General features: G+C 45.9%; 1 protein-coding gene across 1 annotated transcript; it reads right to left on the reverse strand.

Annotated features, from left to right (window-relative positions):
- Window positions 1–58,902: 58,902 nt before the first annotated feature.
- On the reverse strand, window positions 58,903–185,843 carry LOC138520295 (olfactory receptor 6C74-like). The gene is made up of 7 exons (XM_069632737.1): window positions 185,825–185,843; window positions 179,787–179,877; window positions 97,567–97,643; window positions 97,430–97,496; window positions 97,259–97,352; window positions 68,441–68,449; window positions 58,903–59,862 (listed from the first exon to the last, which is right to left on the reverse strand). Exons 1-7 carry the CDS (start codon window positions 185,841–185,843, stop codon window positions 58,903–58,905), a joined length of 1,317 nt encoding a protein of 438 aa, XP_069488838.1.
- Between the last annotated feature and the right edge of the window lie 102,515 nt (window positions 185,844–288,358).

The raw sequence follows: 288,358 nt of genomic DNA on the forward strand, positions 1-288,358 counted from the left end.
TTGGGGTCGCGATGCGCACGGCTGTGATTCGTGATGCCGTGCGTGCTTCCCGGGAGGAGCACGCACGTCATCACGAAGTGCACCGTGCCGACGTGGCCCAATTGGGATCGGCCATGTTCGGGGGGTTCCTGCATGTGTTGGCCAATCTGACGGCCCTCTCCTCCTCTGTGCAGGCTATCCACCAGTCGTTCTCCTTGCCGTCTTCCGGCCCAGATGCCACCATGGCCCCCTGTGGACCTGCCCCGACCAATGCAGCCAGCTCGGTGGGGATCCCATCCCTGCCACAGTTGGGAGTCGGAGGTCCAGCAGGGGTGGACGACACAGCAAGTGGACCCCAGCAGATGGAAGATGTGCCGGCATCATCGGGCAGGGCACGTGCACAACGGCGTCGGTGGTTACCATCAGCCTGGATGCCGTCGTGCTGGCAGAGGCAGTGGCGTCGCAGGCAGCAGCGGGCTCGACGTGGGAGGCATCATGGCTCAGGGCCATCAAGATCGGAGGGGCAGGCATCGGCCGGAGGGCAGGGCAACCCTGGCATGGCGGTGTGTTCCGTGTGGGAGGAGTTTGGCCAGCGGATAGGTGCGGAGCGGCAGCGGGCGGAAGAGGAGCGGCTCGCCATGGCCAGGGCGGAGATCTCCATGCATCAGGCATTGAGGCGGGCTGAGTGCCTCGAGGAGGCTCGCAGGGAATTTGGAGAGCACATGGGGTTGTCCCTGCGAGACCTCGGGGCCAGGACTGAGTCCCGCCTCCAGGACATTGACATGGAGTTCGAGGATGCCCTGGCCAGCATCACCAAGTGAGCCGCAGGACTAGCCCGCTGCCTTTGTATATAGTTTTTTAGTTAGTTAGTGCTAGGTTTCCTTTATTTAATTTTTTTTTTTTGGACCGCGTGGACAATGGCCACTTCTTTGTACATATTTTTTTTAAATAGTTAGTATTAGGTTTAATTTGTGGTGTTGGGCTCATGGACCCTTGAACAATCCTGTAAATATAGTTATTTTTTGTGAGATAAATTTTTTAACTTTCATATTGGTCACACCATGTCGTAATGGTTTATCTTTCATTTCATTCTACATGTGTTTACTTTGGACAAAATCTATTCATTTTTCTATCCTTTGTTTTTTGGTTTCTCATTTTTGTTCCCGGACATGGACCTTTTATTTGCTTTACCAGATAGTTGTCAGAGTTTACTTTATTTTTATTTTTTAATACATTTTAATATTATCTTACACTTGTGTCATTTTTTCTTTGGTTTCTTACATGCCATGATATGGGTTTTGACATTGACTTGCACCCATTGTGTATGTGTGTGTGGCGGACATGTGTTCTTTTGCTTACTTGCCTTTGGGGTTGTGTCATGTGATTGCATTCACTATGTGGGTGCATGCAATCCTTGCCTGGGTGTTTGTGCTGGGTATGCTGGTCATTACTGCCATTATTGTGTATCGTCAGGACCAGGGGCCAGGGGGACATGGGTGGGGGCCTGGTGGAGGGTGCCCCAGGTGGATGGGGGGTTGGGGGTGGTGGGAGACATGGGTTGGCCATGGGTGGGGGCCTGCTGGCAGGTTCCCCACAGTGCTGGGGGTGGGGGTGGTGGGAGACATGGGTTGGCCATGGGTGGGGGCCTGCTGGCAGGTTGCCCACAGTGCTGGGGGTGGGGGTGGTGGGAGACATGGGTTGGCCATGGGTGGGGGCCTGCTGGCAGGTTGCCCACAGTGCTGGGGGTGGGGGTGGTGGGAGACATGGGTTGGCCATGGGTGGGGGCCTGCTGGCAGGTTGCCCACAGTGCTGGGGGTGGGGGTGGTGGGAGACATGGGTTGGCCATGGGTGGGGGCCTGCTGGCTGGTTGCCCACAGTGCTGGGGGTGGGGGTGGTGGGAGACATGGGTTGGCCATGGGTGGGGGCCTGCTGGCAGGTTCCCCACAGTGCTGGGGGTGGGGGTGGTGGGAGACATGGGTTGGCCATGGGTGGGGGCCTGCTGGCAGGTTGCCCACAGTGCTGGGGGTGGGGGTGGTGGGAGACATGGGTTGGCCATGGGTGGGGGCCTGCTGGCAGGTTGCCCACAGTGCTGGGGGTGGGGGTGGTGGGAGACATGGGTTGGCCATGGGTGGGGGCCTGCTGGCAGGTTCCCCACAGTGCTGGGGGTGGGGGTGGTGGGAGACATGGGTTGGCCATGGGTGGGGGCCTGCTGGCTGGTTGCCCACAGTGCTGGGGGTGGGGGTGGTGGGAGACATGGGTTGGCCATGGGTGGGGGCCTGCTGGCAGGTTCCCCACAGTGCTGGGGGTGGGGGTGGTGGGAGACATGGGTTGGCCATGGGTGGGGGCCTGCTGGCAGGTTGCCCACAGTGCTGGGGGTGGGGGTGGTGGGAGACATGGGTTGGCCATGGGTGGGGGCCTGCTGGCAGGTTGCCCACAGTGCTGGGGGTGGGGGTGGTGGGAGACATGGGTTGGCCATGGGTGGGGGCCTGCTGGCAGGTTGCCCACAGTGCTGGGGGTGGGGGTGGTGGGAGACATGGGTTGGCCATGGGTGGGGGCCTGCTGGCTGGTTGCCCACAGTGCTGGGGGTGGGGGTGGTGGGAGACATGGGTTGGCCATGGGTGGGGGCCTGCTGGCAGGTTCCCCACAGTGCTGGGGGTGGGGGTGGTGGGAGACATGGGTTGGCCATGGGTGGGGGCCTGCTGGCAGGTTGCCCACAGTGCTGGGGGTGGGGGTGGTGGGAGACATGAGCAGGTGTGCAGGGTAGTTCCCTGTGGTGTGTGCTGCCTGCAGGGGCCGTGGAGGGTGTACAGGTAATGCCTGGGAGCTCACAGCCAAATCGCGTGTGCAACTTCCCGCTCACCCCTCAAATCCACGTTCCCTGCCATATCGCGTGTGGAACTTCCCGCGCGCCCCAGAAATCCACGTACCCGGCCATTTCGCGTGTGCAACTTCCAGCGCACTCCTGCAATCCACGTACCCGGCCAAATCGCGTGTGGAACTTCCCGCGCGCCCCTGAAAACCACGTACCCGGCCATTTCGCGTGTGCAACTTCCCGCGCACCCCTCGAATCCACGTTCCCTGCCATATCGCGTGTGGAACTTCCCGCGCGCCCCAGAAATCCACGTACCCGGCCATATCGCGTGTGGAACTTCCCGCGCGCCCCTGAAAACCACGTACCCGGCCATTTCGCGTGTGGAACTTCCCGCGCACTCCTGCAATCCACGTACCCGGCCATTTCGCGTGTGCAACTTCCCGCGCACTCCTGCAATCCACGTACCCGGCCATTTCGCGTGTGCAACTTCCCGCGCACTCCTGCAATCCACGTACCCGGCCATTTCGCGTGTGCAACTTCCCGCGCACTCCTGCAATCCACGTACCCGGCCATTTCGCGTGTGCAACTTCCCGCGCACCCCTCGAATCCACGTTCCCTGCCATATCGCGTGTGGGACTTCCCGCGCGCCCCTGCAATCCACGTACCCGGCCATTTCGCGTGTGCAACTTCCCGCGCACCCCTCGAATCCACGTTCCCTGCCATATCGCGTGTGGGACTTCCCGCGCGCCCCAGAAATCCACGTACCCGGCCATATCGCGTGTGGAACTTCCCGCGCGCCCCTGAAAACCACGTACCCGGACATTTCGCGTGTGCAACTTCCCGCGCACCCCTCGAATCCACGTTCCCTGCCATATCGCGTGTGGAACTTCCCGCGCGCCCCAGAAATCCACGTACCCGGCCATATCGCGTGTGGAACTTCCCGCGCGCCCCTGAAATCCACGTACCCGGCCATTTCGCGTGTGCAACTTCCCGCGCACTCCTGCAATCCACGTACCCGGCCATTTCGCGTGTGCAACTTCCCGCGCACTCCTGCAATCCACGTACCCGGCCATTTCGCGTGTGCAACTTCCCGCGCACTCCTGCAATCCACGTACCCGGCCATTTCGCGTGTGGAACTTCCCGCGCACTCCTGCAATCCACGTACCCGGCCATTTCGCGTGTGCAACTTCCCGCGCACTCCTGCAATCCACGTACCCGGCCATTTCGCGTGTGCAACTTCCCGCGCACTCCTGCAATCCACGTACCCGGCCATTTCGCGTGTGCAACTTCCCGCGCACCCCTCGAATCCACGTTCCCTGCCATATCGCGTGTGGGACTTCCCGCGCGCCCCTGAAATCCACGTACCCGGCCATTTCGCGTGTGCAACTTCCCGCGCACCCCTCGAATCCACGTTCCCTGCCATATCGCGTGTGGGACTTCCCGCGCGCCCCTGAAATCCACGTACCCGGCCATTTCGCGTGTGCAACTTCCCGCGCACCCCTCGAATCCACGTTCCCTGCCATATCGCGTGTGGAACTTCCCGCGCACCCCTGCAATCCACGTACCCGCCCATATCGCGTGTGGAACTTACCGCGCACCCCGGTATGCACGCACACGTTTATTTTTTCTCTCTGCGCGTGTCTGTGTTTGTGGGTACCCCTTTGTACGTCATTTGTCCAGGAGGGCAACAGTATTGTACATTGGTCATGTCTGTATATAGGTGCTATTTGTTGGCGCGCCTTTTAGCGCACATTTCTTGCAGGCGCAGACACGCTACCGCCTGCTTTCTTGTGGCGGTCGTGTTTGTGCCTGTTTGTGCCTGTGCGCTGCTTTGAGCGTGCGCTTTTTTGCCCTATTCTATTCCATGAATACGTGTTGTATGCGAGCGTGTGGGCGTTCCGCGCACTTGCCTCCTGAACTTTCCCCGTGCCGCCCACATTCTTCCCCATTCCGAGTGTTGTGCCCCATTTTATTCCCCATTCCGAGTGTCCCGCCCTGTGTTCCGCCTACTTTAGAGCTGTGCGCTGCGCTCGGAGTGATGGCGCAGTGGCCGTGGCGCACGACGTTGGTTGACCTGTGCGCCGGCCTGCGCCGCGCGTTTTTTCCGCGCACGTCCTCTGCTTTTCTTGCGCAGGGACTTCCATGAATCGACGTGCGCTGGTTTCCCTGCGCTTTGCGCTGATTTTCGGCGCAGCGCACGCATTGGCCCCTCTGCGCCGGGATTTTCGGCGCACATTTATTCCATGAATCGGCTTGTTAATCTTAATAAATGTGTCCTCTTGCCAAAATCCCACGTTGTGTACCCACTTCGTTTCATAAATATGTTCAGGAGCTACATATGGGATGCATAGCAAAAATCCGATCTCTAGTCTTTCCAAGTCCACGTATAATGGCATTGCATTACCCATTTCAAATGCAATTTTTACCTGTATTACATCAATTTCCCTCCTGGTCAATCTTTCTATCATTTGACGAATAATATCCTGCGAAACAAAATACAAGGGGATATGTCCTTGAATAAATTGTGAAACTGCAGTTTGAACTTCTCTCATATAATTCGTTAATAGTCTATCAACAGAACTCATTATGTTCAATATTTCATTTAAAGTTCTGTCATGCTTAAGTATTATTTTAGTCGCCCGTTGCATCACATCCGCTTGTTCATTTAGAATGATTGCAGTTTCATTTATGAATCTTACTTGTTCATCCAGTCCCCCTCTAATCCCATCAAATGTTTTTTGTATTATTTCTAGGTCAATACTCAGTTGTTGCGCTTTAGTACTCAGTGTTCCTACCAAAATAGAATTGGCTGTTGATATTGTGGTACCTATTATGGCTCCAACTATAGACATTACCAATGATATCGCGAGCATCACCGCACCTCTCTTTCCTCTCCTCTTCTTAATGTCTGCTGAATTCACAAATGTTTTCTCCAACTGCATTAATATATCTCTTATTGACTGCTTAGTGTCCTCTTTTCTTATTTCCAGCCACTCTTTAGTCTGTTCAATCTTAATTCCGGTATTGTTCTAATGTTTTTCAATCAAAATCTCAGGATTCAATGGTATGTAGATATTTTGGAAAATCATCCTTCTATCACTCATGATGAATCCTGGTGCCTCTTCCACCGCGATACCAGATGCTGGTCCAGGTTCAATGACAACCTGTGCTTCTGAATTCTTGAAGATCCCTCCAAATATCATCATCATTAACCATATCATCGGTATCATCTTCAATGCTGATCGCTTTGCAGCCTTGGTCTTCACCCCTCTTTGGGGCTTTCCCGGAATCCGTCCACGTGGGCTCCAGGACTCCATCGTCTCCCGTGGCCTCTGATCCCGGAACCTCCGACCAAATAATGTTAATTTTCTAAATCAAACAGAAAAGAAACAAATTAAGTACATAGCACAATACTAACTTCACCCTTTTTCCAAAAATAAAACATGCTTGGTAAAAACATTTCGTTTTTTTTTCTTCTGAAATTAAACACAAGTTAAAAAGAAAATAAGCATATATAAAACCGCATTCAATATTTAATACATTTTCTCTCTGCACACCAACCATGAGCTTCCATTATATATATTTTTATTTATTTATTTATTTACTTATTTTATATTATATATATTTACATATATTACAGTGTTAATGTGCCATTATAACAATCAACTTTTTAACTTCTCTGTCACTGCCTCCTGATTGTACCCATTTATTTTCTCTTTTTGTGTTCAAGGGACTTTATCTGTTTCTACATGCTCAAGCTGCCTGATCTCGTGTCTGGGATGGCATGGCTTGATCTGATTTACATGGACAAACTGCTCTATCGCCGTTTCACCTTCATTTTTCAAAATTTTATAAACCACAGGAGAGACCTTATCTATACTTCAAAATGGCCCCTGCCATGCTGCTAAAAATTTAGAATTTTTCTGTTTACTTTTTCCAAAATGAAATTTATACACCTGATCCCCTACACTGTATTCCTTTACTGATGTCTTTTTATCATAGTAAGACTTTGCACTGTCAGCAGCTCTTTCCAGATTTCTCTGCACAAAAGCAAATGCATGTTGCAAATGCCTCCTCAGTTCATCAATATATTCATGAACTGTGGATGCACTCACAAGTGTTTGCTCATGTGTTCTGTATAGTAGGTGTTGTGGTAACACCATTTTCCTACCCGTCAAGACCTCATGGGGGCTAACACCTGTTGCTTTGGCAGGAGTTGATCTGATTGCCATCAAAACCAACGGTAAACGTAAATCCCAGCTGGAACCTGCTTCTGCCACGAATTTCTTTAAAATATCACAACAGACCTATTGCTCCGTTCAACTCCACCTGAAGAGGCCGCCCGATATGCAATATGTAGTTTTCTTTTCACACCCAGTATTTTCCATACCTTACTCATTAGAGTACTTGTGAAATGACTTCCTCTGTCTGACTCAATTCTTTGTGGCAACCCAAACCTTGAGAACACATGGTTCACCAGCAATGTGGCTGCTGTTTGCGCACTACAATCTGGTGCAGGAATGCATTCAATCCACTTTGACATCAAACATACCACACATAAAATATAACGGTTTCCTCTGCTCGACCTTTTTAAAGGCCCTACATAGTCTATTTGCAAATCTGACCATGGAAGAGTTAGGCCTCTTTTCATTAATGGGGCTCTATGCATTGGTGAAGCAGGTTTAAATTGGGCGCATACTAGACATCCTCTAGTATATAATTCCACATCTTGGGACATATGTGGCCAGTAAGCATAATCTTTTAGTATTTCTAATGTTTTTTGTGAACCTCTATGGCCTGCAGTTATGGCATCATGTGCATGGTGTAGCATAAGCCCTCTGAATGAAAGGGGTACCACCCACTGTATTTGTCCTGTTATGGACTCTCTAATCATGAGTCCATCCTGTAATCTAATTCGTGTTTTGTTCTTTAATAGCACCCTCAACTCTTCTTTTCCCTTACAATCATTTTCTGTTAAAGGATTTTGTTCAGGATCTATCAAATGATTATAAAATGATTATAATAGATTCCCAAAATTCGATCATTCTTTTGTGCCTCAATCAAATCTTGGTCTGGCGTGTCATGACTCCACTGTACCACTGGTTGATCTACCTCCTTTGGTGCTTTAGAACGTGTTACTGCATCAATTTGTATTTCACCCATTAAATAATCAATAGGTAGCAATTCTCCCATCACAGCCCCAATCTTAGCCAGGTGGTCTGCCTTATCATTTCCCTCCTTATCCTCTCCTGGTGTTTTTAAATGCCCACGAATTTTTCTCCAGTATATTGTTAAATTATTCTCTGACACCAATTTGTCTATGGCTTGTATCATTTTTCCATGTTTAAGTGGCTTTTGGTTGTATGTAACCATGCCTCTTGCTTTCCAACCAGGCAAATACTCCACAAAGCTATTCCGTGCATAGACAGAATCAGTCACCAGGACAATTTCACTGAACTTTTTATCAACTGCAGTAGCAATTGCTTTATAAATGGCTGCCAATTCCGCCACCTGACTGCTCCAAGCTCCAATCCTCATCCCTATACTGGGGGCGCCTTCACATTTCAATCAGACATTTCCTATTCCTGCCACTAATTGTTTATTACTGTCATTTTCAATGTGAAAAGCACAACCATCCACATATACAGTTGGCAAATCCTTGCATGTTTTTTCATGAAAAGCTTTGTGTGGTGATTGTTTAAATTCCTGCAAACTAGTTTCCACTTCCATTTCATTTGGTATTTGTTCAGCTGCGCAGTCATGTAAGTCAGCTAACCCTTGAGCAATTGGGTTCTTTTTATTTTGTCCATATCTCACTTCTACAGGAAAACTTTGTAATGCCAGCGTCCATGAAGTGATTCTGGACTGCGCTAGATTACCTGATATAATTCTTTTACTCTCTAAAAATTGCAAAGGTTGATGATTTGTTTCAATAATCACCTTTTCTCCCTGAACAATGGGGCGGAAATGTTGTAGCGCCCACACAGTGGTTAATAGGGCCTTTTCACATTCATTAAATTTCATTTCAACTTGGGAAAATGCCTTATTTGCATAGGCAATGGTTTTGTGATTCAAATCGTGTTTTTGTGATAACACTGCTGACATACAATGTTCAGAAAAACCTATTTCTATAAAGAAATCCCTGTCCTTTATGGGATATGGTAAACATGGTACCTTTACAAGACATTCCTTTAATTTAGCCACTGCATCAGACTGCTCTTTTTCCCATTTCCAGGGAGTGTTCAGTTTAAGCAGTTTAGTCAATGGTTGAGTGATTTCTGCATAATTTTCAATTAACTTCCTGTTATAGCCTGTCATCCCTAATAAACTTTTTACTCCTTTCACATTTTTAAGATCTTTTAATCTTTGTATGGCCTCTATTTTCTTCTTTTGTGGATTTAGCCCATGTTCAGTCACTTCATGCCCTAGAAAGTTAACTTTTTTCTTGCACCATTGTGCTTTTTGCAAAGATACTTTGGCGCCTGCTTTCTGCAATTGGCCAAGCACATGTCTTATTTCATCAAAATGGATTTTCAGGCTTTCATTTTTTATCAGGACATCGTCCACGTAAACTATTGTTCCTCTTTCCGCTGCATCCGGCATGGCCTTTCTCAAAAATATGCCAAATTCACTCCCACTATTGATGTACCCGAACGGAGCTCTAAGCCAGGCATATTGAGTCCTGTCAAATGTAAAGGAAAATAAATTCTGTATCTCCTCTGCCAATGGCACGCACCAATATCCAGAGGTGAGATCTAATGTGGTAAATACTTTTGAACCATGTACCTGAGCTAGGCCCTGATCAATGAATGGCAGTGGCCATCTAGATACTGGTACTCTTTTATTTAACTCTCTGAAGTCTGCACATAGCCGCCATTGACCATTTGGCTTTAACACACCTAAAATAGGTGTATTGGATGTGCTATGAATGAATGGGCCTGATGATTCCCTGCGATTCCAAATTTTTAATAATCTCTGTCAATGATTCTAAACATGCCAGCGGTAGTCTATACTGGCGTACAAACACTGGACTTCTGCTACACCCTTCTGGTAGTGTGGCCACATGTAAATCAGTTAAACCACAATCATAAGCATCTTTTGCAAATACATCCTTAAACTCCATAAATATCTCCCTCAGATTGTTCCTATCTTCATTGCTGTCACACGCATCTGCTAAGGAGATCTGCTCTTCTACCATTTTGGAAAATTCTGGAAAATCTTCTGGTAAGGGAATCTCGGCGCTTTCCTCTAACTGTGTGGCTGTGTCTTTTTGTAAAGCTGCCACTTTTAAATATTTTGGCATATCAGCTTCCACTTCAATGGGCTGATTTTCTGTTTCATTTTCATTTAAATTAAAAATTATGCAATCCTCTTGATGGCAGCACACTGTCTCATTTGAATCATAAGGATACACAGAATGAATTTTAAATATTCCTTTGGGCAGAGAGTCCAGGTGTTCTGGCAACTCACCTTTGGCATCTACATGCTTTTCAGGGATATTTCCAATCACCATGTTATTTAAATCTGCCGTATAATGTGATTTTTGTATGGCCATTCCTAATGGGGAGTTTTCCTCTAAATGAATATCCTGACAACCTTTATTATTTACCATATTTTTTACAGATCCTTCACCAATATCTACCAATGGAATGTATTCATAATCCAGGCCTTGCTGTTTTATGGATTCATTCAGGCATACAAATGCATCAGAGTCTTTCATCTGCTGTCCATTTTTGCATTTCAGTGTTATTGCAAACTGTTTTGTAAATGCAGGAATAATAGTATCATTCCTCATTTGTAATTCGATTGCATAAGGAACCAGTTGTGCACAATGATAAGCCCTTCTTTTGTCTTCAAATTCAGGTGCCGGACCACCTAGGCGTGACCATATTTTTTGATTAAGGAAATCTAACACCATACACATTCTGTGCATGATGTCATTACCCATGTAAAATTCATTTTGTGCTCCACTCACTATCCATACATTATGGTAAATTGTTTTCTGCCCAATAATAATTTTAAGCATGCATCTGCCTGCAATTCGGTTTTCAAAGTCTGGACTGTCCAACCCAGAAACATATTGGTTTTTAATCCTAAATTTCGGGATTTCTTCCCTCTCCATTATTTTTTGCAATAATTTCTCATTAATGAAACTCCTTTCATGTCCAAGAGCTAAAGTGGCTTTTATTGTTTTAAAATAGTCATTTATACCAACATGAACCCATGGTTGCTCATCTTCCATGTGTATTTCTGCCAGAGTGGTAATGTGTTTTTCTGAATCTGTTTTAGGAGCAATATTCTGTTTGCATGTTTTCTCTTTTAAATAAAAACGTAATGTGTGCTCATCTATGGCAGTCTGCCAATTTTTCCTTGGGTCCAAGTATATTTGTACAGGTAGTTTTTCATTGTCGCTCTGCATTTACTAACAATGCTAACAAACCTTGAATCAGTACAGCTTCGAGAAGCAATGTGTGCTGGGGGCGGGAGCGGGCAGCAACTCTGGATGATGCGACCATGAGAGCTGCAGCCAGGAGCCCCTGAAGATCTATGTCTACATTCACACCGTTAGAGTCCAAGTGAACATTGTTTAGCACTGTGCCAAAACAAGGGCTGCCGGGAAATGTTGTAAACCTTTACAAAACCGAAGAACTTTTAGAAGCACCCCAATACATGCTCTCCGGGTAAATGTTGTGAACTTTTATAAGAAAGAAGCATAACTGCTCCATTGTGGGTCGTGGAGTAAAAGAACCCGCTGTGGTACTTTAAAAGACTACTGCAGTATTTACTACAGCATTTGCAAATTATGAAAACGAGAGGATGTGAAATGAGTACACTGAACTGCAGTAGGCGGAAGCAACAGTTGATAGAAGTTGCTTATTCCCCTAAACTAGAGGTGGGCTATGGCCCTTCGTACCCGAAACTGCAGAAAAAAGTCCAATGTTATTGTAAAGTTATGTAAAGTTATGACAACCGCATTCGTCATTATTGTAATGAGAGTGGCGATCCAACAAATGCAGCTGATCAAGCTTAGGGAAAAGAAAAGAAAAGAAAAGAAAAAAGAAAACAAACCAACCCCAAGAAAATGTGAGGAAAATGCATGAGGAAAGAAAGCAGGAGGAGGCAATGTTAGTGCAGAAGAAACTGATAAAATATGCCATGGAAGGGGCACTGTTAAAAAGTACGGGAGGACAAAGCACACCACGTACACAGTACGCACAGCTGCCTGCCCAAGGAGGGTTCTTAGGGCAGTGTGATGAACAGCATGGGTTCTGAGGAAGAGGGGTGCCACCTAGGATACGCAGGTATGGGCATCAAATGCAACAAAGCCAAGAGTGGTTTTCTGGAAGGTATCGCGGATACGGGCAACCACTGCAACAAGGCCCAGAAGGTTTCTCTTGAGGCAAATGAGAGAACCACTCCAGTGTTAGGTGTGCAGAGAGATAGGACACATCTCCAGAGTGTGCAAGAGCAGAGGGGGGATGCAGCAGAATGGGGGTATGCAATATCAACCAACATATCAGGGGGAACAGGCTGAGCACTATGCTCAGGACCAGATGCAACAACCAGGACAGACACCAAACGCATATTCGCAGGCATACCAGCCCATGCCACAGACACCTCAAATGTAGGCATCAGCGCAACTGTATTCGCAGACACCTCAAGTACCACAAATGCAGAACAACATGCAGCCGCCATACACGGCACCACAAAATGAAGGGACATTGGCAGGCACAGATTCCCATTGACTCCCATTCGGAATCTAGGGGAGACTACTGTGGTGGGGGGCAACCCATTTGCAGAGAACAAAATGTCCTAATACCTTCAATAGGACAGCCCACAGACAGATCTGATGTGTTCCATCCTATCAGTTAGACACAACCCAGCAGAAGAACCACGTATAGGGGTGACGATAGGCGACAAGACCCTCTCCTTTCTTGTAGACACATGGGCAACTAGATCCTGCATACGGGAGGGGAGGTACAGAATGTAAGGCAATGCCATGAATGCACAGGGACTTCTTGGGAAAATGAAATTGGTTCCTTTTGCAGATGATATTATACTTTCTATAGGGGAGCATGGCATAGCTCTACGCTTACAGTATTCCCGACATACACCTGTGAACATAATGGAAAGGGACATCATGAGCAAACTTAACATGATCATCTCCTTCACTGACAAAGGGATAGTGTGATCCACACCTGGAATACACCTCAAAACGTGAGGGAAATCATTCAAGCTTATTGTGGATGCATGGTACAGAGCGGGGTACCCACAGATGAAGAGCTGTTTTGGTATGGAGCTGAAGTAGTAATAGCATGGCTTCCAGGAATACAGGGAAAACTGTGGACACTTCCAAATGAGTACATGTTAAGACCAGAGTTACCACTAGGCGGAAAAGAGGGGATGGTACTACCCCAAGAATTAGAGGCGGTAATAGTGGAAGATGACAGAATAACTACATGGGACAGATGACACTGGACGAGCATGGAGGGCCGGGATTGCGGTAGCAGAAGGGTACAGGTTAACTACTGTAACAGACAAAGAACTGTTCAAAGACAACCACTCTGATCACAAAGTAGTGTTCAACATTAGCATTACATACTGGGTGAAAATAAACTACAGGGAGGTAGGACAGAGGATGGCAATGATGCTACAACCACCAATGACATTTCTCAAGGAAGACTTGGCAAAAGTCCCCAGTGTCTTATGGACCACAAGTCCCTATAATGTGGGGCTTCTGAAAGGGATAGGAACAGCAAATATAAAACTGAAGCCTGGAGAAATCTTACCAAGTGCGAGGCAATACTCTCTGTTGAGGGAGGCAGACTAGGGTATTTATGAGACAATTGCAGCACTAGTGAAGCAAGGAATCTTAATACCATCAGAATCACTGTGCAACACGGCAGTGTACCCTGTGAAAAAGGCAATAGGGGATAATGGCATTTTATACAGGACTTGCACCTTCTGGACCATATTGTTGAGGCAGAATTTCCTTTAGTACTGAACCCAGCGACAATTTTGTGTAGCAATCCTATGGAAGCTACCCACTTCACAGCACAGTTATAGATTTGAACAATGCCTTCTTCTCTATACCTCTACACCCTGACCCACAAGACTTTATTCATTACTCTATAGAAATAAGAAGTGGAAACACACTAGACTTCCTCAAGGGATAAAAGGTAGACAAGACCAAATTATATTATTGCCAGAAAGAGGTGTTGTACATCGGGCATTTGATATCACAAGACAGGCGAAAGATGACACCAGAAAGAGCAAAGCAATATGCAAGACTCCAAAACCCGCAACCATAAGACAAATGCAGCAGCTTCTAGTACTATGTAATTACTGCAGAGCTGGGTGTTTGACCACAGGACATATACTAGGAACTTGTTAAGTGCACTGAAGGAAGCACAGAAAGGGGAGGGCACCATACAGTGGACAGAAGAGATGACCGTGGCATTTGTAGAGCTGAAGAAAGCAATATGCACAGCTCCAGTGTTAGGGATCCCAGACTATCAAGATGAATTCTTAATATTCTCGCACTCCAATGGAGTGGTAATAACTGCAGTGCTGACACAGAACACGAGCATGAGGCACAAACCATTAGCTCACTACAGTGGGAAATTCGATCCACTAATGAGAGGACACTACGCGTACAAACAGGTACTGGCTGCAGCCATATCTGCAGTGGACACGTCAGTGAATATTACCATGGGATGCAGCACCACTCTTCTTGTGAAGCATGCTGTCTTGGCAATACTGGAAAAGCCTCAAAATATATTGACAACACAGAGAGCTTTGTGGTATGAGGTGTTACTGTCATATTCAGCCCTGAAGGTAGTAAGATGCCGACTTGTCAACCCGGCGACTTTTGTCGCCGAACCCATAGAGGATGACGACTATGTGCAAAACTGCACCACCAACATAGAAAACCAGGACAACATCCCAAAGGTACAGAAGAACGCACTTGAGTGGGGAGACATGCTGAATATTGACAATTCATTAACAATTGACCAGACGACAGGGTAAAGACATACTGGGACGGCAGTTGTGAGGTTAGAAGAAGACAGGACGACCGAAGTATTAATGAGCGCACGTTTACCGTCTCATTTTTCCACACAGGCTACAGAGCTAGTAGTTCTAATATTGGCACTAGGAAATAGCAAAAACAAAGAAGTAACAGTGTATTCAGACTCAGCCTACGTCACATCCACAGTGCATTATGGGCTGCATGTTGGCTGAGGAGGGGCTTCAGACATGCTGATTGGTCACTGGTGCAGCACGCATCCCTATTGGACAGACTCATAGAGAGACTGATAGAGGCACTTCAACTCCTACTGTGCATGGCAGTGGTGAACTGCCAGGCCCACACAAGTGAGGAGGATCCTGTTTCTAGGGGAAATGAGGCAGCGGATGCAGAAGAAAAATGTGCCACTTATTTTGGGGACATTTTGGAAATGGACGCTTCATCCCTGGTACACAACCATGTACAAACTATAGTATTGAAAGAAGGGTATACGACATTACCAGTGATGCAGATTATGGAGTTGCAAGGGGCTGAACCCAGGGAAGAAAAGGAACTGTGGCAAAAGAGGGGATTTACAGTATCTCTGACAGACGCCTTATGGCAGAAAAAACAAAACAGGGAAGGTGGTAATGCCATTCTTGTTATTACACACTGGACTGACACAGTTACACCATCCAAGGTTGTACTTGCTGCTCATATTGGTAAAGATTGATTCTGTACTACTTTGGCCGAACATGTGGCAGAATTCATGATCAATTGCCTTTTTTGTAAAATCTTGGGAGCCCCAGGCCCCGCTCACGGCCCTCTCCCTCCCTGACCCTTCCAGCTTCCTCATCCCGCCTCTCTTCCCACCCCTGGCCCTGATTGATTGGAGTTCCCTGTTGTGTGTGGCCTAGTGGCCCACTTTGCACCACGTACTCCCAGTGCAGCTGGAGAGGCAGGTGAGTGCCCCCCCACCCCCAGGACCCTCGTGGGCCCTGGTCCGGAGCCTTTTGTAAAATCTTTGAAGCCCCAGGCACTGCTCGCAGCCCTCTCCCTCCATGACCCTTCCAGCTTCCCCATCCCGCCTCCCTTCCCGCCCCCCAGCCCTGATTGGTTGGAGTTCCCTGTTGTGTGTGGCCTACTGGCCCACTTCGTGCCGTGTGCTCCCAGGGCAGCTGGAGAGGCAGGTGAGTGCGCCCCCAACCCCAGGACTCTGATGGGCCCTGGTCCGGAGCCTTTTTGTAAAATCTTTGGAGCCCCTGGCCCCGCTCGCAGCCTTCTCTCTCCCCGACCCTTCCAGCTTCCTCATCCCGCCTCCCTTCCTGATCCCCTGGCCCCGCTCGCAGCCCTCTCCCTCCCTGACCCTTCCAGCTTCCTCATCCCGCCTCCCTTCCCACCCCCAGGCCCTGATTAGTCCCTCATCGACTCTTAATTCGCCCTCCCAGGGCAGCCCTCTGCCTGGCAGCCACGTCGGCTAAGGGCCGAGGCAAAGGGCGGCTCCTACATTGGCGGCTCCAGAAAGTGTCTGCAGGTGTCCGCAGGGGAAGCCAATGAAGCCAGCAGCTAACAGACACCAACAAAAACTGTAAGTGTGGCATGGGTGGGGTGTAGAGCAATTACTCTACACCAGAAAGCCCCTGCCACTCTACCTTACCGTCCCATAACATAGATTGCCATAGACTTAGCCCATGCATACTTAGAAAGTTGTGTGACCACCAGCCGGATATCAACCATGACAGTATTTGAAATGTTGCCTTGCACTGCATTCTAACATACTAGTCAATGTTAACAAGTGTCACTCTGGAGGGAATTGTGGACGCTAGCCTGCATCGCATCTATATCGGTTTGTGAATGTCGGCATCTGCCTACTTGGATGGAATTAGGAAGGCTTAGCATACACCACACTTGATAGAACTCCAATTGAAATGTTAGAAATGTGAATGTTGGCATGCGCCGCACTTAGTTAGAATTTCTAGCTCTGCCTCACATCTAGATGAGATTATGAGTATTAGCAAGCAGCATACTTAAATGAAACTGTAAATGTGAGCATATGCCACACCTAGATGGAACTTGAATGTTAGCATGTGCCACACTTAGAATTGAGAACATTAGCCTGCGCCGTATCCAGACAGAATTGTGAATGTTAGCATGTGCCACACCTGGATGGAGCTTGAATGTTAGCATGTGCCACACGTAGAATTGAGAAACATCAGCCTGCGCCGTATCTAGACAGGCTTGTGAATGTTAGCATGTGCGACACTTAGACGTAATTCCTAAATTTGGCCTAGGTCGCATCTAGACAGAATTGTGAATGTTAGCATATGCCACACCTGGATGGAACTTGAATGTTAGCATATGTCACACCTAGATGGAACTTGAATGTTAGCATGTGCCACTATTAGATGGATTTCCTTCCTAACTTCGCCCTGCATCGCATCTAGATAATACTGTGAAGGTTAGCGAGTGCCACACCTAGACAGAATTATGAAGGTTACCAAGCACAACACTTAAAAGGAATTGAGTGTTAGCTTGTCCCAGACTTAGATAGAATTGTGAGCATTAGCCTGTGCGGTATCTAGATAATATTGTGAAGATTAGTGAGTGCCACACTCAGACTGACTTATGTAGGTCAGCAAGTGCTACACTTAGACAGAACTGTGAATGCTTGCATGTTAAATGTCACATAACTCACTAACCAATATAAACTCAAAGTCTCTGCATACTTAAAAAACACACACAACAAGCTGCACGCACTTCACCACTGCAACAGCACATAAGCCGCACAAACAGCACACGCGGACTGACACCGATCCAATACTCGCACCAAAGCTGAGCACCCGGTGTCTACCGAGTTGAAGCTGCCAACTGTACACCACTCCTCTCACTATCCTACGCCCTCTTCTCCTTACTAACCAATCCCACCTTTTCATTTACAGATCCTCCAGAGTGCCTGGGGACCAATTCCATTGGTGACGGTGCGCTATATAAGTACCGTTAACATAACATAACATAACATAACATAACATCACATCACATCACATAACATAACATAACATTTGTAAGCAATTTACAGCAGGGTAAATACTCCGGGTAGTGAGAGGAGCCATACCTCACCCAATGGATCCTATGCAACACCTTCATGTCAACTACGTGGACATGCTCCAAGTATGCCTGGGTCGTGACATTTTCCCACAATGGGGCGTGTGTGAGGTACTATGGTCTGACAATGGTCCTCACTTCATCAATGAGATGTTCCACCACATAACAACCTTGAATAGGGATACAACACAAATTCTCTTGTACCTATCACACGCAAGAAAACGTGGTGTGTGAGCACCTCAATGGGCTTCTCAATGTAGGTATTGCCAAAATAAAAAAAGACACTAAACAAGAGCTGGTTGCACTGTCCAAGGTCTGACCACCATATAACTCTACATCAGGGGGTAACAGGACGGCACATGAGACTTCCCCAGGCTCCTCCCACTAGGGCATTGTTAAATGCAGAACACATTTCTGATGTATTGGGACAGGCAATGTATGAATACACCGCTTCCTTGATGGCTACAGCCTATTTTATTTCTCACCAACTGTGGGGACAACGGGAGAGGCCTGAAGCAAACAAAAAAAACAACAACTCAGACGCAAACAAAGAACGGTTGAAAGCTGCACAACTATATCCAGGAGGCCAAGTGCTTTTCAGGGACTTTACACGCCGGTGGTACAAGCCCCGTTTAGCAGATCACAGATTGGGCAGTGAAATTGCAAGATAAGAAAGCCTGGAACTACCTTGGAGACGTTAAACCCTGTCAAGTGGCAGCCTCTCCAGCGATCCACAAGCAGAAGAACAAAAGGATCACCTCCGAACATCTCAGCCCAGCAGATGCCAACCTATCATTACTTGCTCCAGAGCAAGAGAGATAGGGAAAGGACTTCCTACACCTTCAGAGTGAGGAGACACAGAGTCTGTTTATTATTTTTCTTTCCGCACACTGACAGCATTCATCGTGAAAGTTGTGACAGCTTTTACTGTATTGTCCGATTCTTCCCCATGATCCACATCCTGCGACCTTCCAAGGCCAATTTGTCCCGTTTGTTAGGCGATCCAACCGCACTAGAAGATGCCATTCTAGAGTATTTTTCTATGTTTTCCTGACCTATTTGTGCCAAATATAACCACAAATGAATAGAGGAAACCATTCTGCGCTTGCAGAACTTCGTGATCCTAGAATACGCACAGTTTGTGAACATTTGTTTTTTATTGCAATGACCTGACATCACGTTCGTAGGGCTTGAATGAATAAAATACTAACCAATTAATGCATTTCAGGTGCATTGCAGGCCGGCAACAAACACCCTTGAATGGCCTGTGTGACCCCTATATACATGACAGCCCAAAGACTGAGAAACGAGAGATACAAGTCACTGTTTGCCCAGTCCCCAGGAGGGCCATAACATCCTGCATATGTGAGCAGATATTCTCAAACCCTATCCAGCTGACGTCTTTGTGGACACAGGTGTCTCATCACTGGACCAGGTTGTCTAACGATAAATAGCCAGCTATGCTGATGTCATTAGAGACACCACGACATAGCAACGTTAGCCACGAAGCAAACTAACATCCCTGCACAAAATTACACGGACACACACATGCACACAGACAGAACATGCATATACAGTTCTATAGATAGAGGACAGATACATGTACATACTATCAGAGAGCAAGAGTTACACAAAACAAGCTTGGAGTCGCTTATTTCAACTAACCATATGTAACTTCAGAGACACACAAGAAGCCTGGAAGGGCCGAATACTACGAACCACTAGAGAAAGCAATACAATATACATATATAGACAAGAGGAACCATAGAATGACTGTAGTGAAATTGCATGAAGCCACAGGCCTCAGAACAAGGAAAGAAGACATGGAGACTCTGCAGCATGAAGCGAAGGGCCAGTGCTTGCATTGAAGAACAAAGGCTGATGGAACATTCCTGACTCCAGGGGCAAGGAGCCACCTGTAAAATAGAAGAATAAATCCTCACTTGTTGCTGATCAAAAGCTCAGTTTTGCGGTTCTCACCCACCTGATGCAGCCAAGCAAACAATAGCAAGTTACATGTGGTGGGAAGAGGAGCTGTTCCCAGCGAAGCAGACAAGAACTGATACATGTGTTGCCCAACAAACATTGCAAGTCGCAGTCGCTCTCTCAGGATAGGTGGATATACCAGTGGTAACAATTGGGACACACGATCTTTCTCATCACCTTGAGAAGGTACACAGAGCAGTGAGAACAGAGCAGGGTCCGAGGCATGAGGAGACCCACCCAAGCAAATCAGGGAGCACACATCCTAGGGTGGAGGGTAATGGGCAAGGACCAATGGTAGTCCTGCAACTTTGCAACAATGTAATAGAACATTTTTGGGGAAGTGTCAGGTGAGACCCAATAGAGTGGGCGCTTAGGTTTTTGGGGACAGGTCAAACGTTATGACGCAATGTGGTAACAAAAGCCTGTGACATGGGCCCAGGAGCTGTGATTGCTGGAGTTTTTGTTTTCCTCTATGATCTCTGTCTGTTATATAAAATAAAAGACAGTTCTAACTCACCCTTAGCTGAGTCCTGCATCATTTCCGGGGAGGGTTCTTTGGGCCTGGGCACTCTGCTGGACGGTGACCTTGTAGTCCTCTAGTATACCTTTTACATTGTGTATCCCTACTTTAACCCTGCCTTTTTCCCCATGTACGTGCATCATGAGCTGAGACCAAACCCTAAGGAAAGTCCTTTAAGAACATATGACAAGGTTAATGTCTAGATACAGAGCGCCTTTTGAATTTTAATATTCTGACTGTCAGTGAACAAAACCACCTGGCCTAGATATGTCAGTGAACAAAAACAATTTTACTTGTAACCATAACGTCCCTTTAACAAAGTTTTTTCATTGAATTTCATAGGTTTTTATTAGTGCAACTTAACCATAAAGTCCCTTTAAAAAAGTTATTTCATTGAATTTCATAGGTTTTTATTAGTGCAACCAAACCATAACGTCCCTTTAACAAAGTTTTTTTCAGAGAATTTCATGGGTTTTTAACAGTGCATGCTTTTTTCCTACAACTTACTAATATCATACTTACCCCAATATAGCAACATTTTTGGCCAATTTACAAAGTTTCACCTTAGAACACTGCCATGTCCCACCTTCTAGCATCATTTTTAACACTTCTATACTTTTTCCACTGTTTTTGCTTCCGTCAACGTCCACAAAAGTCTGCCGTCATTGCGGACCTTTCCGGACTGTGCCATGTGACCATGCACTTGCACGCGGCATGTTGACATGTCCATACACGCGTTTGCACTTCGCGTTCGGGTCCTTGCTACGAAACTGCATTTTCTACTGATCTAGGAACTTTAAAGATCAACATGTACCCTTGCACAGCTCCTAGACCTATTCTTACTCATTATCCATTAACAATCTAGTGAAAAGCACATACTTGGAAGAATAGTAGTAAAACTACTATTTATATTAAAAATGGCATCAGCTATTGCCATCCCTCCTCTGTAAAAGCCACCACCACTGGAGGACCCACACAACAAAAAAAGCGCAGTATTTCCCAAGACAATGAAGAGGACCAAGAAGATGAGGTAGAGCAAGTGCCTACCTATAGCACCCAGAGAGAATCATCGGTGTGGCAGTTCTTTACAAGTGTTGGGAATGTACCAAAGGCAAAAGCTAGAAAAGTGAAATGCACTGAGTGCAACTTTGTACTCAGTCGCGGACCACCTGGACATTACTCCTAGGGGAACACCTCCATGCGCCGCCACACGAAATCCAACTACCGTAATGGTCTCAGAAAGATTGTTCCTTTCTTAGCAAGCAGCAGGCTGTCTTCCTCCACATCATCTTCCTCAACCAATACTGTAACTACATAGCCTACTCTGCAGGGGGAAGCAATTGCAAAAGTGCTTTTGAAGCTGTAATTAAGGAGCATGAGAAACACTCGGCACTAACTTAGAAATAACACTTGCGCAACATCTTCCCCTGTCCACCTGTTCCTCTATATTAGTGCTTGGTGTCTCTTTCCTCATTTCCCTCCTCACCTTACGTTCTACCCTCTCCTGCAAACATTAACAAAAAAAAGAAAGAAAGGTTCCTTTAGGAACCACCTTTCACAGTTGAAAAATAGAAAAAAAACCTTCTTATGGACGCCATCTACTTTTCATTTCTCAGTAAAGTACATAGACTCAATACGTTTTTCCAACATTCTCATTAGCATTTTGTGTTATGCTAATGGGAATAATGTGGCGTTGATCCCCCATTCCAGGGACTGGAGCTATCGGCCCAAGCAAAGTGTGTCTGTGTGTGCCCTGATGGCCTTGGTGCATTATAAATGAATAAATAACGAGGGGTCCGGACCATTATCGTCCATTGCAGCCCCTGCAATGGGGGGATAAAGGCCATTAGCACCCCTGTTCCTAAAGTGGGAACCCGTAATGCTAAAACATAGATTTGTCTTCCTTCAGCGGGGTGTCTATTACTTCCCGCTGCAGGAAGGAAAATCATTTTCCAAGATTGCCACCATAGAAAGGGAAGGCAGGGCTCTGTACAGAGCCCCTCTTCCCTTTCCATGGCAGCCTGCAGAAGGCAAAGCCAGACCCCTAGGACCATATTACCACAAGCACATTTGTTTTCCCTTTCTATCCAACTTTCAAATAATTTTACCCATGGCCACTTTAATCCCAGTAGCCAGATTGTCCGGGGCATGACTGTTAGGGAGAATTCACATAAATGGTTGATTTCCCTTACCTACTGAGTCCCTCAGCAGTGTTGCTGGATTTCTAGGATTTTTTTTTTCACCTGGTAAGAGTGTGAGCCTTTTTTCCCACTCTTACATGTGTTTTGCTATGTGTGTTTCTACTTTTTGTGTGATCTTGGGCACTGGAGCCTCACCTACTCCTGGACACCATATTGTTCTTGTGTGTTACACAGCACCTTCAGTGACACAGGGTTGCCTTTTAGACTTCCCACCGACTCCATTTTCTGTGGCTGACTACAGTCCCTGAGAAAAGGGTAAAGTTGCTGTTAACTTTACGTTAGTCACTTTAAACCAGAGACCCAGCACAACCCATCTTCCATGGAGTATTGGAAAGGGTTAATTCTTATCCCTTTTTGTCTGTGCCTCTTAGGGCAGTGTTGTGCTCCCTTTACATTAAGACTTGGCTGGTGGCAGTGGTATCTACCCTAACATTTCTACCGTGATTATCTTATATAAACGTGGTCATGTTTTAGGCTATTATATTAGCCTCAAACATAAACCCGCTTGACCAAATACATTTTATTTTGGCTCTGGCCGGGTTTATTCGCCATTTCTTTTTGTTAAAGTCCTTCTCGTGTTTTACTCTGCACGCCAAACCAGGTTTGGTCCCTTTGTTCATCACCTTTTCGCAGGCTTCTGCGCAGAAGCCCTCCTTTAGGCGCCTGAGAGTCTGGGTAGGCAGGATGTGAGGGAGGGGTTTTAGGAACCCTGCCATAGGTTCCCTTGGTAACCCAAGTCGCACTCGTATCTGATTGGCTAAGGGGACTGGCCTTGCCAGGCCAGCCACCCTGCTCTTTGATTGAAAGCCAGGCTGTATGAATGGGGGAAAACTGCATAAAAAGCAGGTCTATGGGACTGGAAGAGCAGAGTCGCCACAGGAACTAAAGAACCAATCAGGAACTGGAAGAAGAGGACCCCTACAACGACTGAACCGCCCGGTGAAGCCCTGCTGCAGGTTCGAATCTCCAGAATCCGACGACAGAGAAGATCCTCCAGGAAACATCTTCCCTTGAGCTGGTGGGACCAACCAGTTTACCGAAACTGCAAGCCAGGACCCCTCCTCTGGTCGAATTCGCTGTACAGAGCTACAGTGAGCCGGATAGCCAGGAAGGTCGGACCCTGCTTGGGTTTTAAGGAGTCTGACAGTCACTTCAGGAACCGTGAGCCTGAAGGAACTACCAGGAAGGTCCCTCTCAGCTACAGCCCCTCTCCGTTTTAAGGTACTGTGCAAATCCGGTTGTGCGTTTCGTTCAGCCGCGGTGAAAGTGTTTGAATTCTTTCTCCAATCCGAGGGCTTGTATTTCTCTTCTCTTTTAAACTAACTTTTCTACCAACCAACCTCGTCCGGAAACCGTGTGCAGCCGAATTCACACATGGAAAAGTTGGATTTTTTCTGCTTTGCAGTTTTAAATGCAAAAATATATATATTTTTTTCTAAACGGGTGAAAAACACTGAATCGGAATGCGGTTTTTGGCAGGAGGATAGATGCACAGCACAGGGAAAATATAGAAGTGAAAGGAGGGCTATAGCTGAGAGAGATTTGGAAGGTAGAATGAGATTTGTTTTTAGGAAAATAGGGCAGTTCAAAAGAGAAAATCGGTTTTAAAAATGAAAGGCAAAGTTTACTTGAACTAAATTATTTAGACTATATTGTTAAAGAAAGCCATGGTACGTTCAAAGATTGATTTGCAACGTCATCATTTTCCCGCCGTGTCCTAATCTATGTGGGAATTAATTTAAATTACTCCAAATATTACTAATGAGTTATAACATGAGATAAAGGAAAGAATTGCGCTAAGACTAGGAAACAAGAACAGGGTGCACAGAAACTTAAAACAGTCTAGACAAGTTATCAGGGTATGGATAGGGTTGCTTAGAGAGTGGCACAATGGCAAAAAGTCAATATGGGGTATACTATGTGTTATGAGATGGGGGATACTCACAGTCCGCTCTTAAATTTGGGATTAGGAACAGTCAACCGGGTTCTGGACTCCAGGGCTCGGGTCACCAGGTAACGGCAGACTCTACTAGCAGAACAACAGCTGGGCCTGTCTGGTCACTGGATAATCAGGACAGCTGGATAGCAGGGTTGCAGCGGACATGCAGTTAATGGGCAAAAAGCCAGTCTGGTTTCAGGATGCTTCCCAAAAGAACACCACGGCTTTTCCCTTTGGTCATTGTTTTTTTTTCGTGGGATCTCTTGATTGAGGTGTGGATGGGATGGTCGGCAATGCTTTGGCCTTGCAGTGGAGGCTGGAATCAGCTATGCTTTGGCTTTTCAGTGGGATCTGGAATCTGTCAAGATGAATGTAGAAGATCAGGAACGCCGGCGCAGGAAATTCATTCGTAGATATCTTGTAGAGAGTCTGTCTGGAGTTTTGTCAGCCACCCCTTTTATAGAGCATGGTGACATCATAGAATTATACGGCAGGGTAGGCTTAGCTAAGCACGCATTTAAACAACTGGATTGGTCAGGGGAGATAGTTACCGCCTTCCTCCAGCTGGTTGGGTTTCAAGGGCATGATGTCATATTTATGATGCAAGTTTTACAATGTCCAGAACCTCCCACAGTTACTTTAGCTATAATTCAGTTTTGCCCTAAATGGCACATTTGTACAGTTGGGGCCTTCTAAAAAATTAAATAAGCAGGTTACATATTTTATGCAGAACATGCCAGGCCAACTCCACAATTTGTAAGACGTTTCGCCCTTCTTCCAATTTTCTGTCAGTTTTAGTGTGAAATATTCGGCCTAAAATTCGATAACTTTACATGTGTGTATGGATTATCATCAGGCATATCAGTATTGATTTTTACATTGGCATCATGTAAACTTTCCTTGGAATGCCCCATTCTCTGCCATTTCTGTTCCCTATATGGCAGTGAAGGTTACAACGTCTTAAATTAAAACCCACAAAATTACATTTAAACAGTGAACTTTTTACATTACTGTGAATTTCAGCTGCAAAAATAACTGTCATCAAGGTTTCTTAATAAAATAATCTTTTGAAACAAATGGGCATCCTTTATCCTTCACTGCGGCCATTTTATTCTCTTCAGCTACTGTTAGGGAGAATTCTCTGTTTAGGCTGAATTTCCTAACCTAGTGAGTCCCCCAGCAGCTTTGCTGGATTTCTGGAGTTTGTTTTTTCCATCCTGCCAAGAGTGAGACGCTTTTTCTCCCACTCTTGGACATGAATGTGTGTAATTCCTTTGAATGTCAATGTGTTCTATGGGCTATGGGGTCTTTTACTCCATAGGGTCTCATATGTTTTTCTATGTGTGTTACACCGCACCCTACGTGCCGTAACACTGGGGCGTCCTAGCGGACCTCCATCATAGACTCCATACCCGGGGACTGACTACTGTCTCCCCGGGCATGTAAAGTCACCATTGGCTTTACTAGACCTAAATTTACTAACAGAACTAGCACAAACCATCCTATAGTGGACGTACTAGTAGGGGTAATTCGATTACTCCTGGGTCTGTTATTCGAGGGGGCACTGTCCCGCCCCCCTCGTAGAGTTTTGGCTGGTGGCAGTGGAAACTACTTGTTATATTCGACCCCGAATATAACCCTATGGGATTCTTCCCATTGTTAGAGATTGATACTGTTTCTCGTTAATCTCTAACATACCATCGGTCTACTTATCTTAAATAAGACGGGTGGTATTTTCTGCCAGAACTCGGTTTTTAAAACGGCGTCTGTGTTCGTCTCTGTGACTCCTAAACCAAAGGTCGAGCCCTTTGTTCCACTTTTGGCGGGCTCTGTACAGAGACCCTCCAAAGTGGTGCCATTCTGTCTGGGTTACCACAGGGGTGTGGGAGGGGGTTTAGGCACCCTGGACCGAGTTGCCTTGCCAACTCCGGTCGCACTCTGGTGTGATTGGCCCAAGTGGTGAGCCTCCCCGCTCACCACTTAGCATGTGTTGATTGACAGCTAGGCTGAATGAATGGGAGTTTTCTGCATAAAAGCAGGGCTTTTGGGACTGGATCTTGAGAAGTCGCCACAGGACCTAAGAATCCGACGAGGGTAAAGCTGAGCCGACCTGCAACGACGACACCTCCGGTGGAGCCCTGCTGAACCGACTCACCACTTCCCGACGACAGAGGAGATCTCCCTGCCGGAGAGTCTCTTCCCCTGACTGGTGGGAACAACCAGTCCCTTTTGCTTTTTCTTCACCTCAGGACGCAGTGGTCGAATTGCCCGTGCAGAGCACCTCGGCAACCGGATAGCCACTACCCCTGTACTGTGACCAAAAAGTGGTGCCTTGTGACGGAGCACTCTGAGGCTGGTCTCTTCCCTGGTGGTGCAACGACCTTCAACTTTCCTTCGACGACGAGATCCTCTCTTCTCTTGGCAAAGACCGGACGTGCATCCACCACCAGGAACAACTGCCCCCGCCGGAGCTGTCTCGCCACAATCAAGGTACTGTGTCCGCCTGGCTTCCCTTGTTGCCGGATAGAGTGAGGTGTCTTAATCCTCGCCTCTCCATAGGGTCGCCTCCAAGCTTTCTCTAGCGTGTTGTTCTGAACTGGTCCAATCTGCCGATAACAATTTGCTTCAAAGACTCGAACGCATTTCCACTAAGATACTTTTGGAACATATCGCCTAGCCTCTCTCCGAGTGGGCCTGGCCTCTGAACTTTATAATCTATTGTGGTTCTTCTTGCCTTGCATTTGTCCGTTCAGTATTGGGACCGTGTTGATTTTGTAACCTGCTTATTTTCTCTCCCGTCCTAACAAATACTAGTGTGCCATCTAGGTTGAGGCATACACCTCTGTCTGCAAATAAGGGATGCTGGTAGAACCTAGACTTCTCGAACTATTGTTAGGGGGATTGATCTGTTTTCTTTGTAGAGTAATTGTAATGGAAGTATTTGCTGTGATAGTGCCAAAGTGTTTTCTATAGATGTACCGTTATAAATAAATACCTTTATATCTTTAGACTGAAGCCTTGTTCCGTGTTTGCTTGTCTTACTGTGAAGAATTGCCCTATTTTGTATACTCCACATACTGCTTAACTCTTCTTGAGGGAAGTCTGACTGCTCAGCCACAGCTACCAAGTGAATCTGTGTGGTACAGACTGCTACCAAGTGGGTTTACTGCCAAACACCTGTAGTCCTAAATCTTTTGCAGTGGTCCCGGAGGGAACTGCACAGGTTTCCGCCTAACAGCTACCTCCAACTGTCACTTCAGCCCAGTGTGCGGAGGGGTTTTCCCAGTTTGATTGAAGGTTTATGGCCGCTTCCACATCATAGGTTGTTGTCCTGGAACTTCCATTGTAATAGGCCTCAGCCCAGACGAAAGTCTGCCAATGTAGCAATTATCACTTGTGTGTTCTAGCGTCTACTGTGAGGGGCCTTCTGTTGCTGGCAACCCCCAAGCAGAAACCTGTTTGGGCTGATTTCCCCCACTGCAACCTATGCAATTTAATTCCTTCTTTCATTTATTTTTGTTATAAATCAGAATAAAGCCTGTTGAATAAGATCTCCCATGTATGTTTCACAGCAAAAAAGAACCTTCACATTGAGAGATAAGGGCAGGGCCTTATCCAACATACACCTTTAAACAAGTATTTTTCTTAGTTTGAAAAAGTACATTTTAAACATGTGGTGACTACATTTCCTTGCAAATTCAATTTTTCTCTTCCATCTGAATTCCTACTTTGTTTTATAGCCATAGTTAGCTTCTGGTATGCAGCAAGTGGTTAAAACACAGATGCCCTGAAATTGACATAGGCCCAGAAAGCCAGGGCCTTTTTGACGCATTGATCCTTGACAGTTTGTAGCCAAAAAGTAAACCATTTCCCGTGTAGCTGAAGTAAAGCTTCTTTTGATTTCTTCCTATCTGAACAACAGCCTGTCATTCAGGAATACTTCTCTTGTCTGCTTAGAGCACAATGTGAATGTGGAGGGGCATGGCAAGACCATCAAAGCGGCATCATTTTTAAATGTAAATATTTCCCTTTTTGAGTGGAAACTTTGGGCTTGCAGCAAAGCAGCTCTGCTTTTTCACTCCCCTCACTTTGTACATGTAAGAACACACAGGCAGTCTTTCTAAGTGTGCCCCCTTGTTCCATCCTGCCCAATATGTGACTGACAAGATGGTGCAGCCATCTTTTTGTAACTGAAAATGCAGTTTTGGTGTGAGGCAGTGGTGCTCACAGGAGCCAGTGCAGCCATTTTGCTGCTTCTGCTGGAGTGCAGCTTGGTTATGGAAGAGAGTACAGCTGAGTGGGTAAATATATCCCACATTAGGTTGCAAAGGGCCTGCCTACCCTTGCCTCCCCCAGCCCTCGGTGCACGGTACCACCCCCCAAGGAAGGCACTTTAGCGCCTCCAGGGGTGCCAGTTAATTGTGTAGTACTCCACCCTCTGCAGCTATGGCATGTACCTCGGGTGATGTATAGAGTGGGGTTATTGTTTAGGGGTGGGCCTTTTTTAGTGTCCCTCCCTGGCTTTTTTCTTCCATGTTTGCATGCTGCGGTGTGTTCTATTTCCAGTGGTGTCCTTGTCATTCCTAGTCATTCTCGTCAAATTCTGAAAGCCAGGTTTTAAGTAGTTTGTGGAATTTTTGGTGGTCCTTCATATTGCATATTTTTTTACGGGACGGTGTTCCAAGTTTTTGCTGTCAGGTGGCAGAAAGAATGTTGTTGCTTGATCTGAGTGGTCTTGTCGGTCGATAGATTGCTATTTTCCTTTGTAGGAATTCTACTTGTTGGCCATGGATTACTCTGTGCGTTATGTACATTGTTTTAAACGTGATTCGTTGTTTGATCGGCAGCCAATGTAGCATGTTTAGTGCTGGGGTGGTGTGTTGCCTTTGCGGTAGTCTGAGGAGAAGTCTGTCTGCTGCATTTTGGACATGTTTCAGTTTCTTTAGTAGGCGTTTAGGCATTCCGAGGTATAGGCTAATGTCATAGTCTATTCTGGACATGATGAGGGAGATGATGGTGGGTATTTTATGGGTGGAGGAGAGGAATGGTAGAATTTCACGGTGCAGGAAGAAGAAGCATTTCTAGATTATTGCATTTACTTGTGGTTCTAGTGTTAGTTCATTGTCAATTAGGACTCCACATTTTTGACTGTTTTCAATGGCATCAGTGCTATTCCTAGTTCTACGGGCCATGGGATGTAGTGGTTGTTTTCCTGGTTTTTGGGTATAACCATTATTTCTATTTTGCCAAGCTTGAGTTTGAGGCTGTTTGTATTAATCCATTCATAGATATCTTGTAGACAGTCTTCCAGCATTGAGTTTTCTTCTTGTGAGCCTTCAATATTGTAGATGATTTGAGTTTCATATACGTAGTTGTAGCACATAATGCTGTGTCTTTTTATGAGCTTGATTAATGGGGTCAGGTACATATTGAAGAGCACTGGGGATAGGGATGATCCCTGTGGTGCTCCACAGTTGGTTTTCCTTGGAGTGGATTTAAAAGGTGTAATGCAAATGGTTTCCGTTCTATCAGTTAGGAAGAATTTAATCCACGGTAGGGGTAAATTGCAGATTCCTATTTCTTCTAGTCTTTTGATGAGGATGTCGTGGCTGACTGTGCTGAATGCTGTGGAGATATCCTGCAGTATCAGAGCCAAGTTTGTGTCAGAGACTGCGTTTGTCTTTAGATTGTCCCAGATTGAGAGGAGTGCCATCTCTTTCCCTCTCTTAGGCTTAAAGCTGACTTGTGCCTGGTCTAGCAGCTGGTGTTTTTCTATCTGTTCCTGTGTTAGTCCGTAGATGTAGGTTTCAAGTAGTTCTGCTGGGTAGCGAATGTTTGAAATAGGTCTGTAGCTAGAGAGATCTTCCATGTTGCCTGCTGTGTCCTTGCGGAGTGGTTTGATGTAGGCCGATTTGAAGGATCACACTACTTTCCCTGTTGCAACTGATAGGCTAAGGAGGTTCCTGTAGCATTCCACAGGTGTGCCCTGTGCAGGGATTGTCTTGTAGATATCTGGAGGGCAGGGGAACATGAGGGAGCCTGCTTTGTTGCTATTTCTTATCAGCTTGAGGAATGTCTCCACTGGTATTTGGGGGAAGATTTCTAGTTTGTAATGAAATGCCACGGTTGGGGGTGTGGGTTGAGTGTTTTGGTGGACTGGTCTGCTTTGTTTGGTTCGGTGGATGCCACTGATTTTATTTTGGAAGTGGTCTGCAAGGTTGTTGCATAGTTTGAGTGAGGGTATCACAGTGTTGTTGCAACCAAGTGGGTTCTTCATTTCGTTTATGATACTGAATAGTTCCTTTTGGGTGTTGCTGGCTTTTGCGATTCAGTTGTCGTAGTATTTCTTTTGGTCTTTTAAATTTCCTTTTTGTATGCTCAGATTTGTCATGGATATTGTGATCATTTTGCCTGGTCGTATTTTTTTCTCCATTCTATTTCCAGCTTCTTGTTGTTTCTTTTAATGGCGCTGAGGAGGGGTGTGAACCATTCTGCCATTGCTCTCTTTCGTGAGATGTTGTTGATTGTTTCAGTGATCCATTTATAAAGTTGGTCTGCAGGAAATATTTAAATTACTGATGAGAATGAAGAAAAAGCAAAAACAGTTCTCCAATGTCAGACACGGAATAAGGAATAGCAAGAGATAATCAATAAAGTGAGTGATGAGAATTCTAATTTGTGCCATGAAGCACAACAGTTTCATGTGCAGAGAATTGAAACAGAAATTGAAACAAATGTTCTTAATGCAAATATGCATCACCTTGTTTGAACAACTAAGGAGTCGAGCCAGTTCTACAAGGAATTGTTGCAAGTCAAGCATAGATCCTTTGCAACGGCTACTCAATCTAATGACCTGCCTTTCATGATTTGTACCTATGTCTCATTTACCCTATTTTCCATGCACACCACCCAATGGTGTTCTTACATTGCACCACATCCTTGATGCTCCTTCATCCTCCGCTTACTTACAATTAAGTTTCATACCTTTATTACCCTTTTTGCGCCATTCCTTTACTGTTTACTCAATTCCCTTCACTTACCTTGCAATCAACCCCATTCGTTTGCCCACATTGTCCATTGACTAACTGCTTGTAAATCACCCCCTTTCATTGCCCTGGTTCACATGTACATGGTAGATCACATTTATTTGCCATTCATCTTCAGCAAGATACGACAAGAAGTTGTGTTCGGGTACTTGATTGTAATTGTAGCACTGAGGTTTGCTCATGGACAACACAGCGAAAGACGCTGAGTGGATTTGACATGTATTGTGCTGACATGTTGTATTTTCTTGTAAAGTTTCCTGCATTTTTCAATTAATTGATGCAGAGGTCACTCAGAGGCGTGTCATCCTGGGATATGGTGATGGAGAGGGAGTAAAAGGGACCTATAACATGTATTTGTGTTTTCAAGGAAGAGGAGGCACTTTCCTTCAAAACACTTAAAGTTTTTAGAAAGGGACATGGAAAGTGGTGAAAAGGATGCCATCTCAGATGCCCACATGCTTAAAGGGACAATATTGATTATTATGTGAATATAATATGACCAGGAATTATATTATTCTACTATTATGTAATACCATACCGTTACATTCTTCTGTGCATATTATTCAACTGTGCCCAGAAGCAAGTACCACAAGCTGCCACACTTGTAATATTCATGATTATTATTCAGGGTGCTATTAAACTCTTTTTTGTATTGAACTCAACTCACTAGTGCTCAAGAATATCATCATAACAGAGGAGAAGCAGTCATACAGAATCAAAGCAAGGGAAAACTCTTATAAGATAGGGAGTCTAACTTCCTTGGCAAGTAGGATTCGTGGTAAGTGGCTGTGGATTGCAGTAGACCAAAGATTTATGGGCTACAGTGTTTGGCAACATTGACAGCCCGGGTGAGAGAATTTGTCATTTAAATGCATTGTTTGCTGATGAGCAGTATGAATATGTGCCTGTGGCCTATGCTCATTTTCATCTCACTGTGGAGGCCCACATGTGGAGGCCATGCAGGCATGCCTGCAGCATTGCTGAAAAAAGATGATGGCTTGAATAGATCTACAGAGAAGCCAGCAAGCCTTTCATAGCTCTGCACACTCTAGGCAGCCTGGAATTTTAAGGATGTTCTCTTTTTGTTTATTTTCTTGCACTTTGCACCTGTGGCCCTGGGAGCAATAGTCCAGCCAGCCTGGTGGGCAATGGCCCATTTGCCCCCCTTCCCGGTCTGCCCATGCTGTTTCTACATATTAACCCACAGATTTTCATCCATCAAAATCCAGGCATCTGTATTTCGACTGTGTAACCATCTCTCTATGTCCCAATGATTTGTGAAATGAGTTTGTGCATTTTTGATCTGGACTGAAGCTGAGTAGCGAATAGCCTGTTAGCTAACAGCAGTACATACTTATCAGGTGTTGGGAAGTAGGTGCATGGAGTAATGTTGAAATAAGTGGCAGATTTCCAAGGTGAAATGATTTAACCGATGGACGGAATTTCTGAAGCTGTATTGGGCTCGAGGTGAAAAAGTCTGTTTTCATGGTGTGTATTCAAATTCTATTTTTTGAGAAATGAGGAGATGGCTTGGATTTGTACAGGTGTGATAATATTAGGCTTCGTTGTGATGGGGTTGCTTGACTTTACATTGAAGAAATACTGGCATATGTTTGTAAAAAGTCTTTTGATAGTAATGCAATCATCACCTAGCACGATCTGAACCATATGGGTAGACAGATCTGCCCGGCACCCACAATGCTGCAAGATGGCCTCCCTTCTGGGCATCTATAACAAACAATACATGCATGCCCAGGGCACATGACTTGCGTGGCCCTTAGCAAACAGAAATTTGTGGTGTCTGTGTCCCTCACCTCTCCTGGCTGCATGTATTGAAGTAGGAGAAAGCAGGATATGACAGGGGGCCTTGAGACTGTTAAAATGGAAGTAAATATTTTGTTATGTGAAATAGTTGAAATATTGCATTAATTTCACTGCACAGCTTGCAATTGAAAATAGAAAATAGTATTGTTAATTTTTGTGGTATTTATTACTGAAAATGAAACCTTCCTTTGGCAGGCCGAGAACACACCATAAAGGGTCTCTTTGATATCTGTCCTTGAATCACCCGTACTAACAATTTGAAGGATACAATGGGCCTCATTACGAGTCAGGCGGAATGGGTCAACGGGGTCCGCTAATGGGTGCGGACCCGTTATTCCCATTCCGTCTGATTACGAGGTCCCCTCGCGAGACCCGGTAAGGACTCTTGGTAAAACCAGGCATCGTTACCGGGTCCCGCGAGGGGACCAGGGAGCTAACAACGGGCCGGTCGTAATTGGCCCGTTGTCAGCTCCCTCTCCCATTCCCATTGAGCCCTATGGGGGCTCGAATGGAAATGGGGAAGGTCCGGGTTCCCTGAGGGAGGAATTACCAGTCCCTCCAAACTCGGAATGGCCCGGTGATTCCCCGTTCAGGGAACCCGGACCCGGTTTTGGAGGCAGCCATGCCGCCAATAGCAGCATGGCTACCGCCAAACCCGTGATAAGGCCCAATGTGTCGAATATCCACAAAGAATTGATAACATTCACTCTAATGAAACTGAACATAAGAATGTTACATTTTTATTACTGAGATCTGTCGTTCTAGATGGTTGCTCATCTTTACAAGGAGACAACGGAAAATCAGCAAATTTATGCAACTAAAATGATGATTAACGGTGTGCCCCCATTAATGTTCAATTTGACCCAAAGACTAGACATAGTACATGTAAATGTCACCATAAAATGTTAATTAAAATATATATGTACTGTGTATATTTACTTTTTAATGGGTCCTGAAATATATTTTTGCATTCTCAGATGTACAAAGCTACGTTCTGGGGATGTGTGTTAGCATGTATACAATCTTCCAGTGGATGGGTTTTTCAAACAGAATTGGAGAATAACCATTGACAACACATCTGTAATATCAATATTTTGGGACGATCGTTAGGCACCAGTTTGTCCATATTTGGCTGCAGTAAGAAGGAGCAACATGCCTGCGTTTATGGTCTGAATACGTGTGGTTGGAAAAGTGTTGCATTTCAAACACAGTGAAGGACTCCTTTCTTCTCAATAACGGAACACCATGTGTGACAAGGCAACATCGTTGATGGAACATAAGCGCATTAGATTTAACCACACAGAACTTTGACTAAAGAATGCAAATACAGGGATTAATTGATCAATCAACGCAATCAGCAATATATGTTGGAAGTTGACAATTATAGAACAAATGCAAAGCATGCAATGTTTTCTAGCTATCACTTCTATTGGCAAATGTTATCAATGTTTTCATGGAGGTGATCTATTTCGAACGTCATGTTAAAAATATAACTACTTGTTACATTCCCGACTTTTGCTACTTCTTTCAAAATATACACTATTTTGTCCTTTTTGTGAAAAGAAACATAACTTTCTCGCTGTGTGTGGATTTGTATGTTGATCGTCCTGGTTTTGTGTTAGGAAAAGTTATGACGTGGGTGATGACTGGGTATGTTTGGCTATGCTGTCCACAAAAGTCATGAGTATAAGTGGAGCCTATCGTTATGACTAGTGATGTCAGCTTGAGGGGCGGGCGATCTGAATTACTGCCGCCAGGGCACTTAAATTTAGGGCGATGGAACAACGGCTAAGTTTAGCACAAGATGGCAGGACCTGACCCGTCAGTTTCTCATGTGAAAATGTGAAAAAAACTAAGGTAAGATGCATTGGATTTTTATTTTTACGATCGATCGATGTATGCTCAAAAATACATGTCCAATCGATTGGGCCAATAACATCTCTGAGCGAACTTCCCCATTAAGCCCCTTTCGCTTTCTAGTGTATTTCAACATCTTACTGCTTTATTCTGGTCCCTTCAGCCACCCCACCGTATTGAAAATCTTTCCAATTGATAAAAAATAGCATATGCTGTCTGCCCTGGTGTCTTAGTCATTTGAGATAGTGCTTGACATAAGGGAATACATTAAGTTTGACATAGACCTGTTCTTCCTCTGATATATGTAATTTATTGAATTCCTTTGTTCCATTGTCTGTTCTTTATGTTGTTTGAAATCTCAAATAAAGCTCAAATAAAAACGTTCACTTCAGTGTAAAAAATGAAAAGGCAGTTTACAGTAGAAAAGGAGCTAATACATGTCTATGTTTTAGGGTTGAGGAAAATAGGTATTAATACAATGTAATGAGACTTTTTGCTTTCTAACTTCTATATCTCTCACTTTGCGTATGCACTTTCATTATCTACCCACTTCTGTGGGGTCACCCCATTGTATTTTTTTCTATTACTCATTTGCAATTAGATATGTGTGCTTCCTATGAAGTACGCATTCCTGAATTTTCCACCCGTTGGATCCTGCCCACCAAATCCCATTAAACAAATCCCTCTCCCTTGTTCCCGCCAGCCAAATCTGTTTTTGTTGACACCCCCGGCCTCCACTCTCTTTGCTATTGGGGGATTCACCCACATAGCCCCATCTACTAATCATGTCTCCTTGTCTGTGCACTCAATGTGGAGCTCTGCTCCTCACGCACTGCCCAAAGACCCATCCCGACCTTTGTCCCTTAACCACACTCCTCCATCCTCCCATGATCTCCTTACCTGTTTGTCCTTGCCACAGCATGCTCCAAAACCTGTCTCTGCGCAGCGAACACTGGATGTATCTATCCTCTTCTATCAACCCCTAAAATCGCTCTTTCAGCCTTCACTCTGCCTCCTCCACCACCCTTGTGGTACCTTACCAACACTGTGCTTACTCTTTCACACTTCATGCTCCGCTTACTTGGATGCTCCCCACATCTGCAATTCAAAACACGGTCAACATTGAAGAATTCAGTGGCAAATAGAAAGCCCAAATCCTTGCGTCTGATCTATCCTCTTGACTCACCTCTCCAGCCTTACTATTTACACCTTCCCTTACCACTAACCTAATGTGGTAATGGAGTTGGGGGAGGAGGAGAAGACGGATTACGAAAGTGTGAAACTAGCTTTGATAGCTAGATTTGGGAAGACCCCTTGCCAATATCTTAAGAGGTTTAGAACCCTCAAAAAGCATGATGGTACCCCTTGGGCTACCTGGGTGAGTGAAGGGTTGAAAAACTTAGAGGGATGGATTAAGGGTTACAAAGTGAACACTTATGAGGGTATGAAGAATCTTTTTATGTTGGAGTCGATTTATGATGCCTGTTCCCCACAGCTCAGACAGCACTTGGCTGATTCGAAGGAATTGGATTCCCGGACGCTAGATAAGGCTGCTGATTTATGGGTCGCCAACAGGGCTACTCATAAGGATTCTGGGGCAACTCAGAAAAAGGATGAGGGAAAACAGCCTAAAAAAGACTCAAAAGAGAATTCTAATAACTCAAATTCCAAAGAGGGCCCCAAAGAAAACAAACCAGAAGGGTAAGCCACAAGGAAAACCACAGCCGAATAGTGTGTCTTCTGGTGCCAAACCGGAAGGAGGTCAGAACAAGCCACCATTCCAGAAAGCATTCGGTAAATGCTTTGTTTGTGGCTCGACTGACCATGTGAAAGGAGATACCAGATGTAAGGGTAAACCTTCAGGGGTCCAGCTTGTCTCCTTAGCCTTCGCTCCAGAGGAGGAAGTCCAAATGGCAAGTGGAAACTTTCTACTGCTAGCTGACGAACCCATTGGAGTCTCAGCCAGCGTTTCTTTAGTATCTCTGGGGTTGTGGGAACAACAGAATTTAGATGTCTATAATTCTATCCCCGATAATACTAAAGAGTATTATAAGGACAGTGTCCAGGTGAATGGTCAGGAGACTCCTGCCATTAGGGACACTGGGGCCAGCATAACTGTGGTGGATAAATCGTTTTTTCAGGCTGAGGATGTTGCTAAGGCACCCAAACACCTCACCAAGTTAGCTGGAGGGCCTGTGCAGATGCTTCCCCAATTACCAGTTCTCATCCAGTGTAACGACATGACTGTGAAGATACCTGTCAGCATACAGAGTGAGGTACCAGGACGCGTACTGTTGGGTAACGATTTGAAAACTCTCGGAGTTGTATCGCATACTCCCAGACCTCCTGGTAAACGGTTACAGGAGTTACCCAGACCCGCAAGAGAGAGGACCATGCGCGGTACTCTCCAGGAGATGATGAAGAAAGAAATCACTCCTGCTCCACTGGAATTGTCGGCCGCTGTCTCCAAGAAATCAGAAGCGAAAGGGAAACCTAAGACTTCTATCCCGAAACCAGCAGCCGGCATTACAGTGCAGCCAACACAGACTTCCCCGCGGTTGTCCAAAGTTACACCCGTAACTCCACCTCCAGCCGAGGCTGAGAGGGAGGTACAACCCTGTGTGGTAGAATTAGACTCTGAGGAAGAGCTAATGGAAGGCCAGGAACTCATTGGAGATCTGTATCCTGTTGACCATCCTGAGCTGCAGTCTTTACTGGCAGAAGGTGGACCCAGCAGGGCAGACTTCAGTAAGGGACAGAGAGAATGTCCAACTTTGGAAGGTCTTCGCCACCAGACAGAAGCTCAGGCTGAAGGGCAAGAGTCTGGGAAATACAGGTTGCACTGGGAAGATGGCCTCTTCTACAGTGAACCGACCGAGTCTGCACCTGGAGACTACAAACGACTTGTAGTACCCCAAGAGAACAGACCACAGTTCTTGCAGTTAGCCCACGAGATTCCTTTGGCTGGTCACTTGAGTTTCAAGAAGACTAAGGAAAGGCTCTCTCTCTACTTCTATTGGCCAAAGATGGGGGCCGAAGTGGAAAAACACTGCAGGAGCTGCCACACCTGCCAGACCTCTGGTAAGGTTGGCTCCAAGAATGTGGCACCTTTAGTGCCTCTCCCAGTTGTGGGAGTCCCATTTGAGAGAGTAGGGATTGACATTGTTGGTCCCCTTGATCCTCCAACCTCCTCAGGCAACAGGTTTATACTTGTTGTAGTAGACCATGCTACTAGGTATCCTGAGGCAATTCCTATGAGGACTGTTACAGCTCTGGCTGTGGCTAATGCCCTCCTTGGTATTTTTACTAGGGTCGGGTTTCCTAAGGAAGTAATCTCTGACAGGGGGTCAAACTGTATGTCCCACTACATGAAAGCCATGTGGAAAACCTGTGGAGTTACTTACAAGTTCTCAACAGCTTACCACCCACAAACCAATGGGTTGGTAGAACGGTTCAACCGAACCATGAAGAGCATGATAGGTGCTTTAGAAGAACCCCTTAAGCGTAAGTGGGACCTTCTACTGCCATGCCTTCTCTTTGCTTATAGAGGAGTCCCTCAGGAGGGAGTAGGTTACTCTCCCTTCGAGCTTCTCTATGGTCATCCCGTCAGAGGTCCATTGGCCCTGATTAAGGAGGGGTTGGAGAGTGCTCCTTCCCCCAAGCCAGTCAGAGTGACGGACTACGTGATAGGTCTCCGGAGGAGAATGTCGCACATGATGACGGAAGCAAGCGATAACTTGAAAGCTGGACAAGCATTGGTCAAGCACTGGCACGATCAAAAGGCTAACATGGTTGAGTTCGCTCAAAACCAGCTCGTTCTCGTTATGATCCCAACAAGGCAGAGGGCCTTGCAAGACAAGTGGATGGGACCCTTCAGAGTTGTGGGTAAACTCGGAGAGGTCAACTATCTGGTGGACTTGGGCAATCCCAAGGAGTCTCCGACAGTCTTTCACACCAACCGACTCAAAGCGTATGTCTCAAGACCCGATGTAGGAGCGTTGCTTCTAGCATCATCCGAGGAAGAAGAAGAGAGTGAAGCTCTTCCGGATCTCCTCAGAGGCTTACCTTTAGACGAAAAAATTGAAGGAGTAAATCTCTCCTCCAATCTGACACCCGAGCAACAAGAAGAGTGCAAATCTATGTTGAATCAGTTTGCCTCTCTGTTCTCGCTTTCACCAGGCTTGACCCCTTGGGGCCAGCACAACATACTCACTGGTGACTGTCTGCCGGTCAAAAGCAGAGGTTACAGAATGTCAGAAAACGTACGAACCCACATCAAAGGTGAGGTCAGCAAGATGCTCGATCTCGGGGTAATAGAGCCCTCTACTAGTCCATGGTCTAGTCCAGTTGTGTTAGTACCAAAGGCCAGATCTAAAGAGCTTAGATTCTGCGTGGATTATAGAGCTCTTAATGCAGTCACCAAGACTGATGCCCACCCTTTGCCAAGAGCAGATGAGTTGGTGGATAAACTTGGCGCCGCCAAGTTCCTCAGCACATTTGACTTGACGTCAGGTTATTGGCAAATAGCCCTGACAGACCATGCCAAGGAGAAAACTGCATTTTCTACCCCCGTTGGCTTATACCAGTTTAAGGTAATGCCTTTGGGATTGAAGAATGCACCTGCTACGTTTCAACGGATGGTAAACCAGGTTCTGAATGGGATGGAGGACCTCTGCATGGCATACTTGGATGACATTGCAGTGTTCAGCAATTCCTGGGAAGAACATGTAACCCACCTGAGAGATGTTTTGCAGGCTCTTGGACGAGCCAATCTGACCATAAAGGCGAGTAAATGCCAAATTGGACAGAGTAAGGTAGTCTATCTTGGACATGAGGTAGGAGGTGGAGAAATAAGGCCTTTGCTCAGTAAGATTGAAGCTGTGCAAAATTGGACAACACCTACTACTCAAACCCAAGTGAGAGCCTTCCTAGGCCTCACTGGGTACTACAGGAATTTCATAGAGAACTATGGGACCATAGCTTCTCCACTGAATGTCATCTCCTCGCCCAAATTCCCTAAAAAGGTTAAATGGAACGAGGAGTGCAATCAGGCTTTTGAAAACCTGAAAAAGGCTCTTTGCCAAGCCCCAGTACTCAGAGCTCCTGATTACCGCCAACACTTCATTGTGCAGACAGATGCTTCAAATGTAGGAATAGGTGCCGTACTCAATCAACTGGATGGGAAAGGTAGGGAGCACCCCGTTTGCTTCATCAGCCGCAAGCTGAAGGATCCTGAAACAAGGTGGGCAACAATCGAAAGAGAGTGCTTTGCTATCGTGTCGTGTGGGCTCTGAAGAAGTTTAGGCCATACTTGTATGGTTCTACTTTTGTCATTCAGACTGACCACCAACCCTTGAGATGGCTAATGCAAATGAAAGGGGAAAACCCACAACTATTGAGATGGTCGATCTGCCTGCAAGGGTTTGATTTTAACATTGAGCACAGGTCAGGGTGTCACCACCAAAATGCTGATGGTCTCTCTAGGATGTATGTCATCGACTAGAGGTATGAGATTCATCCAGGAGTGGATTAAATCCTCCTGTCCCTTAGTCTGGGGTGGGGGCGAGTGTTAGGGAGAATTCTCTGTTTAGGCTGAATTTCCTAACCTAGTGAGTCCCCCAGCAGCTTTGCTGGATTTCTGGAGTTTGTTTTTTCCATCCTGCCAAGAGTGAGACTCTTTTTCTCCCACTCTTGGACATGAATGTGTGTAATTCCTTTGAATGTCAATGTGTTCTATGGGCTATGGGGTCTTTTACTCCATAGGGTCTCATATGTTTTTCTATGTGTGCTACACCGCACCCTACGTGCCGTAACACTGGGGCGTCCTAGCGGACCTCCATCATAGACTCCATACCCGGGGACTGACTACTGTCTCCCCGGGCATGTAAAGTCACCATTGGCTTTACTAGACCTAAATTTACTAACAGAACTAGTACAAACCATCCTATTGTGGACGTTCTAGTAGGGGTAATTCGATTACTCCTGGGTCTGTTATTCGAGGGGGCACTGTCCCGTCCCCCCTCGTCGAGTTTTGGCTGGTGGCAGTGGAAACTAATTGTTATATTCGACCCCAAATATAACCCTATGGGATTCTTCCCATTGTTAGAGATTGATACTGTTTCTCGTTAATCTATAACATACCACCGGTCTACTTATCTTAAATAAGTCTATCGGGTGGTATTTTCTGCCAGAACTCAGTTTTTAAAACGGCGTCTGTGTTCGTCTCTGTGACTCCTAAACCAAAGGTCGAGCCCTTTGTTCCACTTTTGGCGGGCTCTGTACAGAGACCCTCCAAAGTGGTGCCATTCTGTCTGGGTTACCACAGGGGTGTGGGAGGGGGTTTAGGCACCCTGGACCGAGTTGCCTTGCCAACTCCGGTCGCACTCTGGTGTGATTGGCCCAATCGGTGAGCCTCCCCGCTCACCACTTAGCATGTGTTGATTGACAGCTAGGCTGAATGAATGGGGGTTTTCGGCATAAAAGCAAGGCTTTTGAGACTGGATCTTGAGAAGTCGCCACAGGACCTAAGAATCAGATGAGGGTAAAGCTGAGCCGACCTGCAACGACGACACCTCCGGTGGAGCCCTGCTGAACCGACTCACCACTTCCCGACGACAGAGGAGATCTCCCTGCCGGAGAGTCTCTTCCCCTGACTGGTGGGAACAACCAGTCCCTTTTGCTTTTTCTTCGCCTCAGGACGCAGTGGTCGAATTGCCTGTGCAGAGCACCTCGGCAACCGGATAGCCACTACCCCTGTACCGTGACCAAAAGGTGGTGTCTTGTGACGGAGCACTCCGCGGCTGTTCTCTTCCCTGGTGGTGCAACGACCTTCAACTTTCCTTCGACGACGAGATCCTCTCTTCTCTTTGCAAAGACCGGACGTGCATCCACCACCAGGAACAACTGCCCCCGCCGGAGCTGTGTCTCCACAATCAAGGTACTGTGTCCGCCTGGCTTCCCTTGTTGCCGGATAGAGTGAGGTGTCTTAATCCTCGCCTCTCCATAGGGTCGCCTCCAGGCTTTCTCTAGCGTGTTGTTCTGAACTGGTCCAATCTGCCGATAACAATTTGCTTCAAAGACTCGAACGCATTTCCACTAAGATACTTTTGGGATATATCGCCTCGCCTCTCTCCGAGTGGGCCTGGCCTCTGAACTTTATAATCTATCGTGGTTCTTGTCTTCTTGCCTTGCATTTGTCCATTCAGTATTGGGACCGTGTTGATTTCGTAACCTGCTTATTTTCTCTCCCGTCCTAACAAATACTAGTGTGCCATCTAGGTTGAGGCATACACCTCTGTCTGCAAATAAGTGATGCTGGTAGAACCTAGACTTGTCGAACTATTGTTAGGGGGATTGATCTGTTTTCTTCGTAGAGTAATTGTAATGGAAGTATTTGCTGTGATAGTGCCAAAGTGTTTTCTATAGATGTACCGTTATAAATAAATACCTTTATATCTTTACGCTGAAGCCTTGTTCCGTGTTTGCTTGTCTTACTGTGAAGAATTGCCCTATTTGGTATACTCCACATACTGCTTAACTCTTCTTGAGGGAAGTCTGACTGCTCAGCCACAGCTACCAAGTGAATCTGTGTGGTACAGACTGCTACCAAGTGGGTTTACTGCCAAACACCTGTAGTCCTAAATCTTTTGCAGTGGTCCCAGAGGGAACTGCACAGGTTTCTGCCTAACAGCTACCTCCAACTGTCACTTCAGCCCAGTGTGCGGAGGGGTTTTCCCAGTTTGATTGAAGGTTTATGGCCGCTTCCACATCATAGGTTGTTGTCCTGGAACTTCCATTGTAATAGGCCTCAGCCCAGACGAAAGTCTGCCAACGTAGCAATTATCACTTGTGTGTTCTAGAGTCTACTGTGAGGGGCCTTCTGTTGCTGGCAACCCCCAAGCAGAAACCTGTTTGAGCTGATTTCCCCCACTGCAACCTATGCAATTTAATTCCTTCTTTCATTTATTTTTGTTATAAATCAGACTAAAGCCTGTTGAATAAGATCTCCCATGCATGTTTCACAGCAAAAAAAACCTTCACATTGAGAGATAAGGGTAGGGCCTTATCCAACATACACCTTTAAACAAGTATTTTTCTTAGTTTGAAAAAGTACATTTTAAACATGTGGTGACTACATTTCCTTGCAAATTCAATTTTTCTCTTCCATCTGAATTCCTACTTTGTTTTATAGCCATAGTTAGCTTCTGGTATGCAGCAAGTGGTTAAAACACAGATGCCCTGAAATTGACATAGGCCCAGAAAGCCAGGGCCTTTTTGACACATTGATCCTTGACAGTTTGTAGCCAAAAAGTAAACCATTTCCCGTGTAGCTGAAGTAAAGCTTCTTTTGATTTCTTCCTATCTGAACAACAGCCTGTCATTCAGGAATACTTCTCTTGTCTGCTTAGAGCACAATGTGAATGTGGAGGGGCATGGCAAGGGCTCATTAATAAAAGTATTGTGATGAGGAACAGAGGAAAAAGACCATCAAAGCGGCATCATTTTTAAATGTAAATATTTCCCTTTTTGAGTGGAAACTTTGGGCTTGCAGCAAAGCAGCTCTGCTTTTTCACTCCCCTCACTTTGTACATGTAAGAACACACAGGCGGGCTTTCTCAGTGTGCCCCCTTGTTCCATCCTGCCCAATATGTGACTGGCAAGATGGTGCAGCCATCTTTTTGTAACTGAAAACGCAGTTTTGGTGTGAGGCAGTGGTGCTCACAGGAGCCAGTGCAGCCATTTTGCTGCTTCTGAAGGAGTGCAGCTTGGTTATGGAAGAGAGTACAGCTGAGTGGGTAAATATATCCCACATTAGGTTGCAAAGGGCCTGCCTACCCTTGCCTCCCCCAGCCCTCGGTGCACGGTACCACCCCCCAAGGAAGGCACTTTAGCGCCTCCAGGGGTGCCAGTTAATTGGGTAGTGCTCCACCCTCTGCAGCTATGGCATGTACCTCGGGTGATGCATAAAGTTAGGTTATTGTTTAGGGGTGGGCCTTTTTTAGTGTCCCTCCCTGGCTTTTTTCTTCCATGTTTGCATGCTGCGGTGTGTTCTATTTCCAGTGGTGTCCTTGTCATTACTAGTCATTCTCGTCAAATTCTGAAAGCCAGGTTTTAAGTAGTTTTCGGAATTTTTGGTGGTCCTTCATATTGCATATTTTTTTACGGGACGGTGTTCCAAGTTTTTGCAGTCAGGTGGCAGAAAGAATGTTGTTGCTTGATCTGAGTGGTCTTGTCGGTCGATAGATTGCTATTTTCCTTTGTAGGAATTCTACTTGTTAGCCATGGATTACTCTGTGCGTTATGCACATTGTTTTAAACGTGATTCGTTGTTTGATTGGCAGCCAATGTAGCATGTTTAGTGCTGGGGTGGTGTGTTGCCTTTGCGGTAGTCTGAGGAGAAGTCTGTCTGCTGCATTTTGGACATGTTTCAGTTTCTTTAGTAGGCGTTCAGACATTCCGAGGTATAGGCTAATGTCATAGTCTATTCTGGACATGATGAGGGAGATGATGGTGGGTATTTTATGGGTGGAGGAGAGGAATGGTAGGATTTCACGGTGCAGGAAGAAGAAGCATTTCTAGATTATTGCATTTACTTGTGGTTCTAGTGTTAGTTCATTGTCAATTAGTCCTCCAAATTTTTGACTGTTTTCAATGGCATCAGTGCTATTCCTAGTTCTACGGGCCATGGGATTTAGTGGTTGTTTTCCTGGTTTTTTGGTATAACCATTATTTCTATTTTGCCAAGCTTGAGTTTGAGGCTGTTTGTATTAATCCATTCATAGATATCTTGTAGACAGTCTTCCAGCATTGAGTTTTCTTCTTGTGAGTCTTCAATTTTGTAGATGATTTGAGTTTCATATACGTAGTTGTAGCACATAATGCTGTGTCTTTTTATGAGCTTGATTAATGGGGTCAGGTACATATTGAAGAGCACTGGGGATAGGGATGATCCCTGTGGTGCTCCACAGTTGGTTTTCCTTGGAGTGGATTTAAAAGGTGTAATCCAAATGGTTTCCGTTCTATCAGTTAGGAAGAATTTAATCCACGGTAGGGGTAAATTGCAGATTCCTATTTCTTCTAGTCTTTTGATGAGGATGTCGTGGCTGACTGTGCTGAATGCTGTGGAGATATCCTGCAGTATCAGAGCCAAGTTTGTGTCAGAGACTGCGTTTGTCTTTAGATTGTCCCAGATTGAGAGGAGTGCCATCTCTTTCCCTCTCTTAGGCTTAAAGCTGACTTGTGCCTGGTCTAGCAGCTGGTGTTTTTCTATCTGTTCCTGTGTTAGTCCGTAGATGTAGGTTTCAAGTAGTTCTGCTGGGTAGCGAATGTTTGAAATAGGTCTGTAGCTAGAGAGATCTTCCATGTTGCCTGCTGTGTCCTTGCGGAGTGGTTTGATGTAGACCGATTTGAAGGATCACACTACTTTCCCTGTTGCGACTGATAGGCTAAGGAGGTTCCTGTAGCATTCCACAGGTGTGCCCTGTGCAGGGATTGTCTTGTAGATATCTGGAGGGCAGGGGAACATGAGGGAGCCTGCTTTGTTGCTATTTCTTATCAGCTTGAGTAATGTCTCCACTGGTATTTGGGGGAAGATTTCTAGTTTGCAATGAAATGCCACGGTTGGGGGTGTGGGTTGAGTGTTTTGGTGGACTGGTCTGCTTTGTATGGTTCGGTGGATGCCACTGATTTTATTTTGGAAGTGGTCTGCAAGGTTGTTGCATAGTCTGAGTGAGGGTATCACAGTGTTGTTGCAACCAAGTGGGTTCTTCATTTCGTTTATGATACTGAATAGTTCCTTTTGGGTGTTGCTGGCTTTTGCGATTCAGTTGTCGTAGTATTTCTTTTGGTCTTTTAAATTTCCTTTTTGTATGCTCGGATTTGTCATGGATATTGTGATCATTTTGCCTGGTCGTATTTTTTTCTCCATTCTATTTCCAGCTTCTTGTTGTTTCTTTTAATGGCGCTGAGGAGGGGTGTGAACCATTCTGCCATTGCTCTCTTTCGTGAGATGTTGTTGATTGTTTCAGTGATCCATTTATAAAGTTGGTCTGCAGGAAATATTTAAATTACTGATGAGAATGAAGAAAAAGCAAAAACAGTTCTCCAATGTCAGACACGGAATAAGGAATAGCAAGAGATAATCAATAAAGTGAGTGATGAGAATTCTAATTTGTGCCATGAAGCACAACAGTTTCATGTGCAGAGAATTGAAACAGAAATTGAAACAAATGTTCTTAATGCAAATATGCATCACCTTGTTTGAACAACTAAGGAGTCGAGCCAGTTCTACAAGGAATTGCATTGGCTTGCAAGTCAAGCATAGATCTTTTGCAACGGCTACTCAATCTAATGACCTGCCTTTCATGATTTGTACCTATGTCTCATTTACCCTATTTTCCATGCACACCACCCAATGGTGTTCTTACATTGCACCACATCCTTGATGCTCCTTCATCCTCCGCTTACTTACAATTAAGTTTCATACCTTTATTACCCTTTTTGCGCCATTCCTTTACTGTTTACTCAATTCCCTTCACTTACCTTGCAATCAACCCCATTCATTTGCCCACATTGTCCATTGACTAACTGCTTGTAAATCACCCCCTTTCATTGCCCTGGTTCACATGTACATGGTAGATCACATTTATTTGCCATTCATCTTCAGCAAGATACGACAAGAAGTTGTGTTCGGGTACTTGATTGTAATTGTAGCACTGAGGTTTGCTCATGGACAACACAGCGAAAGACGCTGAGTGGATTTGACATGTATTGTGCTGACATGTTGTATTTTCTTGTAAAGTTTCCTGCATTTTTCAATTAATTGATGCAGAGGTCACTCAGAGGCGTGTCATCCTGGGATATGGTGATGGAGAGGGAGTAAAAGGGACCTATAACATGTATTTGTGTTTTCAAGGAAGAGGAGGCACTTTCCTTCAAAACACTTAAAGTTTTTAGAAAGGGACATGGAAAGTGGTGAAAAGGATGCCATCTCAGATGCCCACATTCTCACTGCCTTCCACAGGAAGTGCTTAAAGGGACAATATTGATTATTATGTGAATATAATATGACCAGGAATTATATTATTCTACTATTATGTAATACCATACCGTTACATTCTTCTGTGCATATTATTCAACTGTGCCCAGAAGCAAGTACCACAAGCTACCACACTTGTAATATTCATGATTATTATTCAGGGTGCTATTAAACTCTTTTTTGTATTGAACTCACTAGTGCTCAAGAATATCATCATAACAGAGGAGAAGCAGTCATACAGAATCAAAGCAAGGGAAAACTCTTATAAGATAGGGAGTCTAACTTCCTTGGCAAGTAGGATTCGTGGTAAGTGGCTGTGGATTGCAGTAGACCAAAGATTTATGGGCTACAGTGTTTGGCAACATTGACAGCCCGGGTGAGAGAATTTGTCCTTTAAATGCATTGTTTGCTGATGAGCAGTATGAATATGTGCCTGTGGCCTATGCTCATTTTCATCTCACTGTGGAGGCCCACATGTGGAGGCCATGCAGGCATGCCTGCAGCATTGCTGAAATCAAGATGATGGCTTGAATAGATCTACAGAGAAGCCAGCAAGCCTTTCAAAGCTCTGCACACTCTAGGCAGCCTGGAATTTTAAGGATGTTCTCTTTTTGTTTATTTTCTTGCACTTTGCACCTGTGGCCCTGGGAGCAATAGTCCAGCCAGCCTGGTGGGCAATGGCCCATTTGCCCCCCTTCCCGGTCTGCCCATGCTGTTTCTACATATTAACCCACAGATTTTCATCCATCAAAATCCAGGCATCTGTATTTCGACTGTGTAACCATCTCTCTATGTCCCAATGATTTGTGAAATGAGTTTGTGCATTTTTGATCTGGACTGAAGCTGAGTAGCGAATAGCCTGTTAGCTAACAGCAGTACATACTTATCAGGTGTTGGGAAGTAGGTGCATGGAGTAATGTTGAAATAAGTGGCAGATTTCCAAGGTGAAATGATTTAACCGATGGACGGAATTTCTGAAGTTGTATTGGGCTCGAGGTGAAAAAGTCTGTTTTCATGGTGTGTATTCAAATTCTATTTTTTGAGAAATGAGGAGATGGCTTGGATTTGTACAGGTGTGATAATATTAGGCTTCGTTGTGATGGGGTTGCTTGACTTTACATTGAAGAAATACTGGCATATGTTTGTAAAAAGTCTTTTGATAGTAATGCAATCATCACCTAGCACGATCTGAACCATATGGGTAGACAGATCTGCCCGGCACCCACAATGCTGCAAGATGGCCTCCATTCTGGGCATCTATAACAAACAATACATGCATGCCCAGGGCACATGACTGGTGTGGCCCTTAGCAAACAGAAATGTGTGGTGTCTGTGTCCCTCACCTCTCCTAGCTGCATGTATTGAAGTAGGAGAAAGCAGGATTTGACAGGGGGCCTTGAGACTGTTAAAATGGAAGTAAATATTTTGTTATGTGAAATAGTTGAAATATTGCATTAATTTCACTGCACAGCTTGCAATTGAAAATAGAAAATAGTATTGTTATTTTTTGTGGTATTTATTACTGAAAATGAAACCTTCCTTTGGCAGGCCGAGAACACACCATAAAGGGTCTCTTTGATATCTCTCCTTGAACCACCCGTACTAACAATTTGAAGGATACAATGGGCCTCATTACGAGTCAGGCGGAATGGGTCAACGGGGTCCGCTAATGGGTGCGGACCCGTTATTCCCATTCCGTCTGATTAGGAGGTCCCCTCGCGAGACCCGGTAAGGACTCTTGGTAAAACCATGCATCGTTACCGGGTCCCACGAGGGGACCAGGGAGCTAACAACGGGCCGGTCGTAATTGGCCCGTTGTCAGCTCCCTCTCCCATTCCCATTGAGCCCTATGGGGGCTCGAATGGGAATGGGGAAGGTCCGGGTTCCCTGAGGGAGGAATTACCAGGCCCTCCAAACTCGGAATGGCCCGGTGATTCCCCGTTCAGGGAACCCAGACCCAGTTTTGGAGGCAGCCATGCCGTCAATAGCAGCATGGCTACCCCCATACCCGTGATAAGGCCCAATGTGTCGAATATCCACAAAGAATTGATAAAATTCAATCTAATGAAACTGAACATAAGAATGTTACATTTTTATTACTGAGATCTGTCGTTCTAGATGGTTGCTCATCTTTACAAGGAGACAACGGAAAATCAGCAAATTTATGCAACTAAAATGATGATTAACGGTGTGCCCGATTAATGTTCAATTTGACCCAAAGACTAGACATAGTACATGTAAATGTCACCATAAAATGTTAATTAAATTATATATGCACTGTGTATATTTACTTTTTAATGGGTCCTGAAATATATTTTTGCATTCTCAGATGTACAAAGCTACGTTCTGGGGATGTGTGTTAGCCATGTATACAATCTTCCAGTGGATGGGTTTTTCAAACAGAATTGGAGAATAACCATTGACAACACATCTGTAATATCAATATTTTGGGACGATCGTTAGGCACCAGTTTGTCCATATTTGGCTGCAGTAAGAAGGAGCAACTTGCCTGCGTTTATGGTCTGAATACGTGTGGTTGGAAAAGTGTTGCATTTCAAACACAGTGAAGGACTCCTTTCTTCTCAATAACGGAACACCATGTGTGACAAGGCAACATCGTTGATGGAACATAAGCGCATTAGATTTAACCACACAGAACTTTGACTAAAGAATGCAAATACAGGGATTAATTGATCAATCAACGCAATCAGCAATATATGTTGGAAGTTGACAATTATAGAACAAATGCAAAGCATGCAATGTTTTCTAGCTATCACTTCTATTGGCAAATGTTATCAATGTTTTCATGGAGGTAATCTATTTCGAACGTCATGCTAAAAATGTAACTACTTGTTACTTTCCCGACTTTTGCTATTTCTTTCAAAATATACACTATTTTGTCCTTTTTGTGAAAAGAAACATAACTTTCTCGCTGTGTGTGGATGTGTATGTTGATCGTCCTGGTTTTGTGTTAGGAAACGTTATGACATGGGTGATGACTGGGTATGTTTGGCTATGCTGTCCACAAAAGTCATGAGTATAAGTGGAGCCTATCGTTATGACTAGTGATGTCAGCTTGAGGGGCGGGCGATCTGAATTACTGCCACCAGGGCACTTAAATTTAGGGCGATGGAACAACGGCTAAGTTTAGCACAAGATGGCAGGACCTGACCCGTCAGTTTCTCATGTGAAAATGTGAGAAAAACTAAGGTAAGATGCATTGGATTTTTATTTTTACGATCAATCGATGTATGCTCAAAAATACATGCCCAATCGATTGGGCCAATAACATCTCTGAGCGAACTTCCCCATTAAGCCCCTTTCGCTTTCTAGTGTATTTCAACATCTTACTGCTTTATTCTGGTCCCTTCTGCCACCCCACCGTATTGCAAATCTTTCCAATTGATAAAAAATAGCATATGCTGTCTGCCCTGGTGTCTTAGTCATTTGAGATAGTGCTTGACATAAGGGAATACATTAAGTTTGACATAGACCTGTTCTTCCTCTGATATATGTAATTTATTGAATTCCTTTGTTCCATTGTCTGTTCTTTATGTTGTTTGAAATCTCAAATAAAAACTTCACTGTAAAAAATGAAAAGGCAGTTTACAGTAGAAAAGGAGCTAATGCATGTCTATGTTTTAGGGTTGAGGAAAATAGGTATTAATACAATGTAATGAGACGTTTTGCTTTCTAACTTCTATATCTCTCACTTTGCGTATGCACTTTCATTATCTATCCACTTCTGTGGGGTCACCCAATTGTATTTTTTTCTATTACTCATTTGCAATTAGATATGTGTGCTTCCTATGAAGCACGCATTCCTGAATTTTCCACCCGTTGGATCCTGCCCACCAAATCCCATTAAACAAATCCCTCTCCCTTGTTCCCGCCAGCCAAATCTGTTTTTGTTGACACCCCCGGCCTCCACTCTCTTTGCTATTGGGGGATTCTCCCACATAGCCCCATCTACTAATCATGTCTCCTTGTCTGTGCACTCAATGTGGAGCTCTGCTCCGCACGCACTGCCCAAAGACCCATCCCGACCTTTGCCCCTTAACCACACTCCTCCATCCTCCCATGATCTCCTTACCTGTTTGTCCTTGCCACAGCATGCTCCAAAACCTGTCTCTGCGCAGCGAACACTGGATGTATCTATCCTCTTCTATCAACCCCTAAAATCGCTCTTTCAGCCTTCACTCTGCCTCCTCCACCACCCTTGTGGTACCTTACCAACACTGTGCTTACTCTTTCTTCCACTCTTTCACACTTCTTGCTCCGCTTACTTGGATGCTCCCCACATCTGCAATTCAAAACACGGTCAACATTGAAGTATTCAGTGGCAAATAGAAAGCCCAAATCCTTGCGTCTGATCTATCCTCTTGACTCACCTCTCCAGCCTTACTATTTACACCTTCCCTTACCACTAACCGGACTCTTCCCTTTCTTTTCCCCATCACACTAGCACTTAATAGTTTGAGGTCATGGTTCACGCTTAGATGTTATGTTAATGTTAATGTTAAAGATTATTTATACAGCACACTGTCATCACTGGAGTTGTCCCCTGGCGCTCTGGTGGATCTGAAAAGGATGTAGTGTGGGGTGGGTTAGTAGCGCAAAGCCGGAAGCGGTACAGAGCGAGTAGTGATGTCCTCTTGACATCTTCAGTTTAGTTTTCCCCCGTTCGCTGAGCTTGGGTCGCGATTTACGTCTCAGTAGACTCCCATGTGCTGTTGTGTGGGACTATGTGTGGTTTGTTTTGTTGTTGCATTGAAGTGAAGCGCATGCAGATTGCTGTGCAGAGAGAAGGGGTTGTGTTTGTTTAGTTTTTAAGAGGTGTATGAGGAATTTGGGATTTTAGGGTTCGGTTAGTGGGGCTTTTCTTACCGTGTTGGTTCAGAATTCTGTGCTCAGAATCTCTACCTGTGCATTTGTAGTGCTTCATTAGCCGGGTTCTGCGCATGGTGGTGACTTTCCTCTCTAACTGTATAGCGGTCTATGGTCATGAGGTGGTGAAAGCCTCCCCTCATCCCTGGGTGGTGATGGGTATGGTTGAAGGGTTGCTCTTAGGTTGCCAAGGAGTGCCTACCATTGCCTCCCCCTAGCCCTTGGTGTGGGGTCCCCAACCCCCAAGGAAGGTGTTTTAGGACCTCCATGGGTGCCAGTTAATTGGGTAATGCTCCTTTCTCTGCAGCGATGGTGCGCATCCATGGGGTGATGTCTAGAGTGGGGTTATTATTTGAGGGTGGGTCTTTTTTAGTGTCCCTCCCTGTGTTCTGTTTCTAGTGGTGTCTTTGTCATTCCTGGTCGTTCCCCTGTCTGATTCTGAGATGAAACGCCAGGTTTTAAGTAATTTTCTGAATTTTTGGTGATTCTTCGTATTGAGTATTTCTTTCAGGAGGATGTTCCACGTTTTTGCTGCCAGGTGGGAGAAAGATGACTCCCAAGTTTTTTTCTTGTGTAAGGTTTTGGTTCCAGGTGAATGTTGTTGCTTGACCTGAGTGGTCTTGTCGGTCAGTAGATTGATATTTTCTTTTGTAGGAATTCTGCTTGTTGGCAATCGATTGCTCGTTGCGTTATGCACATTGTTTTGAACGTGATTTGCTTTTCGATCGGCAGCCAATGTAGCATTTTTAGCATTGGGGTGGTGTGTTCCCTTCACGGTAGTCTGAGGAGAAGGCTGGCTGCTGCATTTTGGATACGTTGGAGTTTCTTTAGCAGACGTTCAGGCATTCCGAGGTATAGGCTATTGGCATAGGGCCTCATTACAACCCAGGCGTTAAGGGTTTAACGACGCTGTCGGCGCCGTTAACCCTTAACGCCTGATTATCATTTTAACGCCTGCTTTTAGCAGGCGTTAAAATGCAAGGCGCTAACACGCCTTGGTGCTAATTACGGCACCGTAATTTACGGTGCCGTAATGAGCGCTTTCCCCACTCCCATTATGCCCTATGGGGCAAAAATGGGAATGGGGAAGGGTAAATGGGGAATGGGGATTTACCGCCCCACTCACCTTGGAATGGGGCGGTAAATCCGCCATCCACCATGGTGTAAACAGAGTTTACACGATGGTGGTAAAGTAGGGAACTTACCGCCTGGGTTGTAATGAGGCCCAATGTCTATTCTGGACATGATGAGGGAGAAGATGGTGAGTGTTTTATGAGTAAAGGAGAAGAATAGTAGAATCCTTTTTACTGTGTGCAGGAAGAAGAAGCGTTTCTTGATTATTGCATGTTCTTGTGGTTCTAGTGTTAGTTCGTTGTCCATTAGGACTCCAAGGTTTTTGACTGTTTTCAATGGTGTCAGTGCTTTTCTAGTGCTATGGGCCATGGGATGTAGTGCTTGTTTTCCTGGTTTTTGGGTATAACCATTAGTTTTCTTCTTGTGAGTCTTCGGTTTTGTAGATGATTTGCATGTCATCTGTGTAGTTGTAGCACGTAACGCTGTGTCTTTTTATGAGCTTGTTTAATGGGTTCAGGTAGATATTGAAGAGCAGTGCGGATAGGGACGATCCCTGTGGTACTCCACATAGAGTGGATTTAAAAGGTTTAATCCAGACAGTTTCTGTTCTATCGGTTAGGAATGATTTATTCAAGAGTTAGGGTAAATCAGTGATTCCTATTTCTTCTAGTCTTTTGATGAAGATGTTGTGGCTAACTGTGTTGAACACTGTGGAGAGGTCCAGCAGTATCAGAGTCAAGTTTGTGTCAGAGTCTGCGTTTGTGTTTAGATTGTCCCAGATTGAGAGGAGTGCCATATCTGTCCCTCTCTTAGGCCTAACGGCAACTTGTGTCGGTCTAGTAGCTTGTGTTTTTCTATCTGTTCCTGTGTTAGTCGGTAGAGATAGGTTTTGAGTAGTTCTGCTGAGTAGGGAATGTTTGAGATAGGTCTGTAGTTAGAGAGATCTTCCATGTTGCCTGCCGTGTCCTTGAGTTGTGGTTTTAAGTACTCCATTTTGAACGATCGTGGTACTTTCCCTGTTGTGAGTGATAAGTTTAAGAGGTTTCTGTAGCATTCCAGAGGTGTGCCCTGTGCAGGGATTGTCTTGCAGATATCTGGAGTGCAGAGGTCCATGGAGAGCCTGCTTTGTTGCTATTTATTACCAGCTTGTCAAAGGTCTCTTCTGGTATTTGGGGGAAGTTTTGGAGTTTGCATTGACATTCCACAGTTGGGGGTGTGAGTTGAGTGTTCTGCTGGACTGCTATGCTTTGTATGATTCAGTGGATGGCACTGATTTTTGAAGTGGTATGTAAGGTTGTTGCATAGTGTGAGTGAGGGTACCAGAGTGTTATTGCAACCAAGTGGGTTCTTCATTTCGTATACGATGCTGAATAGTTATTTTTGGGTGTTGCTGGCTTTTGTGATTCAGTTGTCATAGTATTTCTTTTTGGCAGTTTGAATTTCATTTTTTTATGCTCGGATTTGTCATTGATATTGTGATCTTTTTCCTGGTTGTATTTTGTCATCCGCTCTAGTTCCAGCTTATTGTTTCTTTTCATGTCACCAGGGAGGTGAGTGAACCATTTTACCATTCCTCTCTTTCGTGATGGGGTGAAAGGTTTTCCTGGGAGATGTCGTTGATTCTTTCAGTCATCCACTTATGAATTAGGCCTGTTTTTCCATCGAGGTTAGCTTCAACAAGGTTAGTGGTTGATGGTTTTGTGGGTTCAAGTTGTTCTATCAGGTTGCTACCTTTGATGGTCTTCCAGTTTCTTTTATGATGGTTGGAACTTTTTTTAGTTGTTGGATGCTTTAGTAGGTAGCATGATCACAAATGGGATAATGAGGTGGTCGCTCTTTAGTAGCTGTATTGGTGGTGCAGTAGTGATAAGGTTTTTGTTGAAGATTGCATTGAGCGTGTGTCCCGCAGTATGTGTTGCTCCATTAACTAATTGGTGTAGTTTCATTGTCTTGAGTTGCTCGACTAATGATTTTTGCCAGTCTGTGTTTTCTTCTTCAAATCAGATTTTGAAGTCACTTAGGATTATCAAGTGTTCATGTTCGATGGCTAGATTGGTGATGGCTTCTGTGAAGGTGTCGACGATTGTTGCATCGTATGTCAGCAGATGTAAACCAGAACTAATTTGAGGTTTGTTTTGGGGTTTACTATCAGGTTGAGGATTAGGGTTTCACATTTTTTGATGTATAATGGTTCCTCTGCTTTTATATTCTGATGTTCCTTGTATGGTATTACAAGTCCTCATCCTGTTTTTCCTTTCCTGTTTACCTATAAGCACTTGAAGTTGTCTGGAAGGCAGCTGTGTAGTGTGATTTTGTAGTTGTCTTCTAGTCATGTTTCTGGATTAAGAGGATGTCGATCCCGTCATTGCACAGAAGGTTGTAGATCTCTGTGGCATGTTTTGACATTGATCTTGCTTTGATTGGGTTGCAGTGGATCCTTTCAGCACAGTTCAGTTTCGTTTTTAATATTAGCTTTGTCCCTCCGTTGTCAGGTTGGTCTGCTTCCATGTTGCTCTCAGGATGTGATGGTTGTTCAGTGCACTTTGATTCATCGTTGAGTAGGTCTGCTAGATTAATTATTGGGTTGCTCATATCTTCAGGATCCTCTTCTAAATGTTTTTGTATTCGATGATGCAGGTGTCCTCATATTTTAGTGATATATGGACTAAGGGCATCAATTTCGTTCTTCCTTCTCGCTGTTTGTGTTCTTTTTCTGCTTGGTTCCAGTACTTTGTTGGTTTGTCTAGCGACGTTGGTGGTGTTGATTTCTTCTGGTGAGTTGTCAGTTGCAAGGTACGGTGTAAGGCAGAGATATTTTTCCCATTCTCATGACATTTGTTCTGTTGCCCATCATGATGGTGGGGGTGCATTCTGCATTCAGGGTTATGTCCAATGGATGAGAGACGTGGTGTAGATCTATTTGGTTTATTCCTTGTCTTGTTTTTCTTTGGCGTTGTCCTGTTCTGTGTCATGGCATGTTGAGGTCCTTAGTGGTGAGTTGATTTAGAAGTTTTGAGTTTAGGTCACATGGGCAAACCCATGTACAGCTCCTGGGAGGGTTGGGATTGTGGCAGTTCTTGGCTCCTTTGCAATGTGATTATATGTGTAACAGTGTAGTCTGAGTGGTCTTGTTGCTTGGTAAGTAGGGTGGTAATCAGTTAGGGGTGAGGGCTGTCGGCAGAGGCATTGCCTGGGGCATCCTTACCCTACAGATTAGTTTGTCTTGGGGTGGGGTAAAGAGAGTCCCAGGGTTAAATACGATTCTAGGGTTGTTGTTGGGGCATCTGGCTATCTTGCTGGGGGGTTGTCAGAGGAGTTACCCACGTTCTAGTGTACCACATTCCTGTGTAAGGTGGACCCAGAGTTGACAGGGGTTCAGGTTTCTAGGGGTGGCAGTAAGAGCAACTCACTTGATGGTTGTTTGGTTTGGTGTGGATAGGGGAAGATGGCTTGACCTGAACTTCAAATTAGTTTGAGATTGAGATCTAACTACCATCAATTAGCTTCTGTGGTTAGTTGCTAGTGGGTCTGAAGTCAGGGTATAGCAGTTGTGGAGACAAACATAACTATGATTTTCCAAGTATAGGCGTCAATGAGAACACACTTCGATTTGAATATCCAGGATAGTGGGAAGAACACTTAGGTTTGAAAGTATAGCACTCAATGAACAACACCTAGATTTGAATATCCTGGCGAGTGGGGAAAATACCTAGGTTTCAAAATATAACAGTCAAAAACAGAACACACACCAGGATTTGCTTTTCTGATTGATATCTAGCTTGCAACTATGGGTGGACTGGAGTGGTGTGCTATGTTTAGTGGAAAAGTTGTGTTCATATTGAGAAATAATTAAAGGTTGTAGACAGGTGTGAGTGATGAACAGGGATGGCTATCCCCTCTGTTTGTACCTTGCCTACCTTGTCAGTTGCTGCTGGTTGACGGCTGCCTGCTTCCCCTGCTGACACCTGCAGGCACCATCTGGAACTACTTCTGCAGAAGCTGTCCTTTGCCTCAGGGGCCTTCGCTGAGGGGCCTGCAAAGGGCAGGGGGCTGCCCTAGGGCAATGGGTGTCATAACGGCTCTGGGCCAATCGGGGCCCGGGGTGGGATTATGCCTTGGCAACCACAGTAACAGGTCAGGAGGGAAGGCAAATGGGAATGGCTTCCAGGAACAGAGACGGAGAGACACCTGACTGTTCCAGACAATTGGAAGGGGGAGTTTGGGGACAAGAAGAAAGTCAGAAACAAAGGACTACACCTCAGGGACTGCCCCCTCTAGATGCAGACCAGCTTAGAAAATGGGATGGGAGTCCACAAAATACACAAGATAAACCCCACAGAATACCACAAACTAGTCAAAAAACCATTGCACAAAACACACAAACCCCTCCACAAGAGCACATGAAACAGGCCAAATAGGGATTCAAATCAATGCACAACTACTCACTGAGCATCAACCAGCTCCAAAGACTGCTCTTCAAGTGGTTTCCCTAAAAGATGCTTCTAGATTACAGTCAGGAGGTCAAGTGGAAATGGCTGCCGGGAACAGAGGCAGAGAGACACCTGACTGTTCCAGCCAATTTCAAGGGGGACGGTGGGGACAGGAAGAAAGACAGAAACAAACAAAGGACTACACCCCAGGGACTTCACCCTCTAGATGCATGCTAGTGCCAAAAACAGGGTGGGAGTCAACAAAATACACAAGATAAACCAACAGAATACCACAAACTAGTCAAAAAACGATTGCAAAAAACACACAAACCCCTCCACAAGAGCACATGAAACAGGCCAAAAACAGATTAACATCAATGTACAACTACTCATTTAGAATCAACAAACACCTAAGACTGCTCTTCAAGTGGTTTCCTTAAAGGATGGTTATAGAATACAGTCAGGAAGGCAAGTGGAAATGGCTTCTAGGAAGAGCAAGAGGAAGCGAGACACCTGACTGCCTACCTGCTGACAATTTACGTATCCTAAATTTGTCCACCGTATTGTTCCATGTATCTGCCAAATATACCCCTTCTCAGACCAGGTCATCATGCCACTCAAAGTCTCCCCATTATAAAAGGCTCACTGCCTCCCATTTATCTGCTATATTACCTTTTGAACCCTCCTTTGTGACCAAAAGAGAGTGTTTCCCTGTATGTATACAAATAAAATAAGATTCATAATTTAAAACAATATAAAGTGGCCAATGCTTTCACTGTCACTGTGTACACTATACAGGCCATTCAGTGGTCCAGGGGCTTATTTACATGTGTTCGGGGGAAGATGGACTTGATTAATCCATCTTCGCTGATTATGCACAAAACCCAATAAGAAAAATGATGACACCAGGGGTAATGTGTGCTTGTAGTTATGCCAGTTCCCCAAATGTAATTTCAAGTTGGTATTGTCCTTGGCTGTGCCCCTCCCATAACACAATATTTCATCTGTCTCACTAAGAAGTCTTTGGAGTCACTTTTCACGTATGATGTACAGCTGATGCTCTGTGCCTCCATTGTTTTCTTACAAAATCAAAAACTCTATTCCTTAGAAGAAATTAAACAATTGACAGCAAATGGATTGCTACTCTGCAGGTTAGTTAATAGTTTGTTATTGTTTCCAACCATTACATATACATTGAAATTCATGGATCAATCAGTTTCTTTTTGGCTAGTGACTTGAGGCCAGTCTTCACCTCTTTGTTCCGTAGACTGAAGATGAGGGGGTTGAGTAGTGGGGTCCCCACAGAGTACAGAAGGGAGAGCACCTTCCCACTGGTCTCTGAGTCACCTGCTGTGGTCCTAGCATAGACCACCATGGCGGAACCATAGAACATGGCAACTGAGGTCATATGGGAACCGCAGGTGGAGAACGCCTTGCGCCGACTGACTGATGATTTCATCCGCAGGATGGTGGTTAGTATGTTGACATAAGAGAACACAATCATTAGGAATGGAAGCAGGACTACAAACAAACTAAGAATGAAAAGTGAGAGCACATTAACTCGTGTGTCACCACAGGCCAACTTAAGTACGGGTGAAAAGTCACAGAAGAAATGGTTAATTGTGCCAGTGGCACAATAGGTCACACGAAACGTGAGGACAACTTGTTCAAGGGCCACCACAATACCACCTGACCAAGTGCTCGTCACCAGCACCATGCAGGTTCGCTGGGTCATGAGAGATCCATAACGCAGTGGGTTGCAGATAGCAATGTACCGGTCACAGGCCATGACACCTAGAAGGAAGCACTCTGTTACTCCCAACAAAGAGATAAAGAACATCTGTGCTGCACAAGCAGTGAGAGAGATTCTTCGGCCATGTGGGTGGAAAGTGGCCAGCAGTTTTGGGACAGTTACAGTGATTAATATGCATTCAAGGAAGGACAGATTCCTGAGGAGAAAGTACATAGGTGTCTTCAGGCGGCGGTCAACCATTGTGACAGTGATGATGAGGGCATTACCTACAACAGTGAAAAGATAGGCCAGTGCAAAGAACAAGATGAGGAACAGCTGCATCTGTGGTACAACGTCAGAGAATCCCACCAAGGTGAACTCCATCACAGAGGTCTGATTACTGCTGTTTGTAATGTTGGTGAATCTCATCTGAAAATAGAGGAGAACAGACATGTGAGAGACATCACAACCAAGCAGGATCAAGGAGAAATTGGGATCTCAAGCAGAGCCTCTGAACATCTAACCTGATGTACAGATGATGATTGGACCTCAGGATAAATATCATTCAAGGACCCTAATGGATGGACAGGCAGGAGAGGGATATGGGTAGATTAATTCATAGAAGCATCATAGTAAACCCACTTTGTAGTAGTCAAGAAGCTGCAGCACCAGATGAAATGGCTAAAATAGCATTGCAGTGTGTTCATTTTTCCTTTGCACATATCATGTCATGATATGATATGATATTTTATAGCGCGCCTATACACAAGTGTTTCAAGGTGTCACAAGGCAAGGAAAGGAGAACAGAGGGAAGACAGAGACAACGATCTTATGGGCCCAGTGACATTGAGATGGTGCAAGTGCAGGTGAATGGAAGGGGAAAACTTCAAGGGGAAGAGGGCAAGTGCAGGAAATAATAATAATAATAATAATAATAATAATAATAATAATAATAATAATAATAATAATAATGATAATAATAATAATAATAATAATAATAGGATCTAAACATCAAAACATGAAGTGCGGCCAGCAGGTGGCAATGCAGGGTTAAGTGCAAACAGCAAGTGTTAGATCGTGCAGGTAGGTAGGGGGACTGTAGGGTTGCAGATACAGTCCCAGGTGCAGGGATGTCAGGAGGCAGCGCAGGAGTGCAACTTGGTGCAGGGACCTGGATCGGTGGTTCAGAGGGTATCCATGTAACCAGTGCGTTATCAGATGGAGATCAGCTGGGAAGAGGAAGAGAGAAGGCAGAAGCAAAGAGGAAAGACTTAATCTGCTTCCGGAACCTGAGATGGTTCTGCTGAAGTTTCAGAGAGGCAGGGGGGCTGTTCCAGAGGAAGGCGTCATTTTGGATGGCTTTAGATTAGCGAGGGCTGATAATGAATATGTATTTTAATTATTTATTGAAGAATAGCATATTGTTTCTACAAAAAGAACTATGGAAGAGGTCATATCCGAGGTCAGAGCATTCCAATTGCTAGGTACATTAAGATTGACATATTTTGTTTTGGTTTATACATATGAAGGATGTTGAAGGGGAAGGAGGGGGGCAAGCACAGATAAGCTTACATAGATCTATGGAAAATACAGAACTTTACAAGTCCCACAGATCATTACTAGGTCACCTTCCAGAAAGACAAATTGTCTCATTAGTTCAATCTTGAAACCTATCAGTGCAGAGGAATGATTGATTCATTTCAGTAGGAAGTAAAAGTAATGGGGAGCCACGATGAAGGAGCATCAGAACAGGGTGGACAAGGGACCGTTAGGATGAGGAAGTCATAGTAGCATAGAGTGTAAGGGGGTGGAGTAGCCAGATTCAGATAAAGCAATGTGGGGGAGCGAACCAGTGTCCAGATAACTATTTGAAGACCAGGAGAAGGAATATGCATTGGTAGTGATTATGAATAGCTAGCCTACCTGCTTTAAGGTAGTGCAATAGGTGCATCAGAGGTAGTCCATGGGGACAATAGCAATGTTTAGTCCTTTGTGGAGGGGGAGAAAACAATAGACTTGAACTTGTACTAGAATGCTGAAAGCGCTATTCAGAGTGCTGAGGACTCAAATATAGATAATTCATTTTGTAAAGTGTAAGATGAGATAAGGACAGAATTTTAAGAAGTTCGGGGGATTAATCATGGCAGCTTTGGGGGGTCATGAATTGATGAAGTTTAAGATTGCTGTCAAAGAGAACTTCCGCCACCCCCCAGCTGAAAGCTACGGGTAAGGGGGAAGATGGTTGGGGGCATGTAGGAAAGGGAGAATGTATATGGTGTAAGAGGGTCTGAGAAAGATCACATAGCTTTAGGTTTTGAAACAGTTTAACATCCAGTTTGAAACAGTTTAGCATCCAGCATAGCAGCAGCACCCAGAGTTATGGATAGTAGAAAGGCTATTGGAGATGCAAGAAATATCTCAGAGATGAAGGGAAGGAGAAGATGCTGGTATCATCTGGAAAGAAATGATATGAGAAGCTGAAGGTGGTGAAAAATGTATAAAGAGGGCAGGGTCATGGACAGACTATTGGGGACCACTACTAAGACATGGATTGTGGTGGAGTTGGGAGCAGAAGAAGGAGCTATGTGCCAGTTCCTATTTGATCATACAAGTACATTGCCCTGGAAGACAAAGTGTAACAACATTTTTCAGGGGTGGGTGTGTGATTAAAAGTGTCAAAGTCACAGGAAAGATGAAGGAGGATGAGGACATATAAGATGTGGACGTGGCTATAAGTAGTAAGGAAGATGGGAGCATTGCGTGCCCTATTTCCATAGAGTGTTGGCTGTGGGACCCATAATGTGTAGCGTAACAGAGTCTGTTAGTATTCAGGTAGAACCTTGGAGTAGTTTGAAAGAAGGGAGTCATCTCCACAGCTTGCTGGATTCTTGAGGCCGACAGTGGGTTCCTTCAAGATAGATAAGACAGAAGCCATATTGTAGAAGACTGGGAAAATCTTAGAGGACAGTAACAAACTGAAGACTGCAGATAGGCAGGAACAGGTTGAAGGTGTCAGTTCCCTAACTATCTGTGGTATGATGGGGTCAGCCATGAGAATGGGTACCTGTTCAGCCGAAGGAATGGGGGTAAGTCTGATATTGAAAAGGAGGGCATAGTGGAGAGTAGTGGAGATGAGGCAGGAATGGGAGGTGAGACAGAGAGAGAGAGCAAGAAATAGAAACATTTGGGGCCTCTTATATCTTTGAGATTTTGGAGGGATAGCTGGTGAGGTCATCTGCTGAGGGCAAGGAGGAGAACAAGGAGAGACAACAGGGAAAAGCAAAGTCAGCAGTGTCATGGGGAGTTTGCGAGGATATGAGCGGACAGAAGAACAACGGAGGTTTGAGTTGCAAGAGGATTTGCTAGAGTCCAGAACTGTAAAGAAACTACAGAGTGATACGTTGAAGAAGGCAAGTGGAGCTGGTTCTGTAAATTAAGATCCTTGGATGCTCTTTGCATCTGGATGCTTCGAGAGATCCATGGTTCACGGAATGAAGGAGTGATTCAGTGAGCCGGGTTATGGCGCTCAAGGGGAAGTTGTAGCAAAAAATGGAGGTGGCAAAAGGTTGAGAATTTATTTAAATGGAGGGCCAGGCATTGATACGGTAATTGGCCAGATGCCAATTTTCGTTCAATAAAAGTGGAAAGGGGAGGTTGATTGGAGGAGAAAAGAGTTTGTGAAGTGAAGGAAAGAGTGGTAGTATGGAGAGTATTCAATGAAGGGGTAGAAGTTGGGAGTGGATGAATATGAGCCCCATAGAGTTTCTACAATTGTGAATCTACTGGCAGTGATCAGAAAGAGGTGATCCCAGACACAGTTTGTGGGCCTTACTCAAGTTTGCCATGCTGACTTCTCCCATGAGTATGCTTAGGACTACAGCGAGGAGAGATTTAAGCAGGATTCCACACATGTGGAAGAAGAGGTTGAGGGTGCCTGGAGGCCAGCAATTGAGGGTGGAGACAAATGGGGGTTAATGCTAGGAGTTGAGGAGACATGTGTTCAAATAAAGAGGGCATAAAGTCAAATAACTACAACTCTGCAGGAGTACAGTGATGAGCAGTGGTTAAATCACCTAATCAGCACCATTTTACTAATAAACCTGTAATGATCCCAGTAATGAAGGTAAAACAGAAAGAGCCCAACAGGTCTATCTCTTTTGCCTTGTGAGGTAACGTAGGCAGAGAGCAGGATATATTTTCAGAAGGGGTGTAAGGTGATAACTGTAAGAACTGTAAGAATCGAAAATGCTGCACCACAAATACACCAAAACAAAGAATGCCCAATCAAGGTTCTAAAAATGTATCCTTTAATTAAAAAAGAAGCAATAAAAAGACTATCAACTAACTTGAAACACTAGCAAAAACCACACCTACAAACAGAACAAAGGAAATTCAGACTGATATAGTATGTCCCTCTGAGTAAATGAGCAGGTGTGTTCATTGGTGAAATTGCACCAATGTTACTGTTCATAAAGGCTATGTCTTTGAAGTATAAGATGGACAAGGAGGCCTATGGTCCCAGAGAGTGTTCCTGGTAAACAGTGCCTCTTAATAGTACCTCATTCTTGTTTTAGGAGACTTCTTGGCACTAATCTGCGGTCGATCCAATGTCAAGACGGTATGAGTTGATGCGATCACACTGGCATTGGGCGTTGTGTTGGTTTACAGTGCATGCTCCAGAAGGGTCGAGTTGATGTTTAAGGCAGCGAAACAATGTCTTCCATTGACTCGTGTAGAGTCAAATCGGCATTGAGATAATGGCTTGTGCTGGGTCAAGTCGGTATCTGCATATCAAGTTCAATGACTTTTAGAAGGTCAGTTGCTACCTCAAAGGTCGAGTCTATGGTCAGGTTATTATAGACAGTGCACAGCAGTTTGTTGAGCCAATGCCTGGATGGCTCAAAGTACAGGAAGTGGTTTGAGGTTTCCATGAGGTGCCAAAACCAGCACTGAAGGTCCTTTGTCACCTCGAAGGGCGTTGAACATGGTGGACGAGCACAACGATGTTTCAAAGCAGTGAAACAGGATTCCAGCTGCTCTTGGACTTCCAGGTTGCTGGGAGACCCAATCAAGGGGCTTCAGGACAAGGTGACAACTCTAGAATGGATTGCATCCCAACAGAGGTGCAAAGTATATTCTTCTTCTTCCTGGTGCCCAACGATCAATCAAAGAAGGAGACCCCTTCTTCATAAAGGCAAAATGTCACAGTTGATTGGCCCAAAGCAAGCCTGCTCTAAGGAGGTCAATCCATCATAATGCACCAAGTGAACCTTGTCCTTTAACATCATACCGAGAGTGCCTTGTCCTGTAGGGAATGGAGTTGACAGGGGGGAAACCCTGACAGAAAACCAAGATGGTGGGACACCTTCTTAAGCCTACCTTCCCTCACTAGCCACTTTAACTCCGTCCCTTTCCCATGGCTGCGACTTCAAAGGTCCCCTGATATGCAGCACCCTGGGGTGAGGAGGCTGGCTTTATGTCAGTGGTGCTTTTGAAGCACTGACTTCCAAGAGGTCTCCTATTACGAGGTGCTGGGCTTTGAGGGTAATTGTTACTCTTCTGGCAATGGATTAAATAGAGAGAGCATCCTGACTATTTTCTCACCTGACAGTTGTGGGGACAATCAGTTTAGTGGTGAATATGCTATGACTTGACTTGTTTGACTTGAATATACATTGCCCTGAAATAGCTGTCCCAGGGCTCAAAGGGTTGAATTGCTGTAGCGTTCATAATTGCCTCACAAGGGCTGCATTCGCTCCCACCACACATGCCATCAGGGCTGACTATCCCTAGAGGCCTAAATTGTGTTCCAAACCCAATAATATTTTAAAGGCCAGTGGGAAGAGACCCCCTTCCATTTTGGAGATACCCTAAAACTCTCTTTAGCTAGACCCTAATCTCTCATACTGAAAAGCAAGGCATCCCTTTTAAAGGAAGGCCTTTTTGTGTAAAAGGTCAAGGAAGCACATACAATGCCACTGTTATCAGTTCACCAGCCACTTCAAATAAATGATGCATGGAGATACGAGGATCCCATGATGAAAACGCAGTCCAATTGATACGTTTCAAGGTTGCTATAGTGTTCCAATAGTCCCAGATCTCTCATGTTTACCGTTTAATGCCTATCAAACTCATCCAATCCTTTTTTTCTTGGAAATCATCGATTTCTTGTCCTATGCATAACATGGAAAAGACAAATCTATAAGTCCCAGAGTTCCAAGACAAAAAATGGACTGGATGGCTTCTCACACATGGAATTTGGAAACTTTAGATCACTGTACTCCATTCCAGCGGAACCGTATACTTAGGAAACAAAGTATCACACCCCCTACTTGTACACTATTAACATTGAAGTATAAAAAGTTTACTCAGCATTCCTCTAGCCCATAATTTACATACTGGAAATACGACAGCCCTCAGATCAGTGCAGGCAACTTCAGAGAGGGCCACAGGGACAAAGCTGGAATCCAAGATGGCGGACAGGCCAGATGTCGTTCATTTATATAGGCTGTATAGGGGCTGCTGGGGCTGCTAGTTTTAATTCTAAGCGGCCTTCTGATAGTTTATTGCTTAATTGCAGATGTAAATGAACTTAAGGTCCAAATAAAGGGTCTCAACCGAAGGTGTTCCTTCAGCTACTTGATTTTTAAGCAATACTGATGCCCAGTTAAAAACAAGTATTGGCAAAGTTAATATGTTGTATTTTGTATAGGTATTAAATACAGATTTGCCTGGCACTAGCATCATATGCTCGCGTACTTATGACATTTACCAGCTGTTGCCACCTTATAGCCAGAAAATATCATTATGGCAGTGTCTGCCAAATGCCTATTCCTTGCCTACACAAAAGCCCAAACTGTTGACCTAAACAATGCTAGTTTAGGTAGTGGATTCGAGTGAGAGGAGGGTACAGATCGACGTGTAAAGTTGTAAGAGCAGCAGTGTCATGCAAAGGGTAACCATGTTTCCATGAACCAAATCACAGAATGATTGAGGTGGTGGTAGACAAAGCGGCCAGTAAGAAAGGAAGAGATTGGCCACTCCTGAGAACGACAGTAAGGCTAGCATGTGGCTAAGAAGTGGCGAAGGAAGATAAGTTTGTTTTCATACAGGGATCAGAGGGGTATGCAGGTTTGGAGTGGTTAAGGTTTGAGCAGATATGGTGCTGCCTAGTAAAACTGAGAAGTCTATTCATGAAGTAGAAGAGTGAAGGCGAAGAATTGGGGGGAAGGGCATGCTGCAGATTGCAGAGAGTCTCCCGTAAAGGAGAGGCAAAGGCATAGACAGGTTGTGTGTGGCCTGTGGGGGTATTCCCCATGGACCACACCCTGACATTACCCTCAGGAGAGGAGAATCTGCCCGCTGCACGAGTTAACTGGACTACTGCTTGTGGTGTGCTGTCCAGTGAGCACACTTACAACCCTGGCAGAGCCCACCTCTTTTATTTACCTATTCAAAAGAGTCACTTCACATTTTTATAAAAATGATTAACTCATTATGACATTGTATGCTGAGGTCCGGAGCGTGAGGTCTGGCTGCAGTGGATAACTAGGCCTGGATTGATCAAGTAATCCTGTAATACATATAGTTTCTGCATTCATCATAGCAACTCTTATGTTGCATTGTGTCACATTGTCTCCTCTCTGTCGGGAATATATTTATTATGTGCACACCTCCATTTAAAATAGCTGTTGAAGAACTGAGTGCCAAGATGGTTCAGAAGGTAGCTCAGTGTGTCAAACACTTCTTAGAGACATCTGTGTTCAGATGTAGATCATAATTTCAAATCCAGGCAAAGCAGAGTCATCCTTTCCTATCGCCGAGGTTGATAAACCTGCTGTTCGGGAGAATTCACAAGAATGTGCTAATTTCCCTTAACTTTTGAGACCCCCAACAACTTTTGAGACCCCCAGCAGAATTTGAATGTTTTACCTGGAAAGAGTGTTAGCCTTTTTTCTGCACTCTTTAATGTATTTTGATGTGTGTTTTACTTTTGTGTTCTTTGGATATGGGGTTTTAAATAACTCAATAGGCATAATCGTTTTCTTGTGTGTCACGCAGCACCTTCAGTGCAGTGGACTCCCTAAGGTTTAAATACCTTCTCTGGGACTGACTCCCAGAGCATGTAAAGTTAAATTGACTTTGCTAGTCTTTTTGAATTCGTAGACCCAGCACACACTATCTTCCTAAAGAGTTACCCTTTCCTATTGAAATGGCTGGTGGCAGAGGTTTAAGTACGAAGTACCATAATTTTTCCCGCGATGACCGCGAACACCGGTAGCTAAAAATCGGGTCAGCCATTTTTTTCAATATGGTGCCCATGACCCCTCTGTAAAAACAGACTTCGGTCATCTTTTTTCGCCGTTTCTTTTAGGAAAGGTCCTTCCTGTGTTTAACCAGGTTTGGTCTCTTTGTTTGATGCCCTTTGGCGGGCTTCAGTGCTGAAGCCCTCCTCTAGCGCCTGAGTATCTTGGGTGAACAGGATGTGTGGGAGGTGTCCGAAACTCCCTGTGCTTAGTCTCCTAGGAGACCTGAATGCACTCTGGCGTGAATCGTTGGCTGACTGTCCGGCAAGGACAGCCACCCTGTGGGTGAGTGGCAGCTAGGCTGGGATGAATGGGAGATAACTGTTTAAAAGGCGATTCTCCAGGGCTGGAAGGCAGAGTCGACCACTGGAACAAATGAACCGAAGACGAGCTGAAGGAAGAAGACTGCTGCAACTCCTGGACCGTTGGTTTGCCCGGTGAAGCCGTGCTGCAGGTCCGAATTGCTGAAACTCCATTAACAGAGAAGCTCCTTCAAGGACAGCTTCTTCCCTCAAGCTGGTGGGAACAACCAACTCGTAAGGACCTGGACACCATCTCCATGCTGGTCGAATTTTCATCAGAGTGCTGTTGAAAACCGGATAGCCAGTGAGAAGGATACCAGTTTGTGGACTTTAAGGCACTCACACCTTAAACCGACTCTTAGCCAAGCTTGTGGCGTCTTCCCTGGGCAGTGCAGGAACCTCCCGACGTCCTCCTTCTTGTCCCCACGACTGAAGCTCAGGAACAGCGAGATCTGCAGGAACTGCCAGGAACAACTGCCTCAGCTACAGCTTTCTTCATACCTAAGGTACTGTGCAAACGCAGTGTGGAAATCTTTTCTGCCACCGTGGAGGTTTATGAAACTTTCCCCACATTGGAGTCTTGTTTGCTCCTAATCCGCCATATAACTCTTTTTCTGGCAATCTACTTCCTCGAACATTGGCAAAGACTTAACCGTTTACTACCAGAACTGTGCTATCCTATCCAAGACTCTTAACCATTGACTTTGGCCCAGGCCTATTGAATTGCCCACTTCATGGGAGCCTAACTTGTTCAGAAACGTATTGGTTGTGTACTCTAGTGTATTAGGATTGTGATACTACGCTGCTTCTTGCTAGTGGAATGTTTTCCATCTGACTGTGTACATAAATGTATATCTTTTACCAAGAAAACTTGAATAGTGTTTGTTTGAACTACTGTGATTGCAAGTCTTTTGTTTAACATCTGGTACTGCTCACATCCCACTTGAGATAAGTCTGGCTGCTCCGCCACTGCTACCACATAACTGTGTAGTACAGGCTTGTTCCAAAGGTGAGAGTGTGCTTACACCTATAGTCTTAATTGTGTGTAGTGTTCCCAAATGATACTGCATGTAATTCTGCCTAACACCTGCGTATATAAAATCTGGTGACAGAAACATCTACAATGCTATAGGGAATGTTAGCATCAGTATGTGTGGTTTTCCAAACGAGATTTGTAATAAGTGGGGAACCAATGAAGAGCCTATTGGATTAGTCTTTTTTTCTGCAAGTTTTCATCATGAATAACAGTATGTCAACCAATAACTAAATGCAGGCCAATTTATGACATTTCTTTCGCTGGATGAATAGATATATTTTAAAATACAGAAGACAACCCAGAATACATATTGTAGGTTTCCATCACTTATAATTCTGATACTAATTGACAGTATTTTGTCGACGATTTGGGCTTGAAATCCTTATTGTCTATTCTTTGCTTCAAAAGGATTCTGTTCTTTGGAACGATTTAAAACCCCCATAATAACACATTATATGAAGATGTACTTAGATAAATCTTCCACTAATTTAGGACACTTTAGATCGCAATGTTTACATTATCTGAATGAAAATAGTACTGTTTGTGAAGATCTAGTGAGTAACCACAACTTGGCAAAGCTGAAAATGATCTCCATGACTGGATTTTGCAACATGAAGCACTTAAGAAATATAGGTTGAATAAACAGCATATTCTCACAAATGGAATCAAAATACTACACCTTATTGTACTTAATTTCCAGGTCCAGAAAGTTAAAACCATGTTTATGCACTTCTGGTCCAACATATTATGCACCCTAGATGGGTACATGTTAGAGGCATCCCTCCAGTAAATAGGGGTTGCCAACTCTGCAAGCTCTAATGCCCTTGAACCTTGGAAACATTTACTCCTTCACTACTTATTTGCTTAGACGCAGGCTGCTCAAGGCATTTGTATATGATTTTGATGGTATTACCCAAATTGACCTTTTACAATTGACCTTTTGTCCTAATTGACCTAATAATAGTGGTCCTAATTGACCTTCTGCACAATTGATTTTTACCTTTATTTTACTTTTATATATATGGGTGGGGTGGGTTTTGGGTAATAAATAATATAATGGGATTGGGTGGGAGCTGCAGGGGGTGTTGGATTGAGTGGGGGATTGTGCGGGGTTTGCCCCCGCATATATGTCCTAATTGACCTTCATTTCACCTTCAATTGTGAAAAGGTCAATTCTCCCGTGATCAATTGTGAAAAGGTCAATTAGTATACATCCTATTTTGACTTCTTCAATGCTGACCATGTATACATGTCTGTCTACACTTCACCCACGAAGCAGGGAGCCAACACAGTCACGACCTGAAAATCGATCTTCAGACAGTAAGACTCCCTGCCGCTAATGTCTTTTCCAAGTGCAAACCTGTTACTTTAGCATTATAATCATTTGCGCGACGTGAGTACATATTCAATTATGATGCCACGCTCTCCTATCAGGCTACAAGGCACACATCTCTGTCCATTAGCAACACGTCGATTGATGTACTAGCGTGTATATTTTCTCCTGCATGTTAGCCTTGCCCTCTTCCTCACAGTATCGGATACGTCGTCTCCACTACTTTGGCGCGTGTACTCAGCCTTTAAGTCATCATTTCAAGCCTGGTACTTGGTCTGTCATTGTTAGCACTCCTGTTCTAATTGGCCTGTTACCGCTCTGCACGGCTGCCGACTTTGGTACGTATTTGTTCTTTGATCTGCCTGCGGAACGCCAATTGAGTGTATGCCCCATCGCACAGAACTTTACGTGACCCCTCGCACTGCCATTTACTGTTGATTTTGGTCCACTGCGCTACTCTCCGGCGGATTGCACACTGGGTGATCGTCCCGCCCACTACAACGTTGGCCACCAGCCTGGATTTTACCTGTGATCACCTTGACTGTAGCGTATGCCCATGTGCTTGCAATTCGTACATAGCATGATTAGCCTGTCGCCTAGACCTGCTTTGATGCCCACTGCACTGCCTTGTTGAATTCTTATCTGCCTCCTGAACATATTCCCACTGTCCTGAACTGCTATGTGCCCATTACGTTGCCTTTTTGAAACTGACACAGCACTGCACGCTTTATTTTCCGGGTGCACGTTCACTGAGTAACTGATAACCCTCTTGCCCTCTCCGCTGCTATTATGCATCCCCAGAGTGCAGCATGTATTCTCTGTCAATTTGCCTTTTGCCTCTTTTTCACTATTATTGAACATACAGACTCTGCATTACCCAGCCGCAACACCCCCATAGCACCACCACCACAGAACTACACACACATCCTTTTGTCACCCTTCTGTGCCTCCCAACACATATTGTACACGTACCCTACTATGCACATACAACACCCTACGGGTACCATTGTCAACTTACACCAACAACTCCCTTTTCACTCAACCATGGATGGCCCTCTGACCAACCCTTACCTCAACGACCCAGCTCTTTGGCTACATGACTTCGCCAGGAAACCCTCACCCAACCAACCTTGTTCTGTCTCATTGAGAAATTCTAGACTAGGGTCCAGACTTCCCCACACCTTTTACCACCGCTCTAGCAGGGCCCAACCTGCCAAACTATCTGACATCAAGCATACAGCAGTTACCTATCGCCATACGTCTATCCCCTCCATGGACACCCCTTCCTCGAACACACCTTCGCTAGTACCCACCCCTGATACATGCACCTCACTGGTTAATACACAACCGCCAACATGCAATAAGGCAGCATTGATAAATTCCAGGTCTCTCACGGCCCATGCCCTTGACATGGCGGATCTTATCACTACTCATGACCTCGACCTCATAGCTGTTACTGAAACTTGGCTCCATGTGGCCTCAGGACCCCTTCTATCCCTTGCACTCCCTGAAGGATAAACAATCATCAGAAATGACCGTAATACTGCTCAAACTAAAGGCGGAGGTATAGCTATTATCCACAAAACCGCGCTAAATCTCCGGCTTTCTACTCCTTGCCAATTCAAATCAGCAGAATCCCTCACAGCGGAGCTTGCCATCTCTCCTAACCAGACCATCACCATCCACATCATTACAGGCCCCCTGGCCCCATATCTACCTTTACTGAGGATCTCGCCCACAACCTGTTTGAAAACACCAAGAGTACCTCGCAAATCATCGTACTAGGTGATTTCAATTTAGGCCTCTCTGACCCTAACGATGCATCGGCCCATGATGTCAACAGTTTACTACTCAATCTAGGCTTCACACAACGTGTCACCGCACCTACTGAGTCTAAGGGCAGAATCCTAGATTGGATAGCTGACCTTAACTGTGATTCTAAGGTCAACTCCAACTTGCCATGTGCCTGGACGGACCCTCACCTTATCACATTTAGCATCCCCACTAAAATCATTCACCCCATCCCTAAAATAGCACCTGCCACGTCCACTAGGGACAAGCGCAACATAACGTGTGCTAAACCTATCCTACTCATCCTCCCTGCCCTCAATGATCTTGCTCTGCATGTTCGGACCCTACTGTGCTGGTCGACACTTACAACCAGACTATGCTAAAGGCACTTGATCTTATCGCTCCCTCGAAACTACGGAAACCTAAACCCCGGGCTCACCTTAAGACCTGGTTCACGCCTCAGCTGAGAACACTACGTAAGGAAAAAAGGACCCTTGAAACTCGTTGGAGAAGCCACCCCACGGAATCCAATAAAGCAAGCATGGCTCTAGCCACTTTAAATTACAAAGAAGCCATACTGGCTGCTAAAAAAGAAACATACAATAAACGTATTGAACAGGCCCAATCCAACACCAAGGAGCTATTCAAAATTTAAAAGGAACTGAAATCCTCTGCTACTCCTCCAGACACCTGCTCCAAAGACAGCGCTTGGTGCACAAACACCCAAGAGGCTCTCCTGGGAAAAATTACTATGTTCCAAACCAAAATCAATGAGAAAAAAAAACAGTCCACACTCCTTTATAGCACAGCTTGCTCTTCAGGCTAACTACAAACCGAATACTGCACCTCAGAAACCTTTCTGCTTCTCACCCCTCTCTATTTCTGAAGTTGAACACATCATTAACAGTCTTAAGCCCTCTAACTGTCAGGGTGACTCCTGCCCTGCCACTATTATCAAGGAGGCCTCACAGCACCTGGCGCCTTTCATCACTACACTCATAAACTCCTCCTTCAAGTCGGGCATTGTCCCTGACAACCTAAAGGACGCCTGGGTTATTCCCTTACTGAAAAAACCTACCTTGTACGCTAACACTCCTACCAACTACAGACCTATCACCACGGTGCCATTTCTTTTAAAAATTCTCGATCGAGTGGCATACCTGCAGATCCAAGATTATCTTGAATCCAACAACCTTCTGGGTCTTAGGCAATCGGGCTTCCGCCCTCGCCATGGCACAGAAACTGTGTTACTAGATTTCAAAACACAAATAGAAGACTTAAAAGATAAGGGAAAACTGGCTCTTTTACTCCTTCTAGACCTCTCCACAGCATTCGATTTAGTCAATCATCAAATCCTCTGCCACCACCTTAAATCAGCGGCTAACTTCTCGGAGAAAGCCACAGCTTGGATTACATCATTCCTTGACAATAGATCTATGAGGGTCTTCTCCCCCTCTGCTGAACCTTCCCCTGTCACATGTGGTGTCCCCCAAGGGTCATGTGTGTCCCCGACAATCTACAACATTTTCACAAAACCTCTATTTGACATACTGGACCGTATGGGCGTCACATACACCAACTACGCTGACGATACCCAAATACCTATTCCCATCACGGGTGACCACAAAATTGACTCCCTAGCTATCAACGCCATTTATCAAGTCATCCAGGCCTGGATGGCACAGCATGAACTGTGTTTAAATGACTAGAAGACTGAGCTCCTCATCTTAGGTTCACCCCAAAAACTCAGTAAACTTGACTCCTCATTCAAGTCCTTCAGCATCGATGGTACTCCATCAAAGTGGCCAAGGACACCAAGACATTAGGTATTTATCTTGATTCCACCCACTCCCTATCCAGATAAACTAATGCAGTCTCTTCAGCCGCATTTTACAGATGCAAGCTTAACACAGCTTGCCGCCCTTTCCTGTCTCCTGCCAATTGCAAAACTCTAGCCAGGACTCTTGTCCTCTCCAAAATCGATTACTGCAATGCCCTCTATCTGGGCACTAACCAATGCAATATCCGAAAACTTCAAATCATCCAAAACAACGCTATTAGAGCGGCCCTGAACATTCCTAGAACTGCACATATCTCTGAATACAGATGGAGCCTTTGCTGGCTCTCAGTTACCCAAAGAGTCTCTCTTAAAGCCTTGGCACTCACACATAAAAGTATCGCTAACCTAGCCCCCAGCTACCTTTCCAACAGGTTCACCTCACACTCAGCTGCGAGACCTCTCAGAAGCGCACACACTAATTTCCTTGTCATCCCACGGTTCAACCTCCAAAAATCTGGAGGTCGCAGTTTCCCTGTCCTAGCAGCCAAGCTGTGGAACACACTACCCAACCCACTCAGAGCTGATCCTTCCTTCACTGCCTTCAAGCGTAATGCCAAATCTTGGCTATCCACCCTCGACCAAGGATGACTATTGAATGTAAAAATATTCTATGACACCACAGGCTATTTTTATGTCTCTGCCATTGCATTCTGCCCTATCCTGTAAATTGTATACCTTCGATTATGTCACTTGTATATTGTAAATTGTATACCTTTGATTATGTCACATGTATATTTTGTATATTCTAAATGTAAATACTTCTATGTAAGCTAGCTGTAACTAAATAATGCGCCCGGTTGCCCTCGGGCCTTGTGCGCTCTACAAATAAACAATAATACAAAAAAACAAAATACTGATATTTTCTGGTAATATCTCCTTACAGGAAATTAAAAATCACAAATTTTAGCTTTGATCAGACTACTACAAAATATTTAGGTTATGCTGGGCAATCATTTTTTTTACTGTGTACTGAGGTTGGACTCAGACCCCTCTGACCTAGTAGGTGAACTCTAATCATCTGCATCCAATGATATGTTGTACTTATACACATAGTTGTATATTTTTTTAATGTGTATTATTATTGTTGATGTTCTCTTTTTTACTGTCATACTGTACTTATTTTGATTGTGTGTAATGATGTTTGTCAACATCTCTCATCCTCTGCCTCCTTCTCTCCGAACACAATCACCTGGATTGCCTCCTTCTTTGAAGGAAGAATCATGCATGTCTTCTCAGACCTAGCAGCTGCAAACCCAGGCACCATCCTCTTCCAAGTACCGCAAGGCTCCTGCCTGTCACTCACATTGTACAACATTTTTACTATCTCCATGTTCAACCTACTTGACTCGCTCGGCATCATGTATACTAATTATGCCGACGATACTCAAGTCCTCATTCCTCTCTCCAGCAACTAGGAGAATGATTCCAACACCCTTCACTCCATCTACGCCACCATCCACACATGGATGGCTGAAAATGGGCTATGCCTGAACGGGGACAAGACAGAACTACTACTGCTAACCCCCACATACTCAAGCACCATCCTTGATGATAAATAAAAGCCTTCACCATTGACAACATCACCATCCCAGTCTCCCAGACAGTCAAAACTCTCGGAGTCTACTTAGACACTAACCTAATCATGTCTAGAAAAGTAAGCGCAAAAGCCACATCTGTAGCCTACTATTCCAAACTCCTCAATGCCACCAGACCATTCTTATCCACCACCAACTATCTATTGCGCGAGCAATCATTGGCTCAAGGCTAGACTACTGTAATGTACTCTTTTACAGGAACCTCAGCAAAAAACGTGGACAAATTACAAACCATTCAGAATAACGCCCTCCGCGCAGCACTGGGCATCTCCAAAAGGGATCATATCTGCAGCCAGATAACAAGCACACTGGCTGCCTGTACGCCAGCGCATTCTGTTCAAGATACTTGCCATCACGCACAGATGCATCCACCACACCTCACCTCCAAACCTGTCCCACAGAGTCCTCCTGCCTCCGTCTGCAAGACCAATTAGAACCCCATATGCCAACCTACCGCTGGTCGCAAGAATGAAACGTGCAAGAGGCGGTGGCGCTAGCTTCCCATTCATTGCCTCTAGACACTGGAATTCACTGCCTCATTCCCTCAGAAGTGAACCTTCTCATCTTGCCTTCCGCAAGGCCATCAAAACCAGACTGTCTAAAAGTGGACTCTGCATGACCTCAGCTCTAATGTAACCCTGCTGCCCCCTATTCGGGTATGAACTATGTAACCTAGTCCACACACTGTAATGAGAGAACGACTGAAGGCTATCCCCGTCTAACCAATGAAGGGCTATGGTATCCAAGCCACTTACCTACAATCTGTGAACATAACTTGTATGCGGGCTAATGTAACCAAGTGCCCACCTTTGTACTGCAACTAAGACATATTCCTGTAACAGCCCCTCAATGCCCCTGGGCTTTGTGAGTGCTTTATAAATGCAAATAAATAAATAAATAAAATAAATTGATGACTTATTTTGTGTAAGGGTTAATAAACCAAATCACAATAAATATAAAATTATTCTGATATATGTAGCATTCCATTGATGGTGGGTTATTAAAGCTTTAATCATTCTCCTTTTCCACAATATTTTTCTACACAATTTTTTATATATTGTCATTTTGGCTTATCATGTGATTTGTGTACTTTCCAAGGCAAGTCTACAAAACAGTATTATATTTAGTTCATGAAAGTTAAACATTTGCAAGTATTTGCACCATGCTGTGTGACAGGAATTTGGAAACAATGTGGTCAAGTACCAAAATCGCAGACTGGGTCAAAAGAGTGTGATCCTGGGCATTTAATTTAATCTCACACTGGCTACCTGTTGAGGTTCCAATTGTTGAGTCTCCACTCCAGAGAAGTTGAGATCCCCTGCTTTTTCAGTATAAAATTACCAGTCAAAATTGCCAGTTCCAATTTTTTTCAAAACTGTCAGCCCCTAAAACAATGTAGTTCTCATGGTGTGCTCTTCAAAAAAATGCACACACATGGTTTTGTTAGCTGTAGATTCTTATACATGTAGTAGTGATCACTGGTATATTGCACACTGTAATTTGTATCTTGGCTACTCATAACCTCTTCTTATCTCAGCCTATATTTGGGTCATGCACCTTCCTGCTAACTTCTGATCTATAACCCCTATGATGTGGAATGTGCACATTACTCATTAATTCTAAACCGTCTCATTTGTCCATGATTTGGCAGTTATACCATTCTGTAGGGCTATTAATCTGAGTTCTGTACACATGCTGGTATATGTGTAATATCTCCGTATTATCTGTGATCTTCATACGTCCCTCCAAAATAGGAGGCTTTGACTGGCCACCTGTTGCAAGGTGTTTGTAGACTTACAAATGTTATGTATATTATGCATAGTCCCTCAATACGTGCATGTGTCAAACAAGAACTACAAGCCTGTGACTATCCAAAAGACTCTTCTGAGTTGTACATAGGTCTGAAAGAATTGCAGCCATGCGTAGAATATCTTGCAAAGATCTCAAGTTGTTCTATGTCAAGTATGAAATAATAAACCAGTTTTTACCTTCAGATTCACTTTGTATTGCATGTATTGTACATGTAGTCATGCATTTATAACATACACAGCTACACAAAATGGCATGCACTGCAAATTTTAAGGCACTTTAAATATGATCTGAAAGTGCTGTTTTGGGATATTTTTGGTTTTGAGTATTTGGTGGCGCAAAGCCACCATAATGCCAAAACCAATGGTACAGGTAAGAGAGAAAGAAATGGGAGATAGCTTGAAGAATGTGTGGTTGGCATGGCAACTGGTAACACTTGGTGTACAAAATGGCCAAATTACAATGTGTTATATAATGGAAAAATGTGCCCTAATCACCAATGGGGACTTATATTAAAAGTTTTGCTCCAAACAGGAGTACCGACATATTAGGCCCCTTGCTTTAGTCTGGGCCAGCTCAGTGATTTGACTTGATTTCACTAGTACCAGCACTGTAGCTGCCTCACCTCTCAGACATATCCTCACAAACCATACTGATGCTGAGCCTTCCCACACCCCTCAAGGGGCGCTGTCTCCATTACCCCTGCCTTTCCACCACAGGACTGGAGTGTGATTCTGCCCGATCCCCAGGTCGTGAGTATAACCTGACAGTGATGGGCACATTTTCTAACCAACTTATGATGTATTCTCACTCTGATTGCTTCCCAGTATTTCCGGGGTGGGGGGCTGCTTCCATTTCTCCTGGATATTGGGCTGTCTGATTTTGCGGTTGGTGGGCAGCTGCTTAAAGTTGATGGTTGTGCAACTGATTTATTGTGTTTTGATATGTGTTTTGTTGGCCATTGTGGGGAGCACATACTCCTTATGCTGGAGTGGGTCTGTGCCAGCTTGATATGCATGCGACTGTCTTCGGGGCATTGGTTCTCATGCCTTATTCGTCAAGACAAGGGAAGGCTCAGAGTGGGACATTTAGGCGCAAGCCATTTGGTGCCAGCCGTTTTGGCGTGGCTGCTTTGCCACAAGTCCTTTATCAGCACGACCTGCTGGGCACGGCACTCACAGTTTGGAATTTTGTGTAGGAGCAGGAAAGAAACTTCGTTTATAAAAGTTTGATGTTACATGTTGATAAAGCAAGCTCAAATTGATAGTTATTTTTTGTCTGTATTCAAATGCATACAGGTTTAATAATTCATCTATTTATACACGCCAATGATGGTCTTATTCAATTTATATAACATTAAAATATATATTGATATACAATTGTTGGGGTTTCATTAAATGTATAGGATTTCAATATATCATCTATGTATAGCATATATCAGGGTTCTTATTAGTTTTATATCAAATTTGTATCAAACATTAAAGGGGGCAATAAAATATAGATACAATATATTGGGGTTCAATCAAATGTATTCAGGAGGCATGGAAAGGTCGGGCCACCAGTCAACTGAAACTCTTGATGAAATCTCTCGTACCCCACTACTTAGGTGCTTCATATGGAGACATTTAATTTCGCCAAGACCATCTGCTAAAAGATGACTTTTATTTCTAGTTGAATGCCGAGTTGAGAAACCGTCCTCTGCTAACCATGCAGGTGGCCAGAGTCTGGGTATCGTCAACGTGACATTTCCTTTAATCTCATTAAATATTAAATATAAACTGGATGTGACATCTGTTTGGGATTTATACAGTCCATCAGCCGACTTTGAAATGACATCTAAATGAAATGTGCAGGCCGGTCGAGTCATTTGTTTGGGTTCTGTTGGAGGCCTATTAATGCATAACAGAGGTAACGTTCTTAATCTGTAAGAACAGTGATGTCCCACGCCTGTTAACTGAAATGTTAATGCCCCTGACTGTGACAGTCCTCTTTCTTCACTGAAGGCAGCAGGGGATGTTTAGAACATGGAGCAATGAGAAAACATGCACTAAACAATTGTACTGTTATTCAGAGACCACCAGGCTGCCAGAGCAGTATTAATACAAATTGGAAACAGAATTGGTGTCCTATGGCCGAAGCTACAGATTCTTGCCAATGGCGTCTGATGCTTTGGAACTCCAATAAGAGCAGATGCCACAGGTGCAGCACGTTTATGGCACGCATTTGGCTTTTAATACTTTCAAGCAAGTTTATCATGCTCATTTGGGGCAAGGGCCGTTTACACATAGGCTGCAATGTCAGCGGCGTCTAAATGATCTGTGTGCCAAATGACCAGCGCCGAGTTAGCTCCCTCGTCACTGTGGCGGCACCGAAGGTGGCTCTGCAGCCACAGCTGTGAGGCAAAATGGCTACTTCCCTTTCCTGATCGGGGTTTATGCTGCTCGATGTTAGGTCTGGAGCAGAGGGGCATTTGGAGGGGGCACTATGAGGTTAGGTGTTGGTTGCAGTTCTGGTTGCAGTTCATCCACCCGAAAAAACAAGTGTTTCAACGTCACTGACCGCTGGGCATTTAGAGGCTGTCAAGGGCGGGCGTGGGGATGGGGAGCCTTTTCGACCCCTCAGGGGAGGCACAATTCGTAAAGGCTAATAAATGAAATTACTCGCAAAGGAAGTTTTCCGATGCACCAGTGCGGTCCGTATGTTGTAAATAAGTGCTGATATATACGATTAAACAAAGAAATATTCTCACAGTGCTCTAGGCATTTCTTGATTTTTTTTTCATTTTATAGGTGTTCATGTTAATTATTTGTAGTTCGGTCACACGCTTGATAGATAACCTATGGATGCAATTAAGAGAAATTGTTCTGTTTCTGAAACAATAGCTCAAAGCAGCAGTGCAAGGGGAAAAAAGGAACTAGTGGTACTCTGGATACATCCAAAAAGGAGGGAGCGGGATGGTCGGACAGATGTTGGGGTGATGGGGCATATGGGTGTCCAGTGGGAGGGTAACCAGTGATGTGGCAGGATTGTTATGCAATGCTATGTTATGCTAGGATTATTATGCTATTTTATGAAGGATTGTATCATATACTGTGCTATGTTATGGTATACTATATTAGGCTCTCTGTCATATGTTTAGGCCTCAGATCTCCCCTCTGCCTTCCTCTGCACACAGCACCCTGGACATGCCCAAACCCCTCCTGCCTTCCTCTGCACACAGCACCCCGGACATGCCCAAACCCCTCCTGGGGCAGATGACACGTCAGACCTTCGCTTCCACTTATTCTCTAAAAATATAGCCTTCACACCATGCAGGGGAGTTGCTAGGACTGGAAAAGACCCGGGGCTAAGCTGATGTCAGAACTGTTGGGACTGGGGGCTAGATAGTCTTTTGGCTGTAGCTCCTGAGATTCTATCCGGGGCTACAACCAAAAGATGAGGGGCTATAGCCCCCTTAGCCCCCCCCTAGCAACGCCCCTGACACCATGTATGGGAGATAACAGTAGGGTTTCTGCGAATATCGCTTATCCATAATACAACATGATGTCCCCGCAAGGCTGAGGCACAAGGTCACAATTGAGATGTCAACAGTTCTTGACAAATGTCCGCACTATCATGCAAAGTAACACCCCTATTGTGAAAGTGCTATAATATATCAGTGATTGCTTATGATATGCTATATAACCTGCGCTCTAGGGCAAGTCCCAAGATACCTTTGTGTGCCGACTGCCTGGACACCTGTCCTGCTGTGTGTCCTGCTAATCTGCTGATCACTCTGTATGGTCTCGGGAGGATAGCTCAGGGGCAACGTGCTCACCTTGGAAGCAAGACGACATGGAGCACACAGATTCGATCCCCGGGTCCGCGCTTAGAAACCTCTGGGTATTAAGTGCTTTATAAATAACCTATCATGTCATATCATATCATATGCTGTGTATTTGCTATATAATACAAAAAACTTGGTTTACCAACAGTCTGTGTCTGATCACCTTATTTGCTGCAAACTGAGGCTTATGCCGAGGGGGCCCATGGGAAGGGGCCTGATCTTGGTCACCATAGAATGGTACCGCTGTCTCTGGCCTTACTGCGTGGGAGTTTTGCTGTGGGCTGCACTCGACCACAATCATATGGCCAAATAACACAGGGTTCTCATCATCAGAGGTCGCTTTTATAGGCGTGGCACACCTGTTAACAATGAAGTTGCCAAATCTGCAATGTGGTTCCAGAGGTCAGCAGAGAATCTCCAGCACAGCGCACAGCTGTGAACCTGTTCCCCTCTGACTGATTGGTAAATACAACCTTAGGTTTATGTTATGTCATTTTGTTTTTCTCGGCACAGCACTTTATTTTGACTCAAAGTTGATTTCCCATGTCGTGTGTGAGTAGATAGCTGAGCTGCAGATATTTTCAGCTCTGCTGGTAGCATTCATCGTGTCTGTCTGTTTTGTTTCTATGCTCTGTTTGCTGGCTTCATTGTAGGGCTCAAAGTGAATCCCCACAAATCAGTGCCGCAGGCTATCCTCTGTGTATTGTTTTTGGTTTTTTGCCATTTTCTGATATTTAGAATTACGAGTCAGTGCACAGTTATTTTGGCAGTCAAGTAAACAAACAGATAGGTGTCCCATATTGTAGCAGAGCAGGCCCCTACAGTCAGAGGCACTGACATCCCACAACCCTACTCTTCCCTCTATCTGAGCAGCTCACTGCAGATACAGAAAAGTGCTGGCAGACTACAACAGCTCACATCGAAGCCAATGGCTTCACAAAATGTTCTCACCAATCATAAAACAATTATCAAGACAAGCTCTGAACTGCAGAATGCAGTTGTGTTTAGTTTGATTTTAAAGGGCCTTTCTTGCAAACAACTTGCCTGTCATGTACATTTTATTGCTGTCTGTTTGTCATGTTCTGATTAAAACTGCTTCTTTTAGGTTTTGTATCGCGTGTTGCATTGGATCCCTTGATTCTCATTTTGTTAGGTTAGGTTTAACAGGTTGTGTTACTGTTTGTTTTTCTTCTCACACTGGTTGAAGAGGAGGTTTACTGCTTATTGCGTTTTCTTGTGATTAAGGCATCCATGTGATGTCACAGTTTATTTCTGGTTTTCAAACTATTGAAACATGCTGCTGTCTCCAGGTTGAGTGAGTTTCAGAGTCACTGCGCCTGTGGTTAATGTATGCCACCACTTAGACACAGTTTGTGACTAGGGGGACCAGGTGTCTTTTGTTGCATTGCCTCCAGGATCAGATGCACGCTCCGATGCATTTGCTCCTGGTAGTCTATTTAGAGTGCTTTCTCAGTGGGACGTCGCTGGAAGATTGTTGTGCATTCCTGTGAGCTGCCGTTTCTATGATCGCAGCTGTCAAATTTGTCTTATGTTTTTTTCTCTGCCGCTGTTATTTTTAAATTTCTCCACGCCATGGCTTGCCTTTGCTACTCAATAATAGGGTTGCATGGTATGCCATTACCACACATATACTTCGCCTACTTGAGACATCTTTAATTTGCTGCCTGCATGCCTGCCATGTTTTGGGGATTTCCATATTCTCTTGGGGTTACATGTAAATGTGATTTTTTGATGAATTTACTTTTTTGTTTTATTTTTTTATTTATTGTGGGCTTGGTCAATATTTTGGCTAATAGACAATGTCCATGCTACAGTCAACTTAGAGCTTCAGAAATGCCTACATGCTTTACTTCCATGCAGAGCGGGGCCTTGAATGGCAAGATAAAAGATCCTGCATAGCTACATTTTTGTGATTTTCCCCTTCATTGCTTTGCCTACCACAACACTCAGAGCCTTGCGGTCTATATCTGTGTTGTAGTTTTTGCTAAAGAGGCAGGCGATGTGGATGCCAAATACTATTGCTGAGGCAACCCTGAAGCTGTTCCTCTTGTCCATCTTGTGTCTTACTTATCTTTATTTTTAGAAAACTATCAAACCTTGCTTGCGCCTGTCTACCCTTGTGTACAACCTTTCTGGTTTGTCTTTACGCTATCACCACCGGTAAATAACAATTGACGGGAGGTTGTTTGCACTACCCCTCTTGATTTGAGTATCTGCTGGCCTGCCTCCCTTTGTGTCTCCTTGCTCTTTTGATTTCTAGACTTACAAATGAGATCTGGCCTATCCACAACAACACTTACACATGCAGTAGGGACCAATGCCTTCTTCATGTTTTCAGCGTCTGGGGCATTCACCTGTAAATATTTGAAAGAATGGAATTTTTGAGCTTGGGGTCATAAGGAGTTTCAGTTTTAACTTGAGGGCTCATTTCATCTGGATCACCTTGTAGTCTTGCACGAGGCTTTGGAACATAGAAAGTGTAAGATGTCTGTGTCACGACCCATGACCCAGAACCCCCCTGGCATGGTCACATGCCAGGTAGGGTTAGGACTCGGGGTTCATTTGGGGCCCCAAGGGCCTTACATTGTCACCAGGGACTCTCCTGGAGTCAGTCCTGGTGCCTTTGGCGCCAGGCTCATATTTGGAATGGGACTTCAGGGGACTACTTTTTGTGTGTAAGTCTGCAGCCAACATGGAGGCACCCACACAGTCTAGTCCCTAAGAACCAGACTGTGCGGTGCAGTGTTTTAGGGTGTGGTAGCCAAGACTACTTTACCTGGACTACTTTACAGGGGAAGGCTATATAAACCACACCCAAGCTACAGAACGTGCTTTGCGTTATTCTGCAGCCAGCAGCGTGACGCTCATCGTGTTCATTGACCAGCACCCGGCATTCCTGGAATAGCGGACCTGAAGAGGAGACAAAAGAACATCATTAACAGTCCCTGCTTACCTGCAGTTTACCATCCTTCGATCCCAGCTGCTCGCGGTCTTCCATCCCGTTGGCAGTATCTTCAGGACATCACGCACGCACGCACCGGAACGAAGCACCTGGAGGGAGAGAGAAAAAAGGACAATGTTAAACAGGTTACTCACGGCAATCACAGCAGTAACCATAACCTCCTCACCTGGCTGGGATTATCTTGGCCGGTTCCGCTCCGGAAATCTCCACACGCCCAGAAAGACCACCGCGACCTGAAAAGGAATAAAGAATACATGTTAGCCCAAAAAGACATTAGCGCGCCGCACTACGTGCTGAACCTACCATTCTTCATACGCTCCGCATCCATAATCCCGACAGGAGCCCGATCCAAGCAGCGCACCCAGAGAACCTCCGAACACCTAAGGGGGAAACAATCAGGGAAAGACATTAATAGCACGAAAGAAAAGCAAAGGCCTTCAGAGACTGCCATAACCGGACTTACCTCCTTAAAGACACTTGAATGGGTTGGCACCAGTGAAGTTAACTCGGTCGCTTCAACCTGCAGAAAACTATGCGCCCCTGCGCAGAAAGTAGGACGGATAGCACGCCAAACATCATAACAAGGTGAGGAGGGGGCCATCAGGTCGAGTTCAAGGGGCTGGTGGGAGGAAACGAAATCTGTGCCTAAGTCCAGTTCTCCTGTGTTTTCAGGCCCACCTGCCATAGAAGACATCATCCCGAATTGAGCACATCCCGGGGGAATCCGGCAACCAGGGCATACAGGCGTCCCCTTGGATACCAGGTGAGCGTAACAGAATGCGAAGCCTCATAACAAAATCCACCTGGGCACCATGGAGACTTCAGAAATGGACCAACTGGCCCAGTTATTAGGACAATTACGCGCCGAAGTGCATTCGCCTAGTTAAGAGACTAATACCCTGTGAAGGGATCTTGTCGTCACCAAGGATCACACTGAAGAAATCAGCAGGCAACTACTGCAATCACAGGCCAGGCAAGCTCCATTACCCGGAACAACTTCGCCAGCACAGGCAACCATGTCGTCTACCACTCCAGTGCAAATCAATTTACCCGGAACAATACCGTTAGCACTGTCAGAAAGGTTTTCACGAGATCCAAGAAAGTATGCAGCATTCATGAATCAATGTCGCCTTCATTTCCTCTGCAGACCGGGTGCATTCCCTAACGATCAGGCACGAGTAGCATTTATTTTGTCATATCTAAGCGGTAGTGCAGCAGATTGGTCAGTGCCGCTTGTGAGCTATGATGATCCGTTACTACGTGACTTTGGGGGCTTCCAAAGGGAAATGGAAAAGCTCTTTGACCGACACTCCCATGAACAAGCTGTAGACAATGAACTCTTATCACTCCGGCAGGGGAATCAGGACTTACTAACATACATAGCAACCTTCAATAGGTTAGTGGCCGAAACCAGGTGGCCTGAAGATAAGAGAACCACATTGTTTCACCGAGGCCTTCGGAGGGAATTAATTGACGTCTTGGCCCAGGTAGTTGATCCACATAGAGACTGTAGTGAATTTATCAATCTGGTGGTGCAATTAGATCATCGACTACAAGATCGGAAAGCGGATCGGTACAAATCCAGCCGTGTATCTACGAACCAAGGATGCTACTCCGCGAACGTCAGAGAATACCACAGAGCCAATGCAAATTGGAGGCATACGACCACCGTTAGCAAAAGCCGGAAGAGACAAGAGAAGGCAACAGCAATTATGTTTGTACTGCGGACAATCGGGGCACTTCTTAAAAGACTGTCCAATAAAACCCCCCAAGTGAATTGTGGGAGATACAGAAAAGGATGAGAGTAAGGAGTGGGAAAACTGCCTAGCTCGACAAAAGTAGAGGTCACTTTGTCAAGTGAGAAGAATGAGCCACCAACCTCACATTTTGCAATACCAGTGATCCTAATCAATCACCAACAACCTTCAAGGATGCATTCCGTTGAAGTTTACATAGACAGCGGAGCAGTTGGGAATTATATTGATCAAGATCTGGCCGCACGGATGGGGCTTCCCTTAAGTTTTAAGCCGAACACAGAAAAGGTGACCACAGTAGATAGGACTGAAATTGCTTCCAGACCAGTAACCCAATGTACAGCAGGAATAACCCTGCTGTGCCAGGATGGACACCGGGAGTCGATTTCCTTCGATCTCATCAAGGCGCCTCAGTTTCAGCTAACATTAGGGATGCCATGGTTAGTTGCTCATAACCCTCGGATAGATTGGCGTGCAAGAAAACTGACTTTTCGTCATGATTGCACCTCCACCTGTTATCGCCAAGAAAACAAGTGCAGTTTCAAGGTTTCTATGAGTCCTAGAATCGGCATTTCTACACTTGGCGCAACCAGTACTCTCCCTGAAGAATATCAAGATTTCCAGGATGTGTTCCAGAAGGAACAAGCTAATACACTACCACCACACAGGTCCTATGACTGTCAGATTGACCTCATACCTGGTGCACAGATCCCTTGCGGCAGAATCTATGTGCTCACCGAATCAGAAAACCAGCATCTAAAGTCCTATCTGGACCAGTACTTGGCAAATGGGTTCATTCACCCATCCAAATCACCTGCAGCCAGTCGCCTATTCTTCGTACCAAAAAAGGAAGGGGACTTGAGAACCTGTATTGACTATCGCGCCCTGAGCCAGATCACCGTGAAAAACTGTTACCCACTGCCCCTTATTCCCGAGATGCTAGTTCAAGTCAAAGATGCCCAGATTTATACTAAGTTAGACCTCAGAGGAGCGTACCACCTGGTCGGAGTTAAAAAGGGAGATGAATGGAAAACGGCCTTTCATACTAAGTATGGGTTGTTTGAGTACCAGGTAATGCCTTCCGGGCTTTGCAATGCCCCGGCGGTGTTCCAATATTTTATGAACAACGTCCTAAGGGAGCTGATCGATGTTTGCACCTGTAACGCTCACCTGATTCCCACGGAGGCGCTGGTCTGGCTTCGAGTGCTGGTGCTTCTTCAATGGTGAAGCGCAGGACTCTGAAGATGGACAGGAAGGGCCCCTCTACTCTGGATTCTCTGGCTCGCAGGAATATACCCCTGTGCGTGAAAAGGGAGTATTACCTACTGACTGAGTTATGCTCAAGCCTCCCACTCTCTTCCAACCCTTCACGATACCCTTCCACAATTCCCCGTGAAGTCTCACCTGAGGGTCAGGAAGGATGAGCTCTCCATCCTGCTTCTGATGCAGGGGCGCGTTGCAACCCAGTTACTTCACTGGATTGAGGATTGATGGGAGTTCAGGTAAGCTTGACTATTCAGGTAAGGCGCTGTAAAAGTTCTGCTGCAAGTTCAAAAGTCCAAGCTTTATACTATTGTTCATTGTCTTGTTGCAGCAAGCGCTAATGCTTATGTCTTTTTCGCTTTAGGGGCCGGGGTTCGGAATGCGCCGACCCGAAGTGAAACGTGCAGTTCCAGTAAATGACAGGTAAGTTCTGGATGAGCGCTCGGGTAATGTCTTTGCATTCGCTCATTCAATGTCTTTGTCTTTTTTTCCGATAGGGCCCGGGGTCCGGAAAATGCCTGGAAGCGGCAAGACCCGAAATGAAATGGGAATGATCCAACAGGTAAGTCTTAGAAGGAAACTGAGCTTTTCCTATTCCTTTCCTTCCGTCACCTTGTTCTTGTCTTTTTCTCTTTAGGCTCTGGGAAGTGGCTGTGGACCCGGATGATCGCTGCTGAAGATGGAGGCATCCAGGATAGGTGAGTGAAATGCAGCGCTGCAGCGATCGTAGCGAAATGCTTTTAAAAATGATGTCTTCCTTTTCAGGATCGTCGGTGTGATGTCTCCGTGGTGCTGATTTAGCAGGTAAGGTCTTTTGTCTCTCTTTGCAGGTGACCCAGGATACTGACAGGCGTGGCTGAGGTCCAGATGCAGGAGCTGACACGGTGAGCGTCCAGCTGCGAGGAGCAGAACAACGCGAAGCGTGAGTTGCTGATCAGGTGTGGTTTAAATAGCTTTGGAAGAAGTTCCAAGTGTGTATCCTTCCACCGATCAGGTATGTATCCTTCCCCAACCACACCCGGGTGGAAAGTAGTCCCACAGGTAAAGTAGTTCCATTCAGGCCTCAAGAGGGCCTGGATGTAGCAGCATGGTCTGCATCAGGTAAGTGCACATTAAAACACTTGAACACATGTCTAGCTTTATGAGCCTGGCGCCTAGGGCGCCAGGACAGGGGTCCAACATGAGCCTGGCGCCTAAGGTGCCAGGACTGCGTCCAAAGGGCCCCAGCTTGGGCCCGCTGGCACTTCCCTGGGGGAAATGATGCCTGCCTCTGGGGTTGCTGGGTCGGACCTGGCTCCTTGGAGGTAGGCATCATGACAGTACCCCCCCTCAAGGCCCCTCCCAAGGTTCTTTCCTCCGGGGGTTTTGGCTTGCTTGGAAATCTCCGGTGAAACCTTTGTACTAATCGAGGTGCGTGGACATGGTTACTAGGCTCCCACGATCTCTCCTGAGGTCCATATCCCTTCCAGTCAACAAGATAGAAGAGTTTTGACTTTACCACCTTGGAGTCTAAAATGTCTTTAACTTCGAATTTTAATTCCCCTTCAATTTGAACTGGATCTGGAGGCTTGGACAATCGGGTTCCTGGTTGTACTGGCTTCAAAAGTGATGCATGAAAAACTGGATGAATACGCATGTTGGACGGTAGATCCAGTTTAAAGGCCACTGGGTTGATTATAGCCTTGATGGGTTAAGGTCCTATGAATCTGGGATTGAAGGTTCGCGGGCCCTTGAGGGGTAAATGTTTAGTTGCAAGCCATACCTGGTCTCCTACTTGGTAAGGAGGAGTTTTACTTCGGTGCAAATCAGCGTTTTCTTTATACTTTTTCTTGGCTTGCTGTAAATGACTTGCAGCTTCTTTGAAGGTTCGGGTTATTGTGGAATGCAGATGATTTACTCCGGGCATTTCCAGGGTCAGAGGTGGATCTAGGTCAGAGGTCTGAGGATGGTGACCATACAAAGTATAAAAAGGGGTTTGTCTGGGTCCAGAATGCACTGAGTTGTTGTATGCATATTCTGCGATCCAAGGAATGTCTTTCCAATTCAACTCAGATTGGTGTAACATGCACCAAAGATATTGCTCGAGAGTCTGATTGGTTCTCTCGGTTTGTCCGTCGGTCTGGGGGTGGTGGCTGGTGGATAACCGCACATCTATTTGTGCTAATCGGCAACACTTCTTCCAAAAATGGGAGATAAATTGACTTCTACGATCCGAGACTAATACGGAAGGGAAACCATGTATGCGAACTATATTCTCCAGGAATTCCTTGGCCAAGGTGGAAGCTGAAGGCAAACATTTTAAAGGGAATAAGTGGGCCATTTTGGAGAATAGGTCCACAATTACAAGGATTGTGTTGTAACCAGCACAAGGAGGCAGGTCGGTTATAAAGTCCATTGACAGGGTGTGTAAAGGTGCCGGTGGAATATCCAAGGGTTGAAGTAGGACGGCTGGCCTTTTCTTTTGAGCTTTGTTTTGGGCGCAAATTCCGCAAGACAGAACAAAAGACTTTATGTCTTTTCTCCAAGAAGGCCACCAGAAGTGGCGTTTGATTTTTTCCTCCGTTTTAGCGATACCAGGGTGTCCTTCCATTAAAGATTCATGATGATGGGCAATAACAAGTTCCTGCAATTCTTTACTTGGCAGAAACAACCGCTCCTGGAAGTAGGGTAAGTCATTCTTAACGGTGTAATGAGGACCCTTTTGACTCCATTCCAGTAAGGTTGAAGAGTCTAGAAGTTGTTTTACTTGCGTTTGGATGTCCTCAATAGTTTGCAATGAAGTTAAGCCTAAGATTCTTTGCTCAGGTATGATTGGCACAGGTTCTAAGCTCAAATTAGGTTCTTGCATGCCAATCCGGGATAAGGCGTCCGCTTTTCCATTCTTGCAGCCAGGGCGATAGGTAATTACAAAATCAAATTCCGCAAAGAATAGAGCCCATCGGAGTTGTCGTGAAGATGGAGCTTTGGCCGTCTTTAAATACTGTAAGTTTCTGTGGTGGTAATTACGGTGATGGTGTGTCTTGCCCCGAGAAGGTAGTGATGCCAAGCCTTGAAAGCAGATTTGATGGCCAGTAACTCTTTATCGGTAATTGCGTAGTTGATTTCAGGAGGAGAAAATTTTCTGGACCAAAAGGCCACTGGGTGTAGTTGGTTAGTTTTTGGGTCTCTTTGCGACAGGACAGCTCCCATGGCCGAACTGGATGCGTCGGTTTCCACAATGTACGGGAGATCTGGGTGCGGGTGCTTCAATACAGGTGCAGAGGTGAATTTGGTTTTCAGGTCCTGAAAGGCTTGTTCGGCCTCAAGAGTCCATTCGAAACGTTTGTTTTTCTTTAGGAGAGCTGAGACTGTTCGGGAAAATTCCGGGATGAATCTACGATAGAAATTGGCAAAGCCGAGCATGCTCTGAACTCCCTTCACCGAGCTAGGAGATGGCCATTTGAGGATGGCGTCCACCTTTCGCGAGTCCATTCGGACTCCTTGAGGTGTCAGGATGAATCCGAGAAACTCAACTTCTGTGGTATGAAAAACGCATTTTTCGAGTTTTGCAAATAGTCTGTGCTGGCGCAATTTCTCAAGAACTGCCCTAACATGTTTTCTGTGATCAGATTCTGAAGAAGAGTACACCAAGATGTCGTCAATGTAAACAATGACACAGACATCGATAAGTTCCCGAAGAACATCATTCATAAAGTACTGAAAGGCGGCAGGTGCATTGCACAAACCAAAGGGCATCACCTGATATTCGAAGAGCCCAAACTTGGTGCGGAATGCAGTCTTCCATTCGTCGCCTTCTTTTATACGCACCAGGTGATAAGCTCCTCGGAGATCTAACTTGGTGTACACACAAGCGTCTTTCACCTGGTCGATAAGCTCAGGGATCAAGGGCAGAGGATAACGATTCTTAATCGTTATTTGATTTAGGGCGCGATAGTCTATACACGTTCTAAGGTCGCCCTCTTTTTTCGGCACGAAGAACAGAGCTGAAGAGACAGGAGACTTGGATGGGCGAATAAAACCATTGGCTAGGTACTGATCTAAATACTGACGCAAATGCAGGTTCTCAGGTTCCGTAAGAGCATAAATCCTACTACAAGGTAGTTGAGCATTGGGTACCAGATCGATTTGGCAATCATAAGACCGATGGGGAGGTAACGTGTTAGCCTGTTCTTTCTGAAAAACGTCTTGGAATTCTTGATATTCTGACGGTAACTGTACAGGGGTGGAAGTTGCTGAGGCTAGACCCATAGCTGGATTTCTTGGATAACAAGTTGGTTCACAATCAGGAAAACTTATCTTTTTTGCTCGCCAGTCAATTCTGGGATTATGTGTTTCTAACCAAGGAATTCCAAGAATTACTTGAAATTGTGGGGCCTTGATCACATCAAACACGATTGCTTCCCGATGTCCGTCCTGACCCACCAGTGTCACTTGAACAGTGGAATGCGTTACGGGCCCTGATGCTATTTCGGTTCCATCTACTGTAGTAATGACATCTTGGGTTACTTTCGGGCGGAGAGGAAGCTTAATCCTGGAAGCCAATTCATGGTCTATGTAATTTCCAATAGCACCACTGTCGATGTATGCTTTTATAGCATGCAACTGCTGAGGCTGTTTTGGGTCCACGAGCACCATTGGCATGACAAAATGCGAGGTCAAAGAGTTAGTTTTCAAGCTCGGCAAGCGGACCCCTACGCTTGTCGGGCTAGGTCGTTTCCCGAATCAGGTGTCAATAATTCGTTATCAGTAGCTCCAACCACCTTCTTAGGTGGTTTAACTGGACAATTCCGAAGAAAGTGACCGGAAGTCCCGCAATACAGACAAAGTTGCATTTGCCGCCTTCTCTCTCGTTCTTTCTGCGTTAATGGTCCTTTAACACCACCGATTTGCATAGGTTCGGATACGTCGGTACTCTTGGAGTTAGCGTGGGTTTTGATCGGTATTCGGGTTTCGTACTTGAATCGATCTGCTTTTCTGTTTTGAAGTCTGTGATCAAGTTGAACCACCAAGTCTATATAGTCTGCGCAGACCTGGGGTGGGTTTACTATCTGAGCTAGAACATCCTTAAGCTCTCCGCGCAGGCCTCGATGAAACAATGTGATCCTTTTGTTTTCTGGCCATCCAGTTTCCACAACCAGTCTGTTGAAGGTGGCAATGTAGGGCAGAAGATCCTGATTACCTTGTCGTAAGGATAGCAGTTCGTTATCAAGGGCCTGTCCTTGAGAGTGTCGAGCGAACAATCTTTCCATGCTGGCCTGGAAGCCCTGAAAATCCTGGAGAATGGGATCATCCTGTTTTACCAATGGAATAGACCAATCGGCAGCACTGCCACTGAGGTAAGATAGTATAAAGGCTACCATGGTCTGGTCGTTAGGGAAGGCTCCGGGTCTGCATAGAAAGTGTAAACGACATTGGTTCATAAAGACGGCATATTTCTTGGGATCCCCCGCAAAACGTTCAGGCGGGGCCAAAGGCATGTGTCCAGGTAGATTGATTTGTAGCGGGTTATTCAAACCCATTGATGTGGAAATGTCTCCGGAATTAGGCAAAGGAGTGTGCCCAGCCTGGGCCTGTAATAACCTTTTGGCTAGGTCATCTGTTCTTTCCTTGGATAGGATCAGTTCTCTTTTGAGAGCGTTAGTCTCCTGGCGGGCTGAGTGCACCTCTGCCCGTAATTCCCCCAAAAGCTGGGCCAGCTGGTCAGTCTCGGAAGTCTCCATAGCGCCCGGGTGGGAAATTGTGGGTAGGCTTCGCGTTCTGTAACGCTCACCTGATTCCCACGGAGGCGCTGGTCTGGCTTCGAGTGCTGGTGCTTCTTCAATGGTGAAGCGCAGGACTCTGAAGATGGACAGGAAGGGCCCCTCTACTCTGGCTTCTCTTGTCTGGCAGGAATATACCCCTGTGCGTGAAAATGGAGTATTACCTACTGACTGAGTTATGCTCAAGCCTCCCACTCTCTTCCAACCCTTCACGATACCCTTCCACGATTCCCCGTGAAGTCTCACCTTAGGGTCAGGAAGGATGAGCTCTCCATCCTGCTTCTGATGCAGGGGCGCGTTGAAACCCAGTTACTTCACTGGATTGAGGATTGATGGGAGTTCAGGTAAGCTTGACTATTCAGGTAAGGCGCTGTAAAAGTTCTGCTGCAAGTTCAAAAGTCCAAGCTTTATACTATTGTTCATTGTCTTGTTGCAGCAAGCGCTAATGCTTATGTCTTTTTCCCCTTAGGGGCCGGGGTTCGGAATGCGCCGACCCGAAGTGCAACGTGCAGTTCCAGTAAATGACAGGTAAGTTCTGGATGAGCGCTCGGGTAATGTCTTTGCATTCGCTCATTCAATGTCTTTGTCTTTTTTCCCCATAGGGGCCGGGGTCCGGAAAATGCCTGGAAGCGGCAAGACCCGAAATGAAATGGGAATGACCCAACAGGTAAGTCTTAGAAGGAAACTGAGCTTTTCCTATTCCTTTCCTTCTCTCACCTTGTTCTTGTCTTTTTCTCTCTAGGCTCTGGGAAGTGGCTGTGGACCCGGATGATCGCTGCTGAAGATGGAGGCGTCCAGGATAGGTGAGTGAAATGCAGCGCTGCAGCGATCGTAGCGAAATGCTTTTAAAAATGATGTCTTCCTTTTCAGGATCGTCGGTGTGATGTCTCCGTGGTGCTGATTTAGCAGGTAAGGTCTTTTGTCTCCCTTTGCAGGTGACCCAGGATACTGACAGGTGTGGCTGAGGTCCAGATGCAGGAGCTAATGGGTGAGCGTCCAGCTGCGAGGAGCAGAACAACACGAAGCGTGAGTTGCTGATCGGGTGTGGTTTAAATAGCTTTGGAAGAAGTTCCAAGTGTGTATCCTTCCACCGATCAGGTATGTATCCTTCCCCGACCACACCCGGTGGAAAGTAGTGACACAGGTAAAGTAGTTCCATTCAGGCCTCAAGAGGGCCTGGATGTAGCAGCATGGTCTGCATCAGGTAAGTGCACATTAAAACACTTGAACACATGTCTAGCTTTATGAGCCTGGCGCCTAAGGCGCCAGGACAGGGGTCCAACATGAGCCTGGCGCCTAAGGCGCCAGGACTGCGTCCAAAGGGCCCCAGCTTGGGCCCGCTGGCACTCCCCTGGGGGAAATGATGCCTGCCTCTGGGGTTGCTGGGTCGGACCTGGCTCCTTGGAGGTAGGCATCATGACAGCACCCTAGTCTACATAGATGACATCCTAGTGCATTCTACCTCAGAACATACCATGTCAAGCATGTCCGCGCTGTCCTTGCCAAACTGCGCCAACATCGACTATACGCAAAACTTGAAAAATGTTTTTCCATGTAACCGAAGTTGAATTTCTTGGTTTTGTTCTTACTGCGAAAGGCATTCGAATGGATGCACACAAGGTGGATGCCATTCTTAAATGACCCTCCCCGACCTCAGTAAAAGGGGTCCAGAGCATGCTGGTTTTGCAAATTTCTACCGTCGATTCATCCCAGACTTTTCTCAGATTGTGCATCCGATCACGTTACTTCTACGAAAAAACAATAAAAAATGTATGTGGTCAGAAGATGCCGAAAACGCCTTCCAAGAACTAAAGGAAAGGTTCACCTCAGCCCTGATTTTACGACACCCTCGTCCAGATCTTCCTCACATTGGGGAAACAGATGCTTCCAGTATGGCTATGGGGGTGGTTATTTCTCAAAAAGACCCTGAAACTGCACCCCGTGGCCTTCTAGTCGCGAAAATTCACATCTCCTTAACTCAATTATGCCATCACCGATAAGGAACTGCTTGCTATAAAATTCGCCTTCAAGGCATGGCAACATTATCTCTTAGGAGCCAGGCATACAGTCACTGTGATTACAGACCATCGGAACTTACAATATTTAAAAACAGCAAAGGTGCAATCCTCGCGCCAATTCCGATGGGCCCTTTTCTTCGCTGAGTATGACTACGTAAACACTTATCGACCAGGCATAAGAAATGGGAAAGCTGACGCACTATCTCGCATGGGCATCAATGAAAGAGAATATGCAACTCCACATCCAGTGGCCTTTATACCTGAGGACAAGCTTTTAGGTCTCACCACAGCTTTAACACAAACTGAACTTAGAAATGTGATCCAACGGGAAATGACCCCAAGCGAGTTATTGGAATGACATACCAAAGGAAAACAATACACTGTCAAAAATCAACTGCCGTATTTTGACAAACGCCTGTACGTGCCTAAAACCGAGCTACAACAACAAATCATTTCAGACTATCGCGACTGTTTGATGGAGGGTCATCCCGGAATTGCCAAAACTCTAGCCAAAGTAAAATGCAATTATTGGTGGCCCACTTGGCGTCGAGACATTATCCAATATGTTCAGTCATGTGGAGTGTGTGCACAAAACAAGTAATTGAAGCAAAGACCAGCTGGCCTCCTGCAACCATTAGAAATACCTCCGGCACCATGACACACACACTCTCTCTCGACTTCATTACTGATTTACCTCCCAGCAAAGGGTTCAATACCATTTTAGTTGTAGTGGACCTATTTTCTAAAATGGCATACTTTATCCCTTTCAAAGGCCTTCCAGATGCATCCCAGCTATCAAAGGTGTTTTTGGAAAACATTATCAAGCTGCATGGATTCCCTTCAGTCCTGGTCTCTGATCGAGGGAGCTAATTTGTATCGAACTTCTGGAAAAAGTGCTGCGCTATGGCTCACATTGACATATGGCTATCCACCAGCCATCACCCCCAAACGGATGGTCAAACAGAGAGGACCAACCAGACTCTCGAACAATACCTACGATGCATGCTGCACCAAGTCGAAGGAACCTGGAGAGATCTATTATGGATAGCCGAATATGCTTACAACAATTCAGTACATTCTAGTACTGGGCAAACACCTTTTTACACCCTCTATGGCAGACATCCACATACTTCCGAACTAGACAGCCCTCCCAGCCTTGAAATGCCTGCTGTAAAGACTCTTCATGCAAACATCACTCAAGCCTTTAAAAAGGCAACAGAGCAGTTAATCCAAGCCAAAAGTAAGCAAAAAAGGTTTGCAGACCAACATCGGAAAAAGGCTCCTGACTATCAGATAGGAGACAGAGTTTGGCGAGCAACAAAATACATACCACTAAAGGGAACCCAGACTTTTCGCCCTCGCTATTTGGGACCTTATCCTGTTCAAGCCATCATCAACCCGGCAGCAGTTAAACAAACATTGCCAGCTAACATGCAAATTCATCCAGTGTTCCACGTCTCACTGCGAAAACCAGTACAACCCGGTACACAAGTTAAACCACCACCTGAACCCATCATGATCGATGGAGAACCCGAATACGAAGTGAAAGAAATCCTGGATTCCAAATATACCAGATCCAAACTATACTATCTAGTCGATTGAAAGGGTTATGGCCCTCAAGACAGATCTTGGGAACCTAGTGAGAACATTCATGCACCGCGTTTAATTAGAACGTTTCATCGAAACTTTCCAGACAAGCCTGGACTAGGCAGAAGAATCACCTTAGGAGGGGCCTTGGGGGGGAGTTCTGTCACGACCTGTGACCCAGAACCCACCTGGCATGGTCACATGCCAGGTAGGGTTAGGACTCAGGGTTCATTTGGGGCCCCAAGTGCCTTACATTACCACCAGGTACTCTCCTGGAGTCAGACCTGGCGCTTTTGGCGCCAGGCTCATATTTGAAATGGGACTTGAGGAGACTACTTTTTGTGTATAAGCCTGCAGCCAACATGGAGGCACCCACACAGTCTAGTTCCTAAGAACCAGACTGTGCGGTGCAGTGTTTTAGGGTGTGGTAGCCCGGAATACTTTACCTGGACTACTTTACAGGGGAAGGCTATATAAACCACACCCAAGTTACAGAACGTGCTTTGCGTTATACTGCAGCCAGCAGCGTGACGCTCATCGTGTTCAGAGACCAGCACCCGGCGTTCCTGGAATAGCGGTCCTGCAGAGGAGACAAAAGAACTTCATTAGCAGTCCCTGGTTACCTGCAGCTTATCATCCTTCGATCCTGGCTGCTTGCGGTCTTCCATCCCGTTGGCAGCATCTTCAGGACATAAAACACGCACCGGAACGAAGCACCTGGAGGGAGAGAGAAAAAAGGACAACGTTAAACAGGTTACTCATATCAATCACAGCAGTAACCATAACCTCCTCACCTGGCTGGGCATATCTTGGCCAGTTCTGCTCCGGAAATCTCTGCACGCCCAGAAAGACCATCGCGACCTGAAAAGGAATAAATAATACAGGTTAGCCCAAAAAGACATTAGCGCGCTGCACTCCGCGCTGAACCTACCATTCTTCATACACTCCGCGTCCATAATCCCGGCAGGAGCCTGATCCAAGCAGCGCACCCAGAGAACCTCCGAACACCTAAGGGGAAACAATCAGGGAAAGACATTAATAGCATGAAAGAAAAGCAAAGGCCTTCAGAGACTGCTATAACCAGACTTACTTCCTTAAAGACACTTGAATGGGTTGACACCAGTGAAGTTAACTCGGTCGCTTCAACTTGCAGAAAACGACGTGCCCCTGCGCAGAAAGCAGGATGGAGAGCACGCCAGACATCATAACAAGGTGAGGAGGGGGCCATCAGGTCGAGTTCAAGGGGATGGTGGGAGGAAACGAAATCTGTGCCTAAGTCCAGTCCTCCTGTGTTTTCAGACCCACCTGCATTAGAAGAAATCATCCCGAATTGGGCACATCCGGGGGGGAATCCGGCAACCAGGGCATACAGGCATCCACGTGGATACCAGGTGAGCGTAACAGTCTGATGGTCATTGGTCGGCTTATTTTGCCTAATACAAAGTGTCTACAGAAAGATTGCATGACAGTCAGACTAAATCGCTGAAGAACTCTCATACTAAGCTACAGAAAGAATTAGAGCAGTACAAGCATCCAACCGAGGCCAGCCAAACAGTAAACACACTTGCAAAACAGGCCTCTACCCAAGTGTTTCTGCAGCAACCATTAAAGATAACTCCAGTTGTCACATGCCTCCATGTCTACACCCCCAGCACAGCACACTATTGATGACACATCATCCACCACTGCTGCCACCACCTTTATGCCTATGCGCACCTATCCTCGGGCCAATACTGAGGCTGAACCTATGTGAATGCACACTCCCTGGAGCTCCCCATGCTGCCTGACAGCCCTACTTCTTTCATGGAACATTTTAACACAATGATGGCCTGTTATGATCACATGGTTGGGGACCTTAAACAACTCCTACCGGCTGTGCTCAAAGACACTTTGTACAAACAAATTATGGACAAACTGCAATGGCCTGACACACTGGAGGAAGGTGAGGCTAATACTGCTTATATTACTGCACTTACCACCCGTATCAAAGAGAAATACCCTGTCAAATCTGACTGAAAGATCACTGCTTGCAAACAAAACCGGTCTGGATCTCCCTCTGACTACCTATCCAAATTGACTGACTGTTTCACTAAATACTGCAGTATTGCAAAAGCTGTGGAACAAGCTAAACTTGAATTAGTTTCTTATTTTGGGAATGGTCTCCTTCCTGAAATTCCAAACTATATTCAGAATATTCAGATTGGGTAGCAAGCTGAATTTATTGAAAAAGCATTGCAAGCAGCTCAACATTTCTATGACAAACTCAAATGCCAGGATCAAGATTGGGCTACGCGCCTCATGGCTTTACAGATCCAGCATGCTCAACAAAAGACTTCCTTTGGGGGCCTGGGACACCCGGGTACCTCACCAGCCCTATGCCCAACAGAATCCTCCGCCACCTTTTCACCAGGGCCATCTGCCACAACAGACTTTAGCACACCCATTTTTTTCCTGCCCAGCAACCCCTGCAGGGCAACCTTTCTGCAGATATTGTAAGCAGACAGGCCATCTTATCCAGCAATGTCCTACCAAACCTGTCAGACCACAGCAATATTGTCCCACTAATCCATGCAATGATTTCATTCATCCTAACATTTCTAATTGCCACCCTACAGCCCCACCACCACCCCTACGCCTCTTTCTTCTCCTAAAGGAGGCTACCAGGACATGTATATTTCCTATGGTCCACAATGACATTGCCAGAGGGACCCTGCCATGCTGTCTGCTGCTTTGCTCCCACTAGACCGGTCTGGTCCCTATCTCATTGTGACATCCAAGGGAGAACGGTGAATTGTTTGATTGACACTGGTGCCAAACTCTGCACGCTGCGAGCGGCTGCATTTCCAAATGTGGATGTCTCAAAGGAAATTGTCAATGCTGTTGGGATATCTGGCACTACTATTCCACACCCAGTGCCAAATGAATTGTCTGTTTCTATTGGTCCTATCACTGAACATCATCCCTTTATGTTGAGCCCTTGCTCAGCTGCAAATCTGTTGGGTATTGATCTGCTATGTAAGATGCATTGCACCATTTACTGCTCTGATGGTACTTATCTAGAGGTTCCACAATCTAGGCAAGCTGAATGTTTGTTTCTCTTCCAACAGCCCTCTCAACCGGAGCCTCCTCGGCGTTACTGAGTCTCGCGAGTAATCCTACATACCTGCCTTTGATAACACAGACACAAGTTTTATTCCATAATATAGTCAATGTACTTCACCGGTCTTCTGCACTCTCCCCTTGGCCGATCCTCCTTCTCACACTCACCAACCGGCATGTGTATTGCTTCATATGTCCCCTTCGGCAGCTCGTTCTTGGTCTCACTTTCTCTGTGGGGTGTCCTCTGTGCCTCCCACTCTGGTTTCCCTACTGCCACCTAGTCTTGCTGTTCTCGAATGCTTGACTCCTCTTGCGTTCTCGCAGTTGGCTGATGCCGCTCAAACATTGCCAACCGTTCCATATTTCACATGTAGCCATCTTGGGTGCGGACATGGTTTGTCCCTGTGTGTACTACTTTGAATGACCGACTGAACATGGATCCCATCACTTGATGTTTGAGCGGGAGGCGAGTTTTGATCCAGCCTCCCTCCACGACTCCTCGGCCATGCGTTGCTCTCCGCTGATTGCTCCATTTCTTCATTTGGGCCTTGCTGTTCTTTATTCTCCATACCACATCTTCCATATTATCCTCCTCGTCTTCCCTTACGCTAGCCAAACATGGAGTTACCAGTGTGGACGCCACTCTCCTCCCCCACAGCATGCAGGAGGGTGACACTTGGGTGACACCATTGGGGGCCAAGCGGTGAGCTGCTACGGCTTCTTTGACCGTTTTCAGCAGATCCATTCCAGATGCCGTGGCTAACTGTATTGCTCCCTCGATTAACCGGTTCGCCCTTTCCACCAGCCTATTGGCCTGCGAGTGGTACAGTACTGTTTTTATTTGTCTTAAGGTGTGCTTTTTCATGAAAGTCTCCATTTCTCTTGAGACTAATTGGAGTGTCCTTGGGTAGCCCTTCCCTCTGGAATACAGATGTCAGTACTTCTAAGACGGTTGACATGGTGATATTTGCTTCAATTTCAGCTTCTACCCACTTTGATAAATGGTCGACCATGACCACTCCATAGCAATGTTCTGGTGACATCGCTTCCAGGGGGCCGATAAAGTCTAGTCCAACCTTGTGCCACACTACATCAGGAACTTCAGTGGGTATGAGTGGCGCCTGTCTTGTCTTTAACCTCTTATCGCTGTTCAAGCTCTCGTGACATCTGTTGATCATTGTGCAGATGTCCTGTTCCATGGCTGGCCACCAGTATGCCTCCCTCACTCAACACCGCATCATGGTGTTCCCTAAATGCCGTGAGTGGGCCCTACATAGGATGACTTTCCTCATGCCCACAGATGGAATCAGCTGATCGCCCTTGATGATCAGTCCGTTCACCTCAAATATTTCTTCTGCTACTTTCCAAAAAGGCCTCATGCCTTCTGGGATGGTTCTTTCCTCCGGCCACACTCTCCTGACACATTCCCTGAGCCTCACCACCGTGGGGTCTTTACAGGCTTCCTTGTTCCAATGGCCCTGGCTCATTTCCAGAAATTCAGCACTCTTCAGTTCCTGAATGGACGCTACTACGCATTCGTCCTCTAAGAACGTGGTTGCACTCTCTCGATTTCCTAGTAGCCTGGTCAGGCAGTCAGCTTGGGTGTTCTTCCACCCTGCTATGTGTGCTATATTAAAAGTATACTCCTGGAGCTTTGCAGCATCGCGTGCTAGTTGAGGCTTGGAAGTTTTCGTCCCTCTGGGCGCTTAGCATGTGGGTCAAGGGTTTTTGATCCGTGACTAACTTGAATTTGGTGCCCTAGATGTATGTTCTGAAGTATTGTACTGCCCACACGAAGGCTAACATCTCCTTCTCCCCTGTTGAGTAGTTTCTTTCAGCTTTGGATAATGCCTTGAATGCAAATGCCACTACTTTTTCTGTATTTCCCCTCTTCTCCGTCAGCGCGGTTCCCAACCCGTACGCATTGGCGTCGGTTGTGATTATTGTGTCCCACTTGGGATTAAATGGTTGTATGCACAGAGCTTTCGCAATCCTTTCCTTTATGGCCTCGATTCCTTCCTTCGGCGCCTGCAGCCAGGTAAACTCAGCTCCTTTCTTGAGCAGATCTTAATGTTGCGGTGACCTCAGAGAAGTTGGGAATAAACTTTGCGTAATATTCCACAAGCCCCAAAAAGGATCTTAAATCATTCTTGCTGGCAAGTTCTGGGGCTTTTACGATGGCCCGCACAAGGTTTTGCTTGGGACTGATCCCCCAACAGGATATCTTGCATCCTAGGTATTTGACTTCCTTGGCCCTCAGCATGCACTTATTATACCTCAGCTTCACACCTGCATCTTGTAGCTTGTAGAGGACTTTCTTAGTATAATGTCATGAGTATACTCAGCGTAATTACTATATCGTCTAAATTACTATGAGAATTTTCCCACGTCCCTCGGCAATGAATACATCATCTGCTGGAATGCGTAGGCCACTGATGATAGGCCAGACAGCATCCTGGTGAACTGATAGGTGCCGAACAGGGTAATGAACGCAGTTAGGGGCCTAGATTCCTTATGCAAATGTATCTGGTGATAGGCATTCCTCATGTCGAGCTTGGAAAATACTTTGGCCTCCTCATCCCCAATTATGTTGTATAATGATCAGGCCTTCTGTAGAGTTCTAACGTTGGCTTTAATTGTAACAACCGGTGGCAACACCAGTACATTGATTTACAACACATTTATCTTAACTACCTTATAATTTCCAAGTCTCTGGGGCTTTTTTGTACTTCCTGTGTGCTTGTGTACGTGTCTGGCTCTGGAGCCCTCTCTAATGCAGCTACCATTTTCTGCGGCTTCTGCACTTCTCGCATCAAGTCTCGGGAGAACTCGGCGTTGCAGAGTCTCGCAAGAAATCCTATAGATCATATGTTTATTTTGTATTTATTTTTATTGTACATTTATAACGCGCTTAATACCAGCAAGTGGATTCTAAGCGCGGAATCGTGTTTCGAACCTTTACAGCGTTGCGTTGTCTTGCTTCCAAGACAAGCTATCCTCCCTCCTTCCTATGTTTACCCCTGTGAGTTACCAACGGGCGAGCACTTGGCGCGCCGTGGGTTGCAATTGTATTAAGATTTAAACATCAAGCACGATGCCAGGGATACAAGGGTACATTTGCATACGGTATATTATCGGTGTTTCACCTTTTGCCCAATTAAACAATATTGTTGCAGAGAAATTAAGTGTACTAGTGTCATTCTTGTTAGGAGAGGTTATACTGACTCAAGGTTTATCATGTGCCGATTTATTTAGAGCTCAATTTGCACAGTAAGGACTAACAGTTGCTACTCAGCAAGCGTTTGCCGCCAGTTATGTTCAATGTAGTTTCCATTTTAACAGCATGACAATGAATACACCCAGTATCAAGGCCACTAAAGGGCCTGGCGGCAAAGGGTCAGTGATAGGAAACTATTCCAATTATGGACGTCACACTATGGGGAACACACTAATGTGGCGCCAGAGAAGGGCGTTAATTGACAGTTTAGCGAATGCTGGCAGAAGGACAGAAAGGGGAACATCAAGTGCATTTAATGATTGGCTCTACAATTACTGGTGGGAAAATGGGGGCGAAAAAATATTTAATAACATAAATGAAAGCTATTATGCACAGGCTGTTGAGCCCAGGTATGAAGTACTGGGGGCTATTAGTGTCTTGAAATAACACAGATGTGTTCTATGTGCTGTCACAGGGGTAAAAGCTCTGGGGCACAGACGGAGAGGATCGTTGCAGGTTGGTCTCAGTGGTACAAGCCAGAGGATTACATCAATACTGCCTCGAAAAGGAGGTTGTGCCATCACTTGAAGGGCTGTGAGAATGCGGTTGACAGGACGTATGTAGAGTATGAAGACCTAACTTGCATTTTTGAATGGTATAAAAATGAGTGTGGTTTAACAGCTTGATGATACTGGGGAGCTGTGTGTAGAAGCCTGATACGGGCGGCCTTGAATTACAATTGCGCCATATCATTTTGACTCCTGTCATGCTAGGTCTGTTTCGAGATGTTGGGACAAGGTTCACTGGACATGTTCACCAGCGGTGAGGACAGTGCGGGCCAGGGGAGTTGCTAGGTCTGGAAAAGACCCGGGGCTACGCTGATGTCGGAACTGTTGGGACTGGGGGCTAGCTAGTCTTTTGGCTGTAGCTCCTGAGATTCTATCCGGGGCTACAACCAAAAGATCAGGGGCTATAGCCCCCTTAGCCCCCCCCTAGCAACGCCGCTGGTGCGGGCGTCGGGGGTGGGCATGATTTCGATGAGGAGACTGAGCTGTGGGCCCTATTTCAAGAGAGAATACACAGCAGGGGAAAGTTGGAGCAAAAAAAGGTGCTGGAGGAGGGGCACGAGGTGCCCACACACGAGCAAGTAGTGCAAGTCAGATTTGCCCACCCTTAATGATAGAAGCCCCTCCGCCCACTGAGATGTCTGTGGAAGAATGACCTAAGATAAAGAGGGCCATGCGTCAACCTAGGGGTAAAGCAATAGCAGCAAAGGTACAGGAATAGTTTGAAACTCAGGTTGTGGCGGATCTCGCCCAAACCAGCAGTACGGGTCAGCTGGCGGAGCTGTCAACAGGTAACGAGTTGGGAAATAGTTCAATAAGTAGGGTATTGGAGGAAATGCTGAAGATGTTACGAGAGGCTGGGCATACACCATGTGAGGGGGCAACATTGAGACCACAAGGAGAGAATGGGAGAGCCCCCCAGGGCCTGCAGCGATCGTGGATGACACAGGGGCACCAACCACCCTTGCTGCAGTGGGACTCTCTTGCTCCACGGAGGGCACAGCTGCATCATTGCAGCAACAGAACACAGGATTGTGTGAGCTGGGGAAAAGGAGGATTAGACCCAACATTGGTCCCGTTGGTTACCCCCACAGCAGTCAAATGCGATGGCAGGGGTGAACAGACCCACAGTAATTGTGGAGAGTGGGACAGATGTGGGGGGTCAGCAGGGAGCATGGGGGATAGCGTCCTCCTATTGACTATTGCCCCCTGCTGTCAGGCAAGTCCAGCCTAGCGTGGCACATTCCCAAGCAGGTTAAGGGGCGAAAATGGGCAAGGGAGTACTTTGACATATTTTCTTTGCTGTCAGCAGAGACAGCGGGCCAGATATCATGGATAGCAAGGAGGAGGTTAGAAAAAGACAGCGGAGAACTATGCCAGAAGAGACAATAGCTAATTGGAACAAGGCATTCTCTTTACTGGCAGCAGTAATGATGGAAAGGTTTCCTGAGCAGGGAGCTGCACTGTGGAAATACAGGGACATAATTGTCAATGAGCAAAGGAGGTATGTTTCCACAGGTTGGGTAGATTAGGACCAGGATTTTAGATCCAAGATGGCACTGGTTCCCGATGGTTTAGGACGATTTTCCCGAATCAAAAGGTTCAAATGAACCTTTTGTTCTAAAAATGCTACCACCAAAGGTTCGAACACAAAAAGTTCGAACCTTTGGTGGTAGCATTATAAAAGAAAACAGGGGCTGCAGGGGTGTCCCCCGTGAAGTGGGAGAATGGAACAAAAGGCTCCCACCAATCCCCTCACACCCTGGCCTAGAGGATCGCGGCCCAGACACCCGCCACGAGAGGAGTTTGCCTATCTACCAGACGACCAAATACCCTGGTACAGGAACATACGGATGTGCCCACCAGCCTGCCCACCAGCCTGCCCTGCCCATGCCGACACCTGCGGCATGGATGAACTCGACTGAACCATTCAACAGTAAATGAACACATCGTTAGAGATGCCATGACGACCTAGCCAACGGTCAGCACACCCGTGCAAACATGCACACTGGAAACCCCCACACCAATCCACACGAAGAACATATTCAGTGCTATGAAGTAGGTGACAGACATACCCACTGACGCGCATCTTTATTATTTTTCACATAGGTTTTTCAAAATGCAGAAATGCAAGACGCACAACGAACTCATCTAAAATGCTTGCTGACGCTTCTCCTACCCCATGCATTGCAATGAGAAATATAACGAAGACATGATACCGGGGATAAAGCAATATGATACCATAACCTAAAGCGCCGTGCATCAAACGTCCCCAACTATGCACCAGGCCCAAATAGGCCATAAGCAAGAGCCTCCATGAACATTGAATGAGCAAGAGTACAATTGCTGACCCTGCAGAATGAGCCCAGCGAGAACAGACAGTCAAGGGCACAATGTTGCAAACTCGCATGCCACAAGCCGAAGCCAAGGTCACACCTGCAAACTAAGCCAGGCACACAGTGGAAAATGCAATATTAAATGTGCAGAATTCTGCCTCAACCACGGTCTCTCCTCACGTGACCAAGCCGAACCTGACAGGGTGCCAGGCCCAGGAGGAAGGAGGCGCCTGGATCCCACGTTTTGAGACACAGGCAGCAACAATTAAGCGACTCAATGGACATCTGCGGCGGTGGGAGTAGTCTGCCCTCCAGCATATGAACAAATCCTCGCATTGTCTGCACATACCCATAGTTATACATTGTTGCAAATGACAGGTGCACCGCGAGCTGGGAACAGCGATGGTCCCAGACTGGGGGGCTCGCGAGTGGACCAATCAGAACATGGGGCTCTTATCACTGACGCCATTAACATTAGCCAATCCTCAGGGGTCTTCATGTAACAATTTTCATGTATCTAATTGAAGGGACAACCCAAGTATACACCTGACTGACCCTCAACCACTAACAGCGCTCTCTATACGTATGCTATACTAACCCTACCACTCGAGGAACCAATCCAGAGTGGCGATAGGTTTTTTGCTAACTTTCCCAGGTGACGCAAGTAAGGTAAAAAGGGCCTGCGAGCCCCACGAATGGAGAGAGAGTGTCAGGACGGACGCGTACGATCCTTGACCCATCCCTGCCATTTTGTTTAATAAACAGCAGAATCACCTTGCTTCTTGCGTGTGCCTCATACTCATTTTTGGGATACACGGGAGGAGTTGGGGCCTCCCTGCCCGGGGGTCCGCGGACGGCCCAGCCGACCCCGGGAGAATTTCCCCCCGACAAGTTGGAGGCACTGCTGAGATCTGTTTAAGATCTGCTTTTATTTTATTTTTCCGAGTGCTCCCGTTCCGAGGAGGCCCGGTGGCGCGGCCCCCTCTGCCGCTGCCCCCTTTTGAGGACTACAGGACCATCGCGGAACTGCGAGAAGACCGGACAGCGCAATCCGGATATTGGCCTTCGGGAGCCGGTTGAGAAGTATCCCGCCCGCGGTTGGCGAGTGTCCAGACGTGGTCCAGACGAGGGGAGGTGGCGAGCCGCTTGGAGGGGTGCACGCAGTCGAGCGGCCCTGCATCAAGAGAACTTGGTGAGTATGCCACGCCCAACAAGCAATGTGAAATTGTGAGGGAGGGGGGAGGAATAGAATACGGGAGGCGGGAGGTGTTACACAGGTGTGCGGTGAAGGTTTGATAAATTAGTGTTGACGGTGAAGTGAATGGTAGCTGGACAAGTGCGAGAGCAGTCCGCTACGTTACGGAAGAGGAGAGGGCGGAGCACGAAAACACGTGCGGCCGCTCACAGACACTGATTGGCATAGGTCGCGACCACGTGTAAGGGTGTGTGTGTGCGCGGTTTCCTACGACTTGGTGATTATTGATCAATGAGTAGATGAGGATCCCTATTGATCGAGCAGGAAACTCGATATATAGATGACGTTTCCCTGTAGGCGGTAGCTAGCTGGTTGCCTAATACGGAAGATAATTGGCTGGTTAAGCCCTCCTGTCGAGGGGCGTATCACACGCGAGGCGACGCAGTGTGCGCAGTCCGATTATATTGTTGATTACCCTGTTCCAGGCATGACAGGAAGACAGCTGTGGGGTTAACGGGGGTAGATTGCAAGCGTATTTTGAACTTTTAAAAAAAAACATGTAAAGAACTTACCAGAAGTTTTGGAGGAGATCGGTGACGTCACCAGTAGGGCTTTCATAGGATATCTCGAACACAAGGCATTTTTTCGGAGAGTGGTGGGGAAGAGAATAATGGTAAGGGAGTGGAGACGGAGATAAACGGTAACGAGTAGATAGGGGCAAGGTGAAAAGGGGGACGTGGCTGCGCACGGAGAACGCCGGCCACGACAAGTGAAGAAAGAGGAGGAGGGGTAAAAGAAAGTGGGACGGCTGTATAAGAACGCAGGGGGCTACGTGCGCCTCGGCCGCAGGGGGCCGTAAAGGTGTTCCGTAAAGGAAGAAAAGAAAGAAAAGAATATACAAATGCAAATGCCATATTTTACTATTTTTCCTTAGCGGACAATCGCAAGTCCCCAAAATTACGGGCCCAGGTAAAGATCTAAGATTGTATAGCATACACTGTTAGCAAGATAACCGCTACCATATAGGGGTAGGATAACGAGTGAAGTGCTACTATGTCATACGGGACAGGATCGGGCTGGTGGGGGAACACCCTCACTACCCCGCTACAGCATATATGTAAAACACTGTCACCCCATAGGGAGAAACTGATCAAATATAGCATAGAATAGACACGGGACGGACAACAAAATGACGACATCATGGCCGCCTAATGGCAGTTTCGATCCATATACCCAACGTTCACTGTTAAACCATCTGCATAACACATACAAGGGGAAGAAGTTGACACACCACGTGGAGGTGTTTAACTTATGGAGGATGTTCCAAGGGTCCCGACCAGGACCAAACGGAATGTTCATTATGGGGGAAAAAACGGAAGAGAAGAAGATTAAGGAGGAAGGAGAGAATGGGGAAAAAGAGAGTGAAGGCAAAGAGAACACGGGGAACGGACAAGAGGGAGGAGAAAAGAGTAACAACCTAACGAAAAGGAAATAAAAAAGGAACAGAGCGACGATATGCCCCTAGCGAAGGTAGTGAAAAAGGAGGAAGGGGGGTTATATCCTTTAACAGAACTACGAGAAATAGTACAATTAAGGGCGGCTGAGGGGTACTCGAACCCGGCATACAGCCCGCCACCATATACAGCTACAGGTGGCCACACGGGAGGGGAGCAGAGTAGTACGACGGGATCAGCTCGTACGAAGATGCCCGCAGGGGAGGGGAGGACTGGCGAAGAGCAGGTCGCGGAAATAGGACATGATGAGTGGGTAGCTGCGCAGGTACTATTAAAATTACGAGGTTCATTAACAGGAGAAGAGAAGGAGGCAGTAATGAAAATGGACGAGGATAATACCAGGAAGAGTGAAATGAAAGGGGAAGAGGGGAAAAGAAAGAGGGAAGAGCTGTTACGACAAAAGGAAGAGATTTTGCAGAAACGATTAGCAGAATTAAGGGATGAGCAGAATGCACTGATCAAGCAGCTCGAGAGAGAGGAAAGAGAGAGAGCACGGGAAAGGAAAGAGAGAAAGAATGAGTTGGAAAAAATGAGGGAACGAACTGAGGAGCAAAAGAAAGAAGCAGAAAGGGTAAAGGCAGTAGCAGAAAGGGTATCCAGAGCAGCACTGCGTGACAAGAAAAGGGAGGAAGAAGAGAAAGAAAAAGAAATGGAAATATGGAAGAGGAGATTACTATCAGAAATGACAAAGAAATACGAAGAAGGGAGGATGATAGAGAGTATATTAGAGCGGGAAAGAGCAAGATGGGAAAGGAAGAGAGAAGAAGAAAGGATATTGGAAAAGATGAGTAGTGAAGTAATGGAGGAATTGAGAAAGAAAAGAGAGGACATTGGTAGAGAAATAGGTGAGAAAAATGAAGGGGAAAGAGAAGATAGGAGAGGGGAGAGTGAAGTAAGGAGTTATGTACACAGAGACACAGAAGTAGCAACAACATCAGCACAAAGGGGAGCAATTGGTAAAGAAGAAGCGGGAGGAACAGATCTAATAGACTTAAAAACAGTTACGATTAGGGGGAAAAAGACAGATTGGGGGTTGCCATTCCTGGATGACTTTTGTAGTGACGAAGAAGAAGGAATGGAGAAGGAAGGAAGAAATAGTGAAAGGGAAAGCCTAGATAAATTATACATCACCCGGACAAATAGAGAATCGCCATGGGACTGCAGGAGAAAGGAAGAACTGGAGGGAAGTGAGGGGGAAGAGCAAGGAATGGCGGGAAGGCAGACACGTGCAGCTACACCCTCATCATCCCGTCCAACATGCTCCACCACCCCACACTCATTACGTGCAACATGCCCACCTAAACTGGCGCCCTTCCCCCACGAATTGACACCCTATGCAGGCAGGCTTAGAGACCTCCCTGGACGCAGGCAGGGAGAACGAATACACACGCCCACATTAAATAAAGGAAATGATAAAAGAAGGGGAAGAGATGGAGGAGAAACAGTTACGAGCAGGGGAAATATGGACCCAATTGAAGATGTAGAAGACACGGAAGAAGAGGAGGGGTGCACGGACTCGATTTTGTGGAACCCAGGGGGTCAAACAGGACACAACTTAATGCCACTTCTGGAGAGGGGAGGGGTTAGACCACAATACGTCCCTTGGAAGCATGCAGACAAGGAAAATATAAAGTGCAGGCTCCCATCATTAAGTGGAGGTGCGGGAAAATGGATATATGAAATGGAAAAACACACCGCAGGACAGAAACTGGCAGTGGGGGATGTAAAGGGCCTTCTAATATCAATATTGGGGGATGCAGCAGATGACATCTGGAAGAGAGCAGGCTTCCCCGGGGTAACAATAACAAACACATCACACGATGGGGCACCATTCGCAAACTGCAGACATGCATTATGGCAAGCGCTGAGGGTACAGTACCCAGACACATCAGACATAGGAGCAATTACCTCACGCAAGATGCGTGAGAACGAAGATCCTGTTGATTATATCCAGGAAATTCAAGAGAAGTGGCATATGGAAACTAGAGAACAATGGGACAAAACACCAGCAATATTCTATCATATACTAATACAAGGGCTCCCAGAAGCAGTTCAGAAACAACTGAAGAAGGTAGTGGGGATGGAAGCAAAAGCATGGCCAGAAATACAACTGACGATAGTACATCATTGTAGGACATGGCAAGAGAAGATGAAACAAAAGGAAGAGGATAGAAAAGCGGAAGAGGCTAAATTGGTACAGAAAAAACTTACTAAATACACGATGGAAGGTGCACTAATATCTACACCTGCAACAATGACTCAAAACCCCACACAAGTAGTGGCTGCACAAGATCCCTCCCAAAAACAATTATCACAGATTGTAGCACAACAGCTGCCACCACCCCAACCATACACAACGAACATGGGAGGAGTATACTCAACGCCAGGAGCTGGATATTACAATTACAACAGGGGAAGGGGAGGAATGATGAGGGGGAGGGGATACGGCTATAACACACAACAGCAAGGGAGAGGATTCAGAAATTTCTACCACACCGGGCAACCAATATGCCAGGACAATTCAGGGAGCTTTCCATGGCAGAACAGAGAACCACCGGTATGTTGGATTTGTGGATTACTAGGGCACATGTCAAGCACATGTAGAATGAGACCAGGCAAACCATCATGGGGAGAACAGGGACAACAAGGACCTACAAGGGAACAGCAGGACACCCAACAAAAGCAGGCACTGCAACAGGGAAATGTGCAGCAACAACTAGTAACACAACAACAGCCACAGACATATTCACTACCACAACAACAGGTAGAGATAACACAACAACGTCAAGTGCAGCAAGTACAGCAACCTGCCCAAATTCAAGACCATAACATAACCTCTACCAATACACAACTACAGCAAACACAACTGGGAAGGGTAACGGTCCTGGGACACAACCCTTACACAGGAAGTGGTCAATCATTATACCCACAATAGGACAGCCCACAGACGGCCTTGGTGTGTCCCATCCTGTCGGTAACACCTAATAGTGCGGAGGAACCACGCATAGAGGTAACGATAGGTGACAAAAAATTATCATTCCTTGTTGACACCGGGGCGACCCGGTCTTGCATAAGGGAAGGTACATTTAAGATGTCAGGTGAAGCCATGAACACCCAAGGATTCTCTGGGGCTAGGGGTTGGTTCCCTTTACTGATAACATTCCCTTATCAATAGGGGATTATGACATGTCCGTCCCGCTTTTATATTCTAAGGCATCACCAGTAAACATGGTGCAATACTCGCTAGAGTGAAGCAATACCCACTATCAAAAGAGGCAGATGAGGGCATATATGAAACAATAACGGCCCTTATAAATAATGGCATATTGGTACCATCAAAATCACCATGTAACACAGCTGTATACCCAATGCGCAAAGCTAAAGGAGGGTCTTGGCGTTTCAACCAGGAGCTCAGGCCCTTGAACAACATAGTGGAAGCAGAATACCCCATAGCAGCAAACCCGGCCACAATATTGTGTGGCATTCCAGCAGAGGCATCACGATTTACAGTGATTGACCTCAAAAATGCCTTTTTCTCAATACCACTGCATCCAGACTCACAAGATCTAACAAGCTTCACGTACAGAAACACAAAATGGAAACACACCAGATTGCCACAAGGGTACTGCGAGTCACCCTCAATTTTCAACAGAGTAATACAGATGGACTTGGGAAACATTTAATTGGAAAGCACAGTGTTGCAGTATGTTGACGATATAATAGTTTGCAGCACAAGCGAAAAACAATGCAGAGAGGACTCATTGAAGATGCTGACAATATTGGCTGAAAAGGGTTACAAGGTAGACAAAGAAAAGTTACAGTACTGTCAGGAACAGGTACTATACATTGGTCCGCTCATATCCCAATACGGAAGAAAGATTGCACCACAAAGAGCACAGGCCATATCAAAAACGCTGTTGCCCCAAACAGTGAGGGAACTGCAGCAGTGGGACTGTGCAACTACTGTAGAGCATGGGTATTTGATTATAGCTCATACATAGGACCCCTACTTGAGGCATTAAAAGAAGCTAACAAAGGGGAGAAAAAATTGGGGTGGACAATGGAAATGAAAGAGGCCTTTGAGGAACTGAAAGATGCAATATCAACCGCTCCGGTACTGGCCACCCCAGATTATGAACGACAATTCTTTATATTTTCACATTGCGACTCAGCAGTAATGAAAGCAGTGTTGGCTCAAAAAACAAGCATGGGTTACAAACCAGTAGCATTTTACAGTGGTCACTTGGATCCTGTGATGTTAGGACATTTCCCTTGCGAACAAGGTCTCGCCGCAGCTGCCTTTGCGGTAGAGAAAGCATCATCAATCACAATGGGGTGCCCAACCACACTATTTGTGGAACATGCACTATTTGCAATATTGAACAAGCCTAAGTCCACACTAACCACGCAGAGGGCGTCAGGTTATGAGATCATCTTATCTAGACCAGAATTATCAATTGTTAGATGCAGCACAGTTAATCCTGCAAGGTTTATAGCGGAAGTAATTGAGGAAGGAGACTATGCACATGATTGTAAACAGACTACCGAAATGTACTCATGTACTAGAAAAGTTGAAGAGGACGCACTAGATGGAGGAGAGCTCTTGTTCATTGATGGGTCATCAACAATAGACCAAAGTGATGGGATAAGGAGAACTGGGGCAGCAGTGGTAAAAATGACAGAGGAATCGGTGTGTGTGGCGGTGAAATGCGTACAATTACCACAACATTACTCTGCTCAAGCAGCAGAATTGGTTGCACTGATCTTGGCGTTGAAGGAAAGCTTTGACGAAAGAGTGACTATATATTCTGACAGCGCATATGTCACGTCTACTGTCCACTCAGGATTGTCCAAATGGAGGAGAAGAGGGTTTAGGAGAGCTGACGGCACCCCAGTGCAACATGCTCTCTTATTAGCTGAATTAATTGAAGTAATAAATGACCCCCAAGAATTAGCATTGGTCAAATGTACCGCACACTAATGGAGAAGATCATATCTCAAAAGGAAATGCAGCAGCAGACGCACATGCGAAGTATGCTGCATATTTTGGTGAGATATGGAACCCCCCCAGAGTAAGAGAGAGGGAGGGGGAGGGGGATAGCTAAAGAGATGTTGATAAGAGAAGGGTACACCCATCTCCCAGCCACACAGATAATGGAGTTACAAGCGGCTACACCAATGGCAGAAAAACAAATATGGGTAAAAAGAGGATGTACAATGTCACCAACTGATGCACTATGGCGCAAGGGTAACACTGGAAAGATGGTAATGCCATTGGCACTATTGAACACCGCCCTGAGCCAACTCCACCACCCAGCACACACAGGCAAGGAAGTTATTGCAGCACGAATTAGGGAAGATTGGTTCTGTCCCGAGTTAAATTCCCATGTGACAAATTTTATCAGCAATTGTCTCACATGTCAACAGTTTACGGCCGGTCACACGCTGAAAGTGATAAAAGGTACTATACCCCGGCCAGAGGGACCGTTCCTGCACATCCATATTGACTATGTTGATATGATCAACGTATGTCAAGGAAATAGGTATATGATTGTAGTGGTATGCCCATTCTCCAGGTGGATTGAGGCAGGACCCTGCTCACATCCAGATGCATTTAGAGCAGCTAAATTTCTAGTGAGGGTGGTTTTCCCCAGGTGGGGAGTGTGCGAGGTACTGCGGTCGGATAATGGCCCGCATTTCGCTAATGAAATGTTCCAGCACATCACATCCTTACTGAACATCAAGCATAAATTTGCATGTGCATATCACCCACAGGCCAACGGTATATGCGAATGCCTGAATGGCCTACTGAAGGAGGCCATTGCAAAGATACAGCAAACAACAAAGAAGAGTTGGTTGTATTGCCTTCCGTTAGCTCTATTTGAGCTGAGGAATAGACCAGGCTCAGACCACCACCTCACTCCTCATGAGGTGGTGACCGGACGACAAATGTGCCTTCCTCTAACGCCAACATCAAGGGCATTCACAGACTATGAAAACACTGCAACTGTTCTTGGTGATGAAATGTACCAATATGTGTCTTCTTTGGTTACTAGTGTAGTGTTTGTGTCTCAACAGCTCGAGCGCACACGGGGCAGGTCTAAGAGTTACCAACAAGAAGATGAGGACCAAGGACCGGAAAAGGAAAAACTGCAAAATTGCTAAAGGTGACTACGTGCTACTCCGCAATTTCAATAGAAAGTGGAACAGCCCACGCTTCACTGGTCCCCACCTTGTAGAGGAGATATCTACAAGAGCAGTAAAGTTGCAGGATAAGCGTGCTTGGAATCACCTACACGACGTAAAGATTTGCAAACTCCAGACCCGCCCTAGCATCAACGACAGGGCCATTGGAAGAACAGCAACAGCGTCACCCACGGAGGAAGAGACTTATACCACAGCTGACGGCCTAAGTGTCTCCAAACCCTGCCACCCCCCAGATTCCCCAGAGACAACTACTGAAATAGAAACTGGTAATTCCCATACCGCCCACCCCATGGTCACACGATCAAAGAGTAAAGAGACTTCTGCCAGTTGAGCCCCAAACCCTCTGCCCATTGACCCCCTACCCACCACAGTAACCACCCAATTGAAGGACATTGTCTTGCACATATACACATGTAAACACTTGAATGTTCTCTTTTTTCTTTCTCGCACATGCAGGTACCGCGTATTATTGTATTGCTAAGAAAACAGATAACTAACAAAGTTCATTGCCCAGGAGTAGATGCTACCCTCAGACGATAACTACCCTGAAGCTCTATCACACCAATGTGTCTATCACATAAAAAGGCCAAAGTACGTGCAAAGAAGGAGGGTACGTGTCTACTACACAGCATTTATCTTGGCCATAGAACAATCAATGCCCCATCTTCACCAACACTTGCCTGCCCTAAGAGACAGATCGCTTAGATTGGCGTGGGAACAGCTCTTCGCCTGGGCACTGAACGACTACTTGATAGGGAGAGCTTGAAAACAACAACTAACACTAATAACAAGCCTATTGAGAATTTTCAGGCGGGCAACTTTAACGTCGCAAGAATAAGCTGCCGGACTGCAGCAAGGTAAGAGCAAAATGCCGGTGAGACTAACCTCTGTAATAAAGATGATAGGGATTTTGATGATCACCGGGTTTTTGGCTGCCTCTGTATGGCAGAAAAGTTATGCTATCAATATTTTGGCTGTACCCAAACCTAATATACCCCCACCCACGGCTGCAACAGGTGTTACGTCAGGTGGTCCTAGCAAGATTCCACATAAGGGAAATAGAGTTAAACGCAGCACATACTCAGATAATAAAGGTATTGATAACTACATAACAGATTCAGCACACGTCTCGAACAACATGTGGTACCAACACATAACCCAAATAGGTAAGCAGACAACAGAAGACAGCTACTACGTCTGCTCATTGATCCCATATGCCATGAGCACTTCTCGAACATTCGTTGCCACGGAAATAGATGAAAAGACAGCACGGTGTATAGTATACTTGGCCCTGTTCCAAACGAAAGGGAGATTTCAAGGGATGGTGGTGAACCTGGTGTGGAAAACACGAGACACATATCCATACGAAAACAACTTCCTCAAGACTTATTTGAGTTACCACAAGAGCAGTTTGCATGCTGAAGCATTCAGATACGTGACAAGTGGCCCTGAAAAGGGAGAAACAAAGAAAGTAACACTACAATACCTACCATGTGACTGGTACGCCACTGAAGTTCCTGGTAAACAAGGATGTTGGGAAAGACCACTGGTAACGATAACAGGGAAGGTGTACATGGACAACAAATGGGACATAGGAGTGATTGGCAGCAACATGGTAACAAGAGAAAATATTACAACTATTGAGGAACACAATAACAGATGTTGGACGATTTGGGTCAAGTACGTACCCATGCTAACGTGGATAGAGAAGGATGAAGACCCAATAACCATACTGCCGCTGTCTGCACCTAAGGTATGCTACCAACATAGAGGAGAAGTGGACGTGGGATACAACACCAACTGTGCAAGCGTGATGGAGTTACCTGAGTGGGGAGCAGGAACAGCAGTATTAATGGACCATTACTGGGCCTGCGGAGACAAGGCATACCACACACTGCCCCCTCTGTGGAATGGTATATGCACAATGGTACACGTCAATGTACCATCACTACGAAATGATCGAAATGGTTGGTATGCACCCCTTGATGCCGGCAGATGATGGCCAGCACACAGGCACAATAATAAAAGAGAGAGAAAAACTGCGCAAACAGATCATCACCAACCACCTGGACCCACCATCTGTGAAGCTCGAAAACCCAAGAAACCCAAGGAGCTACATAGGGAAATGGGTAAACTGCACCCCTGGAGGAACCTGTGTATATATGTATTGGTCGTTTGAAGACCATGTCAACCACTATGGACATTTGGGAGGAGTAACTAAAATATGGAGAGTAAGAGGAGATAAGGAAAAGGATATGTTTGTGGTCGACAAGTCGACCAGAGGGGGGACTGAAGTGGGAGAATGGAACAAAAGGCTCCCACCAATCCCCTCACACCCCTGGCCTAGAGGATCGCGGCCCAGACACCCGCCACGAGAGGAGTTTGCCTATATACCAGACGACCAAATACCCTGGTACAGGAACATACGGATGTGCCCACCAGCCTGTCCACCAGCCTGCCCTGCCCATGCCGACACCTGCGGCATGGATGAACTCGACTGAACCATTCAACAGTAAATGAACACATCGTTAGAGATGCCATGACGACCTAGCCAACGGTCAGCACACCCGTGCAAACATGCACACTGGACACCCCGACACCAATCCACACGAAGAACATATTCAGTGCTATGACGTAGGTGACGGACACACCCACTGACGCGCATCTTTATTATTTTTCACATAGGTTTTTCAAAATGCAGAAACGCAAGACGCACAACAAACTCATCTAAAATGCTTGCTGACGCTTTTCCTACCCCATGCATTGCAATGAGAAATATAACGAAGACATGATACCGGGGATAAAGCAATATGATACCATAACCTAAAGCGCCGTGCATCAAACGTCCCCACCTATGCACCAGGCCCAAATAGGCCGCAAGCAAGAGCCTCCATGAACATTGAATGAGCAAGAGTACAATTGCTGACCCTGCAGAATGAGCCCAGCGAGAACAGACAGTCAAGGGCACAATGTTGCAAACTCGCATGCCACAAGCTGAAGCCAAGGGCACACCTGCAAACTAAGCCAGGCGCACAGTGGAAAATGCAATATTAAATGTGCAGAATTCTGCCTCAACCACAGTCTCTCCTCACGTGACCAAGCCGAACCTGACAGGGTGCCAGGCCCAGGAGGAAGGAGGCGCCTGGATCCCACGTTTTGAGACACAGGCAGCAACAATTAAACGACTCAATGGACATCTGCAGCGGTGGGAGTAGTCTTCCCTCCAGCATATGAACAAATCCTCGCATTGTCTGCACATACCCATAGTTATACATTGTTGCAAATGACAGGTGCACCGCGAGCTGGGAACAGCGATGGTCCCAGACTGGGGGGCTCGCGAGTGGACCAACCAATCAGAACATGGGGCTCTTATCACTGACGCCATTAACATTAGCCAATCCTCAGGGGTCTTCATGTAACAATTTTCATGTATCTAATTGAAGGGACAACCCAAGTATACCACCTGACTGACCCTCAACCACTAACAGCGCTCTCTATACGTATGCTATACTAACCCTACCACTCGAGGAACCAATCCAGAGTGGCGATAGGTTTTTTGCTAACTTTCCCAGGTGACGCAAGTAGCGCGTCATACTAAGGTAAAAAGGGCCTGCGAGCCCCACGAATGGAGAGAGAGTGTCAGGACGGACGCGTACGATCCTTGACCCATCCCTGCCGTTTTGTTTAATAAACAGCAGAATCACCTTGCTTCTTGCGTGTGCCTCATACTCATTTTTGGGATACACGGGAGGAGTTGGGGCCTCCCTGCCCGGAGGTCCGCGGACGGCCCAGCCGACCCTGGGAGAATTTCCCCCCGACACCCGTATCACCCCGCTCATTATACTTCATGGTATAGTGAGCGGGGGCTGCGGGGGACACCCCCGCAGCCTTCCGTTTAAAAAATAAAAAGAGAAGAAAAGGACCCTGCAGCGCCGGTTCCCGATCACGGAAGTGAAAGGGAACTGGCGCTGCAGGGAACCCAGCGTGAAGATGAAGGTAAGTGGGGTTTGTTTATGTTGGGGGGGTTGGTGGGGGTGTGCTGAGGGTGTGTGTGGGGGTGTGTTATGGGTGTGTTGTGTGTGTGGGTGTGAGTTTGTATGTGTTTTCGCATGAGAAAGGTGCAAACATTTGGTAGTTCGCACCTTTCTTATGTGAACGATTTGCCCGCAGTAATATCAGCCGTGGGCAAATCACTCGGATACGTTCCTGATATGACATAGGACCAGAAGGACATGGAAGGCTGGGTGTTCTACACGGGGGGGGGCAGGGCCAGCCAACCGAGTGGTGAAGTGGGGAAGGTCTCACCTAAAGCATGGTTTGGTACGTATGAGCACAACCAAAGAGGTAGCTGCCAGCACTTTTCACCAAGGGCCCTTGCGCCAAGGGGAAGGGAACGGGCACACAAGAGTGATGGGCAATGGCCTGAGTCAAGAGCGATAGAAGGTCCAAGAACAGGGGACAGCTCTTGCAGGTTGTTTAATGGGGGGTCTTGTAGCTGGAGCACAAAGTGCAGATTTAACCACAAATGTTCAAAGTGGGGGGGCGCACACACAGCAGCAAAATGCTACAGGTCTGAAGGGGGGCACGGGTAGACGGAAACAAAGGCATGCATGATAGGCCCAAATGGGCCCTCCCCGATTGAAAGACAGTGCTCCATGAATTTTCAAACAAATTTCGCAAAGACAAAGAGATTGATTTACTATGCAGTGGTTTTAGGGATGGATTCAGGATACCTTAGGAGGGACTGGTAAGGATTGCGAAATACTTTCCGTAAGCAGTAATGCAGTCAGCAGTGGTTAAGCAAAAGATCAGGAATGAGTTGAAACTGGGCAGAGTGGCGGGCCCGTTCCTGCCCCCCCTGTCCAATTTCAGTGTGTCTCCAATGGGCATTGTGCCCAAGAAGGAGCCAAGGAAGTTCATGATGATACACCAACTATCTTATCCAAAGGATGAGTCGGTCAACGACTGGCTTGACCCTGGGCACTGATCAGTGAACTATGCTCCCTTTGACCAGGCAATGAACCTAGTGAATAAGACAGGCAGGGGGCCCATGCTGGCCAAGGTTGACATTAAATAAGCGTTCCGGCTCCTACTGATGCACCCTGACAGTTTTCACCCATTGGGCTATCAGTGGGAGGGGATGTTCTACATTGACAAGTGCATGTACATGGGCTGTTCAGCATCCTGCGCATTCTTTGAGGCATTTAGAACTTTTTTGGAGTGGGCTGCGCTCATGGAGGAGCAGAAAGGGTGCATCATCTACTACCTTGATGATTTCCTTTTCATCGGGAAGAAGGGCTCCAGTGACTGCACTCGTGCAATGGCCTCCTTCAAGAGCCTGATGGTTTGGATGGGGATCCCTTTGGCACCTGACAAAACCCAGGGCCCCACAGAGGTAATAACATTTCTGGGCAGCAAAATAGACATGGCAAAGGGCACTTGCAGGTTGTCCACTGACAAGGTGCAGGGACTGATTACTGAGATTGAGAACAACTGGTCCAAAGACAGTACCACCTTGGAGAAGGTTCGGTGGTTTCTTGGTAAATTACATTTTGCCTTCAGGGTTATCCCAGCTGTGAGAGTGTTTGCATGAAGAGTGGCAAGGGCAACAACAGGGGTCACAGAGAAATACCACCACATCCAGCTCAGTGGATCCTTGAAGGATGACCTGTGCATGTGGCGGTCACTCCTGCTAGGATTCAACGGGGTGCGGTTGTGGAGCACCCCGTGGTAAACAAGTATGGAGCTCCAAATGTTCTCCTATGTATCACCTAATGAAGGTTTGTTGTGTTATCCTTGGGCAAGAATGGTGTGCACAGAAGTGGTTGACACAAAGGCGCAAGACCGCGACAACTAAGAATATTATGACATTAGAATTGTTTCTGATTATTGTGGCCCTCATGTTATCGCCAAGTGAGTTGTGCAACAGGAGGGTGTGGTTCTGGTTCGACAATAAGGCAGTTGTGCAAGCCATCAACTTACACTCAGCATCTTGTCCAGCTGTACTTAGCCCCTTGAGGCAGTTAGTAGAAGTTTGCTTAAACGTGAATATCGAGTTCAGGGTGCACCATTTACAGGGTGTTAACATCATAGCTGACGCTCTTTCTTGTTTTCAGTGGGACAAGTTCCGAAAGCCCATCCTGTGTCCCGGGATTAGGGGGCGCAGTTCAGGAACAAATGGTGGCAGCTGGTGTCATGGATGGGACATTTTGGGACCTCAGGGAGCAATCGCTCACACCAGGAGTTAGGCCCAAAGTACCAGCAAGGCTGCAGCAAGTTTCTGAGTGTGTCACACACGCTGGGTTGCTCAGAGGGGCTGGTGGAACAGGTGCATGCGTTTTTAGCATGTGCACACAGCGAGGAGAAGACTAGGAGTTGGGCAGCAGGAATAACGTTTTACAGCAGACTGTTGTATAAAGGGGATCCTACAAAAGGCTTTGAGGTGTGAGCTGCACTGAAAGGATGCAGACGGATGGAAGGGCCCAGGAAAGACGCACGCAGGCCTATTTATTTTGAGATATTGGAGAAACCGCTCAAGGCTTTGTCTGCCATCTTTTTTAATGTTTATGATGTTTTGTATTACTTTTTGCCTGACATTCCTTGGTGCTTTCTGGGTCAGCGAACTGGTTGCTGCCAGCAAAGATGACCAGTCAGGGAGGGCATTGCTGGCGAAGGATGTGCTCTTTACTGGTGCCGGAGAAGGGCCACATATCAAGTTGTGAAGGTCAGAGACAGATCAAGAGGGCAAAGTAAAGTGAGTGTCCTTGTTCTGTTCCCCCAGCTGGGGCGGCCGTCCTGTCTGGTAGCTGAAGCTTTACCTGGCAAGCAGACCGCCGGGGAACACATATCTATTCACGCATGACAATGGATCCCGCCTGACTATTTTCCAATTTAGGAGGGTTTTATCAGCCACCTTGGGTGAGGTCGGGCTCTGTGATGTTGGGGGGTTAGGAAAGGTCCCCATGATTACGCTGGTGTAAAGACTGGAGGGGGTTATCTGTACTCCTACCCTCTATATGGCAGAGTAGAAGCACAGAGCACCCCACCCAAGATGCTCTATTCGGTAGCTATGGGCGAGCAATCAAGGCGTAAGCTCTCAGGAGGTGATACAGGCTGGTTCTTAAGTGCAGTGTAGTCCCCAAGCCCCCACAACGGAAAGTCTACACACTATGTTAGTGATAACACAGTTCTTTATATAAATAAGTGTCAAGCTATATAAACAAGCAATAACACACTTTGTGCTCAGGCAATACTTTAATGAAGCTCAACTAAGGAATAAGGGGAAAAAGTGTGTTTTTTGGGTTCCCATTTTTTGTGCCATGGGTTTGGCTTGGTATCAGGTTTTTGTTAGACTATTTTTTGTTTGTGATAAATGTGGGATGGATTATAGAAACTCCATTGAATCATTTGTGCCAGGTGTTGCCCGGCTATAAGGTGAACATTCTTAAATATCACAGGGAGTGGTCGTGGGAAACTAAGGGGAAAATGCTCAATTCTTGGCTTGTCGAGGGAACCTATGATGCAGGAATATGGGAGAAGTGGCATACTTTTTTTAACTACAAAGTACAAGGGCTCGAATTTAGAGAAGTGATTAAACATCTTGTAATTATGGGTTTATAAAAAAAGGCATTGAGGGGCCTTAATGTTGAAATTTTGGGGGGAGGGCTGAAAAAGCAAGGTGCCGGAATTCCTTCTACACCTCCACCATATGGGTGCTATCCTTTATTGCCCACAGAGGGGTACACAGATGCTGAGTTCGTGCCACCATTTTCCACAGCGGCTACCCCAGTGATTGCGAGATGGACACAAGCAACGCCTCCATCAGTTACGATTTCTATAAACTGGGATTTTGAGGAAAGTGGAAGGATAACTCATTCAATGGTTAGGGCTACAGACAGGTTGAAAACAGAGAGCTGGAAGGGGATAACTCCCACAACTGCTAGGTCAGTAGATATATTAAGGGTGGAGTAGCGACAAAAGTAAGACCATTAGTCAGAAGAGCAGACACATGATTGAAAATGAGAGCAAATGAAGAGGTTAGGCCTTTTCCTGCTAGGATAGAGGATTGGCGGCGAAGAGTGGTAGATGCGCAAGAACAGGACAAAAGGAAGGAAGCGCTAAGGCTAGTGGAGGAAGAGGCATTGGTGCTACGGCAGCAAAGAGATGAAGAGCAGGGAGAAGTGAGAAGACAGGAAGGGATGTAGAAGAAGGAAGGTGGAGACATGGGCAGGTTCTGGTTAGATTGGACAACTCAGTTATCAGAATGATCAGAACATTTGAGGTGGATATGGAGAACATGGATGCTGCCACAGATACAGGGGCTGAGCTGGGAGGGCAGGAGACAGCGCTCTATGGTAGTGTTGATTATGCTTCTGTGCCTGTAGATGGGTCAGTGGATGTAGTAGCCGGAGTGGACGATGGAGGAGAGGAATGGGATGACAAGCAGGGAGAGCAGGGTGTAGTCACAATACCTCCCGCTCCAGTAGCAGCGATAGAAAGCACACCATGGAGCCCTAGGAAGCAACACGATACGCGCATGGCTGTAGTAGGGGAGAAATAGGGGAAGCACCAGAAAAACGGGGTTAACTCAGTTGCTGTTGCTCCAGAAGGGTCTGGAGAAGGCATTTTATGTCCTGTGGTCACACATGAACTGGAGATACTTGATTTAGACACTCCCTTTACTCACTGCAGGGCCAGGGAAGTGGATTTCTGAATTAGAGAAACAGACTGCCTATGTCATGTTGGCCATAGGGGACATGAAGAGCTTATTCATGGCCCTAATGAGGGAGCAGTCAGACGAGCTTTGTAAAATATCGAGGTATCTGTGAGTTCAGTTAGATACAAATATCCATGATGGGGCAGCTTTTGATAATCTTAGGGCACAGGTATGGCGAGGCCTTGAAAATTATGTATCCCGATACACCTGATATCAATTCAATTTTAGTAAGGCGATGAAATTGGATGATGATCCTGCCAAACACATCCAGTTAATTCAGGAGATGTAGAGGGCAGAAACGGGAGACACATCGGACAAGAATGTGGTGATTTATTACCACATGCTGAAGAAGGGACTTCCCAAAGAAGTCCAGCATGATTTAGATAAAGTGGTAGGGATGGAGGTCAATAGTTGACCAGAGATTCAAGCACATATTATGCATTTTTGCAAAAGAAGACAATAAATAGAGAGGGAGAGTGTAGAGCAGGCACAAAAAGCAGAGGCTAAGTCTGTTGAAAAATAATTGGTGAAGATTTGTCTAGAAGGGGCTGTAATAACAAATTCTATGGAGGGACAGCAGGGGCAAGTGGGACAACAGGAACACAGTGAACCGGGTATGATACAGGGGTGGATGGAAGGGTATATCCCTGGTCCAAGGCCAATGGGAGGGTTTCAAGGGGGTAGGGGAGGATTTCCACGGGCAAGTGAGTCATTTGGCAGGTTTGGGGGGATGGGTCTTCGGTTTAATGGGCTTATTGGAAAAAGTTATGGAGAGTTCTAAGGGATTCATTGTTGGTCGTATGGAAGGTTGGGACACCTGTCATGGGATTGTTGTAAATGGCCAAAGTACTTTAACATGGGAGCACAACAGATGCAGGCCCAACCCTGCTTTATGCTTTGGGCTCTGTACAATCGCAGCAGGCATAGGTTGAACAAAACCCAGCGACTGGGGCTGCACATACCTTTGGGATCCCACCGACCATGCCAGCACGAGCATCGGTGCAGACCTGGGACAAGAATACTTTACCCTAATGAACAGTCTCGGGAGGATAGCTCAGCTGAACTGTTCTCGGCTTGGAAGCAAGATGTGTCATGACCCACAGGACGCGCCCCTTTTGGTCTTCCTGGTCCTTATCGCAATGGGCCTTGCATTCCTTGACACTCCCAACATGGCCGTCCAGCGTGACACGCCTTCCGCGGTCTATACTTTGGACGTAACATATTCTATTAATAGACCGCAACCCCGCGGCTCCGCGCGTCTCAATGCTATTGCCAAGTAGCGATCAGACATGTGCTCCGTAGTTCGCTGTATTGCTTTCCTGGTTCCTAGCTTTTCTACTGCCATTCTTTGCCCATTTCCCTGTTCCTCTTGCTTCCTGGACTCGTGCGCCATCAGCACGCCTTCTTCATTTCCCGGATCCCCGGATTGCTGAATCCCGGAATCTTAAACGCATGCTGGAGTCGGAAGAGACTCGCTCAGCCTTATTCAAGTCCAGGTCTGTCCGCAAGAAGACACCGCCCACGGAGTCCAGAAAGGATCGGTCTCAGGTGAGAAGGGGGAAACTCTGTGAGAGTTTGAGACGCCTACCGACCGCACTCGAAGTCGACATAGAAGCGGCCGTCCAGGACCTGATGCGAGGTATGCAAGAATTAACCACGAGGTTCAGAATTTAAAGGCGGAAAAACGCAGCTCTCAAGTAATTAGTTCTATCCCGTGATTCAGCCGCAAAAGAAAGTGTGTTACTGGGCGGCTTTGTTGACAAATATGATGGGTCAGCAAAAACCCTTTGTGGATTCCTGGACTCATGTTTGGTTCACTTTACATTTAAGCCCTATTACTTTTCCACTCCCAGGGCTAAGGTGGGTTTCATAATCTCTCACCTTTCCGGAAATGCTTTAACCTGGGCTACACCCCTAGTTAACTCCGGCGACGCTCTCCTAGATGACTATTACGGTTTCATACGGGCCCTAAAGACCATGTTTGATCACCCAGAGAAGGTCTTTAGTGCCCAGGAACGCCTCTTAGACTTTCAGCAGGGATCCCAGGATGTACTCACGTATGTAACCCGATTCAAGCAATTGGTCAAGGAAGCTGATTGGTCTCCGGAGGCAAGTTTTACCCTTTTCAGGAGAGGACTAAATGAGGAGATTAAAGAGGAGTTAGCCAGAGTGGCCCGACCGAACTCATTCCAGGCTCTTATGGACCTTGCGATGCAAATAGACTTTCGCATCCAGGAAAGGTAGGCAGAGAAGAAAAAATCTAGAGGAAACCCTCCGAAGGTGTCCTGTGAGAGTACCCCCAAATCAGACACAAACCCAGGATCAGTCACCGAACCAGAACCCATGCAGATAGGAGCCTTCCGTGGACCCATATCCCCGCAAGAAAGGATGAGAAGGATTAATACGGGGTTGTGCATGGATTGTGCCTCAGACAATCACTTGGTTAGAGAATGTCCTCCGGCCCCTCCTCGGCGTCGGGAAACGCCAACTCCCGATCCTAGATGGAGCAGGGCTTCGGGAGAGAGATGTTTGCTCCACATTAATTCCATCCTTGAACTCTCCTGGACAAAACAATCTAGTGATACTACAGGCCTTCCTATCAACCTCCGGGAATAAGACCTATCCTGTTTTGGCCTTGGTAGACTGCGGGGCTATGGGAATATTCATTGATCAAGATTGGGTTTTTAGTCACCACATCCCATACGAAACACGAAGCATCATGCAGCCGGTGGAAGCGATCGATGGAAGACCCCTCACTTTGGGGCCCATAAGCCTGCAGACCAAAGAGATCCAGCTTTCAATTAACCACCACCATGAGCAGATTCGATTCGACATTATCAAGTCAGCTCATTACCCCATGGTACTGGGAATGCCCTTGTTACAGAAACACAATCCGTATATCAATTGGACAGCAGGATCACTATTCCTCAGCTCAGAGTTTTGTATGTCTGACTGTCTAATCCTGGATCCCTCCTTGACCCCTTCCAAAGAACCACCAATAGACCACCAAGCACCTCTCATGGTTTCCAATATCATGCAGGTTCCTAAGGCCTATCAGGGATTTGTTGATGTGTTCTCAACTGCCATAGTCCAGGCCTTACCCCCTCACAGGCCTGAAGACTGCGCCATAGACACGGATCCCTCAGCAGTGATTTCTTTTGGCAGGATGTTCATCCTTTCCGGACCTGAGAAAAAGGCCCTCCGAGAATACTTGGATACTAACCTTGAGAAAGGCACTATAAAACCTTCAAACTCTCCAGCCGGAGCTTCATTTTTCTTTGTTCTGTAATGCTCACCTGATTCCCGCAGAGGCGCCGGTCTTGACTGGGTGAATGCCGTATCTTCAAAGGTGATGTGTAACACACGGTTGGCTCTTTGGGCTGGACCTCTGTGCACTGTATGTCTGACTCGAAGAGTAAGATGTCTGCAGATAGAAAATATGGGATTAATGAACTGGGGTTATTGGGTGCCTCTCTCCTCTTCCCTTTCTCTTCTCCTGTAGAACCCCAAAGGTTAACGCCCTCACCTTAGGTAAGTGAACGCCAAGCTCTCCATCTGCCTCGGGGCAGGGTGCCGTAACCAGTTTCTTCACTGGATAAGGGTGCAGGACTCTTGACCTCAGGGGACTGCTGTCCGTCGTTAACTGCACGAACGGTAAGTTCTGGGCACTTCAAATGTCTTAAAAGTCTTTTGTAATGATATCCCTTGTTTTGCAGGGTTCCGGCGATGGCGGATGGCGGGCTGATGAGAGTTGAGGATCGAACCCGCGTGAGGAATAGAAGCGCCTGGAAGCACGTAAGTAAGCGCTTGTAGCCTGCTTCACGATGCGCACTAACTGTCCCTTTTATCTTGCAGGTGCAAGTTCGGAGCTTTAGAGAAGCTGAAGGGTGCTGGAATACCCACTGGATTTGGCGTGGGAAGGAGTAATGGCACGTGAGTAATAAAGTTGCCCAATGTCTTTAAACGCACCTTCTTTTGTCTTTCAGATGCGGGATGCAGCGCCGAAGGCCTCCGGAGCGTGCGAAGAGCTGGTAAGCTTTTGTCTTTCAGATGCCGGAATGCAGTGCGAAGACCTCCGGAGCATGCGAAGAGTAGGTAAGCCTTTGTCTTTCAGATGCCGGAATGCAGCGCGAGGCGTTGGTGACAGCCGATGGACCAGGTAAGAGATGCGCTGCCACTGAAGACCGTAGTGCTAACCTGTTCTTTCTTTGTCTTTACAGGTGCTGCTGGAGACTGGATTCCAGGATGGTAAGCCTTTGTTCCCTTAGGCCCAGGATCAGAAGCAGAAGACACGATGAGCGTTCTGCTGCAGAGAATGCAGAATAACGCAAAGCAAGATTCATCCATCGGGTGTGGTTTAAATAGCCTACTGCAGTGCTTAGGTGTCTCCTTCCACAGCCACGCCTAGGTAAGAAAAGAGTTCCTGCTTTCCAGAAGAGTTCCAGTGTTCTGAACCTAGGGAGTGGCTCCTGCCCCACCCAACAGGAAAAGTAGTCCCAAACAGAAGAGGATCAGGGGTTCAACTGGCAGGTAAGTAAGCAGCATGGTCTGCTGCAGGTAAGTCCACCCAAGCATTATGAGCCCGGCGCTTCCAGCGCTGGGACTGGGCATCTTTATGAGCCTGGTGCCACTGGCGCCAGGACAGGGTCCAAAAGGTCCCAATTAGGACTGGCTGGCACTCGGAACCGGGGTTATGGGTCTGCTTCCAAGGGAGTCGGGCAAGTCCTGATCTTTTGGAAGCAGAGATCATGACAGCACCCCCCCTCAAGGCCCCTCCCAAACCGGGCTTCTCCGGGGGTTTGGGCTTGTTAGGAAATGTTCGATGAAATCTTTTGATTAGACGAGGCGCGTGGACATATTCTGCAGGTTCCCAGGATCTTTCTTGGGGACCGTAGCCTTTCCAGTCAATCAGGTAAAATAGTTTAGATTTGGAGATCTTGGAATCCAGGATGCTTTTGACTTCAAACTCGAGTTTTCCATCAACTAGAATAGGTTTTGGAGATGTAGTTAGTCGGGTTTGAGGTTGCACGGGTTTTAATAGAGAGACGTGGAAGACCGGATGTATCTTCATGTGAGGGGGCAAGTTCAACTTGACCGCTACTGGATTTACTATGGTAGTGATGGAATAGGGACCAAGGTATCTTGGGTTGAATGTGCGTGATCCTTTTAGAGGTAGATATTTGGTGGATAACCAGACTTGATCTCCTACTTGATATTGGGGGGCTTCCTTCCGATGTTGGTCTGCTCCTTTCTTGTATTGTTCTTTAGCCCTTTGAAGGTGAGAAACGGCTTCCTTAAAGGCTTGGGTGATTGTAGAATGCAGGTGGTCTACTGCTGGTGTTCCAAGATCTTGGAGTGGATCCAACTCCGAGGTTCGCGGGTGACTACCGTATAACAGAAAAAACGGGATCTTCCCAGTTCCCGAGTGGACAGAGTTATTGTAGGCATATTCGGCTATCCAAAGTATATCTTTCCAAGTTTTTTCAGTTTGTTGTAGCATGCAGCGCAAATACTGTTCCAGAGTTTGATTGGTCCTCTCGGTTTGTCCGTCGGTTTGAGGGTGGTGGCTGGTCGAAAGTCTCACATCAATTTGAGCAGACCGACAGCAACTTCGCCAAAAATGAGAAATAAATTGACTACCTCGATCCGAAATTAGAACTGAAGGAAAACCGTGCAGTCGGACAATGTTTTCGAGAAATTCTCGGGCCAGAGTTGCTGCTGTTGGTAAGCCTTTGAGTGGAATAAAATGCGCCATCTTGGAGAATAGGTCCACGATTACTAGGATCGTATTGTATCCGGAGCATGGAGGTAGATCGGTGATGAAGTCCATAGAAAGCGTATGCCAAGGGCGAGGCGGGATGTCAATAGGGCGTAAGAGGCCGGCTGGTTTTTCCTTTTGACTCTTGTTTTGGGCGCATACTCCACAGGACATTATAAAGTCTCTGGTATCTTTTTTCCAAGACGGCCACCAGAAGTAGCGCTTGATCTTTTCCGAGGTCTTGGTCATACCGGGATGTCCTTCCATTAAAGAATCGTGATAACAAGAGATTACCTTTTTCTGTAAATCTGTGCTGGGCTGGTATAACCGTTCTTGGAAATATAATAGGTTGTCCTTCACCGTAAAGTCCTTTCCCTGCAGATGCCAATTCTGTATGTCTGCTGGAGTTACCAGTAGCCTGGCTTTATCCTTAACTTCCTCTATGGTTTGTGTGGCGATTACACCTAGAATTCTTTGTTCGGGAATGATAGGTACAGGTTTAGGATTGATCAAATTTTCTTCCACTCCCATCCGAGAAAGGGCATCAGCTTTACCGTTTTTTGTACCAGGTCGATAGGTAATTATGAAGTCAAACTCGGCAAAGAATAGTGCCCAACGGAGTTGCCTAGAGGATTGAGCTTTTGCGGTTTTCAAATATTGCAGGTTTCGGTGATCTGTAATCACAGTAACGGTGTGTCAGGCCCCCAGAAGATAATGCCGCCAAGCCTTAAAGGCGGACTTGATAGCTAGAAGTTCCTTATCAGAAATAGTGTAATTGATTTCAGGAGGCGAGAATTTGCGGGACCAAAATGCCACGGGATGCAACTGATTGGTTACTGGGTCCTTTTGTGATAGAAGTGCCCCCATGGCAAGGCTCGAAGCATCAGTTTCAAGGATGTAGGGGAGTTCTGGGCGAGGATGTTTTAAGATCGCTGCAGAGATAAATCTAGTCTTCAAATCCTGGAAAGCTTGTTCCGCCTCGGTAGACCATTCAAAACATTTGTTTTTCTTTAACAAGGCGGTGATGGGCTGGACTATTCGAGAGAATTCGGGGATAAACCTGCAGTAAAAGTTAGCGAAGCCTAACATGCTTTGAACACCTTTTACGGAGGATGGCGATGTCCATTTGAGAATTGCATCGACCTTCTTTGAATCCATACGCACTCCGCTAGGTGATAATATGAATCCCAAGAATTCAACTTCAGTCACGTTGAAAACACATTTTTCCAACTTAGCGAAAAGTTTGTGTTGCCGCAATCTCTCGAGGACCATTTTCACGTGTTTCCGATGTTCAGTTTCCGATGAAGAATAAACGAGGATGTCGTCAATGTAAACAACAACACACACATCTATGAGCTCTCTGAGGACATCGTTCATAAAATATTGAAAGGCGGCCGGGGCCTTGCAAAGTCCGAAGGGCATGACCTGATATTCAAATAGCCCATACTTGGTGCGGAAGGCCGTCTTCCGTTCATCGCCCTCTTTTACTCGTACCAAGTGGTAGGCTCCTCTAAGATCCAGCTTTGTATATATGCATGCTTTTCTGACTTGGTCCAGGAGTTCAGGGATCAAAGGTAACGGATATCTATTTTTAACGGTGATCTGGTTCAGGGCGCGATAATCTATACAAGTTTTAAGGTCCCCTTCTTTTTTTGGAACGAAGAACAAAGCTGAGGAAGCAGGGGACTTGGAAGGGCGAATAAACCCATTCGCTAGGTATTGATCCAGGTATTGTCGGAGGTGAAGATTCTCAGGCTCGGTGAGGGCATAAATTCTACTACAAGGAGGAGTAGATCCAGGTATCAGGTCTATCTGGCAGCCATAAGACCTATGAGGAGGTAGAGAGTTAGCCTGATCCTTCCGGAAAACATCTTGGAATTCTAGGTATTCAGGAGGTAACTGGGAGCCTCCGAGGAAATTGCTGCCAGTGCAACACCAGGTCGAGGGTGACAAGTAGAGGCACATTCTGGAAACTGAACCGTTCTTGCTCGCCAATCGATCTGAGGATTGTGCTTCTCTAACCAAGGAATTCCTAGAATAATCTGGAACTGAGGGGCCTTGATCACATCGAACACGATCTACTCATGGTGTCCATCTTGACTTACTATCGTCACTTCTTGTGTGGTATGCGTTACTGGTCCGGAGGCTATCTCCGTACCATCCACCGTAGTAATGACGTCCTTTACAGCCTTTGGACAAAGAGTCAGATTCATCCTCAAAACCATTTCATGATCCACATAATTGCCGATGGCACCGCTGTCGACGTAAGCTTCAATCGCATGTAATCGATCCGGATGTTCAGGGCTAATGAGGACCATAGGTATCACGAAATGCGAGGTCACGGAACTGGTTTTAACGCTCGGCAAGAGGACCTCTATTCTTGTCGGGCGAGGTCGTTTCCCTGCTCAGAGTTTGTGACCCTGGTAACTGCAGCTCCTACTGCCTTCTTGGCTGGTTTCACCGGACAGTCTCGAAGAAAGTGCCCCGAGTTTCCGCAATAGAGGCATAATTGCAGCTGTTTTCTCCTTTCCCGCTCCTTTTGTGTTAGTGGTCCTTTCAGGCCCCCTATTTGCATGGGTTCCCCGGAGTCTACTCCTTTGGTAGGAGTTGGTGGTTTGGAAAATACTCGAGCATCAAACTTGGAACGATCGGCCTTCCTGTTCTGCAGTCTGTGGTCGATTTGAACGACTAAGTCAATATAGTCCGAACAGTCTTGCGGGGGATTCACTACTTGGGCTAACACATCTTTGAGCTCTCCACGTAGACCTCTATAAAACAGCGTAATCCTTTTGTCCTCAGGCCATCGAGTTTCCACTATCAGTCTGTTGAAAGATGCGATATAAGCCAAAAGGTCTTGATTACCCTGTCGCAATGAAAGGAGCTCATTGTCCAAGGCCTGCCCCTGTGAATGTCTTGCAAACAGTTTTTCCATACTGAGCTGAAAAGCTTGAAAATCATGGAGAACCGGATCATCTTGATTAACTAGAGGGATCGACCAGTCTGCCGCATTGCCACTAAGGTACGAAAGCACGAAAGCTACCTTAGCTTGATCAGTTGGAAAGGCTGCTGGCCGGCATAAGAAGTGCAACCGGCATTGATTAATAAATACTGCAAACCTCTTTGGGTCACCAGAAAATCGTTCGGGCGGAGCCAGAGGTACATTCCCAGGTAGGTTGATCTGCACTGGGTTCGTAGAGGATGTTGAAGGAAGATTTGCCCCTGATGCGGGTAACGGAGTTTGTCCGGCTTGTGACTGTAGCAATTGTCTAGCGAGATCGTCTGTTCGCTCCTTGGAAATAATCAGTTCCCTTCTTAGAGCATTCGTTTCCTGACGGGCTGCATGCACTTCTGCTCTTAGTTCCCCAAGTAACTGGGCTAGCTGGTGGGTATCCGAGGTTTCCATAGCGCCTGGGTGGGAGTTTTGCGGTAGGCTTTGCGTTCTGTAACGCTCACCTGATTCCCGCAGAGGCGCCGGTCTTGACTGGGTGAATGCCGTATCTTCAAAGGTGATGTGTAACACACGGTTGGCTCTTTGGGCTGGACCTCTGTGCACTGTATGTCTGACTCGAAGAGTAAGATGTCTGCAGATAGAAAATATGGGATTAATGAACTGGGTTATTGGGTGCCTCTCTCCTCTTCCCTTTCTCTTCTCCTGTAGAACCCCAAAGGTTAACGCCCTCACCTTAGGTAAGTGAACGCCGAGCTCTCCATCTGCCTCGGGGCAGGGTGCCGTAACCAGTTTCTTCACTGGATAAGGGTGCAGGCCTCTTGACCTCAGAGGACTGCTGTCCGTCGTTAACTGCACGAACGGTAAGTTCTGGGCACTTCAAATGTCTTAAAAGTCTTTTGTAATGATATCCCTTGTTTTGCAGGGTTCCGGCGATGGCGGATGGCGGGCTGATGAGAGTTGAGGATCGAACCCGCGTGAGGAATAGAAGCGCCTGGAAGCACGTAAGTAAGCGCTTGTAGCCTGCTTCACGATGCGCACTAACTGTCCCTTTTATCTTGCAGGTACAAGTTCGGAGCTTTAGAGAAGCTGAAGGGTGCTGGAATACCCACTGGATTCGGCGTGGGAAGGAGTAATGGCACGTGAGTAATAAAGTTGCCCAATGTCTTTAAACGCACCTTCTTTTGTCTTTCAGATGCGGGATGCAGCGCCGAAGGCCTCCGGAGCGTGCGAAGAGCTGGTAAGCTTTTGTCTTTCAGATGCCGGAATGCAGTGCGAAGACCTCCGGAGCATGCGAAGAGTAGGTAAGCCTTTGTCTTTCAGATGCCGGAATGCAGCGCGAGGCGTTGGTGACAGCCGATGGACCAGGTAAGAGATGCGCTGCCACTGAAGACCGTAGTGCTAACCTGTTCTTTCTTTGTCTTTACAGGTGCTGCTGGAGACTGGATTCCAGGATGGTAAGCCTTTGTTCCCTTAGGCCCAGGATCAGAAGCAGAAGACACGATGAGAGTTCTGCTGCAGAGAATGCAGAATAACGCAAAGCAAGATTCATCCATCGGGTGTGGTTTAAATAGCCTCCTGTAGTGCTTAGGTGTCTCCTTCCACAGCCACGCCTAGGTAAGAAAAGAGTTCCTGCTTTCCAGAAGAGTTCCAGTGTTCTGAACCTAGGGAGTGGCTCCTGCCTCACCCAACAGGAAAAGTAGTCCCAAACAGAAGAGGATCAGGGGTTCAACTGGCAGGTAAGTAAGCAGCATGGTCTGCTGCAGGTAAGTCCACCCAAGCATTATGAGCTCGGCGCTTCCAGCGCTGGGACTGGGCATCTTTATGAGCCTGGTGCCACTGGCGCCAGGACAGGGTCCAAAAGGTCCCAATTGGGACTGGCTGGCACTCGGAACCGGGGTTATGGGTCTGCTTCCAAGGGAGTCGGGCAAGTCCTGATCTTTTGGAAGCAGAGATCATGACATGTTCCTAAGAAGGACACTAAGGAACTCAGACCCTGCATCGATTATTGTGGATTAAATCAATGCACCCTCAAGGACCGGTACCCTTTACCCTTAATCTCGGATATCCTGGAAGCGGTCAGAGGCGCTGTGATTTTCACGACACTGGACCTCCGGGGTGCCTATTATTTGATTCGTATCCGGGAAGGAGACGAATGGAAAACAGCATTCAGAACACCCTTTGGTCACTTTGAATATCTGGTCATGCCCTTTGGATTAGCTAATGCCCCAGCAGTCCTTCAACGTTTTATGAACAGGGTGTTCTCTGACATGCTATTCCTCTTCGTCATCGTCTACCTGGACGACATTTTGATCTACTTCAAGGACCTTCTAAAGCATGAAGAGGATGTAAAGGCAGTACTACAACGACTCCGTGAACATAAACTCTTGGCCAAACCCGAGAAATGTCTGTTTCACGTTGCTTCTGTTCATTACCTAGGATTTATCCTTACTCCAGAGGGAATTGGCATGGACCCTTCAAAGGTAAAAGATATATTATCCTGGCCTGCTCCCACATCTGTGAAACAAGTTCAATCCTTCCTGGGGCTTGCAACTTCTACCAGAAGTTTATACCCACCTTCTCTGAGATTGTTCAACCGATTGTTGCTCTCCTGAAGAAAGACAACCCAATTGTCTGGTCTATTCCGCAAGATAAGGCATTCCAACTCTTGAAGACAAGAATTACTCAAGCCCCCATTCTGGCCCAACCCGACATTGATCGACCATTCCTTGTGGAAACAGATGCCTCTATCTACGCCATTGGAGCGGTGTTGAAACAAGAATTTGAGGATAAACTAGAACACCCCATTGCTTACCTTTCACGAACCCTGACTCCCAGTGAGACACACTACTCCATCCTTGAAAAAGAACTTTTAGCCATCCGCCAAGCCTTCACTGAGTGGCGACATTTACTCCTGGGAGCTAAATATCCAGTCCAGGTCCGCACGGACCACCGAAATCTTCAAATTCTACAGTCATTAGAGTGTCGGAACAGTTGTCAGGCTCGTTGGGCCGTCTTCTTTGCCCAGTATCAGTTCCACATCACTCATGTTCCTGGATCACAAAACTTGATTGCTGACGCCTTATCTCGACGGCCTGACTAAGAAACTACCGAAGATAAGGCCTATCCTAAATGTTTCCCCACATGATTTTTGTAGCTCAAGAAGTCAATCTCCTGAAAGAAATCCGAGTACAAACCCAATCCTCTGAACTCTGGAAGAATATTTCAAGAAAGAATCAATGGAACCTGAGAGTCAAGGAAGGATATTTGTTCAAGGACAACGCTCTGCTCATTCCTACACAAAAATTACAACAAAGGATAATAAACTTCTGTCATGATACCCTTCACTCCGGACATCGTGGCATCACCAACACCCTCCACCTCATACAAAGACAATTTTGGTGGCCTAAAATGAAGACTGACGTACAGCTATATGTCAGAGCCTGTGCAATCTGTAGTCAGAATAACGATGACAACAAGAGGCCGGCGGGTCTCCTGCTACAACCCGCACTGCCAACAAGGCCATGGGAATTTATCGCGACAGGCATCATTGTGGAATTACCGCCTTCCAGAGGGTACACCACCATCATGATCACCATTGACTTGTTCACTCATATGGCTCATTTCACACCCCTCAGTAAGCTACCATTCTCATCTGAACTGGCTGGAATATTCCTGGAGCACAAATTCCGCCTTCATGGACTCCCTTCCAAGATAATTTCCGATCGAGGACCTCAATACGTCTCACAATTCTGGAAACACCTCTGTCAAATATTAGGAATCCAACGCGCTCTTTCATCAGGTTATCACCCTCAAAGCAACGGGGCCACAGAACGTGCTAATCAGACTCTGGAACAATATCTTCGATGTTTTGCCACTAAGGTTCAGGATGACTGGTCGCTCCTGATACCCATGGCTGAATTCGCCTACAACAATTCCGATCATTCAGCAGTTAAGACCAGTCCCTTTTATTGCAGCCAAGGATTCCATCCATCAGTTCCGCCCTCAGTTCTTCCACAACCCACACCGGTACCAACTGTCGACTCCTGGATTGAAACACTCATCAACATACATAAGGAGACCAAAGAGTACTTAGAGAAGGCCAGAACACAGACCAAGAGATATGCAGATTCCAAAAGAAGACCCGGGCCTTCTTATTCAGTTGGAGATCAAGTCTGGTTGTCCTCGAAATTACTACCCCGGCATCTACGGCCAAACAAATTGGCCCGCCGGTATTATGGTCCGTTTTCCATCAAGGAAATTATAAACCCAGTCTCATACTGGCTCAAGCTACCAGAATCCTGGAAAAAGATTCACCCAGTTTTTCACACCTCTTTATTAAAACATTACATTCAATCCTCGTGGAAATCCTTCAGACCCACTCCTGTGGTGGTGGACAATCAACTGGAATATGAAGTGTCCCATATATGCGACTCCAGGTATAAACGGGGTCAGCTTCAATACCTGGTTGAATGGAAAGGATATCCCCCCAGTGAAAGAACTTGGGAACCACTTTCTTATCTGAATACCCCTCGACTGCTCAGAAGATACCACCTCATACACCCAGGCAAACCTGCAGGAACAGGTTTTCGGAGGAGGCATGCTGTCATGACCCACAGGACGTGCCCCTTTTGGTCTTCCTGGTCCTTATCGCAACGGGCCTTGCATTCCTTGACACTCCCAACATGGCCGTCCCGCGTGACACGCCTTCCGCAGTCTATACGTTGGACGTAACGTATTCTACTAATAGACCGCACACCCGCGGCTCTGCGCGTCTCAATGCTATTGCCAAGTAGCGATCAGACATATGCTCCGTAGTTCGCTGTATTGCTTTCCTGGTTCCTAGCTTTTCTACTTCCATTCTTTGCCCCTTTCCCTGTTCCTCTTTCTTCCTGGACTCGTGCGCCATCAGCACGTCTTCTTCGTTTCCCGGATCCCCGGATTGCTGCATCCCGGAATCTTAAATGCACGCTGGAGTCGGAAGAGACTCGCTCAGCCTTATTCAAGTCCAGGTCTGTCCGCAAGAAGACACCGCCCACGGAGTCCAGCAAGGATCGGTCTCAGGTGAGAATGGGAGAACTCCATGACAAGATGACACAGAGCAACACAGGTTCGATCCCCGAGTCCGTGCTTAGAAACCTTGGTATTAAGCGTGCTATAAATAATGATATATCATATCATACACTCGAGCAAGTGTTTTCAGGGGAAATCCTTTTTCTCTCCCAGGTGCTAATATGTATCAGGAATAGGACAACCTAAAGGGGTCTCTGATGTGTGCAGTTCTGTCTTTTACCACCGATCCAGAAGAGGAACTCCAGATAGGTGTGCAGGTAGATGACCAAATGTTCTCATCCATTGTTGACACAGGGGCTACACACTCTTGTATCAAGGAAGGTAGGTCCCCCTTGTCAGTCAAAATGATAGACACACAGGGATTCTCTGGAGCTATTCTGTTGGTTCCTTATACTGAAGACTTTTGTATCAAGGCGGGTAACCAAAATGTATCAGCCCCTTTGTTGTATTGTACGGACACCCCAGCAAATCTTTCACAGAGGAAGGTATTGTATGGTCGACCCCAGAGTTGTATGCGGTATGTAAAGCAGCACGTTTTCAGACTATTGTAGAGACAGCATGATTAGGGGGAGTGGTTCCTGTGCATGCAACATTTTTGCTTTATATGGTGATTGTTTTATTGAGTTGGTTCCTGAGGATCAGAAATCAGACCTGGCGGTTACCTTTGAGTTTTTATTTTGGCCTGATGTGCCGCAGGATTTAACACCAGGTGCCATTGCACAAAAAAAAAGAAGAACAGGGTGGTTCTCACAGTCATAGAGGAGGAAGACTGAGAATAGAGCACAGTTCTGTACATTGATCTGACATTGTTGTTAAGGGATGTGTCTGACAAGCAATTATTTAAAGACACAGGAGAGATGGTCTTTGAAATTGGGGTGCTTTCCCAGATAGTGATAGAGCAAGGGGAAGTATCACAGTCCATGCTCATCGTTAAAAATGCATCGCCATTTTTGAAGGAGGAATTGGGAAAAGTGTTGGACCATTTGTGGAGCAGCAATCCTCTTGATGTGGAACTGCTAAAGAGTGTTAGAGCTATGAGGACACAAATGAAACCCGGTGCGATATTACCATGGGTTAAGCAGTGCCCGTTGTATTATGAAGCAGACAAATGGATTTATGAGACCATTATGGCACTGTTGGAGCAAGGCATAATACAATATTCTGTGTCCCTGTGCAATACCGTTATCTACCCTGTGAAGAAAGCAAAGGGGTCCAGTTAAAGGATAGTCTAGGATTTGCCCCCCCTCAATAATATTGTTGCTGTGGAATTTCCAGTGGTAACAAATCCTGGCTCCATTCTCTGTAACACCCCCATTGGTTCGACCCACTTCATGATAATAGATTTAAAAATGCATTTTTCTCTGTTCCCTTACACTGTGATTCGCAGTACCTCACAGAGTTTACAAGTGTTTTTAACAGGGTGGTCAGATGGATTTGGGGAATTTACTTGTGTCCAGTACTGTAATTCACTACGTGGACAATCTGTTAGTCTGCAGCACTTCAGAGCAGTGTCGAGGAGATTCTATTACATTCCTCACCCTGCTCGCAGGCTATTAAGTAGACAAAGACAAATTTCAGTACTGCGAGACAGAGGTAGTATATCTGAGGCAACCAGAGAGAGCCAACACAGATCATAATATGCCTTAGCCAGACACAGTGAATCAGATGCAACCGTTTGTGGCTCGTTGTAACTATTGTAGATTGTGGATCTTTAATTACTCTAGTTATGTGAGGCCCTTAGTACAGGTATTAAAGGAAGTAAAGAAGCTGAAAGTTCCGATAGAGTGGTCTGAGGAAATGGGAACTTGCCTTCAGGCACTTAAAGCTGCCATCAGCAATGCTCCAGTCTTGGTGACCCCGAATTACAAGAAGCCATTTTTTCTGTTTTTCCATTTAAATGGGCAGGTGATGACTGCAGTTATGACCCAGAAAACATCGCTGGGCCACAAACTTTTAGTGTATTACAACAGACTCTTAGACCCAGTCATGCAGGGACAATTCCCTTGTGAGCAAGCTCTAGCATCAGCAGCTTTTGCAATTCAAAAGTCTTCATCCATTACTATGGGTTGCCCAGTGAAATTGTCTGTGGGGCATGCAGTCTTCGCAATTCTAGAAAAGTCTAAGTCCACGTTAACGAAGCAGAGTATCAGGGTATGAGGCCACTTTGTCAAATGCATCAATTCATCCTGTGCAATGTCACCTAGTAAATCCTGCGACATTTGTAGCAGAGTTAGTGCAGCCTGATGATATTGTTCATGGTTGAGCAATGTATGAGGGAGAAGAGGAAGAGAGGCTGAATGTGAAAGAGGATGCTTTGGTAGGGGGTGAGGTGATTTCTTTGATGGATCTTCGACCATCAGCCAGGAGATAGGGCAGAGACATACGGGTGCAGCTGTTGTGGGTCTTGTGGATGGGGAATACGGGGTCCGACTGAGGAGACAGTTGCCTTCTAGGCACTTAGAGAGGTTCTAGAAATGAGTAAGGGGAAGGCAGTTACTGTTTATTCTGATTCCGCATATGTCACCCCACTGTCCATTCTGGGTTATCAAGATGGCAGAGAAGAAGTTTTAGGAGGTCTGACGGGTCCTCTGTCCAGCATGCTGCACTGCTATCCCAGCTAATTGACGCGCTAACCTTGCCAGAGATAGTCTATTAAAGTACGCTGCCCATACTAACTGCACTAATTCAATAGCGCTTGGAAATGATGCTGCAGACAAGACGGTGAAAGAAGCAGCATATTTTCCTTTCACAGATTCCCAGAAAATGGAAACCGTGTCCCAACAGGTACAGTTACCAGCCCTGCACACCACAGTCCAGGCGCTCCATATAATAGAAATGCAAGGGAAATTACTTAAAGAAGAACAGGAGATCAGAATAAGGAGAGGGTGTGTTCTCTCACCCACCGATTTCCTTTGGAGAAAGCATGTGATGGGGAAGGTAGTAATGCATGTAGAGCTGCTTCTTTTGGCTCTAGAGCAACTACATTACCTGTTGCATACACCGACAGCAAATCATAGCAGAGCTCCCGGAGAACTGATTTATCCCTAACTTACAAGAAAAGGTAAGTACATTTGTAGGGAATTGTGTAGTGTGCAAGGAATTCATCCTGGAAATACCATGGAGGACGATGACGGGGGGCTTGCCCAGGCACTCTGTTTTGTGGAAAAGATTACGAATTGCATTAACTTCGGCTATCTAATTGTCGTGGCTTGTCCATTGTCCCGCTGGCTTGATGTTGGTCCTTTCAATGTTCCCTCTAATCATTTTTCCCTAAGTTCGGAAATGATTAGCCTTCGTGCTCCTGCAATGTTGCTCTCCACTTATAGGGTAATTTTAGCAATGCTAATGTAGGAGACGCTGAGCATGACATTTGCCAACTCAAAATCCAAAAAGGGGGTGCTTCAAAGTGCTTGAATGACAAATCTACAAAGTATAGGACGCATGGGATGAGGTTAAACATTCTAATAGACTGTTGACTTACAGTCAGCATCCGATATTTTAGCTGCCACTTGGGTTACATAGTTTGTGTAATGTTTTTGCAAAGGCACCATGAGTAATAGAATTTCTTTTGCTTGAACGTCATTCATATTATAACAGACATAGAACAAGAAGACTTTTGCAGAGCTAAGGTTGTCTGGTAATATCTGGATGTGGCCTGGGGCAAAGTTCAAGTCATATGCTATAAGTGTGGTAGAGTCAAATATAGGCGCTATGGGTGGGCAGGCAAGATAATTTGGTTATTGTATGCAGTCATATGTATTCAACATTTGTAGGGTGCCTACAGACAGTGTTCAAGGTGCCACAAGACAATGGGGGGGGGGCAGAGGAGAAACAATACAGTAAGGGATGGTCCTACTAGACGTTGTAACATTCAGATCGTACAAGTGCAGTGACAATAAGAGCAGTTGGGAGGGAGAAGGACAAGGAGGAGGCAAGAGGTGACAGGAGGGAGGAGAAATGCAGGAAGCCAGGGGACCCAGGGGCTGGGGAGGGCAAGTCCTAGGGGGAGGAAAGGGTAAGGGGGCAATAGTTCTGGGAGAGGGTAGAGCAATGCAGGCTGGTCAGGGAAGGAAGCCAGAGGGCAAGTGCTGGAAGGGGTGGTGTGGTAGACTGGTTGAGGAAGGGCCTGCCCATTATGATATGATATGATATGATATGGCATTTATAACACGATTATACACAAGTGTTTCAAGTAAGTAAGGCACATGAGGGTCTAAGCACCAGTCACAGAGGAAGTGGGACAGTTTAGCAGGGGAGAGGGAGGGAGGAGGTAAAAAGGAAAGTCTTGAGAAGTTTCTGGAACTTGAGAAGATCCGACTCAAGTCTGTGAAGGGCAGGGAGGCCGTTCCAGAGGGAGGCTCTTGCTGAAGAAAGAGATCTACTCCCCTCTGCTTGGAGAAATTTCTGATCAGCAGGTAGTTTGAGCTAGAGAACCGAAGGACTCTAGCAGGGAGGTTGGATGTAGCGGGGTCCCAGGCCCCATTAAGCCTTGTGGGTGATGCAGAGGGTCTTGCATTTGTTCCTAGCAGTATCCAGGAGCCAGTGGAGAGATTGTAGGGCTGGAGAAATGTGGTCCCTGGACTTAAAGCCAAGGATAAGTCTCTCAGCCCTATTCTGGATTAGTTGAAGAGGGTGAAGGGAGGAACGAGGAAGTTTGAGGAAGAGGCTTTTGCAGTAGTCCAGCCTAGAGAGAACCAGGGCTCCAGAGACATTGAGCTTCTGGGGAAAGATAAGGAAAGGGAGAATACCCTGAGGAGGTGGAGCAGAAAGTTGGACTTCTAGTTAAGGTCCATGATGTGAGGGGAGAAGAAGAGAGAGGAGTCCAAGAGGACCCCTAGGGTTCTTGCTACACAAGTGGGGGCGGGGAGGGGTCCCAAGGAAGGTGGCCATAGAGTGAGAGGGAAACAGGGAGCAGGTGTCCCAATGAGAAGGATCTCAGTCTTACTGGCATTAAGGCAGAGATCATTGGCAGAACACCATGTCTGAATAACTGTCAGGCAGTCAGGTATGAGAGAGGAAGAAGAGGAGGTATAGGAGAGACACTCAAAGTAGAGCTGTGTGTCATCAGCATAGCGCTGGAAGTGAGGAGAGAAGGTGGAGATCAAGTGGGCCAGAGGGACAAGGTAAATGTTGAATAGCCACAGCAATAGTATAGATCCATGTGGAATGCTACAGGTAGAGAGTGGGGTGGAGGAGAGGAAAGGGTCCAGTTGCACTTGGGATGGGCAATTAAAAAGGAAGGCAAGGGCATGGGAGTTACTGTCTGGCGGTTGGCAACCTGAGTTGGACGTCTGCTATTTAACAACCAGCAGTGACACAGGTCACCCAAGGACAATAAAATACTGGTGAAATCCTGGAAATTGGAAAGGGACACCTAGAAGGAGCTGTAGGCCATTACGCTAAAGGAGTCTGGGATCACCCACCTTTTTATTTGCTGACTCCAATAAAATGTGATATGTTTGTTCCAAAAATATAAATGTTTCTGTGGTCTATTTTGGAAGGGAGTATTGCCTGTGGGACTGGGGTAGGGGTCAAAGTAGGGGATGGCCCCGCTATGCAAGCTCTTTGAGTTGGAAAAGTTCCATCATGCATATAAAAGGCTCTGCCACTGGTAAAAGAATTGTGTTTGCAACTTGAGAACCTTAACTACCTACAGAGCCACAGACGCTGTGTTTGTGTCTGCCTAGCTGTGACTTGGAAAACTGGCAGTGCTTGAATGTCCGGACTGAGCCAATTGCATATTTGTCTCAGGAGAAAGAAACTGCATCAAAGTCGCCTTTCTTGAGCTTGGAACTAAAGGTACACTTTGTACAAAGCAAGCGAACTAGTGGGGCGGCGTACCAATGATTTATATTGCACTTCCATCTCTGGTTCTTATAGTATTCAGAGTGGGTTGCCAGGCTAATGTTCACTAATTGGGTGTTTATCCCCTGTTCCAGGGGCTAGAATGGGGATAACGGCCTGGCAGCCAAGTTATCGGCCCAAGCAAAGCGAGGGAAGACAACGCGCCAGTGTCGGCTGCTTACTAAGGGCGGCGGGCACCACCCGCCCATGGAGTGTCTAGACAGAGAACAGTGCTTTCACTTCTGTTCTGTATCATTCTTTATTGTTAGCAGCGTGGCGGCAAATCCATCAAATGTATACAAAAATAAATACATTATTATTCTGCGTAACTTTACGTCTTCGTGGCTGGGCATTCTACACAGAGGGGCGCGTCCCATTTTACCTAGTTTTCTCGAGTGCAAAATGCAATCAGGTCATAGATCCACACACTTTACATAACCCATTATCAAATCTAGGGGCTGTCGGGGCACTAGAGGAGCGGCCCCGCCAGTATTCATCTGTGCAAAAACAGCGAAGTGCCTCTTTAATTTAGCATAGCAACAACAGAATGTACTGAATGTTCATTGGCTGTTTGTCAGCCAATGACATTAATCAGTGTGGGGGGATGGGCGCATGTGTCTGGTGACGGTGCAGTGCCACCTTCTCACTCCGTGTTGGACTGTGAGTGTTGACTCACTGCAAAGAGCCATGGCATGGTTGGCCACCCAGCGAACAACAGGAGAGGGCCCATGTGCACAGCCTCGCCAACTTGAACCCCGGTCTCCGGTCTCCGGTAAGGGAAGTAGTGTGCCCGGCCTTCATTCCCCAGGGCTCCAGGACAATCATGGAGCCCTGCCCGGAATGCAGGGCCAAGTTGTCCAGTGCCGATGCATTGAAAACTAGGCCGGATAGGCCCTGCATCGATGCTCAGCACTCTAAAGTGCTACATTCCACCTTGCCCACTTGTAGAATAAGGATTTTTTTTTACTGGAGGTGTGCAGCGAGCTTGGTATGCTGTGCAGTACATGCATGGGTGTGTGGAGGCTGTACCATATCAAGTAAAAATACCAGCAGGGAGCGTGCAACACAGCGCGGTGTAGACCGTGTAGATCAAAGGTGCAAAGTGAGGTGTTTAAGGCGAGTCTACAGGGGCAAGGCTGGCTGAGTGTCCCATTCCCCACTGATCAGGAAGCACCTGAAGCCCAGCCCACACACGGTACACCTAGAGAATAGAATGAGCATAGAAAGTGAGCAGGGGGGGCTCGGCTCTAGTGTCGGTGTACCTCCTGGCTCGGGAGTGCCTGTAATGTGTGGCATAAGAGGTTTAGAGAGGGGTGCACCAGCACTGCAGCCTTTCCCGAGCAGTTCTCCCAGCATAGGTTTCCTTCATTTGCCCCCATTCACTACACCCATCCCTCACTACCCCTGTGCTGGGGTGTTTTTTCCTACTGGGACTAATGATTAAGAGTGATGGTGAAGTACCCAGACATCCTGGGCTGGACTCCCTATTTGCACCCAATCCAATTTCCTGCAACTATCAGAATGCACAAGACACCGTAGCCCATTGTGAACTGTTTGTGTACTATCACTGGCACAGCCTCTGCTTAAGTTGCTGATTTTGCGTCGAGAAGCAGAGGTGCTGAAGTGGTAGCAGTAGAAGCGCGGCTTGTGATCCTCTTCTTGCGGTTCAGAGTGATGTGGTGCAGCAGATAAGGCGTGTCTTTGCGAGGCCGAAGACAAAGGAAATACTGGCGCATCCACTTCCCTTGACTATGAGCACCTCTTCCATCCTCAGGCAGGTGGAACATGGATGACCTGCCTGTTCAAATCAGAAAAGTGGCATATGTATATTTTGTATGGAGGCTGCTGTGCCTTTAATGAAGGAACAACGGCCTCCGCATATTTGTTATAGTATCTTTGATTGATTGATTGATATTTTATTTCTATCAGCTTGTACACAGGTGTGTTCAGAGAGCGACAAGGCAAGAGAGGGGAACAGGGGAGAACAAAACAGCAATCTTACTAGGCCTAGTGACATTGAGAATGCGCACATGAGCTTCTGGGGGAAGGAGAGGAAAGGCAGAGTACCTTTGAGGTGGTGCAGTCGGGGAAATTTGACTTTTTAGAGACCTCAGAGATGTGGGCGGAGAAGGAAAGGGTGGAGTCAAAGATGACCCCGAGTTTCTTAGCCTCACAGGTGGTGGTAGGAGGAGGGCCAAGGGAGGCCGGCCAGAGAGTGAGGGGAAAGGATGGTGAAGGTGTGCCGATGAAGAGGATCTCCGTCTTGCTGGCATTCATACAAAGATCATTGGCGGCACACCAATCTTGAATGGCACTTAGGCAATCAGAGATGAGAGAGGAGGTGGCAGAGGGAAGCCTGAAAATGAGTTGAGTGTCATCAGCGTAGCACTGGAAATATGAGCAGAAAGTGGCAATGCGGTGGGCGAGAGTTGCCAGGTATTGGTTGAAAAGCCAGGATGAGAGGTTAGACCCCTGGGGAACACCACAAGTAGAGATGAAGATAGATGAAAGGAAGGACCCAAGTTGGACCTGGAAGGGTCGATCTGAGAGGAAAGAGGTCAGCCAGGCCAGAGCCTGATCAGTAATACCCAGGTTTTCACGGAGACGGTTGTGCAGGATGGTATGAGTGACCGTGTCGAAGGCAGAAGAGAGATTGAGGAGGATGAGGACAGAGGGAATGTTAGAGTCAAGGTTGGAGAGCAGATCTTCACAGATGTTCTGGATAGCAGTTTCCGTGCTTCTGGCAGCTCTGAAGCCAGACTGGTGGTCATGGAGACAGCCAACAGAATTGGAATGAAGGTTAAGCTGAGAGATGGCCAACTTTTCCAGGAGTTTGCCAAGAAAGGGAGTAATGGAAATTGGGCGATATTTAGCTGGACAAGAAGGATCAGCTGTGGGTTTCTTGAGAAGAGGATGCACAAAGGAGTGCTTCAGAGGGGAGGGGAAGGATCCCGAGGCAAAGGAGTGGTTGAAAAAATCAGCAAGGGCCGGAGCGAGGGTGTCAATGTGGTCCTTGATGGTTTTAGAGGAACAGGGATGAACCTGTATTGACGAGGCTTTGATAGATCGGACTTGTCTAGCGACCTTGTCAGGGGTGAAAAGGGGAAAGGACGAGAAGGATGGTGGGAGGGTGGCTAAAGGAGGGTCAGCAAGCACAGATGGGGAGGGGTGCGGGCGGAGACGGTGAACAGGATGTCCTGGGTTTTTGACATGAAGTGAGAGGCAAGGGCTTTGCAACGAGCCTGGGAGGCAACAGGAGGGATAGAGACTGCAGCAGGGTTGGCCAGCTCCTGGCAGATTTTAAAGAGTTCGGCCGAGTTGTTAAATGCCGCAGAGACACGAGCTTGAATGTGGACTCTCTTCTTGGTGAGGACAGAGTCGGTATTGCCTTTGTAGCAGGCGACAGGCCAGTTTGTCAGAGGACGAACAGGAAGTCCTCCATTTCCTCTCAGCTGCCCTACACTTATGTTTAAGTGTAGCTAGGTCAGAGTCATACCAGGAATTGCACTTCGATTTGAACTTGTAATTGTATAGCGCCTCCTGCCATAATCTATGGCATCAAAGCCCTTTTCTCTACAGAGAAGCAAAGGAGGCATATAGAAGAGCGAAATACTTGTGTTGGTGGCAAGGAGGCAGGTCTGTGTGTTGCTGATAAGGGTGAGGTGGGGAAGCGGGAAGAGGTGGGCGCAGGCACCCTCTATAAAATATGATTTTTACACATGTAACGTCCCACTAAGAGTCCTTCTCTTGCACAATTTACCCTAACAGGTTTGTAAAACCAATTCAACACTGGTAAACTTAGCAACGATATAAAGAGCTACTGTTGTGGCCCTGTGTGTTGAGTTGCGGCCGGCTTTTGTTTCCTGGTCTGGTCAGGCTATATTTATTTATTTATTTATTATTACATTTGTATTGCGCTCCTAACCCTCAGTCATCTGGGCGCATGACTTACGAGTATGGTTACAGGTTATGCAAGCTTAAGAATTTGGTTACACATTATGCAAGTACAAGTTATGCTAGTTTATGAATTTGGTTACAGGTTATGCAGGCTTAAGCATATGGTTACAGGGTATACAGGCTTACCTAGATGGATACATGTCATGCAGGCTTAAGAATATGGTTACAGGTTTTACAGACTGACAGTATTGTTACCAGTCATACTTAGTTGTACAGGTTAGAATGTTATGCAGTACAATGTGTGAGACAGTTGTATTTTCATGGGTTAGAACGTTGCACAAAGCAATTGCTTTATCGTACCGCAGTGAATAGTACCTAGTAGTAAGGTGAGAGAGTATGGTGTCGAGTAGCTGAGGTCGGTCCATTAAGCAAGTCAGGTTACTTACGGGTGAGGAAGATGCTACTTGGTGTCCTGTGGAAGAGCCATGTTTTTAGTTTTTTACGAAATGATAGTAGAGCAGGCTCCATCCTTAGAGCCGTCGGCAAGGCGTTCCAGTAGTTGGCTGCCATGAAGGGGAAGCTTGAGCCACCTGCTCTTTGTCTTTTGTATCTAGGCTTGGTCAGTTACCCGAGATATGCAGAGTGGGTGGGTCTGGGAGAATGCTTTTCAGTTATCAAGCTGGACAGGTAGCATGGGGCAGTGTTGGTTAGGCATTTATGTGTGAGCGTGAGTACTTTAAATTGAATACGGTCCCTCACTGGTAACCAATGAATATTACTTCTGAAGGTAGAAATGTGTTCTCATTTGGGGATATTAAGTGCTGCTCTTATGGCGTTGTTTTGCACAATTTGGAGTTCCACATGTTTTTAATGTTTTTGGCCGAGGAACCTGCAAAGATGGCATTGCAATAGTCGATCCTGGAGAATATTAGTGCTCTTCTGTGAGGTATGGTCTACAAGCCGTGATGAGTTTGGCTGTATAGGAGGATGCTGAGGTGATGGCATTGACTTGCTGCGAGAGGGTGAGTGAGGAGTTGAAATAGACTCCTAAGGTCTTAACCCCTTTGGTGGTTATGATGAGCTTTCCATCTATTTTGAAGGATTGGTACAATGATGAGAGATTTTTGAGATTTGCTTGGCTGGCCAAGATCAGGATCTCAGTCTTATCATCATTAAGACATAGCTCGTTGAGCACCATCCGAGCTTGGATAGTGTGATAAATTGCATTTAGGGCATTCGTGTCGGTATTGTAGTCCCCCGTAATGTGAATTAGTATTTGGGTGTCGTCAACATAATTTGTGTATGTGACACCCAAATTGTCTAATTTATCAAAGAGAGGTTTAGTGAATGCGTTATACATGGTAGGTTATACGCATGATCCCTGAGGCACTCCACAGGTGACTGGGGTAGGGCTAGCTGCTGCTGAAGATGAGAAGACTCTCATGGTTCGGTTCGATAAAAATGATTTAATCCATGCTATTGCATTATTGGAAAAGTGGGCATCACTGGCTAGGTGGCGGCATAGGATTTTGTGATTTACAAGATCGAATGCCGCCGAGAGGTCCAAGAGGAGGTGGATGGCTAGGTCACCTCTGTCTCTAATCTGATCCATCTTTGTTTCCATGTGAGCTGTTGCTAACTTCTCGCATCACCTCTGTGCTACTCGCTTCCCTTTGAGTCGCACCCCTATGCTATGCTTCCTGATGGCCCTTCCTGTGGGTTGCCAGATAGGGCACCTCTTTTCAAAGGATGCCAAGTACGGTGCCCAGCTGAGACATTTCTCTCCTGCTACGACCAGGGCCATTGGAATCATTTGTTAACCGGCCCAGGTGGGGGACCTGCCATTGACATGTAGGGGGAGGTTTCTTTTAAGTTCCTCTTTCATCTATACTGCCTGAACTGCATAGGCTGGGGAGCATAGATGGCAACCGCAAACCCAACCCCTTTGGTTTTGCCCCTCTGATGACTGAGACCTTGGATTTAGTGTTGGCAAAAAAAGGCAGTGGATGTTATTGCACATACATAAATCATAATAACATATTTGTAATTTATTTATAAATTACACTCATAATAAAAGTCTCATCTCTAGTTGTACTTTTAGGCCCATGGGCCAAAGGATGTCCTCCTGGCCCATGCCGCCACACCTGGATGGGTTAACGTTGTCCACCCAGATTCTGTTACTTTGTAAATATTGCAAGGGTTGATGAGGAGTCTTGACGATGATGTGCCCCATGGCCTGGATGAATGGCCTGTAATCTTTCAATGCCCACACCATTGCCAGGATTACCTTTTGACCTTCATTGAATTTTTCCTCTACAAAGGACAATGTTATGCTCACATACCAGATGACTTTGTTGACCTTGTTGTGCTTTTGGTACAATACCACTGTTAGGCAGGTATCTGAGAACCCTGTCTCCTAGACAAACTCCTTGTTCTTTATGGCGTAGGCGAAACAAGAGTCTGGAAAAGGATTATTTTCAGTTGTTTAACTGCCTCAGATTGTTCCGGTCCCCAAACCCCCCTTGACTCCGGCCTTTAGTAAATGGACCAAGGGTTGAGTGACCTCTGTGTAGTCTTCGATTAACTTTCTACTATAATTAGTGATTCCAAGAAGGCTTCTTAATTCTCACAGAGTGATAGGGTCTTTTAATTTCATTAAGGCTTCTACCTTCTTAGCCTGGGGATTAAGACCTCCTTGGGTGATTGTGTGCCCTAAGAAGTTCCATCAGGACCTATACCACTGTGCCTTCTGAAAGGACAGTTTTGCTATGACATTCTGCAACAGGGTCAGGACGTAGTGAATTTCTGTTATGTTTTCCTCCACAGTTGAGCTCTTGATCAGAACATCATCTACATAGGCCAGGTTTCCCCTTTTTGCCCAAATCAGGCATGTCCTTATGCAGAAAGATGTTGATTTCATTGCCAGAATGTATGTATACAAAGTGGTTTCAGGGCCACGTGTACTGCTGCCCCTAAAGGTAAAGGCCAGCTTGTATTGGTCTTCCCTACTCACGGGTACTGTCCAGTAGCCGTTGGTCAAGTCACTGGTGGTGTACACCTTTGACCTTTGCAACTGTGCCAGCCGTTGATTAATGTAGGGAAGCCATATTGACATGTGGACCTGTTTTTTCCACTCACTCAGGTCTGCACATAGTCTCCATTTATCATTTGGTTTGAGTGTCTGCAGTACCAGGTTGTTAAAGGTAATGTGGATCGGACAAATTATCCAACAGGATTCTACATATTTAATAATCTCCATGAGTGACTCCATGGACGAAAGAGGTAACTGGTATTACTTAACAAATACTGGAGCCATCTCAGGGTCCATGGATATGGTGGTTGAATGAACATATGTGCATCCACAATCATATGAGTCCACTGAAAAGATATCCTGGAATTAAAGGAGGACCTGTTTCAGCTTTTGTCTTGGCTCCTCGGTCTCACAGACATCAGCAAGATTGATACGCTATTCGACCATCTTCTTGAAACCTGGTAGGACATCGGGCTTGTCAATTTCAGTGGTATTCTCCAGGTTGGAGGAGAAATCTCTTTTTATGGTGTTGATTTGGACCGGAGTTTCCAGAGATTTGAGGTAGTTGTCCTTGACTCTGAATATGACCTTCTCCCTCCTGATGTCACAGGTCACCTCTTCCACCCCGTAAGAGCGGGACCAGTACACTACGAAATTCCCGCATTGCCTGGTAACGATCTTCTCTGGAGAAATACTGTTTATTGTGCAGAAGCAGTCGTCCAATGATTTCATTACCTAAATCAATAGAATAAAGCTGGCATCAACCGCGATTCCAATAAAGGTGTCTGTGCACACATTTATACTTTGATGGTTGCTGTTATAATTATAATTGTTCGTGTATAACGCGCTTAATACCGGAACCAGATTCTAAGCACAAGCCTCAGATATGAACCTGGGTTGCTCTGCATTGTCTTGCTTCCAAGAAAATTGCGTTGACCCTGAGCTATTCTCCTGGTTATCCACCAAAATTCAAATATTGTGTTCTATATCTGGAAGGTTGGCTAGAGCAATGCCAGCGGATCAGATTCATTCAAAACCTTCCACCCATCACTTGAGGAAAAGAGGTGGTATGCATGGAAAGAAGCTCTTCAAAAGATCAGCGAGCATGCCATGAAGGAGGCAACTCATGTAGATGAGCCAGGATACATGGTGGGTAGTGCCGCTTTCAGTTTCAACCAGAAATATGGTGATAAGAACTGCCCCACTCGCATACAAAAGTGTCATCATGGCGTTGCTTGTAGGTATGATGATAAAACCCACTGATGCAGCAGTGGATGCCATCTGGCAACTGGCAGACTTGGGGGAATTAAGGTAAGCGACGATAGAGAGGGAGAGAGAGAGAGAGAGAGAGAGAGAGAGAGAGAGAGAGAGAGAGGCATAGCGAGAGGAGAACTGAAGGTAGGAGGCAAGATAGTAGAGACTCCAGAGTGTCAAGAAAGGATATGTTTTTGGCCATGCTGAAAGATGATGTGCCACAAGAAGAAATTGATGGTTTTGAAACGAGGGCGATGTACTAGCAAAACAAAAAGAGAGATCTTACAGTGAAAGAGCGCTATGAACAGTTTAAGAGACAGGTGGTGACTAAGCCACAAAGGGACATCTCCCCTTTAGCTGCTCTTGAGGAGAAACAGGAAGAAGGGTCTATGAAGGATCCCTTCACAGTACCAGCCAACATATGCTGATTTGAGCAAGGTGGTGAGTTCCATGTTAGAGTCAGAGTCGGGATACACCCATACAAAATGTGTCTAGGATTACAGCTAAGCTCCGGCAGCATCTGCTCACATAAACATTGATAGGCGACCTTATGTTAATGTTAAGATTTTTTGGGGGCCAGGAAATACACAAGAGGTGCGAGCATTGACAGATACCAGCGGCTGAGGCCTCCTTGATTCATGGAAATCCGACACAATTTAAAGGCAGACACTTTATCATTACAATAAAAAAAAATAGTCCAAAGGCCCCTCTGCGAGAACGAACATGGCTAAATGACCTGTTCTATGGGAAGGTACCCACTCGAGAGTCCACAGCCACACTTTAGCTCACTGTACCTTTCACAGAAGGGAAATATATATTTGCATATCAGTTTTTGAACCGCCCACAGGGGCAGTACAGCACCGAAATACTATGGCAATTCTCTTCTGAACAAGAGTACCAACAGCAACCCCAGACGTGTTTCAGTCTTTTTGAGGTGGAGCTGGGGTCCACTTCTGGATTACCCTAGGAAATTTAGGGTGACCAACCCCAAGTTCCTAACATAAATACAAAAAAGGTAGCAGACACCTGTTCTAGAAAGAACACAGCATGATAACCTGTTCTGTGGTTTCATGCAATGGGTATTGAGCTCTGCGAAGAAACACAGAATAGGTCACGCTCAAGAAGCCAGTATAAACAAGTGGAAATGGTACATTCAAGACAGAGCCAAATCAGGAAAGGGTGGAGTTGTGAAATTACATGTGCAAGTGGCCAAATTACCACCCACAGATTACATGTCACAGGAAGTGATTGAAATACACGCGTCTCCCATGAAATGGGGAGTACCTTATGGAGATCTGACAGTAGAGCAGACAGAGTATGCCTGGTTTACGGATGTTTCGTCTCGCTATGTGGGCACTGAGCGTTATTGGAAAGCTGCGTCATACAATCCCAAGACAAAACATATTTTGACAACGTCAGGAAAAGGAAAGAGCAGTCAGTTTGCAGAACTCTACGCAGTTTACCAAGCTTTGAAACAAAAGACCACTGGTGAATGAAATTTGTACACAGATTCATGGTCAGTGGCGAATGGGTTGGTGGTGTGGCTGCCAACATGGCAAAAGAAGGGATGGAAAATTCATTCAAAAGAGTTGTGGGGAAAGCAAATGTGGCAAGATATTGGGGATCAGTGAAGTCACTGTGTATAATGAAGATGCACATTGTGCTATAGGTTCATTAGAACGTTGGTTTCATTCTGTTGCAGATGAACACACCAATATTTCATCTGTGGACACAGAGGCTCAGGAAAACGATTTGGAGCGTCTGGCCAGGTGGTCTCACCAGAAATGTGGGCACGTTGGAGAAAGCGCTACTCTCAGGTGGGCAGAAGCTCAAGACGTCCGTATCCCTTTAGAGGTAGTGAAAACAATAATTCTGTAATGTCCGGTGTGTCAACACCATCAGCATACACCCATCCCTTAGATTGTCCGGAGCTCGTTGTGAAGAGGAAAGTTACCACGTCAAATCTGCCAGATCGATTATATCAGTCCTGTGCTAATGAGCAAAGGCTGTCAATATGCATGCACCATTGTTGATACATACCCTGGATATTTGATGGCATTGCCGTGTAAACATGCCACACAACTGAACACCATTAAGTTGTTAGATCAGATTATGCTGTATTACTGTGTACGCTTGCAAATTCAGAGTGACAACGGTTCACACTTTAAAGGCAAATTGATTCAGGAATATTGTCGTGAAAAAATCATTGAGTAGGTATACCATGTGCCTTATCACCCAGAGGCATCAGGTTTGATTGAGAGAATTAATGGGTTGTTGAAAGAACAGCTGTGCAAATCTGGCAATGGCTCTTTAGCAGGCTGGGATGATCGAGTGTTTGATGTAGTACTGGTGTTGAATAATAGACCAGTGAATAACCATGAGACCCCACTGCTGTGATTAATGACTCCTGCTTTACAGATTCAACCCATTTCAGCAAAAGAGTCTTTAATGTACTGGGTGCTTTAGCTATCGAGAGATCCCTGAATCAGCAGGTGTAGACTTACATTCTCATGAAGAGATTAGTTTAGAACCAAGAGGGATAATTGTGATTGAAACGGGGATTAGAGTACAGATTCCACCAGAACATATGGGATGGATTGCCCCTAGATCTGGATTACCATTGAAAGGCATTTCAAGTGCTGGGGGCGTCATAGATGCAGACTACCAAGGAGAAATCAAAGTTATTTCAATGAAGGGGACGAAGTGTTACCAATTCATAAGGGAGATTGAGAAGCCCAATTGATTATTTTACCAGTAAAGTGGTCAATGATCAAAAAGGGGGAGCCCCCCACAGTGTTAGCTACTCATGGGGATCGTGGTTTTGGCTCTTTAGACAGCATGGTACCGGGTGAAAAAGTGTGGGTCCAAAGACCAAGTGGCCCACCGGTACCTGCAGATGTCATTGCATCAGGCAAGGACCAAGTAGGCTTAGTGATAGGACCTGGTAAGGAAAGATGGAATTATGTTACTTAATAAGAATGATTATCAACACTATTATCTCTTTTCTGGGTTTGCTTTTTAGATCCTGTGTCTGGCTGGTGTAATTGAGGGACTATATGGACTCTATTCGGGGGAGTCAAAAGGCACGCTGCAACCAATGCGAAATGCCACATCTGTGCTAGTGATCCATGGGAGTCTGATGATTATGAGAAATCATGTCCAAAAGCAGTCCATTGCCGATGCCAAAAACCCAGCCAGACCGAAGAATGGGATTTTTGAAATGCCAAAAACCTGTCAGTTGTGAACGCACACTACATTGATGTTGGTTCTGCAAGAGATGTCCGTAGGGTGACAAAGGTATTCACCAATGACTGCCCAAATGGAAAACATGTGTGCATATCTAGCACAACGCATTTTGAACATTTCAATCATGCAGAAGCTTTGTTGACTACCTGTCTAGTAGCAGTGCCAACGCCTGCTCCGATCCTGCGGCAAATTATTACGGTCATGCATAATGATTCTTCAGTACAGGATTTTGTTTACGGGTATTGCAAGTTTTGCTCTGAAAGAAATCGCAAATGGAGAAACCTGATACAAATTATAACTTACAATGTTACTCACTGCAATGTTTGCTATCATATTTATTTATTTATTTATTTGACACTTATATAGCGCACAAAACCCAGAGGTATGTAGGTGTTTTTAACTTAAGAATACGGTTACAGTAAGTGCTTCAAGTTACAGAAAAGGAAGCGTAAGAGGTGAATTACATCGTGGAATGTGCAAAAGGTAATACATCATATGCCAAGATCAAAAGAGAAGTACATGGTGATCACATCCATTGGGCCTAAAGTGCAAAAGGTAATACATCATATGCCAAGATCAAAAGAGAAGTACATGGTGATCACATCCATTGGGCCTAACCCCATGTTTCTGGGCAGCAGAAAAACACAGATGAGAAGTCAAGCCAGTGGACAAATTCAAGGTGCCTACCCCTTGTTGCAGGGTGACAGCAGCACATAAATGCAAAGTCCAGCAATGGGCAAATATATGGTGCCTACCCCATGTTGCCGGGTGGCAGCAGCATCCAGGTAAATACATGGTGCCTACCCCATGTTGCTGGAGACAGCAGCACACAAATGCGAAGGTCAATCAATGGGCAAATACATGGTGCCTACCCCACGTTGCAGGGCGGCAGCAGCACACAAATGCAAAAGTCAATCAATGGACAAATACATGGTCTCTACCCCATGTTGCAGGGTGGCAGCATCACACAAATGCGACGGTCAATCAATGGGCAAATACATGGTGCCTACCCCATGTTGCAGGGTGGCAGCAGCACACACATGTGAAGGTCAATCAATGGGCAAATACATGGTGCCTAAGACATGTTGCAGGGTGGCAGCAGCACACAAATGCAAAAGTCAGTCAATGGGCAAATGCATGGTGCCTACCCCATGTTCCAGGGTGGCAGCAGCACACAAATATTAAGGTCAATAAATGGGAAAATACATGGTGCTTACCCCATGTTGCAGGACGGCAGCCGCAAACAGATGCGAAAGTCAATCAATGGGCATGGTGGGGACACACACAGCATCACATGCGACCGCGGGGGGTACCAACATCATCACAGGCAACCAGGTGGGGAAGCATACCTGTAGCGGACAGGGAGCAGACAGGGGCCTTTAGAGTGGGCCTCGTGAGGAGGGCCGGCCAAGCCTGCTGGCTTGCAATAGGCTTAGTAAAGAACAGCTACAGCCAATCAAAGGCCACAGCAGTGAAGAGCCCCAGGCACTCCAGTGCATCGATGAAGGTGGCCATCTTGGAATGGCAAGCACAATGGGTGATGGAGTGAGAAAGGATTCCAAATGCCTTTTCATGAGGCATCTAACACCCAGGAACACACATATGGTCGCTCGGTAAAGAGCTGAAGAAATGCGCACATGTAACATTATTTAAATGCAAAATATGCGCGATCGTGCGCTCAAGTATCCACAGGCCCCAGTGGCATTAGCTAGTCAGCTGATTGTGCAGCGAAGCCAGATTGAGGGTGCCCGGATGGTGGGTGGGAGGTAGCAGCAGCCCACAAGTAGCAGCCTTGGAGAGTTTGAAGAAATGAGGAAGTGAAAAAGTCAAGCCAGGGCCTGGAGTGGGCCTTCTGAGGAGGGCCTGTAAACTGAAAGAAATTTGCAAATGCCAACAGTTGAACTTAACTAGAGAGAAAAATCAAACTGTCTTCAAGAGGAAGTTGTGTGCATGTGTTCCAAGCACATGTACCAATGTAAACAATACCATGACCTGTAATTACACAGTGGTAGCTGCCAGTCATCTGAATCATGTGAAACTTCCAACGGGATGGCTTTTTCATGTGTCAACATCACGTACACGTACATTCCAATTAACATTTCTTGAGGTCCATGTGCCTTAACACGATTAGGATTAATGATGTTTCATTTGCACCGAGCAGTATATCAAAGCAAAAGATCAACGTTCAAATCTGTAGCGTTATCCCCTGCTTGCGATTTACATGTGCATTTGTTATCAGAGGCCAAGGTATTAGCGCTGGCCTATTCATTAGTGGGAGTTTGGGGTTTAGCTGCTAGGGGCTATAATCTTCAATTAAGTTAGCATGTTTAGTAGTGAAAAGACTCAATCACAGCTCTCAAGCATTAGAAGAGTTGCTTCTTGATAGCAAAACTATTAGAAAAGCAGCTTTGCAAAATCGAGCTGCCATTGATTATTTGTTGCTAAAACATAAACTGGGTTGTAACGCAGTTGAAGGTATGTGTTGTTTTAATTTGAGTGATCATTCACAATCCATTGAAAGCCATATTCAAGGTTTGAAAGACGTAATATCCCAAGTGTCTCAATATCATACTGGGAATTGGTGGGGCTGGTTATGTTCGTGGGTTCCGGTTATTGGGGCTACACTGTGTTACCCCTTTGCCTGCATTTGTGGGATACTAGTTATTATAATTACTGTTGTATTCAATGCATTCCCAACTTCATTATGATGCTGCATCGGTTTCAGTAGCTGACTCCAATGCCACTGGGCTATGGAAGTCAAATGTCCAAGGGTGGATTGTAATGGTTTGAGCTAAAATATGGCGCTGGTGTCTGTGTATTCTGGTGCACTCAGAGCCATAATGGACATTTGCTTGATGCCTCAGTGAAAGCTGCATTTGCTGTGAACACTGCATATTTTCAGCATCTTTAGCATTATTTTACTGGAAAACATGTTTTGAAAGTTATTCGTTGCTTATGTTGGTTTGCATGGCTCAACCAAGGACATGATGCGCTAAAAGGCCCAGATCTGCAGGTGGAGGCTGATACCTGATAAGGTTGCCATGGACACTGTCAAAGTTGAGGATGAGTTACAGGGTTGTTTTCTTTCCTGCAAAACATTGGGGGGGGGGTCTGGGAATCTCTCTACCAGCACAAACACAGTCCAATGACCTGTTCTTGAGTGAATAACCCCTGGGAGAGACTCTAACAAGTCTTGAGCTCACTGTCCCTTTCACAGAGAAAAAATGTCCCCGCATATCAGTCTTTGTCCTGTCCAGGGGCAGTCCTGCACCAAAATGCTGGGCAATTCTCCTCTGAACAAGAGTACCAACAGCAACCCCATACATGTGTTTCAGCCTTGTTGGGCATCATCAGTGAGGTGAAGCTGTGCCTCTCTAAGAAAAGCGATCAAGGCATCCACGTCTGGATCGCCCTGGTAACTTAGGGTGAGACCCAAAGTTAATTTATGCAAAACAAAGTGGGGTCTGTGAATCCCTCTACCAGCACAAATACAGCCCAATGACCTGTTCTTGGGTGAATAACCCCTGGGAGAGACTCTACCAAGTCTTTAGCTCACTGTCCCTTTCACAGAGAAGAAATTTCACGGCATATCCTTTTTTGTCCAGTCCAGCACCAAAATGCTAGGCAATTCTCCTCTGAACCAGGCCCGGCTCTAGCAGGTGGGCCAGGGGGGCCAGGCCCCCCCAGAGCCAGCCCCTGACCCCACCTACAAAGGAGGTCATGTCAGTGGTGTAATACACCATTAGTAACCAAGGTAGTGGAGGGTGGATGTCACTCTAAACATTCATCAGCAACCTCAGAGACATCATTCTGAGAGGCTGAATTGCAGGAGGCCTGGCCAGGATTTGTTTTCTTGCCCTAGACAATGATTTATGCCCCACAGCTATGAAAGTACAAATGACCCGGGAGATGGAGGGCCATTCACAACTCTAAGTGAGGTAGCACACATATTCAAGCAGGCTGCCTACAACTATTTTCTCAAACCTAAAATCACAATTTTGGTTCCTGTAATTTAAAGTATGTTTATTTTGTGTGGGAACATAGTGGTTTTCCACATCATGCTTAATAAAATGGTTAATTATATCAAACAATATAAATGACAGTTAACGTTGCTTGAACACAGATTTCTGCAGAAGGTGCGTCAACTGACTGGTGGTTCTTACAAATTAAATTCAAAGTATATATTCTGCTGCATTAACTACTTGAGTACAAGTGAAAAGATACGCTTGGTAGTAACACACATTTAATTCTGGAGGGGAAGAGTGTAGTAAAATCAAAAAGTGATAGATGCAAGGCTTTGAATTAAACATTACCACTACCGTTTCTCTGCGCAACATTCCATGCCATAATTCTGTAGTATGTATGTGCCATTACAGAAGGGGACAAGCCATTAGCAAATTACTTTTGGTGCTGCCACCAAAATGTGCAGTTCAATATCAATTGCTAGGCTGTGTTCCATCTGTACTGGAACACAAGTAACCACATGAATTTTTAGGCCCTGTGGTCTAGCAGTTTGTGACAGGCTTCTGATATTAGTGACAGGGCCAAGTCTGATATGCAAACAATGGTATGGAAGGCTGGCCAGAGCAATGACAGTGGTTCTAATTGATTCAGAGACTTTCTTTTTTTATTTTTTTTATTTGCATTTAGTTCATTTACAAGAATAATTTCGAGTAGAACCTTTGCAAAAGAACAAGTTAAAATCCATGTAAAGAAAAAAATTGATTCAGAGACTTTTTACCTGTTAGGTGCAACCAGAACACATGCTGTGAAACATAGATAGGATTGCAATAAAATGTGAGGAGAAACGCACACCCTATGGGGGTGTCTGGTCATTTACCCACCTAATGACTAGCCATGGCTATGTTAATGCCTCATCACCAAAACCCAACCTTTCTAGAACTCTTTCAGCAAGCTCTATGAACAAACTAACACCAAATGTGTTGCTGTATAGGGCCTGCCAGTGTTATATCAAAGCATTCGTTTGAGTGTTTAATTACTTAATTGCCTCTTGCAATGAACTCCTGGTTCTCTTAATGCGTATCTTCATCCAGTTGATTTTCAATATATTTGTCAATGCCTCAGTGACAGTGCACTAAAGTCCTGTCTTAAACAAGCAATCACATTCCATCAGTTTTTGCGTGTGCATAGGTATTAGCCAACATTTGCCAGGCAATGCAATCATATGCCCAGTTACTGGCACCATTTTCCAGCTGTTGCCATTTATGGCCATTTGGTACCCGCATGTGGTACCCTTATGGCAGTGCCTAATAAATGCCTATCCATGCCTAATCAAAATCCCAAGATGTTGGTTTTGCCAATGCATGTTGGCTTCCGTTTGTCTCCCTAAGTGAATGTGTATATGCCCAGATGTGGGTGTCTTGCTTGCTATGCCTAGGGAATCCAGCTGCACCTCACTGTTCTGGTCCAACAAGGCCCTACCTGAAAATGATAAGGCTAGGTTGGCAAGTATTGACCAGTTTCAGATTTTCTCATGCATACTTACCAGTGGGGCTGCGACTTAAATAGAATGTATCTTTGTTTGGAAGCCTAGTCTATTCTGCCAGAAAGTTTCGTGATTCAAACTGATAGGTACTGACTTGATAACCTCATTCTGTTTGAGTTACTTTACAGAAGTTGCATGCAAACAGAATATGTAATGCTTGTTGTGGGATTTGTTTGGAAAGCATGATGTAAATCCTGAGTGCTAGGTGTTTATGCAGTGCCGGACATGAAATATGAACACCCGTGAAATAACATAAAAGAAGAGCGTTTTCTATAATGTTGCGGGCAAAGTATAAAAGGTGCACATCTTTTATAACTAAAAAGCAGTATTTGAATATTTTCTAAAGAGTGCCATCAGAGGTGAATTTAACATATGGACAAGGTTAAAATGCCAATGCCCCCCTCCCCCTGTTCTACCCTCTCCTCTTAAATGCAAATAGCATGGCTGAACAGGCCCTACCATTGAGATTGTTTCTTTTTAACAAGCCTCAGAGGCAGATTATTTACAACAGGAAGTGCTATGATATGCTGATGATACTTTGCCTTTTCCCTTTATCAGATGACCACTCCAAAGACACTGAGGTCATTAGTGCCACATACAGCAAGAATCCAGCTGATGCTGTATAATGGCCTAGCCCTGAATAACTCAAAAACTGAGAATATTATCCTGGGCACCGGCCCCAAGTGGCGCCAGCTTGATCAGTCCTATTGATTCTTTCAAATTGTAGACAGTCTGCTCCCCACTTTGAAAAAAGTAAAAACCTTGGGGATCACTATTGACCAGTAGTTCTCAATGAGGTGCCATATCAGTGGCTTAGTGTCTAACTCAACATACTACATTACACTTTTGGCATAAACTAGACCATTCCTTGAGGCCTCCAGTTGTGCCACCCTATCCAGGGCGATCATTGGGAGCCGCCCGGACTTCTGTGCCAGCAGTCTACTTGTGGTAGGCAAAGGAGAATTCAATTGTCTGCAAGTTGTGCAGAACAACACAGTGAGGGTCGTTATTGGTATGCGTAAGACAGATCATATTTCAACAGCACGCAGAGCATTACATTGGCTCCCCATTAGAAAGATAATCAAGTTTCATACCCTTTTCATTGCACATGCTTGCATGTATGGACTAAGCCCTTCTTATATGGCAGCACATTTGAAGTGGCTATCTAACAGGTGTAATCTAAGATCCAATAACACTGGGTTGCTTTTCATCCCAAAGGCCAAGCTGGTACAGGTGCAAAATGGATGCTTCCCAGCCGCAATTCCTCACTTGTGGAATACTCTTCTGCCTGATTTGAGGCTGTGGGCCAGTCTTCCCAGGTTCAAACGTGTCCTGAACACCTTTCTTTTCAAGTAAATTGATCCTTGGCCTCCACTAGTTTCCCTCAGGTTTCTCCTGAGGCCTCTCTGAGCTCTATGTTTTTATTTTATTTAATGTCAGTGCTCTTATGCCTTTGGGGCCTCTGTCCTAGCACTTTAGAAATAAACTAAAGATGAAAAAAGGTAAAAAGGCAGGGACCATTGCTGTGGCACATTAAACAAAAAAAATCATATAGGGTTTTAAGAAGCTGTTTGGGTGATTAGTAATTAAGGAGATACAGAACAAGCTGTGTGAAACAATACAGAACAATAACAATAACCTTGTCATGCATTTCATTTGACTTTGTGGCTGTATCAGACTTTTTGTAAGTTCTCATTAATTGCTATGCTGGAGCTTATAGGCATCCATTCAGGATGGGGAAAATAAAGCTACAGTCATAGGGGATTATTTTCCAGGTCAAGCTGAGTGGAAGAAGTGGCACTAAATGCATTTAGCTCCACTTTTTATAAGCTGTAGGATTGTGTATGATTTGATAGGCGAAGTTGGAGAGCAGATAAAACTTAACAAGGTCCCCCTGCCAAATCCGATTGGTATTCCACCAGCATATATTTTTATGTTGGCAGAAAACCAATGGATTCCTATGGGATCTGCCTCACTTTTACACCAGGCAAAAGTGGACAGAGTCAAAAGGAATCCATTGTGGATGGCTCCCACAATCGTTACTTGTGGAAGTGATTTACACTTTTCCAGCACATAGTGATAAAGTAAAGAGCAAAGGCGATTTTTGCCTGTGTTTTACTCTTTACTTTTCCAGTACTTGGTGGAAACAATTAAAATTAATGAATGGCCCATTTTGCAAAAAAGTGCAAACAGGAGAATTCTGCTCTATGCAGTTTATAATTCAAAACAAAATGCCCCCCTTAATCTTTTTATCAACATGTTTCTACAATGATGAATACATTGGGCCTCATTACGACCCAGGCGGTAAGTTACCGCCTGGGCCGTGACTTTACCACCATGGCGTAAACTACGTTTACGCCATGGTGGTTGTCGGACTTACCGCCCCATTCCGAGGTTGGCGGGCGGTAAGTCCCCAATCCCCATTTACCCTTCCCCATTCCCATTTTTGCCCCATAGGGCATAATGGGAGTGGGGAAGGCGTTAATTACGCCACCGTAAATTACGGTGGCGTAATTAACTCCATGGTCCCTTAGCGCCATGGATTTTAACACCTGCTAAAAGCAGGTGTTAAGTCCGCCATGGCGCTAAGGGACCTCGTACTCAGGCGGTAAGGGTCGGCGCTGTTTACGCCGCCGTAAAACCCTTACCGCCTGAGTCGTAATGAGGCCCATTGCCAGGTTGTTTTATCATGTGACTTGTGCATTTTTAAAGTAATCTGTATATAATCGAGCATTATTTTAGGTATTCAAAGCTAAAATTCAACATATATTTGTACCAACTTGAGCTCAGAAGATGTGTATTAACTAAATTTCAGGCTAGTCTGAAATTATGGCTTTACCACTTAACCAAAGTGTGTGATCCTGAGCATTTTATTTTTCACTATGATTCAGTTCGCATTATAAGCTATTCCAAAAAGCCTCACTCATGGTTTAATGGATGGGCAGAACAGGCATTAGGACACACACACACACACACACACACACCACACACACACACACACACACACAGACATCTTACTTTGAAAATATCCGGGCCACATTTATAGAACACATTTGTATCATTCAATACCAAATCAAAGTAAAAACATCAAGCAAAGAGACATCATGAACAATTGTATATTATAACCAGTGTATAAACAGTATGTATCAGAAAATGATGTACAGGGCCATGGCAGGGGAGCAAGGCCCTCTCCTTCATGCCACGCCCCCCCACCAGGAGCGATACCAGGATGCCGGAAACCCCTCAACCAGCACTGTCTGCCTCCTGAGCACTGTCTTGCACTCTCAACTCAATTAAAATGTTTGAAAAAATGCAACAAAATCTACCATTTTGTGTTTAAAATGTAATAATTTTGGACATGAACCATTGATGGGAAACATTCAGAATGGGACTACTGTAGGGGATCAGTTGGAAAGGAGGGGGGGGTTGGACTGGGTTGGTGAAGGGAGGATTGTGTACATGTGTATGCTATTGGAGGATATGTTTTGTGCTCTAAATATTGTTAAAATCAACAAGGCTACCTGTATTGATTGGGCATGGTATGTTCTGTTCTTGAAAATAAAAATGAGTTTGAAAAAAATGTAATTTTGTAGGAAATAAAATCTCCTATTCCTTGCTTCAGTATTCTGGGGTTTAGGGGGGTATATCTTTAACATCAAGATGGAGGGAGCACAAGCATCTCCTCTGGGGTCTGCTGGGAGTAGCCACAGTGCTCAGGAAGGTTTTGTTGCGTAGACACCATCTGAGATGGTACAAAGACTGGGGGCCTCACTGCTCAGCCTCTCAGAGGAAGATGAGGAGGCATCACCCTCAATACTCCCAAGCCAGGCCATGAAAGGTGTGCTGGGTGCTATTGTGAATAGGTGGAAGGGTAGGTAAATGGGAACGGTGGTTAGGCAGCTGTAGGAAGGTGTCTGGACGGTGAAAGGTGAAGGAGGATCAGATATAACAGAAAGGGGAGAGCATATTGGAAGGGAAGATAGGTAGATTTAAGTTGCAACACTATTTGCCTTGCTTCTCTTTTTGCTATCTACTGTTTTTTTTATAGAGCAGTGCAAATGGGAAATCTGGATTCACACCAGCACTTTGATTAGGGTACTCCTAGACCCACACCCAATTAAATGTGGCCCCCCCTGGTCAGAACCCTGGCCCACCCAGATGAAAATTCCTGGAGCCGGGCCTGCTCTGAACAAGAGTACCAACAGCAACCCCATACTCCTGTTTCAGCCTTGTTGGGCATCATCATTGAGGGGAAGCTGTGCCTCTCTAAGAACAGTGAGCAAGGGGTCCAGGTCTGGATCACCCTGGTAACTCAGGGTGAGACACAAAGTTAATTTATGCAAAACAAAGTGGGGTCTGGGAATCTCTCTACCAGCACGAACACAGCCCAATGACCTGTTCTTGGGTGAATAGCCCCTGGGAGAGACTCTAACAAGTCTTTAGCTGACTGTCCCTTTCACAGAGAAGACATTTCCCTCCATATCAGTCGTTGTCCTTCCCAGGGGCAGTCCAGCACCGAAATGCTAGGCAATTCTCCTCTGAACAAGAGTACCAACAGCAACCGCATACACGTGTTTCAGCCTTGTTGGGTATCATCAGTGAGGTGAAGCTGTGCCTCTCTAAGAAAAGTGAGCAAGGCATCCACGTCTGGATCGCCCTGGTAAATTAGGGTGAGACCCAAAGTTAATTTATGCAAAACAAAGGGGGGTCTGGGAATCTCTCTACCAGCAGGAACACAGGCCAATGACCTGTTCTTGGGTGAATAACCCCTGGGAGAGACTCTACCAAGTCTTTAGCTCACTGTCCCTTTCACATAAAAGACATTTCCCTGCATATCAGTCTTTGTCCTGCCCAGGGGAAGTCCAGCACTGAAATGCTAGGCAATTCTCCTCTGAACAAGAATAACAACGGCAACCCCATACACATGTTTCAGCATTGTTGGGCATCAACTTTGAGGTGAAGCTGTGCCTCTCTATGAACAGTGAGCAAGGTGTCCACGTCTGGATCACCCTGGTAACTTAGGGTGAGACCCAAAGTTAATTTATGCAAAACAAAAGGGGGTCTGGGAATCTCTCTACCAGCACGAACACAGGCCAATGACCTGTTCTTGGATGAATAACCCCAAGGAGAGACTCTACCAAGTCTTTAGCTCACTGTCCCTTTCACAGAGAAGACATTTCCCTGCATATCAGTCTTTTTTAGCTCTGGCTCTGACACCTTCGACAGTCATCGGTATTATTGTTTGTGTACCGTCCACACCATTATGCCTCGGGGTCCATTGCTGCACACCATAAATATTATAAAAGTAAAGTTTGCTAAAGTTGCGTCAATCGTGATGTATTTTCTTTAGATTACTGTCTTTCTTTAATGTGATTCATTTCTGTTGCAGTGTATTCTTTTGTGTATGCCTTTATGTGAATGAATAATTGTATCAGAGCTAACTTATCATCTAACTGAGGGTGTATTTGTGAATCCTTACTTACCTGTATTCAAAGTTTTCATTCAGTGATAGAAAAATATATATAGTTGTCTTTGTGCTTTTTGAAGATCAAGACATTTGGATACTCACAACTGCATTTTCATTTACATGATGTCCGTTTTTTGTTCTGAAAAGTGGACTGGGTCACAGGAAGTGATAGATTGCTTTCTCCTGTTGCACAGCAGTTTGATTGTGGAAGCTTCAATGAAAATGCTGTGTTTATCTCTCAGCCAGGAATGTGCTTTTTCAATTTGCAGTCTGATATACTTTTCATCATACAACGCGTTTTAACTGTAGAAAGACACACACTTTCCTTAATACACTGTTCCTTGTGTCATCTTCAGCAAGAAACATATGTTCTATGATACACTTTTCATTTAGTTATTTCAGCAAGACACACTTTACCATACACCAGGTCCGTTCGCTGTGTTACGGTTTTAGGCCTGTCATTTTTTAGTTTGGCTTGCCATTTGTTTGTTTGTTTGTTTGTTTGCTTTATTATTTGTAATGCGCAGGCATACCCAGAGGTAACAGAGCGGAGCAGTTACATGAATTTGCGAAGCTTAGTTACGGCAACAAAATATATACAAAAACACAGTCATAGTAATAGCAGGATTATATACATAAATACAAATATGTACATTGTGTACAGAAGGCAAGAATATGAAGGATTTAGCATCTGAAAGGCCTATGTTTTCAACCATGAAACAACCTTGGATCGGATGTTTTGATAAGGCAGGTCTCATCTGAGAATTGGTGGTAGAGAGTTCCACAGTTTAGCTGATTGCACTGGGAAGCTGTTGCCCCCTATGGTGGAGCTTTTAAAGTTGGGGACAGAAAGGCAATCTTTGTAGGCTGTTCTTGTGGGTCTCAGGGAAGTCTGTCTATGGAATCTGTCGATTAAATAAATCGGGGCAACGTTATTGAGGGATTTGTGGGTGAGAGACACAGTTTTTAGGAGAATTTTGTCTTTAATAGAGAGTCAATTATCCAGTTGGCTATGTGCTGTGATATGATCTCATCTGGAGATACCCAATGCCGCTCTAAGAGCGTTATTCTGAAGAATTTGTAGTTTTCTAGTGGTGGCTTTGGAGGACCCAATATAAAGGGCGTTACAGTAGTCCAGGCAAGACAGTATAAGGGCTCTAGCGAGGGTCAAGCAGCTAGAGTCGGACAGAAAAGATTTGGCTGCACGGGTCAGTTTACACGTATAAGCCGTGAAGGAGGCTAGGGAGTTCACTTGTCTGTTGAAGGGGAAGTTAGAATCCAAATAAATGCCTAGCGTTTTAACCTCTTGTCCCACTTTGATACTATTGCCATTGATTATGAAAGAAGAGTAAAAACGGCCTAATTTCTTTAAAGTGGCGATAGTACCCAGAATGATAAATTCAGTTTTATCATCATTCAGGCATAGTCCGTGAGTGGCCATCCATACCTGGATGATGATGTACACCCTATTCACCAAGGCCAAATCCTTCTCATAATCCCCGGAAAGCGGAAGGAGAATCTGGGTATCATCTGCATAGTTAGTGTAGGTGATACCAAGATGATCCAGATCATCAAAAAGGGGCTTGGTAAATATATTGTACAATGTGGGGGAGACACAATAGCCCTGTGGCATGCCGCAGGTGATAGGTATGGGGTCCGCTGCAGCTGTAGGTGAGAAGACCCTCATGGTTCTGCCGTTCAGGAAAGATCTAATCCATGTGATGGTCTTAGCAGAGAAGTAAGCAGAAGTGTGGAGGTGGGTACACAGGACAGAGTGGTCGACCAGGTCGAAAGCTGAGGACAGGTCAATTAGGAGGAGTACGGCAGCTTGGCCATTATCTCTGAGCTTATCGATTTGTGTTTTAAGGTCAATAAGAGCAGTCTCAGTCCCGTGTTGAGGACGGAAACCTGATTGTTTGGCTCCTAGAAGGTGATGTTCTTCCAAATACTTCTGTATTTGTATGTAAGCGATCTTATCCAGGATTTTTAGAAGGAAAGGTACGGTCGTAATGGGTCTGTAGTTTGTAGGCATCGCTGGGTCAAGTGTATTTTCTTTTTAGTAGTGGCAGTACCCAGGATTGTTTTAAGTTGGAAGGGATAGAACGAGTGGAGAAGGACGCATTGATTAATTTCGTGATAAAAGGGAAGAGATCACGGGCAGCATCTTTGATGAACCGAGCAGGGCAGAGATCTTCTTGACAGTTGGAGGGTTTCAAAGACAAGATGATTTTTTCTACTTCAAGTGTGGTGACTTTAGAGAAATTGAAGTGGGGGATTTCCCTTGAGATAGGCTTCTCGGATGGTTTTGGTGGGGGGGGGGGTCCTTTAAGGAGGCTTTTTTACAGGAAATTTTGTTTTGAAGGGTAGCAATCTTGTTGGCTAAGGCGTTTTGGATTTCTGAGCACCAATTTTTATCTTTGGTACATATAACTGGTGACACTATAGGGGTTTCCACTTCTTTAAGGATGGAGAATAATTCCTTCATATTTGATTTAGCTTTGGATATATGGGAGTCAAAGGAGGTTTGTTTTGCTAAGTAGATTTCTTTTTTGTAGAGGGCTGAGAGTTTAGTGAGTTTGAGTTTGTTAGCTGCTGAAAGGAGTTTTTTCCAGGAGGCCACGCAATTTCTTTTTTGTTGCCTTAAGTTTTTAAGGAATGGTGTATACCATTTGTTTAGGTGTGTTTTGGGCATACTTGGCCTAAGTTTGAGAGGGGCGATTAGATCCATCGAGGTGGACATGATTTTGTTGTATTCCTCGACCAAGGTCTCAGGGTCTGAGTTGTCGGGGAGTGAGTTGAGTGTGGGGAGTAAGTTCGGGATAAGTCTCTCCACAGTGATACTCTTTTTATTTCTCATGAGTGTAGGTGGGGCTCTGTTGATCGGCAGGGGTGGGGGTCGGATAGTAGAAAGCATGAACGATACCAAATGGTGGTCGGTCCAGGCTAGAGGAAAGATATCGGTGATGTTGGCTAGACAGTTGTAGTCAGCCACCCAATCGAGAATTCTACCTTTGGTGTGTGTGGGTTCCATACTTCTTTGGTTAAATCCTAATTCAGAAAGGGTAGTAAGCGTGGTGTTAACAGACTGGTCTTCCAGGTCTTTGAAGCCCATGTTGAATCCCCAAGGGTGAGTACTTGAGTGGAACTTTTAAGGTTGCTGGATAAGATGGTGTTAAGGTCCTCATCAAAAGTGCCTAATGGGCCTGGTGGGCGATAAATCAGGTGAATGTTGAGGAACTTAGACCATGGTATTTCACAGTAAGGCCTAACTTGGCCTTGCAGTAAATTCTTACTGGCCTGAAAATACCCCACACTACACTGTGGTATCTATTTACAAAGTTGTGGCTCCAGTACCCTTACTCAACTACCACTGTATGAAAAAATCTAAACGCAGCTGCAGCAAGCCTATATACTCAAAAAAACAAAGTAGCATAGAAAGGGTCTAAAATAAGTAAAATCCCAGCTTACTACAGAGCCCTCAATTACTTGTTCAACTTGAGACCTGGTGTCAATATGCATCAAATGGGCCATTTTGCACCACTAAACACCTCGGCGGGCCTGCCTCTCTGAGCCCACAGAGACCCAGCAAATCTGAAAATGAGTGCATGGCTATAATTCCCCCCTCAATGACAGCCAAGCGTGATGGCACGATGAGGTGAGCAGTGCCGTCAGGTCTTTCCATGTGAATCTCCAAGTGACAGGCACCCCTCACATTCATCAGCAAATATCCCCTTTATCCCGGACACAATAGTAGAACAAGATTAGCAATCAGTTGCAAGTGGCAAAAACTGAGTGGAATTAACATAGTTAAAGATAATAATCAAGAGTTGAACTAGGGCCTTTTAGGTGACGCAAGGCCTAAAAACAAGGGGAAAGCAGCTGCAGTTAATGCTCCCTATGTCTGTCTCTTGGGGCCGTAGCAAGTGTCAATACATGCATGCAACATGCACTCCAAGTATGAAGCATTTCCTAGAATAAAGCAACCACATGCCTTACACATATATGAGCATACAAATATATTTAGTACATCTATCTGTCATGCCCCTACATATTTTAACAACTGGCTCAGATATGCTTTCATGTCCTGAACACAGTGTAGGGGCGTCCCCACTAAACAACTTTTTTAACACAGGTACCCTTTCTATGTTCCTCGCAAGTTGCTTTGCATAATTATTGTGGTCTCAAGCCTTCCTAACAGTCTCTGGGATGGCTCTTAGATCAGAAGGTGTCCTCAAAGGATCATGACTGTTACCATGGTTCTCCTCCCAATCGTGTAGGAGGGACTGTAGGGCAATGATCATAATGTGCATCTCGATACATGGTTTCATAATTTGGGGTGAATTCTTCCCATGTTGGCCGGTAGATGAGGATGATGTACAGCTTTATACTTAGACATGATACAGCAGTGCTGTAGCGACTTGAAAGTAGGTCTAAAAATACAAAGCTGATGGCACTTTAAGCAGGTTTCACTCAGAGCTGCAACTGATAAGTCACATACTCCTTTGCTCCCTTGCTTCAAGCCCAGATGTCCAAGACTATGGTCATTTAGCTACAGTAGTACTAGTAACAGAATCGGATTACCTAAGGGTCTGTATTTTCTCTGTGCTAACTGACTCTCATCACATTATGAAACAGGCGTGCAGGATGCAGCAAACTATTAGCAGTATTTTGAACATTGCACAGGAATCTAAAGCACACCTAGTTAACATGATAAAACGTTTTGTAGTCAAAACCAAGGCTGTGGGTTTATTTGGAACTAATGTATGGAGATTTAGTAAAGGGGATTTAATACAACGTGTAGAGAATACGTGGTGCTAATTGGGCCTGCCATCTGGAACGGGGGATGGATTTTATTATCAATCATTTTTATTTAGCTCCTGTTCCTTTGTTTTTAAACTCAATTTCCAGCAGGGACACAATCTTAACACACATGATCTTCAAGAATGCATCAAGTAGAGGACGAGTTGTATGCGTATCCAAAAGGCTCGCACATGGAAAGCCCTTCTCATCTGCTTCTCTCCCTTTTGGCAGGAAAAAGACCAGCCAAACTGCCAACCATCTGCAGTAAGCAAAGGAAGCCTGATCCTCCGAGAGACAGCCCCATTGTCTCGGGACCACCATGTACATTTCCCATTCTCCCCGTTGTTTGGGTCCTCTCCACTTACCTTCATTCGGGAACCTAGTGAATCTATATTTTCACAAGTGTGATGTGGCAGAATGTCAGTTCCTGGTGTGTGACACTTACCTACATTTTGTATGGTACCTGCCATTTCTGCCTCCTGAAAAATCTGTGGCTCAAAATATTGTTCAAGGGACTGACCTGCACCTGCCTCTTGGGGCATTTTCATCTCTGTGGAAGTATGAACAGTATTTGGATTATCAGATAAGGATAGGTCACTTGCTTCTTTCTTTTCATTTCTCCTTGCTGATATGCTCAGTGTGCAATCAGCCCTGCAATGATTCACTTTGTCACAAACCATTATTTGCTTGACGGCATGTGTTTCATTTTAATGTTGGATATTCTTTTTTAATTGCCTTCTCGCTGGTCTTTTGGTTTTTCTTGTTCATTTCTTTTTTCCTGTTCCTCATTTTCACACACCTGAACGTTCTGGTTCAAGTCTCAGTTAAACCACATTCCCTTTTTGTGTGTGTTACTGTTTCCTACCACACTTTCATATGTTTGTTTTCTTGGTTTTAAATCGCTAAGCAACTCAGTCTTTTTATTTATTTATTTATAACGCACCGACATCCGTAGGCATCAGGCTGCACATGGACACAAAGACAATGAAGAAGACGGGACATGTATGTGGTCAAGAACTCAGGTGGTTGGTTGATTGTCTAAAGGGTGTTGTCTTCAAGTTTTTCCTGAAACATAGGAGGTTTTCTTCCTGTCTCAGGATCCCTGGAAGAGAGTTCCACAACTGGGCTGCATGGACTGGGAAAGATCTACCCATTCCCCTTGCACGTTTGAAAATGGGGCAGAAGGCCAGAGCCAAATCAGCGGAGCGCTAACATCTATCTGGGGAGTAGCGAGTTATCACTGTTTTCAGGTAGGAAGGGGCATTGCCATAAAGGTAGCGATGGACGATAGTGCATGTTTTAAAATTGATGCATCATTTTGAATTCGCTGGCATCTTTTTTGGCTGGAAATGCCAGCCCCAAGGAGTAGTGCATTGCAATAGTCCAGCCTTGGTAGAATAGTGGCACGGTCGATAGTAGCCGCATTCTCCTCTTTGAGGAAAGGTTGAATATTCCTGAGAAGCCGAAGATAGTAATTACAGTTTCTACTAACCATTTTTGTACGTTCTTCTGAGTTTAGGGATGCTTCCAGAGAGACTCCCAGGGTTTTTACTTTGCTCTGAACAGGTATATTGGTTATGTTCATAATAACTTATGCTAAGCTTACTCCTGGCTTGCGGCGAGTCAATAATGAGAAGCTCTGTTTTTCCTCCATGAATGCACATCCAATTCTTGGACATCCATAGCTCAACCCGATTGAACATTGAGAGGAGGTTGGATGAGTCTTTAGGGTAGGCCCCGCTGAGTTCCAGAACTAGCTGCATAGCTGCATATCGTCAGCGTTGTTGGTAAAGTAGGTACCTAGGCTCTCCAATAGGGGCACAGAGAGGCTTGATGTATATGTTAAACAACAGAGGCGATAGGCAGGCGCCTTGTGGAAACCCAAAGGGAATGGTTGTAGGTGAAGAAAGGGCGTCTCCCCAGTGTATTCTGGAGACACAATGGGTCAGGAAGGATTGAAACCATTTGATGGCTCCCCTGGAGCAATTTCCTATGGATCCAAGAGTGTGTAGCAGGCGTTGGTGGTCAAGCAGGTCAAAGGCTGTAGACAGGTCCAAAAGTACCACTAGGCCTGCCTTGCTCTTCTCCAAAATCCCCAGCATGTAAGATGTAGGTCTATTAAGGCAGTTTTGGTACTTTGGGCTAGTCTGAAACCAGACTGTCCCCCATGTAAAATATTATTGGTTTCAATGTGGGTTTGTAACTGTGATGTTGCGACTTTGTCCAAGATCTTCAAGAGAAGGGGCATTTTGTTATGGGCCTGAGATTTGCATGGTCTCTAGGGTCATGAATGATCTTTTTGGGGAGGGGAGAGACCGTGACTACTTTGATAGAAATGGGGATCCATTTGTCCCAAAAAGATGAGTTGACAAACGGTGACAAGAAGGGAGCAAAAAGGATGCTGTGCTCTAGGTTCTTAAGGGGTTTTCTGCACAGAAAGTTGGTTTCATGCTGGAGGGTAGTCTCTCCATCTCTGGTACCTTGACGGGATTTAGAGCAAAGTTGGAGGAGCTCAAAAAGTCCCTTATAGCCATCCTAGAATTACTGGGAAGTTTTAAGGTGTTTTGAGCTGAACAAACTTGGTCCCTTGCTTTAGTGATTCCGCCTGGACCAATATACAATCCTCCACTGAGGGGACATGGGAAGAGGTGGGGGCAACCGTTTTTTGTGTGATTTAAACATTTGAAAAAGTTCACCCATTTTGTTAGGGGGCTTCTTCTATTGGATCATTGAGAAAGTTCTTTTTGTTTCAACTATCTTAGCTTTATAGATGCTATCCATGATTTCCATGACTCCTTGTTTTCCGTCGATGGTGATTTCAGCCATTTAGCATCAAGTGATAGTTTAGTTTTCTCTAGGGCAGATTATTCTGGTGTGAACCATTCCTGGTGTCTTGGGTTGGCCCTAACAAGTTGTGGTCTGAGAGGGGTAATGTGATTGATAATGATATGTCGGGATTTAGTATAGTAATTTAAAGGTTGTCTACGTGCTCGTTGTCAGTTAAGTTCAGCATGTCCGTATTCAGACACTGTCCTAAGAAGAGATTCTTTTGAAATTCTGACTCTTAACCCTCTTACAGGGGTTAGAGCGTTTTATGAAATGGATCTTAAGGTCCATGGTAAAGTCAATTAGGTAATGGTCTGACCAAATACATGGAGTCGATGTTCGAGAGGGATTCCTTGAGATCAATGGCGTTTTTGTCTAAAGTATTGCTCCGCCAGAGAATGAAGTCGCCTTAGAAAAGTGTGGTGGTACTGGGGCCACGACACTTACTCAGAAGTTGTGTGATTACCTCATTGAAATCCAGAATGGTTTGTAGAGGGTGGTTGATCAAAAGAAAGTTGACACAGGATTGAGTGGAAGGTGTCAATTTGAGGTGTAGTATTTCACAGACTGAACAGTTGCACGGGGATGGGAACATCATAAATTCAGTTTTAACAATAATTGCTTCCCCCTACCCATGCCTGTCTCTCTGTTCTTATTAAAGAGTGAGTAGCCTTTAAGATTGGCCATACTAAACATGGGACAACTAGTTACAGTGTCCCAGGTTTCCATAATGCACATCATGTCCAAATCATTTTGAATAATAAAGTCATGTATGTTCTGAGCATGTTTGGTTGTTTAGGGACCTCGTGTTCAGGAGGGCTATCTTGAGGTTCTTATTGGGGGTGGACAGTGCGAGGGGTAATTCATTGGGGAGACATCGGTTATAAAGATCCCCGAACTTGTGGGCCGCCACTGTATTTTCTTGTAAAGGGCCCTGGGATTGGCTGGGGGTTGTCGACTTGGGGAATGTAACTTTCTTGGCATGATGTTTACCATCATGTTTTCATTCAAAGGTAATTCATGGCAAAAATTATGAACTAGTCACTTGTTGTTGCTGCACGCAAGACCACTCATGTGGCATTTGTACTTTCAGTTGGCTGCTGTTTTTGTACTGCACACAATTTCTCTTTCTGCTCAGACAACATTTTAACCTGGGCCTCGAAGCATTGGAACCTGTCCAGGCCCCTAAACCATCCCTCTGTGCTCTAGGCCGGCAATGGTTGAATTCACCCTGATTTGCATGTTCTGGTACCTTTCAGGATATTGATTTCTGTATGTGTTTACCCTGAATTTCCGTGACACAGGAGGTGGGAAGCGTGGGGTGACCATCCTCTGACCATGGTCAACTTGTGGTGGGGACTAACTATATTGGTGAGATGCCTAGTTCACATTCTATCCATCAGTTAGGTGGGGTTGTTCCCTCTGTTGACTTCCATTTTCAATGAACTTATCTACATATCTTGGGGCCTCATTACGAGTCTGGCGGTAACCGAGGCAGTAAAACCACCTGGTTACCGCCGGACTCGTATTACCATTCTGCCTCCGTGATTCCCGGAATTACTGGGGCATTACAACCCCGGTGTCCCGGGAATTTCCGGAGGAGGAATGGTGTAAATCCCCATTCCCATTGAGTCCTATGGGACTCAATGGGAATGGGGATCATGGAAACACCAGCACCATTTCGGGATGGTGCCGGTGTTTCCTCGTCTACCTGCAGGCGGGCGGTGGTAAACCCGCCAGGTCAGACCTGGCGGGAACACCACCTCCCGCTTGCAGGACTCGAGATAGGGCGGTCCGGAATTAACAGTGGTGGCGGGTTTACCGCCACTGTTATTTCCGGACCGCCCAACCTGTAGTGAGGCCCAAGGTCTCGCTTGATTTCCATATAGCATAGTGGCAGGGTCAAACCTACTCTGGGGTCCTACCTTATCATAGCGAAATCCAGCCTGGGGAGAATACCAAGACACTGAGGTCTAATGTATGAATTTCTGTCACCAGGATCTATGGATTGGAACGCAGGGGTTTAGGGTCGTGCCCTTTGCGATGTCGCACCCCTCTGATTGTGTGGTCATTCTTTGCTTGAATTTGCGCTGTTTCCAGAGGCTTCTTTACAGGCTTTAACTCTAGAACTGCCGGTTTGGATTCTTTACCTTTTGGTTTAGGTTCTCTACTTAGTCTCTTACTTCTCATTAGATATTAACTTATAGATTTTAGTTGCCTGTCCAATGATCCATTCTAGTGACGTTTCCCTGTCAAATTCCCAGATTAGCTGAGATACGATATCTCGCTGGAGCCCATAAAAGTAAGCAGTTTTGAATTCTACTGAATGGGGGTCAAAGATTACATCGAAACGTGATAATGCCCTTTTTAGTTTTGAAAGAATTGACAAGGAGATTCATTTGGCTTGGCTGGCAAACTACGAGCAGTCTTTTTGGCCTGTTGAATGGAATGATATGGTGAGAATTGCTGTCTAATCTCTTTCTCACCATTCTTCCCCAGAAACGTTCTGTTGCTCATTTAGGCCTTGGATAACACTGGCAGAGGCAGAGTCGAATGCAAGGCATAAATAGTGGTCATATTGGGCCCTAGGAATTTGGAACATCTGGGAAATCTCGGTCACAACTTTGAGGTGATCTTCGATACATTTATCTGATCCTTTTTGAATGGTTTGATCAAAGCCTTGTTAGGCTTCACTATCATTAATGCACTGCAAGGTGCATTATGGGATGTGTCACCCCCCATTCTCTTGTGGGAGAGCATGTGGGTGAGCAGTTGTGGGTGGTCCAACCTCGAACACTGGACCATAGCCAGGCCTTCGAGTGGACAGATGCTGGCAAGTTTCAGTGACTAGAGCTACAGTTAAATTCAGCTTCAGTGAACATGGTGACATCTCTTTTCTTGATATTCACAATTTGACATTTGTCGCTTCATTTCTCTGTACTGAACATGAAGCTGCTGTATTTCATGATAAAGGGAAGAATTCTCACCCCTCACTTTAGTGATTAACCCTTGAAGTTCATTAATTTGTGTATGGTAATGATCAACTGTTTTGGTGTTTCCATTATATTTCATTCAACAGCTTAAATATTTTATTATTCATTGCCTGCAATTCCTTGGCCTTTTCACTATCATCCTTCCTAAGTGTCGGAACTTCTGAAATTGCCATGTCTCTATCTTTTCGGACAGTGTCTAACACGGTTTATAAATGTATTAATTCTTCCTCAGTGCAAACTGTTTGTCTTTCTGAATCAACTGTGCACTGGGATTGTAACATTGAGTTTGAATCTGCGTGTCCAGCTCTCTATGTTTGAAATCTGCTTCCATCTGTATCAACCATTCATGTTCTGCATCCAAACTGCACTGTAACTCAATAATGACATCAGAATCTTTTCCTTGCAGTCTTCTAAGCTTATGCAAGGAAAACACAACTTGTCACACATCCGAATAATACAGTCCACCTCTTTGTTGAATTCTTTTGCCTGAAATAGTACAACCAGATACGTTTGGAAAATGTCCCCATTTTCAAAAATGTCTTTGGGGGTTTCTATCTCCACTTCATCCTATCTCGCCAAGTTAATACATTTTCCGATGACTATGTAGCAAAAGCAAAAAGTTAAGCCTCGAGATAACTAGACAAATCAGAAAACCCAGCTTCTATTTCTGACATGTCGGCACCCGATGCCAACAAAACAACAAAACAATATAGCGAAATTCAGCATGCACAGTGCACAATCACTGCCACTTCCCTCGCAATGTGCTTCAGATTGCGGAAAGAGCACACAATATTACTATGCTATAGTATGCAAAGCCACACCCAGTAATTGCTTTACCGCTTCCTGGACAATGCACCATAAATATGTTGGGGTATTTTGTGAGCCCTAGAGGCACAGGACTACCTGGTGTTATTCTTATATTGGGACATGAACGGCAAGCCAAAAACTGGAGCTGGTGCACACCAGGGCATAATTTCCCAACCTTAGTGGTATTGCATTGTTGGTATTTCATTAGTGGTAGAGGCTTTAGAATATACTTACCAGGTCACCTGGAAACTGCAATGTGGGGAATTTGGAATTTGGCTCCTTGTTATTTGACCCAGTTCATGATGTTTTTGTGTACCTTACTTTTTACCACAGGCGGTAATAGAAATACCTCCTTAGCTTTGTACCTGTCCATGTGTTATCACAAGTGATTATGGCTCAGAATGAATAGGCCAAACTGATCTACTTCTTTCACACACTTTAAAAGCAATTGAAATTCATTAGTAACACAACAGGATATGCAAAGTAATGAGTTCAATATTACATTTGTTGTAATACACAAACGAAAGCGCACATCGTTATATCTCACATTTCCCCTTGCAGTGATAGCATATTCCACTCTTCAGGCCAAAACCGAACTGTGGGTGCACTTCACAGTAACAACCTCCCCACGATAAAGCCCCCTATCCCACAATAAATTTCAGTTACACTTCCACCACTGAAATCCAAAACACTGCTATTTAATGGCCTTAAAAAGTATTCTTCACTTTATCAGAGCTTTGAGATTTCAGTTTATACGTGTGAAATCTGCTTTTTGGATTGAGCAGAAAACAAATGTTTGTTTGTTTGATTGTTTATTCATTTATATTGCGTGCCAGACCCGAAGGTATGAGGGCTCAGGAGCAGCAAGGTTATTCTCAGCTTCGTTACAGTGCTGTACATTCATTTACAGTGTGTACATAGGTTAATACAGTTACAATGGATACAGTGAAATACAGTTTACGAGTATACATATTTACAAAATGTACAAAGGCGATGTCAGTTATTGGTCATTGTTCTTTAACCACTGAATGTAATTACGTCTAAAGTGCGGGTAGGTTTGCGGTGTCCTTAAGGAAGGTGGTAAGGAGTTCCAATGTTGGGCTGCTTTCACCTGGAAGCTGTTGCCACCCAATTTGGCTCGTTTGAACCTGGGAACTGTGAGCAGGTTAGCACTGCTAGTTCTAGTGGGCCTATTAGGGGTGTATCTTATTATTCTGTCAGCTAAATAGCGGGGGCTGCATTATTAAGGCATTTGTGTGTTAAGGAGGCTACTTTGAGCAGGATTGTATTGGTGGTAGTAAGCCAGTTATGGGTTTTCCTGATGTTAGAGAGGTGTTCTCTCTTGGGGATGCTAAGCGCTGCTCTGAGAGCATTTATTTGTAGGGTCTGGATTTTATTGGTAACCTGTTTGTTGACACCTGCATAAAGGGCGTTACAATAATCCAGTTTAGATAGTACAAGGGCTCTAGCTAGGGTAATGCCGTTCTGAGTGGATAGGAAGGGTTTGGCTGCTCTTATAAGCTTACAAGTGTAGGCTGTGGTGGAGGCCATGGAGCTAACCTGTTTATGGAAGGAGAGGGCGGAGTCAAGGTAGATATCTAGGGTTTTCACTTCCTTGGCTACCTTGATGGGATTGCCGTCTACAATGAAGTTGGTGTAGTTGTGGTCCAGTTTGTTTAGATTTGGGGTGGATCCGAGGATGATGAGTTCAGACATAGACTGTGGGAGGCCATCCATGTCAGGATGATGAGGTACACCTTGTTCACCAAGGCCAAATCCTTGTTGTAATCTCCCGTCAACGGGATGAGGATCTGGGTATCATCGACGTTATTAGTGTAGGTGATAACCAGACCATCAGGATTATCAAACAGGGGCTTCGTGAACACATTGTACAGTGTGGGGGAGACGCATGAACCCTGAGGGACCCCACATGTGATGGGGATAGGGTCAGCGGAAGCTGAAGAGGAAAAGAAGCGCATAGATCTGTTGCTCAGGAACGACTCAATCCAACCGATGGCTTCTTGGGAGAAGTGGACAGCCGAGTCCAAGTGGTTGCATAGAATTTTGTGATCAACTAGATCGAATACTGCAGAGAGGTCTAGGAGAAGCAGTAAAGCAGTTTTCCCATTATCTCTCAGAGTGTCGATTTGGGCCTTAAGATCGATGAGAGCAGTTTCTGTCCCATGTTGGGGTCTAAAGCCTGATTGCCGGATTCCTAGGAGATGGTTTTGTTCGAGGAATTTTTGTATTTGTTGATAGGCTGTCTTATCTAATATTTTGAGCAGGAAGGGGACGGTGGTGATGGGTCTGTAGTTAGTGGGAATAGAAGGGTCTAGGGATGGTTTTTTGAGTAGAGGGAGGACCCAGGATTCTTTGAGGTTGTTGGGTATGGTACCTGATGAGAAGGAGGCGTTAATGAGTTTGGTAATGAATGGGGAGAGGTCTCTTGCTGCATCTTTGGTGATTTGTGAAGGGCAAGGATCGCCCTGGCAATTTGATGGTTTAAGGCTGAGGATGATTTTTTCCACTTCTAGTGTGGTGACTTTGGAGAAGCTGAAGCCGATGAGTGGGTTAGGGGACATCCAGGAACTGTGAGAAACTGTAAGGCACGCTCTAGTGTTTGGGTGTGGCTGCCTATATACGCCACACCCATGAATTGGTCCATGCTTCATGTGCCTTCTGTTGCCTTGTGCACACGTTCACCGCCGCCTGGATTCCTGCATGTTTCAGCCGCTCCTCAGCTCGGAGTGAACCTACCTGTTTTCTCTCTCCCATCGCTCGGATATCCTGGGATCACCGTCAGCTGTTTTTCTTCACGATCAGGTGAATCGCCGTTTTCCGCGCTTCAGTACCCGATCTTCAGTTCTCCTGCTCTGCGGACCCGGTCTTTAGTGCTCCAGCGCTCCGGACCTGCTCTGCAGTTCTTCCGAGCTCCAACATGTCCTACGGAAGAAAGAAGAAAACTAGTCAGAACAAGTAAGCACACGATTGCAAAATAAAACTCTTCTCTCTAACGCCCGCAACCGGCTGGCAGCCCGCTTTTGAAACCTGTAAAGACAATAAACATTATTACTGCGCTCAGCCTTTCCCAATCAACCGCCCACATTACAAAAGCCACACGCAATCCAGTGAAGTAACTGGTTGGACCCGCCACTCAAAGTTGGACTTATCTGTGGGCTCTTCATTCGTTGAACTCACGGACATACCCAGTGCAGTAACTGGGCTAACTCCAGAAAGCACCCTTTCACATGCACCTCCGCCTGAACTTAGTGAGCTATCCATAAGGGAAGGCACATCACAGGGACACAGGGAGGGCGGAGGGAGGTTTAGAAAGCCTATTCACAAAACCCCTCTAAACACCAATTCTCTCTTGGCAGGTCTGCGTCCCAGTATCGGGGTTATGAGAGGAAGGATCCGGAGGTGTCCGTTGCTCCCGCAGAGACCCAGGTGAGCGTGACACCACAATATGTGAACACACAAACACACAACCTCACTTAGTAAATGTTCTCACCTAAAGAATGCTTGAAATATTCTTGCCAGTAGATTCAGGAAAGGATTGGTTTTGTCTGCCTCGGTCTGCTAGACACGGATTGCCCCACATTCCTCTGCTGCTGGGATTCTCTCTCTCCACAGCCCTGCACACAGAAAGCCCTTTTCATCGGCTTCTCTCCCTTTCGGCAAGAAAAATATCAGCCCATCTGCCAACAAGCCGCAGTCAGCAAAGGCAGCCCGATCTTCCAAGAGACAGCCCCCTTCTCTCTGCACTTCCCTTTTAAGGCCCCCACTCTTCAACCTGCCACTTCACATATGTTCCCCTTTGGAAAGTGTTAAAATGGTCTGCCCCTGACTGTCATGTCACATGCCAATCAGACACCACACCCTAATTGGCCAAACCTCTAGAAGGTTACAGAGTACGCATATTTTGCCTGTCACCTTTCCACACAGATTCAGGGAAGCAAACGGATGCCAATGATTTACATTTCGCTATGCTGGATTCCTGCAGCAGAACATGAACAATGGGACTACTTTGATCAATGCGGCTTTTCACATTCCTCAGCTCACATATTCATTGCAGAAGCAGCTTTATTTCTTGTATTTTTCAAGCACTGCTGCACAGCCTGTGTTTGCGAACTCCTGAATTGGCCCAAAATGGATTGAGCTGCCTTCAATATTGTTAAAGGATTAGTATGTTAGGGTATTAATAGTAAGTAATTATTAGTTTTATGCTTCATTGCAACTCAGTCCATGCTATACCTTGATGTAATGCACTATGCTATGGTATAACTGGCATGTAAAGCTGGGTTCAAACCCTCCTTTTTCTTTGTTTTACACAAACTCACACTACTGACTGACACCAGATTCACATCATAGTCTCACACCTCTTGCTATGTGAGCCTTTGATACATTACATCCCAGCTGAAATTCAGAGCCTCATTTTCCCTCGATTGATTGCCCATGTAAAAATACATTTCAGAAGGTCAAAGTGATCTATGACCTGGACACACCAATTTCCCTTGCTTACAGTGTGCAGCATAAGTATTTTTTTACACTTCATGAACAGAAGTCCATCTTGAGATAACACGATGAAAAGTTAAAAATGGTTAACAGGTTCACAAGTTATTGACATCAGGGCGGCCAATCGTATATAGAATCAGTTAAGTCCTATGACAATCTGGGAACTTGTTTCTACAAGAATGGGCGATGGGCGGAGCAGATGGATAAGGACTGCCTCACCCTTGAAAAATATAGAGGGGGTTGCAAGGGGATTTTTTAGCCAGCATGGTAGGGGTGCGATCAGGCCAGCTGTTGAATTATATAAAAAACAATCTATTACTGCAGCCCTTTTTGGGTCAGAACTCTGGGGATATGATAATTGCACTGGTATGGGGACAATAGAAAATACATTTTTGAAGATCATTCTTCTACTCTCTAGGGGGAGCACCCAATGCTTTGATACACATGGAAGTAGAGGTGTGCCCAATAAGATATTTGGTTAACCAGTTTGCTTTAGTCTGGTTGAGATTATGGTACACTCCAGATGTGTGTGATTATTGTGGTGCGCTGCTAAACCTGCAGAACCTGCAAGGAGATAGGAGCCTAACTTGGGTTGTTCCGATAAATAACTCATTGATAGAACTGGGTGAAATCAAGCTCTCTGAACATTCTGAAGACATCACAAAGGCTACTTCCGACCGAGTTAAGAGGTTGTTCTTGGCAAAGGCCATGAAGAACATAATGGAAGCCTGTTCTAGGCTAAAGACTGGTCCAGGTTATCTAAGGTGTAAACAAGAGTGTGGATACAAATGTTACCTTAACCTCCTTAGCCCACCTTTGCTCGTTCCCTGTTCATTAGTTTCAGGCTAGGTACACTTAGGCTGGTTAGCTTTACAAAATCCTGGGGTGTTTCTGGGAAAGGCATTCATCCTCTCTGTGCTCTGGAGGAGGAGACTATTACACACCTTCTCTTTTTCTGCCCTCATTTTAGGGCATTGAGGGGGCTCTACTTGAAACTGCTGTTAAGATCAAATTATGTAATAATATGCGAGTAAGGGTCTAGGTTGTGCGCTAACCCCTAGAGTCACATATATATTGAATAATACATATTACAAACATATTATTGTTTTATGGAAAAGGTATATTGACAATGTGCTCATGATTTGGTCTGGTACAGAAGATGAACTTACACGATTTACAGATTATATAAACAATAATACATTTGGCATTAAGTTTACAGGAGAATCTAACAGAGAACAAATTGATTTCCTTGACTTAACAATTTTCATAACAGATGGTGTAATCAGTACAAAAACATTTCGTAAAGCAACTGAAGTTAATTCAATTGTACACTCTGACAGTTGTCACCGGGCATCGACAATACAGAATATCCCTAGGGGAAAATTCTATAGAGCTCAGAGAAATTGCAGTAGAAATGAATATTTTGAAAGGGAATGCAAGCTCATAACAAATAGATTCAAGCAAAGAGGCTATTCGGAAGACAACATTAAAGACAGCCTCGCTAAATATTTCTCAATGGACAGATCCATCACGCTCGAATCGAAGCAACACACATTGAAAACACAGAATAGAGTTGACTTCATGACCAAATACTCAAGGGATTAATTACTTATATAGATTGTTACTTAGACATTGGAATATTATTTTATTAGATAAAGATATTAAGCCTTTTTTGGCAGAGAAACCCAGATTTGTCTATACCAGAGCAGTCCTTCATTTCTGAAACCTATAAGCCATACAATCGAGAATAAGACCGCATAGCTAACCACAGCCAAACGATTCTATAAATGTGGCAATTGTTCAATGTGCAAATATGCACATAAGCATACAATTTATTATGAACATCCAAATACAGATACGAGATTTCATCGATTGTAAAAGTACTTATGTAGTCTATGTAATACAATGCGTCTGTAACAAATATTATGTTGGATCGACCATTAGACAACTGTGGTTCAGGATTCAGGAACACATGGCTAGCCTGGGCAGGCAGGACCCAAAAATACCGCTTGCTATCCATTGGCAAACAGAACATCAGACAACAATAAAGTAGATATACGCTTCATTGGTTTAATGAAGGTTAAGAATGGACTGAGAGGTGGTGACAATGTATTGCAGTCTCAACACCGATAATGAAATGCATGTCTTCTTGTGAACAGCAGAATGTGGCTAATTATTAATGCTAACGTCAGATACTTGATTCACCTTGGTATAAGGAGGATATGTGACTGAACGGGATGAAGGGGTGGAAAGGCAGGGTAAACGAAGTTCGTGTAATCAACCCCAGAAGGAAGGAACACTCGCAACCAGAAGGAACGTCAGGCAAGGGAATACAGTCTCTTACACACACCCGTCTCCTGTTCAGCCATGAACCACGCAGCTTCCCTCATAACCAAACAAAATCAAGTAACAGAAGCCGACACGATAAGGAACGTGTCCCACTCCCCATTTTCCAAATTTTACTCATCTGCCTGTTTGAAAAACAACGCTCCGGAAAGTTGACTTGTGTCAGATTGCATGGAGGCAGAGGAACCCCGCAAGTTTCCAGTGTTGACCGGAGAGGCTGCATTGTGAACGCTGGCAAAGAGAAAAGGGGTGGGGCTTGGGGGAATATTTATAGAAAAAGAGCCCAGAGCAGCCCTGATTGGTCCAAACAGCCCCAACCCCTATATAAGGATGAAACTGATGATGGACTGGGTGTGTTTTTCCAATTCTCTTTCAGAACACCGGAGGAGAGAGAGAGAGAGAGAACTGCACCTGAGACGCTCTGGGCATACGAGAACTAGGCGTCACCTTTTCATTGTTCATCCATATCACAGAGGAAGATCGAAGGTTAATTGAGAATCTTGAGCCATCATTTTTTTGTTTTTTTTGTTGATCCTGAATAAAGGCTATTTAAGTTCCTTCAACCCAGCTGCTGTCTGCTTCGTCATTACAAATTTGGTGGCAGCGGTGGGATAAGGCAGCACGCCATGGACGGCATTATCAAACCCTTGGCTGAAGGACAACAGCAACTCCAGCAGATTATCCAGGTCCAGTCCCACCAGGCACAAACGGACCGTCAAACCATACAACAAGCGCTCCAGCTGCAGGCTGCCAATCAAGAGGCGCTGAAGAAAGTCACGGACGCCATGGCAACAAGCAGAGGGTACCCCATGGCTCCTACGGCAGTGTTATAGAAGTTCCAACCCGGTGAAGATCCATGCTTTTCTTCACCAACTTTGAAAGAGTTGCTCGCAACGCCCAATGGCCCGTTGAAAAGTGGAGACACTTTATAGCTCCCTTGCTGACTGGAACTATGCAAGGGGCATACCAAGCCGCCAATCCAGTTGGGGACACGGCTTACGCCGAAATAAAAAGGACCATACTGGAACGTATAGGTATGGATGAAGAAGCGTACCGGATCAGGCTCCGAGAGACAAAACTGAAACTGGTGGGAGACACCCAGAGAGTTGTACTATTGTATCCAAGATCTAACTGAAAAATGGCTCAATCCATCCAGTAGCAGTATCCAAGACATAGTGGATAAAGTAAAATTGAAACAGTTCACAGAGGCTTTACCCTCTTCGATGCAACGTTGGGTACGACAACACCATCGACCCTCGCTGGCGGAATCCATAGATATCGCTTCTGCTTTCCAGAAAGCGGGATCCGTTCGCCTGCCTAACACTGACCTCCCACTTACAAGAAACTCCACCTTAAAACCCCAGGGAGCAGGGGAACAAAGGACGCTAAGAATGGAATCCAAGGTTACACCATGGCCAACCTTAAGCCGACAGCCACAATGTTTCGATTGTGGAGACTGGGGGCATATGTCAGGAACTACGGGTGGAAGCTGTGGGAGCGCTGGGGCATTGACATTAGCGCTCCACCCGCTCTAGTCCTCATCCAATATGGCGGCGTCTGGTATATTACCAGACCACACCCCCTCGCTCATTGCGTTGTATCTGTTGTTCTTGGCACAACGCTCTGTGCGAACTAGACTTTAGTCCTCTTACCTGTCAGTTTCGCCCTGACTTTCCTCCTTGTTTTTACTGTGTGTATCTCTTATCCAGCCTCCCTACTAAGGTTTGTTTCTTTCTTTCTTTCCGTACTTTTTCCCGCGTTACTTTCTTACGGCGTCTTGCCGGTATTCCTACTTCCCGCTTCCAGTATTGGGACCGGGTTTCTTCCGCTGTCTTGCGGTTTCACTTCTAGTACTATTTCGGCATCATTCGCTGCTCATTTCTTACCTTCGTTTCCTGCTGTTCGTCTCCTTCTTTCAGCGGTGCTCCGCTCCGATCTCTTTGCCTGGAGCTCTCGTGCGCCAGGGATCCTTACGCGGACCTCCGCATTATTGGTTTTGGCGTTAGTTATTCCTTACAGCACCACTCACCTGCTTTAAAACTCTCCATGTTTATCCTGTTTCATCTTGGAGGCTATTGCTTCCGATCCCAGAGATAGCTGCTGATACTTCCTGCTGCCACGTTTCTTTTCCAAGATCTCCATTGTTTCTACTCTGCACTCCGGAACGTTTAACTCCAATCAAGACTCTTGGACATCAGGGTTTTTTCCGCCACTTGGCTTTTTTCCTGCTTTGGGGCTGGCTCCCCGGGGTCCCCCAAGGGCAGGTTCCAGCTCTGCCAAGGTGGCCTCCAGGGGAGCCAGACCCTATTTACACGAACGGAAGGACCACAAGCCTAAAGAAAAGCCATACTTCGACAAGAAAAAGAAGAGCAAACCATCTGGTACTGTATCCGAGGACCTTACTTCAGTGGAATCAGGTGAGGAGGATTGGGAGGGTACACAGGAGTTTGACAGCATATAGCGAGATTTTGCCCCAAGAAACCTAAATCTGCAGAACCAATGGAAATCGGGTTCATTCAAGGAAGAGAGTACCGGAGAAGTCAAGATCCTTACTTCCTAAATGTCCGTGTGGATGGTACTCCACGGCAGGCCCTGCTCAACAGTGGAAGTGAACAAACGGCAGTCAGACCGGAAGTAAGTGGGGAAGGGCTAGGGTTGGAAACTACCATACCTATAAAGTGTGTTCATGGGGACACGAAGGCATATCCATCCAAAGAGGTTACCATAGAAGTAAAAGGGGTCGAGTCCAAGATGCAGGTCGCCATCATGCCTCATTTGCCAACACCGGTGCTGCTAGGTACAGACCTGCCCACCTTTCAGGACTGTGTAAAGGATGCAGAATGGTTGCAGACAGCTCCCTTTTCACAAATAGAATTCAATCATGTAGTACCCAGATCTCCAAGGAAAAGCAGGAGCGAAGTGAGAATGGGGAAAAGAGAATGGGCAAAAGAACAGAGGTTTGCAGGGTTCATAGACTGGTTACCAGATGATAAAAAACCTACTTTTCAAAGTGAGTTAAGCACAGACCCCACATTAAGAGTTGCCTGGGACCAGGCCATTGCTCCACCAGAAAAGGGTACCACCTATCCTTGCTTTAAATCTTCAAAGGGTCTACTGTATCGGGTAACCAAAGACAAAGGAAACCTTGAAGTTGAACAGTTATTGGTACCCCTGAATTTCAGACCAACCGTAGTGAAACTAGCACATGATGATAAAACTGGGGGTCATTTGGCAAGAGAAAAAACTCAAGAAAAAGTGTTAAAAAGGTTTTCTTTGCCAGGAGTCTATCGGGATGTGACGAGGTATTGCGAAGAATGTGCAGTCTGCCAGAAAACCAATCCACGAATACCTCCCAAAGCCCCCTTGCAACCTTTGCCCCTAATAAAAGAACCTTTTTCTGTATCGGAATGGATATAGTTGGACCCTTGGAACCTAACAGCCATGGACACCAAAACATCCTAGTCATTGTTGACCACGCCACGAGATACCCTGAAGCCTTCCACATGAGAGGTATAAGTGCAAAACAAGTCTGTAACCTGCTTGTACCTTACTTTGCCTGTGTGGGACTACCCTCCGAGATAATTACTGACCAGGGAAGACATTTTGTGACTGGAGTGATGCAGAGCTTGTGCCAACAACTGTCATGATGCCTACCCCCGGGGACCCAGACCAAGTCCAGCAACCCCGGAAGCAGGCATCAAGTTATCCTAAGCAAGCCCAACAATCCCTGCTAGGGGCTATTTGGGTCCAGTCCTGGCACCTATGGCGCCAGGCTCATATGGAGAGTCAGTCCTGGCGCCATAGGCGCCAGGCTCATAGATTAAAACTTACCTGATGCAGACCATGCTGCAAACTTACCTGATGCAGACCATGCTGCAAGAGCTCGAAGCCAAAAGAGGCTTGGAAGGGACTACTTTACTTAGGGACTATTTTTTTACTCGGGCGGGGCTGGGGAGGAATACTTACCTGGGACTACTTTGGAGGCTATTTAAACTACGCCCGAAGAGCAGCACACGCTTCGCGTTATTCTGCATCCAGCAGCGTAACGCTCACCGTGCCTGCAAGTCTGCATCCAGCCTTCTGTCACGCCTGCCTCGAGTTTGGAGCTCCTAGAAAAAGGGAGAAAGAAGGGAAAAAGGTTAGAACAAGAGCAATACCTTTGATCCTTACCTGAATTCCCGATCCATCGCGCCTTCGAGCTGGAAGAAAGAAGTCATTTTATGCGCACCGCCTCGCCTGCTGCAGCGCCGCGCTGAACTCACCGGCCTTTGCAGCATCTTCACATTCCACCGCATCCTCCTGCATGTTCCCGCCGCACTCTGGCACCTAAGGAGAAGACAAGAACAGCAAGGTGAGCCAAGGAAATACACAGAGGAATATTAGTTACCCCCCCCATAGACTTACCTGATTTTACCACCGGGGTACTATTCTTCTTCACGGGTCGGCACAGCTTCCACTGCATCTTCGCCGAACCCCGGCCCCTAAGAGGAAACCAAAAGGACTGCAAGGTGAAACAAAGGGACTAACAAGGGGAACCCTCCTGACCACAATAGACTTACCTGATTTTACCGCCAGAGGTATTATTCCCCGAGACTTCATACTTTCTCTCAGCGCCTGAATAAGGGAGAAAGCAACAGGTTACATATTTACATTATTTTATCGAACTGTGTTGGAAAATACAAATCCTTACCAGAATACTACCGGTTGCCACGAGGAAATCTTCATTAGGGTCAAGCTGCAACCTGCAAGGAATCGGACAAGAGTGAAAGTCAGGCATTTGAACTCTTACGAACTTTATACTTACGGCATCTTGCCGGGAATCTCGGAGTCAATATTGTTCTGGAACTCACCAATTCCTTCGAGCCAGTGAAGCAACTGGTTATCAATGTGCCCCTGCACTCAATGCAGGATGGAGAGCTCATCTTTTCAAACCATCAGGTGAGACTATAAGTGGGGACATCAAAGGTGATCTGTGGGGAGAACAGCGGGGGTGAGGGGATTTACGCTCAACTCCACGGGTGGTTAATTCCCTTTCTCCATTTGCAGAAGAATATTCCTACGGGCCAAGCAAACAAAGCTAGGTGGCCCAGTCCAGTCCGTCATCTCAGCCCTACGCATCACATTGGTGGAGACCGCAGCTGTCCAGTTCCGATCGATGCCTCTGTGGGAGCCAGGTGAGCGTAACAACAACTGAACATAAGACAGAAGCGTACTACAATTTATCATCCACAGACAGACGGCTTGGTGGAACGATATAATAAGACAATTAAACAGATGTTAAAAAAAGTGACTGGGCCTACGGGTTCTAACTGGGACCAAGTGTTACCATGGGTACTTATGGTTTTAAGAGATACCCCTCAGTCCTTCACCAGGTTCTCCCCGTTCGAACTGTTGTTCGGACACAAGCCTCGAACAGTGCTTGATATAGCTCGAAGCGAGTGGGAAGACCAGGAGGAAGAAGTCTAACTTACTGAATATGTTATTAATCTTTGAGACAACTTAACAAAGTTAAGAGAATTGGCCAGGGATAATCTAGGCCACTCACAGATAAATCAGGAAAAATATTATAATCGCTCAATCCGGGTACGAACATTCCAGAAAGGGGACAAAGTACTAGTATTGTTACCCACGTCATTCAGCAAAATGTTGGCCCAGTGGAGAGGTCCTTATACAGTGGTATCAGTGCTTGGACCTGTGAATTACTTAATAGAACAGCCAGACAGGAGAGAAAAAACCAAGAATGATCACGTCAACCTCCTGAATGCATGTAAGGAGCCCAGTAAACCACCGACAGGGATAAATGCACTATCACGGGGCGGGCAAAATTGCGAGTCAGAACAACCGCGCTACAGGCCGTTCAGTGGGGACCTAACTTAATGGAACAGAAGAAAAAAGAGTTAATGGAGTTCCTTAGCCCTTTAAGTGGTGTTTTCTCTTTCAACCCTGGGAGAACCTCCCTAGTGGAACATCGAATAGAGACATTACCAAACCAATATGTCAGAATAAGACCCTATCGACTTCCGGAAACAAAAAGGGCAGCAGTAAAGGCAGAAGTTGAAGAGATATTGAAACCGGGAGTTATTGAAAAATCAACTAGTCATTGGTCTTCACGGATAGTGCTGGTCCCTAAACCAGATGGCTCCACCCGGTTTTGTATGGATTATCGAAAACTAAATAACATTTCTACCTACCAAGCCTATCCCATGCCTCGCATAGACGAATTGTTGGAAAGGCTGGGAGCAGCACAGTATCTCACGACTATAGACCTTACCAAGGGTTATTGGCAGATACCTTTAAGAAAAGAAGACAAGATCAAAACCGCTTTTTCCACACCATCGGGGTTAAACCAGTTTGTGGTCTTACCGTTTGGGCTCCATGGGCTCCAGCCACGTTCCAGTCATTGATGAACCAGGTGCTGAGACCTTACAGTGCTTACTGTTCGGCATACCTAGATGACATTATTGTATTCAGCAATAGTTGGAAAGAACATCTTATACATCTAGAAAGTGTCATCAAAGAGCTGGACGAAAGCGGGCTTAACAATCAACCCAGAAAAAATGACCATAGGAGCCCAACGGACCCGATATCTAGGATATCTAGTAGAGGGTGGGGAAATTCGACCTCAACTAGAAGCCATTTTGAAATTACTGATGTCAAGCAACCAGAAGCCGATCAGGGCCTTTTTGGGCTTCGTCGGATACTATAGGAGGTTTATTCTCATGTTTTCCACAGTGGCCGCACCCTTGACAGAAGCTTTGAAAAGTACCTATACCAAGTCCATCCACATGGACCAGGAAGCCCTTGAGGCGTTTAACCACCTAAAGAAATCTATTTCAGTTCTCCCGATTTTGTGTTGCCCTGATTTCAAGAAAGAGTTCTTCCTATAGACTGATGCCTCGCGAGTTGGGTTAGGTGCCGTTCTTTCTCAAGGAGTGGAGGAAGATCTATACCCAGTGGCATTTATAAGCCGAAAACTACTACCCCATGAAGAATCCTATTCCACTCTGGAAAAAGAGTGTTTAGCAATTAAGTGGGCGGTGGAAGCTCTGAGATATTGGGCCTCATTACGACCCTGGCGCTAAGTGAAAAACGATGGCGGTAAATGGTTACCGCCATCGTTTTCCGCAAGGTCCGATCATGACCCGTGACCGTTAACTACGATGCCATTAGCGGCATCGTAGTTAACGCTGTCGCTAACTGCGCCAAGGGTGCGCGCACGCGACCGGCCACACCGTACTTAGCGCCATGGCGGAAAGGTACGCAAATGCCGACCCAAGCGGACATGCACCTAACGCCATCACCCAGCCCGTTAAGTACCTTACCGCCATGGTGCAAATAACGCCATCGCGAACCAACCGTAAAGGGCCATGTTAAGTGAATGCAGCTGCCACAGGTGCACAGAAACAGCACAGGTGAAGGCAATACAGACTCAGGGAAGCACAAAAAGAGCACACCCCACCCCTTCCCACACCCAGTCACACTCCACAATGATGCCAATACGACTAGCAATGTTGGGGCTGGAGGACCTGATAGCAATGCATGTGCTACAACAGCAACAACAACAACAACAACAGGCAGCACAGAGGAGACGCAGGAGGAGAAGGAGGGCAAGGCAGGCCCAGCAAGCCCCACCAGCACAGCCAGTGCCACCACGCAGGCAGCCCCCAATCCCACGCATCAGAGCCAATCCATTCAACCTCACTGCTGAGCAGATCCACACCCTGTACCGTTTGGACCGGGACACCATCACCGCCATCGTAGACATGACACACAACGACATCGTCAGCATGATAGAAAGTCCAACCGCCATCCCCCCCCTACTGAAGGTAGTGTCTGTACTCCACTTCCTGGCCACAGGCACCTACCAGCACACAGTGGGGCACATGCATGGCATTTCACAACCATTATTCTCACGAACACTCATCCAAGTGCTCGATGCCCTCCTCAAGCACACAGACGACCACATCTCATTACCACGGACTGGCCAGGAGATTGCAAACACCAAAGTGGGTTTCCATGCACTAGCCGGCATACCCGGTTGCATTGGTGCCATCGACTGCACCCATGTGGAATTGGTGCTTCCACGTGCCATGGAGGTACCGTACCGCAACCGGAAACAGTTCCACTCAATCAACGTGCAAATGGTCTGTGACTCCAACAAGATCATCACACATTGTTGTGCCCGATTCCCCGGATCAACCCATGATTCAATGGTCCTGAGGAACTCCACAATACCACGCTACATGGAGCGACATGCAGGCCCAAGATCCTGGCTACTCGGTGAGTCCAATGTCATGGAAGTGGGCAGGTGAATGACGTACCGATGCATACTCCACCTGGCAGAAAGGGGGGGGATGATGCATACTCCACCTGGCAGAAAGGGGGGGGTGATGCATACTCCACCTGGCAGAAAGGGGGGGGATGATGCATACTCCACCTGGCAGAAAGGGGGAGGGGTGATGCATACTCCACCTGGCAGAAAGGGGGGGGATGATGCATACTCCACCTGGCAGAAAGGGGGGGGGATGATGCATACTCCACCTGGCAGAAAGGGGGTGGGGGATGATGCATACTCCATCTGGCAGAAAGGGGGGGGATGATGCATACTCCACCTGGCAGAAAGGGGGGGGTGATGCATACTCCACCTGGCAGAAAGGGGGGGGGGATGATGCATACTCCACCTGGCTGTGAGTAACACAGAGAACGGAGACAGCGGATGGGCACTCACAATGCACACAACCCCTCTGCATACATTGGGTGATGGCATGCAAAACAGGCCATGGGAGCCATGAGCATATACTGGTTGCATTGTGTGAATCAATCAGTGCATGTAGAAGTGAGCCAAAGTAACAGTTGGATGCGAGCCATGGTGGAACATCATGTTCCTGATCAGACAACATGACTGACACATACATTCTCGCCTACATACAGGTGATGCAGGCTATCCCCTGAAGAGGTGGCTCCTTACACCAGTCCGGAACCCGCAGAACCAGCACGAGGAGGACTTCAACCGTGCACATACACGTACTCGTGTGGTCATAGAGCAGACATTCGGACTATTGAAGGCACGGTTCCGAAGCCTCAGCAGGTCTGGTGGCGCACTCCTGTATGGCCATGAGAAGGTGGCAAAGATCGTCATGGCATGTGTCATGCTACACAATATGTGCGTCAGACGGAATGTGCCCCTGCCCCCTGACGCAGAACTGCAACCACCTGACGATGAGGATGAGGAGGGTGCAGATGGGGCGGCACCCCATGGAGGAGGCGATGCACAGGAGGGGCGTGCAATGCGCCAAAGTATCATCGACCACTGCTTCTAGCACACACGGCTGGTGTTTATCACATGGAGACTGCACTTGGGGCACTGTGTGTCTCTGGGACATGCACACTGTGGACTGTACACCAATAAAGCACACATACGCAATGAAAATGTCCACACATTACTTTTTTTGAAAGAATAAAGTGTATTGAAAATATGAAATGTCGTGTCACACCCCCACCCACCTCCCCCCTGCACACCCCAACACACCCCCTCCCACCTCCCCCCTGCACACCCCAACACACCCCCTCCCACCTCCCCCTGCACACCCCAACACACCCCCTCCCACCTCCCCCCTGCACACCCCAACACACCCCCTCCCACCTCCCCCCTGCACACCCCAACACACCCCCTCCCACCTCCCCCCTGCACACCCCAACACACACCCTCTAGGTGTCAACAGATGCCTGTGACAGTGGCCACAGGCTGTTACAAGCCCCCTCTCCCGGCCCCCGGGGCACCCCTGGCTGTGGAGCGCAGGTTACAACCGGAACGTCGCACGGGGCTGCTCTGCGCAGAACTGGCAGTGGAGGATGTCCCTGGCTGCCCCTGTGCATGCACGTCCTGTCGTGTGTGGGTGAGGCCAGTGACCGCACGACGCAAGGCCGCAAGTTCTGCACAGATGTCCCTGGACATGGCCTGCATGGCATCCCTCAGGGTGGCAGTGCTCTGCGCCACTTCGGCCCTTAGGGTCTCCGTGGCCTGATCAATGCTAGACCTAGCCCCCACACATTCCGCGGCATGCTCATCCAGCATTGCGGACAGTTGATGCTGCCGTTGAGTGATGTCCTGGAGGGACTGCTGGCCGTGCTGGCCCATGGCCAGTGCTGGTGGAGTGATGGAGGGGCTGCTCCCCTCCTCTGGAGTGTGGACAGGGAATGGGGTGGATGGCCACTCCTCTACCTCTGTGTGCCCCTGTGTGTGACCCTCATGGGGGCAGGCGTCTGAGAAACAGGGGGAATGTAGTAGGTCAGTGGGGCTTCTGACCTCGTGCTCCATGTCCGAGTCTGAACATGCAGCTGTTGCAGCTGTCTCCCCGATGTTGCTGCTGGCCACTGACCCCCTGCCTCCTGTGGCAGGCAATGTCGGTGGAGGTGGAGCAGCTGCTGCTGGCCTGCTGCCAACAGGGGTGCTTGCCGGTGGGACCTCTGGTATGCCTGCAGTGGGACCTGCTTGTTGTGGGGTCTGCCTCACTGCAGCTGAGGTTGAGGGTGCAGGGCCGTTGTTGATGGCCTTCTTGGCTCTCTTTGGCGCAGGGGTGTCCTGGTCCTCTGGGTGTGAATCTGTGCCTGTGGTGGAGCAAAGGAGGGAGGGCGTTATTGATGGGTCTGCGTACTTTGGAATGAAATGTTTGACATTATTGTGGTCAGTGGATGAGGAAGATTTCAGGCAGTGCCATGCAGGTTGTCTCCTTTTAGTGTGGAATGTGGATGCAGATATGCGGGTGCCAGCAGTGTATGCAGGGTGGTGCTCGCATGTGGCTATGGGCAGTGTTGATATGTGTTGCATTTACACTCTAGGGCAACCTTGTGCTACACATGATTGGACTGCTGTGACTATGGCATGTCTTGTTTGAGGCACCTACCTTCATCGCCTGATGTCGGAGCTCCCCTTTCCATCCCTCCGACGCCTTCAATGGATTCCATGCCAATCGTGGTTGCACAGATCTCCTCCCACGGTTGGAGTTTCAGGGGGGATTCCGACCCTCCACCGGTACCCAGGGCAAGGTTGCGGTTTGCTGAGATGACGGCTCTGACCCGTATGCGTAGGTCATCCCAGCGCTTCCTGCACTGCTGTGGGGTGCGGGGTACGGTCCCCACCGCGCTGACGCGCTCAGCCACCAGGGCCCAGATGGCCTTCTTTTTCCCGATCGCTGTCCTGGTCATGTCCGGGGAGAAAACGACACCTGCGTTGTCTTGCAGGGTCTCCGCAAGCATGCAGAGTTCCTCCCGGCTGAATCTCTCCTGGCGCTGGCGGTCACATGCCTTTTTCACAGATTTAGGCATTTTCGGGTACTTGGATGGGTGGGTGATTGGTTGGGACAGGTGTCAGGGTTGGGTCTGGTGTTGTTTGGTAGGATGGCGATGGATTGTGTTTTTCAAGATGGCCGACGGGCTGTTTCCCGTTCCGGCGCGATGACGCTATTTCCGGTTCGACTTTTTACGGCCGCCGCTAATTACGGCCGCCGCTAATTACGGTGGCCGCTACTTACGGTGGCCGCTACTTACGGTGGCGGAAGTGCACCTTGCTCGCTTAACGATGCCGGTAGGGGCCTTTTCCGCCATGGCGTTAATTGCATTACCGCCATGGCGTAATGCTCGTGCGCGATGGGTCGTAATGTGGCGCTCTTTACGCCATCGTCCCACGGCGTAAACGCTCATTACGCCATGGCGGTAATGACGGGCGATTACCGCCAGGGTCGTAATGAGGCCCATTATCTCTTGGGTCGGACTTTTACTGTCTTTACAGACCATGCACCGCTACAGTGGCTGGCGATACAAAAAGATTCAAACCAGCGTGTTTTGAGATGGTTCCTCACCCTACAAGCTTTTTGCTTCAAGACTGTACATAAACCTGCATCGTTCCAGGTGGTCCCGGATTATCTCTCCAGAAGCATGGATCGACCCGAACGGCTCGATTCTTCGGGGGGTGGAGGGGTTTGTGAATGGGATGAAGGGGTGGAAAGGCAGGGGAAACAAAGGTTGTGTAATCAACCCCAGAAGGAAGGAAGACTGCCGGCGAGCAAGGCAGGGGAAACTAAGCTTGTGTAATCAACCCCAGAAGGAAGGGAGACTGCCGGCGGGCCACAGAGAGGGGGAAGAGCAACACCGCCTTCCAGGGCTGAACCCAGAGTCACATGGAGCCGAGGAGACGGATTGTAATGACCCGGCGTTCCCGCTCCCTGGTCGCATGGAGCCGAATTGATGACAGAGACAAACAGTAATGACACAGCAGTTCCCGTTCCCTTCATTCACAACCGGTCATTTTCCGAAATGGACACTGCTGACAGGGAACCATCGCATGTAACCGCGAGTCCCGACCAGAAGGAAAGTCAAGCAAGGGAAAACAGTCTCTTACACACACCCGTCTCGCGTTCAGCCATGAACCACGCGGTTTCCCTCATAACCAAACAAAATCAAGTAACAGAAGCTGACACTATAAGGAATGTGTCCCGCTCCCCATTTTCCACATTTTACTCATCTGCCTGTTTGAAAAACAACACTCCGGAAAGTTTACTTGTGTCAGCTTGCATGGAGGCAGAGGAACCCCACATGTTTCCAGTGTTGACGGGAGAGGCTGTATGGTGAACCGCTGGCAAAGAGAAAGGGGGCGGGGTTTGGGGGAATATTTATAGAAAAAGAGCCCAGAGCAGCCCTGATTGGTCAAACAGCCCCAACCCCTATATAAGGATGAAACTGATGATGGACTGGGTGTGTTTTTCAGATTCTCTTTCAGAACACTGGGGGAGAGAGAGAGAGAACTGCACCTGAGACGCTCTGGGCATACAAGCACTAGGCGTCACCTTTTCATTGTTCATCCATATCACAGAGGAAGAAAGAAGGTTAATTGAGAATCTTGAGCCATCATTTTTTTGTTTTTTTTTGTTGATCCTGAATAAAGGCTATTTAAGTTCGTTCAACCCAGCTGCTGTCTGCTTCATCATTACAGTGACATATATGTTAAACCAGCATATTTGAAACATTGTATTATCTAGTGCTATCTTGTCAGTAATTCAACACATTTTAACTAATCTTCAGATATATGATCGCTATAATGTACATTAAGTATTGATGTGCTCGGGTTTATTGCATTGTGAGAACGGACCAGATATGAATTAATTAGGTGTTTATCAACACACTAGCAAAGATTTCATCCATTATTTACGAGCCAATTGATTGCTTAATTACCATTAATGAATTTCTATAAATGATAACACATACTGATGCAATGTGCATGCCCCGTGAATCAGTATTTAATTCTGTAGATTTTTATAGTGACTCTAATCGGAGCGTGCGCATCTCGTAGTTTGTCGAAATGTTTTCATGTGCACTAAATAAGTGCACCAACTGCGCGCATGCGCAAAGTAATGGGATCTGATCGGAAGCGGCCTCTGAGACGTAACGGAACTGTGAGGTGCGGCTTGATCCTCTCTTTCGTCTTGTTCCCTACGCAGAGATACGTCTAGAGGTGCTTTCCTCTAACCCCGTTCTTCGGCTGACGAGAGTAGTCCGCACTGCGTGTGCCGAGTGTTTCCCTGCCGAGCCTCCAGCTTTGCTTTTCGGGCCGTGGGGGCTGGGAGCCCTAGTGACAAGCGAAGCAGGCTTACGGCTTACGGCGGAGCCCGGCAGAATATCGAAACTCGGCCCATAGATTGCGGAGCCTGTGCCAGTCCTGGAACTTCTGAATAGAGCAGAATTACGGTGCCACTGATCAGGGGTAAGCCTAACGTTTGCCCTTTTGAATGTGGCATTTGGAAATACTATAGGGAATGTACATTTTTCCAACGCTGTGAGAATCTATTTTTTCCTCATTATTGTTGAATGATATTATATGCTACACGTTAGTGATTACCGGCATCTACGTTTAGAGATCAGTGTGACCGGAATCACTGAGCATTGCTACTTTTTTTTTTTTTCCTCTGTTCATTTTATTTTAACTTTGCTACAGCATTGTGAGCCTTGAAAGCTCCTGTTGCCTCGTCTTTTTTTATCCAACTGTAACCAGGAGACTGCGGAGGTGATAAATACCCTCTTTGATCCTTGTTACTTATAATATTTCATCTTTTTTAAAATGGCTAAATCCAAAACCACTAAAACCGGTTACAATCGAAGGAAGGGTAATATCAGTTAGGAAAACTCTGTGCCTGCTGTTAAAGACTTCAAATCTGCTCAGGAGGGGGAGCAATCTGTTAAAGGGACTATACTTGCACTTTTTTTTAAAAAAATCCCACTTAAAACAAATATACCTACTATCGAATCTTTAGGAGACTCAAGCGACTCTAATCCCAATGGGACTCAGACAATGGAGTTCTCCAACTATGAAGATATTGATAATAATTCCTTGCTGAACTTGTGCTTGTCTATCCAAAAATCCATGACCCCCCACCCGGGAGGTGAGGGTACAGCTAATAATGGTGGTAAGCTAGTCGAAGCTCAGGTATTATGTCCTGTCGATGCTTTGGCAGCATCATTTATTACCTCCCAAGATCGGAAACTAACTGGAGGCACAATCTCCTCTCAAATTGGAGATTTATCACTCCCTCCCTCTGATATTCAACTATCTGTCCCAGGAAGGAATCGTCTATCAGCTTCACCTAACTTGTATATCGATCTAGAGGGATCAGCCACGGCTGATGAAATCAGAGGAAAAGATACTACTCATACCCAGGCAGCTTCAATTGCTGACCTCCAAGCTTCAATGGGCACTATGCAATTTGCACTAAAAATCCTACTCAAACTGTGTGGTAGGATACATGTCAACAGGGTCTTGCATCTTGGTCTTCCGGACCATAGGGTGGTACAAGACATCCCACACCTGGAATCTGCAGGCCCGGAGGAAAACTTTATAACTGAGGCTCTTTCCATCAGCCATGAGGTTGAAGCTAGTGAGAAAGTGGAGGCTCCAGTGTCTAGGAAACAACGAAGACTGACCAAACGGTTAGAGAACCAAAAAGATTCTGTGATTATAGCTTCTCCACTTCCAGCAACTGCATTAGGATCAATAAAATCTAGAAAAGCACGAAAAAGAGCACGCAGAGCAAAGAAGCGACGGAACACACACGTAGGTACGCTACTGAGTTGGATTCTCCCTGATAAACCTAATGACTTCTCGTATGCTAGCAGTAACAATCAAGATCCTGGATCTCCAACCTATTCAGAGGAAGAGGCAAATGTTTATTCCACTCCTCAAAGGAAAGATAAATATACACCAAAGTCTACATCAGCCGTGAAACAAAAGGACAAATTAAATAGCATTGAGTCGAAAATATGTATTATTAAAAATTTGAACCAAAAGACTGCAGATAAATGGCTGACTAGATTGCAAGTATTGGCTAAATTACATCTAAACCTGCAATTGCGAGTCTTACATTCTGAAGACTTTTCCTTTGTGCAACCTCTGAAAGTGCCTAACCCTAATGTTACAGCACTACATTATGAAGTCCAGGATACTATTGATTTGATCTGCGCTCACAAACTTAGCCTATTACAAGTGGGCCTAGGGGTCGATGTAAATAAATAAGACGAGGACCCATTGATCTCAAAAGTAGATAAGCCTAGGAAGTCCAGCCAGACTTCGATATCTAATCTTCCTACCGGTAACAAAGTACAATTTAGTGACATTCAGAACACCTTGAAATGGCTAGCAGATTCACTTCCCATGGTCCTACAGAAGCAATGAAATTGCTCCCTCTTGTTTTGGAATACTCGAGGTTTCTCTCATCTTCTTACTCCCCAGGGCTCCCTCTCGCTCATTGATGTACAAGATTTCTTTTTACTCCAGCAGACATGGCTTATGACTCCAATGCTTATGGATGGCTATACTATATATCATAGTCTAGCTAAGAAAGGCCCTATGGGGCATCCCTTTGGTGGATTATTAATTGGAGAGAAGAACACCATTCCCAGTCTAAGGATAAGTACCAACTATGAGGATTACATCTGTGCAATTGAAGCGGTAGTAGGGATGGATGCCTCATTGGTAAAAGTACTCATTATCAATGTTTATAACCCTCCTGGTGCTAAACACTGTGAATTGATTCAAGAAGCGTTGCATGATTTAATTAGTAAATGGAGAAGGGCCACAGCCTCTAACTTTGTTATTTGTGCTGGCGATTTCAATTGCTATATTACTGGGGATGTGGCAACTGTAAACAACAATCGCTTATACCAATGCAGCAGAATGGAGGCTGTTAAAGAGGGCGCTGAGGGTGAATATTGGCGATTATTTTGTAAATGCTGGGACCTAGAAATTATGAATGGTCGAACTCATAGTGATAGACGAGGAAAGAGTACCTGGCATCAGGGACTGCATCAAAGTACAATTGATTATATTTTTACTAGTGCCGAAGTTGCTTCTTTGATTATTGACATGGTTGTCTCTCAGAGCCCTTGGAGTAATCATAACCCACTCATTTTGACTTTCGATGCTTTATCTTATACCCCTGAGAGTGTCTACACTGGTGATTTTACTGTAAACTACCCTGCTAATCGAATTATCTTGTCCGACAATAATATACTTAAGGCCCGGAGGGTAACGGACCAGTGGAACACTGATTTTGAATTAAGATTAGGTTCTATGTCGGCCGAAGAAATCGAAAGTTGGATAGTTAATTTTTCAGGCAGGCATGCCTCGAGTAGACGCCCTCTGACATTGAAGGATAACTCCTCTCACTCCCCATATGATAAGATAATTCGCAATGCGAAACGAAAACCTAGGGGAGATATACAGAAACCTAGGACTACTAATTACTCTTTGAATATTATTGCCCTAAATATTAGAAAATTGAAAAATAAATACCACACTTGGTTGAAACATTATAAAAAAAATCTTAATGTGTGCAATTGGTGTAAAACAGTGAGTGTGCTCTGCTCCAGAAACCCCTGTAATATTTGGGCTATTCTAGGTGGAGCAAAGAGTAAAGGTAGAACCCCTATGTTGAACCCAGTAGGTGGGCACGAATGGGTTACTTTCCTGGGAAATCGCAATAATAGCGATGCAGGATTTGTAGAGCCGCCTGGCCATATTTCCCTTATACTCTCCCCTTTTACAGTTACCACCGACGATTTACTAAGTAATATTAAGAATTTAAAAGCGTCCCGAGCACCGGGCCCGAATGGGCTCTCTAATGCAGTCATCAAGAACAATCCTCCATTTTGGGCGAACCTAATGAAGATTCTGTTTGAAAAAGTGATAGCGGACGGTAAAATTCCAATTACATGGCAAAGGGCCATTCTGATACCAGTTTTTAAAAAGGGCAACAGAATGGATCCTTCTAATTACCGTCTCCTATCAATGCTCGACAGCACTGGAAAATTGTTCGCCTCGTTTCTATTAAAATACTTGCAGGCATGGGTAGAAAAAACGGGGATTTTAGATCGATTTCAGAGTGGTTTTAGACCAGGCTACTCAACGACTCATAACTTGTTAGTTATGGATTCTCTTCGGAATCAAGCATTGCTCCCCAATAATCTGCCCTTTATGTGGATTTTAAGGCAGCTTTCGACACTGTTAATAGAGTCTTATTGTGGCACAAACTTAAAAGTTGGTCCTGTCCCCCTTCTCTTGTCTATTACCTAGAACTACTCCATACAAATACCACTGTACAGTTACGCCTTGACACCTCGGGTAATTTAACACCTCCAGTGATACAGCGTAGGGGTGTTAAACAGGGTTGCATCACTGCACCCCTGATGTACAATCTTTTCATCTCAGACATACCCAAATATTTCCGGGGTGTATGGCATTGCCCCCCGAATGTTGGTAAGACCCGGTGCATGATCTTTGCATATGCCGACGATGTTGTGATATTTGACCACACCTTTAGTGGCCTTCAGAGGTCAGCCGTCAGGCTATGGCAGTATGCAGAGGCCAATGAATTGGCCATTAACCAGAATAAAACGGAAGTGCTCTTGTTTACAGCTGGTAAAGTAGCACGTCCCTCTATGTGTATAGGTATTTGTGAAATTAAATACACACATTCATATAAATACCTAGGAGTAGAGTTTGATAGTAGGGGGAACTATACACTCTGCATCCAGGCACGAAAAGTTAAAGCTGCTCAGCTTACAGCTTTAATATGCAGATTTACCCAGGAGCAGAGCAGTTATTCTATTTGGGGGGCAAGACAACTTTATATACAGTGCTTTATACCTATGGTCATTTATGGTCTCGAATCATTGACCAACATGAACTTAGATTGGCTTCAGCTATTGGAGGGGAAATTCTGGAGACGTATACTAGGCCTCCCTCAATGTATTCCGATGGCAATATTGCGAATCGAGTTGGGGCTTTTATCCCTCAAATCGATAGTGCTGCGCAAGAGAGCCGAGTTATACATAAAGATCAAGAATAATCCTACTAATCTCCTCTTGAAATGTGTAAATGAGGCCATGAGTAGTGGTAAGCAATCCAAATTGGAGAAAGATATGTTAATGCTGAGTTAGGTAAGCGGTTGGTCTCCTAACTGGGACCAAGATAATCAAACAATGTTCTACCAACTCCAGAAGTCTATCTCACTATGGGACTGGCAGGAGAATTATGGCCATCTGACTACATTAAGTAGTTACAGTTTTGTGACTTATGTACTTTACACCTTTAAGAAGAGCCAATTGTATCTTAATCTCTGTCCTTCCCCTGCGTTGAGACGTTTTATTCTGTTGATGCGTATTAATTGCTTGCCTACTTTAGTAAATCGACCTTGGGATAATGTGTCTCGAGACTCCCTAAGAAACTGCAGAATATGTGGAATTGTATTAAATCTTGAAACCACTAGACATGTGTTAACTCTGTGCCCATTAATGACCCATTGTTATTCTAAACATCTCAGAATCTATGTACATAATATGGATCACATGAGATCCAATGCGTTTTGGTACTATTGTATTAATACACTTAACCCAAAGATCCATATTGCACTTTAACTTTTGGAATATTGCAAGAAAACAAATGAATAGTAGTATCTAGCAGGAGGTCCTATGTCTCTTTCTGAACCGATTAATCGGTTCTATGCCTTGCTGCCCATGTTGTGGTATTTCCTTTTGTTTTATATATTTTTAGTCAGGGTGATTTGCTGATTAATTTATTTTTTTCTCTTACCATTGTATTTATGAGTGTTATATTATCACACTAGAAAGTTCGATGACTTGATTATTTGACATCTAATTAATTGAGTTAGAAGTGTAACTAATATCTTGTATCAAGATTTGTTAAATGTGTAAAGTTTAAAAAAATATTTGTAAAATGTATCACGTTACAATAAATAAAATTCTCTCTTGAACGTTGTCCAATCACAGCGCTGCACATCGTACAATCTCATAGTTAAAATGACCGCACAAGAGCGATTGAGTTCTTTCCACATCTGGTACTGTCGGGATCAAGCCGGTTTATATAGGTAAGCCTACTTTGCTACCGTGATTTGACACATTTATAACATGATCATTTCTTTGGTTCTTTCTAAACCCATTATTTACTCTTTTGCTACTTTCAACAGATCAACATAAGAAATATGCCTAACGGTATAACGGCAACATTATGAGTCGCCGTATGATTAAATTTTGATCAGAATAGCGTATACATATATTTGACCACCTGAAATCAGAATTTGTGAGTCCATCTCTTTCCAATTATTTTCATACTAAACCAAGCAACATATTCTGTGTTGAGAATGCAATTTTTGATGTCGCAATATTCAACAATCGACATGTAAAACAACACATTTAGGTATTGTAAAAGCTGCCTTTTTTCATTTAATTGTTACAGCTTCATTACAAGCGCAGATGTTTTCTTGCTCACCTACAATAAGAAGATAGGTGAGAACAGGCTCTCTGTTTGTATATATGAAAATATTTTTTTACAAACATACTAAATAACGTGCACTGCTCCATTACATTAATGTAGGGCTATCCTATATTTCTATACATGTAATCACACTAAATAATATTGACATCACAATTTTCTTCTTTTGGCAGCCATCTATTAAAGGGTGTCTCTTTACCCTTATACGGTACAACTGTCACAATCTGATTATCTCTGCAACTAATATCGGATTCTCACTTTTTTAATACGGCTTGAATGCACTATATGTTACTTTGGTCACAAGAAACAACCAATTATGTTACTCTGAGCCTAATCTAGTATCTAAACAATAATTTATCTTGGTTATTTAAGCCTAACTTCTATTTTATGTGTTCTGTTTTCCTTCACCTGTATCCTGTGAACAAAACTGCAAATGGGGTACGTGAATTTTGTCATTTTTCAATTGCATGTCTGTTACATTATCCATGATTATTAATATGCAATTTATTTTGAATAATTTGTCAGCCTTGAAAACGACGTTAAAGTGGAAACACGTGTCGGCTGACTTTGAAACAGAATAAAGAATTTCATTTGAGTGGAATATGAACAGTCAATTAACGGAAATAACGGAAACAAAGGGACTAGCGCAAAGCTTGTCACAACCCCAATCAGCTGCTGTTAAGATCAGCTGGCATTAGTACTATGTCAGGGGCATTAGCATTTTGTAAACAAATAGATGATCCAGTTATGTCATTTCACCTAAATGCCAGTGATAGAGTGACATCACATGACCCTTGACATCACAGGAAGTGATTTCATTTGACCTCACCCTCAAGTGACATCACCAGAAGTGATGGCACACAACCTTTCTCCCCTTGACAAAATAGGAAGTGGCATCACATAGCATTGGTCCTCAGTAAACTAAGAAAAATATGGTTATGATATCACTGTAATATGGTATACATTTCATACAAGAATGTATCATCATATGTAGCATTAATATAAGTGCGTATAGGCCCATTTTACCAAATTACTGTGATGTTGAAGGCCAAATGATGCCATGTAATGGAAAGAAAATACATCTGGCTGTTGCATGAAATGAAAGAAAGTGTGTCTACAAATTCAACCCTTAGAAACTGAGCCAGAACCAAGCAAATCTACCGTCATGAAGCATTTTCATGTAGACAGTTCTCACATATTGAGTGTGGCAGGGAATGCAGAGAGAGACCCTCATTCGTCCTCCCTCACTCCGAAGGCCTTCCACAAGCCCACCTTTGGTCCATGGTGGCTGCACGAATATGTTGCATATTCCCATACAAGAACATACTCATGCTGGCTTTAATGCCAATAATGATACTATAAGAAAACATGTCCAAGCCATTTTCCTCGTGCTTCAACACTGCTCTTTTGCACCTCAAAGCATTGTCAAGCATTCCAACCTGGACAACAATGTTTCCTGACAAGCTTATTTGCAATACAAAATAAAGACCCAATTGATGTCCATTCTGTTGAAAATAAATATTAGGCTACACTGGTGTGCAAAGGAAAGCCCAGTACTAGAAACCTAGTGCTATATTGATATTTGGACGCACCATATAGATAGACTTACGTCAATTTCCTAGGCCTTCGCTCAAGTGAAGTAAGAGGGAGAGATTTTAGAGTGAAAAGGCCTGGTGGCTGCGCAGGTACCAGCCTGGCAGCATGCCCTGCAGTGTGCCAATTAGTAATCAGGAGTCCAGAACCTATTCCCACTTGTTTGTGTCATACAGACATGATGGACAGCACATTAACCATGTTCCATCACCTTCAACATCTACAGAACCCTATGAATGTTGCCTACATCTACCCTAGTGCAGACACAATGTGATATTTTATTTATATTGCACCCATACACAAGTGTTTCAAGGCACAAGGAGGCAACCAAGGGGTACAAGAGAGGACAAAAACAACGATCTTACTAGGCTCAGTGACATTGAGAATGTGTAAGTGCAGGGGGGAGAAAGTGCGAGGGGCAGTGGAGGAGTCGAAAGCGCTCAACAAAAAATCAAAACAGTAGGTAGTGCAGCCAGCGGATGGCAAGTGCATGACTTAAGCGCAGACAACGAGTGTCTAATAAGTGCAGGTGAGGGGACTGAAGTGTTGCATATACAGACCCAAGTGCAAGGGTTACTAGGAGGCAGTGCGGGTAAGTAACAGGGTGGGCAAGGGACCTGGGCCCATTATCACAGATGCCCAATGCAGAAACAGAAAGAGAACAGCAGGGCAGAGGAAGAGAGAAGGCAGAAGCAAAGAGGAAGGTCTTGAGGTGCTTACGGAACCGAAGATGGTTCTCCTCAAGTTTCAGAGGGGCAGGGAGACTGTTTCAAAGGGAGGCCCCAGCTGAAGAGAGAGACCTACCACCAACTCGTTGCTTGGAGAAGCAACTGACCCGGAGGCATTTGGAGGTGGATGAGCGAAGAGCTTGAGTAGGAAGGTATTTCCGAAGGGAGAGTTGAAGGTATTGTGGACCCAGCCTTGTGGACAATGCAAAGGGTCGTGAACTTAATCCTTGCAGCCACTGGGAGCCAATGAAGAGATTTCAGAGGAAGAGATATATGAACCCTGGGCTTGAGGCCAAGGACAAGTCTTGCATTCCTGTTCTGGATGAGTTGCAGAGGGCGAAGAGTAGTAGCAGGCAGATTTAGAAAGAGGCTGTTGCGGTAGTCCAGCCTAGAGAGAACCATAGCTCTAGAGACTGTGAGCTTCTGGGGCAAGGTGAGGAAAGCATACATGCCAACCCTCCCGATTTAGGCGGGAGACTCCCAATTTTTATGTGAAAAATGTTGCTATTTTTCACGTTCTCCCGCCAAAAATAATTCCAGCCCCAATTCATTCCAATGGGAAACTTTATGTCCCGATTTCGCGGACGAAATCTCACTCCCACGTGCCTCGGAATGTTGGCATGTATGGGAAAGTAAGAATACCTCTGAGGAGGTGCCGTTGGAAGTCTGACTTCTTAGAGATGTGTGGAGTAAAGGAAAGCGTGGAGTCGAAGATGAAACCCAAGTTCTTCACTTCAAAGGTGGGAGCAGGGAGAGGGCCAGGGAGGCCGGCCATAGAGTGACAGGAAAGGCAGGTACAGGAGTGCCGATGAGGAGGATCTATGTCTTACTTGCATTAAGGCATAGGTCGTTGGTGGAACACCACTCCTGGATTGCAGACATACAGTCAGAGATGAGAGAGGGAGAGGAGGTGGCAGAGGGGATCCTGAAAACAAGCTGAGTGTCATCCGCATAGCACTGGGACATCTTGGGAAGAGTAAGGAAAAACAAGCAGTGCTCTGCCCACACCCGTGAAACCCAACTCATTACGTCCAACAAGAAAATGTGCTTTTATAGCATTATGGACAATTGTGGAACCAGTAGATCAAAGTTGTAATATGTTTTGTTATTTAACATACTACCGCCTCAGAGAAAATCCAAGAGGTTGGCAGCATTGGCAATGGGGCTGAGTTGGCCCTAATGCAGTTTTGTTTTAATGCATGTATCCCCAGGGGCAATGTTTGCATGTATGCAAATAATTGCTCTGAAAAGTTACACTGCACTAGCATAAATGTTCTGTATTACGAACTTTGGGGACATCATGGTCTACTCCATCTATCCGTACCTCTGTCTCCATCAGTTCCAGATTCTACAGTTAAGCCCTTTAGAGCTGCATTAAATGCATGGCTGTTTACACAAGCAGATATCGCAGCCGCTGGTTCATATCTAAGCCGACACCTTGCTTCAGTTTAGAAACATGTATTGGGAGGAGCGGCAACACAGCACACCCTGCTGTCCGATTACTGAACTGCAGAGGGTTCCTGGGAGGAAATGACCTGCCTCACCCAGCAATTTGCAGATGAAACAGTGGTGCCCTGAACCAGAGGGTACAGGGTAGAGTATTGTGCGGGACGGTTGTAATACCAGAAAAAGCAAGCATTGGCAGAGCCATTAGTTTGGGCGTTTCCTGGTGTTCTTTGCATTTATAGGCGCCACGGTGCAAGGAGGAGAGTGCAAAGTTTCAAAGGAGGATGCAATGAGGGGTGTAGGTGTGCAAGAGCATGAGAAGGAAGTTAAACTTATTGCAGTAGAAAGTAATCCACTATTTACCTTGCTTTGTGGAATGAGTACTTTACTGTCTAGCATTTCCTCTTTGATTGCTACATCAGATTACTGGAACTACATTGCCCATATCGCCTGTTGTTCATATTCCTGACGGCGGCGTGTCAGCATGTGAGCACAGCCAATTTGACGTTCACAACGTATCGCAGCGTATCAGCGTTCCTCTCTTTCCAATCCCATGGATGTGCTTGTCCTTGTAGCTTCTCGCAGTGGGGCGGCAGATATTCTTCTGAAATATCTAAGAATGGGCCGGATGCCAGCATGCCAGGTAACTTTGCAAGAGAATGAACCAGGCTTTCAGCCAACTCTGCCGCACGAGGATTCTATAAATGACACTGCCCTTGTACACGTACATCCACTAACTTCTCCTTTTTACCTTCTGCCAGCTCCATCTTAGCGGAGGGTGACTCAGAGTGTTTGCCAAGGAGAAATATCACAGTCCCGGACTACTTTTTGCTGGGCAATAAAATGCAGATACCCTCCGACCATGCTAATATTTTAGTGGAGCCAGTTATATTGGATATTGCAGGAATGGTGTCTCAGGAAGGGGTAACAACCATATGACGGTTGGTCAATAAAAAATATCTCACAGCTGTGTATGAGAGGAATTTAAAATGCATGCTCCTTAATACAAGGTCCCTCATCAAACATTCCATCGAGGTAGCTGACTAGATCAATATGCGCAAAATTGATCAATGCGCAATCACAGAATCCTGGTTGCATGATGCTGCAGGTGCTGCATTGACGCTCGGAGTACCCGAAGGATTTAACATCCTAAGAGCTGATCAAACGAATGGGAAAGGCAGAGGCATGACCCTTATTTACAATAGGTCCCTGCAGATACGGAAAGTAGAGAACATTGTAATACCAGACTGTGAAGTAATATGGGATGAATTAGGAATGAATCCTAATGTGACACTGAATATGTTTCTCATATATAGGCCTCCCTACAGTACGCCTGAGTTTCTGATGAATCCATGCGACCTGATTTCACCCAGTTTCGACCTGATTTCACCCAGTTTCAAACCAAGATCAAGAACCTTATTATGGGTGACTCTTTTTTGGATAACTTACATACCCATTTTATTTTTAGTTAAAACCACACTATTTGACATGGGTTTTAATCAGCACATCACATCGCCTAACCATGATAAAGAAAAGATACTGAACTGGTTTCTTACCCAGAACCTCACCCTGGAAGATGTAGGCTGTAATGCCTGCCCCTGGTTTGATCACATCTCCTGGATTGTAGTCTTCTGACACCTATTGACAACAATAATAGACATGAAAAGGGCTGGAGCTCTTACAGGAATCTCCACAAGCTGACGGCTGCCAATAAATCTCCTTTTATTTTTCACCTTTGATTAATAATCTACCCAACTTGAATACATGCAAGGAACTGACTGCGGCATACTCCACTACCCTTGAGAATACTGTCAACTGCTTGGCTCTGATGAAAACACGCTTAGCAAGAACTCAACATAATAAAGAAAATGGTATTCCACATATATCCAGTCACTGAAAACTAATAAGACCAAAGCCCTAAAACAATGGAATAGAATGTACTCCATGGAAGACAAAAATACTTATTCTATTACAGCCAGAAAATATAAAGCAGCAATCGTCAATGCTAAAAGATGCTTTTATGATTAGAAAATTGCAGGAGCAACCTCCAGTTCCAAAGAACTTTTTAGAAATCTTAAAGAAATGGAAGAACACTGTGCACACCAGTCGCAGGTCACTAAAGACTCTACATGGTGTCTATCCATCAAGAACACCATGATAAACAAGCTGCAGAACATACAAAAAGAGATTGCAGCCGAGGGGGAGATTGGCACAGAGACTGCCATGGATTCAGTACCATCAAGGGACAGTGATCAATGCCCAAGAATTGAGTTCATACCCATCAGCGAGCAATACATGGCTGAAGTCCTAGAAAAACGAAAGCCTACAAATGTTCAGGGGACATATGTCCAGCCCTCACAATCAAGCTCTGTGCCCCGCAGGTCATTCCCTTAAATATCAAATGTATAAACACACCCTTTAGGGACAATTCCATCCCCACTGAAATCAAGCAAGCCTGGATTTCCCCTCTAATTAAGAAACCCTCGTTGGATGCTAGCATACAATGCACTTACTGGCCAATTACAACTGTATCTTACCTTTTAAAAATACTAGATAAGATAGTGTAGCTTCAAATTGAGGAGTTCTTGCAGTGTCATGATGTTCTGGGACAGAAACAATCAGGGTTCTGACTGGCCTACAGCACAGAATCAACCCTCCTCAACGTAAAAACGAACATATTTAACTTCATGGGGATGGGTAACATGGCTATGCTTATGCTGTTGGACATGGGCGTCCGACCTAGTTGATCATTTTATACTAGCAGACAGGTTATTTGACTCAGCATACTTTTCTGCTGTAAGCTGGGTAAAGTTATTTTTGTCAGACCAGAAGGCCAAAGTCTTCTTTCAGGAGTCTAGGGCAGATGGGTTCTTGGTTACTTGCGGCATTCCGCAAGGCTCATGTGTGTCACTGATGCTCTTTAACACCTATACGCTCCCATTATTCAATCAGTTGGATGCAGCTGGCATAATTTACGCAAACTATGCTGATGACACATAGGGTCATGTTCCGCTCTCTGGGGACTATGCCTTGGACTCTGATGCTGTCAATAGCTTCTATGGTCTGATTCAAACCTGGATGCAAGCAAATAAGCTTGCGTTCAATGAGCCTCATTACGAGGAGTGCGGTAGGGGGTTAACGGCGCTGTTAGAGCTGCCTGTGCCGTTAACCCCCTACTGCACCATTACGGGGTCTGCTCGCGGGACCCGCTAAGGATGCCTGGTCACTAACACCAGCTGAAATTGTTGGCCCAAGTTGGTCCCTTTCTTAATAACACCAATTGTGCCACTATTGCACCTGCTGTTATAGGGGCCAAGTTGGACTATTATGCTAGTCTCTTGCTGGGCATTACCAAGAGAGAGCTCTCCCGCCCCCAGGTCATTCAAAATAATGCTGTACGCATAGTGGAATGGCTGCAAAGAACAGACGATGTTTCAGCAGTCAGAAGAGCTTTGCATTGGCTCGCAGTGAGCAGCAGGATTCTGTTTCACGTCTACTGCATCACACATCGCTGTCTGTTTGGTCAAGGGCCCAGGTACCTGTCCAACTGTTTTTCTTGCTTACCAGCTCCAATAACACCATCCTTCTAGCAACCCCACAGACCAAATGTCCATGTGTAGCACATGGGTCTTACCCACACGTAGCCCCAAGACTCTGGAATACTCTTCCCCCGGACTTGAGAGCGTGTGTATCATTTTCCGGCTTTAAATGAGTATTGAAAAGTATCCTATTCTTTTAAGATTCATTGCTTTCCGAGTCTAGTCTTCTTTCTTTTATGTTGACTCTTGTTGTCCTATTCAGTGCCTTTATGCCCCTGGGCTCATATTTTGCACTATACAAATAAAAAATAAAAAAAAGAATAGAGCAAGGGAGGAAATGATTGAGAGAGGGTGCCATCACTGATGAGCAAAAGCAAATTTGATCGAGAAAGGTTGAGTAAGAGGTTAAGAAATAAAGTGACATTCTGAGAGGAGGGATGAGAGGGGGTACAGAGTGGGTGTGGGGAGGGTGGGTGGATTGTAGAGAGAGTCAGATGCGTCAGGGCAAAGAGAGTGGGAGTAGGGTGGGTAGGGGTAGGGGTAGCGATAGTGAGGGTAGGTGATGTAGAGAGAGTGAATATAGGGTGGGTGGGGTAGAGAGAGTAGAAGTAGAGTGGGAGGGTGGTGGTAGAGAGAGTGGGGGTAGGGCAGGTAGGTGATGGTAGAGAGAGTGGCCGAAGGGTGTGTGGGGGTAGGGACAGTTGAGGTAGAGTTGCTGGTTGGGGGTAGAGAGAGGAGTGGTGGTTGGGTGTGGGGGTGAAGAGAGTGGAAGTAGGGGGTGAGGGTAGAGAGAGCGTAGGTAGGGTGGGGTTAGAGAGAGTGGGGATAAAAAGAGTAGGGGTTGCATAGGTGTAGAGAGAACTGGGGTAGGGTGGGTGGGGCTAGAGTGTGGGGTAGAGAGAGTAGAGGTAGAGTGGCTGTGGGCAGAGAGAGTGGAGATAGGGTGGCCGGGGGTAGAGAGAGTATAGATGGGTGGGAGGCTGGGTAGAGAGAGTGAGGGATGGGGGGTAGAGAGAGTTGAGTAGGGTAGGTAGGTGTGGATAGAGGGAGTTGGGGGAGAGTAGGTGTTGGGGTACAGATAAAAGGGGGTAGGGTTGGTGGGGGTCTAGAGAGTGGCAGAAGTGTCGGTGGGGGAAGACAGAGCTGAGGGGATCTTTATGATTATTGCGACCCCCATCACGGTGACCCTGAAATTGACAACTTTCTTTTTGTTGACCCCCTTTACACCACATACACAGAACCCCCTCGATCCCCCTCTACTTGCATTATATACCATTGCACCTTCACATATATATATATATATGGTGCAAAGGGGGTCGAAATAAAATAAAGTTGACATTTCCGTAGGAAGCAGGGATGGGGGCGCAGTAATAGTGTAATTCCAGCTGAGGTAGGGTTGCTGGGTGGGGGTCGAGAGAGTGGATGGCGTGTGTGTGGATGGTTGTAGAGAGCGTGGAGTTAGAGCGGGTAGCGTGGGGTGAGAGAGTGGGGTAGAGAAAGTGGGGGTTGGGTGGTTGTGGTAGGGTTGGTGGGGGTAGAGATTGTGGAGGTTGGGTGGAGGTACAGAAAGTGGATGTAGGGTGTGTGGGAGGTATGCTAGAGAGAGAGTGAAGGTAGAGTTGGTGGGGTAGAGAAAGTGGAGATAGGGTGGCTGGGGTTAGAGAGAGTTGCAGAAGGGTGACTGGGGATAGAGAGAGTTGAGGTTGGGTTGATGGGTGGTGGTAGAGATAGTGGTGGTTGGGTGTGTGGATGGGGTAGAGAGAGTGGAGGTAGGGTGTGTGGGTGGAGGTAGCAAGAGTGGACATAGGCTGGGGTAAGAGAGAGAGTGGGGATAGATATAGGGTGGGTAGGGTGAGTGTAGAGAGAGTGGGGGTAGGGTGGGTGTATAGAGAGCGGGTGGCAACAGAGAGAGTGGGGTAGAGAGAGTGGGGTAGGATGGGTTGGAATAGAGAGAGTAGAGCTTCAGTGGGTGGTTACTAGAGATTGGGAGTAGGGTGAGTGGGGGCCCCAAATGACAAAAGAGAAGAACATGTTTACATACGCATATATTATATGCACAGGTGCATGCAAAGACATGCAGCAAGGGGTTAATAGCCACAGATCAGTGACTGCTAGCAAGGTGGTAGTTCCTGGGCACTCCCGTGAGACTTGGGGCTCCTTCCAGCTGAAAATGTTTAGAGGCCCTGATGCCAACCTTGCAATATGCAATTGAATTCAGAACCCCTTGCAGTCTTTGGCAGCAGGATGTTACCAAGAATGGGTCTGAGATGTGCACCGCCTTAGGAGAATACCGGCCAAGAAGTGCTTGGAAAGTACAATGTTCCGTTTTTTGGGGATTGCTAAAAATGCCAACCTTTTGAAGGTGTCGCTGTGAAATGCAGTTGAGAAATACACCATTTATTTTTAAAGTATTTTTATGACATTTTCTTCATTTACATTTGCACAGTAATCAATTAGCAAATTCTTTGTCTATAAGGGGAAGGGGAAGAGGGAAAATACAAACTCAAACAAGAAACAAGTTAATTAAACAACTAGTCTTCTTGCCACAACATTAATAGTTTTCCAGGTATCAGACTGGTGGAGGAATGCCAGGATCAATAGTTCTGGGGATGCTGTCGTTGGATGTTTGGGTTTAAGCGCAGTTCAACATCGTCTTGTTGGTCAGAGGGTAATTCATGGGGGTTTGTCGTCTGACGGGTGAAACATATCTTGTATTAGTGCTTTCCAGGCTTCGTATGTTGGGCTTACTTCTCCTCCTGCATTGTCCATTCCCTCTCCCCATACCTTTGTCTCAGCCTCTGTCCAATGTTCTAGTTCTCTGTACCATTTCTCAAAGTGCGGGCCCTTGGGAGACTTCCATGTCATGGCTATGGTGCTTTTGGCCAGCACGCATGTCATGTGCATAAGTTTCACTACATGGTGTGTTTTTCTTATTCTTGGGTATGCGCTGAGTAAGCATTCTTTCGGAGACCATTTGTATCTCTCTACTCCTGCTCTTCTGCAGGCTTGCTCCACTCTGGATCAGAAGTTTTGAATCTTCGGGCACCCCAAAACATATGCATCATTCCCGCCTTTTCTGAGTTGCATCGGGGGCATAGTGGGGTGTTGGTCTTATTGATCTTGGCTATCCTTCCTGGCGTCATGTATGTTCTGTAAAGGATCTGTAATTGGATTAGCCTGAACCGTGCATTTCTCGACACTTCTCTAGGGTGTGCCAAGATTCTTTCCCATTCCTTTTCAGTGATTTCATCCCCTAGGTCTGCCTCTCATCTGGATTTCAGGGTCTCACTCTTGGTGTTGGGTCTGTCCGACAGTTGGGCGTAGAGTCTGGACGTTGGTTTCCAGCTGTCCCCTAGGTTGTATAGTAGTGTGATTAGTGGGTCTGGTTCTGGTTCTGGTTCGCCTGGCCATTCTTTCCATTGTGTTTTGGCACCTTCCCTGACTCTTCTATACCATAGAAATGTACCACTGGGTAGGCCTTAGTTGGTCATCATTGTCTCAAATTCTCTAAAGGTTCCATCTGCGTATGTGTTGCCCCAGGTGTAAATACTGTGTCTCTCCCATTGTCTCATTCGTGTAGGGTCTGCCCTTCCCTTGCATACCACTGCTGCAATTGGTATATCTGCGGAGTATGGGTGTGTCCCTTCTGTGTGCTTCTGGGCTCTAGCCCATATTTTCTTTCCTAGCTCCACTAACATCAGGGTTTCCCCCAGGAATTCCGCTGGGACCTATAATATTTCCTTCAAATTAGCCGGGGTTACGTGTTGCCTGAGTAACCTGGTTTCCGAAGTATGTTCGTCAGCCATCCATTTGGACACATGACTCAGCTATGCGGCTAGGTAGTATCTGCTTAGGTTTGGGAGCTGGATTCCGCCGCCTGTGTATGGTAGCGTCAATATATCCAGGGATATTTTGTGTCTGGTTTTCCACAGAAGCTCCCTTAGTAGTTTTTCTCGCACCCGGAAGAAGGAGATGGGGATGAGGTAATGTATGTTGTCAAAAAAGTAGAGGAATCTTGTAAGGACTATCATTTTAGTAATTGCTGCTCTGTCCATTAGTGATTGTTTTGACCAGAATTTCATTGACTTTCTGAGCCCGTGTATCGCAACCTGGGTGTTGCCCCTGTGTGTTTGTCCGGGCGTGTGCCATATGTTGATTCCCAGGTATCTAAAGGTGTGGAGTTTCCATTGGATTCCCACTACTGGAAGATCATTTTGGTTAGTGCAGCTAAACTGGCTAAGGAGAATATGCTGGACTTCTCCTTGTTGAAGGAGATCCTGGACACCCAGGCAAAGTTCTTTAGAACCTCTAGGATTGTTGGTAGGTTAAGGTAGGGGTCTCTCAGGTATAATAGAAGATCATCTGTGTATAGCAAAATAATGTGGTATTCGCTCCCGATTCTGATGCCGGCATCAAATAATTGTTTCCACATGAATATAGCCAGCGGTTCCAATCCCAGAATGTATAACATAGGTGACAGTGGGCAGCCCTGTCTGGTGCCCCTCTGAATATCCCATGGTCCCGACACCACCTTCCCAGTTTTGATTCTAACTACCAGTGCCTGGTACAATATTTTATCCACCGAATGAAGGATGTTCCCAGCCCAAATTGTTTCAGGACCTCCAGCAACCATTCCCAATATATGGAATCAAAAGCTTTGGTGTCGTCCAGAGAGACCACTGCATATGATTTGCACATGTCACTAGTTTGTGCCACTATGTGTAGTAGGCGTCATAGGTTTACTGCTGTGTTCCAGCCTGGTATGAACCCATTCTGGTCCCATTGTACCAATGTGCCTATCACCTTCGAAAGCCTTTGGGCTAGGATATTGGTTAGTATTTTTATATCACAATTAAGCATAGCTAGTGGTCTGTACGACCCTTATTCTTCTCTCGGTTTCCCAGGTTTGGGGATCGATACTATCAGTGTCTCCTGCATACTTTTAGGCAGTGTCCATTTCTCATAGGATTCCCTAAAGACTTCTAGGAGGATGGGGGCCAATGTTGTGTCGTATGTTTTATAAAATTCAGGGGGCAGCCCATCACCACCAGCGGTCTTATTCATGGAGAGTGATTTAATTGCCTCTGTTATATCTTCTATTGACAGGTCCTCATTTAAGGTGGCTCTCTGTGCTTCGTTTATTGTCGGGAGTCCTATCTCTTCCAGGGTGTCTAAAATGTCACATTGTGTTTATAATTGCTGTGTGGCAATAGAGCTGGGAGTAGAATCTACTAAATGTCTCGTTAATTTGTAGTTGTGAATTGTGAATCTCACTGTTGTGGGCTCCAATTTCAGTGATCGGGTGTTTCGGGTGTTCTGTTTTGCATAGCCACGACAGGAGCTTGCCTGGTGTATCGCCTTCGGCATGTGTTCTAGTGGTTCTGGTCACATAGTCGAACTTGGCTAGCCTTGCCCATGTCTTTTGACAGTCATTCCTGACTCGGTAGATTTGAGCTGTGTGATTCTCGCTTCGCAGGTTTCTAGTTCTTTTCATAGGGTTTTCCTTATTCCCCCCGCGCTAGCGATTACCTCCCCCCCTTGTCACCACTTTCAGTGCTCCCCATAATTTGTCCCATCTTTTAACGGAGCCTATATTGTTGTCTAGATATTCCTGTAATTTATCTCGGAGGTCTTCGTTAAAGGCCCGTCTGTGAGGGCTTCTGTTGGCATACGCCGCATTGGTATGGATGGTCTGGGCCCTCAAGCCCTCCATTCCATGAGGAGTGGGGAGTGATCTGATATGGATCTTCCTAGGTAGTTTATTGATCCTATTTGGGGCATGTGTTGTCTGTATACGAGCAGGTAGTCAATCCTGGTATAAAGCATGTGGGGAGACGAGAAATATGAGTATGCCCTTTCGTTCGGGTGATGTTCCCTCCATACCTCAGCTAGGTCTAGAGTTTCTAGCACTTTGTTAAGTGGGGACTGGGCAGGAGCAGTTGGTAGTTTTAGGGGATTAGATCTGTCTAGTGTGCAATCACGTGTGCTGTTGAAATAACCCCCCCCCATATGAAGAGGCCCTGACAGTAAGAAATTAATTTGGCACTTAACTTAGATAAGTATGCCGGGATGCCGTTGTTGGGGAGGTAGGTGTTGATGATGCATATTTCCTGCCGTTCCTTCGACTGCAGCTTGAAGGGCACTGTGCTATTGATCCAGGTGTAAACTCGACGTGCATATTTGGAGTAGGGTGCGCCAAATCCCTGTCCCCCCCACCAATTTGTCATTTTGTTAGTGTCTTCAGCTGTTAGATGCGTATCTTGCAGCAGGGTAATGGAAACATGTTTCCTATTCAAATATGACTTGATCCTATTCCTTGAAGCGTACAAGCCCATCCCTCTGACATTCCACGTCATAACCCTGACGTCAGCTGCCATCATCCTGTTGTTCTTTCTGGACCAGCTCCTCCGATGTCCATTGTTTCCGCATATGTGTCGTGGCAGAGACTAATAAACTCTTAAAACAGTAACTTGGTGAACTCAATCAACTGTGCCCAGCAGTCGTGCCTTGTGGGCGGTGCTAGGGTGCCCCCGCCATCTCTTGCCTTTCCAAGCCATCCTTGGCGGGTTGCGATGCGTTGGCAACATGCCTGTATCAGTCTTTTTATGGGGTTGTGTCATTTTGCACGGATCCGACGATGTGGTGTGTTTCCCGTCCTACTGGTAAGGGTTTCGCCAAAGGTGGTTGTTTACTGTAGGTGAACCGCCCCTGCAGGGCCTCACTGTTTCAGTGTTGTTGTCTTGCCGCCGTCTCCTTGTCATCGGCCATGTTGTTGTGCTTAAGCCACATGTTTGCTGCTGCCAGAGTCTCTAGAAATATGGCTCGCCCTTTGTATATGATCATAAGCCTAGAGGGGTAGAGTAGCATGTATTTTAGATTCAGCTGCCGCAATCTGGCCTTGATTGGGACAAATGAGTTTCTCGCCTTTTGGACAGTCAGGGTGTAATACGGATATATTGTGATTTTAGCATTGTCTCTGCAGATTGCACCCTCCTCGCGCAAGTGCCGCAATATTACCTCCCCATCGTGGAAGTTTAAGATCCGAGCTATAATCGGGTGAGTATACGAGCTGGGTGGCGGTTTTCGCTGGAGTGCTCTGTGTGCCCTCTCAATGGCAAACCCCTGGGAGAGTCTGCCAGCGACTACCTCCTGTTGTATTAGGGTCTCCAAGAAGTTCGTGGGGTCGTGTCCTTCCAGTCCCACCGGAATGCCAAGTAGACGAACGTTGTTGCACCTAGATCTCCCCTCTGCCTTTTCTTCGAGTATTTTGCTACATTTTTCCAGCGCCTCTACTTTCGTGCAGACCTCCTTCAGCACTGCCGACATCTCTTGTTGTTCTGACTCCGTGATTGTCACCCGTTCTGTAAGGTTGCGCATGTCTTGACGCATTAGCTGCACGTCCGGCTTCACTTCTTCTATCTTGGTGTCAATGAACGTGCGGGGTCCCTATATTGCCTCTAGGATCTGCTCCTCTTTGGTATGTCCCTCATGGGCACTTTGGGTTGGTTCGGTCTGCTTGGTCTCCTATCTCTGTTCCTTTGGGCGAGCTGCCGCAAAGGATCCCATGATGTTACTTTTGCACTTTCCTTTAGAGGGGGACATCGCTTGTCCCGAGGGCCAGGGCTGCGTGGGGGTTACCAGGTCACACCAGGTCTCCCTTGGATCAGTTCTGCATGTATGTATGCTCCTGTAGTTGCCGCTCAGAGTGTATCCGTTGTAAGACCTTCCTGTTTTCCCGGGGTGTGGTGGATTTCTCAATTAGGCGGTGTTGCTGTTATATGGTGCAATAGTTAGTGTTAGTCCCGGACGTGAATAGCACTTGAGACTTGTGAAGTTGTGTTCTTGTTCAGCAGCACCTCTCGTCTAGGCTTTTGGGCCTCTGTTCTGTTAAGACTGCCAGGTGGGCATCGAGTGCTAGCTCACTGTTGGCTACGGCTTTGTAGAAATACACCATTTGCCTCTATTTTAAGATATCATTTGAGGGACATCGGCCTAGTGCTGCCACCTTCATTGCATCAGGAATGGGGAAAGTTCATACTCTTGGTTCAGGGGCAGTCACTGCAGTGGGAGATGATGATTCTAAAATGTCTATTTGTCTTTGCAGAAGTCTGACTTGTCTGTGGTGAAAACCTGAAATACAAGTTAGCAAGCTTGGATAGTCCTTTCACTAACTAATTAAAGGGTAAATAAAAATGATATTTTGCAATGTTTGGAGAAAGGGACTGTGTACCGCTGTAACGGCAGCCCAGTGATGCGCGCTCCCTGTTGGGAGGACACCCAAGGAGTGGAGTGCCGCAAACTCAAACAAAGAAGGGAATGGCAGACTGGTTGGGAGTGGTGTTTGCCTGAAAGCCGAGCTCTGCAAGAACTACTGACAAGGCGCAGACTTGAGAGCTTGGTTATGTTTATCCATCCATGTGATGCAGTGTGAATGTAAGGTTTACAACTTTCAGAGCTCTCAATTAGAAGCGAGTGGGTATGGCTTTTCAACATATTCTCTTCATTGCCAGAGCTGTAGTTTTGCCACTCTTCTTTAAAAATGCACGACTACATGTCTAGGAATTTGGAGACTTCAACTAGGGAGGGGTGTACCCTTGCCCGATATGAGGTAGGCTAGCTGGGAGCTAGACGAACTGAAGATTTGAAAACCCTGTTTAGCACTGTACTCGCCAAAGGAGAACCTGGCTAGTCGTTCGAGCATTATAGAGTCTTGTTAGTCTGCACCTTCTTCATTCCGCAGAAGAAGAAACTGTGGTCACGGGAGCGCAGAACTGCACCTGTGTTTGGCGAAAAGGACTTTCTCTTTAGAATTCAGAGAATGGAAAGGGAAAAAAAAGATGTATTACTTTGTAAATTAAAAGTGAGCAAATCTTATTAAGCACAGTGGCCATACGAAACCTGACTTAAGGCTATCGTTTCGCTTTTAAAAAACAATTAGGTCCTTGAGGTTAACAACTTGTAAGCGGTGATGTTATAAACGTGCAAATGTGAGTTTTATCTCACAGATGCCTCCAGTCTCATGAGCCACACAAGAAGGGCATGGCCCGGGTGCTCTTCAGGCTCAGACACCCTGTCCTTGGTAAACCATGATTTAGTGAATGGAAATGGCTACCTTGCCGAAAAAAGCACATACTGCAGAACCAATGACATCACAGTGACATCACTAACATACTGCACACTCGACCAATACCCACAAATCACTAAATGGGCATTTTCAGGAACATTTTAGATCAAAACATAACTATAACAATAACTTGGTTATTTTTAATACAAAATACATTAAAATATGTAACACAATTTAAAAGCTGCAGTAAATATTTTTAAAAGCATCAATCAAGTCAAATAACTTGTTCATAACAATAAAACATGGCCGTGGCCATTTTGGTAGTAAAATTGGCTGTCAAATTCAACGCACAGTCCACATTCACCCAAACAGTGCAAAAAGAGGTGTGGTTTGTGGGAAAAAGGGTGGGAATGGGAGGAAAATCCTATAGATTTCACTTAGCAATGGGCGTTAAATAGGTGGACACAGTCAAACTAAATGCATACATCCTCATATATGATTGCCATTGAAAAGCATTACAAACCAAGATTCAAAGCCCCTATTTCAAGCTCTTATGTAAATGACAATAGTTTCTGCTTTAAAGGTAGCACTTTCAGTGCCACCTAATAGCTCAAAGTAAACAGAAACCAGCATTAATCTACATTGCATCGCGTGTGTTCTGTGCTGAGGTCACTTTAAGCCCATTCAACAGAGCTACTAGAATAAGGAAAGGATTTAATTTATCAGATCCACACAAAACCCCCTTTGAAAAAACGCAATTTAGCCTTCAAACGGAGTAGAGTATTGTGAGTAGTCGTGATTTTGGAGTGGAGTCCCTTATGCTGATATAAGACAAGCACTAGACATCCATAAACTAATCATTCCAGCAGGTAAATACGACCAACCTCCCATATCAGAATTATACCTTTGGCAAAGAGGAGTGACGTCTTTGCTTCTTCAGCCCCCTTTACAAAAGTATGTAGCCTTTCAAAAAAGGCCTTTCTCCTCCACTGGTCCTGCATCCAATACCATTTGAAAATGGCAAGAGCTCAGTGAGTTATGCGCTTGCTGCCGTGATCTGCAGGCCACAGGTTAGAATCGTGGCAAGATAAACTGAACAGTCCATTAGCACCGACTGGTAATGAGCGCAATATAAAAATGTCCTCTTCAAGGTGCTTGTGCAATATAAATGGTAAGTTATTTATTCTTGCTATGCTGGTGCTACACAGTCACCCGCACATGCCCAGCAGTCTGGATGCTGCTTCAATGCTTCATATCAGGTGACCTCCCATTTGTATAGAGTTCACATTTTTTGCAACACTCCAAATCATGCATGTTAATGCCTTTCAGTGTGAACGAATGGCTTGGCCCAATTTGTATAGTAAAGAGGCTCCACCAGAGCCCTGCAGAGTTGCCATGAAAGTCTGTTACATAGAGATGGGCTTCTGCAACAGGTTGCATCGAGAGAGGGTGCACTCTATGGATCCCCCATACACATGACGCTTCTGCTCAGTACGCACCTGTAATCCCACACCCGCTATTTTTTTCACAGTCTGTAGTCTTCTGAATTAAATACTTTATGCAATTTGTATGACAGACATTCTTGGGCTGAATTGTGCCATGTACACACATATGACACAGACAAAGCGCACAGCAAGGGACACTCGCACCTAAGATTATCTCAGTCCAAAGGCACTGAAAATATTACTTTCCTTGAAGAGACTGCGTGAATACGAGCACAGAATGCTTCATAAAGGACGAATGGGGACGGCACTTTGAAGTTCACATGCTGACCTGCATAAGGTAATTCCCATTGATTCACTGTGTTGAAACATCTGCAGCCATCTCCAGAAATAGGACAGTATGATTTACTCCCACTTCCACCAGGGGTAGTTAGTACACTTTGTACAGGTATTACACACATGGATAGCTGAAATAAAACATTCCACATCCCGCCTACATGAACCAAGATCACACCCTGTGTGGAGGGTGTGTGGTGGGCATCATGTTTAGTGTACAGGATAAGCGCTGTGTATGCTGGACACAATGATCTGTCACAGGAGATAGTTGCGCAGGGGGTGGGGATGTCAGGTCCTGCACATTATTGTTCTGCGCTACGAACTATCAAGAATTAATAATCGCCCCCGCACTAGAGTGAGAGGGGGTTTTGATTATATTAAAGACACTGAGGCAAGTATTATGCAAAACAATCTTTAGTACTTCCCCACAGCAGCATAAAAAAACAAACGTACACAAAAAAACAAGTTTCGTTTTTTAAAAGTCAAAAACGTTCACAAACAACACAAGTCCATGGGGAAAACCCCAAACCAAGATGGTGGACAGGTCATGCCCTGGCAACGACTAATAGGCAGGAACTCCAAATCACCTAAGTCCTTTCCTTTGCTATGGTGTCCTCTTCTGCAGCTGCTCCACGCCAAACACCACCTTGAAGAACCAACCACAGCAGAATGGAAGCTGACACAGAAACCAACAACCAAGGCTTGCTTGCCCCAATGAAGACCTTGCAACTCCTGGAACTCCCTTAGCTGTAATGCACCTTACCCCGAAGCTGCATGAACTGACCAAAGGAGAACATACAAGGGTGGGTGGTAAGGATAATACTCACCTCTGTGTCTTAAAAATAATCTAAACCCCCTCTCACGCTAGTGAGGGAGATTATTCATTCTATTGCAAGACCAGAGGCTTCATGTTCATATAAACTTAAAGTCATTGCATAACATCCTTAGCAACATGCTGAATATGCTTGATATAAAAGGTATTGAACGTGGACTTTTTGGACCAATCTGCTGCTTTTAAAATGTGTGCCAAACATCCCCCCAGAAAGACTGCTTTAGAAGCCATGGCACCCCTGACAGAATGGGCCCCAAAAGAAGAGACATCAATACCTGCCTCCTTCAGGACCCACCTTATCCACCTGGCTAAAGTGGCTGGGGGCACTGGCTTACAGGGCTTACATTAAGAAATTAGCAGCTGAGAGGAACCTGGAGCTCTAAGACCACAGTCTTCTGTTCAAAACATTTTAAACATTGAACTACACATAGTTTGTGATCCTCCTGAAAAGAAGGATAAGAAACTGAAGAAATTATACATTTCATTCTCCTAGACACAAAGAAAGGTACCACTTTGTTGTAAGTGAAAAAGGACAGAGCCCCTTTAGGAGGGAAGCTCAAGACTATGGGAGGGAGCGGGAAGCGGGAGGAAAGGGAGGGGCAAGGGAAGAAGGAAGGCAGTAATGATACAGAGGAATAAAGAGAAGGTTGGAGTGCACAATGGCTCCTGGGCAGCCATTTGGTATGTGTGAAGCAGCCCCATGAAGGGGGATAACAACTGGCAACGAGGCGAAACGAATGCCAGCAGTGCCACAAAGAGCACGTCCTGCAATAAGGAACACGGCTGCTGGAGCGCGGTGAGAGCGCAGCAGGGAACAGATAACTCCAGCCAAAACGCAAGCAACAGCAGACGCCGACTGCGGCAGAGGGGGGTCATTGGACCCTGCAGTGATGAGGAGGGCCGTGGTTGCAGTGTGCCCAGCAGTGAAGGAGCAGCATATGCTGCTACATCAAAGAAGGTACGTCAGTGGAGGAAAAGGAGCCCAGCGGATCGTGTCATTGCACGTAAGACGAAGGCCCAGTAGAAGAGCCCAGCCGTCATTAAAAGAGCCGGGTGGTGAGGAACCCAGCAGCACCGAAGGACCAGAAGAAAGAGGAACATCGCCGTAAGAGCCCAGCAGACAGGAGAAGACACGGCAGAGCCCGACCACCAGGAGAGGGCTGCAGCAGCCAAAAAGGGGAGGCACCAGGTACCACCGGTAAGGAGTCCATGACCCCTCCCCCACCACTGCATGCCGAACAAAGGACAACAGCAGCAAGCAGACTGCAAAAGAGCGCCAAATTGCTCCTGCGAGTGCAGGCACAAAAAAAAAGTTACGGTGGCCCCCAACCAAGACACTGACATCCCGCCAACCCCCAGTGGCAGCGAGCTGACTGAAAAAAAAAACACGCCAAAACTATCCCGTGGAAGGAAAAAATGTAATAGATAAATAAACCACAGGAAGATTAGCAAACAAAAAACAGTGATCCCTACACGGATCATCCTGTCACCCCAGCGAGCTGCCCGCAAATGCACAACAAGCGTAGAGAGAAAAAGAAATCCTTAAACTAAATAATAATATTAAAAAACTGGACAACTCAAAACTGAGAGCACTAACTGGGACACCCACACCAAGCCAAAACCCCAGAGCCACCCACCCAGTGGACCTATGTTATTAAAACCCCAATGCAGCTCTATAACAGCTAAGGGACACATTAGTGGCCTCCACCACGCAGACCACTGGTGCAGAAAATTGACTGGCCCACACAGAAGGACAAAACCAACACAATTGTGCAACACCACAAGGATAACCACAAGGTGGAAAGCCATTACGTCTCTCACACCCCTGCAGAGGACCAAGGGAACCCATTTGAATACTGCCAACACCCCCAAAAGAGTAAAGCTTCGCCTTAGCCACCACTGTTCAACTCGAGGATACGAGTAACCACAGCACAGGCCAACTAATTGCCCATGACCAACCAGAAAGCCAGGAGCAACAACCAAGGCCCAACTGCCCCGCGGAGCACCACAACGCGCCCCTCACCATGATTGACCAAGCACAAGCAGATGCCAACGCAGGTGCGCAATCCCTAGCAAACCTGGGCCCCACATCACAGGCTGCCGCCATGAGAAGGCCTGACCCATTTGCCTTGAACCCGCACCACGACCAAGGAACAAGATGGGAAGAATGGGTCGAAGATGTGCAATTGGGAACCAAAACCCGTCAAACTCAGCATATTTAAGAACCTGGTAGGAAAAGAGGTAAACATCATCAAGACAATTCCAGCAATAGACAAAACCACGTACCAATGCCTCCTCGATGCAGTCAACGACAAGCTGATAGTAGGCTCCAACAAAGACTACGAACGCCTTGCTTTTAACCAACAGAGGCAGCGTCCACACAAATCCATTGGGGAGTTTGTTTTACGTCTCCAGCAGAAGATAGTGGACTGCGACTTCACCAACTTCAATAATGAAGCTAGAAGACTAAGGATCATAGAAGGGTGCATCTCGTCAACGTTCAGAAAACACCTTCTCAAAAAGCCCCTACCCCTAGCGTAAATACTCAATCTGGCAAAAACAGACGAGAGAGTTGACGCACAGGCAGCCACCATTGAAAGGAAAGTTGAACGTGACGCCATTGCGGCCCTCACGGAAGGGCAACCACAATACTCTAAGCCCACTCGACCCTGGATAAGGCGGAAACTTAGAAGAACCTGCAACAAAGCCCGAGCAATGCCAAGGGCGAGGCTGGAAACACACACACAGACAACCATACCCAGCCTTTGGACGAACATGCTGGCGCTGTGGCCAGGAAAGTCACCTTCAGGCAATGTGCAGTACAGGACCACCCACAAGCTCGGCATGCCAACCCACACCATCAGCCCAGGCAAGATACCTGAGTCCACCGAGGGTTCGGTTAGACATCAGGAAAGATATCAAGGCCATGAACACCAGCCCACCCAGACGTCACAGGCAGGCACACTCCCTCTACCCTGAGTTAACTCACCCAAAGGGGACGGACTGGCACTTGGCACTCAAACCTCACCCATTCTGCGAGAGGACTATGAGCCTCGCAACCACCCAGTGCCCTTTGAGACATCGTACGGGGGGAATGTGTAAACCACAGGAAATGTTGGTGCAAAGTAACTGTACCAGACAAGGGCGGAAGAATACCCCCTAGACAAACCCCAAGACCATGCCGTCCAATGGAGGACGGCACAGTCAGTAGAGCCAAAACGACAGTCACGACGCGACGCAACCCAAGGAGACCGCAGAGTGCCTGACACCATCCGCATGATACCGAGTCCCACCATAGGGCACAGCCGTCTCAGCCGCCGGACAGCACTACAACACGCACTCGTCAGCATTCACTATGGGTAATTCGAAGCAACCCACAAGAAGGACCATGTGCCAGAGCAAGATGCGGGAGAGGCAAGCAAAGCCAAAGGACAGATGAACCACGCAGATCCAATCCTAGCGACAAGGGACAAAGAACAAGTGACAACCACAACAAGGAACTACGGCAAAATGACACCAAAGGACTCCCTCCTCCACGAGTTATACTTTGAAGAGCATGAACCAACAAAAGGGGAATCGATCGAGAGGGAGGAAAAAGAGAGAGCAGAGACTTATGAAACACTGCAACGAGAGAGCGCAGAGGAGACCCACGAGCAACCAAGCAGGCCCCATCGAGCCACAAAGAGACCCCAATGGCTCATCGAGCAAATGTACCCCGGGAAGTCTGATGTTAAGCAAGCAAGAGGTGTTGTAAGTGAAAAAGGACAGATCCCCTTTAAGAGGGAAGCTCAAGACTATGGGAGGGAGCGGGAAGTGGGAGGAAACGGAGGGGCAAGGGAAGAGGGAAGGCAGTAATGATATAGAGGAATAAAGAGAAGGTTGGAGTGCACAATGGCTCCTGTGCAGTCATTTGGTATGTGTGAAGCAGCCCCATGAAGGGGGCTAACACACTTGAGGGAAATATATCTTATCATCTACAGCCAATGCTTTTATATCTCAAACCCTTTTAATAGAAATGAGGCACAACAACATAGTTAGCTTGGAAAAAAAAGCTGTTTCAAAGATAACTCGTCATTATCAGGCCAAGACTGAAACAACCTTAACACCAAATTACCAGCCCACAAAATCGAATATGTAGCCTTAGGCGGAACCTTGATACAAATGGACTTAAGAGCTTTATGCTCTAAAAATGTCTTCCAACGGGTTCCCCTTTAAGTAATACATGCCCAGTGGAAATGGCTGACTTGAACCCAATAATTGTTCTGTGGGCTTTTCCTTCTTCGAATAACTCCACTAAGAAACTAACCACCTCTACAAGAGGGTCAGAAACGGGATTGATGTGTTGAGCCATGCACTAGCCCACCCAATGGTTCCATGCTGAGGAATAGCCTGACGTGGTGGTGGCTGCACACGAGTCATTGATGATACACAAAGCTTCTTTTGAAAGTCCTTGGAAGCACCAGCAAAAGCTGAAATCTTCCAGACCTTAAGGGAGAGATGCCCCTGAAGGATCAGATTGTGAGGGTGACCCACGGTATCTGTGATGATGGGAGCATGAAGATGAAGAAGCCAAGGAAAATCCACTACCAGCTCTAAGAGGGCTGGAAACCACATATGGGAGGGCCAACAGGGGGTCACTACCATCAATGCTGCCCCCTGCCTCTGAACTTGTACTAAGACCCTCTTTATCATGGCAAAGGGCAGTAATGCGTAAGCCATCGCACCCTCCCTGTTCTGAAGGAACATGTCTGTTGCCAGTGCGCTGGGACCTGGTCTCCAACTGTAAAAACAAGGTACCTGAAAATTTAGCCTGGAGACAAATAGATCTATTAGAATCATTTGCCAGAGAGAATGAATCCTGGTAAAGATGTTCCTGCCCAACATCCAGTCTCTCCTGTCCTGAAGTTGCCTGAAATTCCAGTTTGCCACTGCATTGCTGGTCCCCGGGATGTATTCCGCCTGCAATGTGATGTTCCTGTCTAGGCAATAGTGCCAAAAATCTTGTGCATGATCTGCTAGGGCCTTTGAGCGAGTACCCCCTAGGTGATTGATATATCGAACTGCTGATACATTGTCCATCCGAAGGAGGACACAGCAATTCCTCTGATCCTTCAGAAGACCTTTGACTGCAAAGGTCCCTGCCAAGAGTTCCAGACAGTTGATATGCAGAGGCTCTTCTTGACCTGACCATTTCCCCCCAGTAGACACCTGTCCTATCCTGGCTCCCCAACCTCCTTTGCTGGCATCTGACTCCAGGATGACATCCGGCGATGGCCCAAAAATTGCCCTGCTATTCCAGGCATCCATGTGTCAGAGCCACCAAAGCAGCTCCACTTTGGATTCGAGAGAAAGGACTATAAGCTCTGAGCATGACAGATTATTGAGAAGATGCCTGGTTTTTAGATGCTGTAAGGCTGTGTAACGAAGAGGGGCTGGTAATATTGCCTGAAGGGACGGTGACAGCATACTGACTACTCTAAGTGCCTGAGGGAACCTCTCCCCTTTGCCAGGAGAAGGCAGATCTCCTTCTGGATCTTGGACAGTTTGTTGTCTGGCAACAGGGAGATGCACTTCTTGGAATCTATACTGAATCCCAGAAATTGGATACAATGCATAGGATGGAAGATGGACTTCTTCACACTTATGACAAACCAGAAGGTAAGAGGGGCTGGACTGACTAACTGACTAGTGGGGAGTAGAACTCTATGTGAAAATCTTTTACTGTCAGGAGAACCCAATGGACTGAAGTGAGAGCTTCGCATTGTGGGAGACACGTGGACACCTTTCCCCACAAACCTCTGCAGGAAGAACATTTAAAATATGCGGTTGTTACCTGGATCTGTCCTTGCTCTACCAAAACCCCTGTTGACACATCCTCTCCATTGTTTCCCTTCTCTGAGGAAAGAATGTGACTTGAGCCACTTGAGCAGACGGGGAGTTGTGCGCACCCCTGGTGGCATACTGTCTGGGGCTGGACGATAGTTTGCAGAGACGTCCAGAGGAGCGGTCTCTACCTCATGCAGCGTTGTCAAAAATCTTAGGGAAAAACACTTTCCGGATATTGACTTGAGCTTTGTCCAAAGCTGTGAAGGTGTGGACATAAGCAGATAAGTCCTTTATAAACCTTTCCACAAAAAGGTTCCCCTAAGCTTTTGGGCCTGCTTCTCCCTATGCCATATTCGACAGCTAGGAGTCAATCCTCATCAGTAGAGCTTTACAGTGCTCCCTGCAAATGGAGGCATTGCAGTGGCAAGCAGGCAAACAGCCCTTTGCACCCAGCCTTGCAGGGCGTGCATATCCAGAGGGGAATTAGAAAGTGAAGAGTCCTCTGCAATCTCAATCTCATCGGTGTACATGGGTCCATGATATCCAACAGTTTATCTTGACAATCCCTTAACGCTTTATCCACCCCTTTCTTAGGATATTTCCCTTTTTGAGAAAAAAAAGAAACCATAGATTGGCCCATTTTTGGGGTGAGGGAAACCTTATCAGGGAGGACCGGCCTGGGACATTCAGAGCAAAGCTTATTCCTGTCCTTTTTTGGCAAAGGCTTACTGACCCAATGCTTTAGGAAAGCAGTAACTGCCCCTGATGGATGCCATTCAGCTGACCTTTGGTGTTGAATGAGAGAAGAGTCGAAGAAAGGTAGTCCACTATCATCTAGCACAGGGGGCATCTGCACCCTGGGATGGATTTAAGGGGACCCCCTTCTTATGCCTTTTGGGTGGGGAATTAGAGTCCTCTGAGGTATCGTGTGAGGAAGTAGACGTGGAAGGAACCCAGAACCTTGAAACTCCCCAGACTGGGTTGCCCAAGATGCAAGGCTGTGGGAGAGTCCTTTTTCAACCAATTTGCGCTTTAGGGCCTCCCAGGGGAGATATCCTGGGAAGGGGAAACGGGATATTGAACATCTTATACCCCTACATGCTTGGTCTTGGCCATGCATTTATGAAGAGCCTGAGAGGAAAGCAAGGATTCCAGGCTACGGTAAGGATGAAAATCGGCAATTTTATTGATTAGCCTATCGAAGGCTGAGGCCAGCGCAGAGTTAAGCTCCTGAAGAGCAGAATCCATAGTGTCCTGAAATATCAGGTTACCAATGTCTGGGCTGTAAGCCGCACCGCCCCCTACACCCCCAGAAGGGATGTCATCTGTGGCCAAACCCCCTGCCAACCTCTCAGTTTTCTTTGAAGGCCTAACCTGTGTGCTTGCATCCACACAAGAAGGTCCCTTTACCCCTTTAGAGGCTGCCATTACTACTTATAGCCGAACTGTATACCTAAGAACCCTGAATTATTCTGCAGACTTGCAAACTTCATGGAATGACCATCACTATTTATAAAGATAATTGTATGCACAGAACCACATTTAAATTTAAACTGTATATATGTACCAAGCTTTTTCACAGCATGACGGCCGTGGAGCTGAAGCACAGGAGTTAGAAACACTGAGCAGGTGCCGAGACACACTACGTCTGACTCCCAGTGCCTCCCTCACACTGTTGCCAGGTGTGAGGCTGCATTAAGCTGGAGAGCGCAGCAGCATGCGAGGAACAAATCTATAAAGTATAATCCCCGAGATAGAGCGGAAAACCCCTATGCAGAGCGAGGCGAACAAGGCGACAATAATGAAACAATGTGACACAATTCTAGAACACCACAGAGAGTTATACAGTAACTGAAAGAAGGAAGTGACTTAACTTGTGGCGTAGCAGCAAAAAAATAGGATGTCATAGCAAAGGAAAGGACTTATATGGTGTTGGGTCCCTGCCTATTGGTCGTTGCCAGGATATCACATGTCCAACATCTTGGTGTGGGGTCTTCCCCTGGACTTGTGGTGTTCTTTAAATGTTTTACTTTAAAGATTGTTTTGCATAATATGAAGCATCCGGGTTGAAATACAATAGGACATCAGTCATGTAAACAATGCAAGGAGGACATGTGCACAGCCACTGGTGGTGTCCTACCTTTGTGGATGGCACCGGGCTTCTCAGGTCAAGCAGCGGTAGAAGTGAATGTGTTGGCACGTGCACATCCAAACGTGGTTTGGTTAATTTAGCCCCTGCGGAAGGCGGTGTAGCCCCGCGGCTGAGCTGCGCACCAAAACCAAGAGCCTGCAGTGCAGAGAGAGAGAGAGAGACAGAGGCAGAGTCAGGCAGGGAAATAATTGCAATTGCTGCTACTGTTCTCGAAGCATTCAAATTATTTTCACCTTCAGACAGGGCTTGTCGACAAAGATAAACATGTAAACTTCAGTGCACACACCTCTCTGCTCCCCTTCCACCAACACAAAATCAGGAAATGTCCAGTACTATACTCTTTTCCAAGTTCCTCGCTCAAGGAAAAGCACAGAGAACTGTGGCAGAGCACCTCGCCAGGGGAGTATTATTAGAGCCGGCAGAATGCGGTGCAGGTGGGCCAGACTATGAATTTTTAAAGTGTAGTGCTCCACCACCAGCACGGGGGCACATAGAGGAGCCATTTTGCCCCCCAAACATAACATCTGGCTACTATGGGATGAGTTCCACCTGCCAAGGACAGGGATACCTCATTGGATTTACCCAGGCCTGATTTGGTGGGAGTTGCTCCAAAAACAAACACAGGACTTTAAGGACACAAGACCCGTCCGAGAGCCTGGGAAATGTGTCTTCCATGTTCACGGGCACAAACACCTACAACCGCACCCTTCATCCAACACCCAACTGCTGCCCCCACATTGCATAGCCACAGAATCAGTCCATCTAACAGCACTCACTGATGCCTAAGAGTAGAAAGAAGTAGAAAGGGATGGACCCTGCACATCACAGTGGCAGGAGCAGGGAGTGGTAGCTCCTACTTTTAGCAGGCAGCATAACCAGAAGGGAATCAAACAGTAAGGAATGCGACCTCGACAGATGCATAGACAGGGTAGGTCCTGAGCGGGCAAGGCCCACCCAAAATCTGTAAATGCCCACTCAGCAGTGCTGTGTGGGCATTTACAGATGTTAATATCCCTGTGGTGGGCCCAACTACATTAGCTACAGGCCCAACTTGTTAGACAATCCTGGCTAAGCCTCTCGGCCCGCCAATCAGACTTCTTGCTCTAAATTGCAGGTCTGGGGCAGGGACATCCTCACACCAACCAACCCGAAAGACCGGCCCACCAAAGGATAGGTTTGGCGATGTGAATGGGGATTCCCTCACCATGGCTGCATAACTTTTCAGGACTCTTGGCACATATCTAGTTTGTGTATGGTAGACACATCATGCAGCCAGTGAGGTAGATGTCCAACACAAACCCGTTTTCATCATAAATGGTTCCCAGCCACATTCAGCGACCTGCTCCTTACTTTCAAAAGTACCTCATGATAGGTCAGTAAAATAAGCTTGTGCTAATTAGGACACTAGAGGCAGCTGAAAAACAATTGACACATTTACAAAAACACGATTTTACACCTCTGGGTAAATATTGTGTGAAGAAACTAGTGAATGCAAACATCATTCTACACTGCTCGAATATTCACTAATAAATGCACTCTTCACTGGGGAGCATGGGATTTTTGAGGACAGCGTGCTGCTACTTGATTGACATGTGGCTTCCGCGGACTTCATCCGTCTTCTTTGCACTATTTCAGAACCTTTTATGCCTACAAGTAGGCCTGGCACCGGTTAGCTGGCTCGAGAATTGATTTCTGTGTTTGTCAATGTTCGAATTCTGTGACAGAGCTGACTCAGCCCTCCATCATTCTGAGGGTAAGGTGAGTAGCGCTAAAATAGGAAATATTAACACCAGCGATTACTGAAATTAGAAGCCAGAGCAATGCAATAGAGTGCAATATTGAAATACAAAATTATTATTATTTTAACAAGTGACTCAACTTGGTGCTTTAGAAAAGTATTCTTTAATTCACATATTGTAACGTTAAAAGCATATACGTTTTTGTTACGGTATTGGATAATTAGTACATGAATTTCAACCATTCACTTATTTTAGCAGCACCACTGACTTCTGTGAGCGGTTGTGTGTACCACTTTAGAAATTATGCAAATGCCGCAGCGTGGGTTAGGTTATGTTATTTCCATTTATAACGCGCACATCCACACAAAGACACCTTGGCGCACAGATTCCAAAGTAGTAGCGCCTCCACGGAAAGCTAAAAAAGGAGGGTTTTCAGGACCCGCCTGAATTTAAGGTGATTCTCAGTCCCTCTAAAATCAGTAGGTAGACCATTCCACAGCTTTGCAGCCACGAAGGAGAAGGCCCATCCTTCAACTCGGGATAACCGAATTTTAGGGATTGCTACCAGATTGTGCCATACCAGAGCGAAGTAATCAACCTGGAATATATGGGCGCAATGTTCTCTGAGGTTCTCAGCCCCCTGGCCATAAAAGACCCGGTGGACCAGACACATGGATTTCAACCGAGCCGCAAGATTTTGCAGCAGCTGCAGGCGATGGATGGAGCTAGCAGATTGCGCTAGATAAAGAGTATTACAATAATCAGTGCAACTGGTAATAAGTGAGACTACTACCCACAGTCACAAATGACTGGGGAGGAAGAGAAGTACTTTTTGGAGCATTCTAAGAAGAAAGTGCCCCATTTTACGCACTGCATTCACTTGAGGGTCATAGAAAGTGAAGATGACAAAAGAACCCCCAGATTCCTGACAAACCTCCTGGGAATAGGAACATCACAGAGCGTGGAGGGCCAAAATGAAGATGTCCACATAGCGGAACCAGAAAGGGAACTGACCACCAGGACTTCTGTCTTGTCTCTGTTCAGCTTAAGAAAGTCTGCACTCATCCACTCCCAACCACAGTCAGGCACTCACACAACCCCAACGACACCCCAGCCTGGTCTGGGTCTAATCAGACCAGAATCTGGGCGTCGTCACCATAGGAGTAGCATTGAAAGCCCTGGAAGTGGCAGAGGTGAACCAGCGCTGAGCATAGATGTTAAAAAGCATGGGTGACAAGGCAGAGCCGTGAGGAACACCACAAGTCAGTGCGTGTGGAGACAATAGAAAGTGTGACAGTGAGAGTGACTGGCTCCTACCAGTTGGGACTGAGGTGTACCAGACCAGGAGGCCAGGACGTGCTCGGAGAGACCTGCCTCTGATAGCCAGGACAACAGAATGGAGTTGTCAACAATGTCGAAGGCCGCCGCTAGATCTAATATAATCAGGGCCCAAACCCCACCATGGGAAAATAGCATGGTCATATCATCGACGATGAACAACAGGATACTCTCTGTGCCTCGCTCCGGTCGAGACTGAAAGGAGTTGAAAAATAGGGAAGTTTCCAAAAAGGAAAACAGAAAAGGGGACACCAGGGATTCTAGAAAAAAGACAGTGCAAAAGGACAAAAATTAGCCAACACTGATGCATCCAATGACAGTTTCTTCAGGAGAGGGATATCTGTTGCCTGTTTCAATTCATTTATAACCTGTTTAACAGGCGAAGTTCACAGCTTCCGTGAACCAAGAGATCATGCCAGGCATAATTACTTTAAGGGTAACCAAAGGAATTGGATCCGAGAGTGCAGCAGAGATAAGTCAAAGGACTGCCTGTGAGACCTCATCCACAGAAAATTCAGGAAAATTAGCCCACACCTATATGGTGGAATCTATGGCTACCGGAGGAGGAGAGACAAACATAGGGTGGATTCACGACAGAAATAATTTTGCAGCTATCTGCCACCTATCTGCCACCTTAACAATAAAGAAGTGTGAAAGAGGGTCACATAGTTCCTGAGTAGCCAGGACCCCTGGCGAGAAGTGAATGGTGGAAGAGAATGATTTCACCACTGAAAAAAGTTTTTGAATGATTGAGGGCTCGCTCGACTTTCTGAGTAAAAAAATATGTTTGACAGTCAGGATATCTTGATGGCATTTTTTAGTGAGCTACTTTTTCTGTGGCACTATAACAACAGCGTCATTTGATCTCTGTCTGCCTCACTAGCAGGTGGGAAGCTTTCAATTGGTCTTCGAACCAGGGCTCGGAGGGATGCATTCAAGCCTGTGTGAGTTTGGGGGGCTACCTGGCCAGCTACCTCGCTGAAAATGTGTGAGAGAGTAGACAAGTTGGTTATTGCAGAGCCCCTACATCAGTCCAGAATCAAGGACAGCAACCGCTGATGATCCGCAATATGCCAAATACGCCTCCAGGCGGTTACCGGGGAAGATTTAACAAGTATTGCAGGCCCCAATATACTAAAAGATATAAGGTTGTGATCTGACCAGATCATTTGTTTTCCAGAAGCAACAGTAATACTGGCAGCACCTGAAAAAATCTAATCACGAATAGTGAACATTGGTGGGCTCACATATACATTGCTTTAATCCCAGGTCCAGCATAGCCTCGTGAAACTGGGCTAATGCTGGGACAAAAGGGGTATTAAACCTCATGTTAAATTCTCCTAATACCACCGGGATGACAAATTTCACCTGGACAGCCACCACAAGATTCAAGGAAGGATTCAGAAATGTCACACGTGGGCCAGGTGGCCAGTACACAAACAGAAAGTGCCAAGCAACTAATGCAGATTAAAAGTGCTTGTATCTTCAAACTATGGTCCAGGGGAATGGAGGAGAATTGCAGAGCTGTTCTAAACATGAATACACCACCACCAGGATGAGGAAAATCTGATCAAGATGGATAATACTATAGCCATCTGGAAGAGCATGAGAGAGAACCGGGGTAGACGTTTCAGTCAGCCACATCTCAGTCATGAAACATGCATCTGGCAAGCCTTCAACCAGAAGCTCATGCACAAAGAAGGCATGCTCAACCAGTGAGCGGAAATTAATAAAAAATGCAGTCAATAAACTATCATTTATATGTACATTAGCATCACTTACCGATGATTGGGCAGCACTGTACCTGGAGGACGTAGGTGAAGCAGGGCTTTCCTTGAGTACTATTTCACATCCAAATGTCCATGCCTTAGGTGTGTGACTTAGTAATGATGTGAAGCATTGAGGGCAACTGAAGAGTGAGTCATTTGGGATTTGGCATAGCATAGTGTAGTGTAGTGTAGTGTAGTGTAGGGTGCTAACAATCTTAACATGACTAAACACTAACACTATTAATTACTAATCTTAAAAAGACTGATAGTAGTCATTATTGAGATGGAGGTGGGTTGCTTAGGCCATAGATCTTCTGCAGGATGGGGGTGCATGAAGACACACCACAGTGTTGGTCTACAAAGAAAGTACGAGATTTGACAGCTGAACTGCAGTGTGTTTTGTAGACGTGAGTTGCAGAGTGTAATGAAACAGCTAAATGTGTTCTGTGAAAACAGCTCCTTTTGTTTAAACTGGAAAAGTCAGAGAGAATGTCAGGATGCCATGGAGCACATTGCATCCGGGCTGGACAAAAGTTCTGTACAAGGGTCATTGAAGAAGGAGAATCAAAAGAAGTAGAAAGTTAATGGGTGTTGGCTAAAAGTGGAGGTGATAATTGACTGATGAATTCATGACAGAATTCATGAGAATGGGTCAAACAATATGGATCTTTATGACATTTAGGCAGAGGGCTGGGAGCAAAGATATCTTAAAAGCTAGATGAAGGGGATAGAAAGTGGGGCTGGCCAAAAAGGATTGAGTAGAGGAGAAAGGGAAAGAGGAGGAAAAAAGAAATCACGGAGATTGTATCGCGGCTGTGCTGTGAAACGTCAGGCTTGCTGAGCCAGGCTGCATAGAGGAGGGGTTCAGTAGATCTCGCTGTTTTCCTGCAAGCCGCTGACCATGGGAGAAGAGAGAAAAAGAGAGGGCCTGGGAGACGGAGAGGGTACCTCGGTGCTAGCAGAATCATCAGGCGCTTGGCTCTTGTATGAGTGATAAAAAGAGAATTTATTAACTCGGACACCCCATAGCCTGATCTGGGGAGTGCCAAATCAGGAGAAAGAAGAAGGGATACAAACACATTTGCTCTTGGGAAACTGTGTTCGCCCATGCTAAAAGTGAAATTCATTGGGAAGAAGGGGTGTTTTGTAGCACTGCTAAAGTTTATCATTCACACTTCCAAGGTTATGTAAAAAAAGTATACATACATTCTGCCAAGTTCTCTGTGGAGCTAATTTCGCTGAATGCGAAAGGAAAAGTCATTGCCTGGGGTGGGGAATGCCAAGCCGGCTGATGCCAATAACTGCGAATATAAACACACTCATTGACAGATTTGAAAGTTGTATTTTCTGCTGAGCTGGGTTTTGCTTTTCTGTCGGTATTTCACATGTGTTCAATACACGTGCATTGTGCTATTTCTCCCTGCATGTTTTTGTTCTAGTCTGCAAAAATATAATAAAGTGCCTTGGGGCAGAATTGTAGAAACTCTGTGTGGTTTATTGTTTGATCTGTTTATTTGATTATCAGTATTACCATTGTGAAAACTTAGTGTGCCTGGCATTGCACTAGGTCTGGCATTTCCCTAGCCAAGCGTCCTAGATATAAAAATAAAGGTATATTAGTGAACAAGTTCCCCATACTTTAGCAAATGAAAATCAGAGAAGCCTGCACATAGTGAGAGTGGCATAGATATATAATAATAATAATATTTCTCTACATATTTGGTGGAGAATATGGGCATATTTTTGCTAGGTGCATTGTTTGGGCACAGCCCCTTGGTAGCATGGTCATACTGTGTTGTGCTGGGTGCATTTTGATTTTTTGTTTATTTATTCTTTTTTAATCTTTTTAGTGACATTGTATGAAAGTGACAGTGATACATTGCTAATATGAAAGATGTGATCCTGCACATATGCAGAAACTAAGTTGTTTGCGTTAGTGACCTGAACATATAAATCTATTTCAAGTTGGAGAGAGCGAACATTGTCAGAAATAAGAGTAGAATGTCCTGAGCAATCGTTTGCAGAAATAACTGTTTTGCCGACATGTTTAAAGGAGATGTTTAATTCCGGGGACCGGAAGACATAAACTGATTGCTTAATATGCCTTCATGCGAAAACATGGTCTGCTTTACATAGGCTAATTGAACTGAGAACGAAATATTGTGAGATTATTGCAGGTTTGCAATGTGACTTGGCAACTATGTGCAAGAACATTTTACAATTAGAAGAGAATTCGAAACAGGGTGAACTTAGTGTACAATTATAGGCCAGATGTGATAGTCTATCCATGCAGATTGCACACAAAGAGATGCAGATGATTGAAGGGGAAGGGGAAATTTCTCATTTGAAAATGGTGTTCGAAAGATGTAAGGATAGAGAGCTTGATTTAACAGAGGTTCGGGCACTACGTAAATGTGGTAGTCAGTCTTCTAGGTAATTATAAGCATTGGAGGATGAGGTGTTCAAATTAATGTCCGAGACTGATAGAAAGCTGGAAGTGATTGATAATTATAAACTTCAAACTACTAAAATGAATGATTTAATAATCAAATTGAGAAAAGAAAACTCTACATTATATACCAAAACACAAGAGCCCTGTGCACAGTGTAGAGAGATGAAGGGAGAAAATATAGATTTTAGAAACTCAGAACTGTTCTCAAAATCCCTAGGGAAGCAGGGCATTACTCTCACATAGTCTGGATACAGCCACAGACTCAGAAATGTGCCAGCTGATGGTCACTCTGCAATGTTCGAGAACAGGCCTGTTTGCTCAGAGCAGGGAAAGGAGGGTCAACATGAGGAGCAGTTTAACCCATTCAAAATCATGAAGAATATTAAGAATCTGATTAAGCCTTTTAAGAAAGGTTCAGATGTTTACATTGAAGAACATTTGGAATCTGTTGTCAATTTATTTCGGACTCTGGACATGCATAAGGCCCAATATGGCAGATATTTTAATCTCACGATGGAACACAGTTCTGCTAGATTCATACAAAGTTTGAATGAACAAGAACATGTATCATAGGGTGAATTTGAGGGAGAAGTTGGGAAACAATTCTCTCCATATTGCTCTATCCAAGAAGCTAAAAAGGCACAATATTCCATGACAGCACAGTTAGATTAATTGCTACAGCATTTGTTGCAAAACGTGGAAAATGATTTTCACGTTTTGACATTAGCAGTGACAGGGACTCAGTAGAATTCAATGCCACTTTTTTTTATGGCCTGCAATGAGAAGTGGTCTCCCAGTTAGCTTCTGAATTCACTGGAGAAAGGAGCTTGCAGTGGAGTCTTGAACAGGCATTAAAGATTGATGAGAGAATTTCACATGAAGGAAAAGTTAAGGAATCAAAAGAGAAATAATCTGCCCCGAGTGTTAGAAATCAAGTCAGGAAAAAGCATGCCATTAGAGACTGCTCAAGTAAAGAATGCCACACCACATAACCAGAAGGGTGTGGCCATGCAAGGTAAAGCAGCACCATCCCAGGATACTATGTTTCAATCTATAGATCCCAGCCAGCAAAAAAACTTACATTAGTCCTCAGTATCTTGGCAGTTGTCCAAATGTGGGGATTTCACTATTATACACTCACCACCTCCTTAGTTATGGTAGTTTAGAAGAAACACTAACAGTGATCTGTTTCCTGAAATTAGCCAAAATAGGCCTGACCCATTTTATTTCAACCAGTACCAGCCTAAGATAAAGCACGGAGGGGTGAGTGTAGGGATCTGGACTGATTCCAGTGCTTAGTTGGCTGACCAGATAGGAAAACTGTGTGTGAAGGTCAAAAACAGCAGCTAAGGGAGAATGCAGAATGCCAAATGCCACAACAGTGACATTGCACAGGGCAGCAACAAATGACTAATCAGCCAGGCTCCCTTCAATGAAAACACAAACAGCAATGATCCACCATCAAATGAACAAATAGAGTTGCCTAGCAATTTAAAACTGAGAAAACAAGCAAATAATGATGACATAGAAGGTAAGAATACACACAAGAAGGGAGTGTGGTTTAATTTGGAGTTGAACCAAACCATTCAATTATGTCAATATCAGAATGCAGAAAAAAATAAATACAAAGGAAGCACCCAAACATCAAAGGGTCAGAAAACAAATTAAAAAGAACATGCAACATGAAATTAATGAAATGGTTGGCGAAAATAGAAAAACAAGTAAAAGGGTTTCAGTGCCTGACAATTCTTATAATGATCATAGCTCCACAAAAATGAAAATGTTACAAAGAAGATGTATAAGTGAGTCCCCTGAGGAGTTTTCCGAGCCACATATGTTCCATGAGGCAGAACTGACAAGTATGCTACAAGACACGGGTAAGTTTCAAACACAAGATGCTCATGTTGCTACACTACCGGAAGGATATGGTAGGGAGCCTGTATTTGTGTGCAATATAGGATGACCTTTGCCTGTTTAGAATCCTTGGCATACATAATGAAACATTTAGAGTCCAGAGGAATGATTAAACCCATCCACAGTACTTCAAATACCCCCATATTAGGTGAGCTGAAATCCAATGGTCAATGGCACTTATGTGCAGACTTGAGAGAACCAAATAAGAGGGTGCCTGTATCAAGGTGGCCAATTTCATTTATTGATCAAATCCTTGCAGATAAAGGAGTCAAAGAGGTTTACTATCTTGGATTTAACAGCAGGGTATTGGTGTGTTTATCGACTACTATATGAATCGAATCGTACCCCCTTCCGGTATATCAATAATGGAAGGGAGTTTGGGATATTCCTGAACAAAGCACTCCCAGATGCAGCCGAGAGGGGAACTGTGATCTATGTGGATGATGTACTGATCTGATCAAAAACGAAGACATAGGTGGTCATTATGTGGTTGCCGGTAAGCTGCCAGTAGAACCGGTGGCTTACCGTCAACCTCGGCTTACTTTCCAGTGCCCAATATTCCGGTATTACCAGGCCATTACGGGCGGCGGAGGAACGCTAAGTTCCCATTCCCATGGCGTCCCATAGGTTAAAAGGCACTATTGATCAGTCTGGGCATTGCAGCATTTCCATCTCATTATTCAGGGGGAGCAGGACAATGTTGACATTAATCATCAGACCCTGCAATTCTTTCAGAGTAAAATAATCAGATTATGTAACCTAGCTCAGTCAAGAATCACACCATGGACATCGGCATTGCTTGGATTCCTAGTGGAAGATACATATGGACAAAAAAAAAGAATCCAGTTGCTCAAGGGCTGGCAGACTTACATGACTGTGCAGCTGTGGGTGCTGTGAGAAACCTGACGTTTTTCTCCCATGCTGTTGCCAGGGATCCCTGACTCGGGTGCCAGGGGAGGGCCATCGCTCTTGGATCCCAACCCTAGGGTGGACGAGCGAGGGTGGATCACCTGGGAAAGGGACCCTTGGAGACTGCGGGAGGAACAGCCTTGGTTGAAACATGTTATCCCCCATACCAATACATCTGTACCCGACATCCCCTCATTCTTTATGGGATATTATCGCCCAAAACTCCTTCACCCACAACAATATATCTGCCCCCTTTGCCCTAACAAAAATATGTATAATTTTTCCCTCAGCCCTAAGAAAAACTACAACTCCCACAATCGCTATATCCACTATAAAAACACTTTTCTTTGCATATCTTAAATGGAGACCCGGACTTGGTTTAGGTGAAACCCAGGGGGTACAGTTATTGTATAAGCTTAGGGCGGGTAATAGGTGTATTAGTTTAAATGTTATAGTTTAGACTAGACTGACTAGGACTGTTTCTTTTCTTACATTAAATATTGAAGATTACTCCCATTCTAGCATTAGGGCAAGTTAGGATTTTTCCCAACCCCCTTAAAAACAGTTCAATAAACACCCTTGAACTTGCTCTTTGTGTGGCGTTCTTACTTTTGGTACCATGACCTCCTCACATATGGTGTCAGGGATGGGATATGACTCAACTGAAACAACTTGGGAATCCTATCAGAGTGAGGACGGACATCCCTTAAGACCCTATATCTTATCAAAAGGGTCAAGACAACTGCCAAACAACCATAGCTCTTCCAAGGGTAATTCCAACTCCCCTTTCCTTAAAGAAAGACCTACAAATACTACCCCTTCTTTCATGTTTGGACGAGATAAGATTAGTCCTACTGAAATTTTCTTCCTCCCCCATTGGTGTTAATAGGGTTGAAATAGGAGGTTTTGTGCATGAGAGAATAGGGGAACCTCTATCAAAGAAAACCACTAACAATATATTTCTGATTTTCCCCAGAATGTTCATATTCACAGGTTTGGAGATAGGAGAGAAGGATGAATCTCTGAAATCTGCCAACTTATCAGAGCAAGAAATACCAACTGAACATATACTTCTCCCTTCCGAGGTCCCAGATACCTCATTACAGGAGTTGAAAGTCCTTATGAGAAGATATTCTCCAGAGCCAAAAGAGCCCACACCCTCTTCCCTAGAAAAACCTCCTAAAAAAGTATCTGAGACAGATGTACCAGTAAATCAATTTCTAAAATCTTTCAGGGTAATAGGGGGGAAATTTAGAAGACCACATGTATGAGAATGAAGGGGTACGCACCATTGAGCAAATTGAGAAACAAATAGAGAATATGTGGGGATTTAAATGCCAAATGCGATCCAGAAAATGTAAACCAGAACAAAAACAAACAAACTGTCGTCGGAAGACAGAGGTATTGCGTGGATGGCTGCAATGAACTCACAAAGTCTTCACAACCTGGCATGGTTGAAACCCTGGGAAAACATCATCCCAACGTGGGAACGTGAAAACTCCGGGGCTACTCTTGATTACATCTTTGCCTCCAACAGCCTACTACCCCTGATTGAATCATTCAAAATCACTCGGACAGTAGAAAGTGACCACAAACTACTCGCAATCACTTGGTCATCAATGCATCCTGAGGGCGAACTGTTTCTCCCAGCGTTGGAAGCAAATAACCAACAAACCAAAATTTGCTTAACAGCCGCGAACATCAAGGCAATTACCAGCAAATATGGAAAAACTGTGGCAAGCAACCCAAAGGTCTTAAAACTGCCCGATTACCTTCCATTCCTACTAGAGTTCAGGACGGACCCCAAGAAAAACAAGGAACCAGGAAGAAAGTACAATCATGAGTTCGACCGAGCACTAGTGGAAAGAAGAAAAATCCTCAGGAAAGCCAAAAGAAGAGTAATAACTGAGCACTCTGAATCGGCCAGGATAGACTGCATAGCCGAAGTTAACAGCTATAAATCATGGCTACACAGCCGCAGAAGATTAATGTACCAAAATGATGCGGAGAAGATGCTAAGAACACTAAGCACCAAGAAATCCAGTGACTTCTGGGCACTCATTAAGAATACAACCAAGACCCAGGAAACGGAACTAGCAAACTCAGTCACGGAGGAAAAGTGGATAACTATTTCAAAGAGCTGTTTGCTCTAACTCTGGACCCGCCCCAAATGCTGGTACAGAAGATTGATGGACGATGGGTCAATCTGTCAGACGAAGATGATATCATTGAAGTCATCAAACATCTAAAACCCTCAAGAGCTCCTGGCCCTGATGGCCTCAGCAACATTGATCTCAAACAACATCCTGAAGCATGGGCAAGATTCATAAGTATTGTATTCCAAAACTGTGAATCACTCAGAGCAATTCGGACCTTAAGGACCCATTCAATAATCGTTCCTCTGTTCAAGCGTGGCAACAGGGAAGAATCTAAGAACTACAGGCCAATAGTCCTGTTGGATATCATTGGGCAAATGTTCGCAACGCTACTGCTTAAACTTTTTCAAGCATTGTCGAAGGTACCACCAGTCAACGATCTACTCCAGATAGGCTTTCTAAAAAATGGTGGAACGTCTGTAAACATCCTACTGCTAAATATAATCAAAGCAAAAGTCAAGCAGGGATCGCCGCCAGTGTTTTTGTCCTTCATATATATTTCACAGGCTTTTGATAGAGTGGACAGGAGCCTGCTTTGGTCCAAATTACACAAATGGAAATGCCCAAGAGAAGTATTTGACCCGATCATGGCTCTCCACACAGCTACCAAACTTCGAGTCAGACTTAACAACCAAGGAGTGTTGTCAGAGGAGATTCCCTTAGAGCGCGGGGTCAAACAGGGTTGCCCTTTAGCCCTGGCCCTCTTTATCAGCTTCCTCGGTGACTTTAAGGACACAGAACCCTCAGTTCGAGCATTCCCGCCAAAAATAGGAAACATCAACATGTCTCGCCTCCTATATGTGGATGATCTAATTCTATTAGATCAGATGGAGATCGGCTTGCAGCACCACTTGACAAATTTGGTACAGTACATAAGTTCAAACAACTTTGAAATCAATAAACTCAAAACAAAAGTCATGATCCTGACAAAAAATCACCCATACAACAGACGAAATAGGGGCTGATTCCTGGAAAACACTGAGATAGAAGTAGTTACCCACTACAAATACCTGGGCATAACGATCAACAGCTCAGCACAGGAAGCAACCATGCAAGCCATCCTATGGGGCAAAGCCAGGAATCTAGCTTCACGGATGAGAGCCATTGACAAGCAATATGGAAAATTCTCGCTGGTTCCCGTAATTCAATTCTATAAAGACAAAGTTGTCCCGGCCTTAACCTATGGAATGAGCGCAACCCTGTCCATGCCAATTCAATCTGGGCCTACCAAATTCAGCTGCAATTGCAAACATCAGGCGCGATCTGGGGCTATTGTCTCTATTATCATCTGTCGAACAGAATTCTATGCAAATTCTAAGGAACATTCTTCTCCCAGACACACTCCCGATATACACATTCATTGCCGCAGAACTTACAACTGGCCATACCAACATTCTGAAAAAATGGTCCTGAGGCAAAAAGCAAAACTAGAAGAAATAGCCTGCACCGAAGAAGATCTGGTAAGAAATCCTCAGAATAAAACGCAAAATGGAGCTCATGGACTGGATCAGTACGATCGACAAAGCCCAAGCGAACAAGCTGACCGCCCATCTCCCACCAGTTTTTAACAAACTGAAAGTCCCTCTGCTATACTGTTCCAAATTTCCTGACAAAAGCCTCATGAGGATCTTTTTGAGAGCACGCTTGAACTTACTACCCACCGGAAATCCTCTGTATCAGACTGCAGTCCGCGTCCAAAGAATGCAGACTATGCGCAACACCAGAAGAACCTGAAAATCTGAGGCATCTATTACTGCATTGCAAAACACTAAACCGAGAAAGAATTGCCTATCTCTCGCCTCTTGGGATGCCCTCGTCAGTTCTGGAAGAGGATGTTTGGTTGAACAGACTATTGTCTGGTGAAAATTCCAAATGGACCAACACAACAGCAAAACCTCTGACCATCGCCTTGGAAAAATAAATGCACATGAAAACTAAAGTACGGCAGGGTGCTAAATACAAGAAACTTCTACTTCCACTATCACGAAGAAACTGCAATGTTCAAATCGTCCTTGTAAAAATCACAAGCTGATTATACACAAGTAAAACATAAATAAATAAATAAATAGAGAACAACTCTCCAAAATGTTTTCAAACCACCGAGAAAAGGCAATTTCCACTACTTCTTTCGTTGCATCAGAGGCCTCTTAGTTGGAAAGATGTTATTTCTGTGGAGACTGAGATCACAACCTAGAGTCATGCCCCATAAATAGGAGGGAAAACCACTGGAGAATGAGATAGAGGAAAGGAGAATGTCCACAGCCAGGAAATTCCTGCATGACTCCGCCAATCCCAAAACCTCATCATTAGGGTTTTTTTCACCCAGCGAGCCTCCCCTTTTTCCTAATCCCACAAAAACTGCAACTGAACCAGTGAGTGCCAGCATGATGTACTTCAGTTTGGAAAAGGAAGTACCAGGATCTCAGACACGTGGTTCTCGACCGTACTACCTACTCCTATAGAAAAATAAAATAGATCTTACAACCACTTTGGCAGAAAACCCCACTGGGACAAATTTTAAACTGAATTATCCTGTGCTACTATTCTTTATACCCAATCCAATGTAACAACTTTTGAGAGAGAGGAAAAACCCTGCCTGCAAAGTAAAAAGAGGGACCAACAAAAATCATGAAAACAACATGAGCAATTTGGCACATTCTATAAGAATGACAGTCTGTTGGGGAAGGGTATGAGAGAAACCTGCTGTTCCCGGGGATCCTTGACTAAGGTGGCCAGGCATAGGGCCATCGCTCTTGGATCCCAACCCTGGGGGGGGATGAGCAATGGAGGATCACCTGGGAAAGGGACTTGGAGACTGTGGTAGGAATGCCCTTGGTCGAGACATGGTATCCTCCCGTTCCAATACATCCCTACCCGACATCCCCTCAGTTATTATGGGATATTATCGCCCAAAACTCATCCCCCACAACAATATATCTGCCCCCTTCGCCCTGACAAAAACACATATCATTTTTCCCTCATCCATTAGAAAAGATAGAACTCCCACAATCCCATCATCCACTGTAAAAAACATCACGTCCAATCTACCTTTAGAAAACATTGGCAGTGCAATTCCATCTCCCCCTCCCCATTTTTGAACAATACTGAAAAGAAGAGGCAACCTGGAGGGGTGAGGATTGCCAGTGAAAAACCCACTAAGACCCAGAGGACAGACTAATCTATTTGCATAGCAGGCTGTCCTGTTAATGAGGACAGGCAAGGCCAGGCAGACCCCAAACCTCAGCAAACACCTGCAGACAATTAACATCTCACAGGTGCATAAAGGGAACTTGCAGGGGAAGAGAAGGCAGTTGCTCTTGGAAGCCAGGAGGGAGGCTGCAAGGCTGAATCCAGCAGAGGATCCCTGCCTAAGTACCAAACACTCAGAGAGCAAGTTGGCTATGCTGGACAGTGCCTGGAAGCAAAAGCGGAGAGGGCAGAGGGAGCTGCTAGTAGCAGGACTTGTCCATGCCAGTGCCCATTCCTCTGGGGCATTGACAAACAGAGGAAGAAGTGCATTCTGGGAAAAGTAGTGAACTGCCTCCCGGTGAACGGCAGAGTTGGGAAGGAAAGGCCAATAAAGAAGTATCTTCTTACCTTCTGGGTGAATGAAGGAGTTGGGGAGGAAGGAGGGGCGGGTGGTGAGACCCTGAACTTAGTCCAAGAAAGCACTGGACCCTGGCTGTCAGTGCCATGTCACCTGGGTGAGTCTAAGAGAGAGAGAGAGAGGAAACCAGGGAAATGTAAATGGCTGAAGCATAACCGAAATTGATGAACAGAGTCCAAGTTCATTATGGGACTGGTAGGTGTTTTTTCAGCAAAAGATTACAACCTTGCAAGTACTGTGAGTGAGAGGACTGAGCCCGACTGAGGAACACTTGCATTGAATTTTGATACTTGAGAGGTCCGAGCCCCGCAGAGGGAGACCTACATTAAAGGATTTCTTTGAACTTTTGTGTTTGTGGGATGGAACTACCAAGACCAAGAGACACTGGGGCAAATAACATTAAGGGAGAGTTGAAGTGAACGTTGAAGCGGTTCTGCCGCGGTCTAAAGTAAAAGCCTTGCACATTCAAACGTCTTGGACATCAGTGAAAGGTCCAAGCACGACTGGGTGACTTGTAAAAATGAAATAAGTTACGGGACGGGAACCCCTAACAGATGTGAATGAAGCTTGGGAAGGGAACCCCTGCAAGTGCTGTGATTGCAGAGTCTGAGTCCGGCTGAGGGAGATCTACATTGAGTCAGGTACTTTTTGGTTGTCCTGACAACTATCATGTTCCCTTTCTGTACAGTACCGCAATCCACTCCCTGAACTATAGGTCACTTCATCAAGCTCAATGAAGGACAAGCCAGACTGGGCTGCCAGCGCCGCCACCCAATCCCCTGCCTTATCCCATTCCTTCCTACACTACCCCCATTCCCTACAGTAACTGTACAAATAAACAACACCTCTTCTAACTCCACGAATAAAGCAGTCCCAACCATCCCTACTCTGTCACAATCCCGCCATACACTCCAGACCTGAAAAGACCAATAGCATGACTATACCAACATTGGGTATTGATAGGCTTAAAAGACTAAGGGCTAGAACTAAAACTACCCGAGCCACCACATTCTCCACTACTACAAACTTACCTACCAAACTAGACACTAACTCACTCAACTCCCAACACAAAGACCACTCCAAGAAACCCATCAAACTGCAAACCGCAAACCGAAACCACCACAATACCCCTAGAAATACACCATCTTGCGCCCCCTAAAGCACTCTCAAAGGCACACTTATCAATGCGTGATCCCTTGGAGCCCATGCTAGAGAAATCCAGTACCTCATTGTGAACCAACAACTTGATATTCTGGTGGTTACTGAAACATGGCTACACCCTGCTGCAGGCCCTTGCTATCCCCCCAGGTTTCAGCATCCACAGAACAGACAGGACTAACACCCATGGATGTTGAGTCACCCTAATAGCCAGAACTACCTTGCAAATTAGTGCCTGTCCAATAGGACAAATACAGGGCTACGAACTACTATTCGTAAAATTCACATCCAACCCCAAAACCACTACCAATTTCCTGGTAGTGTACAGATCACCTAACAAAAATACTCACCCCAACTTGGACATCCCCCTACTACTAACACCCATCATCAAGCCTAACACTAAATGTATCATTCTAGGAGACATCAACTTAGGCTTTAGTGTCCCCCTTGATCATGACGCAACAGCCTTGTATACAGCTATGTTAGATATGAACTTCACACAGCTGATAAATGAACCCACCCACTCCAGAGGAAGAACTCTGGACTGGCTCCTTATGCTGAATTCACAAGTTACTATCGACTCTATCCTACCGTAGAGTGGTCAGATCACTTCGTTATTAACTTCACACTGATCAACAATAGCATAGACCACACTACCTCCAAAGAAATTGACACCTTTGAAACCAGAAATATCAAGAAGCTCACAGCAGACAACATCTCCCTGATTGCAGCACTACCAACACCACTCCAGACACCAACAATCCTGCTTACCTAGCAGAATGGTACCAACAATGTCTCACTCATATGATCGACTTACTTGCTCCCATCACTACCAAAACCAGAAAGCCAGATAAACGTTCATGCTTCTGGTTCAATGAGGAACTAGTCTCCCTCAGACGCATAAAAAGATCACTGGAGCACATCCACAGGAAAACAAACACCCCACACTCAGCCAAAGCGTTTGATGAAGTGAACAAAAATTATAAATCAGCCATAATAACCCAAAAAGCCAATTTCTTCAACCATTGCATCACTAACGCCTCCTCAGATAGCAATGAACTATTCTCCATCCTTAGAGAGTTCAAAAATCCTTGTCAAGTTATAGCACCCACGAACGCCAGTAAAGCCTGGTGCACCACAATACAAGACACCCTAGCAGCTAAAAGCCTACTATTGCAAATGAAAATGTATAGCAAAAAAACACTCCTAGCAGAAAAAACTCCACCCACCATAATAGCAAATCCATCCAACACCACTCTCGGCAATCTATTTCATTTCACACCGGTCTCACACAAAGAACTATCAGACACTATAGCCAAACTGTAAGCCTCCAACTGCAAAGAAGACCAATTTCCATTCCACCTAGTCAAACTCTGCGCCACCACCCTCACACCCATCATTACTGAATTTGTTAATGCCTCCTTCTACACCAGTTTAGTCCCCACCATCATTAAAAAAGACTGGGTGACCCCCTCCTAAAAAAATGAACCTAGACCCAACAACCCCCACAAACTACCGCCCTATTACAACGGTCCCGTTTCTCCAAGAAATAATTGACAAAATAGCTTACTCCCAAACACAAAATCACCTAGAACAGCACCAACTATTGGGAGACCGACAGTCAGGATTCCGCCCTAATCACAGCACGGAGACAACCCTGCTCGATCTGAAGATCCAAATGGATGCCACCAGAGATGCAGGCAAACTCTGACTACTTATGCTACTTGATCTCTCGACGGCATTCGATTTGGTCGACCACGACAAACTATGCGGTACACTAGCTAATAACTTCTATTTGTCCAAGGATGCCACTGACTGGATCAAATCATTCTTAACAGATAGGACATCAAGAGTATCCATCGGCAAAGAATCAGCCGACCCCATATCATTTCCGATAGGCGTCCCGCAAGGCTCCTGCCTATCGCCTACACTGTACAACGCCTATACTAAGCTGCTCTTCCCATCCCTGGATGCCATGGGTGTCATCTACACCAACTTTGCAGATGACACCCAGATCCTTATCCCACTTACAGGTAACCATGAGCAAGACTCACTGCTCATTAATCAAATCTACTCAATTATCCAAAACTGGATGGCTAACAAAAGCCTCTGTCTCAACGATGACAAAACAGAGCTACTCATAGTAGGTTCATCTTCCAAAATTGATGCTCTTCAGCCTGTTTACAAATCATTCATCATTGACAGCACCACAATCCCAGTACTTAAACAAGTCAAGACACTCAGTATGTCCCTAGGCGCCACCTTAACTATGTCAAAACAAGTAAACAGACTAGCTAGTTGCAAATTCCTCTCACCTGATAACTGCATTACATTAGCAGGAGCACTTATACTTTCCAAGCTCGACTATTGTAACATCCTCTTCCTTAGCACTTCCAAAACCAACATAGCCAAACTTCAACTTATGCACAATAAAGTTCTGCGAGCTGCCCTAGGCATAAAAAAATCTGAACACATCTCCAACATCAGGAGGGACAACCACTGGGTCCCCATCCAAGCCAGGATACTATTCAAAACTCCAAGCATTTCGCACAAATGCATTGCCAACAAAGCTCCCAAATACCTCATCAATACAGTCCTGAAGAAATCTCATGCCAAACTCCTCAGATCCAATAACAACTCACAACTCGAAATACCACAATACAAAAGAGAGAAAGCGGGGGGGGGGGGGCAGCGGCTTCAAAATCCTTGCACGTAGATTGGAACTCCCTACCTACCAATATCAAGAATGACATATCCTACCCTCAATTCAAAAAATCACTGAAAACTTGGTTATTCAATCAATATTAACTGAGCGAATACCCCAACCTGCCTCACTAGTCCTCCACTGTCCATTGTATATACACTGTATGTAACATTACCATTGTTTTACTGTATTTTTGTATAATAATATAAAGATTGTATTAACCCATTGTCTGTAACTACGCCGTGATACCTCCAGGACTGGCGTGTTATAAATGTAATAAATAAATAACGGTCCTAGCCCAACTTTGGGAGACCTATGTGAACTGTTGATGCCCTGAAAGGTCTGAGCCTGACAGAGGGAGACCTACGTGAAATATTTTTGAAATGTGAAAGAACTTTTGGAAAGCTGGAATAAGTGACTTTAACGTGGAAGGCCAATCGGGCTTCGACCCACATTTTTAACTGCCTTTCTTTTTGCATACCTTGAATGGAGACCCGGATTTAGGTGAGGGAAACCCAGGGGGTCCTTGTTGAATCAAGATAAAGAAACCATATTTACATCCTGACTTAAATTTTGATGAACCCTTTATGTTGTTTAATTACGCATCCCTCACCACAGTTATTGTATGAGCTTGGAGCAGGTAATATGTTTATTACATTTAATGTTAAAGTTTGGCCTAGACTGACTAGGACTGTTTCTTTTCTTTTATTCAATGGTTGAGATTACTCCCATTCTAGCATTAGGGCAAGTTATGAGTTTTCCCAAACCCTTACAAACTGTTCAATATTGCTCTGTGTGTTGCGTTCTTACTTTTGGTACCATGAGTTTCTCACAGTGCTAAAGAGAATGCAGAGTTATAAACACATTTTGCTGAATTTGAACAGTCACCACACAAGGCCATTGATGAAGAAGCATGCCGAGATCTCCCAACTGTATATGTGGATGGATGTGCATACTACGTAGGGGGTGATACTGAAAAATAATGGGTTGCAGGAATAGGGAATGTGTGGGTCAAAATGTGATGGTATCCCAAGGGTGAATATGAGGCTAGATTCCAAACGCAGTCAAGTGACAGAATTGGCTGCCATTTATAAGGCACTATCCACAGCAGGGGAAAATAAATGTAAAGAAATATGTTTTGCTACCGATTCTGATTATGTTAAAGGATATTTATACCATTCACTTTCTGGCCAAAAAAGTATGTAGAATACTTACCGGGGTGGAAATTGAAAGGAAGGGTCCCATGTAACAAAACGCCACTCAAACATGAAACACAGATTCAGGTCATTGATAATCTTGTTTCAGGGAATGACATGATCATTCACTGGAGAAAGGTACAAGGCCATTTGAAAATACCAATGGATGACAAAAAGGGGAATGGCAAAGCAGATCAGTTGCCCAAAATTGGGGAAGTGATGGGGGAACTATTTCCCATTGAGCACTTGCTTAGTGAGATCCAAGTGGATGTGGTAACACGTTCCAAATCTCAGGGAGCAGGTGTTCAGCCTGTGGTGCAATGGGGTTTTGATACACCTCAACAGGACTTGTTCAAGGCACAAAAAGGAGACCACATCTTAAGTCTGTTCTACAATAATTTTTCAGATGTAGAGTAACATTCTTTAATAGAGGAGGACTGCAAAGGGAGAGAAGAATTGAGGGTGTTGTTAAAGAATAAAAAGAGATTTCAGTTGCAAGGTGGACTATTGGTTCAAGAATCTGTGTCAGTTCAAATCCAATGGGCGGTTCCCTTGTCATTTAGAGCATTGATGCTACATGATGCCCATGATTCAATAACGGCAGGACACAGAGGTTCACAGAAAAAATTGGATATACTAAAAGAGTATGCTTATTGTCCAGGTATGTCTTGAGATGCAGAGTTGTATACATATGTGTTTTGGTGTGTGCACAGTTTTAACCTGCCTACCCAACAAATAGAGCAACATTAATGAAAAGAGGTCTAACATTACCCTGTCAGGTGTGTAGATAGATTTCATTGTCCCAGTCCAAGATTATCTTGGGGAAACAGGTACATGTTAACGGTTACCTGTTTAATGTCGAAATAGCTGGAGTGCATACCAGCACCTGACTGCAGTGCGTAAACAGTGGCTACTTTGCTAGTGAATCACATATTTTCCAGATTTGCTTTACCACAAAGAATAGAATCAGCCAGTGGAAGTAATTTTACTAGTATAGTGATGACCAAGATGCGGCAGATTCTAGGAATGAACAGGAGGCTACATATTTCCTATTGATCATTTTCATCTGGTGGTGTGGAATGTTGCAATAGATCAATCATTGGCATTCTGGAAAAATGTGTGGCTGAAGCAGGGTCCAGTTAGGAGTTGTGACTCCTTTTGGTCTTAATGACCATTAGGTCAACACCATCAAAGTTCACACGCCTCATTACACATGGAATTATGGCAGGCAGGAACATGGTTTTGCCCCACCACTTATTGTACAGGACCAATTAACATGCCTTAGTGAATGCATCCCCAATTCATGAATATGTGGAAGAATCGAGAAAGCATTTGCAGCATGCATTTGCACAGTGAAATCTGGAAAGGGCAGCTGAGGGAGCTGTATCATACTATGACAGGAAAACATCTGTTAATTAATGAATCTGAAGTAGGTGATCACGTATACAAATATACATTTTTGAAAGGGAAAAACAAAAATGTCAAATTCCTAGCTTCATGGTATGGCCCATGCAAACTCATGGACAAGGTTTTGCTGGTCATGTACAGGATTATGATGAAGGAAGGAGATCTGACAGTGAAACAATTTGTCCATGTGAACCAGATAAAACTGTTCTGCCCGAAGCATGAGGTTAAAAAGCTGGAACAGTTTTGTGAAGCCAGTAAGGAGTGAGAGCTATAGCTGTTCTATCAAAATCAAGGTGAGTAAGTCAGTAAATCAATAATGCAAGTAGTTCACAAAATGGATGAAGGGATTCATCGGAGCAGGTAAGTAAGTGTGAATGAAGGCTTGAATGAGAAGTGTACATATTCAAAGAAAAATGTACAGGTTTATGAATATTGTATTTGTATACTGTATAATGCACATATTCATTTCCAGGTAATTGAAAGGGGAGTTATACAAAAATTCATATATTTTTCTTGATACTTAACCTCTCTGTTTGTCTTCTGGTTTAGATCGTTAACTTGTTTCCCTCACCAGCACTCCTGGAGCCGGGTGTCGACGGAGGAGACCCCTTAGGAACCAGAGTTCCCTGGACTGAAAAGGGGGGAGAAGAAGGATAAGCTGGTGAGCATAAAGGAGGTCCCACACGTAGGGGATGGAAGCCTGCATCCATAATGTGTTGAGAATCGTGGCATGGACACATGCCTCTCTAGCAAACAGATGCATTTTGTAAAATTGCCAGGGCCAGCATTGGGCCTTGTGCTGGATATACCACCACCATTCTAAAGGAGTTTTTATTTTCCATTCCTTCTCTACAATTCTTACATGATGTCCCAATTTCTTTAACCTTTGTCTGTCCTTGACCTATGAACAATTGTTTCATTTTATTCCCAGGTATGGACACTGGTTGAAATGTATTTCTAGGTCTGGACAATCACTACTACTTGATCCTAGGTATGGACATTTGCTGCCTTTTATCCCTTGGCAATTATTGCCTGTATGGACATATATTCCTCATGTTAGAAATCTGTTCATGTATATGAATTAATTTTCTTTTTTTTAATTTATGTACTGTTTATAGTCAGACATTCACACTATACTCTTAAAAATTACACATATTTAAAATATTTAATGAATTTCATATATTCAATTATTTAATATACACTTAAATTTAAAACCAATTCATATTTTCATTTAAGACCAATTTACGTTAAGAAAAATGTAAGAAAAAAGTTAAAAATGGAAGATAATAAAACATCAATTTAAACAAAGTCAATCAGTTAGATCCAAATAAAATTGGAGGCAAGTATGACCTTCTTGAGTTTTTCCTGCCTGACTTAGTGAGAGGTGAAGGATATGAGCTGGAGAAACAGTTAGAGTAGATGGGGAAGAAAGAGAGTGTCATAGTGAGGGGCACAGGGTGTGGTGCACTTAACCAGGCAGAGCAATTGAGGTACGTGAGAGGAGGTAGACAAGAAAGGAGCAAGTCCACAGGAAGACACAGACAGGATAGGGAAGGGACAATGGGAGAAGACAAGGGTAGGGGAAGATAGAAGACTAGACAGAGAACAGAAGGGGTAAACACATTCTCATGAAAAGCAGGGAGTTTGCACAGCTAGATTCAATTTTAAACTGCAGCAAGACAATCAGGATGTGCACAAACCTAAATCCGATTTTAAACAGCAGCAAGACAATAAGGGCTTGCAATGGGCGAGACACGAAAGATCAACCTGCAAAACCCACATTCCAAGGGAACAATTGTACCTTGCATATTGATTACATTTTCTTATCAACTAAGAGATGGAATTATTCCCCGGGATTTCAAGGTATTGGGAGAACTGGGCAGCAACCATAGGCCATTGTCAATAACATCCATGGACATGCAAGAGAGGCATCATCATTGCAATCCCAATATTTCAGTCCATACCCTGGCGCAATCAAGGCAAAGAATCCAATGGGTTGATCCCGACATGTTGTCCCTGATGCCTAGTATTTACCACCTAATCTTGCCCAATTTGGAACAACCTTTGACTATGGATCTATCTGACAAAGAGGTTTCCTCTGTTTACAACAATCTGATTTTGGGCATGCAACCTTTCATTACCAAACCTAGCCAGTGTGTCAAAAAATATTCTATTAGACCTAGCAAATGGTATGATGAAGAATGCAAGATAGCTGAACTTGACATCCTAAATTGCTTGAAGGGAAGTCTGAGTGTTGACAAGGTAGAGCTGTGGCAATTGAGAGCACAATACAGACTCCTGATCAAGCTTAAAAAAGATACATTTGTATGGCTAGAATGAGAAAGATTGTAGAAAGCCACTGAATCTTGGGACACCAGCACATTTTGGAAATGTGTCAGTGGGAATAGAAAAAGAGGCAGTAATGACCTGGGTGTTTTGCATTAGCATTAGCCTGAGCATTTGGAAAAACCATTTTCAAAGCCTCTATGGTGTGGCAGAGCTTGTGGATACCCTGAGGAATTTTTTTAACTGAGGTGGACAGTGGGAATTTGACCAGTAGAAATAACATGGGCCTTGTCCAAATCGAGTTATCGGAAGTATTGAATACCACCCTATCCCAACGCGGGGGAAAAGACCTCGGGACGAATTTCATCCCTGTTGACCTGATCAAAGATTAACTGGTATTACGAACCCCAGTTTTATGGAAGCTGTTCAATGTGGTTCTCAGTGCCAATAGGGAGCCTACCTCCTGGCAAAATGCCACCATTGTTCCCATCTATAAAAAAGACAAGAGGGAGGATCCAGGGAGCTACCGGCCAATATCCATGTTGCACAGTGTGGGGAAAGTCTTTACCAGAGTCATCTATGAACACCTACAGACCTGGGTAGTGCAGGAAGGCTTAATTGACCATCTACAAGCAGGCTTTTGTTCAAAATAAGTAATAAAGACCAAGTATTCCGCTTACACATAATTATACAAAAATCTGCAGTCTTGAGAAACATGAAACTTTATGCTATGTTCATCGATCTCAAGACTGTTTTCGATGGTGTACCATGGGGTCAACTGTGGTCTTATTGACCATCAGAGGGGATACCAGGCAACCTCCTACAAATCATCTCACACTTATATTTGAATAATAAAGCCTCTATGGGATGAGGTTTGGGAGGCGAGTTGACAGACACTTTCATGGTGACCAGAGGGGTGAGGCATGGATGCGTCCTCGTCCCTCTGTTGTTCCTATCTATATAGACAAAGTCACAAATCATGTAGGACAAAATGCCTGGACCAACCAAAGCTAGGGCTTGAATTCATCCCAATGTTGGTTTTTGCAGACAATGCCATACTCTTATCAACATCGACACAGGGCCTGGAGACCACTCTGGAAGCATTTGTGGAAAAACTGCACAGATCTCCAGTTTAAGGTGAATATTGTAAAAAAGAAGATTTCTAATGCTGCGCCAAAATTTAAACAGAATACTAAAATCAAGATGTACATTAGTGTAATCATCCTAGAACAGTTCCGATGTTATGATTATTTGGGTGTAAGACTTAATGATCACGGTCTTTGGACATCCCAGGTGATTAAATCCTGCTCTATACTAGAAAATATGGAGGGGAAATTAAGTTTTTTTCTTGGTCATGGCCGGGGGGCCTTCTCGCCAGCCCTCATTACTTATGCAGCACAGGCAAAATCTGCCGTACTGTATGGTGCAGAGACCTGGGGGCACACAGCTAGCGAAAATTGGGATTGCCTGAAAGAGCTTTCCTCAAGCGTTTGCTTGGTATACCTTCTGCGTGTTCTCCTCTCTAGAGTTGGGACTCCGACTGATTAATGGTGATGTTGCCCATAGGCTGGTTCTCTACTGGCTTAGAGTGTGGACAATTCTGACCTTGCAATATTTTGTGAGGCAGTCACACACATCCTATAATTAGACGGAAGCAAGTCACTGCCCTGGTTTGCTCATGTTAAGAAAGTTTTGATTAAATTGAAGCTAAGCGTGCACTGGTTTAACCACGCAGGTATCGCGAGAGGCATCGCAGAAATTGGAAAGAGGGTTTCATGTGAAGCAGCTCAAGTGAAACTCGTCAATGTATGTAGTGGGCTGGTAATGGGTGACTTAAATTTGACTGGCAAGCACTCTTTAGGTTTTGAAAAATATTTGAATGTGGCAAACGTACCCCTGGCATGTAGCTTGTGCATGAAATTCAAATTAGGAGTACTGAATCTGGCCTACCGTACAAGCAAATGGCTCCCAATGGAAAGTGATTTATGCCCAGTGTATGGCTCTGCCAGGGGGTCATTACACAATTTTGTATTCTTCTGCCAGGGTTATCATGTGACAAGAAGTAAGTATCTGAAGACAATCTGTATTTCACATGGCACACAACGCACAAATGAAGCGCTTTTGCTTCTTAAGCGTTGTAATGTTATGAATGTCGTATACCTTGTAGGCAACTATATCCACCAGGCATGGTGTATACAATCTAGATTGTTGAAGGGTGGAGAAACAGGGAATTAACCTGATTGACAACTAACCTTGAGCATCCAATATATGACTCAAAATAAGGAAATTATGTTGAGATCCTTTTGACACTGTATTAACTTTAGGCCTAACTGGATCATGTTTTGTATCCAGTTGTACAGTTATCTTGTAGCTCTCTTACGTTTGGGGGTGGGTAAAGGGCATCATCCTTGTTATTCAATTAGCTTGTATAACTTGGAGGCAATACCTAGGATAAGTTGTATAATAGAGAAATGTACATTCGAGAATATTTGCAAAGACCACGCTTTTCTTCTCCAACTATGGTGCTAGTACATTTATTAATTGTATTTCGATGGTATTGTTGTTTTGCACATTCCTCTTGGGACCATTCCTGAAATTCGTTTTTCCTGAGGCAAGGATTAGGATATAATCGATTGATTAGAACAGTTGCTTCTCTAAAATTGGCAAAGATCAAACTTTTTGTCCTGATCATGCTGGTCATTTACTTATCCAAGAAACGTATCATCTTTTGTATTGTTATTTTGCACAGTTTTTAAGGTCCTATCTTTGACATTTGTGTGTGCACATGATGTTATTTGGAGGTCCCTTTAAGGATAGACCTGAATTATTTTAAGTAGCTTTGATCTGCCACATTGATTATTTTCTATGTATTCAGTATTTTAATTGTTACGTTTTGTAGTATTGCTTGGTTGTAAAATGTTGTTTTAATTTATATTGTGAAATGCTTTGATGAATTTGTATGTGTTTCTGGAAAATGACAAAATGTCGAATAAAAATCAAATGATGATGAATATGGATCCTTATGAAAATATAGGCAGCAAAGACCTTCAAAGCTATAGGAAGAGGAAAGAAAGGGGGGTTGGCCAGAAAGGATCAAGTAGAGGAGAAAGGGAGAGAGGAGAGGAGAAAAAGAAAAATCAAGGAATTTGGATCGGTTTTGCGCTATGCTGTGAGACGGCAGGCTTGTTGCAGAAAGGAGGGTGTCACTAGATCTCGCTGTTTTCCTGCAAGCAGCTGACTATGGGAGTAGAGAGAAAAAGAGAGGGTCTGGGAGATGGAGGAGGGTCCCTCGGTGCAAGCAGAATCGCCAGACGCAGGGCTCTTGTTGAGTATGAGTGATAGAAAGAGAATTAAATAGGACACCCCATAGCATGATCTGGGGAGTGACAAATTGGGACAAATAAACAAGAAGGGATACAGACACATTTGCTCTTAGGAAACTGTGTTTGCTGCTGCGAAAAGAGACATTTATTGGGAAGGAGGGGTATTTTACAGCCCTGCTAAAGTTTATTATTCACACTTCCAATGTTACCTATCAATAGAGAGCATGCATACATTCTGCCAAACTCTCTAGGGAATAGCTAGTTTTGCTAGAACTGGAAGGGAAAGTCATTGCCTGTGGTGGGGGATGCCAAGCGGGCTGTTGCCAATAACTGCAAATATAAACGCACTGGACTGACGGATTGCGAAAGCTGTATTTTCTGCCAAGCTGGGTTATGCTTTTCTTTCTGAGTTTTACATGTGTTCAATGAACGTGCATTGTGAAATTTCTCCCTGTGTGCTTTTGTTTATACAAAGATTATAAAGTGCCTCAGGGCAGAATCGTAGAAACTGTAGTTTATTATTTTGTGATCTGTTTATTTGATGATCAGTATTACCATTGTGCAAAGTTAGTGTGCCTGGCATTGCACTAGGTCTGGCATTTCCCCTGCCAAGCGTACCACATGAAAAGAAAGGTATAATAGTGAACTAGCTCCCGATACTTTAGCAAATTAAAATTAGAGAAGGCTACACATAGTGAGAGTGGCATAGATATATAATAATCATATTTCCCTATATATTTGGTGGAGAATGTGGGCATATTTTTGCTAGCTGCATTTGCAGGGCGTGGCCCCTTGATAGCATGGTCATAATGTGTTGAGCTGGTTGCACTTTGAATTTGTATTCATTTATTCTTTTTGAGTTGTTTTAGTGGCAGTGGTACATTGCAAATATATGAAGAAATTGAAATAGCTGATCCTGCTCTGTTCGGTGGTGCAGAGCAAGTTCTTGGGTTACAAGATGCTCAGTCGACTGCTGCAGCGACAGCAAAGTCACTGCAGCATAGGTGCGACATTTAAGTTATGTCCTCTGTACCCAAACTGCAATGATCATGAGTACCTATTGTTGGTGAGTTTGGGCATAGTGTATGGTGTTACTTATGATCATGGCCACCTAATCTCAATTGATATCACAAATGTTTCAGCTCCTGTGAGTCAGTTCTGCTGTGGAAGGGAATATGTACTGGGGTCATATGGGCTTATACTGCCCTTGCTAACCCTCTCCCCCAGAGACAGCCGCACAGCTGGCAGCTGTCCTGGGCCTAGGTATCAAAGGAGCACACTCATTCAGGAGGAGTAGCCTCCCAACAGGGTGCTGCATGTCTAAATATCTTTGTTGTCAGTAGGAGGGGAGGGGCAGGAGTAGGATAGGCAGGTGTTCTCTGGACACTGGAAGAAGCCTTCTACCATCTTCTTCCTTACTGCCTTTCTTTCCCTTTCCTGTCGTCTCCACTTCCTCTCGAGAAATGCACTTTGTGTATGGCATCAACAGGGAGAAGTCCACTTCAGCCACAAGCAGGGGTGTGTCCTTAAAGCAGGCTACCGTTAGACTAATCACATGATGACTTGCACCTTTAAAAGAAGGGTCTCCGGTCCTCAAGGATCCTTTAAGGCCAAAGAGACATTCTGAACATTGTCACGTTGCACCATACAACGCCCTCAGCATGAGTTGGAGAAGGAGCCATCGAAGACATGAGAAAGATCTGTCTCCTAACCACTCCCAGGGAACACTGGGAGTGACCAGTGCTGCGGACCAGGACCAACCACTCTTCAATGGATCATCTGTGCCAGAAGAGCAGACCCTGAATTGCAGCATCCTGCCCTTGAGTCCTTTTCGAAGGTCTCACAGCAACCGAAGGGCCAAACAAGCCAAAGCTCACTGTTCTATTGCACCGAACTGGCCACTCCAAGTTCCCCACATCCTGAAAAATAGGGAAGGTGCTGGTGGCTGGGTTACTCCAATTAGTGGAACTATTGCACTGCATCTAAACTGCATCTTGACACTTCATTGTGTCCTAGGGAACCATGTCACTAGCTAGGCCCGAAGTTACTGCTCAAAGTCAGAACCTGAACTGAATCTCTTGAGGGATACTCACCAACTCTAACCGGGGTTTACAACAAAGCTCTGCCAGGCTAGCCCGAGAACTGCTGTCTCATTGCTAGCACACTGATGCCCCCTAAACACTGACGCCCCCTCAATCACTACTTCGACAACCGCCTCACGCCGACTCGAACCAGCAGGGTGTTGCTTGCAAGCCTCTTCCAGTGGCTAAAGCCCGACTCAGCCTGGTCAACTGCAAAGTGTTTTTGGTACCGCCCGACCTGCATCATTGAACCGCGGCCGTTCGACTGCACAGAGCACCCGCATTTGTCCCCGATCAACACCTGCTTGCTTCCAGGGCCTCCACAATCCCACGTGCCTGAACTGAGCCTGATCAGCTAGCATCATCTTTCGACACCAGGTCAGATGTGTCAGCCCGCCAAGAACTGAATCCAGGACCTGTTGGCACTAAACTGCCCCCACGGTCCACTAGGACTCTAGAGACTGGTTAGGTCATGATTTCTGCTGTTTTCAATCAAATATAATTTTTATAGTAGTACCTAACTACCACCCCTAGAACTACACTCAGCGTGCTACTTTCTCCCATCTGTAACATCTTCTCTGTTCTTTCCTTTCTGGTGGTATTTTGTATACTAATCTCTTTTCATTCTACTTGCAGATGGTGTGGTTTATTAATAACTCCTCAGGACCTTTCCGCAACCTATGCGACTCTCTCTCCCTCTCTATTCTACCCTCTGGCTGCACGCTTTGAATGCTCTCATCTCTACGGACATCCCTCTCTCTATCACTCTCACTACTTCTCTCTTTTGGACTAGCCACTCTCTTCTCTTATCACACTTGAAGCTCTCCTTCCCTCTTGCCTCGGCCACTCAGCTTCAAAGTCACCAGATCCATGAAAAGAGTGACAGTGGCTGCATTTGCCTCTACCTACTCTCCTCTGCCTATTCCTGCGACTGACTCCGACCCTGACACAGCCCTTGCTAACTTAAATCTCTCTATCTCCAACACTCTTGATACTCTTTCTCCTGTCATGAGGGTCTGACTGAAGCCTTTCAAAAAGTGCAGCTGTTGGTATGACTCTGACCTGGGTGCCCTGAAAAGTAAGTGTAGGGCAGCCGAGCGGAAATGGAATTTGTCGGGCGTACCCTCTGACAAACTGGCCTGCTGCCTACATCAAAGGAAATATTGACTCTGCATACAACAAACTTTGTTTGTAATATAATAAATATTTCTTCTAGATTAAATGATTTAGTGTGGTCACCTCTTAGCACCCTTATCATTTCCATATAACTTTCCCTGAGAGGTGACAGTATCTCAGGTGTCCTTGTCTCCACAAACAAATGAGACATTAGCTTCAAGACCTGAATTGACATTTTTGATGGAATGATGGCAGTGTGCAGGGAGTGTGTTACTCTGTGGTCTGAACACAGTCTTTCTACTATTTTCATCAAGGCAGTTGGAGACTGAGAAGCCTACAAAACACCCCGCACCTCGTGAAGTGAGAGCAGAGTGTGCAGGGAGTGTGTTACTGTTTTCCTGAGGGCTGCGGGTGTTGGCTACACCAAACCACACAAAGGAACCCGGTGAGTGGTGCTGTGGCTGTATTCTGACTGTTTGGGCTATGGTTTACGTCAACATCAACAAATCTAATACGAACATCTTAAAATAATGCTGGGTAAAGCATCCACAAAGTCCAGGATGCAGAAACCTAGAAACAGTAAACCTTATGTAAAGCTACCATCAAAGCGTGGCAAAAAGGAACATAAAGATCCTGCACGGCAGCCATTGGAAAAATAAATCACCACCTATTTCCAGTCAGCAGATATCCATGCTAAACCAGATGGGACACAGGAGGACGCCATCTTTAACACAGTGCAATTGAATTATACAAATACAGACTATGGGTACGTTGACAATAATTTGTTACTGGCACTGTGCTATAAACCAACCGGCACTGTTGGCAGGTGTGTAACGCCAATTGCTATTGCAGAAGGACAGGAAATTTATGTCGGCACGAATGGTGTCACCAAAGTACACAGGAATGCGACAGAGCTAGGAGCCACCCTCCAAAGCCCTGTCCCCTCAGCCAAAGTTGCACTGGAGGGTACATCTTCCAGGCCATACAAGCAAACTCGCAGTAACTGTCTATGTTGCCAAACCTCTCTCAAGGAAAAATTATGGAAACAGTCGATGATGTGGAAGTCATAACAAACTGGATGTGGTGCAGTAACACGCCAGATCTCAGCAATAACATCAATGCTGCAGATGGTGTGTTGCATTTGGCAGTAAAAATCCTGCTTAAGTTATGTGGAGTTATTTTGGAGGAGGTGAAAAAACAGTGTGCTGTTTTAGGGCAATTGAACAATTGATCTTTAAATAAGGTGAAGTGCAAAAAACGCACTGAATTAACCGAACCGGCCATAACAACAGAATTGGTACACAAAAATGTCGAACAAGAAGTCATCCTTATACCTACGGGAGTAAACACGCAGGATGAAGCCGAAGTTGATGAAGACCTTTCCATGTATAAATCTCATAAGGAAAGGCGCTTGGCTAAATGGGCCAGAATGCGGAGACAAACAGCAAATAGAAAAATCCTCACCAAGGCTGAAACAGAACCTGCTAAGCCACTAAACTCTACGTCAATGCTGATGACACTCAGCTCGTTTTCAGGCTTCCCTCCGACACCTCTTCTCCCTCCCTCATCTTTGACTGTCTGTCTGCCATCCAGGAGTGGTGCACCGCCAATGATCTCTGCCTTAATGCCAGTAAGATGGATATTCTCCACACTGGCACACCTGCACCCTCCTTTCCAGTCACTCTCTGGCTGGCCACCCTTGGCCCACTTCCTGCTCCTACCTGTGAGGTTAAGAACCTCAGGGTCATCTTCGACTCCTCGCATCTCCGATGTCTCTAAGAAGTTAAACGACCAACTGCACCACCTCAGAGGTATTCTTCCCTTCCTCTCCTTACCCCAGAAGCTCACTGTCTCTAGAGCTCTGGTTCTCTGTAGGCTGGAGTACTGCAACAGCCTCTTTCAAAATCTGCCTGCTTCTACTCTCCACCCTCTGCAACTCATCCAGAACAGGACTGCAAGACTTGTCCTTGGCCTCAAGCCCTGGGATCGTATCTCTCCAGCCCTGAAATCTCTTCATTGGCTCCCGGTGGCTGCAAGGGTGAAATTCAAGACACTCTGCATTGTCCACAAGGCTTTGTGGGGCCTGGGTCCAAAATAGCTTCAACTCTCCCTCCATAAATACCTTCCCACTTGAGCTCTCCGCTCCTCCACCTCCAACTCCCTCAGCGGTAGATCTCTTTCCTCTGCCAGGGCCTCCCTCTGGAACAGCTTCCCTGCCACTCTGAAACTTGAGGAGAACCATCTCCAGTTCAGGAAGCTCCTCAAGACTTTCATTTTCAGATCTGCCTTCGCTCTTCCTCTCCCCTGCTGATCTGTCTGCTTTGGCTCCGTGCACCTGGCTACCCTCTGATTTTGGGCCCAGGTCCCTGCCCAACCAGCAACACCCCCGCACTGCCTCTTGGCAACCCTTGCACTTGTGTCTGTATCTGCAACCCTATAGTCCCCCCACCTGTACTTATTTTACACATCTTGTATGCGCTTAAGCCTCGCACTTGCCATCTTGCTGGCTGCACTACTAGTTGTTGTTGTTTTATCCCTTGCTCAGCGCTTCCCACCTCTACACTCTCCCTTGCACGTTTCCCCCCTTCCCCTGCACTTGCGCATTCTCAATGTCACTGGGCCTAGTAAAATCGCTGTTTTGTCCTCCACTGTTTCCCGTCCCTTGCCTTGTCGTGCTCTGAAACACGTGTGTGAATGAGCACGTTACAAATAAAATATCAATATCAATGATGCCTGAGCAAATTCAAAATAATAAAACCAGGTGGAATTCCACCAAGAGATGGGCTGGTGCACAGAAGCCACCCGAAACATTGTTTGTTTATTTATTTATTGTGCGTGCCGGACCCTCGAGTAGCAGGGCGCATAAGACAAGGAGGTTTACAGCTTAGATGCAGAAAGGTTACAGTTACAACATATGACAGAAAACAGGAAATTCTTGGCTCCACAGGGTGAGACAAGTAAAATACAGAAAATACGCAGCCACGCAATCAATTTATAGCTAACGTTTGCATAGTAACAGGTACATTGACCAGTTGGTTTCTGATTGATGAGCCGCAAGCCAAATGGAAAGATGCGCTGACAGTGCCTCTTGTAGTACCGACTAGGGGGGAACTGACCCCTCTGCTTGTGGAACAAGATCTATTGGGACCCAATGTTCACTTTTGGATGCACCGGGTCCATTATGACCCCTGTCGTGTTCGCAACCTGCTCCTACTCCTCCAGTGAATGATCCAAATATTTTTACTTTGGGTAGAGGACAATTGACATTTACAGGTAATTGTTCTAACAGGACAGATTTGCTCAAAGTTTGTAAAAGTATACCTGCATTGAAAGTTTTATCATCAGCAGATTATAGTTTTGTTGAACCTGTACAAGTTAACACAGGTAATTTTGTGAGAGTTCACTGTGTCACAGCTGAGGTATCTTTGTTACCGAAAGTCTATCTTGAATGTGGGATATGTGGTTGACTGTCCAACACATGTACCAGCCCCATGGGTGGTCATGAAGAATTCATCTAAGTCTGCCGTCCCCAAGGTGGGGGTGGTGGGTAAAGAGGCAGTACAGAAGAGACCATGGCATGGGAATGGTTCAGGAAGTTCCGAATGAGGCAATGGGCTGAAACTAAGTGAAGTTTAAGAATAGTCCGTTGGAACACTAGGTGTCATACACATCTCATGAACCCAAAGGGCTCTCTTCCTCTATTCAATGAATTCGATGTTACCTACCTACAAGAGACTTGACTCACAGCAAGATCCTCATAGAGGGCTTTACTTTATTCCAGCAAACTGCGACAAGGGGCCCTAGAGATCGACCATCTTGTGACCTAATTGTGGGTATCAAACAAGGGGTCCCTTTGACTAGTGTAAAATTGATCACAAGAACAAAGAACATACTGCCCATTGAGGCAGTGGTGAATGGGGTGGGTGAACAAACAGCGCTACTGTTAATTAATATCTGCGTATCGCTGGACATTGAAAACTTGCACAAGATCCATGAGACCATTGACCAAATATGTTCTTTTTGGGTAGCAGCTGGGGGCCATGAATTTGTACTGCTAGTTGGGGATCTAAATGCAGGGTGTAGAGACACGGAAACTAGCTCCAAATATAGATGTGTCAAACCAGTTAGTGTAATGAAAAACCCTAGAGGGAATACAAAAGGGAAGGCTTTGATTGACATGTTGAAGAAGTGAGATATGTTAATGTATAATGGACAGACCACAAGTGATTTCCCGGGTCAGTGTACGTGGTCCATGGAAAAGAACTTCTCTACACTAGGCTACATTTTTGGTACCAATGCCTGTTCCGAAAGTGTGCAGTCACTGGAATCTAGAAGTACGGAGTATAGTGGCCATCATATGCTTATATTTACTATCCATTTACAAATAAGATCCGGTGGCCCGGTGCGTGTGTGTGACCTAGAGGTTAACCATGGGAAAAACAAGATATGGTGGACGCCTCCAAATCTATGCAAAGCATTGAGATATATCAACCCACTTATTACACACAAGTTGGAATTATGGGAGGGGCAAACTATTAGCCACGTTATTATATGGCTGGTGCAACTGGCTGTTGATACTGGGATAGTCAAACATAGCCAGTTCCCCATTCATGAAGGCAAACACTTAAGGCCTTCTGCATCAAAATACGAGACACCTTGAGAGGCTTACTCTAACCCTCTCACAGAGGCTAGTATCAGAAGAATAACAAGAGAATACAAGTGTTGATTGAGAAGAGGAAGGTACATAAACATTATTTAGCATTTCTACAGCGCTACAAACCCTCGGATTTCTGAGCGCTGCTTATTATTACCCACGGTGTGTTGGTGCTCATTTATGGACCTCTCATTTATCGACCTCAGAAGGATGAAAGGCTGAGTTTGGCCCGGCCGGGATTCAAACCTGTGTCAGCAGGTTCTGCACAGATATCAAAGCAGTGCTCTACTTGCTGTGCTATCAGACCGACATTGCCCTTAATGGGCAGTGGCAGCAGATGTTTTTAGTGCTTTGCAGTGGAAAAACTAGATCTTTATGGCAAATGCTGTCCAAGGCTAAGAGAGATACCTGAGGTTGCACGATAAATCCTATACCTGAGTGTAAATGAATAGATTAGGTCTAATTTTGTGAGCACAGTAGGTGGACATTTGGAATTAAGACATGAGGGGAGATGGCTACTAGCCCCTAGTGTGGATGACACGTACACTGCCATAATAAAATTGAAGGGTTCACAAGCCCCTGGGCCCCACGGGCTGTCCAATGCCGTACTGAAAGCCGACCCCAGTGCATGGGCACTGATGTGGAAAATACTATTTGAAAAGGTGTGTAAAGAAAAAGCAGTTCTCGTTACTTGGTAAGAGCCACTCTATTGCCAATATAGAAAAAAGGTGATAGAGAAAGCCCGGAGAAATACAGATTATTATCACTGCTAGATGTTATGGGCAAACTGTTTAGTAGGTTTGTGTTGCCTGCCTTACAGGGCTCGGCAGAGGAAAACGACATACTGCATTTCACATATACTGGCTTCCGCCCAGGGTAAGCAACCACACACAATATCAAAGTTGTGGATACACTTGGCTGCCAAAAAGGGGATCCCTGCATTATACCTGATGTGGGTGGATTTCAGTGCAGCATTTGATACAGTGAATCAGGCTCGCTTATGGCATAAGCTGCGCATATAGGTTTTTCACGAATGAGTACTGGTGATATTTATCCAATTGCATTCAGGGTAGAGTGTACAAGTGCGGTTGAATAACTTGGGATCCATGACGACCCCTGTTATCGTCAATAGGGGGTCAGACAATGATGTGTTCTGGCCCCTATACTATTTTGTCTTTGGAGGATTTGCTGTAAAGGCTATTGGTGGGGGATGGATGCCCAGTTAATATTGTCTCTCGACAAATACGCAGTTTATTGCATGCTGATCACCTTGTCTTGCTCGACCACACAATAAGGGGTGTAAAAAACACATTTTAGAATATTGACTAGGGATGCAAATCAGAACGACTTAGTCATTAACATGACCAAGACAAAAATGATGGCAGTATCCTGTAGTAAGATAGGCAAGGTCAGCTTTCAGACAGACTCCCATAGGGTGGAGTATGTTGGTAGCTGTCCATATCTGGGAGTGGACTTGACAGCCGATGGAGATTAAGGGGTTATTGTTGGGTTATTGTTGATTGCAAGAAATGAAAGGCCAAACAACTAACCTGTCAAATTAACACATTTGTGATACAAACAGCTGAGTACTCACTTGAAGAGATCCTAAAGTTGTACAAACAAAGCTTTTCGCCAGCCATTCTCTATGGACTTGAAGCACAAGCCATGAGGGATCTGACATGGCTAAACGTTGTGGAAGGACAAGTTTGGAGGAAGCTCTTGAATTTGTCTCATAGAACGCCAATGGCCTATGTGTGCCTAAAATTGGTGTTAGTGTCCCACAGGAGCCAAGTACTTATCGAAGAGGCTCACTTTATATTAAATAAAGAGGTCTGCCCAAATGGCAACTGTTGCAACTTATTGGCTTGACGTACTCAACAGGTAGCTCTGTTAAGACGGATTTCTGAACTCTGTCCTGGTGGCGCAGAAGTTCAGAAGGCCAACCTAATTACTTGGAACAGGGTAACCTCTGGACATGCCAGACCAATCAAGGTAGCGATCGCGGCGGTCAAGACTAGGTCTCAAGAGGGGTGAGGGTGACTGAAAGCCCGCAATGAGCACACAAAGAAAGAACACTTACAAACTACTCCAAACAGGTGCTATATTAAAAATATATACACATTTATTCCAAGGCCTTTAAAACAATGACCGTAGCGAGAAATCACAATAAAACTCTAGTAAACCAACACATACCATACCAATACAATATATATACATATACAAACAAGTCTCAAGCGTTAGATGCACGAAATGTGTAGTCCACCTAAAATGGAAGGAAAACAGGCAGTGCAAAATAATGCTTAGACCCAGTTCGCCTTCAGAGGCACCTAACTAAAAGGAAGTCCGAGCCCTACGAAGAGTGGAGCCTTGTGCTCAAAAGTACCTGCACACGCTGGTGCCAACGGGCAAAGGGGAGTCTCTTCGAGGGAAATCAGGCAGTTCAGTTTAGTGCACAAATGAAGAAGAACAGAGTTCCGCGACTCAAGCGCAGCCTCCACTGTGGGCAGAAGCAGAGCGCGAGTACGGAAAGGCGTGCTGTTTTGACACAGCGGGGAAAAGCTATGGGCTCTTGCAGGAGGGCGACCAGTTCCTAGCTATGCTACTCACCGGTCCCCGATGCAAGCAGACCCAGGCTTCTCCGCATCAGTTTCAGTCGCTGGCAGGTTCAGAAGAGCAGGGGACGTCTCGTCGTCGTGTTGAGTCTGCAGCAGCAGAGTTGAGTAAAAGACGTCCCAAACGAAGGAACCCGCACAGTTTGTTACCACAGCAGGGCAACGGAGCGGCCGTGTGTATCTGAGCCAAATGTACACTACTCACTTCAGACCTTGGAACGCAAAGTGTACGAATCGTGTGAGAGTGACAAGGACTCGACGTGTGAGAGTGACAAGGACTCGAAATACTACACAACCTGGCGGCGGTTACAGAGCAAGACTCCTGTGTAGGCTGGTCAGTCTGCTGGATGGCCCAGAGACGCTTCCGAAGGCTTACTAGCAGGAGATGGTGAAGATGCCGAGAATAGCTGTCACCACTATTCCAAGGGTCGAAGTACCAGTACAGGCCTTCTGGTTCAATCAAAGGTGAAAAGGGTTTCACAAGGCGACAGCAGTGCAGAGGAGCAGTCCTTCAGCGGGTCACCAGCGATTCCTTGGTTCAGCCTCTTGGTTGCAGGATACTTGGCGCCTGTATTCCTTCCTTCGTTCGTGAGAACTCAGGAGATCGACATGGTAGTGGTGTTTCCAGCCCCCTCTTATCCACGGTTCCCTTCGCGCCAAAACGGAGGGGACCCAATGGGAGATCCGCTCATCAACACTCACACCATACGTGGACCTATCACAGACCACGGTGGTCCCAGGCATTCACACCACCCTAGACTCTCTGGCACCCAGGATGTGTATTGGGACCAGACATCCCAGCCCACATCCTGGAGGCGCACACAAGGCATGTAGAAGCCCGCGAAAGCATCCGTGTTTCGCGGGAAAGTACATGCCCAAATAAGGAAGGCCCCGGTTCGGCTCGACCTGGGGAAGGTGAAGGGAGCAAGACGGTCAGCAGACAGGACAAAGGAGCCTCGTGGTCTAGCCATTTTTGGGAGCGAGGCCACCATTTTGGGTTAAGCGCGAGAAACGCGCTTAAAACGCCAAAAGGAGCTCAAAACACAAGAAAGGATCGCTGCCACCATTCCCGTCCGTGATTCACTTGCACCGATCAGTTACAATCCAAAAAGAGTATCTAGGGCCTGTAGAAGGCTAGAGACCCAAGAGAGCAGTAACTTAGCTTACAGTGCCCTCTTGTGTCATGTTGCACGAAAGCCGCAACATGATAAAATAAACTACGGAAAACAGCGTTTCCCGGTACTGACTGTCTTAAGGGCATGTCTGTTTCCCCGTAAGAAAGGAGCGAAAGCCCAGAGGAGTGCGGCAGAAGGCTGCACTTCTCTGGCAAAGTCGAGAACAAGGTGAAAAACAACAGCAAAAAGTTTAGGGGTTGCCACATGGAAGGAAAATTACCTACAATTACGAAATCTTTCCTAACACTCGCCCCTCCCAGACTATGGACAGGGGGAACTAATCCACCCCTGGATGAGTCTCTTGTTCAGGTCGGTTAAACATTCTGGACAACCCATCAGCATTGCTATGTTGGACACCTGGCCTATGCTCAATAGTGAAGTCGAAGCCTTGTAGACTTATGGACCACCTAAGCAACTTTTGATTCTCCCCCTTCATGTTCATTAGCCACTTTAAGGGCTTATGGTCAGTTTGCACAGTGAAGTGGGTCCCATAGAGATAGGGCCTCAGCTTCCTTAGGGCTCACACAACAGAGAAACATTCTTTCTCTACCGAGGACCATCTGAGCTCTCTGTCCTTAAGCTGGCGACTAATAAAACCAATAGGGTGTTTCTTACCCTTCTCATCTACTTGTGATAGTACAGCTCCTATCCCAGTGTCAGAGGCGTCCGTCTGCACGATAAAAGGTCTTTGGCAATCAGGGGCCCTGAGGACAGGGGCCTGGCACAAGGAGTCTTTTAAGCCATTGAAGGCCTTCTCACGCTCGTCGGTCCAAGTTACCTTCTTGGGTTTCTTCGGAGTTGTGAGGGCAGTCAGAGGGGCAGCTATGGTGCCATAGTCTGCCACGAAGTTTCGGTAAATACTCTGTGAGTCCTAAGAAGGCTCTCACTTGGGTTTGCGTAGTGGGGGTAGGCCAGTCTTGTACTGCTTGTACTTTACTGGGAAGAGGCTGTATCCTCCCTCCACCTACTTCATGTCCAAGGTAAACCACTGAGCCTTGTCCAATCTGGCATTTACTAGCCTTTATGGTCAAGTGTGCTTTCTGAAGAGCCTGGAGCACAATCCCGAGGTGTTTCACATGGTCTTCCCAGGTGGCACTGAAAACTGCTATATCGTCCAGATATGCAAGACAGAATTCGTCCAACCCATTCAACACATGATTCGCAAGCCTCTGGAAAGTGGCAGGTGCTTTCCTCAACCCGAACGGCATTACCCGGAATTGGTAAAGGCCATCTGGAGTAGAAAACACTGTCTTCTCCTTGGCATGTTCTGCTAAAGCTATTTTCCAATAGCCAGCAGTGAGGTCAAACGTGCTGAGGTACTTGGAGGCACCCAAAGTATCCACCAGCTCATCTGTTCGAGGCAAGGGGTGTGCATCTGTCTTGGTGACAGCATTCAGAGCCCTGTAATCCACGCAGAACCTCAATTCAGAAGTGCCTGCCTTTGGAACCAAAACCACAGGGCTGGACCAAGGAATACTAGAGGGTTCAATCACCCCAAGGTCTAACATCTTGTTGACCTCGGTCTTAATATAAGACCGTACTTGGTCTGACATCCTGTATCCCCTACTTTTGGTAGGTACACTGTCTCCTGTGTCTATGTTATGTTTGCACCAAGGTGTCAAACCAGGAGACTGTGAAAACAGGGGGGGGAAACTGCCTAAGCAAACTTTTCACCTCAGCCTGCTGATCAGAAGTCAGGTGAGGGGCCACTCGGACACCCTCAAAGGAGCTATCTGAAGGACCGCTTTGGAACAGGTCGGGAGAGGTTCAGACTCCTCTTCCTCAACATCTGAAGCCAGTAGCAGTGCTGCGATTTCGACTCTTGGGACGAAAGCCTTCAGCCTATTTACGTGAAACACTTTTGGAGCCTGTCCAGGCCTTCCAAGGTCCACTAAATAGTTAACCTCACCCAGGGGCTCCACCACTGTGTAAGGGCCTGACCATTTGTCCTGTAAAGCTCGAGGCCTTATGGGATTCATGATCAGGACTTGCTGACCAGGTGTAGAGTTGATGAGGGAAGCTTTCTGGTCGTACCAATGTTTCACCAGCGCTTGTCCTGCCTTCAATTTATCACTAGCCAAGCCCATCAGAAGTACCATCCGTTTTCTGAGCCCCAGCACATAATCAACTACGTTGGTAGTAACAGGAGGAGTGGGCATCTCCCATCCCTCTTTGACTATGGCTAAGGGTCCCCGTACAGGATGACCGAACAGAAGTTCGAAGGGGCTGAAGCCAACACCCTCCTGTGGTACCTCTCGGTAGGCAAACAGTAAGCATGGTAAGAGAAGATCCCATTTTCTTCTCTAAGGTTCTTCCAGAGCCCTAATCATGCTCTTTAACGTTCTGTTGAAACGTTCCACCAGACCATTGGTCTGGGGGTGGTATGCAGAAGAGAACTTGTAGGTGACCCCACATTCTTTCCACATAGCCTGCATATACTTCGACATAAAGTTGCTGCCACGATCCGACACAACTTCTTTAGGGAAGCCAACCCTAGTAAATATGCCAAGTAACGCTTTAGCAACTGACTTGGCAGTTACAGTTTTCAATGGGATGGCCTCAGGATATCTGGTTGCATGGTCGACCAGCACCAGGATAAACCTATTGCCTGAGGATGTTTGTGGGTCAAGGGGACCAACGATGTCGATCCCTACCCTTTCGAATGGTACCCCCACAACTGGGAGTGGTACCAATGGAGCTTGGATTGTCGAGCCAACCTTACCAGATAACTGGCAGGAGGCACAACTCCTGCAGTGACTTTCTACTTGCACCCCCATCTTGGGCCAGTAGAAGTGCATGGATAACCTTTGCTTGGTCCTCTTAATACCAAGGTGACCAGCAAGGGGCACTTCATGCGCCAACTGCAGGAGGAAGGGCCTAACAGCAAGGGGAACCACCAACCTCCTATGGTCTCCTTCTGTAGATTCTGTGGGCTCACTATACAGGAGTCCACCTTCCCAATAAATCCTATGTGTCCCAGGAGGTTCACCCTCAAGCTGGGAGCAGGCCTGTCTCCTTAGGCCTTCCAGAGATGGGCACTCACGTTGGCCTTTACTGAATTCGGCCCTATCAGGACCACCTTCTACTAACAAGTCTTTTAGTTCAGGATGGTCGTTGGGGTCAAATACTTCAGGCATCGCCACCTCCTCGTCAGGCCCGGGCGATTGACCAACTTCCTCCACCGCAGTGGTAGGCGAGCTCGGGGGAATATTCTCTTTCCCTCGTCTTGACTTGTTTACTCCTTTCGCCTTGGGTTTCCCCTTCGGCTGGGGCGGCGTATTGGTCTTGGCCAATGCTGCCCGTGCTTGAGACCGTGTGTAGGGTCTTTCGGCAGTGTCTCCTACGAGCCCTAGAGCTCTGAGATCATTACCTAACAAGACCTTTCCTGGGACGTTTCTCTGAATGCTCACTGGAATCCTCACTGCTGTACCATTTAAAGTAAGATTTACAGGTATTACTGGGAACATACAGAGTGGGCCGTCAGCCAACTTAGTGGGCATCAGAGTAGCTCTGGCAACTTCCTCTGAGTCTACCAAGGTAGAATCCACTACAGTTCGACTGCACCCACTATCCCTAAGAGCTGGAGTATCTACTCCATTGATCAGCACACTGTCTTTAAAGTAGTGCTTGGTATTATCTGGAATCCTAGCATAAGCCTCTGCGACTTTAGGCTCCCAGGAACCCAGGGAAACTAAAACTACCTCAGCTTCTATCCCGCTGGGAAATGAGTCTGAGGAGAAGGATGCTCCTGTAATCTCTTCTTCCTCGTAGGAGGAGAAGGCCAGATTAGCGGAGTGGACCCCCAAAGGTCTAACCTTACACCGGGGATCCCCCTTCACGTGGTCAGTTGCTCCACAAGCAAAACAAGATCCATGGGGTCTGTTTACATAGGGAGGCTTATTGTAACCAGAGTTCTGTTTCGGAGGCTGACCTCCACTACCCTGTGAGTTCTCTTGTGTCTTACCCTTATTTTTCTTTTTGTGGCCCTTTTGAGAAGAAGATTTATCAGATTCTCCACCCTCCTTATCTTTGGACTTTTTCCCTTCCTCCTGCTTACCAGGATGAGTTTTGTCCTTATGGGACACTCGATGTGACACCCATAAGTCTGCTGCAATGGCCAGCTTCTTAGGATCTATCTCCTTCGAATCGGCCTAATGCTGCTTAAGCTCCGGGGAAGAAGATGCAAAAATGTGTTCCAGCATGACAAGATTTATCATGCCTTCGAAGGTAGAAACCTTATAACCTTCGACCCAGCCAGTTAAGTTTTTCAAGGATTCAGTGACATAAGATACCCAAGTACCACCTTCCTTTTTCTTATACTCTCTGAATCGTTTCAAATATTGGGCCGGAGTCTTCCCAAACTTTAAAATGAGAGTTTGCTTTAACATTGCGAAATCAGCTCGCTCAGCCTTCGACATTTCCATAATGGCACTACAGCCAGAATGGGGCAGTCTGCTGAGTAACCAGGCAATCTTATCAGCATTGTCAACTTGTTGAACTTCGCATGCATACTCAAACGCATTCAGCCAGTCCATAATGTCATTCCTTTCCTCATACACACTGAGCAGATCTTTCGGAAACCGTGGATGAGAGGAGGCCCCAGACCCATGTCCAGGACCCTTGAACCCATTTGCAACCTGAAGCTTGGCCAGTTCCAACTGGTGATCCCTGTCTTTCTGTTTTTCTGCCTGTTTGATTTTTAGTTTGGCTATGCTGAATTCAAGCTCCTTCTGCCTAAACTGCAGCTCTTGCTTCTTGAATTCAAGCATAGCCTCCCCATCAGCACTGGCAGAGGAAACATTAGACATCTCATCCTCCCTGTCCTCGTGGTCGCGGTGGATCAGTGCAGCGGCAGAACCGTCAGTTCTACCAGTGAGTGCAGCCCCACCTCCTTCCGCACTGTCCTCAGAAGTTATAGCGTCAAGCTGCGCTTCTTGCCACGCCACGATTCTTTGGATCATATCCAATTTCGTGCCTTGAGAGGAAACACCTCTCTCCGCACACATCTTTTTCAATGTTTCTGATTTGGAAGCATTTAAAGTTAACAAGGTATTTGTTTCCATACTGTTAGATAGGACTATGGCCTTTTTAAAGTTATACTATAACAATTCACTACGTGTCCTGGTAGGAATAACCTGAAATGCCTTAGTTCGTGCGCAACACTGGATACCTTCAGTCGTATCCCACCTCTGTACACCAATTTGTTAGACGGATTTCTGAACTCTGTCCTGGTGGCGCAGAAGTTCAGAAGGCCAACCTAATTACTTGGAACAGGGTAACCTCTGGACAAGCCAGACCAATCAAGGTCGCGATCGCGGCGGTCAAGACTAGGTCTCAAGAGGGGTGAGGGTGACTGAAAGCCCGCAATGAGCACACAAAGCAAGGACACTTACAAACTACTCCAAACAGGTGCTATATTAAAAATATATACACATTTATTCCAAGGCCTTTAAAACAATGACCGTAGCGAGAAATCACAATATAACTCTAGTAAACCAACACATACCATAACAATACAATATATATACAAATACAAACAAGTCTCAAGCGTTAGATGCACGAAATGTGTAGTCCACCTAAAAGGGAAGGAAAACAGGCAGTGCGAAATAATGCTTAGACCCAGTCTGCCTTCAGAGGCACCTAACTAAAAGGAAGTCCGAGCCCTACGAAGAGTGGAGCCATGTGCTCAAAAGTACCTGCACACGCTGGTGCCAACGGGCAAAAGGGGAGTCTCTTCGAGGGAAATCCGGCAGTTCAGTTTAGTGCACAAATGAAGAAGAACAGAGTTCTGCGACTCAAGCGCAGCCTCCACTGTGGGCAGAAGCAGAGCGCGAGTACGGAAAGGCGTGCTGTTTTGACACAGCGGGGAAAAGCTATGGGCTCCTGCAGGAGGGCGACCAGTTCCTAGCTATGCTACTCACCGGTCCCCGATGCAAGCAGACCCAGGCTTCTCCGCGTCAGTTTCAGTCGCTTGCAGGTTCAGAAGAGCAGGGGACGTCTCGTCGTCGTGTTGAGTCTGCAGCAGCAGAGTTGAGTAAAAGACGTCCCAAATGAAGGAACCCGCACAGTTTGTTACCACAGCAGGGCAACGGAGCGGCCGTGTGTATCTGAGCCAAATGTACACTACTCACTTCAGACCTGGGAACGCCAAGTGTACGAATCGTGTGAGAGTGACAAGGACTCGAAATACTACACAACCTGGCGGTGGTTACAGAGCAAGACTCCTGTGTAGGCTGGTCAGTCTGCTGGATGGCCCAGAGACGCTTCCGAAGGCTTACTAGCAGGAGATTGTGAAGATGCCGAGAATAGCTGTCCCCGCTATTCCAAGGGTCGAAGTACCAGTACAGGCCTTCTGGTTTGATCAAAGGTGAAAAGGGTTTCACAAGGCGACAGCAGTGCAGAGGAGCAGTCCTTCAGCGGGTCACCAGCGATTCCTTGGTTCAGCCTCTTGGTTGCAGGATACTTGGCTCCGGTATTCCTTCGTTCGTGAGAACTTAGGAGATCGACATGGTAGTGGTGTTTGCAGCCCCCTCTTATCCACGGTTCCCTTCGCGCCAAAACGGAGGGGACCCAATGAAAGATCCGCTCATCAACACTCACACCATACGTGGACCTATCACGGACCACGGTGGTCCCAGGCATTCACACCACCCTAGACTCTCTGGCACCCAGGATGTGTATTGGGACCAGACATCCCAGCCCACATCCTGGAGGCACACACAAGGCATGTAGAAGCCCGCGAAAGCATCCGTGTTTCGCGGGAAAGTACATGCCCAAATAAGGAAGGCCCCGGGTCGGCTCGACCTGGGGAAGGTGAAGGGAGCAAGACGGTCAGCGGACAGGACAAAGGAGCCTCGTGGTCTGGCCATTTTTGGGAGCCAGGCCACCATTTTGGGTTAAGCGCGAGAAACGCGCTTAAAACACCAAAAGGAGCTCAAAACACAAGAAACGATCGCTGCCACCATTCCCGTCCGTGATTCACTTGCACCGATCAGTTACAATCCAAAAAGAGTATCTAGGGCCTGTAGAAGGCTAGAGACCCAAGAGAGCAGTAACTTAGCTTACAGTGCCCTCTTGTGTCATGTTGCACAAAAGCCGCAACATGATAAAAGAAACTACGGAAAACAGCGTTTCCCGGTACTGACTGTCTTAAGGGCATGTCAGTTTCCCCGTAAGAAAGGAGCGAAAGCCCAGAGTAGTGCGGCAGAAGGCTGCACTTCTCTGGCAAAGTCGAGAACAAGGTGAAAAACAACAGCAAAAAGTTTAGGGGTTGCCACATGGAAGGAAAATTACCTACAATTACGAAATCTTTCCTAACAAGCTCCATTAAGTATGTAAAATTGAATGAGGAGTGCTTCACTAACATTGAGTGGACCCCTGTGTTTGAGCATGGCACAAAGTATGATGTGCTGAAGGCACTACATAAAAATACGGTGGAGCAGTGGGACTGGTTACATAATTTAACACAGTTGCAAACACTACATCATTTTAAATATGTACTGGGAATTGGCCATTGTTAACTTAAAGCACAACAGTATCCTTTGAATTGCCCTGGCTTGGCAGTTTGCAATTTTGTGTTGAAGTTGCGTACACACCAGTTGCCACTGCTAGCATTACAATGTGCCTACATTAAGCTCCAAGTGGAAGAGAGAATTTGCTGTATCTGTAAAACACAGGAGAATATTGAATCACCTAGACATGTATTAACACTGTCATATGATGGGATCCACTTATATGACAAAGCTTATATAACAAAGCTGGGGCAGTTTGCTGGTAGCTAAGAGGCCATAAAAAGTGATGAATTTTGGGGCTACTGTTTAAATACTGACCTTGAAACTGTACATATCATTATACCATGTTTGGAAAGTAATACTTGAATGTTTGAATAAGTAATGCGAAAAACGATCTAGTAGCTATACGAAATTACACATTTTTAGGAATGGCAGGAATTATTTTTTTTACGGCTATACAATGAATTATTTAGCTTGGATATATTGATTTTATGTATATACGAAATTAAGTTTTACACGGTCATAACGTTTTATGTTTTAGAGTGTATTTTTTAGAGCAATGCAGGTATTCTATATATATTCCAAAAACATGTCAGGCAAGGATGCAGGATAACCCGTTTATGTTACCTCCACCTTTAACCATAACTATGCCCAAGCACTCAAGACCAGTTACTGAGTTTAAAAATGTCTTTATTTATTTATCAAAAGTAGTGCACAAATTCATTAAAAAAGCATACAATACAATGTCTGGTCAGACCAGGCATAAAGCAACCCTCACCCCAACGGGTGGAAAAACGCCACGCGTTCCGCTCGACTCGCGAGCTTCTTCAGGCTTATAGTTGATTCCAACTAGTGATTTCTCGTTGTTAAATAGCCTCGCTGGCCGAGTGTTAGGCTCCTCCCATTATTTGCTTGCACGTATTGTGATCACCAGTGAGATGTTTACTCTGACAGAACTCTATGGTTCAGTATGATGATAAATCCACCATCTTGAAGAGTGTCATTATTCAATACAGCTTATAAGTATAAGTTGCTAAAAGCTGGTGTATAACGGCCAACTTAGTGGTTAGCCATAACGTGCATACAGCAAACATGGGAGGGGTCCAATCCCCATGCCCAAACGATAATGCAATGCAGCAACTTCATTCCGAGATTTAGCGCCAGTGCGCTGTTATAATAATCGTTACCTCACCTTGCAAGAAAATAATTTCCTCAGGGTGTGGTAAACAATCCGCATGATGGATTGAGTGCAAAAAAAGCGGATGCCGCTGCCCCTTTCAAACCTCAACCTTGCTCGCTCGCACAAAACACAGACTAAATGCAACCCTTTCAGTACATTCCATATCAGCTCACAGTGCTAATTAGTTCTGTAGATTACAGAACTCACCAATTTATGCATGTGCATAAATGGAAAGACAATATATTGTGAGACTAGATACAGTGCATTATGGTCCTAGTGGTCTTAAAATTCATCGAGCTTTTGCAAATGCATGAATGATAAAATAATGCATTGACATGAAGAGAAAGTGCTAGTACATGTTGTCCTATGTCAAATACTACAGTACTAGTGATTGTACGGTCTCAGTGCATATATAAAGTGCTAGTGCAATGTTAAAAATGACCTACAATTATCTTTAGGACCAGTGTCCTGAAAATTTCAGTACCCTGTGCGGCGAGCACGCCGAGGCCTGACAGTCTGATCCCGTATGATCAAAACTATGGATACATAATATTAATCAGCGTCCAATTTGACACAAAATGTGTCACATCTAATTGATTCATTACTAAAAGATAGAATAATTCATCTTCTAGATGTATAAAGAGGTGCATGAAAGCTAGACAAAGGTTTAGAGATTTCTAAAAAATATATACATTGAGCATCTAGTGCAAAGTCATATATAGCATTTTATCTCTAGGTGAGAGAGCTCAGAAAACACATGCGCTGATATGGAATGTACTGAAAGGGTTGCATTTAGTCTGTGTTTTGTGCGAGCGAGCACGGTTGAGGTTTGAAAGGGGCAGCGGCATCCGCTTTTTTTGCACTCAATCCATCATACGGATTGTTTACCACACCCTGAGGAAATTATTTTCTTGCAAGGTGAGGTAACGATTATTATAACAGCGCACTGGCGCTAAATCTCGGAATGAAGTTCCTGCATTGCATTATCGTTTGGGCATGGGGATTGGACCCCTCCCATGTTTGCTGTATGCACGTTATGGCTAACCACTACGTTGGCCGTTATACACCAGCTTTTAGCAACTTATACTTGTAAGCTGTATTGAATAATGACACACTGCAAGATGGTGGATTTACCATCATACTGAACCATAGAGTTCTGTCAGAGTAAACATCTCACTGGTGATCACATGACGTGCAAGCAAATAATGGGAGGAGCCTAACACTCGGCCAGCGAGGCTATTTAACAACGAGAAATCACTAGTTGGAATCAACTATAAGCCTGAAGAAGCTCGCGAGTCGAGCGGAACGCGTGGCGTTTTTCCACCCGTTGGGGTGTGTGTTGCTTTATGCCTGGTCTGACCAGACATTGTATTGTATGCTTTTTTAATGAATTTGTGCACTACTTTTGATAAATAAATAAAGACATTTTTAAATTCAGTAACTGGTCTTGAGTGCTTGGGCATAGTTATGGTTAAAGGTGCAGGTAACATAAACTGGTTATCCTGCATCCTTTCCTGACATGTTTTTGGAATCTATAGAGCCTAGCCCGCTCTAGCCCGACAGCACCAGCTCATTAATGAGGCAGAGCACAGTCTCTAGGCTAACTTTAGTTTTTCTAAGACATATATATATATATATCATTAAGAGTAAGACAAAATTGTGTATAGGTTTCTTATGTGTATGTTTTTGTAAAGGTTCGTTTTATGAATCAATACAAGTAAAATAAAATAAAAACAAAACATTAGCGGAAGAAAAAAAGAGTGGCACATTTGTCTTTAAGTGTGGAGTTTCTCTGTTGTGGTATTGTTTGCTAGAGTGATTGGATTACCCTATAATAACTGTTCTTCAGACCTCACATTAAGGGAAAGAGGCATGAGGACAAAGATAACTTTTATTGTGAGAGAAAGATCATCCGCTTTAATGTACTTCTCATGTTTTCTTTCCAAGTCTTAAATGTGTAAAAAAGATAAACGTAGACTTGTGATTACATTTGTACAGTGACAGATGTATTAATCATGTTTGAATAATAACATCTGTATTTGTATTTTCCTATTTTTGATGGAGACATCTGTTTCACTCTGTTCTTCGTAGTTTTCCAAGATCTCCAACATATGTTAATTTGAGCTTTTAAAAGGCATTGGGGGTCATTCCAAGTCTGGAGGTAAGGTACAAACCATGCCGGTATTGATTTACCGGCATGGTTTTCCGCTCCATGCCATTCCGACCCCTCAGACCGTAAATTACGGCACTGTAAACTACAATGCCTTAATTTACGGTCTTGGGTCGCGCACGCGCACCACCATGGCGAAATTAACGCCATGGCGTTAACCCGGAGCTGATTCCAAGTAAGGACCACACGTAAATTACGTCCTCCTCAAGGCCGTAAAGTACCTTACCGGCATGGAGTACATACAGGCATCTCAGAGAAGGAGTAAATAACCCTGAGCAGTGGGACCCAGAGCCACAGGTGCACACATGCAACACAGAAGGAGGCCAGGAGTCTGGCATAGTAGAAAAGGAACACACCCACACACCACCACCCTCCCACACCAAGATGACACCAATTGAACAATCAAGTCCACAACCACACAAACCCTTGCAACAACACCAGGCCCCCCACTGAGGAGACAAAGGGGTAGAAGGAGGAGGGAGACAGGCCCTGCATGCAGCACCAGTGCATCCTCCGTTACCACCCCTGCAGCCCCCATGCACATGTAGCATGACTTAACGCTCTAGGAGAAGGCCTACCAGACATACACCCCTGACCACCTAGACTGTGACACCGTCACCACCATATTGCAGCACAGACACAAGACAAGCGAGCACCATACAAATGTACAGTGCCAACCCGGCACAAGTGATGGTGTTGCCTGTGCCCCACACCCATGCCAAAGGCACCCACCAGCACACAGTGGCATGTCACAACCGTCCATTATGCGGCCACATATCCAAGTGCCCTTACACCCCCCCCAAACACATCCCCAAACACACAAGGGTCCACCGATCCCCAACATGGATCACCCATGAGACACACAACAGTAAAGCTGGACCAAAAGCAAATGGAGGCATGGCAAATGACAAGGTTGCCCCTGACAGCACCCACCGGTCGTATGTGGACCAGCTTGGCATGCACGTTGCGGACATCAACTGCAAACAATACCACTCCCCCGACGTGCAGATGGAATGCAACACTACCAAGAACCGCACACATGGGTGGGCCCGACACCAAACAACTACACATGACTCAAAGGGCCTGCTGAAATGACATGATATGACATGATATGGCATTTGGAACGCGCCCATACACAAGTGTCTCAAGGCGCGATGAGGCAGGGAGGGGGGGAACAAGGGGAAGACCGACAACGATCCCACCAGGCCAGGTGTCACACAGAACGCGCAAGTGCAGGGGTAGTGAGAATGGAAAAAGTGCAAGTGCAAGGGGACGGGGGAAGTGCAGTACAAAGTAAGCCGAATATCCAAAAATAAATTAATAGGGCCAGCTGGTGGCAAGTGCAAGGTAAGTGCAGACAAGTGCTGGGAAGGGGGGGCTGTAGGGATAGAGAGACAGTCCCGCAGTGCAGGGGTTGCCAGGGAGGCAGTGCAAGTGGAGAGTGGCTGGGCCCAGGACCAAGGTCGGCGAGAGTGGCCCAGATCCAGATCCTGTGCAGTTTCAGTGAAGAATTCAGCAGGGGAGAGGGAGAGAGAAAGCAGAAGCAAGGAGGAAGGTCATGAGGTGCCTCCGGAACCAGAGATGGTTCTCCTCAAATATCAGGGATGCAGGAAGGCTGTTCCAGAGGGAGGCCCCTGCCGCGGAGAGAGATCTACCCCCAGCTCGTTGCTCTGAGAAGCGGCTGACCCTGAGTGAGTTGGAGACGGATGAGCAAAGGTCTTGGGAAGGAAGACATTCAGGAAGAGAGAGTAGAAGGTATTCATGCCCCAGGACCCAGAAGGCCTTGTGGACAATGCATAGTGTTTTGAACTTAAGGGAAGGAGGGAGTGGGTGTGCCGATGAGGAGAATCTCAGTCTTACTAGCATTAAGGCAGTGTACATTGGCTGCACACCATTCCTGGATATCAGACAGACAGTCAGAGATGAGGGAAGGAGAGGAGGACGCCGAGGGTAGGCTGAAAATTTGCTGGGTATCGTCCGCATAGCGCTGAAAGTTTGGGCAGAGGGTGGCGATGCGGTGGCCAAGGAGGGCCAAAAACTGGTTGAACAGCCAGGGAGGGAGATTAGATCCCAGGGGAACACCACAGGTGGAGGAAAAGTTGTCAGAGAGGAGGGCCCCAAGTTGGACCTGGGAGGGTCGATTGAAAAGGAAAGAGGTCAGCACGCTACCGCGCCACATGGCCCAACATGCAGGATGACCTGTCTGGCTGGCTGTTGAGTCGTCTGACTGTGTCATGCAAGTGCACTGGTGCCACAGGGTGGGTGCCTGCATGAACCAACTGCGTACAAAAGATGGAGCCATTGTACGTTGTTCACCCTGACAACAAACCTGCCAAAGAACCAGGGCAACGGCACATATGAACATATTTTCACTTTGCCAGAATAAGGCACCCACATCACACTACATCTACACCAACTGACAAGGGATAGGCACACTACACCAGCACCACTCATTGGCGGACACCACAACCGCAAGTGCATATCCGAGGGCACACTGCACATTCACATTGCGGCATCCCCCAGCCTGGCACCACATTGGAGACCCACCCCTGGAAGTGGAATTCACGGAGGACAGCAGGGGTACGATATCACGTCACCGGCATGGCACCCCCATAGGAGTGTTGGGAATCACCATAGAATGGATCAGAGCTGGATGATGGACATGATCCACAGCCAAATGAGAATGTACACAGTACACAGCACCAGAATGATCCGACATCAGAACAGCAGCATGCGACAAAGGAACATGTACCCCAAGATGTCCACACCACCGTTCACGGACCATCATGTAGACGCGACACCCCACAGCATTACATTGCATCGGACACATATTTGTGTCCCTGATCGTGCCGAATATATCCATGTACATGTACATATGGCCATCATCGAAAGCCTGCCATGACAGCCAAGTGCTGTTCACCACCATGACAGTCCACACACCCACCTCATTTTGCGACACATGCAGCTGTTGGTGGATGTACCCTAACAGCAAGCCACATGACCCCTGTCATGAACCCCCTGAACAGACCCATGGGGCAACCAGACCATGGCCATACCCGTGCATGCGTGTAGATGCAGCAGTCACCAGGTTTGCGTGATGCACATATGTGCCCGCGAACCAGGACTGGTGGCTGACCCCTCCACTGATATCTGGTGTCGAATGGGCCCATGCCATATGTGCAGATGGACAAAAAGTGCAATGAAGAATGTCCACAACGGTTCAACTTTGCAACACCAATTGTGTATTGAGATAACAAGAAATGAAAAAACAGTGCTTGCTTCAGCAAATGCCCATGCCCCCTCCCCCCTCCCCCCAACTCCAGAACACAACGCCACCCCCCTCCCCCCAACCCCAGAACACAACATCACCCCCCTCCCCCCAACCCCAGAACACAACATCACCCCCCTCCCCCCAACTCCCGAGCAGTCGTCCCATGTAGGATCTTGGGACCACATGTGGCAGGAATGGCTAATGTCCCTTGGAGCCCTTGTCTGGGGGAGGCAAATCCCGTTTGCGCAAGGAACGCCGGAGGCATCTCTCCGGGCTGCCTTGCGTGGCCTCACTTGTCTCGGACGTGCCCTCCTGCTGCGGCTCCGTATTTTGACTCCCTGCCTCAAGGGCATTAGCAATGCGGTTCAGGACATGGCATAGCCGGGTTGTATTGTCCGTCAGGGAGTCGCACAATCTGGTGGTGCAGTCGTTGAGGGACTGGCGCATTTGATCGAGTTCCTCATGCAGTCCAGCCCTGGTCTGGCGATTATCCTCAATATAGTTCCCTATGAGATCGCTCAATTGCTGGACTCTGAACTGGTCAGGTGAAGGGGGGCCATCGGATGATCTACTTGCACCAGCTTGCTGTGCAGGGGGTTGTATGGGTGGACTGGGGGGAACGACGTCACACCCCAGTGGGTCAAGTTCAAGGCTGTGCACTGGTGATGGCGTATCCTCGGAGTCACTGCATGACGCCAGTGTCACGGGGCATGGTTCCAGCATTTGCATGCTCTCCTGGTCGTCCTCCGACATGGGCCCCTGGATGGGGTGGCGGGCTGGGCTCCCACTCATCTGGTGCGGTAGCGGCAGCCTCCCCTGAAATGCTCGATTGTGCTGAGGTAGGGGTCTGCTCGGCTGCTGCCACGGATGTTTTGTGGCTTGCTGGTCTGCCAGTTTCAAGTGGCCTTTCCGTAGGCTGAGGGGTGGTTTTCTTGGCTGCTGGCTTCGGCCTGGCCCTGCCAGTACCCGCAGAGGTGCTTGGCCGGCTTCCTTGGGGCTCTGTGCTGTCATGGTCTGTGCCTGTGGGGGTAGGAGAGAGGGACAACATTAGTGTATGTGTTATGTCCTATTTGCATACATGGTTGCATGGACATTTCAGTCATTCACGGGTTGTTCAGTTTGGGGGGTGGCTATGGCAGTGGAACATGTGCATGGTGAAGACATATACACATGTTTGGGAGTGATTCGTTGTGCCCTGTTCATGTACATTTCGGCAGGTACTATGCCTACCATGCTGGACGGTGTGCATGATGGGCTGTGCAAGTCAGTCCAGTATGGTTGATGTGCGTTATGTACTCGCACTTGGGCCAGCATTAGGCGGCACTTGCCTCAGCATTTGTTGGATGGGGGATGCGTTAGATGGGGGGAGGGCAACACGAGAGGGTGCCTTCGATGGCCCCTGGGTCAGTTTACATGATGCAATGGACATTGCCAGTGTGCACTGTCAACACTCACCTCCTTCTGCAGAAGTCGTTCCGCCGCACTCCATGGTCCCCACGCCCTCTATGGATTCCGTGCCAATTAGCTGCGCGCAGGTCTCCTCCCACGGCTCTAGTTGGACCTGTGTACTTGGCCCACCTCCCGTCTGCAGGGCCTGGCTGCGGTTGGTGGAGAGGAGGCCCCGCACCCGCAGGTCGTCCCACCGCTTGCGGCAGTCCCTTGGGGTGCGGGGGGTGCTTCCAACAGCGCTCACCCTCTGTGCCAGTTCCGCCCAGATGGTCTTCTTGCAGAGGGTTGATTCCCTGCGCATGTCGCCGCTGAAAACTACATCAGCATGCTCTGCAAGGTGGTCTACCATGACCTGCAGTTCATCGGTGGAGAATTTCACCTTGCGGACGCGATCCGCCGCCCGTTTTGGTGCTTTCGGCATGTCCTGCGGTGCCTGGTCCGGTTCACGACTTGACTTTCCTCACAGGGCTGCTGGCAGCTGCGGATGGCAATGGATTGTGTTTTTAAAGATGGCCGCCGCTCTCCTTCCCGTTCCTGTGCGATGTCGTAATTTCCGGATCCGTTTTTCGGCAGAGACCGTAATTTACGGTTTCTGTAAATTACGGTCACCGTAATTTACGGTCACCGTTATGCACTGTCGCTAATGCTTACAGGGCGGTGTAGTACTTTACGTGTCGGTTGCATGCCGGTAGGGGTTTTTCGGGGGATTTTGCGGCAGGCCGCGCGGTCCTTTTCCGGCATGGCGGAAAGCGCGTGTCCGTGAGCTCGGAATGGGCCGTAATTTTCGGACTTCAACCAGCAAGGTGTCGTACTTTACGCCATGCCGGAAAATACAGTTACTTACCGGCATGACTTGGAATGAGGCCCACTGATACTTGTAGAGAAAGGAGGCAGTTGTCACCGCCAGCATGAAAAACATTGGGCCTCATTCCGAGTCATGCCGGTAAGTAACTGTATTTTCCAGCATCGCGTAAAGTACGACACAGTGCTGGTTGAAGTACGAAAATTACGGCCCATTCCGAGCTCACGGACACGCGCTTTCCGCCATGCCGGAAAAGGACCGTGCGGCCTGCCGCAAAATCCCCCGAAAAACCCCTACCGGCATGCAACCGACACGTAAAGTACTACACCGCCCTGTAAGCATTAGCGACAGTGCATAACGGTGACCGTAAATTACGGTGACCGTAATTTACAGAAACCGTAAATTACGGTCTCCGCCGAAAAACGGATCCGGAAATTACGACATCGCACAGGAACGGGAAGGAGAGCGGCGGCCATCTTTAAAAACACAATCCATTGCCATCCGCAGCTGCCAGCAGCCCTGTGAGGAAAGTCAAGTCGTGAACCGGACCAGGCACCGCAGGCCATGCCGAAAGCACCAAAAAGGGCGGCGGATCGCGTCCGCAAGGTGAAATTCTCCACCGATGAACTGCAGGTCATGGTAGCCCACCTTGCAGAGCATGCTGATGTAGTTTTCAGCGGCGACATGCGCAGGGAATCAACCCTCCGCAAGAAGACCATCTGGGCGGAACTGGCACAGAGGGTGAGCGCTGTTGGAAGCACCCCCCGCACCCCAAGGGACTGCCGCAAGCGGTGGGATGACCTGCGGGTGCGGGGCCTCCTCTCCACCAACCGCAGCCAGGCCCTGCAGACGGGAAGTGGGCCAAGTACACAGGTCCAACTAGAGCCGTGGGAGGAGACCTGCGCGCAGCTAATTGGCACGGAATCCATAGAGGGCGTGGGGACCATGGAGTGCGGCGGAACGACTTCTGCAGAAGGAGGTGAGTGTTGACAGTGCACACTGGCAATGTCCATTGCATCATGTAAACTGACCCAGGGGCCATCAAAGGCACCCTCTCGTGTTGCCCTCCCCCCATCTAACGCATCCCCCCATCCAACAAATGCTGAGGCAAGTGCCGCCTAATGCTGGCCCAAGTGCGAGTACATAACGCACATCAACCATACTGGACTGACTTGCACAGCCCATCATGCACACCGTCCAGCGTGGTAGGCATAGTACCTGCCGAAATGTACATGAACAGGGCACAACGAATCACTCCCAAACATGTGTATATGTCTTCACCATGCACATGTACCACTGCCATAGCTACCCCCCAAACTGAACAACCCGTGAATGACTGAAATGTCCATGCAACCATATATGCAAATAGGACATAGCACATACACTAATGTTGTCCCTCTCTCCTACCCCCACAGGCACAGACCATGACAGCACAGAGCCCCAAGGAAGCCGGCCAAGCACCTCTGCGGGTACTGGCAGGGCCAGGCCGAAGCCAGCAGCCAAGAAAACCACCCCTCAGCCTACGGAAAGGCCACTTGAAACTGGCAGACCAGCAAGCCACACAACATCCGTGGCAGCAGCCGAGCAGACCCCTACCTCAGCACAATCGAGCATTTCAGGGGAGGCTGCCGCTACCGCACCAGATGAGTGGGAGCCCAGCCCGCCACCCATCCAGGGGCCCATGTCGGAGGACGACCAGGAGAGCATGCAAATGCTGGAACCATGCCCTTGACACTGGCGTCATGCAGTGACTCCGGAGATGCACCATCACCAGTGCACAGCCCTGAACTTG

The sequence above is a fragment of the Ambystoma mexicanum genome, chromosome 13 (assembly GCF_040938575.1).
Source record: "Ambystoma mexicanum isolate Mex_15411 chromosome 13, UKY_AmexF1_1, whole genome shotgun sequence".
NCBI classification, from domain to species: domain Eukaryota; kingdom Metazoa; phylum Chordata; class Amphibia; order Caudata; family Ambystomatidae; genus Ambystoma; species Ambystoma mexicanum.

What these genes read in the sequence shown, in the direction of transcription:
- LOC138520295 (XM_069632737.1), bottom strand. An exon ending in GCAGGAGAACTGAAGATCGG is followed by an intron (nt 97,644 to 179,786) that starts GTACTGAAGCGC and finishes GTTTCCCCTTAG; the next exon opens with GTGTTCGGAGGTTCTCTGGG. An exon ending in GCCAAGATATGCCCAGCCAG is followed by an intron (nt 97,353 to 97,429) that starts GTGAGGAGGTTA and finishes CTCTCCCTCCAG; the next exon opens with GTGCTTCGTTCCGGTGCGTG.